The 276,838-nt window shown below is 47.8% G+C and overlaps 16 protein-coding genes and 1 long non-coding RNA gene across 59 annotated transcripts; 12 read left to right on the top strand and 5 right to left on the bottom strand.

The window, feature by feature from the left end:
- Positions 1–6,916: 6,916 nt before the first annotated feature.
- On the top strand, positions 6,917–10,740 carry TUBA4A (tubulin alpha 4a). 3 transcript variants are annotated; one of them, XM_037016296.2, is made up of 5 exons: positions 6,960–7,041; positions 7,530–7,705; positions 8,786–9,008; positions 9,311–9,459; positions 9,696–10,740. In XM_037016296.2, the coding sequence occupies exons 3-5, from the start codon at positions 8,828–8,830 to the stop codon at positions 10,665–10,667; spliced, it is 1,302 nt and encodes a 433-aa protein (XP_036872191.1). In that variant the 5' UTR covers positions 6,960–7,041; positions 7,530–7,705; positions 8,786–8,827; the 3' UTR covers positions 10,668–10,740. The 3 variants fall into 3 exon arrangements, with proteins under 3 accessions (XP_036872190.1, XP_036872191.1, XP_073074186.1); XM_037016295.2 differs by lacking the exon at positions 7,530–7,705 and having other exon boundaries at positions 6,917–7,041; XM_073218085.1 differs by lacking the exons at positions 6,960–7,041; positions 7,530–7,705 and adding an exon at positions 8,480–8,699.
- Positions 10,741–12,172: 1,432 nt separating this feature from the next.
- STK16 (serine/threonine kinase 16) lies at positions 12,173–15,658 on the bottom strand. Of its 3 annotated transcripts, none has more exons than XM_017657460.3 (8): positions 15,547–15,658; positions 15,010–15,199; positions 14,214–14,433; positions 13,818–13,951; positions 13,529–13,649; positions 13,307–13,402; positions 12,769–12,890; positions 12,173–12,655 (listed from the first exon to the last, which is right to left on the bottom strand). In XM_017657460.3, the coding sequence occupies exons 2-8, from the start codon at positions 15,093–15,095 to the stop codon at positions 12,517–12,519; spliced, it is 918 nt and encodes a 305-aa protein (XP_017512949.1). In that variant the 5' UTR covers positions 15,096–15,199; positions 15,547–15,658; the 3' UTR covers positions 12,173–12,516. The 3 variants fall into 3 exon arrangements, with proteins under 3 accessions (XP_017512949.1, XP_017512859.1, XP_073074191.1); XM_017657370.3 differs by lacking the exon at positions 15,547–15,658 and adding an exon at positions 15,396–15,536; XM_073218090.1 differs by lacking the exons at positions 13,307–13,402; positions 15,547–15,658 and adding an exon at positions 15,396–15,536.
- On the top strand, positions 15,626–28,677 carry GLB1L (galactosidase beta 1 like). 8 transcript variants are annotated; one of them, XM_073218080.1, is made up of 18 exons: positions 15,639–15,836; positions 16,227–16,326; positions 17,053–17,179; positions 17,360–17,526; positions 17,775–17,925; positions 18,106–18,166; positions 25,195–25,289; positions 25,389–25,563; positions 25,652–25,710; positions 25,816–25,937; positions 26,047–26,087; positions 26,285–26,403; positions 26,626–26,799; positions 26,901–26,990; positions 27,107–27,220; positions 27,511–27,642; positions 27,874–28,089; positions 28,253–28,677. In XM_073218080.1, exons 3-18 carry the CDS (start codon positions 17,111–17,113, stop codon positions 28,520–28,522), a joined length of 2,055 nt encoding a protein of 684 aa, XP_073074181.1. In that variant the 5' UTR covers positions 15,639–15,836; positions 16,227–16,326; positions 17,053–17,110; the 3' UTR covers positions 28,523–28,677. The 8 variants fall into 8 exon arrangements, 7 of the variants coding, with proteins under 7 accessions (XP_073074183.1, XP_017512662.3, XP_017512745.3 ...); XM_017656847.3 differs by lacking the exon at positions 16,227–16,326 and having other exon boundaries at positions 15,641–15,836; XM_017656982.3 differs by lacking the exon at positions 16,227–16,326 and having other exon boundaries at positions 15,643–15,836; positions 26,725–26,799.
- ANKZF1 (ankyrin repeat and zinc finger peptidyl tRNA hydrolase 1) lies at positions 28,625–34,821 on the bottom strand. 4 transcript variants are annotated; one of them, XM_017656650.3, is made up of 14 exons: positions 34,699–34,821; positions 34,224–34,393; positions 33,281–33,393; positions 32,955–33,057; positions 32,638–32,831; positions 32,132–32,244; positions 31,887–32,034; positions 31,372–31,600; positions 31,034–31,177; positions 29,908–30,391; positions 29,637–29,748; positions 29,355–29,522; positions 29,135–29,220; positions 28,625–28,925 (listed from the first exon to the last, which is right to left on the bottom strand). In XM_017656650.3, exons 2-14 carry the CDS (start codon positions 34,369–34,371, stop codon positions 28,802–28,804), a joined length of 2,166 nt encoding a protein of 721 aa, XP_017512139.3. In that variant the 5' UTR covers positions 34,372–34,393; positions 34,699–34,821; the 3' UTR covers positions 28,625–28,801. The 4 variants fall into 4 exon arrangements, with proteins under 4 accessions (XP_017512139.3, XP_017512061.3, XP_036872189.2 ...); XM_017656572.3 differs by having other exon boundaries at positions 34,632–34,786; XM_037016294.2 differs by having other exon boundaries at positions 34,636–34,771.
- Positions 34,822–34,975: 154 nt separating this feature from the next.
- Positions 34,976–43,274, top strand: ATG9A (autophagy related 9A). Of its 9 annotated transcripts, none has more exons than XM_017656142.3 (17): positions 34,976–35,147; positions 35,425–35,486; positions 36,102–36,159; positions 36,565–36,696; positions 36,818–36,861; positions 37,361–37,425; positions 38,222–38,383; positions 38,574–38,715; positions 38,945–39,693; positions 39,777–39,930; positions 40,036–40,215; positions 40,616–40,864; positions 41,061–41,239; positions 41,338–41,461; positions 42,247–42,469; positions 42,653–42,798; positions 43,052–43,274. In XM_017656142.3, exons 4-17 carry the CDS (start codon positions 36,594–36,596, stop codon positions 43,055–43,057), a joined length of 2,526 nt encoding a protein of 841 aa, XP_017511631.1. In that variant the 5' UTR covers positions 34,976–35,147; positions 35,425–35,486; positions 36,102–36,159; positions 36,565–36,593; the 3' UTR covers positions 43,058–43,274. The 9 variants fall into 9 exon arrangements, with proteins under 9 accessions (XP_017511631.1, XP_036872186.1, XP_017511485.1 ...); XM_037016291.2 differs by having other exon boundaries at positions 36,105–36,159; XM_017655996.3 differs by lacking the exon at positions 35,425–35,486.
- Positions 43,275–44,444: 1,170 nt separating this feature from the next.
- ABCB6 (ATP binding cassette subfamily B member 6 (LAN blood group)) lies at positions 44,445–51,877 on the top strand. 2 transcript variants are annotated; one of them, XM_017655882.3, is made up of 19 exons: positions 44,447–45,329; positions 45,649–45,786; positions 46,028–46,214; positions 46,409–46,510; positions 46,690–46,873; positions 47,535–47,656; positions 48,184–48,293; positions 48,503–48,568; positions 48,729–48,854; positions 48,991–49,067; positions 49,214–49,277; positions 49,392–49,477; positions 49,698–49,755; positions 49,969–50,073; positions 50,510–50,684; positions 50,831–50,943; positions 51,173–51,267; positions 51,342–51,410; positions 51,599–51,877. In XM_017655882.3, exons 1-19 carry the CDS (start codon positions 44,781–44,783, stop codon positions 51,708–51,710), a joined length of 2,538 nt encoding a protein of 845 aa, XP_017511371.3. In that variant the 5' UTR covers positions 44,447–44,780; the 3' UTR covers positions 51,711–51,877. The 2 variants fall into 2 exon arrangements, with proteins under 2 accessions (XP_036872184.2, XP_017511371.3); XM_037016289.2 differs by lacking the exon at positions 45,649–45,786 and having other exon boundaries at positions 44,445–45,329.
- A 256-nt stretch (positions 51,878–52,133) lies between these two features.
- On the bottom strand, positions 52,134–54,974 carry ZFAND2B (zinc finger AN1-type containing 2B). Of its 4 annotated transcripts, none has more exons than XM_017655486.3 (10): positions 54,878–54,972; positions 54,684–54,759; positions 54,305–54,399; positions 53,948–54,079; positions 53,665–53,816; positions 53,296–53,388; positions 53,161–53,221; positions 53,007–53,074; positions 52,621–52,693; positions 52,134–52,407 (listed from the first exon to the last, which is right to left on the bottom strand). In XM_017655486.3, the coding sequence occupies exons 2-10, from the start codon at positions 54,736–54,738 to the stop codon at positions 52,363–52,365; spliced, it is 774 nt and encodes a 257-aa protein (XP_017510975.1). In that variant the 5' UTR covers positions 54,739–54,759; positions 54,878–54,972; the 3' UTR covers positions 52,134–52,362. The 4 variants fall into 4 exon arrangements, 3 of the variants coding, with proteins under 3 accessions (XP_017510975.1, XP_017511133.1, XP_017511050.1); XM_017655644.3 differs by having other exon boundaries at positions 54,684–54,756; positions 54,878–54,957; XM_017655561.3 differs by having other exon boundaries at positions 54,869–54,949.
- On the top strand, positions 54,692–72,435 carry LOC140844942 (uncharacterized). Its single transcript, XR_012123529.1, has 3 exons — positions 54,692–54,803; positions 55,603–55,667; positions 71,265–72,435. It is a non-coding gene; the product is annotated as an uncharacterized lncRNA (long non-coding RNA).
- An 80-nt stretch (positions 72,436–72,515) lies between these two features.
- Positions 72,516–77,897, bottom strand: RETREG2 (reticulophagy regulator family member 2). The gene is made up of 9 exons (XM_017655246.3): positions 77,337–77,897; positions 76,945–77,051; positions 76,209–76,239; positions 75,731–75,866; positions 75,227–75,311; positions 74,775–74,918; positions 74,528–74,622; positions 74,219–74,354; positions 72,516–73,999 (listed from the first exon to the last, which is right to left on the bottom strand). The coding sequence occupies exons 1-9, from the start codon at positions 77,615–77,617 to the stop codon at positions 73,398–73,400; spliced, it is 1,617 nt and encodes a 538-aa protein (XP_017510735.2). The 5' UTR covers positions 77,618–77,897; the 3' UTR covers positions 72,516–73,397.
- A 193-nt stretch (positions 77,898–78,090) lies between these two features.
- On the top strand, positions 78,091–83,319 carry CNPPD1 (cyclin Pas1/PHO80 domain containing 1). 3 transcript variants are annotated; one of them, XM_017655365.3, is made up of 10 exons: positions 78,091–78,288; positions 78,651–78,844; positions 79,047–79,134; positions 79,577–79,685; positions 80,185–80,266; positions 80,414–80,534; positions 80,620–80,748; positions 81,315–81,376; positions 81,728–81,845; positions 82,077–83,319. In XM_017655365.3, the coding sequence occupies exons 3-10, from the start codon at positions 79,066–79,068 to the stop codon at positions 82,620–82,622; spliced, it is 1,236 nt and encodes a 411-aa protein (XP_017510854.3). In that variant the 5' UTR covers positions 78,091–78,288; positions 78,651–78,844; positions 79,047–79,065; the 3' UTR covers positions 82,623–83,319. The 3 variants fall into 3 exon arrangements, with proteins under 3 accessions (XP_017510854.3, XP_036872069.2, XP_073074187.1); XM_037016174.2 differs by having other exon boundaries at positions 78,123–78,288; positions 78,548–78,844; XM_073218086.1 differs by having other exon boundaries at positions 78,123–78,288; positions 78,560–78,844.
- Positions 83,320–84,877: 1,558 nt separating this feature from the next.
- On the top strand, positions 84,878–91,399 carry SLC23A3 (solute carrier family 23 member 3). Of its 6 annotated transcripts, none has more exons than XM_017654532.3 (12): positions 84,924–85,332; positions 85,470–85,627; positions 85,717–85,838; positions 86,015–86,088; positions 86,283–86,464; positions 86,788–86,911; positions 87,061–87,175; positions 88,168–88,421; positions 88,938–89,043; positions 89,329–89,493; positions 90,481–90,576; positions 90,671–91,399. In XM_017654532.3, the coding sequence occupies exons 1-12, from the start codon at positions 85,174–85,176 to the stop codon at positions 90,955–90,957; spliced, it is 1,842 nt and encodes a 613-aa protein (XP_017510021.2). In that variant the 5' UTR covers positions 84,924–85,173; the 3' UTR covers positions 90,958–91,399. The 6 variants fall into 6 exon arrangements, with proteins under 6 accessions (XP_036872254.1, XP_036872252.1, XP_017510021.2 ...); XM_037016355.2 differs by having other exon boundaries at positions 84,929–85,332; positions 85,717–85,814; XM_037016359.2 differs by lacking the exon at positions 88,168–88,421 and having other exon boundaries at positions 84,878–85,332; positions 85,717–85,814; positions 86,819–86,911; positions 87,130–87,175.
- A 385-nt stretch (positions 91,400–91,784) lies between these two features.
- On the top strand, positions 91,785–166,056 carry NHEJ1 (non-homologous end joining factor 1). 7 transcript variants are annotated; one of them, XM_073218089.1, is made up of 10 exons: positions 91,806–91,893; positions 92,152–92,477; positions 92,882–92,933; positions 94,218–94,439; positions 94,878–95,090; positions 100,871–101,009; positions 101,608–101,666; positions 163,693–163,801; positions 164,360–164,478; positions 164,914–166,056. In XM_073218089.1, exons 4-10 carry the CDS (start codon positions 94,263–94,265, stop codon positions 164,986–164,988), a joined length of 891 nt encoding a protein of 296 aa, XP_073074190.1. In that variant the 5' UTR covers positions 91,806–91,893; positions 92,152–92,477; positions 92,882–92,933; positions 94,218–94,262; the 3' UTR covers positions 164,989–166,056. The 7 variants fall into 7 exon arrangements, with proteins under 7 accessions (XP_017510309.1, XP_017510227.1, XP_017510139.2 ...); XM_037016360.2 differs by having other exon boundaries at positions 91,807–91,893; positions 94,263–94,439; XM_017654738.3 differs by lacking the exon at positions 92,882–92,933 and having other exon boundaries at positions 91,787–91,893; positions 92,361–92,477; positions 94,263–94,439.
- Positions 166,057–177,481: 11,425 nt separating this feature from the next.
- On the top strand, positions 177,482–183,870 carry IHH (Indian hedgehog signaling molecule). The gene is made up of 3 exons (XM_017652690.3): positions 177,482–178,117; positions 180,465–180,726; positions 182,429–183,870. Exons 1-3 carry the CDS (start codon positions 177,806–177,808, stop codon positions 183,085–183,087), a joined length of 1,233 nt encoding a protein of 410 aa, XP_017508179.3. The 5' UTR covers positions 177,482–177,805; the 3' UTR covers positions 183,088–183,870.
- Positions 183,871–193,203: 9,333 nt separating this feature from the next.
- On the top strand, positions 193,204–226,743 carry CFAP65 (cilia and flagella associated protein 65). 4 transcript variants are annotated; one of them, XM_017653871.3, is made up of 34 exons: positions 193,204–193,242; positions 193,793–193,899; positions 195,106–195,156; positions 197,546–197,730; positions 201,199–201,301; positions 201,804–201,970; positions 202,142–202,341; positions 202,619–202,764; positions 203,237–203,459; positions 203,829–204,094; positions 204,524–204,724; positions 204,941–205,300; positions 206,781–206,918; positions 208,352–208,597; positions 209,108–209,332; positions 210,239–210,397; positions 210,617–210,767; positions 211,232–211,360; positions 212,478–212,691; positions 212,998–213,126; positions 216,930–217,106; positions 217,409–217,475; positions 217,620–217,730; positions 219,708–219,899; positions 219,999–220,157; positions 221,339–221,482; positions 221,594–221,707; positions 221,871–221,978; positions 223,298–223,342; positions 223,577–223,776; positions 224,057–224,170; positions 224,696–225,154; positions 225,815–225,952; positions 226,048–226,743. In XM_017653871.3, the coding sequence occupies exons 4-34, from the start codon at positions 197,558–197,560 to the stop codon at positions 226,178–226,180; spliced, it is 5,391 nt and encodes a 1,796-aa protein (XP_017509360.3). In that variant the 5' UTR covers positions 193,204–193,242; positions 193,793–193,899; positions 195,106–195,156; positions 197,546–197,557; the 3' UTR covers positions 226,181–226,743. The 4 variants fall into 4 exon arrangements, with proteins under 4 accessions (XP_017509360.3, XP_017509278.3, XP_073074192.1 ...); XM_017653789.3 differs by having other exon boundaries at positions 203,237–204,094; positions 226,048–226,197; XM_073218091.1 differs by having other exon boundaries at positions 203,237–204,094; positions 224,855–225,154; positions 226,048–226,197.
- Positions 226,744–235,779: 9,036 nt separating this feature from the next.
- On the top strand, positions 235,780–239,187 carry CRYBA2 (crystallin beta A2). The gene is made up of 5 exons (XM_017653307.3): positions 235,780–235,886; positions 236,065–236,229; positions 237,043–237,184; positions 238,323–238,465; positions 238,981–239,187. The coding sequence occupies exons 2-5, from the start codon at positions 236,069–236,071 to the stop codon at positions 239,126–239,128; spliced, it is 594 nt and encodes a 197-aa protein (XP_017508796.2). The 5' UTR covers positions 235,780–235,886; positions 236,065–236,068; the 3' UTR covers positions 239,129–239,187.
- Positions 239,188–243,262: 4,075 nt separating this feature from the next.
- On the top strand, positions 243,263–247,788 carry FEV (FEV transcription factor, ETS family member). Its single transcript, XM_073217928.1, has 4 exons — positions 243,263–243,310; positions 243,810–243,936; positions 244,265–244,633; positions 246,581–247,788. Exons 1-4 carry the CDS (start codon positions 243,263–243,265, stop codon positions 247,165–247,167), a joined length of 1,131 nt encoding a protein of 376 aa, XP_073074029.1. The 3' UTR covers positions 247,168–247,788.
- Positions 247,789–263,057: 15,269 nt separating this feature from the next.
- CDK5R2 (cyclin dependent kinase 5 regulatory subunit 2) lies at positions 263,058–265,549 on the bottom strand. Its single transcript, XM_017653674.3, has one exon. It carries the CDS (start codon positions 265,321–265,323, stop codon positions 264,220–264,222), a length of 1,104 nt encoding a protein of 367 aa, XP_017509163.1. The 5' UTR covers positions 265,324–265,549; the 3' UTR covers positions 263,058–264,219.
- Between the last annotated feature and the right edge of the window lie 11,289 nt (positions 265,550–276,838).

The raw sequence follows: 276,838 nt of genomic DNA on the forward strand, positions 1-276,838 counted from the left end.
TTACTTCAGTTAGCATAATGCTCTCTAGGTCCTTTCATGTTGTCACAATAGCAAGACTTCATTCTTTTTCATGGCTGAGTAATAGTCCATTACATTATTTTACCATATATATATATATATATATACCATATATATATATCACATCTTCTTTATTCATTCATCTATTGATGGACATTAGGTTGCTTCCAAATCTTGACTTTATAAATAATTCTGCAATAAACCTAGAGGTGCATATATCTTTCTGATTTAGTGATTTTGTTTTCTCAGGGTAAATTCCCAAGTAGAATTATTGGTCACATAGTATCTCTATTTTTAATTTTTTGAGGAATATCCATACTTTTTTCCATAGAAGGTGCACCAATTTACATTGGTGAGGGACTTATTTTGAGTAGAGGATTTTTCAGAGTTCTTCTCATCACAGTATGCCAGGGAGTGATCCAGACTATAAAGATGGTTAACGCTGGTTTTGGCTATGGACTGTAGTTTTCCCTTTCCCACCTGGAACTAAGAGCCAAGATTCCCAGAGAATAGACACAGCCAACCAACACTTCAAAGGTAAGGAAGCCCACCCTGCAATGGGTAGATCCATGAAGGCACAGGAATTATTATCCAGATGAAGAGATTTTGGAGTTAGAGGGCCCACTGGGCCCCAAACTCTTTTGTTTATCACTTCATCTTCTTTCAACTGGTCTTTGAAGTTGGTTTTCTCATAGTTAACCTAGACATTATCAACGCTGGAAAGAAAATTATCCTAAAGACAGGCAGGGGGAGGGGAATTATGTTAAATAGTAAAGAGACTGAGATTTTAAAAGCATATTAATGTATCCAAGTGATAAAATGAGAGTCAGTCAATACTCTTAGAGTTCTTCAACAAATATTTATTGAGTGTCTGCTATGTGCCAAGCACTGTCCCAGGTACCAAGGACACAGTAGTGGAGAAAAAGAGCCTGTGCTCTTAAGGAGCTTACATTTTTGTGGAGAAGACAGATAATTAATAAATAAATAAGTCAATTTCAGATAACAATAAATACTTGAAGAAAACAAGACCAGATAATGGCACAGGAAGAGATGGGGGAGCTACCACTGAGATATCTGAACTGAGACTGAATGGCAAGGAGTCAGCCATAGCAAGGTCTGGAATGTAGTGCTCTGGGCAAAGAATGGTGAGAGCAAAGGAGTGAGCCTTGTGTGTTCAAGGAAACTGAGGGAGGGAGGGAGCTATATACACAATGAGATCACAGAGGTTAGAGGGCCTTGCAAGGAGAATGGTTTTCACTGTAAGCACAAGGAGAGTGCTTTAAGCAAACATCATTGCCCACTGTGTGTATTAGAGAAATTACTGCAGCTGTTGTGTGGAGAATGTATTATAGGGGTTCAAGAGTGGAAGCAAAAAACTGGTTAGGAGGCTGCTGCAGGCAACCAGAAATGAGGGATGGGTGGCTTGGACTAGAGTGGGGATGGTGGGAAGAGTAGCTGGGTTTGAAGGAAAGTGATGGGACAGGCTAATGTAGGGTATGCAGACCCACCCAGCAGCCTACCTGCCTCCTGCCTCTACTCCTTTGCTGGCAGAGTCCTGATTTTGTATAGTTATCCTTTCCCTTGCTCAAGCTAGATGGCCTTTCCCCAAACCTGAGGATGATTATAGGTTGGTCTATACCATTCACGGCAATTCCATTCCCTCCATCCAGTGACTGATTTAGGCACAGAGCTACTGAGATGTAAAAGGAAGTCTGCAAGGGTGTGTGAAGGAAAGGTTTTCCTCCCTGATAAAACAGATGTGGGAGGATATTCCCCTTTCTGGCCTTTGGATAGTGTCATATGAGGACATGACACTTTGAGCTGCTACAGCCACTTGTGATCATAAGGGAAGATGTCATCAGCTCTTTGAGGATGCCAGAGCAGAAAGCTGGAAATACCAGAGTTCCTGGTGACATCACTGAATCAACTCTGGAACCACCCTCCACCCAGATGTCTTATGGGATAATAAATATCCTCATTGTGTAAGCCACTGTTAGTTAGGCTTCCATTATTTGCTGCCAAAAATACATATAACTAATAACAGGGTTGGGGAGAGAGACTGAAAGATGAATGCAGGATGATCCTAGATTTTTAATATAAGCATATTGGGTGGAAGATGACTGTTCCTGCACACTCCGGAGCTGGGACAGAGAAGCAAGGACAGAGCAGGGCGTGGGGTGAGGGTTGGATATTGAGAGTTCTTCTGTGAATGTGTTATGTTTGAGATGTTGAACAGGCTTTCAGTTGGGGGTGTCATAAAGGCAAATAGGCACTTGAGTCCGCAGTTCAGAGGAGAGGTCCAAATGGGCATATGCATTGAAGAGTCATCAGCATATAGGTGAGATATCTTTCTTTTTATTCTATTCTCTCGCTACTGTTCAGGAATGTCTATAGTTTAGCTCTATTTCTTTCTTAATAACCCTAGAAATGTTACATTAACTTTTTATTAAGGACATTTAAAAATTTACCCAAAAGCAGAGATAACATAATAAAAGCCATATACTCATCACCCTCCTTCAGTAATTGCTCCTTCAGGGAGAAAAACAAATGAAAAGAGCACGCATGAGACTGAGTTATGGGGAACACCCTTCTAGAGGTGAGGCGTCAACACCAAGACAGAGCCCAGGACGAAAGCCAGGAGAGGGGGTTTCACTGAAACCAAGAAAAAAGCATTCCAAGGAGGAAGGAGGGATCAACTATCCTGCTGCTGAGAGACTGTAGAAGATGAAGATAGAGGTGTGACTTTTGGTTTTGGCAAGAAGGAGGCACTAGAGACCTTGGCAAGAACAGCTCAGTGGAACATGTGAACTAAGCCTGTATGGGCAGCGGGGAGGAGAGGAGATATGGAGACATCCCTTTGGAAAGATTGTACTGTGGGAAGGACAGGTGGTTGATGCTCCAGTCTGAAAAATTTTACTGGATTTGCAGTAAGGCTCAGTGCTACCTCTCTCAAATGGAATTGGTGGAGACACTTTAAATTTTGAGGACCTTGCTGCACTGGTCCAAGAGAGAGGTGAGAGTCTGGGAAGGGGTTAGAAAAGATGGAGATAACCATGGGTAAGGGGAGAGTGAGAAGGGTCTAGAGAGAGCATGGCCCGCTGGACACCCATGTAGGGTAAATGGACTACACAGTGATTTAATGGGATGAGGGAAGAAGTGCCTGGCATCATTTTGTAGATTCTGCACACACATATGGGAATATCTAAAAGTTTCACTGGTAATATGGACCGTGACCTACATTACCTATCCAGAGCTTATGGCCCTAATCAGGAGATCTGTATATATCCCAAGGAGATACATACACACCTACAGTCTCTACAGGCTCACCTGTGTGAGCACATGCACACACACACACACACACACACACACACACAATCAGAAGCACTAACACACCTGGGCATTTCACCCTGCACCTTTGTCTCCTCCATAATGTGTAACATGGGTTGAACATATATGATGTCAAATAGCAAGAGACACTTGTCTTCTGTGTCAGGAAGACACAGAATGATGAGGACAGGTGAAGTGGAGCAGCTGATCACCCATCTTAAGAAGTTAGCCACCACCCAGCTCCTTTGGTTACTCTACTGGTTTCGTATTTGTTGCTGTAAAAATTGCTACAAATTTAGTAGCAATATGAAACAACATATTTGTTATCTTATAGTTCTGGAGATAAGAAGTCCAAAATAGGTCTTATAGGGTTTGTGATGTTGTGCTTTTTATTAGGGCTGTCTTGTAACACTGAGCCCTCAACCTGTGGAATCCAATGCTGTCTCCAGGTAGATCGTGTCAGAATTGAGTTGTATTCTCGGAAATCCTGCTGGTGACTGAAAATTGCTCAGTGGAATGTGCCCCCGACCCCAACCTATTTTGGAATTGGTACCAGAACCTATTTAGAGATAAATTCAGAGTGTTGGCAGGGTTGCTGTCCTTCTAGAGACTCTAGGGAGAATCTGCTCTTTCCTTTTCTATCTTCTAGAAGCTGCATGAATTTCTTGACTCATGGCCTCCTTCCATCTTGAAAACCAATAATCACATCACTCTGACCTCTACTGCCCTGATTCTGACTCTTCTGCCTCCTTCTTTTATTTGTAAGGACCCTTGTGATTACATTGGGTGCACCCAGAAAATCCAGAATAATCTCCCCATCTCAGGATCTTTACCTTAATCATATCTGAAAAGTCCTTCTCCATATAACATAGTCACAGGTTCCAGGGATTAGAATGTAGACATCTTTGAGGACTCTCATTCTGCCTATCACAGTTGCTAAATGTGAATGAAAGCCCCAATTCTTTTCAGATAAGCTAAAAATCTGGATTTTTTTATATGACTGTGCAGGAAAGAGTTAATATAGCAAGCCTGAGACTGCCTTCCTTAGATTTGCTTGCAAGGTTGGCCCTTGGCTGGCATCTGGGAACTTTGATCTTACAGTGTAGTTAACCATGAACTGATAAGGACGTTCACTGTACCTAGACTTGTACATAAACAATATGGTTTATACTGAATACCTGCTTTTCTTCTAGCAGTCTGGAATTTGGGTGTATACTAGGCAGAGGTGCCTATGTGACCAAACTCCACTAAAATCTTTGGTTGCTGAGTCTTTAATGGGATTCCTTGAGCAGAAATACTGCAGAGAAATGTTGCTCCGTTTTCATTTCGGAGAAAGAGTCCACTATGTGAGCCCTTATGGTAGGGAAAGAGCATAGATTCCTTCAGACTCGGCTTGTGTCTTTTCCCCTTATGATCCAGCAGTGTGTCCTTCCTACATCACTGTGATAATCCTTAGCTGGGAGTACAACTTTATGCGGAGTTCTATGAGTTCTTCCAGCAAATTTCCTACCATGGGGATGGTCTTGAGGATGCCCCAACCCAAGATAATTCCTGATTTTTCTCATATTCTAAATGCTATAGGGGTTAACACTGAGAGGGCCAAACAAAACATTTCTGAGTGGGACTTGGGCTTCCAGGCTGCCAGTTTTCAACTTCTGGCTTCTTAGATTTCTGCCCTACTTTTAGTCCCATCGCTGAAGTGAAACAATTCCTCTGATGAACACTTTGCAAATGCTAACCACATGCCAAGTACCATACTAGGAACTAGTACAAAAATGAGTAAAACACAATCCTTACATTCAACAAGTTTGCTATTTATTAAGATGGAAATGTACACAAATAACAGCAGCATATGTGCTACACACACTAAAATAAATGAATATAATGCTCTAAGCATCAAGACAGCTGCTTACACAGTGCTTTGCTGTGTATGTACACATCCCTATATTCATCTGGTCCTCACAATCCAGAATTATTGTTATTATCCCAGTTCTACAAAGGAAGAACCTGACCCTGATGGTCCAAGAGGTTTAGGGTCTTGCCTAAGATAGTTCAAATCTCTTACAATACTCATTTGCTGGGGGTGGGGCTGCACAAGGATAAAAGAGGGCCAGGGAAGGTTTGCAACATGCCATGTGTTCTGTAATCACCAAGGGCCTTGCTTTGTAGAGACCATGACCCTATTTCCCAAAGTGGCTTCACTGTATGCTCTTGCCAGTGTTCTTTTTTATGAATGTCCTACTCTTCCAACTATGTGGCAAGTCTATTTCACCTTTCCACACTTTGCCTAAGTAAGGTGTCAAATAGCTATTTTGTTAGTAGGAAGTTGCCATTGCTGTTTTATTCTGTTGTGTTGTATTGTCAGACAACCCTGACCCTGGGAAACACTAGGGTAGGAGACGCAGGTGAATCTTTTCCAAGTGACTAGCCTGGGAGACAGGTTTCCTAATGTGCCAGTGGGCACATGGGGGGCACTACCTGATGACTTCCCTGGTGAAGGGAGACAGCTAGAAGATTTAAGGCATGTAAAAGAAAGCAGAAGTAGATAGAAATGTGCATTCTTATAAGAAATGGAAATGAAGTGAAGAAAGAACGAATAGCCTCTGCTGAAGGCCACTGCCTGAAAGCTGAGCTTCTTAAGATGCAGGTGGCAGATCTTGCCCATGGCTTAGGAACAGAAGAGGATGGGAAAGTCAAAATCAGCCATAACATCAGAATCCCATTTTCTTTTTTCCTCTTCGAAGACAACAAACATTTTGATACCTCACAACAATGCTTTCAGGTCTTCTTTTCACAGATGAAGATGCCAAGGACTCAGTGAGGTTAAGTCACTTGCCCAAGGTCACATAGGGCAGTGAGGATGCGAATCCAGATCTCGAGAGCTTCAGTGCAGGGGCCCGGCGGTTCTGGCAGCAGGAAAGTGGGCAGGTGGACGGCGTGGTTGACGGGGCCATTGACCGGCGGGCAGCCGGAGAGACGCGGCGTATCCCCGCGATTGCCCCTTGTACGGAGATAAACTGCTGGGTTTGACTCTGCGTGGCAGCCTTAGGGATCGGCACCCTGGGGCTCAGGCTGTGCAGCTCCTGGTCCTCGGCCGCCCACGGGCGTTGGCGAAGGCCAGACGCCCGGGCCAGGGACCAGCAGGCGGTGAACCGCAGCAAGGGGTTCCCCGGGGACCAACCAGAGCCAGGCAGCATGCCTGAGCCTCCTGGGAGGCGAGGCAGGAAGGGTACGGACGAAGGCCGCCAGCAGTCACTGTGGAAGGACAACCTAAGCAGCACCTCGCCTAAGTCAGAACACCTGAGCGGTGGGCACCCCCATGACGAAGGTGCAAGCAAGACGCGCCCTCCCATTGCACCCTGCGTCCCTGCAGCAGGGCTCAGAAGCCGGGGGTATTGGCTCCAGAGAGTGAAGGGTTAAAGCCCCAGTCTCTACTCCTAACGCACTTCCGACAGGTGGGCGCCCGGGGCACGGCAGCGGGAGGGAGCCCGCTGTAGCCCCACCCCTCGGGGCCTCCTACCCCTGGGGTGTGGTCTAGAGCTGCCCAGCCCCCAGTGGGCGAGCGGAGCGCGCGGGCCCGGGCCCCGCCCCCCACCCCCCCACATATAAGAGCGGTGCGGCACTGCAGCTAGCGCACTTCTCACTGAGACCCGTCACCCGGACTCGGAGTGAGACCTACCGCCCGGCTCCACCATGGTGAGTGCGACGGCGCCGGGATCACACCAGGCTCCTCATTGCCCCTCTCCTTCAGGTCCCCTCCGTCGCGGGATGCTCAGGACCCTCCAACCCACGTTCCGGGTTTTGAGGAGGTTTTTGCATTCACTCCTCACCCCACCCCCTCCTGGTGACTTTGGCCGATCCCGGTCGTCCGCTTTCGGGGATGGAGGAAGCGGGTGAAGAGGGGTGGGATTCTTTGCTAGCAGAGTGGGGTACTCAAGGAAAACCCTTCCTGCTCCACCAAGCAATGGTGCCCTAACCTTCCCGAGAGGAGTCACGAGGTCCAGCACCCAGCCCTTTCCGCCAGCGAGGAAGACCCGCTTAGCTTCCTCCGCCCCTAGCCTACCAGCCCCAGTCCCTGGAACAGACCGAACACGTGCTGGGCGCAAGAAGGTGGAAAGGGGTCAGATTACTAGGTTCAGCATCCCCTTCTCCTCCACCTGTGTGTGTATCCCTCCTACCCACAGCAACCCCCGTGACTCAGCACCCCACTTCTGATCCGGGAGGGATGGCGGGAATGGGATTCGGCCTCATGAGGCGAGCCGACGCGTCTCCAGCCGGATCCGGGGTGCGCGGACGAGAAGAAACAGCTGGCGCTGAGCTGAAGCGCCAGCCTTAGCCAGGCTGGGGGAAGGGGAAACAGGTGTGTGTAGGGGAATGGTATTTATAGACCAGGAGCGGAGGCCGAAATCCAATCCTCACTTTCAGCTGGGATGTAACTGGAAAGAATCTAGAAGGGGGGCAAAGCAGGACGGGGATGCAGAATGGCGCTCACCCTGCCCAGGGCAGGGCGGGTTACCTCTGGCGCCACACCACAGGTTCCGCTTCCTTTTCTGAGTATTTGGCAACCATCACCCCGCCATTTCGGTGTTGGCAAGGGAGGCTGCCCACACCCCGCGCCACACCACTTTGGCTCTTCAGGGGTTAAATTCAGACTGGCAGGGACGAGCCCAAGACAGCCAGTGCTCACAACTCTTATTACCAGGACCTGCCTTCTGGGCTCTGCTATTTCCGAGAGGGCCACTCCGGTGGATGAAGGTAGTGAAGACACCCACAGTGCAGGGGTGGAGGTGGGGAGAGGAGCCCAGAAGGGATTTAAAGGTGGGGAGAGAGGGCCTTCTGATGGCCAGTGTGGTCAGTTGATGCCAGACTGGAAGGCTGAGACACTTCTGCAGCCCACAGGAACAGAAGGGGAGAGGGTTATATGAAATGCTAGCTGTTCGTCCTCAAAGCAAAGAATCAAGTCAGGTGGGGGTTGGGGGGAATGGAGGGGTGCTCTAAGTATAAACTCACAGCTCTGTAAAACCTGTCCCTTCTCAGGCATTTGAGAAGCTGGATTTGAGGAGGAAGGATTGGGAACAGCTGAAAAGTCACTTGTTTTTGTCTCAGTTACTGCAGTGTCTGCCTGTCTCATATGCACTTGCCCTCTGTCCTCCCTGAGTGTCCTGCGAGTGTGACAGGGTCAAGTGGAGCTACAGCCACTATTTGACAAGGTCCCCACAGAGAATTAGGCTAAGGGGTTGACCTGCCCTACTGAGTTCCTCCAGTCCTATGCAGAGGAGTCTGGGCAGGCTGCCAGCTTCTGACCTCTGCCCAGCCCCAAGCCTCCACTTTTGCCGACTGAGCCATCCTAGATGGTAGGTGGTAGGGTGGAAGAGAAGCTCATGAGGTAAGGACTTGTGGATGCGGGGCTTATGCTGTGTCCCCTTTCTTAATCCCTCAGCGTGAATGCATCTCAGTCCATGTGGGACAGGCAGGTGTCCAGATGGGCAATGCCTGTTGGGAGCTCTACTGTCTGGAACATGGGATTCAGCCTGATGGGCAGATGCCCAGTGACAAGACCATCGGAGGAGGGGACGACTCCTTCACCACTTTCTTCTGTGAAACCGGCGCTGGAAAGCATGTGCCCCGGGCAGTTTTTGTGGATTTGGAGCCCACTGTAATTGGTGAGAGGAAGAAGGGATAGAATTGAAGGGAGTGGAAAGTGACTCTAAGCTTCTTTTTGGTGTCCAGACCTGGGTCTCCTGGCCCTGAAAACTCCTCACCCGGTTTGAAACTAAAGAAGGCAAGCTGATCACAGGCTGGCCTGGGCAGCAAGTCTGGGTTTCTCCCACTCTGGTATCTCACACTGGCAGAAGGACAAGTTATTCCATACATCTGACCACAACTAACACATTGGGGGAGGGAGGTCCCTGCTAAGCATGGCCTTGTGGTTTGTGCCCTAACAATGTGGTTTGTGCCTTTCCAGATGAGATCCGAAATGGCCCATACCGGCAGCTTTTCCACCCAGAGCAGCTCATCACTGGGAAAGAGGATGCTGCTAACAACTATGCCCGAGGTCACTATACCATCGGCAAGGAAATCATTGATCCAGTACTGGACAGGATCCGTAAGCTGGTGAGAACCTGGGATGGTAGAGAGGGAGCTTGAAAGTGATGCTAATGGTCAGAACAATTTTATTTTTTCCAGATCCATTTCAGGGGGTCATCTCTAATTCTATGTGTTCCAGAACATGTCTTGATATGGAACATTCTTTGGTCTTTGTCCATACCCTGGCTTTTGTGGAGCTGGAAGGTAGGCTTCCTCAGGCCCCTCCCCTACATACAATGCTCTTTCTTTTCCTTGCCTTTCAGTCTGATCAGTGCACTGGACTTCAGGGCTTCTTGGTGTTCCACAGCTTTGGAGGGGGCACAGGCTCTGGCTTCACCTCGCTCCTCATGGAGCGGCTCTCCGTTGACTACGGCAAGAAATCCAAGCTGGAGTTCTCCATCTACCCAGCCCCCCAGGTGTCCACAGCCGTGGTCGAGCCCTACAACTCCATCCTGACCACCCACACCACCCTGGAGCACTCAGACTGTGCCTTCATGGTGGACAATGAAGCCATCTATGATATCTGCCGCCGCAACCTGGACATCGAGCGCCCAACCTACACCAACCTCAACCGCCTCATCAGCCAAATCGTCTCCTCCATCACGGCTTCCCTGCGCTTCGACGGGGCCCTCAATGTGGACCTGACAGAGTTCCAAACCAACCTGGTGCCCTACCCTCGTATCCACTTTCCCCTGGCCACGTATGCACCAGTCATCTCTGCAGAGAAGGCCTACCACGAGCAGCTGTCAGTGGCAGAGATCACCAATGCCTGCTTCGAGCCTGCCAACCAGATGGTGAAGTGTGATCCCCGTCATGGCAAGTACATGGCCTGCTGCCTGCTGTACCGTGGAGATGTGGTGCCCAAGGATGTCAACGCCGCCATCGCTGCCATCAAGACCAAGCGCAGTATTCAATTTGTGGACTGGTGCCCCACAGGCTTCAAGGTTGGTATCAACTACCAGCCACCCACTGTGGTGCCTGGGGGTGACCTGGCCAAGGTGCAGCGTGCCGTATGCATGCTGAGCAACACTACCGCCATCGCTGAGGCCTGGGCCCGCCTGGACCACAAGTTCGACCTGATGTATGCCAAGAGGGCGTTTGTGCACTGGTACGTGGGTGAGGGCATGGAGGAGGGTGAGTTCTCCGAGGCCCGGGAGGATATGGCTGCCCTGGAGAAGGATTACGAAGAGGTGGGCATCGACTCCTATGAGGATGAGGACGAGGGAGAAGAATAGAGCAGCTGCCTGGAGCCCACTCAATATGTTTATTGCAAAATTATTTCGAAATAAACAGTCTCCGTGCACGGTTCCCTGTCCACTGTGAGTGCTTGAGCTTCTGCTGCCTTCCTCTCTGTGCTGCTGCTGCTGCCCTATTGGCTGCTTATGAGCCTTTTTCCCTCCATGGCTGCAGGTGGGACCCACAAAAGGGCCTTTTCCAGGTCCAGGAAACATAACCCCAGGGACCTTGATGTAAAATCCAAGGGGTGCCCAGGATAGGGAGAGAATGAGGACCAAATCCTGGACCTGTCTGTTTAGCCAGCTACAAGCTATTGAAGGATACAAGTCTTCACTTCCTTTCCATGTACAAGTTTTAAGTCCAGCAGTTCCTGTGTTTGACAGACTGCTACCTAATTCTTCCTGCTGCTTCTGCATTCACCGACTCTGGAAGCTTGGTCCAGGCACCCCTGTGCGTTATGAGGGCTTGTGAGTGGGGCTGAACTGGCCTAGAGTTCCTAGGCATGGAGCCTAGTCATAAGCTTGGGGGACGGGAGGGAACAAGGGCTATCTCCTAGAGCTGTTTGTGTCCCTGTGCCTCCCCGCAGCTTTGCTCACTGTCTTACTGCTTTGCAGGGGCCTAGGGCTGTGGCATTAAAAGTCAGGTCATCTCTCTTCTGTTTGTGCATTCTTTCTGGCTTCATCCGCTTTGCTAGCTGGTGGGAACTTCCTGCCAGGGCCCTGGGGGAAAATTTCTGCTTTGCTAATAGGCACCCCAGGGCCCACAATGACGTTAGTGTATAGGGATGGGCATGGTTTGGGGAAAGACACTTTAATCTCAGGAGCAGGAGATGCCAACCCTACCCTTGTCTCCCCTCTCTGGTGATTCAGGGACGCAGTGCCCTTCCCAGGGAAACAGGTTTCAAGTCTAGCAAAGGCAGGGCCCCTGTGTTTACTCAGCAGAACAGGCAGGAAATGGCAGCTGGATACTGCCACACCACACTGACCTCATTAATTATTAACTGTGTGAGCTAGAACCATCTGGGAGAGACTGAGCCAAAATGGCTGCCCCCTCCACTCCCCATGCCCCTAGGCTGAGGCTGGGAGACCTGTTCTGTTGCTGTCCCAAAGCTTCTTCAGGTGTCTCCACCCAGAAGCCTTTGCCTGGCAAACCGGCTGGGCTGCTTTAACTAAGCTACCCACCCCTGGGGATGAAGGAAGGAAAGAACAAGTTGAGTGTGCTTTTAGGGAGCCCTGGTTCCAGTTCTTGGCAGAGAACCTAGCTCAAGATAGAGTAGCTTTAAGTTTTTGACTAGGACAATCTAGGGGAAGGAATGTCCACCACTAACCAACCAGACCTAAGGTAAAGACACCTGCCTCATTATGTGGGATGATGAAGTCACACCATTCCTGAATCTTCATCAGTCCATCTTCTCCGCAGGCTGTTGCCATGGACATGGCTAACCAGACTTTGGGCCCCTTGTGCCTCTTATTTCACTCCAGGAACAATGAGACTGAGGTCCACACCAAGCTGCTTTAATTTTATTCTTCTATTTATACATTCTCCTGCTCCCAGACTTAGAGGCAGACCATGATGTAACCTCAGCAGTCCCACTCGGGGCCTTTACCAGACTCTACCAGTTTCCCTCCCCGATCCCGTACTCTCACTCATCCCAGCTCAGTCAGGGACCCTGCCCAGTTGTTGCCCTTTGAGGTAAGAGAGCAGAAGCAGAGATAGAAGACTGAGCTGACTGTCCCAACTCCCCTTCCCCATCTACAAGACAGCAATCCTGGAGAGAATCGACGGACATTCTAATGAGGGATAGAAACCTCTTTCCAAGGCACCTTCTCAAAGTGGTCGCTGGTTTGTTCAGATCTGGGTAGTGTGCTGGCCCAAAGCTGGGGGTTGCAATGCCTCCAACTGACCGAGGATGACAGGAATGAGAGGACGCTGCTGGGGATCTACAGTCATCATCGAGGCCAGCAGCTGCCGCACTGCTGAAGAATGCCTGTGGAAGGAGGCAGGCAGCGTGACTGGAGGGTGCCCATCCCCCCGCTAAGGCTCCAACTCACTAATGTCAGGGAAGTGTCAGAAATGCTTGGTGCTCCTTTTATTGCTCACCTGGGGCTCTGTGGGATACTGAGTTGGTTCTGCACAGCAAGGGCCACACTGTCACCTTTCTGGAATACCATGTCATAAGGTCCTTCCCCAAACATCATGGCATACAGCACACAGCCTAGGGACTGAGCATAACTTGGTTATTCCTTGGAAGGGGACCAGTGGAGGTGATAGCTCTCCTCTTAATTCTGTAGTGAAAGATGACCATACAAGCTAAAAGGAATATGCCAACTTCAGCCACATGACACCACCAGGGCCCAGAGAAACTGCCAGTTAGCTGGAAGCCTCTGCACCCCTTGCTGAGCCACTGCCTTCAGTCCTGACATTTAGCTGCACCCATCCTGTTCAGAGGGTGGATTATACCACTTCTTGAGCAACTGAGTACAGTGTGAGGAACAGTTCCCAGGAAGGAAGTTGAGGGGGTTGGGGCCATACATGGTTCCTGGGGCCCCATGCACTTGAAACCAAAGATCTCCTACATTCCACTGTAGGTATAGAGTAGCACTCCTCCCTACCCAGATCCCACCTACATTCTCCTCACCCAGACATCAGTCCGCTCATCAATGACACAGTGGCTCTGCACAGAGAAGAGCTCCGGGGCCCGGTAGGAGATGGTGCACCGCTGGGCTGCCCAGTCCTGGAAGAGTGGCCCCAGAGCTCAGAAGTGGGGTACAGATCATGGTCATGTGACCAAATGGAGGCATGCACTAGAAGGGGCTGGGGATGGGGGCAAGGTGGGCAAAGAAACTGGACACTCCCTTACCTGTAGGGCCAGAGCCTGGCGTGAGCCCTCCACATGAATGCATGCTTGATTCATGGAACCCAAGTCCATTAAAACCGGCTGTCCCTCATCTCCAAGCAAGATATTGGTGGGCTTCAGGTCTCTGTAGCAAAGTGGAAATGACGTATGAGCAATTCTGGACAGTGAGGCTTGAATCCCAGTGGGCAAAAGAATCATGGAGGCTGTGCCTTGGGAGATCAGAGCCCTCTCACTTCTCTGGGTGAAGCTCTTCCTTTCTGCCCCATCAAGTATACTGGGCCCTCCCACTGACCTGTGAGCATAACCCTTGGCATGAATGGCCTCAAGGCCTCTGCAGATACCAATCAGCAACTGAAGAATTTGCTCTTCAGTCAAGAAGTTGCCTTTGTCCTTCAGGCTTTCTATCTCGGTCCACAGCGTGCCTCTCTGCAACACAAATTTCCCCACAGTGGTGATGTTTTCTTGAGCCTCTACTCCCTGAGCCTGATTCCTTCCCTATGTTGAAGCCTATCAACCCTCTCACTGCACAAATCACACACGCCAGTCCCACTTGGGTTCCTCTAAACCCCAAATCTGAAGTGGTCAAACTCAGGACATGGCTTCTGCTTCTTAACATGCTTGCCTGCTCACACAGCCCTGGGTAGATGTCTCTGTTGCAACCCCCTCCATAACTAGGAGACTTTCTGACCTTGAAGAAGGGTAGCAATAGCCAGGCCTCATGTTTTGTGCCTCGCTCCCTCAGACAACAGGCCACAAGGCGAAGTATGTTGGGGTGATGGAAGAGGCGATGCATGTCTGCTTCCCGCTGGGCCTCTTCCCGGTCCTGCTGCTCATGACACAGGATTCGCTTCAGGGCGTAGAAGTGTCCGTCATGTAACCCTTCCACTAGGTCCACATAGCTGAACCCACTGTGGGCCAAAGGGGTTAGTGAAGGACCACAGTCATCTCCCACACTGCTTGGACTCAGAGGAATTCCCTGAGAAGATGGGGGTGTCTTTCTCATTTAGTAGAAACCCTCCCAAAATGTGGCTGTAAGAGAAATCTGAAGAATATTACACTTCAAGCTCAAGAGCAGGGACAGAGTAATCTTTGAGGTCCTGTGGTCCTAATGCAGTGCGTTGCAAATGACAGATGTTCAGTAAGTATTAAATAAAATAATAGTCAATGTTAATCAAGTGCTATGAGCCAGGCATTAGGTGAGGCATTTTATATGCATTGTCTCATTTGATCCTCACAGCTCCATCAGTGACACAAGATAATTATCTCTATTAAGCAGATGAACAGATCATGGCTTATTAAGGTCACCCAAGGTAGATTTAGGAAGCCTGGCTCCTGAATCCACTTTCTTGGCTACCATGTCCCTAGGCTCTGTCAGGTCAATTAAAGGATAAGTTAAAGGATAAAACCTTTGTGGCTCTATCATGTGCAGACTCCTTCAATCACCCTAATCCTGGGGACTAGCTAAGTGATTTCCAAACACTCACCCCTCCCCCAGTTTCTGGATGAAGAGGTAGCGCTTATTGTCAATGATGACAGTTCCCCGAGAGCAGACACACAGCGCGTGGCCCATTGTGTCTCAGTCATCCTCCTCAAGGACGGTCTGAGGTTGCTGAAGGGTTCGTCCAGGGTGAGTGGGCTCTTTCAGGCGATGCGCTGGGGGCCCAGTGGATCGTGCTGGAAGGAAAAGAATGGTAGGATTGTGGGCCACGCCCATTCCAGACAGCCCCAGAAGTACCAACGTTGAAAGCTCGGACCCAAGTCTCGGAACCTAGAGGCCCAGGAGACGCTTCCACGCAGAAGGCCAGGGTCAGGTGCCTTAAAGCCTCAGCACGCAGCGACTACCAGGCCGCTTCCTCCAACTCCAGCCCACCTTTGAGCGGCCCCCTCTCCCACTACTGTAAGGCCGCAAAGCCAGGATATAGGGTAGTTCCGCTGGTGCGAGGCTCGGGCCCATTCATTGAGTTCCACCCCCAAATCCGCGCGCAGAAACCAGGGAATGCCAGCCGGGACTCCCCACTGACCTGGTTTAGTCCCGCGAGACGCTCCAGCTACCGGAAGTATTGATTGCGTCATCAGTCGGCGCCGGCACTATGGCCCGCGGTATCTTAGCAACGTCTGGGCTTTCGGGCTATGTGGGGGCTCGGAGCTCAGAGGCCAGAGTCAGGCTAGGCCTGGGGGAGGACGGGTCTCAGGACCCGAGGGTTCCACGTCTGGCCTGCAGTAGGGGGCAAGACGCGAGCACCTACGCTAAAGGGGAGCAAAGCCGGGCGCGGCGCGAGGCCCCCAGGACCTCCATCTCCCAATGCCGGAGGTAGGAGGCTTCATACCTCCAGCGCGCTGAGTGGCGGACTACATACAGTTCAGCCTGGAGAGAGATGCAGGGAGGGCGGGTGCTGGCGGCGTGGACCCCTGGAACCCCGGCCACTGTTACTCCGGGCTCTGGCCTGTATCTCACACTACCCTAGTCTCAACAGTTAAGACCTCAGACTTTTAAACCAACTGGGGTCTAAATCCGGTCTTAATAGCTTACTAGCTATATGACCTCGGACAAATTACATAACCTCTCAGAGGCTGTTTCCCTAACTGTAAAATAGTTACAAAATACCTAAGGTTAAGTGCATAAACCATGAGGCCAGACTTACCTAGTTTAAATCCCAGCTCTATAAAACTTGGACAGGCCACCTAATATTTCTGTCCCTAGATTTCCTCGTCTATGAAATGGGAATGAAAATTACCGCAGGAAGTTTGAAAATTAAATCAGATGTAAAGTGCTTAGCACAATATCTGACACAAAGCCCTCAGTAAGTGTCAATATACAGAAGTTAATGTTTTATTATTATTATTATTTTTTTTTTACCCTAATCTTTATATCCCAGTTTTGGGTCTATGGAGGCAGCAGTAATGGAAATTCAGATTCCCAAGCCTTGGCACCAAGCGGTTGTCCTTGACAACTCTTGCCCAGGCAGGCAGGGATAAATTGAAGAGTGGTGTACATTCAAAGATGTAATGGCTGGGTTGGTCTCTTTTGCTGAGACAGGGTGCTCCAGGAAAAAAAGATCCTTCTTGTAACGTGGTAGCCCCTTTTCACACCACTGGGAAGATCTTCCTACCATTTCTCTTGTTTCTGAATCAGTTTCAGCTCCCGGGTGCTGACATTCATTTATCTAGATGTAACCTGCTGTGTGCTGGGCCCTATGCTAGAAGCTGAAGATTCAAAATGGCCAAGACATATTCCCCAACCTCAGGGAACTTAATCTAGTGGAACACACAGCTTCTCAATCTTGAATGTGTTCAGGATCACCTGGGGATCTTGTAAAAATACAAATTCTGATGCTGTAGGTCTGAGGTAGGACCTTGGACTCTGCATTCCTAACAAGCTCTCAAGTGATGCTGATGGTCAGTTCAAGATGTAGAGGATTTTATAAACTTGTAAAGTAGCGGGTGGCTGCAGGGTGAAGACAAAGTTCAGGCTAATCTGGCAATTTGAGGTGGTCTCCGCCTCCTTGCTCGCTGAGCTTTCCTCCCAGGAATCCACCACGTGACAGTCGGATTGCCGTCTCTGGCTAGAGGAGCCCTGTTAGCGCCATGGCTCCCAAGAAGCCTCTCTGCCTTCCCTCCCTGCTGCTGCCGATCCTGACGCTGCTGCTGCCCCAGGTAAAATGAGAGGATTGAAGCTGGCTGGGTGCGGTGAGGCAGAATCAGATCTGGCAGAGGAGATAAATGAAGTGAAAATAACAAAACAATTGGCAGGTCTAGTTCCACCTTCTCTACTTTTGGCAGAGGCTGACTGCCGCAGCTCCAGAGCTTTGCTGAGCATGGTCCCTCCCTTTGTAGGCCGGCACTCGGTCGTTCGTAGTGGATCGAGATAATGGCAGATTCCTCCTGGATGGGGTCCCGTTCCGCTACGTGTCTGGCAGCCTGCACTACTTTCGGGTACCTCGGGTGCTTTGGGCTGACCGGCTTTTCAAGATGCGAATGAGTGGCCTCAATGCTGTACAGTTGTAAGTGCCCACAGAGCCCTGGAGGGATGGGATTTACTCTTCGTACCACCACTTTACTGGTTGGAGGCAGGAGGATCGGCAGGGTGGGACAAGGGGTTAGAGCTCCAGGGCCTTCAGGCCTAGGGTGGTTAAGAGAGGGCCAGGACCTCCTTCTAACAGCTTCCTGGTCATTCTCTGCAAGGCCTGAGCCCTTAGGCCTTCCCCAGCATCTCCCTGCCTTGGGCCCTGTTATCCCCTTCCTTTCTCAGTTATGTACCCTGGAACTACCATGAGCCAGAGCCTGGGGTCTATAACTTCAATGGCAGCCGGGACCTCATTGCATTTCTGAATGAGGCAACTATAGCGAACCTGTTGGTCATCCTGAGACCAGGACCGTACATCTGTGCAGAGTGGGAGATGGTAAGTTGGAGAAGGAATAGAACCAAAGCCACCCATGAGCAGTTCCTAGACTGCTTCCATCTGCCCATACTCCAGGGTCACTTCAGCACCATACTCAACTTCCTCCCTTCTTACTCCCCTACTCCACCCTGAAACCACGAAACCTGCATGCTTCTTAGTTTGTCTTTGTGTTTATCTCAGGGGGGTCTCCCAGCCTGGTTGCTTCGAAAACGTACAATTCATCTGAGAACTTCAGATCCAGGTGAGTTGAAACAAAAGATTTAACACAGAAAAAGCCAATGAAAACAACAAAGGGGGTCATTTGGGTGCCCCAAACAGAGACCATCCCCAAATTGGAGATCATGTGTTCAAATATTTATTGAGGTTTCCTTCGTGCCAAGCAGAATGCTAGAAACTGGGGGATTAGACAGACCCAGTTCCTGTTCAATGGAGCTTAGAGTGAAAGAAACAGATTTAAAAACTAAGAACCTATAAGATTATTACAAACTGTAAAAATACCACACAAGGAAAACACAAGTGTTTGAGATTGTGAGTAATAGAGGGGGCTTTTTTTACGTAGGGGGTCAGAAGAGGCTTTTCTGAGAAGATGACTTTTCATTTGACTGTAGGGAAAGGAAAGCTTTGGTAAAATAAAAAGTGAGGCAAGAGGACTGGGTAGAGGGAATGGTATATTGTAAGGCCCAGAGATGGGAAAGAACATGGCATGATTGTGGTCAGCATGGCTGGAGCACTGCAGGTAAGGGAGAGAGTAATAGGACATGAAATTGTACATAGAAACTATCAAGCAGGAACTTGTAGGCCATTGTAAGAGGTTGGCATTTTATTCTAAGGACAGTAGAAAGCCATTTAAAGACTTTAACCAGACCTCTCTGATTTGTTTTCATATAACTTTGGCTTAGATATGGAGAATTGATTGAGAAGAACAAGGGTTGAGGTAGAGAAATTAATTGGGAGACTGTGACTTTAGTTGACGAGAGAGGATGACTTCTGCACCAAGATCATGGTGGAAATGGAAAGAAGAGGGCAGAATTGAATTACAGGTTGGAGATAAAAATCACCAGGACTTGTTGATCGATTTTGATGGGAGACAGAGGGTCAAGGCAGTGTGGGTAGGATCAGGAAAGGAAGGAATCAAGTCTCTGGCCACTCAAAATGGGGGTATCATTTACTGACATAAGGAAGATAGAGAAGACTATGAGTGGCAAAGGAACAATTTTGGGGGGGAAAAACAATACTTCTGGTCATGGTGAATTTTTATCATGTCACACTCAAGTGAGGATATTAAGTAAGCAATAGGATCTGTGAGTGTGAGGCTTAGGGGGAGGTCTGAGCTAGAGATATAAATTTAGGATTCATCAGTCTAAAGATGGCATTTAAATCCATGCCATACTAAGACATCATCTGGGGGAAGAGTATAGAGAAAGAAAAGATGAGAACTCAGGATTAAGCTCTGAGATGCCCAATATTTCAGGGAGTTTGGATTTCATTTCAGATACAAAGAGAAAGTCATTAGAGCAAAAAGAATAATTCTATCTGATTTATACCTTTTAAAAAGATCACTCTGGTAAAATGTCTTATACCTGACTCTACAAGTACTATTCCACTTCTTAGGATGTGAGAGCTTTATGCCCCTTTAGCATTTCCCAAACTCAGTCGACTATGAAATACACTTAAAAATAATAAAGCTCTGATGGAACACTGACATGCAGTCTTTGCTTTTCTTCATTGCTAAATCCGTGGTGATTTCTTAGGCCTCACCCTCCTTGACCAAACAGCAGGATTCAGCACAGTTGATCACTGTTCTTTGAAATGCTCTTCTCTCAGCTTCCAAGATATCACACTTATCTGGTCCTGCTCCTCCCCCCACAATCTTTCTAGTCACTTTTTCTTTCTCTTACTGGTTCTTCTCCATTTCCCTTTCTGCTAAATGCTGTTTTAGGGCTCATGCTTGGACCTTCTCTCTTCTGTGGTCACTCCCTGGATGATCTCATCCATTCATCCATTCATGTAGCTTTAAATTCCATCTAATAGCTAAAGACTGAAATTCCCAGTCAGAACCCTCCCCTGGCCTCCAAAAGCATATATTCAAATGCCTACTTAACTTCTGCTTTTGAAGATCTAAAAAGCACAATGATAAAACTAAGCTCCTGGTATAGCCCCTAAACCAGCTATTCCTGCAATCTCCCCATCTCAATTAGTGGCAACTCCATTTTCCAACTGATCAGACTAAACACTATTATGTAATTCTTCATGTCTGTCTTCCTCTCACACCCCATATTCAACCCATCAGAAAATCCTGTCAGCTTTGCCCTCAAAATATATTGAATTCAGTTACTTTGCATTATTCACACTGCTCCAAACCACTTCTCTCAGCTGGATTATTTAACTAGCTTCCTAACTGGTTTCCTTTCTTTACCCCTCCTTTATGTAGTCTATTTTCAATACAGCAGCCAGTGTGAGCCTGTTAAAATACGTTTAAATCATGTTTCAGATCATGTCATTTCTCTGCATAAACCTCTCTAGTAAGTTCCCATCTCATTCAGAATATGAACCATGGATTCCTTAAAATTATCTGCTATGTTCTACCTAATTGGCCAGTCACCTCCCTGACATCTACTCTTCCCTCCCAGCATACACACTTGCCTCATTGCTGTTCTTCAAACCCCAGTGGGCATGTTCTTGCCTTGAGTCGTGTGCACTTGGGGCTCCCCCTGGCTTTCAGCAGAATTACCTTTCAGTGAGGCCTTCCCTTGGCCACCCTTTAAAATATATGTTCCATGATTGATTGGGACATACATGATTGATTGGGCTGTACTATTTTGCATTTTGCATTTTTCTTCCTTTTCTTAACTTGAAATACAACCAATACACAATATTATATTGGTTTCAGTTGTACAACGTACTGATTTGACAGTTACTTAATTACTAAATGCTCAACACAGTAAGTATAGTTACCATCTGTCAACATACAAAAAAATTGTTATACTGTTGACTGTATTCCCTATGATGTACTTTAATTCCAGTTTGCACCTCTTTATTCCTTTCATCTATTTCACCACTCCCCTCCCACATTCTGCTATGGCAACCACCAGTCTGTTCTGTGTTTATGAGTCTATTTCTGTTTTATTTGTTTATTTGTTTTGTTTTTTAGGTTCCACATACAAGTGAAATTATATGGTATTTGTCTTTCTCTGACTTATTTCACCTAAGATACTTTCCAGGTCCATCCATGTTGTCACAAATGGCAAGAATTCATTCTTTTCTATGGCTGAGTAATATTTCATTGTATATGTAATTATTGATAGCTATGTACTTATTGCTATTTTGTTGGTTTTCTGGTTTTCATCATTCTTCAACTGATCCTTTCTTCTCTTGCTCTCTTGCCTTGTGCATGACTTTTGGTGTTATGGTTGAATTCCTCTCTATTTTTTGTGTATCATACATTTTTGGTTTGGGGTTACCATGGGGTTCATACAATATCCTTTGTATACAGCAGTGTATGTCAAATTGATCTGACCCCACCTTTCATATCCTCCTTCCTTGCTTAATTTTTTCTCCTGGGCATTAATGCAGTAGATTTTTTTAAAAATTTTTTTCTATTAAGGTATCATTGATATACACTCTTATGAAGGTTTCACATGATCAACACTGTGGTTACTACATTCACCCATATTATCAAGTCCCCCCCAACCCATTGTAGTCACTCTCTATCAGTGTAATAAGATGCCACAGAGTCACTACTTGTCTTCTCTGTGCTATACTGTCTTCCCCATGATCCCCCTACACCATGTGTGCCAATCATAATGCCCTTCAATCCCTTTCTCCCTCTCTCCCCATCCACTGTTCACCCCCCCCCTTTGGTAACCATTAGTCCCTTCTTGGAGTCTGTGAGTCTGTTGCTGTTTCGTTCCTTCAGTTTTGCTTTGTTGTTATACTCCACAAATGAGTGAAATCATCTGGTACTTGTCTTTCTCCTCCTGGCTCAATTCACTGAGCATAATACCCTCTAGCTCCATCCATGTTGTTGCAAATGGTAGGATTTGTTTTCTTCTTATGCTGAATAATATTCCATTGTGTATATGTACCACATCTTTATCCATTCATCTACTGATGGACAATTAGGTTGCTTCCATATCTTGGCTATTGTAAAGAATGCTTCAATAAACATAGAGGTGCATATGTCTTTTTAATCTGTGATCTCGTTTTCTTTGGATAAATTCCTAGGAGTGGAATTTCTGGGTCAAATGGTATTTCTATTTTTAGTTTTTTGAGGAACCTCCATATTGCTTTCCACAATAGTTGAACTAATTTACATTCCCACCAGCAGTGTAGGAGGGTTCCCCTTTCTCCGCATCCTCACTAGCATTTGTTGTTCTTAGTCTTTTTGATGTTGTCCTTCCTAACTGGTGTGAGGTGATATCTCATTGTGGTTTTAATTTGCATTTCCCTGATAATTAACGATGTTGAGCATCTTTTCATGTGCCTGTTGGCCATTTGTATTTCTTCTTTGGAGAAATGTCTGTTCATATCCTCTGCCCATTTTTTAATCAGGTTATTTGCTTTTTGGGTGTTGAGGAGTGTGAGTACTTTATGTATTTTGGATGTTAACCCCTTGTCGGATATGTCATTTACAAATATATTCTCCCATACTGTAGGATGCCTTTTTGTCTACTGATAGTGTCGTTTGCTATACAGAAGCTTTTTAGTTTGATGTAGTTCAATTTGCTCATTTTTGCTTGTTTCCCTTGCCCAAGGAGATGTGTTCAGAAAAAAGTTGCTCATGTTTATATTCAAGAGATTTTTGCCTGTTTTCTTTTATATGTATTTAAATTATTTATTTATTTATTTTGGTATCATTAATATACCCTTACATGAACAACACTGTGGTTGCTATACTGCCTTCCCCATGCGCCCCCCTACATTATGTGTGCTAATCATAATGCCTCTTTTCCCCTTATCCCTCCCTTTCCACACACTCTCCCCAATCCCTTTCCCTTTGGTAACTGTTAGTCCATTCTTGGGTTCTGTGAGTCTGCTGCTGTTTTGTTCCTTCACTTTTTTCTTTGTTGTTATACTCCACAGATGAGTAAAATCATCTGATACTTGTCTTTCTCCACCTGGCTTATTTCACTGAGTATAATACCCTCTAGCTCCATCCATGTTGTTGCAAATGGTAGGATTTGTTTTCTTCTTATGGCTGAATAATACTCCATTGTGTATATGTACCACATCTTCTTTATCCATTCATCTACTGATGGACACTTAGGTTACTTCCATTTCTTGGCTATTGTAAATAGTGCTGCAATAAGCATAGGGGTGCATATGTCTTTTTCAAACTGGGCTCCTGCATTCTTAGGGTAAATTCCTAGGAGTGGAATTCCTGGGTCAAATGATTTTTAGTTTTTTGAGGAACCTCCATACTGCTTACTAGTTTACATTCCCACCAGCAGTGTAGGAGGGTTCCCCTTTCTCCACATCCTTGCCAACATTTGTTGTTGTTTGTCTTTTGGATGTTGACCATCCTAACTGGTGTGAGGTGATACTTCATTGTGGTTTTACTTTGCATTTCTCTGATGATTAGCGATGTGGAGCATCTTTTCATGTGCCTGTTGGCCATTTGTATTTCTTCTTTAGGGAAATGTCTGTTCAGATCCTCTGCCCATTTTTTAATTGGGCTGTTTGCTTTTTATTTGTTGAGGTGCATGAGCTCTTTGTATATTCTGGATGTCAACCCCTTATCAGATATGTCATTTATGAAAATATTCTCCCATACTGTAGGATGCCTTTTTGTCTACTGATGGTGTCCTTTGCTGTACAAAAGCTTTTTAGTTTGATATAGTCCCACTTGTTCATTTTTGCTTTTGTTTCCCTTGCCCGGGGAGATATGTTCATGAAGAAGTTGCTCATGTTTATATTCATGAGAGTTTTGCTATATTTTCCTCTAAGATTTTTATGGTTTCATGACTTACATTCAGATCTTTGATCCATTTTGAGTTTACTTTTGTATATGGAGTTAGACAGTAATCCAGTATCATTCTCTTACATGTAGCTGTCTATTTTTGCCAACACCAGTTGTTGAAGAGGCTGTCATTTCCCCATTTTGTATCCATGGCTCCTTTACCATATATTAATTGACCATATATGCTTGGGTTTATATCTGGGCTCTTTATTCTGTTCCATTAATGTATGGGTCTGTTCTTGTGCCATTACCAAGTTGTCTTGATTACTGCGGCTTTGTTGTAGAATGCACTAGATATTTTATCTGTTTTATTCTGCCTCCCTCACTGGAAAGGAAATGCCACAAAGGCAGAGGTTTTTGTCTATTTTGCTATGTATCTCTAACACCTAGACCAGTGCTTGGTGCTTAGTCAACACCCATAAATATGTGTTGAATGAGATTTAATGTATGCTTGGATTAAAGGATGCAATAAAACCTGTGCCTCCTTTTACAGAACACAAAATATAAAGAAATGAAATGTTTTAAGAATACTAAAATATCTTTCATTGAATCCACTTTTGAGTGTATGCCATCTGCTAGGCATTGTCCTCAGTATAGGGATGCAGCAAATGAATCTGACAGAGAAGGTTTCTGCTCACTAGTGGGGAAGACCAACAGGAAACAATTACAGAAATAATTCCTTGAAGTAGTATGCCATTGACATGAGGGTGTGGAATAGGGGGAATCTCCCGTAATCTGGAATATTAAAGGTTTTCTTGAAGAAGTGAAATAAAAGTTAAGACCTGAAAATTGAGTTGGAGTTGGGTAGGTAAAAGAGGTGGAGAGGAAGTGTCAGGTGTAGGTAAAAACATGCATGAAGATCCTGAGGATGAATCAACAAAAAGCACAAATAGGAGTTGAGAATTTAAGGCATAATCCCAAATACATACTGATCTTTCAATTGATTACTTAGATCACATGATTGTCAGTTACATCAGGGTCAGACATTCTGCATTTCTTCAAATTTCCATGCTACTTCATAGCAATCTCAAGTATATACTGATTACATAATAATAGCTCCAAATGATGTGTTTAACATTTTTCTTTTATTTAAAAAATAAATTTACAAGAAACACTGCTATAAGGTTTCCTATGCTTAGATTACCATGCAAATATCCAGGTGCTTCTGACAAGAGTCACTGCTTCTCAGACTTAGTCGCAGACAAGCAGGATGCGGTCTCCCATCTAGAGTTCAGGCAGCATTGATACTAGGGGTTGGGGCTGCAGAGGTGGTGGTGCTCCAATGAGCACAGCACTGCTTCTTCTTTTAGACTTCCTTGCTGCAGTGGACTCCTGGTTCAAGGTCTTGCTGCCCAAGATATATCCATGGCTCTACCACAATGGGGGCAACATCATTAGCATCCAGGTACAAGTGGAAAGTTGACTGGGCAAGGGAAAGGAAGAGCCAGGTGTCCTTAACCTTCTCCACCTTATAGCTGACTTCACTTTTCCTTTCCCCTGGCAGGTGGAAAATGAATATGGTAGCTACAGGGCCTGTGACTTCAACTATATGCAGCACCTGGCTGGGCTCTTCCGTGCACTGCTAGGAGATAAGATCTTACTCTTCACTACAGATGGGCCTGAAGGACTCAGATGTGGCTCCCTCCAGGGACTCTTTACCACTGTAGATTTTGGCCCAGGTCTCCTGAGCAAGGGTTAGGAGTGGAGTCTAGGGAAAGGGCACCTCATCTATGAAGTTTACCTTTCACCTTTGCTTCCTTCCTGCAGCTGACAACATGACCAGAATCTTTACCCTCCTTCGGAAGTATGAACCCAATGGGCCACTGGTGAGGAGCCAGAGCAGGGAGGGCAATCAAAGCAAGAGTCAGGGTTAGGAATGGGTCTAACTCAGTTCCCATTTCTCTCACGGCTCCTTTCACTTCACATTCCAGGTGAACTCTGAGTACTACACAGGCTGGCTGGATTACTGGGGCCAGAATCACTCCACACGGTCCATTCCAACTGTAACGAAAGGACTAGAGAACATGCTGAAGTTGGGAGCCAGTGTGAACATGTAACTGGAAACACTGGGGCCAAACATGCATCTATAGACTGGGTGTTGGGATGAAAGTTAAGATTCAGTGGGTAAGCTTTTACCCCCCTCCCCCACCTCCTCCACTCAGGTACATGTTCCATGGAGGTACCAACTTTGGATACTGGAATGGTGAGTCCAGATCGTCCCTGGGACAGAAAGGAGGTTGTAAGGAAATAGAATCTGAGGTCTGGTTGGATTAGGATGTCTAGAAGCTGGATATGGCCACCAGTGCCCCCTCTAATGGCAAAAGTCTCTGCATGAATTTCTTTGGTTAGTGTCTATCATCCAAAAGATATGTTAAATGAATTAAATTGGTTCAACCCCAGGTGCTGATGAGAAGGGACGCTTCATTCCAATCACTACCAGCTATGACTACGATGCACCAATATCTGAAGCAGGGGACCCCACACCTAAGCTTTTTGCTCTTCGAAATGTCATCAGCAAGGTGCCTTACCACTTCATTAAGCACCAAAGTCTTTTATTTTATTAAGTTGGGGGAAGGGAGGGTCCAAATTATTTGTAAAGGGATCCCATAAATCAGTGGTTGTGGTTTGGGCCAGTGCCCTCTGAGCATCCTATTGAAGCATTTCTTACCACCTAAATGGGAATACCTGGGGAAATACAAGTTTGTACAAAATTACAGGATCGATCTTTCTGACCCCTGAAGGCCTTCCCTGGACCCCAGGTTAAGAACTCTGCACAGGGGTCTCCAAATAGGGATTATTTGTATGGTTTTCCTATGGTTCCTAAGAGAATTTGGGCTCAGTTCCAGGAAATTCCCTTGGGACCTTTACCTCCCCCCAGTCCCAAGATGATGCTCGGACCTTTGACCTTGCACCTGGTAAGCTCCTCCCCATCTTTTCCTTATTCTCTAAATACTCCAACCTTCCCTGCCCTCTGATACTTCCATCTTATTCTGATACTCCCCACTTACTCTAATAGGATGGGGATTTGCTGGCTTTCCTAGATTTTCTGTGTCCCCAAGGGCCCATCCACTCAATCTTGCCATTGACCTTTGAGGCTGTCAAACAGGTAAGGCATAATCCCACATCTGGTCGGTATGGCAACCTTCCTCAGCTGGGCATTTTCCCCACAGTATCCTTTTTTATCTCTCAGTTCACCTTAAGTCCTCATTCTTCCACACCCAGGATCATGGTTTTATGTTGTACCGGACCTATCTGACCTATACTATTTCTGAGCCAACACAATTCTGGGTGCCAAACAATGGAGTCCATGACCGAGCCTATGTGATGGTGGATGGGGTAAGAAACCTAACTTCAGGCTACCTTGTGAATGCATTTTTTCTCTTTCCCAGCACCCCTTAGCCTTAAGTGTGCCACCTTTTCCTACTGCCTGCCCACATTTGCAAGGGGTCCAGGGATAAGCTGGAATAAGGGAGAGCTTCACTAAGGACAAGTCTGTAGAATGATAGGTAACTAACCAATGGGCTACATTCTCTTTGTCCTCCAAATAAGTGTCCTCATTCAACTTCCTGTATGGTAGCTACGAGCTAGATGCTGAGCCCTCCTCTCATAGGTCCTCTAATCCACAGGTGTTTCAGGGTGTTTTGGAACGAAACATGAAATACAAACTATTTTTGATGGGGAAATTGGGGGCCAAACTGGATGTCTTGCTGGAGAACATGGGGAGGCTCAGTTTTGGGTCTAACAGCAGTGACTACAAGGTAAGCTAGCTTTGCCCACCCTCTTGCCCCCATATACTCTTACTGACCAAACTCTCTTGGAAAGATAGGGGCCTGATGGAAGATAAACATCTCATTGTCTAAGGAGTTAGGCAGCAAAGCAGTGGCTTATGGGGTTCTGACACAGTCACTAATTGCATTCTAGGGCTTGCTTAGGGATAGTCTGGCCTTTATGCTTAATGAATGATGAATTTTCATTTGCCTTCTTCACAGGGCCTTTTGGAGCCACCAATTCTGGGGCAAACAATCCTTACCCATTGGCTGATGTTCCCTCTGAAAGTTGATAAGCTTGTAAAGTGGTGGTTTCCCTTCCAGTTGTTAAAAAGGTCACATCCTGAAACTCCCTCCGGTCCTGCCTTCTACTCGGCTACATTTCCAATTTCAGGCTCAGGCGGGGACACATTTCTCTTTCTACCTGGATGGACTAAGGTATTGCTGATAGTGATGATCAGGGTGGGGGCAGGGTGATGAGAGGAAAATCAAGAAAGGATGAGGAGCGGAAATTTCTTCTCTGACTGGAAATCCTAAAGGGGATGATTCTACCCACTGGGGAGCTGACTCTTTATTTCCCTCTCTCCTCCCTCCTTCCCAGGGCCAAGTCTGGATCAATGGGTTTAACTTGGGCCGGTACTGGACAAAGCGGGGGCCACAACAGACCCTCTACGTGCCAAGACCCCTGCTGTTTCCTAGCGGAGCCCTCAACAAAATCACATTGCTGGAGCTAGAAAATGTGCCTCCCCAGCTCCAAGTCCAATTTCTGGATAGGCCCATCCTTAATTGCACATTGCACAAGACATACATCTACTCCCTCTCAGCTGGTGTACAGGGTACCTCTGAACAGTGGGCACTGAAAGGAAGGTAACCCTTGGACCTAGGTCATGGAATGGGCAGGACCCCTTGGTGCTGGCCATGGTGACTATAAGGAACAAAAGGCCACTAGGCCAAAATGTAAGTACAAGCGCAGTTTCCTTGCCAAACTTTATTGTGATTAAAGTTCCAGAGACAGTAGCAGCTCCACACATTTCTGTGGCTCTGTCTTTGCCCTGGTTCCTGAGTGTCCCTCACCCTTCCAAATACTCTCATTTTGTGGGAAAGAAGAAACCTAGGGCCAGTGTGAATGTGTTCTCTCAGGGCCCACAGTTCAGGAAAAGGGTTTCCTGGCTTGGCAGCGATGATCGTGGAGGCAGCGTGTAGAGCAGAAAGAGAAGTCAAGGTAGTGAAAGGGAATGAGTCCTTGGAGGGATGTCCCACAACTCCAGCAGCGTCTGAACAAGAGGAAGAAAAATGGCTGGATAGGTACCCCAGAAACTTGCCAATCCAAGCTCTCCCCATCCCTCCTGCCATTTCTGTTTTTACCTCAAAGGTTCCCAGAAATCTCAAATCCCCTCAACAACCTTTCTGAATACTGTGTAGGCACTAGTTTTACTGGCCCAAACATTTTGGTCTGCCCATCACACCCGCCATGTCCACATACCCAGCACTGATGATTGCAGAGTTGGGGATCTGAGGGGTAGGGGCTCCCAACTGGGCAGCTAGTCGGCGCTCTGCAGCCAGAGCTCTCTGAGGGGAGAGAAACTGCATTAGGAACAGGCCCCAGTGGTGGATCGGGTACCCACGAAGTGACAGCTGCACACTGGAAAGGGATTAGACCTCTAAGGAAGTTTTGCTGCCGAAGAGAAAACCTCCAGCCTCACCTTCTCTCGGTCGCTAAGGGCAGCAAATTGCCGCTGCTCTTCTTGCTCCCGCTCCTCCTGCTCCTGCTGCTTCCGCTGCTGTTCTTCCCGTTGCCGACGGGCTGCCTTCCGCTCCCTTTTCCGGGTAGCCTGCTGTGCCTCCATTTCTGGTGTCAGGGGCCCTGGCACCTGGAGGATTTCCAGGAAGGTATAAGGTAAGATGTATACAAACTGTCTTTGGTAAAACTAAGAAAAGATCTAGCCAGGATGCTTTCCCACTTTGCTTCTCCTTTTCTAGCTGACCTGAGCCTTATTGTAGTCATAAGCATCTGGATTCTTCTCCATGAACCTTCGGAATTCATTGCGTGTTGATCTGTCAGCTGCAACCATATATGGGGGCCGGGCCCGGGAGTCCCTAGGTACGAAAACCCCAAAAAATTGATTCAACTCACTTCCTGAATCTCCCAACATCATTCACATAGACAGAGGGAGCTATCAAGTATCTAATGCCAATGTTAGCCTCCATATCATCTTCTCTAAATCCAAAGGGCTTGGCATGGGGACCCTTACTTACTGCACAGTGGGGTCAGCACCTGCTTCCAGCAGCAGGCGAACCACCAAGCCTCTCCCAGCTGCAGCTGCTGCATGCAGGAGCGTGAAACCACTGGAGCCCAAGGGGGCACTGAGCAGAGACAGAACTCCAGGGTCTACAGGGCTGATAGCTAGCTGGAGTTTCAGCATCCCAACATCTCCAGATCGGCAAGCAGCTAGAAGCACATCCCAGAGCTCTGACTGATCAGGGGTGTTGACTTCTTCCAGGGAAGGCCCCAACGGGACTGCATGTGCCTGGGCTAAGTGTGAGAAAGTCTCCTCTTGAGGTTGCTGGAGAAGAGTCATATGTGCCCCACTGTCCAGGTCTTGGCTTTTCTCCCTCTTACTTCTTTTCCTCCTCCTCCGCTTAGGCAGTGCCTCAAATTCACAAAGATCCAGGGTCCCCAATGTCAACTCTACTAGCTCCAACTCTACTTGGAAGTTGTCCTCTTCCTCTGACCCTGAACCTAAGGACAAATTTGACATGTTAGATCCATCTGAAGATTAAGTAGAGGGTGGAAGGATGTGGGCTGTCCTAGAACATAAGAATGTACACAAAGAGATAATCCAGATCATCTTGAAATGAAATTATTTGTATTTTGTCACTCAAGACAAGGTAGCACATCAAGAGTTGAATCCATCAGTCATATGCAGAAAGGAGGCTCTCAGCCCAGACAGGGACAAGAGTCCCTAGACTCTTCATGAGCAGCCTTAGGCTGGTGCACAACAAAAGAAAGCATGGGAGCAGTGACAGCCAGGCAGACCAAGAGTCTGCAGCCAGGGAAGCCATCCTTAGTTCCAAACCACAGCACCCAGTAAGGCAGGCACATTACGTGAGATTCATGCAACATGTATTCAAGCATCTACTTCATCTAAGACTTTTTTAAAGTACTGGAGATAACAGTGAATGGAAGAGAGCCGATTTGGAAAGATCGGTAAAACATGTCTCGGTAATTACTATGACAGACCCCATGTTATAAATAGACCCATGCATGAGTGTGCTGTGAAGGCTCATCTACAAATAGGGAACTGAGAGCAGGTAACTGCCACCATATTTCCAGGACAGACACCCAGACAGAGATTTGACAATTGCCAGATGGTGCTCAAACCCTGTTTGCGAGAGTCCTCAGTCTTCCCAAGTGTCTCATTTTCATCGTTGGAGACCTGTCTCTCTATAGCCTTCTTCCTCTCTTTCATTGTCTTCCAGCGTGACTGAAGTGAGTCCAACCAGACTGTCTCCCGGGGGTCTTCGCCTGACATAAAACAAAAAAAAAGATGTTTCTCAAGTTTAGCTGAGAAGCCAGCCCAGGTTTTTCTCAATAAAGATGTGATCAGGCTGCAGTCCAAGGTGAGAAAACCATTCATATGCCCAATGAGAACCTGAGGCTTGGGCTGGAAGGTACAGGCTGTGACCTAGGGAGTCTGGGGATCTGGATCAAAGACTCACCATGGACATGCAATGTAGTCAGCTTATGAAGCACACGTTGTAGCTCTCTGAAGGTGGGTCTGCGGGTAGCGAGGGGGATATCCCAAAGTCGGGGATCCCCCCGTTGCAGGGGTGCCCCATGGCCTCCGAAGAACAAGGACCGGCCAGAGCGGGGGGCACGCAGCAATATTGTCCCAGCCTCCCCCAGTGCCTCAGCCCAGCTTGGCCCTGCCAGCAGGTCACGAACATCCTAGGGAAGAGAGTAATTCAGCCCTGCGTATCTTCACTTGGTATTTTAAAATCTCCAATCAAAAAATGGCCCATAGATCATATGTAGGGAATGGGAGGTAGAAGATAACACAGAGAAGAATGAGGGGACTGAGATTGCTGGGGATCCATCCCTATTCTACCTTTGCCTCCCCAGAAATAATGAAGACTGTAAGAATATAGGAGTCATCCAACCATGTATAACATTTAATGAGAAGAGGGAAAGAGTGTGAACTAGGTGGACAACAGACCTAGGATGCCTGACTCACCTTACATAGTGTGACTTCATTGTAGCGCCTCAGGTTGGCTCCAGCAGAGCGAGAAGCCCCACCTCGGGCATCCCGAAGCCCCTGGGCTGTGCCCCGCTTGGCCCGCACTGTGTAGCGGTGAAAGGTTTTATGTACCACCACTTCTCTTCTATAGATAAACACAAACTCAGTACTGGAAACCAGCTGGTACTCCCAGGCTAAAGGGATCCAGTCCATCCTTACCCCAACACACTATCTTCTCTCACCCTTGGAAAATGGCACCAGCAAAGTGACCCGCTGCAGCCATGAGCACCACACAGCATCTGGGACCTCCGCTTTGCAGGGTCTGTAGCAACAGTTCTGGTTCTTCTGGGGGCACCTGGATGACAGAGGAACAGCACAAATATTATCTGTTGCATTCATTAAGAAGCCAAGTGCCAGTATTAAGTGCTTTCACATGCATTATCTTCATTTTATACAGTCACTCTGAGGCTTATCTCCATTTCACAAATAAGTAAATTTGAGGCTTGCAGAGGTAGTCAAGATCAAGTGGCAGGACCATAATTCAAACCTCGATAAGTCTGTTTCCAAATTTAATTCCATTACACTTGACCATTCTAAAATTGGGGCCAATCCAATCCAAGACTGAGCTGTCAAGTGTGATACCCACACCCAGCAGGAAGAAAGGGAAGAAGTGAGAAATGGAGTCAGCTAAGAGAATTAGGGTGAATGCACAAAAGTCTGGACCACAACAACCTGTGTTGTCACTTGCCTGGTGAGGGCCGAGGACACAGCGATAGGCATGAAGAAACTGCCCCTGGGCATTTTGGAAAAGAACACGATGCGGGTGGAACACTTGGGGTCTGATGAGCTTCTCCAACTCAGCCCTCTCCTCGTCCAGTATCTGTAAGTCCTCCTCACTGGCTGAGTCAGAGTCTTCTGATCCTGAGATGCTGGAAAGATCTCCTGAAAACAACATGAGATATATGACTTTGGTGCCTCATCTTTGACTTTCCCTAAAGCTCCTAAACAAGGGCCTTTCTCCACCCCCATGTCCTACTCCCACACAGGTCTCCCCCCAGTCATCACCTGTGCAGCTCTGCTTTTCAAAGTCCAGGGCAGAAAGGAAAGGCTTGTTCTTGAGACGCTGCTTTAGGTTAAACCGATGCCAGTCAAGCTTATAGTGTTCCCTCTGGTAGGAGGCAAGGAGGGAGGCAGACTGTAGAAGTATGCCCTAGCCTGGCATTTTATGGTACCCAAGACCAGTAGTAGAACTCCAGTCAAGTAAGACTGGGTAACCCCAACTGCTTTAGTCAAAACATGGACCTTTACTAAAGACAAATCAAACGTCTACCTCTCCTCACTCACCATTATACTTTTGCTTCTGCCATTTAGCCCTGCACCTGGGCTTTTACCTGTTCCTGGTGGTTCTGGAAGGTTTGGTCACAGGTTGAACAAAGTAACTTCTCTGGAATATCCAGAGGACCCTGGAGTGGTTTTCTTTCTGGGCTTGCTTTCTCCCCTGGATCTAAATAAGGAGAGGGTAATTAGAGGTGGAAAGGAGCCCAAATCCACAGTACCTGGAATTATTTTCAGTGTCTGATACATAAAGAGGATGATATAAAAGAAAGAGAAGGCATGTCCTTGCTTTCAAGGAATTTAGTAATCATAAAACAAGTTACACAGTAATCGCTTCATACAATAAATATGCTTGTGGAAAGATGTATGGAAAATGAATATAGACAGAACATTGCATTTAAATTAACCAAAGGAATTGTTTAGAGGAATCCTATAGGAAACAATTTTTGGTAAGGTTAAAATTATTTTTAACTGCAAAAATCACTTACTGCAGACAATATTTCTAGTTTACATTTCCAATTACAGTGTGCAGTTTCTTTAAAAAAAAAAACAAAGGTTCAAGAAAAACAACCAGAGACAAACTAAAGTTGTACAAAACCAAATTAGTTGTTTTATATTCAGCAAGAAAGAATGATTTGACTGGAATCCTGTTAACTTAGACTATTTCTAGAAATTTTGAAAAAAAATATAGGAATTTTGAAGAGTTTCTGCAGGCAGTGGCATTCCTGTGGCCAAGACATGAGCAATGGCAAGATACTTGTTTGGAGACAATTCGGAGGCCTGTGCTGGAAATAACCCAAAGATGGAATGAATTTAACGTAAATTTTATCCAGCAGAAAAAGATGTCAACAAGGGTTCCTAACCTGGGGAATACCTATAAGAATGTGTTCCTGGAGTGGCAATAAACTCCAAAGACCCCTGTCATGCTCCTCAATGTCCACCCCAAATCTTCCCGGATACCTGGACTCCTCAATAGCCACCCCAAATCTTCCCGGATACCTGGACTAGAAGTCGGCAAAGCTTGAGCCAGAGCCTCGCCGGGAGGGTGGCTCACCAGGCTCAGGCCCTGAAGGACCGGAGCATCCGCATTGAGGTCAAACAGAGAGACCGACGTAGGAACCTGGCCTGCAGCTGGAGCCGGAGACATGGCTAAGAATTACAAGCAGCTCCTGGAGCAGAAAGAGGGGAATAAATTGTTTTCCCAAAGCAAGATTCTACTGCCCCGGCTCCCCCAGCTGCAAGGCTCCTCGGCCGCTCATCCTGGTACCAGGAATCAGCTCTGGATTTAATACGTGACACCAGGCAGCTTCCTCAAAACCACACTCTCTGACCACAAAGAATGAAACGGAGGAGCATTCAGCAACCAAATCGAGTTCAACAGAATTAAAATCACTGAAGTTCCCTAACCGACCGCTCCTCGTAACCGGCGCGATGAGCTCCAGCAATGACCAAAACGCGTGAACTAGGCCCCGACCTCAGAAGCTGCACCAAGGTTCTGGAGGAGCCGAGAGACACGAATAATATAGTTCCAAGCCCGGATTTCTGCAACAACACAACAATCTCGTCACTACGGAGCAGCAAGGAGGACAAACAGGGTCGCCCTCACTCAAGCCCCGCCCCACATAGAGCACACTATTGGTGGTCTGACTGTCCGAGATCCGCCTTGAGCCTTTTAGTCCCGCCCCCGAAGCTGAGAACAGGCCGTCGTGTCTCCACCCACCCCATGCTCATTGGTCAAGCTGCCTGCGGTTGACAGTGAGTGGCAGTCGCCGGGCCTAGCGCTCTGGGTCGGGCCGAGCCCAGCGGAGCTGACCGAGCCACTGGAATCGCCCTGGTCACGGTTCCTGAGGTGAAACTCGAGGACAGTTATTGGACTCTCAGGGCCCGGGCCGCGCCTGGCCAGCTGTGGTGGCGGAGCCCTATGTGAGCTCACAGCGGGTAGCGGGGGAAGGGGCGCCGCAGGCGGGGAGGAGGCGCGCAGCCGGAATGTTTTGATAGCGGGGTCGCGCGGGCGGAGGCGCGCGCGGGCGGCGAGGCCGCGCGCGTGGTTGTCCGCTGTTGGGAGCCGAGCCCTTGGCCTGGGATCGGGCGACCCTGGGGTGCATTGGTCTCGGGTGGTAGCTGATAAGTGTGGGGTAGCATCCCAGACCACCTTGGGTATATTGTCTGTCGGAATGTCTCGATTCCTCCAACAACGCAGGAACTCCGGAGCCAAGGCCAAACCGGCCGGGGCTCCATGGCCCTTGGGTCCCCACTGACCCGGTGAGTGGTGAGTTCCTTGAAGGCTTGGTCAGCTTCTTTGGACCTAGGGCTCTCACTAAGCCAGGGAATCCCACCGGGGGCATGCTGGGTCGAGCTCTGTGACCCCAGGGGCTGCACTGACTTGGTGACTGTCATCTAGACCATGCCTGGTACCAGAGACCTAGGGGACCCATAATTCTCCCAGGACCTGGGTCTACACTGACCCAGTCAGGATTTCCCATCCAGGAGCTATGACTTCCTACTGGGCTTTTGATGCTCGGGAAGCAGGGGAAGGGGTTGACCAGAAAGGTCCTCTTCAGAATAGACTCTCTTCTTGGGTTTGGGGTTTGGAGGTGAGGCAATGAAGAAACAGTCTAGAGGAGCTGTCTGACCTGAGACCTGTACTGACTCCGTCTTCACAGATTCAGTAATCCACTTTTTGGGATCCTAGAGTTGGACAAGTGTCCCTGTATTGTATGACCAGAGGAAGTGTGCATAACCCTAGGCTAAGCTGCGTCTTCCCCACTGCAGCCTCCTTGCCTCATCCTTGGCTTCCTTTTGGTGGGCGTTGGGTAGGTGGGAGGGCTGGGTTTCTTTCTATCCCCACTCTTTGCGGCCTGACACCTTCTCCTCCAGCAGCTGCAGAGCCAGGGCTTCGAGGGCCAGAGTGAAGCAGCCACTGTCCATGGAGCTGGTAGGGCCATGTGCTTACCTCAAACTTTTGTTTACAGAGTGCTTCCAAACTGCTAGTCTTTTGGAGACAAGGGTTTCTCCAGGAGGGTAGGGGAGGACCCTTTCTCTCTACTAAAAAGGAGATGAAACAGCCCCCACAAAGGGGCAGAGTCTGGCTTCAGGCCAGGAAGGCCTCAGTAGACACTCAGTAAGGGCTCTGGGGGTGACTGACCTCAGTGGTCAGTTAAGGCCTCTCTAGCCCTGATCTTGCTGCACTCCTTGGGTTACTATTCCTATTCTGCCTTAGAGCCAAGAATAGTGGAGACCAAGCCCAAGGATTCTTTCTTATTATTTCTGGTCTAGTAGGCAGGACAGCAGACAAGCAGCACCAGGGTCTAAACCTGGGTCTCTTTCTCATTACTGGCAGGTGGACAAGGTGGACAGGGGCTGGTGGTGATGGCGCAGTTTGACACTGAATACCAGCGCCTAGAGGCCTCCTACAGTGATTCACCCCCAGGAGAGGAGGACCTGTTGGTGCACGTCCCTGAGGGTAGCAAGTGTGAGTTCTTGAAAATGACAGCCAGTGTTGGGGCCTGGGGGGAGAGTTGGAGGAACACTGAGGGAGCAAGGAGTTCACGTGTTTCTTCGGGGGTCTGACATCTCTGCTCCTGTGCCCACAGCACCTTGGCACCACATTGAAAACCTTGACCTCTTCTTCTCTCGAATATCCTTTGTGTCTCTTTGTTGGTGCTCTGGGACCTCTCTAAGCCAGGCCCCTGATGAGGTGGGATGGGTTTGACTCTAATCCCAAGAAGGGGGATGGAAATCTTTAGGCTGAAGAAAGCTGGGGAATAATGACCATCATGAATAATAATAGCCCACATTTATCAAGAGCTGTGTGCCGTTCACTTAATTTACAAGGAAACGTTTCAAGGGTGATCCTCCTTTTTGATGGGATGCTAATCATAAAAATTACTGTCTTTTGACTCATTTTTGTCAGCTCTGTGTTAAATGCTTTATATGCATTATCTCAGACCTAATAACCCTGAGACAGGTGCTATTATTTCCAATATATCACTAAAGAAAAGCTTAGAGAGGTTAAGTAACTTGGCCAAAGTCATACTGCTAGAGTCATAGAGCCAGACTTAAGCTCAGGTATGTGACACTAAAGTCTGTGCTCTTAATTGCTATCTCTACTGACCACTTTTTCTTAACAATTACACGTTTATAATCTACACCAGAAGAATGGCTTCACTTGTATGCTCATTGGGGAGGTCTTCGAGCTCATGTAAGTTTAAGAAGGGATAGATGATGTGGTAAAGGAATGCATTTCAGTCTTTCTCCCCCGTAAGCTTAACCATGGCTTATGCAACTCAGTCTAGGCTCAAAACTGCAAACAGTTCAGGGACTGGGTGTGTGGCATCAAAGTTTATAGCCTCTCCCTAATAGAAAAACAATAGTCCTATCTCTTCATTAATCTCTTACTAGGAAAAGATAGTCCTAATCTCTTCCACAAGAGAACTCAGACTTGATCATTTCATCAGAGGTCCAATGAAATGGGTGTAGTTCAGCCAGGAGGTCTCAGACATGCAAGCCACTTAACTTGAGAAAAGTGTCTCTGTTCTGCCATGGTTGCCTTTTGGAGGCCGGTTGCTGGACAGAGAGCCTTCTAAGATGAAAGAGCCATATCATATGGCCTTGCCAAGGAGTAAGGGATTGGGAATCCCTCCTCAGAAAGAAAAGAGTTCAAGTCCCTAAAGGGCTTCTAACTACCATCTCAAAAGGCAGTCAGGGACTAGGGACGATATCCACAACGGTAACACCTTTAAAAGATACGGGTGAGTGGTGGCAGAGATTATTGTGAGGTGAGGAAAGCAAGCTGATTCTGTGGTGCCTTCAGCTAAGAGCAAAAAGTAGGAGCTGGTTTGGGCTGAGCAGTAGAGAGACCCCCACTGGGAGTTCTCCAGCCCCTTGGTTTCCCCAGAGGCCTCTTCCCAGTCTTGTTCCAAACTCCATTTTCCTGCGTTATTTCACTGGGGCCTCTCTTGACTCTCAGACTGTGCACCCTCTTCCCAACTCCCCAGGCAGTTCCTCTTTGTGGTTGCCTTCACTACCTTCCTGGTTAGCTGTGTGGACTATGACATCCTATTTGCCAACAAGATGGTGAACCACAGTCTTCATCCTACGGAGCCCGTCAAGGTCACTCTGCCAGATGCCTTTTTGCCTGCCCAAGTCTGTAGTGCCAGGTAAGGGGTGCAGGCCAGAGGGCCCGTAGCCTGTCAATCCACTAACACATGAGGATCAGAGTAGAATGTGAGGCAGTAACACATTCCCTAGAACAGACTCAGGCTCAGCCTTGCCAAATTCTTCAGGATAACAGCATGTTTGCCAAGTTCCTCAAAGACCATCTTTTCTACCCTTCTTTTTCCCCACCAGGATTCAGGAAAATGGCTCCCTTATCACCATCCTGGTCGTTGCTGGTGTTTTCTGGGTCCACCGGCTTATCAAGTTCATCTATAACATTTGCTGCTACTGGGAGATCCACTCCTTCTACCTGCATGCTCTACGCATCCCCATGGTGAGATGGGAAGTTAAGCACCACAGCCCAAGACATTTTCTGCAGCTTGGGAAGGGTGGGGTGTATTCCTGGGGACCAGGTGTCCTCACCCATCATTGGCAGTTCAGGGAGCATCTACCTAAAATCTACTCAGCTAAGCAAAGGATCCCTGAGCCCCACAGTTAATGCAGGCTGAGGGGCCAAGACAACAACCCCACCTTCCATACCTTGTCTCTTCCCCACCCTGCAGTCTGCCCTTCCATACTGCACATGGCAGGAAGTGCAAGCCCGGATTGTGCAGACCCAGAAAGAGCACCAGATCTGCATCCACAAGCGTGAGCTGACAGAGCTGGACATCTACCACCGCATCCTCCGCTTCCAGAACTACATGGTGGCACTGGTTAACAAATCCCTCCTGCCTCTGCGTTTCCGCCTGCCTGGCCTCGGGGAGGCCGTCTTCTTCACCCGCGGCCTCAAGTACAACTTTGAACTGATCCTCTTCTGGGGACCTGGCTCTCTGTTTCTCAATGAATGGAGCCTCAAGACTGAGTACAAACGTGGGGGGCAACGGCTAGAGCTAGCCCAGCGCCTCAGTAACCGCATCCTGTGGATTGGCATTGCCAACTTCCTGCTGTGCCCCCTCATCCTCATCTGGCAGATCCTCTATGCCTTCTTCAGCTACGCGGAGGTGCTGAAGCGGGAGCCAGGGGCCCTGGGAGCACGTTGCTGGTCACTGTATGGCCGCTGCTACCTCCGCCACTTCAATGAGCTGGAGCACGAGCTACAGTCCCGCCTCAGCCGTGGCTATAAGCCAGCCTCCAAGTACATGAATTGCTTCTTGTCACCTCTGCTGACTCTGCTGGCCAAGAATGGCGCCTTCTTTGCTGGCTCCATCCTGGCTGTGCTTATTGCCCTCACCATCTACGACGAAGATGTATTGGCTGTGGAGCACGTCCTCACCACAGTCACACTGCTGGGGGTCACCGTGACTGTGTGCAGGTGGGCCAGGGCAGCAGGTGGGAGTAAGCAAACTAGCATTCCTGGGAAAGGTTTATATCTCACTATGACCATGATCCTACTAGGTCCTTTATCCCGGACCAGCACATGGTGTTCTGCCCTGAGCAGCTGCTCCGCGTGATCCTTGCTCACATCCACTACATGCCTGACCACTGGCAGGGTAATGCCCACCGCTCACAGACCCGGGACGAGTTTGCCCAGCTCTTCCAGTACAAGGCAGTGAGTGGAGTTGGAGTTAGGGCCTGCTAGAGATTGGCTGATAGGTTGGTGGTGAGGGCTGGGCTCCCTCCTGCTGTCTTGTGACCTTGGTCCCCTCCCTTTTAGGTGTTCATCTTGGAGGAGTTATTGAGCCCCATTGTCACACCCCTCATCCTCATCTTCTGCCTGCGCCCACGGGCCCTGGAGATTATAGACTTCTTCCGCAATTTCACTGTGGAGGTCGTTGGTGTTGGAGATACCTGTTCCTTTGCTCAGATGGATGTTCGCCAGCATGGGCATCCCCAGGTACTGGGAGAGGAGGGAGCCAGGTACCAGAGGCGATGTTGGCACACACAGTGTCTTCAGGCAAACTGCAAAGAGGCACTCCTTCTAAGCCAATGAATCCCAGAAGGCAGCCCTGCCTCAGGGCAACCCTGTGCAGGGTACACACACTGCTTGGTAAACAGGAGCCTGGGTTGGATTTTAGCCCTAAATTTGCTCCCTAGGCTAAGCTTCCTTGAGAAACACACAAAGCAATTAGCTCTCCATGTGGCCACTCCTGGGTGGGCACTGGGGCCCCTGGATAAGATACAGCAGTGCATTGTGGTCTCTGTCCTCCAGTGGCAAGGCTTCCCCCAAGCAGGAAAGGTACAAAAGGGTTTCCTCTAAGAGGACAGTCCTCCTCACTACAGCCTCCCTTGTGCAGTGGTTATCCGGTGGGCAGACAGAGGCCTCGGTGTACCAGCAAGCCGAGGATGGGAAGACAGAGTTGTCACTCATGCACTTTGCCATCACCAACCCTGGCTGGCAGCCACCACGTGAGAGCACAGCCTTCCTCGGCTTCCTCAAGGAGCAGGTTCAGCGGGACGGAGCAGCTGCTGGCCTTGCCCCAGGGGGTCTGCTCCCTGAGAATGCCCTCTTTACATCCATCCAGTCCTTACAGTCTGAGTCTGAGGTGTGTTTCTGGGGACTGGGAGACAATGTGCAGAGTGGCTCCAGGAGCTGGGAGTGGAGGACTGGGCATGGGGTTGAAGGGCCTACCCTGTTGGTTCCCTTCTGTCTGTCCCATTGGATCCTGATGTGCAGGATACTAGAGGACCCAGAGGCCTCCCTCCTGCCCTAAGTATTCTACCCACCTCTTTCCTTCATAGCCACTGAGCCTTATTGCAAATGTAGTAGCTGGCTCATCCTGCCGGGGCCCCCCACTGCCCAGAGACCTGCAGGGATCCAGGCACAGAGCTGAGGTCGCCTCTGCCCTGCGCTCCTTCTCCCCTCTGCAACCTGGTCAGGTTCCCACAGGCCGGGCTCCCAGCAATATGACAGGCTCTGGGTAAGTAGAGGTGGCCAAGAGGAGAGAGCACAGCACTGGCCCCCAGCAACATGTGTGGGTCTCAGAACTGTTGCTCACTGCTCTCTCTGTGCTGGGAGGGACAGGATGGATGCCAGGACAGCCAGCTCCGGGAGCAGCGTGTGGGAAGGTCAGCTGCAGAGCCTAGTGCTGTCGGAATATGCATCCACCGAGATGAGCCTGCACGCCCTCTATATGCACCAGGTGAGTGGACAGAAGGGGCAAGGCCAATGGAACCAATATGACAGCTGAAAAGGAGAGGGTTTTACATGTGGAAAAGCAAGACATGGGTTCAAATCCCTTCTATGCCATTTATCTGCTCTGCAATCTCCATTCACACATAAACCTTCTTACTGCCTTTTCAGGCAAGCTTATTCTCATCCAGAGCCTGAACCCAGTTGTGGTTTCCCCTGCCAAGAATCTACTTTTCTGAGATACCCACATGGCTCCCTCCTTCTCCTTATTCAGTCTCTGCTCTTACCCTTTCCATGAGACTACCCTGACTAAAAGCCTCCCTTGCCCACCCTCCCGAATCATCCTGCTCGATTTTTCTCCACACATTTAGCACGATCTGACATACTGTTTTTTTTTCCTCATTTATTTGTTGTCTATTATCCTCATCCTCTACCCTGTCCCAGTATATAAGCCCCACAAAGACTGGAATTTTTGTCTATTCTGTTTACTGCTATATCCCCAGCACCTAAAAGAGTGCTTGCACGTAGATCCACAACCAATTTGTTCTTGAATTAAATGACTAGGGAAAATGAGTGTCATTAACACCCATGCACAGGCTCGTTCCAGGGATCTGCTGAATAGTTAACTTATAAAATATCATATATATATATTACTCAGCATTAACATGGTAGGTACTCTGGGTCAGTGATTCTAGGTGACGTGGTATAAATGGGAACTGGCCAATACCATGGTAGGGGCGGCTGTCTCAGACACATATCTTTCTGTCCCCAACTAATAAGCCCCCCACTTCTCAGCTCCACAAGCAGCAGGCCCAGGCCGAACCTGAGCGGCATGTGTGGCACCGCCGGGAGAGTGATGAGAGTGGGGAGAGTGCCCCTGAAGAAGGAGGAGAGGGCGCCCGGGCCCCCCAACCTATCCCCCGCTCTGCCAGCTATCCCTGTGCTGCACCACGGCCTGGAGCACCTGAGACCACTACCCTGCAGGGGGGCTTCCAGAGGCGCTATGGGGGCATCACAGGTATCCAGTACGGGTACAGGAGGATATGGAGCCTTCTGGGAAGGGTGGGTCTTGGGCATCTAGGGGAAGAAAGAGGTCAGAGGGACCAGGCCCAAGGAGCCTAACCCATCTCCCCGCCAACCCCAGAACTCTTCCAATTCCTGATTGTATTCATTCTAAGAAAATGTTTATGTGTGTCTTTAGATCCTGGCACAATGCCCCGGGCTCCCTCTCACTTCTCTCGGCTGCCCCTTGGAGGGTGGGCTGAAGATGGACAATCAGCATCAAGGCACCCAGAGCCCGTGCCCGAGGAGGGCTCAGAGGATGAGCTTCCCCCTCAGGTGCACAAGGTAAGGGCTCCAGGACCCAGAACAACTTCACTAGTAACCTCCAGGCTGAGGTCAGCTGCTCATGTGAAGGAAGGGAGGCCTTTTGCACAGAGATACTGCACCCTCCCCTCATCTACTCTGAAATCCAGGGCTTGATTTTTCTTTTGCTTACCTCCCCAAGAATCAGACTTGCCCTTTTCTTTATCTCCAAGCTTCTGTTGGTTAAGCAAATGGCTGAAGAGTACCTCTACTACTAGCCCTTTTCTCTCCACAGGTATAGACAAGGCCAAGGAAGGTCCCTGTGCCCCAGGATGGAGGCTACTGTTGCCCTGCCATCCCATCCACCTGCCATGGAGAGCTCCTCAGAGGGTTGCCTGGCTCCACATGTGTGGTCTTTGTGTGTCCGTGCCTGGCCAAGGGAGATGCCAACACTGGGCTCGCCACAGCCCCAGGAGAGAAATTGGGGGCCTAGGAACCAGGGCACACAGGACTCTAGCCTCATCTCTAGGACCCCCCTTGGCTCAAGAGTGTGGTGCTAGAAACTGATCCCCAGCCCAGCCCCAGTACTGCCACCTTTGCACCCACCCCTGCAAATCTCCACCACAGAAGCTGCCAAGCAGGGAGAACCTGTGCCAACTATGGAGTGGGGAGGTTGGGCCTGGACCCTCACCCTCTGCAGCCTCCTCCCCCTCCCCTGAACCAGATGAGCAGCTCAGGCTGTGGCTCTTACCTCACCCCCAGTTCTCTCCCAGTGCTGCAGCCTGCTCACCTCTCCCTTGCTTCCTGCACATCACTGGCATGTGTGCCACTCACTCCCATTCTGTTCGCTTGCTACCCTTCCATTGAGCTTTTGCTTTGTATTGGTGTGGAAACCCCAGCTCCTAGCTCCCCTCTTGCTATCTTTTGACCCTAAGAAGGAAGGATTCTGAATTGCAGGAGCAAAATGGACATTCTTTGCTGCCCTTTCCAACTTTAGGATGGGCCCTGGGAGACTGAGGCCTTCCTGGCCCCTATTGCTGCTTATTGTACCCCACCACCCACACATGGAACGGATAGAGCTGGAGTGTGCCCTCGGTTGTCTACCTCCCAGTGAGAGAGCTCTGGTCTGCTTTCCACTGTCCCCTAGAGGGGGATGGAGGGGCAGCAGGACAGCTTCACCCAAGGCTTTGAGCTGCTGCATTGCATGCTGGGACCCAGCTCCTACCCTCTGCCCCACTTCTCACCCGGCTCTGGTCCGCTGCTGGTGAGTGGTGGACTTAACTGCCCGAACTCCAAACGGGGTGTGGACTGTGTACAGCTTGATAGCCCTTAATAAAGAAGGGACTTTGACCAGGTTGTGGCTTGTCTCTCATGGCTAGGGTTCTCGGAACAAGTGGGGCAGGGTGCGTAGCAAACCCCCCAGGTGGCTGGGGACAGGACCAGGCTCTGTAGGGAAATGGACCTTCTGCCATCACTCGGTACACCGAGCCAGCCGGCCAACAGAAGGGCGATTTCCTGCCCTTAGTTTCCAGGCGGTCAGTGTCTCCAAACCACTGTGAGATTGGATTTCCCGCTGTGAGCACGTGACCAAGCTGACTGCACCAGTCTATTTTGCCTTCCCCGCGTGCAACATTTCGCCCGCCCCTCCGAGAAATCTGGCCAATGAAGTCCTGAGTAGATAGGCTGAGGGCGGCCCCAGCAGGCCGGGCTGCAGCAGAGGACAGCAGTTTGCTCTTGGCATTCCTGTGGGCCCGGATTTGGCAGGAGGGTCCCGGGAAGGGACCGAGGAGCGCAAAGGCAGAGACGGCGTACGTGTCGTGCGTGAGTGCGTGGCAGCGGCGCGTGCGCGAAGCCAGCGGGCAGGGTGGCCGGGTCCACGTGCGTCCATGCCCGCCACTCCCACGGTTTAGAGCCCACGGCTCCATGACCCGAGACACCCTGGCATCCGCACCCTGCCCCGAGCGGCTGGCCCCCTTCTCTCGTCGCTCAGTTCCCGCAGCCTCGGCCGGCAGGCACGCATTGCCATGGTGACTGTAGGCAACTACTGCGAGGCCGAAGGGCCCGTGGGTCCGGCCTGGGTGAAGGGTGGCCCGAGTCCCTGCTTCTTCTTCACACTTGTGCCCTCAACGCTGATGGCACTGGGGGCTCTGGCCTTGGTGCTGGCCCTTCCCTGCAAGCGTCGGGAGCGACAGGCTGGTACCGAGGCGCTGAGTTGGGGGGCCGGCCCTTGTATTGCACCGTACGGGCTGCAGATGCTTCTGGCCATACTTCAGGTGGCCCTACCCCTGGCTGGCCTGGTTGGCCGGGTGAGCACTGCCAGAGCGACCCCTCTGCCAGGCTACCTACTGCTGGCTTTCATACTGGGGACTCTGGCCAGTGCCTGTGGCCTAGCGCTGCTTGTGGTGGAACGGCACCAGGCACAGCAGAAGCTAGCAGTGGGCATCTGGATCAAGTTCAGGCACAGCCCGGGTCTCCTGCTCCTCTGGACTGCGGCGTTTGCAGCGGAGAACTTGGCTCTGGTTTCTTGGAACAGCCCACAATGGTGGTGGGCAAGGACCGACTTGGGCCAGCAGGTAAGGGACCGTGTGCGGAGAGGGGAAACACTGGTGGCAGGGGCTTGGAAGAAGGATGGTGTGTCACGTCACACTGGCTCCAGGCTTTGGGATGCTTCTAAGAAAGGGAAGATGGGAGGGGCCAACTGGCGCCTGGGAGCTGATAGCCAGCTGGTGGGGCTGTCTGTGCTGAGTCACTGTAGATTTTTTTTTAAAGCCTGTTAGAAGGCGGGGCCCCTGAGGAGTACCTGGGTGTGCTCCCTACACCAGTCTCCAGCCTGTTAGGAATAATAACGATGGCTTTCTGGCCCTCACTGATGCTCTCCCCATTTCATTCTAGGTTCAGTTTAGCCTGTGGGTGCTGCGCTATGTGGTCTCTGGAGGGCTTTTTGTCCTGGGGCTCTGGGCCCCTGGTCTTAGGCCCCAGTCCCACACCTTACAGGTCAATGGAGAGGATCAAGATGTAGAATGGAGCCAGGTACACCTCAATTTCTGAGCCTTAGGGTCTGTCTTAATTTCATTACCAATCATTTTTTTCCTACCATACTTGTTACATAAATCTCCGTTTGTGCCCTGTTAGCCTTTCTGACCTCATCAGGGGTCACTTGTGGGACAGAGACACCTGGGAGCTGTAATCCCATAGTTTCCCTAGAGGGTTTCTGGCTAGGGCACTTCTTTTTTATTTCTGAGCTCCCCTCCTGTGTGTTTCACCATCCTAGGTTCAGTCAACAGAGAGGCCACCTCAGTCCACCTGGCGAGACCTAGGCAGGAAGCTCCGCCTGTTGAGTGGCTACCTGTGGCCTCGGGGGAGCCCAGCTCTACAGCTTGTTGTGCTCATCTGCCTGGGGCTTATGGGGTTGGACCGGGGACTGAATGTGTTGGTCCCCATCTTCTATAGAGACATAGGTGAGGAGGAGGAGTGCCAGCTGAGTGCTCTTATCCTTCATTGGCCTGGTGGGAGCGGGGCCCTAACCTAGGGAAGTGGGACAGAGTTGGGAGCTGTGTGGTCAGAAAGGGGCTGTGGCTGGTACCTGGGACATTATCTCTTGAGGACCCGGTTTCACCTAGGGGGTCATATGGGCTCTGACTTTTCTCCCTAGTGAACCTGCTGACTGAGAAGGCACCCTGGAGCCCCCTGGCCTGGACCGTTACCACCTATGTCTTCCTCAAATTCCTCCAGGGGGGTGGCACTGGCAGTACAGGTAGGAAGGACCCTGCTCTCCCGCTTGTTGGTATAGACCCCTCCCCCTCCTCCTGTTAGCCCCTCCCGCAAGCATTCCTCCCCCAGGCCTCTTGGTGCTCTCAGACCTTTCACGTCTTGGTGCTTGGCTGGTGTCCTTGGCTCTTAAGCCCTATTGAAACCTCCCCTGGCTCTCCGCAGGCTTTGTGAGCAACCTGCGCACATTTCTATGGATCAGGGTGCAGCAGTTCACATCGCGCCGTGTGGAGCTGCGCCTCTTCTCCCACCTACATGAGCTCTCACTGCGCTGGCACCTGGGGCGCCGCACAGGGGAGGTGCTGAGGATCGTGGACCGGGGCACGTCCAGTGTTACAGGGCTGCTCAGGTGTGAAGCCTCTCGAAAGGGAGTGTGGGAGGATGGGGCTGGAGAAGCAGGAGTAGAGGAGCTGTCAGGGGAACAGACCCAGCCTGAGAAGCTGCCCCTCAGTCATCTTTTTATTTTTAATTATCAGATTAACGTACCCATGCTATCTTTATAACTCAAAGTAGACAGAGAGCAAATCTCATAAATTCTACTTCTCCAGAGGTTCCCACTCCATTTAATATGATGAGTTTTGCTTTTTTGTATTTTTATCTGTGTGTGTGCAGACTCTCAGAACTAATGTGGTAGTGTAGAGATTTTTTTAAAACAAATGATATCATTGTTAACCATTTGATCAATAAATATGAGAGATGCCCTCTCAAAAAACAAAAAAAAAACAAATGGTATCATGACATAGGTGTCATTCTTAGAGTTGTTTTATTCGCAAAATGTTCTGGAGATATATAGTCATCGTGTATGACACTCTTTCTCACTCTTTATAGCTGATCCAGAGCATGCTGCATTTCAGCATGATACGGCTTATATAGCCATCATCTCTCGAGGGACACTTAGCTTGAGTCCAGTCTGTTGCTGCTGAAAACAAAACACTACACTGAAATACCTAGAGGCAGAGTTGCTAGCTTCAGGCCCTAAACTTTTCTCTGTTGCTGGCTTGCCCTCCTAGCTACCTGGTGTTCAATATCATCCCCACACTGGCTGACATTGTCATTGGCATCATCTACTTCAGCATGTTCTTCAATGCCTGGTTTGGCCTCATTGTGTTCCTGTGCATGAGTCTTTACCTTGGTGAGTGCTACTGGGTGAAACCATCTCCCTGAACTGTCCAGGGACACTCTTGGGCATGAGCCCTGCTCCCACTCAGGTGACTCAGCTTTAGAAGGCTGCATGTCAGTAGACTTGAATAGGCTCCTGCTTCTCCCCAACACAATGGGTGGGGCTCCTCCTCTGACAGGGACCCTTAGCTGCACCTGGATGGAAGGCTGGGGAAGAGCATCCTGGCCACAGTAGGTGCCCACTGTGAATGTGAGTCAAGGAGAAACCACATTTATTAACAAGATGCAGTTTGCCTTCATTTGTCCACCAAAATCATTTTCACACACAAGGCTTTATGCAGCCTACAATGATGTCTTGGGCATAGCCCCTTCCATCAGGTAGCTTAGGGCTCTCTCCCTTTGGAATCTGGGTTGCTGGGCTATAGCACAGGGTCAATGTGTGTGTGGCAGGTAGCAGACATTCACGTGTGGTCTCTGCTGTTGGGGGTAATGTCTTGATCACTTCTCCCTGCCCCTCCTCCTCCTCCTGTCATCCTCCAGCCCTGACCATTGTGGTCACGGAGTGGAGAACGAAATTTCGACGTGCCATGAACACACAGGAGAATGCTACCCGGGCACGAGCTGTGGACTCTTTGCTAAACTTTGAGACGGTAATGAGAGCCTTGGTGGCAGTGGTGGGAGGCACAGAGGTATGGAGGAGTGTGCCTGGGACCACTGGGGCTGACCCTGATGAGAAGCTGGGGGAGAGGGGATAAGGTATGCTGTTTAAAATTAGGAAGGAGGGATTGGGAATGTGGAGGAAACAATCCAGGGCTGAATGCTACAGCCAGGCTGGACAATGGTGGTTTGAATTCACCAGGTGAAGTATTACAACGCAGAGCGTTATGAAGTAGACCGCTACCAAGATGCCATCATTAAGTATCAGGTGAGGATGCTAGTTTTAGTCCTGCTGAGAGTAATGTCCTGGCCTTGCAGAATTGCCAGAGCCAAGAGGATTGGCTGTGAGGTTGAAGGTGCCTGGGCCCAAGTTTTGATTTGATGACAGTGTGCATGTGACATTTTTCCCTCCCATATTATTGCCTCAGGATTTGGAGTGGAAGTCAAGTGCTTCACTGGTTTTACTAAATCAGACACAGAACCTGGTGATTGGACTTGGGCTCCTTGCTGGCTCCCTGCTTTGTGCATACTTTGTCAGTGAGCAGAAGCTACAGGTGAGGAAATTGTTCTGAGGATGGGGTAGAGGGCCCAAGGCCTATGTCTGGGCCACCAGGCTCCTGAGTAGGAAGTGGGCAGTGTGACAGTCCACAGGCTTTCTCTGACTTGGTCCTCTTCCCTGGGTCTCCACAGGTTGGAGATTTTGTGCTGTTTGGCACCTACATCATCCAGCTATACATGCCCCTCAACTGGTTTGGTACCTACTACAGGTAATCATATCCCTGGCCCTCCTCCTCCTGTCACCCTCCAGTGCTGACCACTGTAGTCACTTACTCTGGTAGTTTGTGACCTGTCCAGGGTGCACCCTTATTTCCCCAGCATCTCAAAAGAGCCCCAGCCAGCACTCTTTTTGCAGGATGATCCAGACCAACTTTATTGACATGGAGAACATGTTTGACCTGCTGAAGGAGGAGACGGAAGTGAGTGAAGGGAAAGGAGGGAGGTGGGGAACAGGAGCCTGCATGGGTTTCTTTGTGCATGGAGGATACCAGGCATGTAATGACAGCATGCATGCGTGTGTGGCACTCTCCCAGGTGAAGGACCTTCCTGGAGCAGGGCCCCTTCACTTTCAGAGGGGCCGGATTGAGTTTGAGAATGTGCACTTCAGCTATGCCGATGGGTAAGCCCTCCTTATTTTGCCGCACCCCACTCCTCACTCCAGCCTGTCCCCTTTCCCATTATCCCTTTACGCACTGCCTTCCTGCCCTTCATCCCTGCTTCTCAGTCTGCCACTGCCTGGGAAGAGCCTGAGCAGGGGAGGGCAGGGCCCAGGAGAAACTCTGGTGATGGAAGGCAACACTGGAGAGCAGCAGGCTTGGTGACCATTCTCTTCCATGCAGGAGGGAGACCCTGCAGGATGTGTCCTTCACTGTGATGCCTGGACAGACACTGGCCCTGGTGAGAGCAGACCCAGCCACTTGGCCCAGACTTCTGAGCTTCCCTTATTCTGGTGCCCATGGTAGTCTGTGACCTAGGCTGTGGAGTCAGAGAACCTTGTCATGATGGGTCACAGGATTGATGGGATTGAATGTAGCAGCCTCCATAGACATTGGTGGCCTCTTGGAGAGAAAGCCAATAGGCCTAAGAATGTTTCTGTTTCCACTGCAACAGGTGGGCCCATCTGGGGCAGGGAAGAGCACAATTTTGCGCCTGCTTTTTCGCTTCTATGATATTAGCTCTGGCTGCATCCGAATAGATGGGCAGGACATTTCACAGGTAAGTTTGTTTGGAGGGAGACTATAATTTAGGTGCTTGTGTGTGGAAGAATAGCAGGTGATGCCATCTCAGGTAACTGAGAGGAGATGTTACCCCTGCAAAAAGCAGAAGCAGGAGACCTCAGCCTTTGTGGCACCATAGAACCTCCACAAGTAAAGTAGTCACAACAGTGATTTGTGTGTTGCTGTACAAGCTATGAAGTTCTGCGATGATCTAGGAAAGCAGGGAGAGAAAGCATATTTTCTCTTTGTAGATGAGAAAACAGACTCAGGGAGGTTGAGTGATTTGCCTATGCAGCTATGATTTGGGGGTAGTGGTGACAAGATTCTTCTCCAGGGCCTTTCATCCCATGACTTCTGGCCAGCCCGTCCTACCTCCCAGGCCTGGGCACAGGGTGGCGGTTCTCAGGCCAGGGCACATGGTCTTTTGGTCCCAGGTAACCCAGATCTCCCTCCGGTCTCACATTGGAGTTGTACCCCAGGACACAGTCCTCTTCAATGACACCATCGCCAACAATATCCGCTATGGCCGCATTACAGCAGGGAATGATGAGGTGGAGGCTGCAGCTCAGGCCTCAGGCATCCATGATGCCATTATGGCCTTTCCTGAAGGTGAGCCTCCCCTGCAGAGTCCCTCCCCCACCCAGCTTAGTCCTGCTACTCCCTCTGACCTTGGTTCCATCCCTTCCTTGTCCATCTGGTCACAGAAACCACGTGTATATTATGTGTGACTTGAGGGAGGTGGGCAATATCCACAGGGTATGAGACGCAGGTGGGCGAGCGGGGACTGAAGCTGAGTGGTGGAGAGAAGCAGCGTGTTGCCATTGCTCGCACCATTCTTAAGGCTCCAGACATCATTCTGCTCGATGAGGTGAGGACTGTGGGCAGCTTGCTCCCCTTTTTCCTCCCCTGCCTGTGCCCAAGCCATTCCTGCCATCTACGATAGGTACCATGAATCCATGTTTCATAAAAATGCCTTTCAGTCCTCAAGTGCAAACAAGGTTCCTTCTGATTCCTAAGGCCTCAGCTAGTGGCTTGCATCCTCCTTCTACTGGGGTTTTGGGGTGACAGGGGCAGTTTCACCCAGACCCTCTCCGTAGGCAACATCAGCACTGGATACAACTAATGAGAGGGCCATCCAGGCTTCTCTGGCCAAAGTCTGCGCCAACCGCACCACCATGGTGGTGGCACACAGGTACAGTACTGGGGTAGCAGGCGGCGTGACCCACTTTCGGTGGTGTGGTGGGTAAGTGATCTCTGCCCTCTTAGGCTCTCAACTATCGTGAATGCTGATCAGATCCTTGTCATCAAGGATGGCCACATTGTGGAGAGAGGACGGTAAGGGATGCAGCAGGATGATCAGGGCAGGGCCTCTGAATTTGGCGCCCCTGGAAAAGGTGGTGAAATCCCAGGGGTTTGGGGGAGGCATCTCCCTCACCAATCCCTATGTAATCTCTGTGAGCTGGAGGCAAGGACCCTTGGGGTGAGACTGGCAACAGGGACTTGCTTTCTCCCCCTTGCCCTAGGCACGAGGCTCTACTATCCCAAGGAGGGGTTTATGCTGATATGTGGCAGCTGCAGCAGCAGGGTCAGGAAGAATCCTCCGAAGACACAAAACCCCAAACTGAGGCATGTTGATAAAAGTTGTGGCCACTTCTCTCTGAAAGGATAACTCAGGGGAGTAAGATGTATCCCTCTTCCCTGGCATATTTCATCCTGGTCTTGGAGTATGGTGCTAGCTAAAGGGAGGGAGACCTTACAGAAAAGCACTTTTTGGGGAAATAAAAATGTGGACTGTGCTAGCATCACTGTGGCTTTGTGGTGTGGGGTGCTGCAAGGGGCTGCCAGCCTTAGGTTAGGTGAGCACTCTTGACAGGATTCTTCTGGTTTTGGTGGGAGAGGAGAAAGAAACACACCATTTGGATGTCTTCTTGACTGCCAAGATCATTTATTCATTACAGGCCCCTTCCTGCCCCCAACACAGGAGGGCAGCCCCAGTATAAGAAGGATGACACAATGCAGGGGTCTTAGCTGAGCCTCGTCAACATCCCCCAGGGCCCAACAGGGAACAGTTGCTAGCTGCTCTCTCCCATGCAGCTGGAGAGGCTGCAGGGCCTTCTGTAGGCTCAGCTCTGTAAGCTGCTTCTCCTTATGCTCTCTGGAGGCGGCTTGCATGTCACTCCTCCACGTCTTCACTCCAGGCTGGTCCCAGCCTCCTCTCCCTGTGTATTCTAAGGGTATGAGGGCCACAGTCCTTCTCAGCTGAGCCTCCCTCTCCAAGCCCGAGGCCCTAGCACAGGCTGCAGTTGGACAGCTTCAAGCTGCGGCTTTGGGCCTGGAGCAAGGAGAGGGTAAGAATGGGAAGACGGGGTGCAATGTCAAAGAAATGAGGGACACTTCTTCTCACTTTCAAGTTCCACATGGGTGGATTCATACTGAAACAAAAGGACAGCCACCATTCCACAGCTCTCTGCACTCTGACGAACCATCTCTCCAAACTCCTTAATTCCTCCCAGTGCAGGACCCCATCTCTACCCAGTCCTCATACCTGCTGCCGTTGGTATTCGGCCTCACTGGCTGATAGTGCTTGTGCTAAAGCTAGGTCTTCTTCCTCCTGAGAACTGGGAGGGAGGAAAGCTTAAGTTGGATGACAAGAATATCTAAAATGTGAGCATCACTATGCTGCCGAGTACTTGAAGTATTATCTAAATATTCATACAGCCCCACAGGATAGGTATTAGTATTGTCTCATTTTTGTGCAGGAAATTAAGAACTTAATGGGTTAAAGAGCTTGCCAAAGGTCATATAGTTAATAAGCTTAATTTTGAGCCTAGATTCCTAACTGTTATCCTATTGGGTCAGAGTGGTCCCACTGACCTCCCACCATACCACGCCTTTGCCCACATCCCGCCTCTTTCACCATAAAGTAGGTACTTTGGGGCCTGGGGTTTGTTCTCTGCCAGGGACAGTTCCAGGGCACGTTGCAGAGCCTCATCCTCACTCTGCAAAAGGAAAAAGAGACCAGTTTCCTTGGACTTTACTCCCTGTATGGATTTACGGCTGTCCATGCAACCTCTGTCCAACTCACCAAGCCAGTCTGCAAAGCAATTACTGGAGGGGCTGTCCAGGACGGAGACTGGGTTGTGGTTCTAGGCAGACATTCAAGAAACTGAGGTTAGGAATGCAAAAGGCAAAATGGGAGAGGAGAAATGGGCAGGCCTACCTGCTAGGAGAGGTAGATGAAGGCAAGGTCCTACTTGGGCTGAGGACAGTGCTTGCAGAAGCCAGACCCTGTGCTCTGGAGATGGTAGCAAGTCTGTAGGGAAGAGACACTGTTGGCATGCCTCCAAGAAAAATCAACTTGCATGCTCCTCCCAGGCCTTACCCAGGAAGCCAGGAGGGGACTTCTGAGTAAGGCCTCCAGAAGTCTCCAAATAGTCTGAAAAAATATATAGTTGTAAAGGACTCTAAAAGACTCCCCTAGCCAAAGGGGGCAGGGTTGAAGCTTCCCAATTTGTAAATAATAGAGGCTAAATCAGTTCCAAAAGTATGGGTTGGTTTCAAAGGTAAATACAGGACAGTTGGCAGTTACCCTGCGCGGCTGTTTGAGTGCCCCTCCCCAGAGCAATCATGGTCCAGTGGGTGACGGTGCTTGATGCAGAAGTTTCGGCCACAACGATCGCAGGTCAGTTTCATCATTTCCCGCTGCCGGCAGCCAGAGCGTTCACACTTATTGGTGAAGATCTGAGGTGAAGTGGGAAGGTTTGTCTCTGCTGAGATTCTGACTCCCTTCTCCAACCTCGTCATAACAGCTGCTCAGGGTTCCCGGCATCCACAGTCCCAGATGCGTCACGGCTAACCCCTCCAATGCTGACCTTACGTTTTTGTTGTGCTGGATCTGAGCGACAGTCTCGGTCAATATGCTCCCCGACAGCGCGGTCAGGAGGTTCCCCTCTGGCCACAGGTACAGGCACATTACAGAGTGGACATACAGGTACCTGGATATCCTATAGTAAAGGGGCAGGGGCCACTCTGAGGCCCTCTGCCAGTCCAACCATATCTCTGGTTCCTGAAAGAACTTGGATATGCCCTCCATAAACTCACAAGGACACTGTTTCCAGCTGTGAACCTCAGAAAGCCAATAAAAGAGAGGAAATGGGAGGCAGAGGAATTCCGGAGATTCTGCCTGTATCCTCCACTCACGCCCTTTCACCCTCAGACCGCCCCTTCACCTTTTGGTAAGCAGATCCACAGTGATGCTGGGCGTAGGCCACATGGTCTGCGCAGAAGATACCCGAGCAAGCGTCGCACTTAAGCGGCAGAAAATCTGTAGGGAGTGGGTAGGATTTAAGTCCAGCAGAAACTCCACGTCGTTCCCACACACTCAAGCCTTCCACTCCGGGTAAGGCTGGAAGGCTTACACTACTTGCAACAGCACCATGCCCTAGTCCGCCATCTCCTTAGCCACGCCCCCTTGGCCTCCGCCCCCAACTTGGAGCCCTGCCCTTCCCAGGCATATCCAGCCTGGGAACTTGAAGCCCACCCGTCGTCCCACCTACAGTCCCAGCCCCTCCGCGCCCGGCCCCGCCCCCTGCGCGCTCCGCCCCTCACCCAGACGCTGACAGCTCGGCTCGGAACAGTGAGCGCCGAGGTCCGGAAACTCCATCTCCGGGTCAGGCGGGGCCTACTGGGAGCAGAAGCGATGCTGAGTGTCTAGGGCTCCCGCTCCAGGTCTGGACCACAACCCCGCACTCGAGGAGCTCTCTGTCCCACCCCTCCCTCTTCGCCCCACCAACCAGGGTTACCGGAGCCTCCGCGCCTCCCGGCTCTTGGTTCCCACTCCTCCCTTGGCGCGCGCTGGCGCGCTGACGTCATCGCGCAGGGCGGCCCCGTCCCGCGCATCTCCGGGCGGCGGGAGGAGCGTCCCCGCCCTTCCTCACTAGGCCCTGAGAAGGAGCTGGGTGGCTGTCTGCTTGTTGGTGGGTGGTTGGCGTGGCTCCGTGATCCTGGGCGCGGGCTGAGCTCCACGAAGGGCGAAGGAGCCAGGGAAGGCGAGGACAGAGGATCTGGGGAAGGAGGGCTGCGGTGGTTTGGGGCTTTTCACAGCTGGGTCCTTCGCCCAATTCTCACTGATAGAATCCGGACAGTCCTACCGCCTTTTTGAATAAGCCCACCCGCCATCTCAGAGAGACCTAGGTTTCATCTTACCTAGGCTATAAGCATTCTCCAGAGGACATGTCAATGCAAGCCACAAGCTCACCTTTTCCCTGATCCCTCCCCTCAAAAAGCCCTCCAAAAAACCTGGTCATAAAAAGCCTCTTAGCCTGTACGAGACACCTTTGTTCTGCTGGTCAAAACAGGGGCCGCTCTCAGGTTTAACAATACACCTGCTTGGACTGTTGAGTTTGTATCCCCTCTTTTCCTTATATTCACTCTGTACCTAGCTGTTTCCCTTACGGCCTGAGCTGCACTTAACTCACACGAGCAGAGAACTCTCATATTTCTCTGAAGTACAAATTTCTCTCCAAAGCTGCAGATCGTTCCTCCAGGTTTAGCTTTGGTGCCCTTGACTTCGCTGACCCTCTCCAGTCTCAGGTACGTGTACCTACTGTGTGATATCCCAGGTTCTGTTCTGGTGCCCATATTACCTTTTATTGTAATCAGCTCTACACACATGCAAATATACTGAGAGTCAGAGACCATGTCTACTTTATTCTGTGTTAGGTCCCTAGCACCAAGTGCAGTGCCTAGAACTGTGGTTTGTTGTACATTGGTTTGAATTTAAGATCCACTTGTTTATGACAAAATAAGTTGTTTTTAGAAGTAAAGTTGTTTTCTTATAAAAATGAAGTAAGTTGTGTCAGGATGTCATCAGTTCATATCTGATCTTACCAGTAAGCCCTCAGTTAGTTCAGCTGCTGATGGATTAAAAACAAACGACTGGATAATACATGCAAAGACAGGAGGTATAGGGCAGTATGGCAGTACGTTTCAGTTCCCCCCACCCTCCCCATTCTCGGGCCAACGAGTATTATTTGAGCTAAATCTGAAGGGTAAGTAGATGTTGGCTAGGTGAAGGCCAAAGGAAAACTGAATGGGGTGGAAGGAGATAGTATTCCAGGTAGAGGAAACAGCAGGGACGAAGACCTGGAGATAAGGGAACAAAGTTGTTTAGATGAGTTTTTAAAAAGTTTAGGGCATCTGGATCTTAGAGTGTAAAAGGCAGCCTGGCAGGAAGTGACACTGGAGAGCTAGCAGGGGCCAAATCACCTCAAGTAGTGGAGACCACATTATCATTGAGAATTTTAACATAAGCATAATGGGAAGCTATAGATAGCTTTAAGCAGGAGAGTGACATGATTTGTATTTTGGGAAAGTCACTCTGGCTTCAGAATGGAGAACAGATTGGAGGAAGTATGAGATTGGAAGGTTAGGAGGCTGTTGCTGTAATCCAGGAAAGAGATGATGGCCTCAACCAGGGTGGGGACAGTGCTTAGAATTAATGAAAGCTCAGTAGAGAGGTTAGATAAAAAATCGATATTTTAATATAACTGACTTTCCAATATATTACTGAAAGGATAAAGTGGAAAAAAATAATTCTATTCCCAGAGCAGTCATAAAGTACTCAGAACAATTTTTTAAAGAAAAATTCTGACCTTATGTGCAGGAAACACCTGCTTCTATGCAAAAGTTCTGCTAAACATGCAGTTAGTGTATGGAATGCCTTTGGTCAATCCTTCAGGGAGATTCTGGCAGCTGCTTCCCTCAACTCACCTTAACACCCTGGGGTAGGCTCTGGGCAGCCGTGTTTCTGCCCCTGCCAAAAATATATTCGTCTGTGGGTGGTCAGCTGGCTCATATTGGGTATCTGTGTATTCCCTCAAAAGCATGCCCTGAGACAAGGATTTGGGTGCAGGTAACGCATGTGGAAGGTAACCCTAGCCAGAGAAAGGGAGTAGGAAGGAGGCAGACAGGGAAGGAAGGAAAACCAATGAAGAGTGTTATTGAGCTGGTTGCCACTCTGGGAATAGCAGCTCAATTCCACTGGGAATGCTAGGAGGAACATAGAAGGCTGGGCTGTTTTCAGTCTTCTGTAAGTTGGGAGTTGCTCCTGGGGATGATAATTCTCCCATGCCTATCTTGCACAGCCAGCTGGCACCTGTGTGCAACTGATTACACCGCAGAGGCTTTGGGGAAAGCTCCAAGGCAGAAATAGTGAGGCTGGGCTTTGAGGCAATAAGCATCAGGGCTAACAGGAACTGTCTCCAGAGGCCGCTGAAGTCAGACATGGGCCAAGCTGATGTGGCACAGGGCACCAGGAACATCTGCTATTTTAGGCCAATCAGATTTTTTCTAAGGAATTTGAAATCAAGGACAAGAGAATCAGTGTTCATAAAACTGTTGGGCCTGTAACAGATAGTTAACCTGTAACACGTAACTATGTAAGGTGGTCATCTGTCATACTACCATACTGTCATACTGACTGAAGGGGCAGGAAAAGAGATTGTTATCTGCACTACTCTCACGGATGGGACACAGTGAGTTCATAAAAAGGGATTGATCTTGTAGCTCACACACGTGGGTGTAAGTCATGTCATTACCTGACTCTTTTGCCTGCTTCCAAAGTCTACAACCCCCAACAAAATTGACTAACCACCATTACTTTGTTGGTTTTACTTTTTCTCTTTTAAGATAGTTATAAATCATTTAATTAGATTCAGGATATTTCTGAACACTTTGTCACAGTCTGTGGTCACAACCTGAAGTTAGGCTAATGGCATACAGGGGACTTTTGATCCAGGTATGCACCTAAGGGCCCTCTGCTGTGGGGATTCAAATTTTGGCCCCAGCCCTTCAGAAGGGACAATTGAAATTGAAGAGCTTATCATTTGTGAATTTCAGGATTCCATGTCTGTGAAATCCAGCATCAGTTCTGTTAGGTTTAAAAGTATAAAACCGGTAAGATTTCATATCTTTTTACTTAAAAGGTTTTTTACATGTAATTTAACCTAATCTAAGCAGCACATGTCACAGGCAAGAATTGTTTTTCTCTGACATTCTGTCTAACCCTCAACCTGTTGGGTTTTGGAACCCAGACATGAAGACCAACAGTCACTGTCTGGGAATATAGCTTAAAGTTCACACACCTTAAAGTCATATGTGCCAAATGTCTGTGTTCCTTAGCCTTTCAACTTCCACCAATTTCTGCTAACGTTGTATGAGAAGGTAAATAGGCAGGATATCAGCTAAGCTGCCATAACAAGGAGTCAAAAACAGTGGCATAAACAAGAGCAAAGTTTAATTTCTTGCTGGTATAACAATGCAGGGCTGTTGTGACAGCACTTGTCAGGGACCTGAACACCTATTTTGTTGCTTCGCCATGCCTAAGTTGTTGCCGTCGTCTATGTGCCCCAAATGAATGATTGTTCCAGGCAACAATAAGGGAGAGGAAAAGGATGGCATCCCCCTCCAGTAAGGGCATGACCCTAAGTTTGCATACATCACTTGTGTGTACATTGTATCAGTCAATACTTAGTCACATGATCCTACCAAACTCCAGGGAAGCTGAGAAATGTAGTCCTTAGCTGGGTGGCCCTGTGCCCTGATAAAATTTTAATTATTTTGTCAGTGAAGAACAGACATTCTGCTCACAGTGAAGAACAGAGACAACCAGCGTCACAAAGGGAAATAAAGGATGACTTAGGATATTTGAGCCATCCTAAGTTTGAAGTAATGAAGCAGGTCCTGGGGCACTTAAAGTCACACAGCTGCCAAGATTGTGTATTTTTCTTAGCTCATAAGGTTTGAGAATAAGAACAGGATCGAACACCACTCCATCAATCTATTGTAGCCCACTTTGCTGGCTGGGTACCCAACAGTCTTTCCCTAGCTTCCTCCTTGAGGACAAAACCCTGATTTTAATCATCGTTTTCCAAGCAATTGTGTTTTGCATGGGTCCCTTCTCAGCTCCCAAGATGTCTTAAATGGCGTAAGTCAGTCTTTTTCAAACTTTTTAACCATTGCCCATATTAGAACTACATTTTATAACCCAGCACACACACACATACACATGCATACACACAACTAATACTTGACCTTATGTTTGCTACATCCTGATTTTCTGTTCTATTTAATTTATTTAAAATGCTGGTTGCTTGTACAGCACAGAGAAGACAAGTAATGACTCTATAGCATCTTACTATGCTGATAAACAGTGACTTCAATGGTGGGGAGTTGAGGGCTTGATAATGTGGGTGAATGTTGAAACCACACGTTGTTCATATGAAACCTTCATAAGATTATACATCAGTGATACTTTAATTTAAAAAATGCTGGTTGCTTTACACTACACATCTCTATCCTACCATTAATGGGTTGCAAACATCAGTTTGAAAAAAAAAGCAATTGCTCTCAGCCAATTGAACTTCTGTCATTCCCAATTCCCAGATTTATCTCAAACTTTAAAAATGATTAAATGGTGATCACTCCTTTTTAAAAAATATATAATGCTAGTTTTTCTACTAAGCCTGCTTGACCTTCAGCTAGTACTCTTGGGAATGTCTGACAACAATCTGTCACAGCACATCTGACAACAATCCACTACAAATAAAAGCAGAGTTTCAGTTCTGGAACACTAACCTGTAGAAAATGATAAGGTGGTGTTTTTATACAGTCATGAAGAAACAGTAACCCCAAGGCATGTTTTTGCTCTGTGGAATGTCAATCAGTTTTGTATCTAGCCTAATAATTTTATTTATTTATTGAATAAAATTGATATATATATATTCCTTTCTTAAAAACACTCAGAGAAACAACTCTTTTGTATTTACCAGTGCCTCATTCTTGATTTAAATAAAACATTTATATGCACATTCTGTTTGGATGAGAATTTAGAATTTGTAGGCTTCCAGTTTCTGGAACCTTGTCTGGAACAGACGTAACAAAGATAAATGCTGCCTGTCTCCCCACTCCCACTCCACAAATGCTCAGATAACCAAAGGCTTAGAGAACCTTAAAAATAAGTTATCTGTAGCTGTCTTTTGAGCATGAGCCAGAATTTTTTAACTGCCATAGCAGACTTAACCTCAGAGACACCAGAGACCACAAGAGAGAGTGAAACCCTTATAGTCTCTCTTCATTGGCAAAACTTTTCCTAACCTATGGGTTACAGTCCAAAATAAGCTATTCATGCTGACCAACAACTCAGGAGCTTCGTAAGTTTTTACAAGGATGATGAACAGACCAAAGCCAGCACTTCCTAATACATAGTTTGGACATAGGTTCCTTGCTTCCTGAATAAAGGAACAAAGGAGAACACTGAGAAATCCAGTAACATTTTCCACCTGGAACAAGCGTGTGAGAAGATATTAATTAGTGACTGAGCATTGCTTAAGTCTCTTATTGTAGACCAACAAAACATATGCAGACCTGCTAGACAGCTTTGTGCTTCAGCTGTGGGTGAGATGCAGCTTCCTACTGAAACAGCAGAAATTGGCTCCTCCACAAATCAGCAGGTGGAGTCACTGCCAGACACTTCTTATATCAGCATCAGCAGGTTTAAAGCAGACAAGATCAAAGGATGCCAGCGAGTGTGTCGGGCCCAATTCTACTCGAATATTAGCTTAATGGTATTTGTTTAGTGGTTTTCCTCTTCCTCAATCAACTTAGAGAAACAGTGCAAACAGAAAGGGAAAGAAAGACTTTTATTAACTGCCCTAACCTGCTCTTACTTATGTTAGTTTATGCAATCCCTCATGGGAACCTCTTTTTCTTTAAAGTAGCATTGATATACAGTCTTATGTTGGTTTCAAATACACAGCACAGTGGTTCAACAGTTACCCATATTATTAAATCTTCACCCCTTCTAGTGCAGTGACTATCTGTCAACATAGGAAGATGTTACAGAATTGTTGGCTATATTCTCCATGCTGTACTACCATCCCTGTGACCAACTTACATTGTGATTGCAAATTATTGTGCCCCTTTTTCCCCTTCACCCTCCCCCACAGCCTGCCCCAATCTCTCTCCCTTGGTAATCATGTCCCTTCTCAGTGTCTGCTATTTTGTTTTTTCTGTTTTGCTTTGTTTCTATACTCCACAAATAAGTGAAATCATACAGTATTTGTCTTTCTCCACCTGGTTTATTTCGCTGAGCATAATACCTTTTCGATCCATCCATGTTGTTGCAAATGGGAAGATTTCTTTTCTTTTTATGGCTGAATAATATTCCATTGTGTATAGGTACCACATCTTTATCTGTTCATCTATTGATGGACACTTAAGTGGCTTCCATATTTTGGCTATTGCAAATAGTGCAGCGATAAACATAGGGGTGCTTACATCTTTTTGAATCAGGATTTTGTTTTCTTTGGGTAAATTCCTGGAATTACTGGGTTGAATGGTATTTCTATTTTCACTGTTTTGAGGAACTTCCGTATTGCTTTTCACAGTGGTTGCACCAGTTTACATTCCCACCAGCAGTGCAGGAGGGTTCCCATTTCTCCACATGCTGGCCAGCATTTGTTCTTTGTATTTTGGATAGTGGCCATCCTAACTGGTATGAGGTGATATCTTGTTATGGTTTTAATTTGCATTTCCCTAATGGTTAGCAATGAGGAGCATCTTTTCATGTGTCTGTTAGCCATATGTATTTCTTTGGAGAAATGTCTGTTCAGGGCCTCTGCCCATTTTTTAATAGGGTTATTTGTTTTTTGGGTGTTGAGGCATATGAGTTCTTTATATATTTTGGATGTTAGCCCTTTATCAAATGAGCTGTTTACAAATATATTCTCCCATATTATGGAATGTCTTTTTGTTCTTCTGATGGTATCCTTTGCTGTACAGAAGCTTTTTAGTTTGACATAGTCCCACTTGTTCATTTCTGATTTGTCCCAAGGAGATATGTCCAGGAAAAATTGCTCATGCTTATATACAAGAGATTTTTGCCTATGTTTTCTTATAAGAGTTTTATGGTTTCATGACTTCCATTCAGGTCTTTGATCCATTTTGAGTTTACTTTTGTGTTTGGAGTTAGACAATAATCTAGTTTCATTCTCTTGCATGTAGCTGTCCAGTTTTCCCAATACCAGTTGTTGAAGAGGCTATCTTTTCCCCTTTGTATATTCATGGCTCCTTTTTCATATGTTAATTGACTATATATATATATATATATATATATATATATACATATATATATATATATAGGTTTATACCTGGGCTTTCTATTCTGTTCCATTGATCTAAGAGTTTGTTCTTGTGCCAGTATCAAATTGTTTTGATTACTTTAGCTTTGTGGTCAAACTTTGAAGTCAGGGAACATAATCCCCCCATGAAAAACTTTTGAAGTAGATTTTATATATTCCCATTTTGAATATTAGAAAACTGAGATTGAGAAAGATTAAGTTACTTGTTTATGGGGGTGGAATCTGGACCCAGAGTTTTATATTGCCTTAAATCCCATGTTCTTTCCAAAACATGGACCTTCCAAAAACTTACCTTCCAAAAACTTACTCCCTAACCTCCTTAACAAATGAAAAGAAGAATCTTAAGTGGTGGTTTTCTCAGAGTGTTCATGGAAAATAATACATTTCTCCAAGGGTTATCAACAGTCAAATACCCCAACAGAGCAAAGTATTTAAGTACCCAAGTGACATACAGGGATGGGGAAGCCCTTTGATTGGAACTGGTTTCAGATTCCAGAAGATTAGTAAACCAGTATAGCTTTGCCTTTGCTGAGGTCTGCCTTGCTGTCTCAGGTATATGGTATACAGTCTTTGTGATAATACTCAGTACTTGTCCTTGAGTGCCCTAGCTCTCCTGTGAGTTAATTATAGACTCCTAATTAACCCACATAGTTCAAATTCATATGACTTTACAGATACACAGTGATTTCATATATATTTGATTGAATCCACTAAATACTGACCAAGATTTTTCAGATCTTACACTAGGCTCTGAGCATAGAGAAGGTGAATAACTCATGGTCTCTACCCTAAAGTTGTTCAATGTCTAGTAGTAAAGACACATGAAGAACTAATGCAAAGTGAAAAGTGCCCTAAGACAGTGGCTTTCAAATTATTCAAACTTGACCCACAGTAAGACATATATCTTACATCTCATCCCAAAATATAAAAATATAAAATAAATGCTATTTAAGGTTCACTAAAATGATTTCATGATCCACTAATTTCATGACCCCCAGTTTGAAAACCATGCTCTAATGGATGGGCACAAGCTGTGGGAACACAGAAAAGGGAGTCAGTAATGCCCAGGAGTGAGCTTGAGGAGGAACAGGGAGAGTTCTCTAGACAGACTAGATGCTGAAGGTATTCCAGCCCCAGGAAGGGCATGGGAAGAGCATTACATATGTTATAGACTATCCTGGAAAGTAGAACACAGAGGAGATTGAGTGCACAAGAGGCTAGGAAGGTGGAAAAGGGACTTTCTGTGAAATATGGTAGACTGAAGATGCGCATTTGTTTGCTTCCTTCTCAAACTCCACTGAAATGACAATAAAAGAATAAAGAGAACAGAAGACTAAATATATGGAGATATGATTTAAAAAATATATGGAATATGGAAAGATGATGGGAGAGGAACAGCTGGGGATCTGAGAAAGCTGGAACACAAGTGCTAAACAACAAGGAATGAGCCATTTTGGATGGCAGAACCTTTGAAAAGTTCAGGAAAAGAGCAACAGGTACCTTTGAAGATGGGATGGAAGACTGGGGCTGAAAAATAGAAGGATGTGATTACAATCTATATAAGGAGCAGTTAGAGTCCCAAATCTGGGCAGCAAGGTGACTGGCCCTCTCCCACCCTAACAAAAGGCAAGAGATATACCTCTAGAGAGTGAACCAGAGGGTCTCTGGGCTTACAGTCTTCAGATACAGCTCAGTGTGGAGAGGAGCAGAAAGCACAGCCTTATTTTGCCTGGTTTCTAGAGCACTGGCAGCTAAGTTTATACTTCCCAGGCTTGAAACTGAAGAACACTGCTCTTGGGGAACTGACCAGCCTTAGAGAAATGATCCATGGGTATTGGCATTTGGGGTTCCCAACAAAATGGTTGTCTTTGCCAAATCACTCTACAAAGAAGATGCCACCCAGTGAGTCCTACCTGTGTCTAGAGAGTATTCAGTAGGCTTTTGGGTGATTCTGCTCAGATACGAAGGAGCAAATTAGGATTTGGGGGCAGTCCCTACTATAAAAGACAGAAACCAAAATAAAGAAACCAAATCAGGGGTGAGGGGTAGGGGTCAGGGACAATACAGAGAATGTAAAAATATATAATAATAATATAAAGAGTATAACATTAATAATGTTTAAACAGTATCTTCCGAGAGAAGATTTTTCATATAACACACAGGAACAGTAAAGTATAAAAAGGGATATTTAGAAAACAAAAAATGAATAGCCTGACAATTTTTGCATTATTTTGCAATGTATGTTTATGAACATCTATAAGCAGTTGGTAAAACTAAGATTCAAACTCACATATGATTCCAAGCTTACTATTCTTTCCATGTAACCAGAAGTCAGGATAATTTAGATTAATAGTTCTTAACTGGGGCAATTTTGTCTCTAGGGGTTTTTGGATGGAGAGGAGGCAGGGAGGGTGCTACTGGCATCTAATGGGTAGAGGACAAGGCTGCTGCTAAACACTCTACAATAGGCAGGAAGGACAGTCTCCATCACCAGCAAAGAATTTTCTGGCTCAAATGTCAACAGTACATATGTTCAATAGTTGAGAAACCTTGGTTTAGATGAAATGTAAAATTGGAGCTATTTTGAGTGAATTCAAGTTGCAGTGCCAATAAATAATAGCTGTTCAAATAGAGGTTGACAGATCATAGTAAAATGACTTTATGGGTATTTCAGTATTTATTTTATTTATTTTAAAGTGAAATGATCAGCATTTTTAAAAGCAAAATTTATTAATACCTTTGAAGGACATGTATACACATACACACAAGTAAATGTAGAAATGTAAATTTAAAAACATGAATATTAAAAAATACATAATTGGGGTTTTTTAGGTATCATTAATATACAGTTACATGAGCAACATTGTAGTTACTAGATTCCCCCCATTATCAAGTCCCCACCACATACTCTATTACAGTCACTGTCCATCAGTGTAGTAAGATGCTATAGTCACTACTTGTCTTCTCTGTGCTATACTGCCTTCCCTGTGCCCCACCTCTACATTATGTGGGCTAATCGTAATGCCCTTTATTCCCCTTCTCCCTCCCTTTCCAACCCCCCAACCCCCACCCAGGCCCTTTCCCTTTGGCAACTGCTAGTCCATTCTTGGGTTCTGTGAGTCTGCTGCTGTTTTGTTCCTTCAGTGTTTGCTTTGTTCTTATGCTCCACAGATGACTGAAATCATTTGGTACTTGTCTCTCTCCGCCTGGCTTATTTCACTGAGCATAATACCCTCTAGCTGCATCCATGTTGTTGCAAATGGTAGGATTTGTTTTCTTCTTATGGCTGAATAATATTCCATTGTGTATATGTACCACATCTTCTTTATCCATTCATCTACTGATGGACACTTAGGTTGCTTCCATATCTTGGCTATTGTAAATAGTGCTTCAATAAACATAGGGTTGCATATGTCTTTTTCAAACTGGGATCCTGCATTCTTAGGGTAAATTCCTAGGAGTGGAATTCCTGGGTCAAATGGTATTTCTATTTTCAGTTTTTTGAGGAACCTCCATACTGCTTTCCACAATGGTTGAACTAGTTTACATTCCCACCAGCAGTGTAAGAGGGTTCCCCTTTCTCCACATCCTCATAAAAACACATAATTGTTTGAAGTTAGCACATACAATTTTTAAAATGTTATTTTAAAGTAAAAAGCCAAACACCAATGAAAATTTAAATGTAGTCATAATTGAAAATAAAATTATTTGCTTTTTGTAAAAAATAATGATCTCTTAAAGAAAATATATAAAGATTATCACTGTTAAGTTTTAGGTGTGAATTTTCTAACTGCTGGAAAAGCTTTCTGGTGTTATGCTACTTAAGAGAATGTGAGGGGATGGTTATAAATCTAACCTCAAATATAATTCTCTGACTCTTGTTCAAATAACCTCATCTCGTTTGATAACTTTGAGGAGAGCTTTTCAAAAAACTTTTTTGTTTCTCTATGTAGATGTGACTTTTAAAAATTTTTTCTAGCAAGCTCTAGGTTTTTTTTTTTGGCATTTTTTTTTTGAGAGGGCATCTCATATTTATTGATCAAATGGTTGTTAACAACAATAAAATTCTGTATAGGGGACTCAATGCACAATCATTAATCCACCCCAAACCTAATTCTCAACAGTCTCCAATCTTCTGAAGCATAACAAACAAGTTCTTACATGGTGAACAAATTCTTAAATAATGAATAAGTTCTTACATGGTGAACAGTACAAGGGCATTCATCACAGAAACTTGGGTTTTGATCACGCATTATGAACTATAGACAATCAGGTCAAATATGAATATTCGTTTGATTTTTATACTTAATTTATATGTGAATCCTACATTTCTCCCTTATTATTATTATTATTATTATTATTATTATTATTTTAAATAAAATGCTGAAGTGGTAGGTAGATGCAAGATAAAGGTAGAAAACATAGTTTAGTGCTGTAAGAGGGCAAATGTAGATGATCAGGTGTGTGCCTGTAGACTAAGTGTTAATCCAAACTAGACAAGGGCAACAAAACATCCACGGATGCAGGAGGAGATATCTCTCAAAACAGTGGGGGTGAGGTTTTAAGCCTCACCTCTGTTGATCCCCAATTTCCTGATGGCCCCCCTGCGACTGTGCCTGTCTTAGGTTGTTCCTCCCTTGAGGAATCTTACCCGTCTCTGGCTAACCAGTCATCTTCCGGGGCCATACAGGGAAATGTAAAGTTGGTAAGTGAGAGAAAAGCCATATTGTTTGAAAAGGTTAGCTTTTTACTTCTTTGCAGATTTATGCCCTGTGGCTTTTATGCCCAGCATTTGTCTTGAGGTATCTTTACCACTTAGCAAGCTCTAGTTTTTGTTTCAAATGGAAAATTTCTGATTTGTATTGTTTCTTTAATTTCATTGAATATAAATTGAGATTCTGATACAGCAAATCACTATTAATTTTCATATTGTCCTGTTCTTAATTCTACTTGTTTAAGTGTCTTTGAGCTAGAAAATTAGTCTTAAAATAGAAGCTTGCTTTGTCCATTGACATTCTTCCCCCTCCTCTTAAAGTCTATAGAATGCAACAATGCTTCTAAACAGACCTTTGTGTGTTCAAAATTTTAATGCAGCTGTTACCTCTTTTATAAATGATTCAGAATTCAGATTAATTTTTCTAATGTTGCAAGAATAAATTTACCTCAACTAAAATTCTATTTTGGTACTTTAAAATATGAGGCTGTGAGAATACTGAAATATTGAAAAATGCTACTGTAATCACAGCCAACTGTGTAACCTTGGGCAAGCCAAAAATTTACCTCACTAAGCCTCAATTTCTTTATCTATAAAATGGCAGAGGAGTGAGTGGGTTCCTACTTCAGAGCATGGTGGTGAAGATAATATAAAAGGATGCACAAATATAAAGCACCTAGATCTATGACTGTTGTAACTAAGTAATTTAACAAATGTCTATTAGTTGTTTAACTGTGTACATTATTGGTTATTACTAAATTTGCTCATTTCCCATGTCTTGATACATTGTCTTTATTTTTATTTAATGTGTAGATTATCAGTCCAAATCCTTTATAATTTCCAGATAAGCTTGGTATAGTGGTTTTAAAATATGTCCACAAATTCTTTGCCACCTCTCCCTTGGAGTGTGGGTTGGATTCAGTGACTTGTTTCTAACCAGTAGAGTATAGACTGTGACTTTTGACACTAGGTCATTAAAAGCACTATAGCTTCCTTCTTGTTCTCCCTTGGATTGCTTGCTCTACAGATTCACTGTCATGTTGTGATGACACTTAAGCAGCCATAGGGAGAGGTCAGAGTGACGAGGAACTGAGACCTCTTGCCAACAGCAAGTGAGGAATTGAGGCTTCTAGCCAACACCTTTGTGGCATGCCATCTTAGAAGCAGATACCCCAGCCCCAGTCAAGCCTTCAGATGACTACAGCCAGCCCTGGTAGAAATCCTCATTGCAGCCATGTTGGAGACATTGAACCAGAATTGCTGCTCCCAGATTCCTGATCCTCAAAAATAGTGTGAGATAATATTAGGCTGCTTAGTTTGGGAGGTACTTGTTTTCAGAAATAGATAATGAATATACTTTGGTACTGACATTTTGTATTGATATGTATGGTCAATTAATTTTCACAAATTGAATATTCCCATATAACCAGCTCCTAGATCAAGAAATAAAACATTACCAACTCTCACAAGACCCCACTAGTTACTGCTTCCCCACCTCCAAGTGTAGCCACTGTTTTGACTTCTCACAATATAAATGTGCATTATGTGAATGGAATCATAAACCATACATTCTTCTGTGCCTAGTTCTTTTACTCAGTGTTAATGAGATTCACCCATTTCTGTGCTCTTAATTGTAGTTTGTTCATTCTATTTAGTTGTCTGGATATACTGTAACATATTTGTCCATTGAATTGTAAACTTCTGTGTTATATTTACCATATGTATTTCTTCCCAAGATTTTGCCACATTTACTATATCATTCTCTCCACACACACACACACAAATACATCATATATTCACAAACTCATTCTTATTTATTTATATTTCCAAACTATTTAGTATAATTAGCAGAGATAACCAACCCTTCATCTCTAAAATATTCAGAACATATCCTAAAAATAAGGATATTCTCATATATAACCAAAGTGAAACAAGCAAATTCAAGAAATTTGATTATAATTTTTTATCTAATACATAATCCATATTAATTTTTACTAGGTGTCCTAATAGTGACCTTCAGAGTAATTTTTTTTCCCATCCAGCATCCAATCCAAGATCATACCTTGCATTATTGTCATGTCTCTTTGGTCTCTTTTCTAACCTTAACTAGTTCCTCAGATTTTCATTATGTTATGAAATTGATATTTTTGAAATGGATTCAACTCAGTTTTACATTTAAAAAGAAAACCCAGACTTCTTTTAACCTTATTCCATTTCTGCACAGTCAAAATTTTTTCAAGCAATCACTAATACATGTAATTGAATTTTTGATCAAACTATTTAGTTGACTCCAAATAGTTTGGTAAAAATTTTTTTGAAACAATATGATGATTTGATTGCATCACAGAAGATCAAGTTGGTTGGGCAATCTTAGCCTTAAACTCAGAAAAGCCTTTAGCTCCAAAACCAACAAATAGGAATCTCCAAATCTAGATCATTTTCATTGCCTTTAACCTAGTCCAGGAACAAAGAGCTATCTTGTTATTTTACCATCCACATCAGAATGATACAAATAAAGGCAAGCTATTTACTGTCAGGAGATATATACCAATTACCAAAATCCATTTATATTGGCTGCTTCAAAAGTTAGGACTGGTTACTTTAGTACACCAGTTCAGTTCAGTCCAATGTACATTTATTGAGCAGCTAGATAAAAGTATACTGAGGGAGCACTAAGAGAGCAAATCTGATATGGGGGAGGGCAGTTGATGAGGGACATCAGGGAAGCCTTTGTCAATGGGATGTGACCTGAAGTACATCCTAAAAGGCAAGTGAAGTGTTTGCCAAGTGGAGGGATAGGTGTGTGTGTGTGTGTGTGTGTGTGTGTGTGTGTGTGTGTGTGTGTGTGTGTGTGTGTGTAGAACAGGGGTAGGGGAGGGCAGCACAGCTGAGCAGAGAGAAGGACAAGCTGTTTGGGGTTTGATGCTGTCGCGTAAAGAGCAAGACAATGCAGGGGTGTATCTCAGATGGCTTCTTAGCCATATTGGGTGCTTGAATGATGAGGAGAGATTTTGATTAACACTGAATAGCAGAAAGGTCATCACATTTGTATTTTTAAATAATCTAGCTACTTTATTGGGCATGAATTTCAGAGGGGTACAAGAGTATGGGCAGGGAAGCTGTTGCAGTAGGACAGGTAAAGAGATGAAGAGGGTGTGAATCAGGGCTGTGATGGAGGTGACAGAAGCAAGAAATAGGACATCAAATTAGCAGCAACTGGTGACTGACCAGGTGTGGGATGAGGGAGAAATATGCCTTTATAGTTGCTGATGCCAGCAAGCAAGAGGGCAAATACAAGCAAACCGTATGTTTAGGGGAGGTGGGGTGGAGTGCAGTGTGGAAATAGGACATGTTCAGTGTTTAATATATTGTACAGAAGCTACCCATAGGACATTTAAGTAGCGATGCCTAGTTGGGAGTTCTGGGAAAGCTGAGATTAAATTTCAAAGTCATCAGCATATTAGTGGAAACTAAATAGATGAACCCATACAATTGTCCAGGAAGAGTGCAAAGAAAAGTGACCCAGTGAAAAACCAACATTTAAGGGAGCAAGTAGAGAAGTCCAAGACTTTGTACATTCAAAGCAAAACATGGTGATATATTCTTCCATAATAAAATTAACAATTCTGTATCTTCAAATTAGGACCCTCTGTCCTTGATTTTTGTACTTTTAAATATCATTTAAATCTACTGTTTTGCAATATCCCTTGACCAGAAAAACAAATTCTGCCTAGCATTATTATTAAACAAACACTCCTCAAAGATTTTATTTCATCTGAAATCCTACAGATAACTTTTCAAAGTTTGAAGGCAGCTAATGTGACAACCCAGCTCTCTTTTCTTGGCTTAAATTCTTGGTTCCTTTAACCATTCCCCATATGAGTTTTCAGCCTTTCTGTCTGGTGATCCTGTCTTGAGCACACTGAAATCTGTCAATTTGTAGCACGTGTAGCAAGCAATCATTTGGCGGTATTTTAACTTGTGCACAGTATACTATAGGTACTATCTTCTTAGTTTGGAGATTACTACATATATTTGTAGTAATGTAGCCTAAAATTAAGCTTATGAGTAGCCACATTACACTACTAGTTGCTTGAATGTACAGTTAACTAAAATGCGATGAATGCCCTTTCCCCCAACATAAACGTAACCAACTCTTCTTCCCCGGGCCTGAATTTCTAGTTGATTTTTGCATAGCCTAATTGCAGGTTTCACATTTCTGCTTTTTTCTTTCATATGAAAAACTTTCTTCTTGGCCCTTTCATCATGGGGCAGAAAATGGGCAGGACAGCTCATAATGAAAATATTATGGACAAACATGGAGTAACCGTCTGACCAGGGTGAATGTCAAGGACAGACTCTCACTGAACATGAAACCTATGGTGTTTTGATCAAACTACAGGCTTCTGGTTCTATCTTCAAACTGCAAGTTTAACAAGGAAATGGATTAAAGGCGTGGCATCTAGCAGCCATTGTCTTTCTGATTGGTTATTCTTGAATTACCTGTTTGTTGATTAGACTATTTTTCCACTCTCTTCTGAAATCTCTAGATTAAAAGTTCATGCTCCTTCAGTGGCAGAGGTCAGGGCCCCGGTCAACCCTCAAAGATTCTCTCAAGCAAATATGAAACAAACAGTAAGGGAAGAATTCTTACATGATTAGGAGAGACATGGCATAGAAGTCAAAAGGTCAGGTAGCATTGCCATATGGCACCTCTGACTGAAGGCAGAGGATGTGAAATGGGAGGCCATTTGCTCAGTTCTGGGTTTTCTCTAATGTTCTTCCCCAAAGAGCAGGGATTGCTGAGTTTATTCTTTGAAGCTGAGATACTAGATTGGTTCTCTACAGTTCCCATGTCCTGAAGCATCTTCCCATTTGTGCCCTATTAATGGACAGGGCTTCCTGTTCCAGTGCAATTGCTGGAGCCAAACTGCTTGAATTTGGATCCTGGCTCCACCACTTACTAGGAAGGTGGTCTTTGGGAAAGTTAACCCATCTATAAAATAGAGTTAACAGGACATAGCTCAGCATTGCACAGAACAAATGAGTTAATATAAATCACTTAAGTGCCAAGCACATTATTATACATTCAACTAGATACTGTTTCTTCAGTGTTCCTTGGCATGAAATCTGTTTTGATACAGTTAAAGGTCCTGCTTGTTTGGTTCCCCCAGTATAGATAAATCAGGGCTAAGGACTGTTGACATGTAAATTAGTAAGGACTTCCTAAGAAGACAGTGTTAAGGTTGTAGGCAACAATAAAAAAATTCTATTGATTGGAATGCTGAGGCAATTTCCTCCTGCATATACTTTATTCACATATGCTAAATCTCACTAAATGTATCACATCATCAGGGAAGATGGCTATGGACATATTATCTTATGACAGGGTAATCCTTGCCTCTGACCTCGGTTTTGCACCAAGGTAAATAAACAGCCAAGAGGAAGATTGGAGAAAGCAGATAAGGAGTAAGGAGAGGCAAAGCAGTGTGTGAGGCAGCTCCCAGTGAGACAGGCAGCCAACAGTTCTAGTCAATAAACACTTTATTCTCCAGTCAACACATGCACAGATGTTCCTGTCCACTTCCTGACCCTAGCAGGGGGTCCCACCACACTTGGACCACCCATGGCCCAGAGGAGCAGGTCTCCTCCCTAGGATAGTAAGAAAGGCTCTCATCACAACACAAAGCTCCTGCTCACTAGCAGGGTTGGTGCCTATGCTGTGGGATCCCTGCTCTCCTGTATCAGGAAAGGCCAGATGCACTAGGTAAGGGTGCAGTGGAGGTTACAAGGGCTATAGTGGCCTAAGTGCATAAGTACTGGCCTGACCCACCACCCCAGGTTCAGTCTGTACCACCCAGACAGGAGCCTCCCTAAAGCTTAGCCAGAGCCTGCTGGGAAGAAGCTGGCAATGGGTAGGGATCAAGCTACTGACAGGACAGAATACAGCAGAGAAATAAAGCAGAGAGGAGCACAGGACAGAAGAGAAAAATGATAAAGTGCCTGAACTAAACAACCAAGTGGGACATGAGGACAGAGCAGCACAGGTCCCTGAGGATAGGAGGAAAAAGGGCTAGAACACCAGGTCTACAGTGGGACATGATGGAATGAGAATAGAGATGAGGCAGGGAGGCAAGTACAGGCTGTGGGAAGGACTTCCCTAGCCCTGTACACATCCACTAACCCAAATGTAAAATTATTTACAAACTTAAAACCAATCCCAGGCACAGGTACTGTACCAGGTCTGGGACAGCAGGCAGGCAGGCAGGCAGGCAGAGGGTGGACTGGCTACCATCTGACAGCTAGCTTCCCACATATTATCCCTCCCCAGAGCATTAGGGAGAGGAAGAAACAGGGACACCCCTAGCCAGGAAGCCCTACCGTGTCTGCAACTCCTTCCCCCAAGGCTCACGGCTCTTGGTCTGAGGGTACCAGAGACAGGGTGTTGGGCCCTAGGGGTGGAGGGGATGGAGCATCAGGGGGCTCTGGGGATGTTTCTGGCTCCAACCCCAGCTCTGCATTCAGCTGCTCCAGCTCCCCCTGATCCAGCAACTCAAAGTCCTCAGTGGTGAGTGCCTCTTCTTCCTCAGGGGCAGGCAGGGCTAAGTCCTGGGGAAGAGGTGGGAGCACTGAGGGGGAGGGGACAGGGTCACTTTCAGCAAGGCAAAGTAGGGGTGACAGGGTGCTGGGTGGAGTGGTAGGGTCACCACTCACTGCTTCCGGGCTCAGTGTCTCCACTGGTCCTACAGGGGAGAGCTTCACTCCATCCGTGGGAGACCCTGCCCCATTGAAGTGCGTGTTCACAAAATGAAGGGGAGATGAGAGCCGAAGCAAGATTTCCTTGGCTGCCACATCTTCTCTCTCCTCCTCTGAGTCCAGGTCTTGCCTTGAGAGGGCCTGAGATGGGCCCAGCAGACCTTCTGGAGGGACCAGCTCTGTCTCCTCTCCCTCCCCCAGCTCCCGGCTCAGGGTCTCCTCTGGCTCACTCGGCAAGCTCTGCTGGTCCAAATCTGTGCAGAACACAAAGGGTCAGGAACATACCTGCTGTTCTGATGAGAACTCAGGCACGGAAAGAGGGGCCAGGCCTTAAATGTTTAAAGGTCTTTCAGCTCAGAGTGGAATTAGGGGGTCAGTTCCCCACAAACATTTATGGGGACAACAAGCAGAGAGCACAGCTAGCAATTCACGATGGAAAAGGAGGATTGGGAGGGGCACAGGGCTTCCCATACCCTCTGAGACATCAGTTAGTTGTGGAGTTGTGGCCCGGGAAACAGAGAAGCCGCCACTCTCCAAGATAGAAGCCTCCTCATCTGATAGCTCTGAGTCTGTAATGGCTAAAGCCAGGGCTGTTTTCTTCACATCCACCTGTAGAAGAACCAGGATGAACATGACAGGTGAGGGGATAAGAGAATCAGGAGCTCCTCCTCAACCCCACTGCCCCTCCCCATGACTTCCACCCTCTTGAGTAGTGGCTGCCCTAAAGCAGAAAGCTTCTCCCCAAGCCTTCTACTTGACACCCCATCTCCCTTGGACCTCACCACTGGTGAGAAGCCAGCCAGTTCTGCTTCGCTTTCACTCTCTGTCTCCGCCAGTGGCTCATCACCTCCAGGGGGTACATTCTTCCCCTGCCGCTCTAGAGAAGCAAGGGTAGCAGAGCAGTGACCAGTAAGGGATAGTGGTGGGAGACAAGGGAATGGGAAGTGTACCTAAATTCCAGGGCATTTCATTAGCCACAAGACAAGGCTCTCTCCCGCCTTCTCCTCCAGGGTTATGGGGGCCCCTTACTCCTCTTGTCGTGTTTGTGATGTAGGGCATCAGCTTCCGCCTTCATGCTGTAGTCCAGTTGCATAAGCAGGGGCTCCAGGCGAGTGTACATCCTCTGGATCAGCTCATGATAAACCACCAGGGGCCACAGCAGGATACTCAGCACTAGGAGTTAAAGAGTCCACTCAGAGCTCCCAAACCTATTTCCTAAGAGTCCCCATTCAACTGGTCCCTCAACAGCAAGCGCTAAAGGAAGACAAGGTCCTTTCCTAAGGCTGTGCCAACCTCTTCCCTCCGTATCTACTGCCCTCCTCCCCAGATGATTCTTCCACTGTTACTAATACTGCAGCATCCCCTGGAAATATCTGTAAATGGGTAACTGAGCAGACAGAGACTGTTCTGGCTTTGAGTCAGTCCAGAAAAAGAAAACAAAGACAGAGCTTTGGGAAGAGCATGGGCTAGACCCTACTCACAGACAATGTAGGAAATCATAATCCCTGGAACATAGTGTCCCAGCACAGCCAGCACAGCACAGCCAGAGCAAACTCGAGCACAGAACTGCAGAGAAGAGCACAAGGTCTAAGAACTATGGGCTGAAGTACACACCCCACTTATCTGGGTAAGAAACTACTGTTCAGCTGGTGGAAGGGTGAGTATGCCTTCTAGAAGTGCAGTGATCCAATCTAGTCAAGAGAGTGCCTAAGACCACCAATTCAGGTTTGCAACAGACATTGCCAAACACCTATAATGTAAACCAGCCTGCCGTGGCAGGAATCAGTGTCACAACATCAGAAGCTTACTGCCTGAGGTGAGATGCCTCCTGTACCAGGCTAATGACTGTGAACGCCGGCTCAAGAAGGCACCAGGCCTCTTCCTTCTGTCTCTAGCCAGGGAGTTCACATCACTCCTCCCCATCTTCCCACCACCTCTACTTCCCCACAGTTCAGGGAACTGCTGTATGACACAGGGGAGGTTACCTGAGCTGGATTCTGCCTTTTGTACTGCAGCAGCTCCTGCAGGTGAATCTGGAAGGTGAGCCAGCTCTCAGCCAGGTATCTGCACAACTCAGGCACACTCAGCAGGTGCGGCCGGGCGCCTGACCCCGCACCCTCACTGGGGAGACACGACATGACCCCTAGAACCTCAGACACTCAAAAATTCCTCTGAGAATGCCAATGAGATCTTCAGTCTGAGGAAGTAGACAACCCCACCTCCCAAAGGGAGGCTGTTCTGGTCTTGGGAAGCAAAGCCCACAGTTCCAAACCCTCTGTCCCAAAAAGGAGCAGGTACACCAACACCTACATAGGAACCTGGGAACAAGTTTGTTACTAGTCCACTCACTATGCTGGGATCTGTGCCTGCAGAAGCTGCAGTGTTGTCCTGCACCGTGGTGACATCAGCACCAAAGCAAAATAGGGTTTGGGCATTTTTCTTCAAGAGGTGGCCTGCACTCACCTGTCAGAGTGTGGCTCCTCTGGCGATGATGCTAGAGAGAGAGGAGGGGGACAAATTATTGAGTGAGGGGGGCTCTGCAAGACACTCCCCAAGGCAGAAATAGTTGCCCCTCCTCTACAGTCCTAGAGCACTTTTTTCAAATGCCAACTGCCAAAGTATTACATTGTTGGTGTCATCTGTGTGTCTGTCTCCTTTAGACTTTAGCCTTTTCAAACACAGGAACCATATCTTATTCATGTTTACATCTCAAGCAACTCACAGTCTGGCACCTAGTTGGTCCAAAACGCCAATAAAATATATAGATATCAAGAACAATAAGAACTAATCCGTCTACAATTTTCTACCATATGTGAATCCCTACCATAAGCCCATTAACATGTATTCATTCACTCATTTAATCTTCCCCTCCCTATGAAGAAACTTCTATCATCACTGTTTTATAGGAAACTGAGGCAAACAGAAGCTGAACAACTTTTACAATGCCACACATACTGTAAATGGCAAAGCAGGCAATGTAATCCAGTCAATCTGACTGTAGAGTCCACAATCTTCACTACTACACTCACAAAATAACATTAATTTAGAAAACGAGGCAATTCTCGATTTCTTACTGGGGGAGTGGTAATGCCTAGGGGGCCGGGGGCCTGCTGTACATTCCCTTCACCATTAAACCCATCCAGCGGGGTCAGGCACAAAGCAAGTGCACAATGGAGCCTGCTGAATGAAGTACACTCACCTGAGATGTCAGGGAGGAAGCGAGGCTGCCAGAGATCGAGCAGAAAATAGGCCAAAAGTGAGATGCTGAGCAGGAAGAAAGGCCGGAGGGACGACGAAGACAGCAACCTTAGGGAGAGACAGGCACCTCAGCGGCGAGGAGGAGGCTCCTGCATCCATTACAAAGGGCGAAAAGCGCCCACTGACGGTGGAATGAGAACCTCCAGGCCTAATTCGAGACGCGAAGACAGAGAAATGGGCCAACCCAGGTGGACAACGGCCTTTAAAAATTAAGGAATGGGTCATTCCACCAAGTCAAGTGTCAACCCCAAGAACAGGAACGGTGCTCCCAGGCCTTCCCGCCCCCGCGCTCCCGGCGCAGCCCGGCCCCGCCCCCTCCTCCGCGGCCGTTACCAGAAGAGGCCGTTGAGCGCGGCCGCGGTGACGAGGCTGTGCAGCGGCTTCTCCCACACCAGCAGCCGCTGCGCTGACGCCAGCACTGCTTCCCAGCCGCGGAGCCGCAGCCACAGCGTCGAGGCCAGGCGTCCCACCGCCTCGGCCGTGGCCGCCTCATCCTCCGCCTCACCGGTGGTCTCACCCATGCCTAGACTCAGACCCAGGCCCAGGCCGAGGTTCAGGCCCAGCCCCGGGGCCCCACCCGCGCCGGTGTCACCGCCGCCACCACCACTCGCCATAACCCCGCCGCAGCCGCCGCCCGAGCCCGCAAGGAGCCAGGGCTGCGCGAGCGCCGCTGGGGGCGCGTCAGACGGAAGGGGGCGCCAGCCGACAAGATCGCCGCGGAGGCCGGCGATGGGCGTCACGTGACGGAGGAATGACGAACCCTCACGTGACGCATCCTAACCGTTGGGATAGGAGGGGCCCGCGCTTGCGCGCGCGGACGGCTACCAGTGACCCTCCTCTTACGCAGGAGCGTGTTCTGGCTCCTGAAGTCTTGAACCTGGGTAGTGGTCGGAGCGTGTCTGGTTCTGTCTGACCGGGTGACTGTGTTTCTGCGTTTCCCCACCCCAGCCCGTTTTCTTCTCCCGATGTAGGCAGGGCGGCTTGGGAGTCTGGTGCTGGCGTGGTATTCCCAGTGTGATGGGACCGTAGGGGCAGGAAGTGGGCTTCCTGATGGCCAGTATACCTGGGTTGGATCTGCTTCTGCTCCGGGAGGGCGGCGGCCGTCCGGTTACTCAACCTTCGACGTACTGGTCCCCCCAGTTCCCTCCTTTAAGCAAATAAACACCAGCGCGTGACTCGACAGACTCAAAAACAGCTTCACTTACTCTGAAAACTTGTTTCCGCCCATCTCATGTTTCTGTAAACTTTTCTCTCTTCCACCTATCAGCGAAATTGGGGTCGCGAGGTAAGTTTAAAACCAAAGCCCTGTTTACGTGCGGTTTACTCTTTGGGGACATAACACCGGTTATTGACGGGGGCTTTATTTTCCTTTGAGATCATTTAATCTCTGCACCCTATAAAATAGGCATTTAATTAGATTAAAAATTACAAACTCTACTAAAAAAATGCATACAGCAAAAACTAAGATTCCCTGTCACCTTGTCCACAGTTCGCCCACTACGTTTCTTGTCCTACATCTTTCTTTTATTCACATTAACATATAGTCCTTGTGGAAGGGTCAGCTGGAAACCTCCGCATGGCCCCCCAGGAACTGTCCCTGTGTCTTAGACGAGGGCACCATGGGGCTCAACTTGGTGACTTGCCCAGGTTCAGTGCTACCAAGAATTCGAGCTCGGCTCCTTGCGGACGGTGGTGGCCTGCGGCTCGACGCAGCGGGCGGCAGGAAGTGCCAGGCACCGACTCGCTGGCAACACCCCCGCGTCTTGTAAACGTGGGACAGACGCGTGGTGTGGCACAGCGTGCTTCGCACGGGTCGCGGCCGGGTCTCTCTACCTGGCGAGGTGAGTGCCCGGCGCTCAGGCCCGGAGCCCCGCCCGGGGCGGAACAGGAAGAGGCGCCCGCCGCCCGGGCCCCGCCTGCAGCCGCTGGCGCGAGGGGAGGGGGCTGACTGGCGAGGGCGGCGGCCGTTCAGAGGAGGCCGGCGGGCAGGCGACGGCTCCGCGGCCCCCTTACAACTCCTTCCTTTCCCTACTACCTTCGCAGGGCCGTGACTGGTGGCGCGATGGACCTGGCCGGGCTCCTGCTGGACGAAGAAGGCACCTTCTCCCTCACTGGCTTCCAGGACTTCACGGTGAGCGCGCGGCCCGCCCCCTCCCTGGCCTCCCAGCGCTTGGAGCGGAGACCCCGGGCGCTGCTCTCGGGGCCCGAATGGGGCCGAAAGCTCGCCTGACAACCCTGTACCCGAACTGGCAGCAGCCGTTTGGGCCATGCCTACTCGAGGCCCCGGCTGCTTGGGCCTGAGGGAAAGCCGCGGTGCACAGGAATGGGGCAGGGGGTGGCCAGCCGGGACTCTTCTCGGAGAACCTCTCCTGGGGAGCCCTCAGTTGGGGATCATGCCGCCCCCCAGGGACAGGCTGCCGTTGGCAAACAATCCAGAGAAAGCGGGGCTGGGTGGGGCAATGGCCCCGTGAGCAGTGAGGCGGGCGCGCTGCCTCGCACCCCTCTTCCAGCCTGGGGCCAGGAGCTCTCTCGTACCCTTCCCTGCCCTTCAGCTTTCACCCCCGCCGTTTCAGTTCCTCCCAGGACACCAGAAGCTGAGTGCCCGGATCCGAAGGAGACTCTACTATGGCTGGGATTGGGAAGCTGACTGTAACCTGGAGGAGCTTTCCAGCCCCGTGGCAGGTTCGATAGTGTTGTGCGACCTGGCAAGTGAGAAGCACGAGTGTGGGGTTGTCAGCAGCCACCAGAATGAGAGCCATAGCTAACTCTTAGATACTTGGCATAAAGACTGGCTTATATTTCACATTTCTGTCACTCAAGTGAGTAAAACACATTGGTGTCTTAGAAATCTAAATCACTCTTGATTTGTGTATCAGAAACTAAATTTCTCAACTTTTCATCATATGTTCCCAAATAAACAAGGCATGTTTATTTGGGAACAAGTGGACCAAGTGGAAAACAAATTTTAGGTGGTAGGGAAATAAGTCTTCTGGTGGATGGAGCTGAAATTCAAATGTGGAGTGTTTTGTTTTTGTCAGTGTGGAAGAATTTGGTCTCTATTTTGTTACTATGGTCTGTCCAGGCCTCTAATTACAGATCTGGGTCTGCTGCTGCTGACAGTGCACACTAGCTGGGGGCAGGGGAATTGTTTGCTCAGTCTGCCTGCCTTTTGCCCCTGCAGACATTGCTGTGGAACTGCTCCAGAAGGCAGCCCCCAGCCCTATTCGTCGACTCCGGAAGAAATATGTAGCCCATGTATCCCGGTGAGCCTGGAATTGAGGGGGTCAGATGAAAGTGTTTGGGCCGAAGAGAGGGGAAATTGTTATCTCTGAAGGGAAGCTGTAAAGATCCTAAGAGTTACAAGAGCTGAGGACCCTTGGGTTTAATTACTGACCCTTTTCACTATCCAGCGAGGCATGCATCTCTCCGTGTGCTATGATGCTAGCTCTAGTGTACATTGAGCGGCTCCGACATCGAAACCCTGACTACCTACAGCATGTGTCATCCTCTGACTTGTTCTTGATTTCCATGGTAAGATACCCTCTCCCCTTTGTTTCCCTGATGAGCCAGGAGCTGAGTGTGAGCTTTACTGACTCCACCTCTGACTCCTCTGCAGATGGTGGCCAGTAAGTACCTCTATGATGAAGGGGAGGAGGAGGAGGTTTTTAACGATGAATGGGGAGCTGCAGGGGGTGTGGCCGTGCCTACTCTCAATGACCTGGAGAGGGGCTTCCTGAGCGCCATGGTGAGTAGCTCCTCTCTCTCTTGCTCTCTTCTCTGACCCATCTTTATGTTCCTTTCCTCCCTTTTCTTCTGTCTTAGTCTTCTATTATTTCGTCATTTTTCTTTCTGCCTGTTCCCTTTTGTCTTTCCTTGTTAGCATCTTCCTTTCCTAGCCTTTCTGGATTAACCACAACTTTTGGAGGTTCCTGGCATGATGGGACCAAAAATGGAGCATGCCCCACCCACCATTCCTCTAGCCCAATAAAATCACTCTTGAGTCAGAGCTCATCTTACTGGGTTCTGATTATTTACTTCTAGACTCTCTGCCCCTTAGTCTCTGAGCTCCCTATGGGCATGAACCATTCTCAGGAGTTTCTTTACCCTTGCCCCTAAGGGAGGATATAATGGGATATGTGATTAAATAAGTTAATACCTAAAAGCTCTTCTAACAGTGTTTGGCACTCAGTAAGCACAAGTTAGCGTCAGCTGTAGTGGTGGTTGTAGTTAGTGCTGTGGCTCTGCTTATTGATTAAATGACTATGGCTTATTTCTGAACCTGGTTTGGTACCTTTCTCTTCCTACCCACAGGACTGGCATCTCTACACTGATCCTCGGGAGATCTTTGAGGTGCTGAGCTGGCTTGAGAGCTGGTAGGTTCTAGGAGTTGAGAAGAGGGGCTGAGGTGTAAGCCGCAGGAATGAAACAGAGATGAGGATCTGTGTAACTGGAGGGAAGGAGGAGACAGGAAAGAGAATTGCCCAAGGTAGTCGTTCACACACCTGTCTGCCCTCTCTGTGATCTCCTTTGGATGCATGGGAGAAGCATATTTAAAATACAGATCTTGGTGTCACTCTCAGTTTCTGGGTCAATGGGTAGCCTAGGAATCCTTACATTTAACAACTTTGCTAGTTTCCTGGTGGCTCCCTAGGGGAAGGAGGGTGCTGTTGGGCTGGCTGCCCCAGAGTTGCAAACCTTTTCTGTTGTTTCTCCCCTTCTGACAGTGTGGCTGAGCAGCAGGGACGGCGGCGGGGCTGGTATACCTACACAGACCTGTGTGTGTTGCTGGAGCAGCCAGCCTGGCAGATGGCCCTGGGCTCCTTCTTCCATAGGCTGGCAAAGGTGAGGAGGGGTCAGGAAAACTAGGGGGCTTGAATAGCTGGTAGGGTGGGAAGATGTAAAGCAAATGCTAAAAGGCTTCAGGAGATGGGAGTTTGAAAATAGATAGTGATGGAGAGCTCTAACTCAAATATAAGTTTCCAGAGACAAAGGTTGGATATATTAAAGACAGTCAGAAGCAGGTTTGGGGGAAGGGTGTTTGGGCCCTGACCTTTCTTACCCTCTTTTCTGCAGCTGTCCTGCCTGTTAGCTATGGCATATGTGAGCAGCGTGGCCCTGGCTGTGGCAACGGTGGCTGTAATACACCAGTCCTTGGGGCTGTCCTGCAGCCCCACACCTGGTCCCCCAGACCTTGGACTGACCTCTAGGTGCTTCTTGGAACTCTGCATACCTTCTCCTGTGCCACAGTGCCTGCCATCTCCTGCTAATGTCTCCAGCTGCCTGGAAGGCGACGTAGGGCTGCATTCACTCTGGGGCAATCTTCTAGCCTCACTGACTCCCCCACCATTGCCTCCCCCAGAGCCCCCTTCCCCTCCCACTCTTCTCCATAACTGTCCCCTTTGCCAGAAGCCCCAAAGAGACTCCCCAACCTGCCGCACCTGCCATCACCCCAACCATACAGTCCCCAGTGGGCCCCCCAGCCCCTGGTACCACTCCCCTGGTCTGGCTCCACCCTGGCTCTGGAGCCCAACACCCCCTCTGCTTCCCCAGCCCCAGCAATGTTCTCTTTTCAGTGTTATGGAGCTGGCCCGTCTCAAGTCTTTCATTTTCCCAGGCTAGAAGGGCTCCAAGGAGTGCATTAAGAGGATTTGGGCATCCCCGAGACCCTGGGGGAGAAAGTTTGATTTAGATCCTCTCTACCTCTGGGTCCTTGGCTGGTCCCCTGTCCTCCTAGGTGATGGATCTTAAGGGGTTATAGGGCAGAAGGGCCGAAGGTCACTTACTTTCCTGGACCTAAGTGGCTGGCTGGCTGGCTAGGACAGTGATGGTGCCAAGGAAAGTTTCAGCTTGGTGACCAGAGGCATGTCACAGATGGACAGAGGAGAAGCCCCTGTCTTTCCACCTCCCCTGGACTCTTCTAGACTTTTGCTTTTGAGTTCCCTAGGATGGAAGGGTTAAGGTGGGAGACGGGAGAAGTGGGGTGAGGGAGGGAGGAAATTTTGATCGGGGTCTGTGTGATGTCCCTCAGCAGGAGAGCCAGGGACTGATAGGGCCAGGTGGGTGCTACTGTGGGCAGGTGGGGTAAGGTGGGAAACCCTCTCCACCTGCCCTTTCATGTAGTGTAAAGGGCCACAGACTGCTGGGACTTTCCCCTTTGTCCTTTTGTCTTCCAGCCTTCTCTGTACCCTGCTTCTGGGTTTCCCTCTTTGATTCCTCTCCTGGGTGTTCTCTTCACAGGCCTCTCTGGCTACTGCTTTGTATCTGGGTTTTTCATGCTTTTGTAGAACTGAAATTTCAATAAACAGTTTCCGTTGCATGGACTGGACTTTTCCTTCTGCGGCAGCCTTCAAAGAACTTTCCTTCCAATATCTGCCTTCTAAGCCTCCCTACTTCCTGATCTGTCATCTTGCAACTCTGAGCCCCATTTCAGAACTTCCCTGTTTGACTGTCATAGGATCCCTTTGACTGTCACAGGATCCCATTTCAAACTTCTCCAACTCCCAGCACCTGGGGGCCCCTGGCACTGCTTGGCTCGGGTGCCATGGGGCACAGATGGTGACTGTACTATGCCTGGAGTTGGCCCTTTGGCCCTGTCACAAGTTCTGGGTGAGCACCATTCCTGTGGATCCTGAAGCACATCTTGTGGAGAGAGGCCAAGCTGAACATCCAACAGAGCCACATGAGCGACTTGAGAACCCTGAGGACACCTGTTTCTATCTTGACTTCCAATCCTGTCTGAAACATGGTGGTGATCAGTGTTCAGAAATCCAAAGCTGGGTTATTGAAAAAAGGAAATCTTCCTGCAGCTGAACTGAGGATATGTGCTGCTGCTTAAGATGATCCACGGCTGGGGTGGTACTGCCCCCTAGGGGGAACTTTGAAAATTTAGGGGGTGTTTTTTGATTATCACAAACATTTGAAGGGATACTACAGCATTTACCTGGCCTGGGTGAGATGCTAGACATCTTGAAATACTAAGACCCCCCTTATAATGAAGAATTTCCAGAACACCTTTTTTTTTCCTCACTTTTTATTTTTATTTTTTTATTAAGGTGTCTGATATACACCCTTTTGAAGGTTTCACATGAAAAACGTGGTTACTACATTCACCCATATTATCAAGTCCCCCCCATACCCCACTGAAGTTGCCATCAGTGTAATAAGATGACACAGTCACTACTTGGCTTTCCTATGCTGCACTGTCTTCCCTGTGACCCCTCCCAGACCATGTGTACCAATCATGATACCCCTCAATCCCCTCCCCCCTCCCTCACCCTGTGGAGCCTGTGTCCTCTGCTGTCCAGAATACATTTTAAATGGCCAATTGCACATCATGTATATGAAAAGCGTGTTATATGAGCCTAGAACTATCTTAGTCTTATAATCACAAAATACTTTTTGCACATTTTGAAAGACTCAGTTTGTCAGTGTACAACCATGTAACTTAAAACTCTACTTCGCTTTGTTCAGCACTTCACCAAAAGCTTTTTCACTGTTTTGGAGCATCAGGTCACCAATGGGAAGACCACCTGTTGTGTATGAATAGCCAGCAAACAACAGTATCAGTTGACTTTAGCTGTCACATCCACAGTGATTCTGTATGCTGGGGTGGGCACTGGACTGCTTCACTGTCTTCTGGTTGAGTTGGGCCCAGGCTTTCACATACTAAAATACTTGTTATATAAGTATATTCCATTTATTTCTCCTTTATGTTACAGTGAGGACACTGTGGAGTGGTGGTCGTTGTTGCCTTGTGTCACATAGGGATATTGCCCATGCATTTCCTTTTGAGGTAGTCCAGTAGGCTTGACCCTGAAAGGGTTGAGAACTGTGGTGTCACATTGATAGTTCCAAGTGGTGGTAGAGTGGAGGGTATACAGGCTGTAAGCCCCTTCCCCCATCCTGTTTTCCAGAGCCTAGATGGACATTCTTGGGGGGAGGGGTCCAGAAGATGGTTCCCCAGTTAATGGGTGATGGAATTTGCACAAGAGCTGGGCAAAGGTGAAAGGGCCATGTCCTGCCCCAAATCCCTCATCCCTTCTCTCCGCTTCATTGACACCACCACCTCCTCCCCACTCCAGGCAGCTAACTTCACCTAAACTCTGACCTCTTACTCCTGCTACTTAACTCTGGCCCAGGGCAGCCAAGACAAGACTAAAGGCAGGGCAGCATGAGCCGATCACCTCCCTATCCCATCCAACTCCGATCCACAGGCTCACAGGATGCCCTGGCCCCCCTGCCACTGCCTGCTGTTCAAAATCCCTCTCACTCTTGGGCTTCTCTGTGTGGGCCTCCTCCCTGGGGCCTCAGCTGTGTTCTGGCTCTGCAGGTAGGTGGCGGAGGTGCAGAAATTGGTGCTGGCTGAAGGAGTGGTTGGGGGAAGTAGATGTGGCATGAGAAATCCTCTGGAAATAAGTATTTCCACCTATTTCTGAAGACCGCCCCTTCTCATTCCTCCATCTGCAGCATATCTTGGTCCTGGCTTCTCTGCTCTGTGTTTCCCACCTGCTCCTGCTTCAAAGTCTCCCCCCAGGGGGACTCTCTTACTCCCCTGCCCAGCTCCTGGCCTCCAGCCTCTTTTCGTGTGGTGTGTCTACTGCCCTGCAAATTTGGATGGGCAGCAGGTGAGGGGAGGTCCCTGGTGAGAAGGGGGCAGGGTCCCAGGGTCAGGGGAGGCTTGGCGAGTCCTTGGGCTGCCCCATGTTCCCTACAGGCTACCTCTTGTGCAGGCTCCATCCTTAGAGTTCCTTGTCCCTGCTATGGTGCTGACCAGCCAGAAGCTACCTCTGGCCATTCGGACACCTGGAAACTGTGAGCACAGAACAAGGGCACAGGGTGAGAGGGGTTGGGTGCTAATCTTAGCATACAGGTGTAGGTAAGTGGATGATTGAGACTGGGCAGTGATGGGGCTGGTAGGCTCTGCAGTTATGCCAGGCACCAGCTAGGACTGTAGCATAATGGGTCTGCATCACATTTACCTTTCTCCTCTCCATGCCTCCAACTTCTCCCAGCCTCCCTTGTGCTGCGCCTGTGTGAAGGGCCTGACTGCCATGGCCTGGAGGTCTGGAACAGTTCTCTTCGAGAGGCAAGTGCCTGGAGATGGGGAGCAGGGGGGCTAAAGATGGTGCCTGGATTGGGGAGACTCTTGTCTCCATTTTGCAGGGACTGAGATGCTCTGGGGGATAGAGTCAGGGGAAGGACTCACCCCTGGAATTAGTTAAGTCCAGGATGAGGTCAGCTTGACTGAGCAGAATTTCTCTGTCTTCTCCACTTCACCAGGTGTCTGGGGCTGTTGTGGTATCCGGGCTGCTGCAGGGCACGCTGGGGCTGTTGGGGGGTCCTGGCCACTTGTTCCTACACTGTGGGCCCCTGGTGCTGGCCCCCAGCCTGATCGTGGCAGGGCTGTCTGCCCACAGGGAGGTGGCTCTGTTCTGCTCTTCTCACTGGAGTCTGGCTTTGCTGTACGTGAGTCCTGAGAAGCATGTGGTGGTGACCAGCGGGTGTGCAGGACTGGGGGAGGGCAGAGCTGCTAGCCCTACCAGATTCAGCAGTGATCTGAGCAGAAACAACACATCTTATATTTGGAATCCAGGACTTTTGCTGGATTCATTTGCTCTCCTTGACTTTCACACTGTTTCTTGCTGACTCCAAAGGTGCCCTCCTTCCCTTTTCATGGGGCTTTCTTCTCTGGGATCCCTTTTGATGGTATCCTGCCACTCCCACCTCCATTATCCACTTCAGGATGCCTCCTCCTCTTACTCTGAAAGCTCCTTCTCTCTTCTAGGCTTATCCTGCTCATGGTGGTCTGTTCTCAGCACCTGGGCTCCTGCCAGTTACCCCCATGCCCCTGGAGACCAGCTTCAACCTCTTCCATTCATGCTCACATCCCTGCCTTCCGGCTCCTCTCGGTATGTGGGGGTCTGGGCTGGGGTTGACCTTAGGAGGGCTGGCATAGAATGCTTGTTTGGGCCCCACCTTTTGGCTTCTGTCTACTTGTTCAGGCTAGCTCAGAAGGTTCTGGGGAGGGCTTATTTTCCATCTCAGTCTTGCCCCTCAGGTGCTGATCCCAGTGGCCTGCATGTGGATTATCTGTGCCCCTCTGGGTCTCAGCACCACCCCTCTGGAGCTGTCTGCCCCCACTGAGGCGCCGTGGTTTTGGCTGCCTCACCCAGGTAGGTTTTCTCTTCATCCTTCATCCTCTCACTTAAATAAAGGTGTCTATTTCTTGGAATTCAAGACTTAATGGGTTTCTCTTCTGAGTTAAATCCTGTATTTTCTCAAAATGCCCAAGGGAGAGAAATTACCAGTCTGAGGGACAATGCCAGCCCCTCCTCACAGGTGTTCTATGCAGTGTTAAGAGATATCTACAAGTTCCACCACTCCTGTTGATACCCCTTACCCAGTGTATATAATTATGTTGTCTCCCCTCACCCCCGGCATTGTAATTGGTGACCTATGTATAAAGATTGCTTTTGAGGCATTGTGTATGAAATTTGCTCACTCATCATTTTAATAAAGGTCTGTTGAGTGCTGATTATGTGCTGGGCACATGATAGGGGAATAGAACATAAACATGACAGACAACAGGACCTGTACTTATGAAGCTTATAATCTGTTGGGGAATGTAGATACTAATTATTAAATAGTCACCCAGTGAAATGTAAAATTGCTATGTGATAAGTATAATAACGGGGAGGTACATTGTGTGATGAGGGCTTATAATGGGAAATCTGACTGTATCAGAGAGGTCAGGAAAGGCATTCTTGAGGAAGTGATTATTGAGCTGAGAGGTGACAGATGGGTGAAGGCAAGAGAGAAGAGCATTCTGGGTGGTAAGAACAGCATATGCAAAGGCCCTGTGGTAGCCAGCAACAAGGCAAGTATAGGGGCCTAAGACGATCCAGTATATCTAGAACGAAGGAAGTTAGGCAGACTGTGGTGGGAGATAAGGCCAGAAAGAGAAATGGAAGGGTCAGACCAAAAAGGATCTTGTAGACCATGATAAAGGGATGGGTCTTTATCCTGCGAGTTTGGTGGTTTCGTCCCAAGACATTATCTTCAAAGACAATGGGGCCTCTAGGATTCTTGTGGCACAGCCTTTGGAGGCAGGGGATGCTCCAGACTTGAGTCTGGGGCCCAAAAGTGGCTCTTTCTCCCTCCCCAGCCGAGTGGGACTGGCCGTTGCTGACACCCAGGGCTCTGGCTGCAGGCATCTCCATGGCTTTGGCAGCCTCCACCAGCTCCCTGGGCTGCTATGCCCTGTGTGGCCGGCTGTTGCAATTGCCTTCTCCACCTCCGCATGCTTGCAGTAGAGGCCTGAGCCTAGAGGGTCTGGGCAGTGTGCTGGCAGGGCTGCTGGGGAGCCCCATGGGCACTGCATCAAGCTTTCCCAATGTGGGCACAGTGAGTCTTATTCAGGTACGTGAACAGGGGAGTGGGGGTCTGGAGGTGTGGGAGAGGAAAAGGAACTCACACTGATTTCTTGCCAGCTGTGCCCAGCACTGTCAGGCACTTGACATCAGTGATCTGAGGGGTTAGGGGATGCCTAGAAGTGGTAAGGGGCTAGAGTATGAGGAAAACACTAAATCACTACTGAATTCCTTCTATACCTCAGGCACTGAACCAGGGCTGGGGTTCCAGTGCAGAGCAAGTCAGAGAAAGTCCCTGCTCTTCTGAGAACTTCAGAGGGGGAGAGGGAGACGATTTAAGAAAAAAGTAAATAATTTCAGAGAGTGACAAGTGCTATTGAGAAAACAAAGCAGGGTAGCGGTATGGAGGCTGAGTAAAGGAGGCCCCTTTAGGTAGAGTGCCCGCAGATGATTCTTAGAAGGGTAACATTTGGGTTGGGATCTGAATGATGAGACGGGGCTGGCCAGGCAAAAACCTTGAACAGTTGAGGAGGTGACTGTTTCCCAGTGTCTCTTCTTCACGTAGGCTGGATCTCGGCGAGTGGCCCACCTGGTGGGGCTGCTCTGCATGGGGCTCGGGCTCTCCCCGAGGCTGGCCCAGCTCCTCACCACCATCCCGCTGCCTGTGCTTGGTGAGTTGATCTATCAGCAGGACTTGGTAGTGAACCAGAACCTCCCAGCATGGCTCAAGTGGTTGCTTGTGGCTGACACCCTTTCTTTCTGAATAGCCTCCCTGATACTTAGATACAAGCGTGTGTCATCTGCCTTCACGTTCTCAGCCCAACATCTTGGCTTCTGACTGAATCAGAAATGGGACTTTTGGTCTTCTCTCTCCATCACAACCTGCACCTGCCCTGTAATACTCCCTGCAGTGCTAGCCCTCTTCCAACCTCTTTGATTGCTTCTGTATGAGACAGGTGGGGTGCTGGGGGTGACCCAGGCCGTGGTTCTATCTACTGGATTCTCCAGCTTCTACCTGACAGACATTGACTCTGGGCGCAATGTCTTCATTGTTGGCTTCTGCATCTTCATGGCCCTGCTGTTGCCAAGATGGCTTCGGGAAGCCCCTGTCCTGAGCACAGGTGGGAGAAGTAGGGAGGGGAAGAGTTGCTCAGTAGCGGGAAAGCAGGGCTTGAGGCTCAAGGCTCTCTGGATTCCAGGTCCCACACCTTTCTCTGGGCTTTAGTGTAAATAGTTCATCCATATGTATAGTAACATTAAGCACCCTGCTAGCTCCTTGGGATACAACTCTGGCTCCAGAGGTTACAGAGATGAGATACACAGGAACATAACAGAAAAGGTTCAGATAAGGAGCTATGGTGCTCAGCAGTGAGAGAGAGGTTTCTGCTTAAGATAATCCAGTTGAGTTTTATGGAGAAAGTAACACTGAGCTTGTCTTGAAGGATGGTTAAGATTTAAACGTATTTGGGGAAAAGAAGGAAGGTGGAATAACCATCATAAAAGATGTAGACATAGCAGGTAGTCAGAGTAGGTCATGGGAGCACGAGATAACTTACTTAGTTCAGTTTAGTGAATGGCAGTGCTTCTCAACTGAGGATGATTTTGCTTCCCAGGGAATATTTGGCAATGTCTAGAGACATTTTTGGCTGTTAGAAATGGGAGAGGGGCTTGTCACTGGCATTTGGTGCTAGAGGGATGCTGCTAAAAACCCAACAATGCACAGGACAGTTCCCATTAAACAAATAATTAGTTGGTCCAAAGTGTCAGTAGTACTAAGGTTGCAAAACCCAGGCTAGAACATAGAAGGTAAGAAGCTGGAAATAAGGTTGGGGATTTTTAATATCAAACCTTCCAGAGATGTGAGCCTGAAACTATCAGAACCTATCTGGAGAGCATGTGGATGCTCAGAAGATAGGGCGGTGAGCAGGGATCTTGTGGGAAGGGCCTGCGAAATGGAGAGTAGAGGGACAAAGGCTGGGATTGGAGGATGGAATGACAATACAGAAATATGTTTAGTCCAAGACTTAGGTTTAGGCCTGAAAGTATAAGACTCCTTGGCCTTGCATAGGATCAGAGTTCCCCTCCTGCCTGGCCCCAATCTATTGTAGGCTGGAGTCCCTTGGATGTGTTACTGCACTCGCTGCTCATGGAGTCGGTCTTCCTGGCGGGACTCTTAGGCTTCCTCCTAGAGAACACCATTCCTGGTAAGTTGAGGCCAGGCCCAGGCAGACTAAGGAGTAGCCAGGAAGTCATCACTCTCTGGATTGGGTAATGGCTTGACTAGGCTCTGTTTTGCAGGTACCCGGCTTGAGAGAGGCCTAGGTCAAAGTCTGTCATCTCCTGTTGCTGCCCAAGAGGCTCAGATGCCTCAGAAGTCCAGTGAGAAGGCTGCTCAAGAGTACGAGATTCCTTTCCCCATCCAAAATCTGTGTCCTTGCATCCCCCAACCCCTGCATTGCCTCTGCCCGCTGCCTGAAGACCCTGGGAATGAGGAAGGAGCACCCTCTGAGCCAGGAGAGACAGCCGACTTGCTGCCTAGCAATGGGAGGCAGTGCCCTGGGTCTAGCAGAGAACTTAGGTCCTAGTAATTACCAGAACTTGTACAACTTCCCTGGATAGTTTAGCCCTATCTCCCAGCTTGCTGGAGAGTGAGCTCCCAAGCACTACTTTCTCCAAGAGGTGTGTGTGTGTATGTGTGAGAAATGGGCCCACCTATATATAGGTTTCATTTCCCAATAGGTGTTTTGCCTTTTCTTCTAATTAGGCCCAAACTGTTCCAGAACAAGGGCCATGGTTCAGTGGACCATAAATGAATGAATGAGATTTTGCCTGTGAACTATCTATACTGGAACCCCAGCATTCACTTAAATATTTATTGAGTGCCTCCCATGTGTAAGGTTCTGCAACTACAGACATGGATGAGCCAGGGTCTCTAACCTCTCAGGGCACTTACTGTTGAGAAAGATTTATGTAATTTCTAACTAAAATGCAAAGCAGAAGGCAGTCTGTAATAAAAAATTAAAACAATGCTATGGGATCAAAGAGGAAGAAACAATGAATTCTGATTGGGGATAATGGGTAGGCTCTGAAAGCAGCAGTACTGAGGCTGTCCTTGACAAGGGGATTTTGGAAATCTAGTAAAGTTCAATCCTTTGTTTAAAAAAAAAAAAAAAGGTTGAACAGGTAGGGGAAAGTGACTTTAATTGATCGACAAGTCCAAATCCGGGAACCCCTCTCCTGCACCTCTTCCGGCATTCTTTCTACTCCAACAGCGTGACTCGAAGGAACACCACTAACCCCTCCGGCTTTTTACCCGCAGTCTCCCAGCCTGTAGCTTTCCTGGCCCCAGCTGCCTCCCAGCTCTGCGCGCTCCTTTTAATCAGCTCAAGGCTTAATGCCCCGCCCACGTCGGGTCTGTGCTCCGCCTCCATGTCCCAAAAGGCCTCTACTCTAGGCCTTTCGGTTTGCGCGGGCAGACGGGCCTGGCGCCGGGAGGTTGGGAGCTCTCGCGGCCACTCATGGTAGGTGGGGTCGGGCTCCAACCAAGGCCGGCCCGGGCGGCGAGGAGCTGCTCGGACCTTGCGGGTAGGCCTAGGCAGGTGCGCTTTCTCCCGGAAGGGCCTCCCGCGGCCGGAGCCGTAGGGCAGGCCTCTGGGGGTGGGCGGGGCCGCGCGTGCACAGCCCGGCTTCCGGCAGCGAGGCGGGGCTCGTGGGGCTGTCCTTTCGCCCGCTGCGTAGTGCGACGAAGCAGCTGTTTGTCTTTTGGTTTACCCCCTTAGTGGTCCCGGACTTGCCTTTGGGCAGCCGGTGGTGCAGAAAGAGAGGCGGACGGCGAAGACCGCCTTTCCAGTGAAGGCAGAAGAAAACGACACCGGGCGGGGCTCCTGGGGCGGGGCTGTGGTCGGGGGAAGCGAGGGTTCGTCCTCGCCCAGAGACACGGGGCGTGGCCCGGCCCGGAAGGTCCCTGGGGTCTTGCTTCCCTCTACAGGATGACGGAGGAACTGCGCTGAGACTGGGGCCCACCGCCGACGGGCGGGACTTGGTGCGGACTCCAGGGGACCCCACCCGGCTGTTGGCCCTTGGCGCTTTCCCCGTTCATTCAAGGGTAATAAACGGGTGCCTAAGGTTAATGCGCAGGTTGAAAGTGGTCTTGAAGGAAAAAAAAAAGATGAGATACAGAGGCCTCAGACTCAACAGGACGCGCGTGGTGGGAGTCGCTGACCCCAGGTCTGGTGCTGAATGGCTCTACCCTGACCACATTTTAAACACCTCCTCCGCCCCCAAACAAAACAAAACAAAAAACCATCCTGTTTGAGGGGCCTGAGACTTTCTGACGTGTTGGGCTCGTATAATCAACCCAACTTGGGTCACTCCTAGAGCGCACGCTGGGGAGCACCTATAAGGGAGAAAAGGGCGTGGAAACTTAATTTCGTTGTGACCTTTGGCATTGTGGAATCCTGGTCCAGAGAAGACTGGCTCAGTCATTCCAAGACTTTTTCTTCCCTGTAGGAACAACAGCACATGGGAAACGGTGACTGAAGTCCCATCCTCCAAACACAAGGTTTTAATGCTGCTGCAAATAAAAATCATAACTTATATTTCACCTGTCTAGTGCCTGTACACATTAGGTGTAGTTACAAGGTTGCATTTCAAAAATTATGGTTGAAAGAATGGCTTAGACTGAGAGAGAAATGACTGGAGGAACAGAACTGTATTAACAGTGTTAATGAGCTCTAAGGAATTTCATAATTTTTTTTATCTTCTAAGACCCTTCCCCTCCCCCACACACTTCACTTTATATTTATAGACTGGAAAAATGAAGGAAATTTTATCACTTTCTTTTTCACCCACAGGAAAAATGATCAAACTTCCTGTAAAGTAGCCATAGGTACTGAACATTCCAGTAGGTGAAGGCTACAAATTTAGTTGTTGAATTAGAAAAGGTGGTTTCCAGGAGTTCCAGGATGTGCAGGAGGGCATGGTATTGATGGCAGTTCCCCAATAGTGGGAATGTGAGGGATGAGTGAAGTGGAAGTTAATTCATTGTCTCTACTTCTGTGATGTATTGTGCCTTGTATTCATGATTTCTTAGTCATTCAGGTTCTTGAAATGGAGATTTGGGACTTTTCTGTTTGCTTCTGGACACAGCTTATTAGCTCTTTATTTGCCATTGATCCCTTTGAGAATTTGCTGATAGCTATGGGTATATGCATGAACACAGAAATTTTTCATATAATCCCAGAGTATTCACATACATAAATTCTGGATTAAGAATCCCTGTCTTTGGGAATATATGCATAGAATATCTATGTCTGTGTGTGTGTGTTTTTGAAATTTGAAACTCTGAGAGCTTCCAGAGTTTTGTTTTTAGATAATGATCAAATAATTTGAATTTCCTGCCCATGACACTTATGACTTATGATGTTTTATAAGACAGGAACTATTTCTTGTCTTCTGGAAGTTCTGGGAAAGGGTAGCATTGTCATATTTATTAGGAATGTGATAAAACTGCAACAAGAATGGTTTAGGTTTCCATGTTGTCATATTATTAGAAAGCAGAAATACTAAATACCAATACGCTGAGACTTAAAAGATAGAAGAGATATTTTACTCCCTTTAGGAACTCAATATGGGGGAAAAACCCCTCATAATTTTCTAAATAGATTTTTAGTTCCCCAGAGGTAGTAAGCTTGGCACCCAGCTGGCTATATATGGCGGGGTGGGGTGGGGGTGAGGTTGGGGTAAGGGGTAGAATGTAAATCTGTGCCTTGTGTTTTGTTTGGGAGGATTTTCAAGAGACATTTGATATATAACTGTCTGAGTGATGCCTCCCCCCTCCCTCCAGACCTAAAGTACCCTGGGACACTTTGCTAAATTAACTCTCCTGCAGATGGAGGAACTTGAACAAGGCCTATTGATGCAGCCATGGGCATGGATACAGCTTGCAGAGAAATCCCTCTTGGCCAAGGCTTATATCATCAAGGAGGGCTATGCCTTGCTTGTTTCAGATCTTCAACAGGTTTGGCACGAACAGGTGGATGCTAGCGTGGTCAGCCAGCGAGCCAAGGTAAGTGGGAAGAGAAGTACTGCTGTGAAGTGGTAGGGGATGTAATTTATTTCCCAGTGAAGGTCAGGGGACATTTATGTCAACCAGCTTGCTGGCCTGTAAGTTACCAAGGAAGGTTGAATCAGGTTGAGACAATTCTAGTTAGTGTTCTTCACTTCTACCCAGCCCTGATCCTTCCACAATGGTTGTGTGTGTGTGTGTGTGTGTGTGTGTGCGCGTGCATGCATGCATGTACACATATAGTCCAAGGCAGAACTCTTAGGTCAGTGGGTCTCTCTTCTTTTGTGTTCTTCTTTCCTGTTCCAATGTTTTTCTCTTCCCTTCTTTTCTCTCATGTCCACTGTCTCCATGTTAACCAGCTTTCCTTTGCTGTTACTTATGAGGGAGTCAGTTTCCTTTGGGCACCGTTACTCTGTATAACTCCTGCTGTCTTTTTAGGAGCTGAACAAGCGCCTCACTGCTCCCCCTGCAGCCTTTCTCCGTCATTTGGATGATCTGCTTCGCCCATTGTTGAAAGACACTGCTTGCCCTGGCGAAGCTACCTTCTCCTGTGACTGGGTGGCAGAGGCACTGATAATACGGGTGCGGAGTACACTCTCTGGTCTCCCCTTCTATTGGAATTTCCATTGCAGCCTAGCTAACCCGTCCTTGGTAAGTGCAAATCAAATATGGAGTAGGGAAGGAGAATCGCCAGCTTCTCTGAGATGAAGCTTCAGGTGCTCTTATTTTTTTGCAAACTCCATTTGAAATTCTCTCCAATTAAAAAAACTGTCCTTGACTGGACAGAAGGCAGAAAGGATTCTAGACTGGAACATCCCTTCCTTGCAGAGGGAGCAGAGTTTGGGTCTACATGCTTGATTGGGTGTCATTAGTCATTACTTTATTTATTCAAGATTTATTAAGCATCTACTTTGAACTAACTGTTGGGCATCCAGATCTAAGACAATATAGCCTATTCCTGGAGTTTATAATCTAGTGAGAAGACAGACAGGAAACGGGATAGAGTATGGTAAGTTCTTTGATTGAGGTAAACCCAGGATGATGAAGGGTCCAAAAAACCTGTTTGAAGGGATAGTTTCTGACCTGAGTTTTGAAGATGAATAGGGAGAAAATAAAGAGGCCATTCTAGGCAAGAGTGCAGTTTGAGAGGCAGGGAGATGTATACACGTGGGGCAATTAGGAGAACTATATGACTGAAGGGAGAAAAGTGAGGTAGCCAATGGCCCAGATCTTGAAGAATTCTAATGAGTTTGGATTTTATCCCAAAGACAATGGGAGTTCATTGGAAAACTTAAGCAGGGGTTTAACATGAACCCATTTGTAATTTACCAAGATCCCTCTTGCGACAGGATGGACTATCTACCAGTGTCATGCACCTTTCTGAGCATTATCTCGTCATCCAATCCTCACAACTGTCCTGTAAGATAAGCATTATTATACTCATTTTTCAGAGTAGGACACTGAGGTTGAAGTTAATTTGTCCAGAGTCATCTGGCTTATACATGAATGAGCTGGAACTGGACTCCTAGGTCTGATTTGAGAGCCATTTTCAGAGACTAGGAGGATAAGGTCCTTGACTCACTTGTAGGTGTCCAGACCCCAGGAGTTTTTACTGGAAATTAGTTGAGAATGGACATTAGGAACCATTTGAAGGAATTACTACCACTGGTACCTTCCACCCTTCTATGTAAACAGAGCTTGTTTCAATCCGTAACATTGGAGGTCAGAGTCTTCTATGGGAGGTCTAAGGGTATAGGATTACCAGAAGAGGAATCTGAAGACAAGTGGGCATCATTTCTTATCTCCCTTATTTTTTCTTCCAGATGTGATGTGATGCTTTGGCATCAGTAGGATGGGTGGAACAAAGTGCTTTTTGAGAAACTATTCTCTAGTGTTATCTTTGATCTGGAATTCAGTAAAGCCAGACTTGAGTGCTTGGAGGACTACTACTACTCATTCATCTATGAATTTCTCAGGCCTACCAACAGTGCTTAGCAGATAACTATCTGCTACATAAATCACTCATTTATGTTGATTTTTATTGAATTTCTTGTGAAAATTTGCATCCTGCTTTATTTAGATGGACAATTTGCCTATTTTGTGCTAAACCCCTGTAACTTTTTCTAAGTAACACCAGGGGGCACTGTTCCCTCAATAATACTTGTTCTAAGACCAAAGCATTCAGGCTGCCTTTGGTAAGCTCCAGCAACAGCCACTCTCCTTTTGCATCACACAGCCGTGGAAACTCAGAATAGTGAAACTGGAGAGGTACTTCTCCTTGGGCTCAAATAGTTTTGTGGGGTTTTTTTTTTTGCAGAAAAATATAATAAAGAACACTTGTGTAATGATATAACTGAATAATACGTGAAGAAAAAACTAGCTCATCTAGGCAAATTCCTTTAATTTGGTAGCTGCAATAAGCAAAGGGGTTACAGTGTTTAGAGTGGAATGAGTGAGTCTTGGTTGACCATGGAAGGCGGTTAGCATTGAACAATTGATTAACAATTATGCTTTAAGGTAAAATAAGATATTTATTATTAAAAGGAGAAGAAGAATGGCATCTCAGGGAAACCCCTTAAACCTGAGGGAGGTTTATAGGGAAAAAGTTAGAGCCAGTGAACACTGGCAAGCAGGTAGGTGGACACTATTTCAGGCTTGTATGTGTGCCTGTGAGGTCACACAGTCATATTTTTTGTTTGTTACTCATTCTTGTGATAGTTTTTGTCTAATTTTTTTTGAATGAGTAATTCATGTAAAAGGCCAACATTTCAAACAGAATTTAAGGATATACAGTGAAAAAATATGTCTTTCTACCTGCCTTTTCCAGTCCCTCCTTTTCCTTCCCTAAAGCAACTACTGATAACAGACTTTTGTGAATTCTTAAAGAAAGCTGATTATAGGTATGTATATAGGTATACACTCATGCAATCAGATACATATCTGGGTATATATATATGTGTTTTCACAAATCACAGCATGCCATTTACACTGTTCAGTATCTTACTTTTTTCACTTAATTATAGAACTTAGAGATCATTCATAGCAATACATTTAGAAGGCCTGCCTTCTAATGGCAACATAGCATTTTACTACTGAGTATATTAACACATATTTCATTAATATGCTGCTAATAGATACTTAAATTGTTCCCATTCTTTTGTTGTTACAGTGAATATCCTTATATTTACATTTTCAGTGGGTACATGTGTGAGTTAATTTCTAGAAGCGGAAGAGTTGAATCAGGGAATATTTGCATCTTTAATCTTGCTAATGTAAGGCCAAATTGTCTTCCAGAGATATTATGCAGCTTAACTCCTACTAGTCATCCTGGAGAGGAAGAGAGTGCCTACGTCCAGGATTTCCCTACGCCTGCTACCATATAGTTTATTCACATGAGTAATTTAATAGTTCTTAAGTCTCTGCAGGCTATCGTGGAGTATATAAACTTTTGGTATCTGCTTTCTAACACTGACCCCATTTCCATTTCTGGCCAACTCCTTTTCATCTCCTCCTTCCCACTGTCTGTCCTTTCTAGTAGTTAACGTAATCCTTTGTTATTGTTGTTATTTTTTTCCCTAATGCAATTCTTGATATTCCATATTTTGACTTTCGAATTTGTCACCTCTTTGGCCACTTATAATTCCTAGGAGTCACATCCCAAATGATTTTTTTGTGGTAGAGAGAGCACAAACTTTGGGACCAGCAGACCTGTTGAATTTGGAACTCGGCTCCACCCCTTTGACTACTTATATTACCTCGGATGAGTTACTGAATTTTTATGAGACTCGATTTCTTCATCTGTAGAATGAAGATACCAATCAACCTTACTGTGGAGTTGTGGTGATTAGATTAAGAGAATGTATATAATATTACTTAACCTTAGCATTACAGTGGGTCCTTTTGCTATATCCAAGCTTGATATTCATCTTGTGATTGATAACTGCCATTCTGCTATCCTGCCTATGACTTGTGAACATTTCTGTGGGAAACCTGAAGATGTGGGGGGAAATTACAAACAGCTTTTTCTCTGGAGTATATTGACAACTCCTGCTTCTATATCCGCTATGTTTCCTGACCCCGGTAACTGTTGTGAGCTGTCTGAGGGCAGAGGCCTCAGAGGGTCAGAGCCCATCGTAGGCACATACTAGGTATTTGTTGAACTGACTTGTCGAACTGCATCTCTTCATGTATTGTTGTTGGTAAATGAAGTTGTTCGGGAATGGAATTCCCTGACCTAAAATACTTCAAGATTTTTCCTTATAGGGTATGTGGCTTTGCTTTGAAATCCAGTACTTTAGCCATAATGTCTGTTCTAATTAACTGATTGAAGCAAGTGTTCATCTAACTCCGAAATGAGTTCTACTCCAGTGATTCAGAGTGGTATAACCCAATCCTGTGAAATTTTTTCAGAAGTTAAATATTTACTAATAAAAAGGGTTTTTTGTTGTTGTTGTGGGTTTTTTTTGCTGTGTAGACATTCGAGTCTAGTAGATTATTTCAGGCATCTGGTATAGTATCGCCATATTTAATTAGACATGGCATTGATTAAAAACTGTTTCTCATCATGTTTCATGTTGTTATATTTACCGCTCAAAGAAATTGCTATTACGATGGCCTCCCAGAGGGAGGCTGGTCATTAACTTCAGGAGCTTCTGTTTGACTATCACGGACTCAATGATGATGTTGCTTGGTTAGCACTTAGTTACTTTCAGTTCCACCCACCAAACGTTGACTTGCTTTCATGAAAGTATTCACCTGTTCTTTCTCCTGATCTGCCTTGAACAGGACCATAATTAACAAAACAATGCCTAAGAAAGAGGGTTGGGTCTAGAGCAGATAAATTTCCCAAAGCAGAACTTCTGCCACATTCTGAATAGCACTTCCTGGAGGCTTAAGTTTATACTAAGGACCTGAGCTGAGAGATAGTACCAGGTTGGGATGTGCCATGTGATGGAAAAAAGTGACTGGTGTCTATAGCTGGACCTGATTTTTGCCTTTCCGCTCTGTGCCAGTACCCTGCATTTGTTGGATCCTGGTGCCAGGACAAAAGCTGCTGCCACTCACCCCTGACTGCCCCTTCACCCCCTCACTCACCCAGTCTCTTCTCTTTTAATCTGTTCTTAGAGGAATGGGGGAAAAATCTGTTCCTCTCTGAGTTGTTTTAGTAGTAAGTTTTACTAGAAAATTAATGGAAAATGAAAACACAAAAATCTGAAGAGTCCAGACTGCTGACCCTGATCCAGATGAGTCTGGCTTGCACATCTTATGGACACTCCAGTAACTTTTCCTCACTTCAAGCCTGTGTGGGGTGCCTTGTCTGAAAGTTCTTTGTAGTTCTAGGGCAGTGCTTGGCAGGTCAGTTCTGGCTTGCTGCCTGTTTTTGTAATGTTACGTCAGTACCCAGCCACCCTCACTTATTGCATGTTGTCTATGGCTGCTTTCATGCTACAACAGCAAAGTTGAGTATTGCAATAGCAGAGTCGTGGGCTGTATGGGCCACAGCGCTGAAAATATTGACTCTCAGGCCCTTACAGAAAGTTTTGCTGACCTCTAATCTAAGGCATTTCTTCTTAGTGCCTCCTTTAGCTCATCTTCGTGGGGGAAAGGAAAGGAACTCTGGTAACATCCCTTAGCCACAAATAGATTATTGATTTTAGTTATTTTCTTTGGCTAAGGCTTTCTTCTAAGGTTAATGGGCATCTTGCATAGGTGAATTAAATGATTATTCTACATAGCTATATGTTATATGAGAATATCATCCCAGCTGCACTGCAGTGTGGCTATGCTCATTTCCTTTCTTACCTTAATAAGAGCAAGATGTGTGTCAGGGTGGTTTATTCCTTCTGAGGCTGGTTTCTTGGTGACTGGCTTGCTTCTATTTCAACAATGACCTTGGGCATTTTTGCATTTGCGGAAACAGATTGAAACTCTGGGCTCATTCTGGCCTCTCATCAGCCCTGAAATGGCTGTTCATTAGTAATTTGACTTTCAAAGCTCTCTAGTTTCTATTGATTTTTGTTTCTGTTATACTCCAACCCCATACTCTGTTTTAGCCACACCTACTTTCTTGAAAGTTCCTTGGCTCTTCTGCCTGTGTCTCACAGTCTGCTGAGTTGAGTCAACACTTTCCTCTTATCAGCTGTATCACATTTTTCTCTTTCACTCACAACTCTGGGTTATCTTTACATGAGTATTCTCCTTTATTATTCCTGTCCTTTTATCTGTGTCACAAAGAAAATCCTTGAACTTCTTTAATATACTTATGCAATTATATTTGTATTTACATTCATGTAAATGGATTACCTTCCTATGAAACAATATATTAAGTCCCTGTGAGAACATTTAGCCTGCAGTATTTTCTCTGGTTCCCATTAGTGTTAAGGAGTACTTTGCAAGTGTCTGTTGGCTAATTGATATCTCTTCCATGAAAGGTCTCCCAGCATTTGGTTCGTCCTTTGATGGGCATGAGTCTGGCGTTGCAGTGCCAAGTGAAGGAGCTCGCAATGTTGCTTCGAATGAAAGATCTAGAGATCCAGGACTACCAGGAGAGTGGGGCCACCCTGAGCAGAGGTGAGAAGACATTCTTTGAGATGCTGGGTAGGGAGTGGTACAGATAATCGAAGGGCTGTAGGAAAGGGGGGACCCTCTTTTGTTTTCAAGAGGTGCTTCTGTGAGGGTGGGTGCTGAGTCCTGACCAGAATGGGAGACTTGATGCTAGGTGACACTATTTTCTGCCTTGAATACCTGGCTGGCATCCAAGTAGCTAAAAGAAGCTGTAACTGAGTTCAGATATGCCCATGTAATGTTATGGAAAGACTTTGGAAAAGGGCCAGTAGATATACAAAATTAGCCGGGCAACATGTTCTTGGGACTTCAGGAAGCTGCATAGCTTTAACTTCAGAGTAACAATTCAGCCTGACCTCTGTCTTTTGGCAAGAACTAGAGCCCGTGCTGCCACCGATGCTGTCATTTGTTGCAGATCACCCTCTTCTCCTCTTGTTGGCCTGCACACTCTCACTGCTGCTTCTCTCCATGGTCTGGGTGCCTCTGGATGTTGCATCTTTATGCTCTTCCCCAAGCCGTCCCGGGCCCTGTTTCCTTTCCATCTCACAGGGAGGAAGTTCATCCTAAGACTCATACTTCTTTTCTCTATCTCTTCTTATTACAGATCGGTTGAAGACGAAGCCATTTGAAGAGAATTCCTTCTTGGAAAAATTTATGGTAGAGGTAGAGTATCTGTTTTTCCCCTTCTGTTTGTGCCACTTTCTTTGCTTCCTCTTTCCAGGTGTCTGAGTGGGGACTTGAGTTTTCCATGTTAGGTTGCTTACACAGTTGGAAAGTCCTTTCTCTGAAGAAGTTGCCTATAGAAAGTCTGATAAAGCTTGAGGTGTACTTGTGGAAAATGGGGGAATGTAGAGGGAAAGAATGTAAAGGAAAGTGGGCTGATTAACATTTGTAAAACATCTCTGTTAAAGTACGTAGGGATTTCATTTGAAATTCTCTGAAGCTTCGTTTGGCCAGTTGGTAAATTTTTGCTTGTTGAAATCTAATCACAGGTCAGTATCTAATACTAGTCAGTATTACTTGTCCAGGCCCCTTCAACAGCCCACAGTAGAGGAAGGCGAAAAGTGTAGGGCTACCATTTGGGGACCGTCTTGTGGGCACAGTAGGCTGTGGAAAATCACAGTGTTTATGCAAGGGGACTGGCAAAGAAATGAATGGGGAATAGATAATTGTGGGCTGTCAGAAGCTCCTGCCTATGTTTCCCTTCGAAGGATTGAGCCTGGCCAAAAGAAACATCTATTAAATGCCAAATAGGGGAGTATTAATAATAGTGACCTTTGATAATACCAGTCAATATTGATCTTCTCCTTCTCTAACTCTTCTGGGACTTGTTGGTTGTACAGTTAGTACCTTAGTATTATTGCCCTATTTTCTAATTATATCTGTTGCCCAAGTTGGTACTTTAATATGTAAGTAAATAATATCATTATAATACTGTGTTATGTGTAGATTATTCATATTTCTGTCTTGTCTCATGGGCTAATTTGCAAACTCCTTGTGGACAGGGACTGTGACTCATACTTCTTTTGAACATGAAATTAGTACTTTTCATTGGGCTAGGTATAAAGCAGGTGTTCTTGGCTTGGAAGCTTCTGTTCTGCCCTTGTGCATTGAGCAATGACCCTAATGCTTGGGGTCTTAAACACCAAGAACAACAAAATGGCCAGTTGAGTGCTCAGTCCATCTACTGAAGCAGTTGTAAGAAGGAAAGCATTGTTGTGAAGTCCTGAAGCAGGATAGGTTTCAAATCTTTATAGGGAAAAAATAGAGATCATTAAACCTAGACTTGTAACAGAGTGATTTCCTAGGCCATTTTTCTCTCAGATAGCTTCCCCCATCTATAAGGCTTGGTATTAAGGAGGTTGACGTAGGCTGGGAATGACCAGTTCCTGCCTCAGCCCCTTAGTTAAACAATGCAAGGCTATTCTTAGCTCAGCAGAGAGGTCCCTTTCTGCTCTAGTGCCTACATACCTATCCAGCTTGGTTTCTTGACGTTTTTCTTATGTGCTTTATACTTCAGCCATATAGAATGACTGAACTGCCAAAAATGCTGTTTTCTCTAGCCTCTACACACATTGTTCTCTCTGTCTAGAATGCCCAATGCCTTGGCTTTACCTACATTGTAAATATCTATTGATCTTTTAAGTGTCAGCTTCAGCTTCTTTGGGTGACCTTTCTTAATGCTCCCTGTAAAGGTAATCCTTCCTCTCTGCTGCTAGAGTACTAGGGTTCGTACCTCTATTTTACCACTTAAAGCTTTGTAATATTACTGTTTGTATGTCTGCAAGACTATGTCTTTCTCTTCCACTGATCTATGGACTGTTTGAGGGCAAGGACTATGTTGAATGCATTTCTGTATCCCCAGCACTGAACATAGTGCCTAGAAGTAGAAGGTTCTCAATAAGTTTGTGGATGAATATAATGAATCTGTGCAAGGGTGATTTTATGAAAATAGTGGCAATGTGGCCTGTGAATACAGCGTTGCTTGTTAGACCTATATTTGGGGTCTTTGGTTATCCTCCTGGTTTATTTTGCAGCTTTAGATAAATCACTTCTCTCAAAGCCTTCATTTTGTCATTTGTAAAGTTAGGGGCTCATCTCTTCCATGTTATTGGGGTGGGGGAATCTCCGCCGAATTGAATGAGAAAGCGTATAGAATCCAGGTGCTGGCCCAGGAAGGGTGCTGTTGTTTTGGACCCAACTATTTCAAGAATACTGGTCTTCTAGGATCTCAGTGGGTCACACCCCAAACCATAGAGACGTGCAGCATTTTATTATATGTGGAAAGGACCTGAGAGATAGGTAGTTGTAGCTTTCCATTTCATTGATTAAGATAGTGGCCTCAGAGAGGTTAAGTGACCTGCTGGAGGTCATATAGCTCTGGGTGTTTGTTTAGGACCTTCTGCATTTTTGGTCTAGGATTATTCTTAGTTTGTGTTGCTGCTTTAAGTAGTGGTACATCCCAGTTAGAGGAGAGTTTAGGGCTAGGATGCTGTGGGGTTCTTATGACCTCTGGGATCACTGCACTGTCCTCCAGGATCACTGAATATCCCGTATGGCTGTTAGAATTGAAAGGTTTTCTAACAGGACTGAAGGATTTCTTATGACCACTTCATCTTTTCACTTATTCTGCTTGCCTGGGGTCTTACAAACAGGACACAGAAGGGTCGTGGGGTCACTCAAGACTGAGCTGAAAGGATGTGCCATCAAAATAAGCAACATAGGAAGATAAACAAACCAGGGACAGAGAGCTTGGGATGAAGGTGCGGGGGGCCAGGGCTGATGTCAGAGGGTCATGTGGTCAGTGCTTGGGATCTGTTTTTCCTAATTCTCTTTGGGACTGGTGCTAGTCAAGAGGCCACAGAGATAGGGCACAGGGAGGTTTCTAGGATACGAAGGCCAGGAAAAGTGATTAAGTATTGAACAGAGGTTACTTTTCCATATTTAGTTCTTTTGTCTTTCAACTCCCACTATGAGCCCCTGATTTCTCATTTCCAGGGAGCTCAAGGGGGCCAATTAATGGTGGCCTAACTAGAGGGAGAAATACTGGCAATGTTGATGCAAATCAGCTGGGTGGGGTGGCTGCTGGCATGATCCTCATAGAGGGCAAGATCCCTGCAATGAGCATTTCCTAGAATTCAGGCCTGAGCAGCACCTTCAGGAGGGACAGATGAGTCCAGGAAGGGGTACTATTATTGCATGGCAGTAGGAGCTGTGTTAAAGAGGAAGTTTAGGGTGAATAGGCTGGGATAGCCCCATCTCAGTCTAGTCCACCGGAGGGAGTTCCTTTCCCTAGCCCTATCCATGCCTTCTTTGCTCCATCTGGTTGCCATCAGGCTGTGTGGCTGCTGGCAGGCTCTTTATTTATTTATCCCAGTGTAATGGGGTGAGGAGGGAGCTGGCCTAAGGCTGGCATTCCGAGGCTATGCCGCTGAGCCACAGGCAGTTTGCATGGGTGTGTGAGTCACTGGGGCTGCATGCTGCTCAAACCAGACTTGGCCAGGCTCAGGGACAGCAGGCAGCCCAAAATAGAGCCCCGCCCTCTGCATCTAGCAACCCCTGGCTAGGCATCAGCTCTTGACACCAAAACCTGGGCAGTTGCATGAAATTGGCTTCCTTAGATGGAGCGGGGGTATGTTTAAAGGACAAAGATTTTGCACTTCTCTCTATCTTCAGAGGAGAGTAGTCAGAATAGCAGTCACTCTCATTGGGGTACTCTGAATGTCTTTTAAGACTTGAAGTAATCTGTTCGGTATCATACCTTAACCAATTTTATTATGTAATTATATGACTACAGTTAACATTGATTTGACTCAGCATCCTAAATGTAGTCTTGGCCTTTATGTCCTGTCTAGCCTTGGTTACTATCTTCATCCCTCGTCTGGTTGCAGCCTGATTCTAGAGCAGATACTTCAAGCTACAAAGGTATTCAGCGCTGCTCTTAGGAAGCTAGAAGTGATATTAAAGACACCTGAGGAAGCTGGGGAGTCCTTTAACCTGAAAAGTGTTATCCTGTTAAGTTGATTCACAGACAGCTTCTACTTGGTTTCCTCAGTTGGCCTTCTACTCTTTACGTGCCTCTTAAATGTTAGTGTCACCCAGGATTGTGTCCTTGATCTCTTGCTCTTCGCTCTTTCTTTCTGGGTTATCTCATCCAGACCCCGGAGTCAACTATCACTTGCACACCGCTGAGTTCTGATTTTGTATCTCCACTATGTTCAGGCTGTATTCCTTTCTACATATTTGACATTTCCCCCAGAATACCTCACATGTAACACCCTAAATATGTCCAGAATTAATCATCTACTCCAATTTCTACTCCTGTTTCTTTTCTCATATTCTTTATCTTGGGGAATTATAACACTTCCAGTCAGTTTTCTAAGCTATAAACTTGGAATTTACCCGCTTTTCTCTTTGTCCTTACTTCTAAAACCCAGCTTGTCAACTGTCTTTTGAATCTGATCTTCTCTAGTTCAGCTTCCACTGCCTTCCATCAGCCACCCCCTTCCCTCTTTTTGGTTTGACCATGCAACAGCCTCCTGATTTGTCTCCACATCCATCCCTATGCCCCTCCAGTTGAACTTGCAGTTAATGGCAGAGTGATGTCTTTGAAATAGAAACTTGATTGCTCAAAGTCATTTCATGGTTCCCAGTTTCGGAAAGGATACAGTTCAAACTCCCTGCACACCATAGAAGATTGTTCTTGATTTGGTCCTACTGACTTCTTCAGCCTGACCTCTGTCATTGCCCCATAGCACTCCATACTGAAGTACAGCTTCCTGCCTGTGTATCTCTTGACCAATTTGCCTGGTATTCTCTTCTCACTTGTCCTCATGGCAGACTCCTATTCAACTTTTCCAACTCTGTGCAGCCATTATCCTTTTTTGTGTTTTCCATGACCATTTTTCCTTTCCTTGGTCTTCTCTCCTTCTTCCAGGCATGGGTACATTATCTCGCTATTCCTGCAGCCCCCTGTGCATACCTCTGCCATAGTGTTTGGCGGAAGGGAGAATATCAGAAATGAATATGGAGGCAAGGGACAATTGAGATGGCTGATCTTTTCCCATTTGTGTTTTTCCTTGATAATGCTTATCAATTCCTTCTCCTCAATATACTCTGTTAGCATTGCTCCCACACTGCCATGCTCTCCTGTTTTTCTTCCTACTTTATTGGCTGCTCATTAGACTCTTTTGCTTGTCCTTCTCTTAGCTCTGAATGTTGGAGAACCCTGGCACTCACTCAGTCCTTGGTGCTGTATCTTTTTTCACTCACTCATTTAGGGATCTCATCTGGTCCCATGGCTTTAAATACCCTCTTGCAGATGAATCCCAAATTTATGTCCCCCAGGCTCTAGACTGCCTGCTCAATATTTCTGCATGCAAGTCTAGTGGAATCTCAAACTCAGCATGTCCAAACTGAACTCCTGCTTGTATCCCCAAATTGGCTTTTCCAGCAACCTCCTCCTATCTTAGTTGATGGAAGCTTTGTCCTTTCCTAGGTCCACAAACCTTGGAGTCATCCTAGACTTCTTTCTCTCACACCTTACATCTAATCCTTCAGCAAATCCTGCTGGCTCTTCCTTCAAAATATACCTGTAATTTCACCTCTGCTTCAAGGTCTGAGTGAGTATTGTCTCTTTCCTGCTTTTTTGCAATAGCCTCCTTCCTCGTATCCCTGATGCTGCCTGCTTGCCCTCTCCTGGCCTGGCCCATTGGTGCTTTTATCTTTTTTCACTCTCCCAACAAAAGGATCTTCTTAGAACACAAATCACATCATGACACTCCTCTGCTTAAGGCTCTTCACTGGCTTCACATTCCACTTACAAAAACCTTGCAGTGACCTACAAAATCCTACGTGATCTGGACCTCATCACCCTTCTGACCTCATCTTCCACCACTTTCTCCATCCCTTACTCCGCATTGGCCTCCTGCTGTTTTTCTCACACTCTAAGCATCACCTGCCTTTACTGTTTATGCTGCCTATTCCCTCCACCCAGAATGCTCTTTCTTCAGGTATTTGTATGGCCAACTCCCTCACTTCCTTTATGTCTATATTACCTATGTGCTCTATTAATAAGTTACCCCAAGACTCAGTGGCTTAAAAGAACAAGCATTTATTATCTCATATTGTGCTTGAGACTCAGGAATCTGAAAGCGGTGTTGCTGGGTGGTTCTGGCTTTCATGAAGTTGGAGTCAGGATGGCAGCTGGGAATGCAGTCACCATAAGGGGCTGGAGAATTCACTTCCAAGCCCTCTCACATGGCTTTTGGCAGGAGGTGCCATTTCCTTGCCCATGGCCTCTCCATGGGGCTGCTCACATGACATGACATGACATGACCCTGGCTTCCTCCAGAGCAAGGGATCCAAGAGAGACTGAGAGACCAAGACGGAGACTGCAGTCTTCTTATAACCTAATCTCAGAAGTGACGTCCCATTACTATATCGCTGTATTTTCTTCATTAGAAGTAAGTCACTAAGTCCAGGTCACACTTAAGGGGAGGGTAATTAAGCCCCATTTCTTAAAGGTAGGCATGGCAAAAAATACTGGACATATCTGCATGGACTACAGTGTCTGTTTAATTGTCACCTTCTCAGTGGAGTTCACCCTGACTATCCTATTTAAAATTGTTAAGCCATATCCTTGCCTCTCTGCACCTGGCACTCCTATGGCATGTTACCAAGCTCTGCTTTTTATTTTTCCCATAGCACCTGTCTTCCAATATATTACCATAATTTACTTATTTTATTTGCTTATTGTTTATTGTCCATCTCCTCCTTCTAGACTGTGTAAGCTCAACAAGGACAAGGATGGGCACTGGTTTATCCAAAGTGCCTAGAACAGTGCCTCTGTACATAGTTGGCACTCAATAAATATTTGTTGAATGAAGGAATCATATTTTCCACTCCTCTTTATTTTCCCTGTCTTATGAATCAGCCATGCAATTATAACCTGATGTAAGCCGGAGACTTAGATAGCCCTACTGTTCCCCCAAGAGAGCACCTCTGGTAGACAGCCATTCTACTGTCTGCCCTGTTTCTCTGACACTTAGTTTCCTGAGAGGTAGTCCCAAATTTGGGATGAAGTGTAAACTTATAATCTTTTATTATCAAGAGATCTTAGAACCTCTTTTTTTTAAAGACCCACTTTAGAAGTTAAATATCTCAACTACCAAAGGAAAAAGAACCTACCAAAGTCCTGCAAAGAACTTTAGTCACAGAGCCAAAAGTAAGCTAGCGAGGTTCCTCCTTCCTCCCAGTCTTTCCTCTCTCTGGGCTCTACTTCCTGTTAGAAGGGCCGTTCCTCTACAACATACATGTGGTTCCATATGTAGAGGAAGATGTAGGGTTCAGAGTATGTTTTTTTAGTATCCTTCATAGGCATCATAAAGGATAAACGTACCTACATGGGAATGTTCTCCCTACCATTGCATGTGTCAGTCCCCTGATCATCAAGAGAAATGTGCACTTAATTCATTCTTTTGGTATTCAGTGTAGTTCATGTGCACTATGCTGGCCTCTGGTGAGAAATAAGGTACAACAGTGTTGTCATCAAAGAGCTCACTGTGCTGAATAAATAATCATAGGGGCCACAGTAGTGGATGATTGGAAAAAGCTTCCTATAAAAGACAGGACTTGAACTGGACTTTTTTTTTTTTTAAGTTTTTCTAGGGAACTATGTGGAAGGCATTTTAGGTGGGAAGCACATGGGCAAAGATATAAACTAAGAATAAGAGTAAGTGGGGATTAGTAGAAAAGAAGGTTAGCAAGGTAATGGCTTGAGGCTAGGTTGTTGGGGGGGGCTTACATGCTGGAAGACTGTTGATTTATTCTGAAGGTAAATGCTCTCTAGCCCTTTTCTGCCTGTAATCCATTTATTTGCTCATTTCAGTCATTATTAACATCATTATATGCCGTGATTCTCAAACAGGGGCATATGTCCTAGGAAGGAGATGGGGCACTGCCTTCTTGCAGTTATGAATTACTGTTGTAAATTGGGAATCACTGAACATTTTGACTGGAGGATTGACATATGAAAGTGATCTTTTAGGAAGATTAGTCTGTCAGTGGTATGGGTATGTGATCTGAAGAACAGTGGTGCCATTGACAGACTAGGAAAGTCATGGGTGGGGCTCCATTAAATCTAATCTTGGGCATATAAAGGAATGGTTTTCCTTATTTAAAACACAAATCCACCAGTATTTGATCTCTGAAATGAAAATCTCCAGGGAGGGAGGGATGGCCGCACATATTTCTCAACTATATTTCATCTGAATTTTGCCTTCTCTTTGGGGCTTTCTCACTGTGATTCCTATAGTCATGATTGATCCCTGCTACCAGGAATCACTACCTCTTTCCTTTATGGCCCAAGAATGTTTAAAAAGCCCTCTTTCTGTCTTTTCCTTTTACAGTGCTTTATAAGGGTTTATACTTTCAAAAGAAAATGTATTAAAAGTCTGAGGGAAAACAAAAAGGAAATTAATATGGAAAACAGAAGTGGGATAAATCATTCATCTCCAAAAGATAGGTTTCTGATTCTGGGTATCCCAATAATAAAGGATTTTATCATATTCCAAATTCTTTTATTCTAAAAAACTCAGAATCAAGTATTACAAACTCAGATGCCTAAGGGCACATATTATATGGCATATAACATAAATCTGTGTACTGGGTTGGATAAAAGACAATAAAGATTTGTAGGGGTCTTTGGAAAACTAAACTCTGCACTCTTCCTGTATCTAGACCCAGATAGGCAAGCACAATTTAATAGACACTGCTCCAGGGGGCTGTGTATCTTACTTCACCCAAAGGAAGTTACCAATTCTTCTAAAATGAAAACAGTTTTTTTCTCTTTAGCTCATTTGGTTTTACTCTCCAGTCTGAAAAATCCACTTAGTTCCGAAGCAAGTTATAAGGCAGTGATGACTGAAGTCTTATTTCTGGCAAATACCTAGGCTAGCCCTCTTAGGCCTAACCTGTAAGCTTCACATACCTCTGGAGCATTTTGTGATGATTTATCTTAGTTGAGTCACCCTCCTTTGCCCTTCAGTATAAGAAGGGTTTCATAAAAGTCCATTCATTACCTATGACTATTAAACAATGCCTTAGCCTATTAAAAATTGTTGGCTTATCTATAATTAGAGTTAATTAAAAAACATAAGGTGAAAGTCTTTTTCACCTACATGTTGGATTTGAATTGACATACAAGTGGGAGTGCTCAGAAAAGAGTTGAAAAAATAGGTGTGGGAATAGAGTTGAAGCTTAGGCCGAAAAAAGGGATCTGTAGAAATAGACTTGGGAATCTGCAGCCAAGTAGTGATGTTTGAAGACATGAGAATGCATGCATTTTTTGCTGGGAAGAGCATGGAGGAAAGAGCACAAGTCCAGTGATTGAGGTTTGGGGAGCAATCGTAGTGGGAAGGAATATAGGAGCCAGTGAAGGAAATGTGAATGTGCTAGGAAGAGGGTCTGAACAGAAGAGTAAATTAGCCAAGAAAGGGTAACTAACAGTTATCAAGTACATACTGAGCATGTGCTAGACAAAGTGCTAGGTGCTTTATCTAAATTGTAACTTTTAATCCTTACAACAAACCTGTGAGGTTGGTGATATAATCCTCATTTTAAAGATAAAGAAGCAGAGTCACAAGGGCTAAGTAATTCGCTTCAGGTCACTCAGCTGATTTACCTGTCTTTGTCCTTACTCAAATCCCACGCTCTTGGCATCGCCAAGGAGGGTGATCCACAGCCCCACAGGCGGGAGAGGGGCCGAAGGGGAAGCGTAACCGCTGCCTGCCTGAGGAGAGATTGTGAGGTGGCTTGTGGTCTTGGGAATCAGCATATGTCTGGGCCAAAGAAGGACTGACTGATGGGGCAGTGGGGATATAATGCATGAACTCTTACCAGAGAAGTGTCACTATGAAAAGGAAAGGAGTGCTGGCTGGCCGGCTAGAAGTGGCTTAAGCAAAACCCCTTTTAAGATGGGGAAACACATAGTGTTTGAAAGCAAAGGAGAAGCCACTGTAAAAGAGGAAACTTATGCTGGTGAAGGGAAAATGGTAGTGTGAATGCAGGGACCTTTGGAGTTGAGGAAAGTGGAGGGATCAATCCTTCCTCTGGGATTTGTGGATGACATGAAGGCATGGGCAATATTTTGAAGCAGATGACTTGATTTCTGCCTGTTTCCATCCTCTTTTCCCAGGAGATGTAGCCTTTTCATCCAAGGATTTTAAAATCCTTTCTAAGGACATTGAATTCTCCTTACTTAAAAAAAAGAATCAGATAGTGACATGATTTTTTCTGTTGGGACAGAAATGGTGAAATGGACAGAAGTAAAAGTATAAGCTATATTCTTTCCTTCTTCTGAATGGCCACAACACTTTGTACCTTCCCTGTGCCACTTATCACTTTGGCCTTGTCTGAATTTCTATACTTATCTGCCCTGTTATGTTATAAGTTCCTTAAGGGCAGAACTGTCTTGCTCATTTTATTTCCTTCTCTGAACCTACTGCAGTGCCTTGGAGATGGGACATACACAGAAATGAGTGCTTGTAGCTTAAAGGCGTTGGTGTTTGAGGAGTCTCTCACATTGGTAAATGTTGTCTTTGGTTATAGAAATGAAGAGAGAAAACAGAATTATCAAACAACTCACTTTTAAGCTATACCTGATCTATTGGCTTCAAAACTTCAACCTTTTACCTGAAGTGCTCTCTTATTATGGCCCTCACTTATGGGTGATACTTCTTTTAGATAATGAGCCCATTGAAAAATGAGAGTTCTACAAATATTGAGTCCTGTAGGTTAGCAGCTTAGCTGTCCAAAGTTTAGGGAACAAGACAGCAGGATTATGGGCATCCTTGTTATCTCCCATATGGGAATTGTCAAGGGAGAAATTGCCAGACTCAGGAAGCATTTTTTTCATCCTGTGTGGGAGATCTTTGGTCTATTTGTTTTTCTACTTAGAAGTTTAAACTTGATGTGGACAGTACTTATTAAGCACCATTAAAAATATTAAACATCGTGGAGTCATACTGAAAGTTTAAAACATGGTTTTGCCCTTGAAAGATAGACTTTTGAGGGTGATTAGACACTGGAATTTACATATATAACAGAATAGTCTGAATACATAAAATATGTTATCTAAGAAGGGGAAGAAATAGATTAAGTTGGATGGGATCTGGGGTTCACACCAGGCTAGTTTGGGTAAGGTATTTCTGCAAGAGGTGACTCTTGAGCTAGGAGTGCAGAAGCATTTCACGTGGTGAGTGGCTGCCGAAAGAAAGCACAGTAGGTATTCTATTCAGTTACACTGTCTGAGAAGCCCTTCCTTGGTGTGGTGGTTTGAGGGAATCCTTCAAAAGTGCTTTGGCTTCTCTTACTCTTATTATGCTTAAAGCCTGAGCAGCTCTGTGCTGTACATTGACTTCTTAGAATCTTTTAATTCAAAGAATCCTTTTCAGTTTGTTTTTCTACTTACAAGTTTAAACTTGATGTGGACAGTACTTAGGCGGACAGTACTCACACACCCCTCACTGGTGTGTGAAGCTAGGATTGAGGAGGGACTTTGAGACAGGATGACAGTTCTGCTTAGTTTAATGGAGGAATCATTGATGATCATCTTAGCATTCAGTGTTCTGCAGCCCTCAGCAGCCAGGGGAAGAACAGAGTGAAATTACTAAATTTAGTGGATACCTAAGGAGATGCAAGTCTCAGGCAGAGTTTCCTCCCAAAATTTGGGGTAGCCTCTGATATTGAGGTAAATAAGCATCAATATAAAATCAGTGAGCCATCCATTTTATTACAGTATTGAGCTGGGTTTTAAACACCACCTTAGGGTTCAATCTGGTTTTAAAAAGCACCTGGACAAGTACTCGGAGTGTGCTTACAACCCCTTTCATCAAATCTAACATGTACGGCAAGAAATGCTTCCATCCATTGTGGGGCTTTGCCCAGCCAGTAATGCCCTTTGGACCATCAGAAGCTCTAACTTGTTAGAAGCTCTCTCAGCACTCTACTCACAGCTTCCGTTTCTTTGACTTATCTGCCACAGAAGGAGAAAAGTAGTGGTGCCCTTTGGTCTTTGTTTTCTCTCACCCATTTTGGGAAATGTAGTGTTAGAGGACTTCCCAGAGTTTTGTTCCCCTGATCTAGAGGGCCCCAGTACCTTAGAGTCCGAGGATTGGTTCTTGCTGTACTGACCTGGTTAGAACCACCTGGATCCATTAGCAGAGATATCCAGACCAACAGCCTCTTCTAAAACCACTTCTGGGGCCTCAAAGCCTGAATCAAATGACTACTGTACCAACCTCATATTGGGGCTCAGAATGTCAGTTTTCAGCTTGTCCTCATATATAAATATAGTTCTCTCTAGATATAAAAAGTGAGAGAGTCTGTAAGTTGCTTTTTTTTTTTTTCTATACCCCCTTTCATGGGGCAAGCTAATGAGATGCATATCATTAAAGACCTGATGTTTTGTGGGATGGAGCCTTTTAAACTGGATGTGCCTGGCTTAGTCATGGCAAATATTTACCAAAAAAAAAAAAAAAAGGGACATACCATATAAAATTAGAGTTCTGAAAATAGTACTGAGAGAGGGAGAAAGAAAAAAAAAAAAAACCAGGACAGAAAATACAGGCCAGTCTGTTTGGGGAAAAGGGAAAAAGAGATAAAAATGAGAGAAACCTCGGCAGTAAAAACAGCATCTTGGTAAACAGACTATAAAAAAAATTGTGACCTGCTTTCTGGCAGTGCTGACGGCTGGACGGGTAAAGGTGGCGGAGCTGGCGTCTGTGTGGACACATGGTGCCCGGGGCGCACGGCTCCCCTCGCCGCGCAGGGCGTTAAATTTAGCCACATAATGATGGGCCTGAGGACAGCCTCTTGTTGACCACACCATAATTACTGTTTCGCTTTATGAATTTTATTTTGCTTATTCTGTTTCCTCCTTCTTTGGCATGAAGGAGGTCTGGTAGGGGAGCCCCACCCCCACCCCCTCCCCTCACCAGACAAATGAGTCTTCATAGAAACCTGGGCTCTTGGGACATCAGGGTGAAGAGTCAGCTCCCTTGATTAGTCAGAAAGGGAGGAGGGTTTGCTCGTCCGTAAGGCTTTTGATATAACAGTAAAATCATAAGTGGGACTTGCCAGCCCTACTCAGCTCTTAGAGAAAATGTCCTGAAGTCTTTGGTCTTAGAAGGCACTTTCATGTGAGTCCACGAGGTTGACACTCTTACCTTGTTCATATCCCAAGAGCTAGGCTCCCAGGAATTATTGGAGTTTTGATCTTTAGTTCTATGCCCCCTAGCTAGCTACTTAGAAGTTGAATTTTGATGACATTATGCATCGTGTTTTATATATATTAGTCTTGATGATAACTAGGTTCTTGAAGCTGAGGATCTGATATTATCCAGGGACTATTCAGGTCACCTAAAAAATCTTGTTCAGAATATTCTGTTGAAACCTCAGATATTGTTCTTTTAGGGTACTTGGATAGATGTCTATCTTTTGAGTTTTAGAATTAAAATAGCATAGTCACTAGAGCATGCCATGGTCTTTGTCAGAGTGGTGCTCTGAGACTTAGCTTTACCTGCAAGTCCGGGGAAGGGGCCAGAAGCCATGGGTCTCACTCCAAAAGTACCATATTGGGGAGAGAACATAGGCTGCAGAAGGGGTATCAGAGAGTTGTATGGGGTAGGTACTGGGTCATTGGGGGTGAAGTTCTTGAATGGTGACCTAGGTGGCAGCTACCTATGGCCCCACAGTGGCCCTCCAACTGAGGAAGTGGTGGAAAAGGAAAAGCAAACAGGGGTTGTGGTCAGGGTATTGGCTTGTCTGTCACTGGCCAGGACTGTTCTGTTTGTTGTGTCAGGGGTGGTTGGGTTCCTCCCGAAGCCAGGCAAGAACGTGTCAAGGAGAAGCTTCTTGTAGCTCTTGTTTTCCCAAAACAAAGGAAACTCCTTGCATTGCTGGAAGTCGCGTGCTTGGATGCTGAGTTTGTTATTGCCTGATAACCGGGCCACCAACTCCTGCCCTCCTCTTCACCCCACACAGCCAGTGGCCTAGTGGGAGCAGCATCCTGTTCCTCATCCTAGGCAGCAGACTCACTCTCTATTGTACCCAGAAGGGGGAAGAAAGAAGAGAGCTAGTCCTCCTACCCCCAGACCTATCTTCTTCATTTCATACGAAACCTTCTAGAACAGTGCTTTTCAAGGTACTTTCACACATGGACTTACTGTATATAACACACATTCATCACCTGCCACATGTGACAAGTTCATCGATCCTCAAACCATTTTACACCCCACTCCACTCACAGAGATGAGTCCTCTGAGCCTGTGTTTGGATGTCATGGCAATGTTAGATTGCTATAGAAGCTTTTAAATGCTTACATGCAGTGTGAATACCTACCTCACAATGGGCTAGTAACAAAGAGCTCGTGCACCAGCACGTTTGCTGATCACACTTTGAATAGCATTGTCCTAGAACCTTAAGTGAGTTTGAGCTATTCCCTATTGGACAAAGAGATCCTGCCCTAAACCTGTCCAGTGGGGGATGAATAGAAAAAGGAAATCTTAAGGAAATTTCAGGCAGTAAGAAATAATCTGATCTCAATTGCCAAGTCATGCCAAAGAGCTCTGTCGCTGAGGTGGAAGTTTGCATGATGTGGTTAAAGGTTTCTTTCCTAGTGCTAAGGTTCTGTGATTCTAAGGTTAAATGGTGAGGCGAAGAGATAAAGTTAATGGCCATGATGATTTTCCCGTAGGGCAATGATTCCAAGTCTGAAACTATAGCTCTTGGGGACTTCATGAGTCAGAGAAAGAAAAGGACTGGATATTTTCATATAGTTTGCTTACTAGTCATTACCGTCTAGATATGAGTTGAGGTCTGTTTCACACAGATCCGTTGTGTGTTTGGGCAACATTGTCTTTGTCTTTGTCTCCAGATTGTTTCTAGAGGTTGAGAGATCTAGGATTGAAGAGAGAAGTAAATATTGGCAGAGTTGGTGGAATTCAAGTAAGAGATAAGAAATGGGCCTTGAATTAGAAGTGTGGATTATTGGCAGGGTTACCTGACAATCCCAGTTACAGAGTAGGGGGTAAGACTCAAGAAAGGAGGCTAATAGCCCAGGTCTATGGGACAGCTGGTTGGAAAGGCCCTGCTGTACAGTCAAAGGCTTTTCTTTGCCAGAGAGACAGAAATAAGGGGACTGAGAGGGAAAACTATTTGGAAAGTGAGCCAAAAATTTAAAGGACTGGGAGTTCTATGAGGAAGGGAGTGGGAACTGCTGGGATCCACTTTTGCTGAAGGACAGAAGGAAAACAGGTAGGCCCAGTGTCTCCTTTGCTGCTTTTTTTCTTTTTAACACCGCACTAACTCCAGGGATCTGCAGTCAGGAAAAGAACCAGATGGCAGCTCTTGATGAAGGCAGATCTGGTCATGTACCCCTCTTTAAAACTTGGTGGCTTCCTATTGACCTTGGATAAAGTCTAAACTCCTTAATAAAACCATTAAGGCCAGTTATAATCTGGCCTCCACTTACCTCTCCAGCTTCATTTCCCACTCTTCTGCTAGGCCACACTCTCCGCCATCCACACTCCATATCTTCTATCCCAAATCAACACTTTAGTCACAGTGAGCTGCTGTCAGTTCCTAGAGCCCATTGTTCTCTCTCTTATCTTTTGCTCTTGGCACATGATGATCACTCTGGAAACCCCCTTCCACCACCAGCGAACCTTCTCACCTGGATAGCTCCTGTTCGTTGTTTGGATTTGGACACCCAAACATGTCACTTCTAGGGAATTTTTCCTAGCCCTCTGAATTCAGTTTAGTTACCCTTCTTAGGTGTTTATCGGGTGTATCATAGGCCTTATCAATTACTTCTTACTGGTTTTTCTGGCTCTCCTCACTAGCTGCTAAGTTCCCCGAGGACAGGAATATTATCTGTCTTGTTTAATTTGTCTGATTATCTGTCTTGTTTAATTTGTCTGATCCATGCAAGCATTCAGTAAGTTTTGTGGTGCTTTGTATCTGCAGAGAGATTTTACATTTGATATTTAATTTGATTCTCTTATAACTACCTGGTGAATGAACAGGCTTCATTGAGTAAAATGCAACACAAATGTATTGATTACCTCTCAGATAAAAGAAAACCAAGAAAGAACAAATTTATGGCTTTTTTTTTACCGCACCAGGGCCATGTCAGAAAGAGGAGATAAAATGGATTGTCTCCGAAACTAAAGAGACCTTGAGTTCCACAAGCAATTGCAGTTGAAACTAGAATTTCATCCTTTGACTTTCTAGGACAGAGCTTTTTCCACTGTCTCAAACTGTCTGAGAAGCTCTGTTCTAATGAAATATATTTGAGTAGGGAGGAAACTGAGAGACTGAAAAAGCATTCCGTAACTCTTCTTAAATCTGCCCACTGAAACACAGGTCTGAAAAAAAAAAATGGCCAAACACCAAACTGGAGTATCATCACATAGAAGGTCAAGGAAAAAAGTTAGGACCATGAGACATGGAAATGAGCTGAGACACAGTTGGAGGGGAATCCTCTATCTTGGAAAAGGATCTGAGAAACACTGGCATTTTCAGCTGCCAAAATGTTTTCCTTGGGGCCGCCCTGAGAACAGGGTAGCCAAGCAAGATGAGAACAGACAGGATGAAGGGGGTGCTGGGTGGGGGAGGGAGATACTTGCTGGCCCTCTTCCAACTCTAGCAGCTCCTCTGCCACTGAGCAGGTAAGACGAGCTAGAACCTTTAAGGCTGCCTCTCCATCCTCTTGGGAGCTGAAGGGAACTGATAGAACCCAAATCCTCAGAACCCTAGTTTGTAGGCAGAGCCAGCCACAAAGCCAGGTTCAAAATTATTCCCGTACCCTCGCCTTGGGGCAGGGAAGAGCATGGCTGGGCTCTCACCAGCAGGGATCTGTAAATTCTAGCCATAGAGGACCTAGACACTCTTTGTCCAGCAATGTTTTCCCAGTGTGTCCTGGGGAGTGATTCAGGGCCAAGGTGACAGTGGGTTTGGAGCCCAGATGAAAGGATCTCAGGGACCACAAGACAAGATCCCTTGTGCGGTGGCCTGGAAAGGAGGGAGTGAGTGTATGCGGAGGTCAGTGACGCAATTCCCCCGGCTCGCAGGGGTGGAGGAGGAGGAGGCTCGCGGTGTGTCTCCTTAAGAGGAGGCCCTTACCACATGAAGCAGGGGGTGAAGGTGATCCCACCGTGAGTCACCCAGGAAGGGGCGCCGTGTGCCGAAGGGGCGCCGTGTGCCCAGAGCCCTGAGGAGAGGACTTGTGGATTTCCCACTCTTTCCTTCTATGGTTTTATGTGTAATAGAGTTGCCTTAGCCACTCAAGCCTCGCTAATTCTCGTTCTGTCTTCTGACCCATTCTTTCTCCTCACTCTCCCTGGTGTGGATGGGCTTTAAATCTCTCAATTTGCTCTTGATTTCTGTAGTGGGGTTTTTTTTTTTAATCTGAAGTTTGATATCTGTTGATTTCAAGAAACACAAACCATATTAACTGTATCTGTCTTTAAGATGGCCTGATGGCTCTTTGCCAAGCATGGTTGCTCTTAGATTGTGTTTGCTTTGCTTCTTATCTTCAACCAAGGTAGGTATCATATCCTGGACTGGAATCTGAAGGGATTCTAGGGGCCCCTGGATCCAATTGCCCCCAGTTGAAAGCAGCTTTAGTCTGGCCTTTATTGAGGTCTGGGACTGCAGAGAGCTCTGGGGAGTGTCCCTGTAATCAGCCAGCCACCAACCCCACACTGCCTTGTAATAAAGCAGCTCTATATTTGTTCTGTTTATAGTCTTCTCTGTAATAATGCCACAGCCCTCACTGCTCTCTCTCTTTGGGGAGATTTTCTGGGTAATAGAAAATTTCAAAATGTTAAAGAAGGTTGTAGGCTCAGAAAATGTTTTTATCTAGAATGTGTCTTAAGTTGGGAGGATGCCCAGGAAATCCAAGCAGCCACTGAGTGTTCCTGGGGAGGAGTGTGTTGTGGTGAGCGTGTTGTATGTGTGACACTGTGGCTGTGAGGACCACGTGTGAGGAGGGAGATGTGGGGGAAGCTGCGGGTGTGTGCTGTGCGGTGCCCTGCTCTTGCAGTACTGGCGAGTGGAGAGTGTGGTTGGAATGGGGAGTGTGAAGTGTGCAGAAGGGGCCAGTGCAATGATGGAAAACCCTGTTTTGGCAAATTTCAAAACCGTCAGGTATGTACGATGGTAAGACCTAGAAGTTTAGCCTCAGAATGCAACCTTTTAAAACTCACATTCCTTTCACTCTTGACATTCCCTTTTCTCTGGTGGCCGCCCTTTTCAGGCCTAGGCTCCACACAGTTCTGCTGACATCCTTGTTCCTCTTTCCTATTCCTTCCAGGTTCTCATCTCTTTCTTGGCTAACCAGGAAGAAGTCAGAAGCAGACTGTTATAGAGAGGGGGCAGACAGCATGTACCTTGATCTAGGTTAGTGAGAGCGAGCCTGAGGTCCCAGGCCTCTGTAGCCCCTGTGATGAGTCCTGGGGGCTGTCTTTGCCAGGGCCCTTGCTAACAATTCTGATTCCTCCTTTTTCCCTCCTGGTCTCTACCTCTGCCTGCCCCCACCCCCCGGATTCTATAAATACTTTATTACATGGCACTAGTAAAACTTCAAGTATTTCTTTTTATTAGAGCTACATAATATGGTAATTGTGTGACAGAACACAGCTCCGGTGAGCAGACCCCACCCTCTTCCTAGGTGTGGCCTCTCACCACCTCAGCTTGGGCCAGGCCCACAGGCCTCTCTGTTCCTCTCCAGTGTGTGTGAAGGGGGCTGGCTCAGCTTTTCAGACAGAGCCAAGGGGTCAACGCCTTTGAGTAGGATCAGGCGAGGGGAGGAAAGAGGTGCTTTTCTAGTTTTAAGTGCAGTCTGTCCTGGTGTGTGAGTACAGAAGGAACCTTATTTATTAGCATTAATTTCAGTCAGTGCATGAGGCCCCTTAATCTGTCTTTCCTTTTCATAGTGTTGTGTCACATACCAGGGAAGTAGGTTTCAAACTTAGACCTAGGACTGGGGATGCGTGGATTTCTTCGTACTAATTCACAGTACTTCTCCTTTGTTAATTTATGGTTAGTAACAGTCATTCTTTCTGATGGCTCCTAGGTTCCGAATCTGTAAGTGCTAAAAGACGCTAATCCCTCCTATCTCTTGATTTGTCAATCCTAGAACATCTTTCCTCTTAAACCTGGGTCATTGGTCTCTCTGTCTACTAGTCTCATGGAAGGTGTGGGGTTGGAAACTCCAGTCTGTAGATCTTTCATTACTGTTAATGTGTGACCTGCTAACTGTATTTTGTTGCTTAATTGAGCCTTATTATTTGTTTCTGGTTTTTGTCCAGTGAGATCTAATTTGAGCCTTCCCTTCTACTGTAGCTATTGGACTAGGTCAGGGGGTAGGTATCCCTACCAGTTCTTCTCTGAACTGAGTAGGACTTAGTTTCTGCATCCTTACTTCTACAGAGCTTGAGAATTGGGGATCTCTGCCTGGGTAGCAGCTAACAGAGCCCTCAGGGCCAGGAATGTGGGCCACAATGTTGAGTCCTCTTTAACTGCCCTTGTGCCCCGTATTTGCATAGGGGCCAAACCCAAACTAGACCCCACCATGCACTCTTTACTCCCCATGGAGACGTATAGACATACAAGGTTCCCACCTTTTGGGCCTAGCCAAGGTTAATATTAGACCTTCTAGCTAGGCTGCTGTTCCCGAAAGCCACAGGGTGTTGTTAATATTCATGTGACCGCAGAGTCTCATCAATATTCATGAGGTATCTGCCGTCTTCCTTTAGGCCTTTAGCTTGGAGAAAACAGGAATGATTAGAGTTTCTAGAACTTAAAAACTAACCCTATTTCCTGGAGTCTCTTGAAGAGGAGGCAAACCTTAAGAGTAAATGTCTGGGCAAAGAGGAAAAAGGAGTTTTCATGCCAATATCCTAAGCTGGTCCGACAACTTAGTGGAGTTGTGCTGGATGGCTGTTGTTAATGTTATCATCCTTATCCAGTGTTCATTGAATACCACTGGGTTTCAGTTCTTGTCGGAGGTACTCTGGGGGGTAGGACACTAGTATTGTTAAGTACTTAGTGAGTGCTGGGGATACAGATAACTGACATGACTCCTGCCCCAAAAGCGCATGGAAGAGAAGGGGAGACAATTAGGGGAACACATACCTGTAGCCCAAGGTGAGAGTGCTGTACCACAGACAGACAAAGTGCTGAGGGAGGACAAGTGGGCAGGTCATCCTCTGTGGGGATTCCCATAGAGGATTCCCTGGGAGCACTCGAAAGGAGGGTGGATCTAAGGAAAGGAAAGTAGAATGTTCTATGACCCCCTTTAATAATTCTCAACAAGGCGTAAAGCCCCTCTAAAAAGGCCCTTCTGGCTCCCTGCTTGCCAGCCTTGCTTGCTATTCCTTTGTCAGATGTTTTAGCTATTCCAGTATCTTATTTACTGGAACTGCTTTCCTATAAAGTATGCTTCTACTCTTGGGTGGCTTCTACTCTTTGCTTCTACTCTTACACCCAACCATGATACAGCCTTTGACATAGTTTGGCTATTTAAAAAGATGAATATAATTCCAGATTGTATAATTAAAAGGAGAGCAAGAGAGCCTGAGCGTACCCTCCCATTGTATTTAGCCCTAGTCAGCCTCTCAGGATGTTGGTGTTTGAAAGATGTGTGAGGCCTTGGTAGGAAAGTCAGGGCAATAATAAAAGAGATGGAAACAGAAAAGATTTTTAAAAGTGTCCAAGGAGAATGGGATTATTTAATTCAGAGAGTAGATTGAGAGAGTAATCTTTTAAAAATGAAAGATAAGCACATATAGGATGTTAAGTAGCTCTTCTGCATTTCATTCAAGATACTGTAAAAAAAGATAAGCTGTAATTACAGCAATAAGGGTATATAGTTGAAGTAGAGAGAAGAATCTTTTTTACCTAGCTAGAATGTTACCAGGGAAGCTTTGGAAACTTCCAGTGTAGAATTCTTTGTCTTTCCCTAATGACAGGTGTCCTATGTTAACAGTTCTTTTCCTACATACATGCATTGTCCCACTCTGTACATCCTTCCACTTAACATTTCTTCACTCTGTCTCTTTACAAAGTCTATATTTTTGTCTCAGTCTGTACTGTTCATGTAAGTGTTCTTTAAGATGTGTGAGCAATTGCTAGACCACCTTAATACATCAGGTAGATGCCAGAATGGGGGCTTGTGAAAACAGGAACCTCAAGTGTCTTATTCACCATGTTCCTCTAGTTCAAGCTTGGTTCATAGTAGGTGCTATGGAAATATTTGTTAAATGGATGAACAAATGTTTGTATTTGTGAGATGCACTGACTTTTCAGTGAGCTTAGTGCTTATTAAAATGTTTGCCCAGACCCAAGTGAGGACCGCAGGAATGGTAGAATGGTGTAAACTACCCAAGTCATTGCTCACTGGGTGACGCTGCTCTCACTCTACTATTTGATGACAAAAGATCACATCATCATCTTGGTACAAAATTGGATTTCTACCTAAAACAAAGAAAACCAAGACAGTGTGACAAGAAATAATTAAAAAATTTATGGAATCTATTAAATAGGAAAGAGCTTGTTGAATATTCCCAGTTCTCAAATCAACAAGACTTTTGGGGAAGGAACTTCATAGACTAATGACTATTAAGACGAACCAAAAACCCACTGAGAAGGTTTTGTCTAGTTGGAGCTCCTAAGACATCTGTCCCAGGAAGCAGAAGGGTGGAGTGCTGGGTAGTCCATTGCACTCCATAGGAATATTTCCTTTGGTAGAAATTATTCCCTTTGGTTTCTTTTCTCTTGGGTTCCGTTCCTTTAGGGATTATGATGAATTAAAAAAAGTGAATTTGAGGTCCATCCATTTTTAGATCTAGTCTACTCAGCTGCCGGGAAAGAACAGCAGGTGGCGCCAAAACATTGTCCTACTTCTGCTGGCTTGGGAAAAAAGGTGGAGGGAGGGAAGCATTCTCTTTGAATTGGGGACAAGGGAGACAGACTACCTTGGCAGTTGCTCAGGTAAGAGATCTGTGGGCTCAGTGTTTGCTGGCCGCCCATCATCCAGGATCTGTACCTCCAAGGCCCTACTTTGGCAAGAGGATTAGTGGGGAGAGGGGGATCCCAGCAAATCAAAGAGTGGAAGAGCCTCATCACTTTCAGTCCCTGGCATGACTGTCTCCTTTAGGGCCTGATTCTAGCAACTGCCATGTTTTCTGAGGCCCCTGCCTCATTCTGTGAACTTCTTTTTCCTTTCTGTGAGTTTGTTTTTATCTTTTGACAGGTGTCCATCTTTGGATACTTTTTGTTTCAGGACACTTTCCTACGGATAAATTTCTTTTTCTCACCTGTCCCCCACCCCGTTTTCTCTGGGCGGCTGGAGGTCAGGGAGTGGGGAGTGGACAACACCAGCCCCTGGAGAACAGAGGAGAGGCAAAGCGGCTTTATTAGAGGCTGGTTCTATCTAGAAGGAAGCAGAGCACTATCAAGACTGTAGGACCCCAAAGTAGAGTGTTAAGAGCCACATCAAGACCTGCCAGAATTCAGAGGCTGGCACTTCAGCATCCGTGCTGGGAGCAGGCACAGCTCCCCGACCCTGACTGATTCCCACCAGCTAGTCTAGCTCTCTTCCAGCATTGTCTCTGAGGCCCCTAACTTCCCCACTCCCTTGGTAAACCCGCCCGGCTGTCTCCAGCCTTCATTCCTTGAGCTTGTTCCTTGAGCCTCCCCCCTTCCCTGGGGCGGGTTTAAGGGCTGGGCGGAGCTGTCCGCCTGAATCCCCTGTGGCCCCTTTGGTTCCTGGTTCTATATATATCCCTGTCCTTCTCTGCACAGGGTTTGATACGGCTTTATGGGCATTTCCATCCGCTTCACAGAACAGCCATCACAGAAGCGTGTTTCACCCGAGAAACCTCAGTGGAGCCTGGCCTGTGGCGGACTCAGTCTGGCCCCTGAATCAAGGCTCTCTTCTCTTCCTGCCCTCCCGCTCCCTCCCCTTCCAGCTCCCCACTGCCTACCCCCAAGTGAATAGCAGAGCTCTGGGGAGCACTCATTGGCGGAGCATGTTGGAACTCCAGAGACTCATGGAGAATTCTTCAGTGCCCAGTTCTCCATCAGTTAGTCAGGGAAGGTATGAACCCTGACTTCTGGCTTAGACTGTGCTGTAATACCACAGTCAGGCATTTCTGGAAAAGAATGGAACCCAGTGGGTACTGGCAGGTTCTCTAGAGGCATAGGAAGAAAAGGAAGAAGAGCCTTTACGAATGGAGGAGCCAATGGGGGCCTAGTGAAGAGGGATAGAACAAACTGGGTCCTTTGAGTTCAAAGTGATGAAGGGACAGGGTACTCAAGACAGTGGGTACCATCCCACCCCCCAACAGACCCAGGGGACTTCCTTTTGGTTCCGTCTCTGGCCAGGAGGTGAAATGGTGGCATCTGGTTTGGAAAGAGAAAGTTTCCCCTTTATTCAAATGGGGAACCTATTAGGTTAAATTTTGCACAATAGGAACCTTCCCATCATGCCCTGGCCATTTTAAGATGTCGGACATTCCTAATAATGATAATAGTTACCTTTTTTTTTTTTTAACCTATTGGGTACCTGGCTCTCTGGCTGTTAAATCTTGTTGTTACTCCTCATAACCTTTTTATGAATTGGTGTTTTCCCATGGTATGGAGAATGCAGCTGAGATTCAGAGAATATAAGTTGCCCAAAGTCACATAGCTAATAAATAAGTGATGAAGCCAGCTTTCAAAGCCAGTCAGCTAAATCCAAAGCTCGTGCTCTTTCCCCTGTACCATGCTGCCTCCCTGAGGAGCCCATGAGAAGGTGAGAAAGCTGATTCTGACTTAGGCTGTGGTCTGAATAATGTATCGTCTCTTTCTGTTATTTAAAACTTCACATTTCCTTCATGTTCTCCAAACTTGCTACCTGTGTTTACTTGTGAGCTTCCCTCACATTCTGGCTGATTCTTTGAGCCTAGGAATTCCCAGGACACGGGGCTGCTTGGCTGTGCCCCATAGAGGATTGGCACATTTGTGTGTGCATCTCTTTGTTATCCAGCTGAGCTCAGGCAAGAAGGCAGCTCACTATTGTTGTCTAGAGGCCTCATCCCTGGCTTAGAGACATCAGTCCACTTGTGAGTCTGCTGTCCAGAGTGGCCTGGCTAGGTATTTTCTTTTCCCTGTGATGTTTACTGTTCTTTCGTGGGATTTCAGATTTCCATGATGGCGGAAGGCTTGTAAAATGCAGGGGTGGGGAAGGGTTACTGTGGCAGGAGCCTGGGCCAGGCCAGGTCGAGCCAGCAGCACAGACAGCTTTTATAATGGTGTGCAGGGCTAGGAGGCTTGTAAAGGCGATGCAAGCAGATAGGGGGATAAATCATGTAAGCAGTGGGCAGGGTGGTGAGCCGAGGTTAGGAATTAACTTTGTGTTGGATGGAGCCCAGGTTGTGGGATGGGAAGAGAGGCCTCTCCTCTTTTCCTCCCCTCTCAGCTCTGTCTTTGCCTCTCCTTTCTGTTGGCCCGGTTCACTGCAGGCTGTGACACGTTTGCCCTAGCCCTTCCTGTCTCTCCAAGTTGCCTGAACTAAATCAACAAGGGAGAGGGTACCCCAGAGCAAGGGAAGAAAGTACTTCAATCAAACTGCTTTGTTTTATTGCAAATATGGAATGCAAGTGGCTGACCCCTTCTGTCCTATAGTCACATATGAGCGTGTCCATCCTGAGTTCCTTTCTGCTCGTTCTCATGTATTCCAGCCTTTACCTAGAAAATGGACCTGAACTCTCTGGGATCATAAAGAAAGCAGAAAATGCCCTTCCAGCTATTCTGAGATCCTCATCTTGATGTAGGGTTTCAACCTGCCTGAGCCAGGGTGTAGGACTTGACCGGCTGCTTTTGAGGGCCGAGGCAAATTCAGATGGCTTTCCTCAGGAATTACATTTGATGATGGCATCTTTTTCTTATGGGGTCTCCATGTGTCATGTATGGAAATAGGGAGGGAGCCAGGAAAATGCAGAGAGAAGCCACAGGAGTGATCATAGTGGACTCTGTGTATAAAAAGAAGCCGAGGTTATGTTTTCTCTGAAGACGTGTGCATGTGCATGTAGTGGCTGAGCATTAAGGAGTGGGTGCTCAGGGCAGGAGCAGTGTTTGTAAGCCTCTTCACGTCAGTTATGTCTGTTACAGTCTCTGTTTCTCCTTACAGCCCCTTGTGGAAGGCTTTGCAAATTGTGGGTGATCAATAAGTGTTTTTGACTCTCTTCTTTGGCTCTTGATTGGCACCATCAACCAGCCTCTCGGCCTTCTCCTCCTCCTCCTCCTGTCCCTGCAGCATCTCTCCCCATAAATTGTCCCTCTAATCATCACAGCTTTCAAGTGGATGGCTCAGCCCAAACTCAGGTCATTGACTGCATTTCTTTCTCCCCAGATCTATAATAATAGCACTGCCACTTTTCTTTCTAATTAGGCCCTAATTGAAAACTGGTTGCATCTGGACTTTCCTTCTTCAGTTCTGCTTTTTAGTTCCAGTGGTGGAAAAACATTCAGCTGAGGTTGGGGTTTTTCCTGCCCCCCGACTTTTTTCTCTTTCTTGTTCTTGTTCTTCTACTTGTTCTTTAAAAAAAAAAAAAATATGGTGGGATTCTTTTGGAAAAACTCTCCCCAGCCTGTTGGAGCCCTCCTCACAAACCCCAGCCTTCTCCTCGAAGACCGGGTCTTTTCAAGTGGTTTGCGTTGTACATGGTGGAGGCCCCCAGTGCCTGTGACAGTTTCTGTTAATTATAGAGGCTCTTTCCCCCTCTCACATTAGTCAAAGGAGTTTTGTGTGTTTTAACAGCGTTTTCCCTTGGCTTGAATAAGACTCTGTTCAGACATTTCCTAGGGCTGGAGAGCCAGCAGCCCTCACTGCTCCCCGGTAGCACTGTTGCCCTGTTGGCTTCTCTTGGGGCTTCAGAGGTCACAGTGGAGGGATGCTTCCTCATATGCTTGAAATTCAGTTTCTGGATTACATGCGTACTTCTTACACAAACAAAACATGGGCAGTGTCTGGGCCTCAGGTATAAAGTGGATGTGCACTTGTGTGTGGGGATGCTCTCCAGGTTTAGGGGCCTCTCCTTTTGTGCTCTCTCTCTGCTCCCAGCCTTAGCCAGTCCTGTGTACAAGTCGCCTTGTCTTTGCTGTCTCAGTTGTTTGGGTTAATCGGGGCATTTCTGGGGACCCTGGCTTCCATTTTCTGTTTCTTAGGCCTTATAAGCATTCCCTCTTGTAGGCCTTTGGAGTGTTTATGTTGCTCTCATCTTTAATATTAAAGTGCCCTCTGCCTTGAAGCCAAAAACAATTTGCTTGCTTAGGTCAAGGCATTCTGAATAGGAATCAGTCCAGCATGTGACCTGCTTAGGGACTTCTCTGAGAGCTCAGTCTACCAGTTTGGTTTAGAGAGAGCAGATCACTGAAACAAGTAATATTCAACTAGAAGTCCTGTGTGGGGCTGCATTTTGCTACATTTTGTGGAATTTAGGGCTGAATTTAATGTGGGAGGGTATCAGTGGAGTCTCACAAATGCCACTTGTGGGTAGAGGGTCAAGAGACCCTGCATAGGCAAAGTGTCCTTGGACATGTCACTTCTAATTGCTGGGTGATAATCACCTGTCTCATTGTGGGCTTTCTTGGTTTTTTTCAGAGATTTCCTTAGCCATTAATTTCTCCTTAATAATATTTTGTTTTTGAAGATGTTCCATTTTCAGCTCCTGCACTGTTTTCCTAGCCTAGAAACCTTCCTGACTGAGGCATTGATTTTATTTGGATAAGAACATGGTGGGAGGAGGGTCTGGGAAAGTGGTGGACTGACAGGTTCTGTTCAGGCGTCTCCTGTGAGCTAGGGCTTAGAGTGAGGAGGATGAACTTTTCTGGAGTATGACATAGATGGCAATTTTAATTATGGTGGCTCTGTTTCCCTGTTTCTAGAAGTATGGAATACCTGAAAGTACTATCAGCTCTGGCTATAGCTTAATAAGCTTGGCAAGGCACTTGAGCTCACACAGGAAAGGCCAGCTAGCTGAGTTTCTCTGTAGTTTCTAGAAGATGGAATGAAGACCTGTGGAGGGGGGTCATTCGCTCACAGGAAAGATGGCAGTGGAGAGGACTCTTTCTATATTAGAAAAACAAAAGCCTTAGAGGCCCTGAGTGGCTGAACCTGGAGGCTTCTCACTTCTCTGGAGCCTCTAAGGAAGGATAAAGCTGTAGGAAGAGGGCTGTGGAAACACATCTTGATTACATTTTTTTAATTGATAAATTTTTTAAAAAATTAAGGTATCATTGATATACGATCTCATGAAGGTTTCACATGAGCAACATTGTGGTTTCAACATTCACCCATATTATCAAGTCCCCCCCACACCCCATTGCAGTCACTGTCTAATCATGATTACATTTTAAACTAAGTTCTTAGATCAAAATTCAAGGAAGTTCATTCCCCACACATAATTTCCCATTCTCTTCCCTCCCCCTCCCCGACTTGTTGGGAGTCTGTGCTTCAGCACATGCTTGATGCACCAAAAGCAAAACCTCTTCTTGCCCTGTGACCACAGAGACTGCAGCGTTGGGAATTCTTCCTGAATTGCTGACACGGTTGTGCTGTACATTGCTCATATTTTATGGCACACGTTTAACAATATAAACTGTAATATATTAAGGTAAAACATTGAACAAGTGAAGCAGAGTCAAAAGATACTAGTGACGTGTTTGGTTAGCACCGAGGAGGTAAAAGACTGAACTTCACTGTCTTTCCTGTGCCATAGATGCTTATCTTACCCCATGCTTCTAAGGTGGCAAGTGTGAACAGTGTACTGCACGCGCAAAGGCACGGGAGCTTTCTGTAAAACTGGGTAACTGGTTTCGGCAGTGTCTTTTCATGTATTTTTATTTGAAATACTTTCAGGTTGTGCTTCTTGGTGGCACGGCTAGGGGGATGGGCGTTGGCGTGCCCTACCATGTAGAGAGTGGACCCAGACCTCTTTATGCTTATTATTACTAATAGTGAAAGTGGTAAGTGTAAGGATAGTATTAAAGAGGGCAAAAGCATAAGAGGCTTGGAACAGAATTAAGTTGCCCAGCACCTGTGATGTTTGTTCTTGAACAACCAGGGGTTGCTAGAGATCAACTCTCAGGGAAGTAGTATTAATGACCTTTTATCTTGACTTCGGTATCTGGACCTTTTGCAGCTGACAGTATGGCTTTTGGGGCCTATTTCAGCAAGCAGGCCTCCCTGTTCTCCTGCAGCAACGGAAGAATTTAGGTGTTTGTCTTTAGGAGGCTTTTAAGGAGTTCAGAGGAAGCCCAAGTTCTCCCTTCTGACCCCTGGCTTTCTTTTAGAGAAACTGCGGTTCATTGGCCAGTTTGGAGTTTAAAGGTGCACAATTAGCTAGGATGGAATTTAAAAAATAATGATTTTATATCTGTGTGATACTTATGGTTGGCAAAGTGCTTTCACTTACATTGTCTCCTTTGGGTTCTATCTTTGTGAATTAGGGCAATGTTTTTGTGTTATTACTACTATTTTATAGGTGAGAAAACTGGAGTCCCAGAGTTTTCCAAGGTTACTTAGCAAGTAAGCAAAAGAGCCAAGGCACAGAGCAGGTCAGTTTAGCTTGTTCCATCAGGTTAAGCTGGTCACCTGGTCTTCTACCTTATGACTTGGTTTGACCAAGGGCCAGGGTTCAAAAGGATAAGCTCCCCAGTGTTCTCTCCATTCAGGTTCAATCTCTGTTGTATTTATCACTATTTTTAGCAATTTTTTTTCTTCCTGACACTTCCTTTTTCCTCTCTATCCCTACTTCTCTGGCCCCCCACTTTCAGAGACTGCCTTATTTGCTTTCCTAGAAATTCTTCTCTTAAGGCTTTTGGGAACTTTGACCTACCATCGTAACTACATTTAAGAGAGTATTTAAAATGTCTCCTGCCCCTCTCATTTATCCCCCACCCCCAAAGCCTGGCCTCGCCCCGTCCTGCCATCATGCTGGCCAAGCACGTGGGGCAGCTGTGGTCAGTCCCATTTATAAAACTGGTAAATATGGGACCGGTTTCTGTCCCCTCCAAAGGTCAATATTTGTGCAGAGTTTAATTTTAACTTAACAAGCAGTTGTTTTCTGCAGCTGCCCTGGTGTGTTGTGTTGTGTGTGCTTTCCTTTCCCCTCCTTCCCACTGACTGTGAGCGTCTGTGTGTATGCGGACCTGTATTCACACTGTGACCTGGTTCTGGTCTTCAGAAATTGCAGCCCATAGGCATGGCCAGTCTCGGTCTCACTGAGGACATTTGGGCTGAAGGGAGTTAAATAAAGGGCAGTGGGCCTAGCATGTGGAGATAACAAACTTTTTCTAGGGGCCAAGGGTACAGATACACTATTTAGTCTTTGGTAATCCTGATGCCATCACCATAGCTTCCTTTTCAGGAGAGATTCTAGAATGCAGGATTTGAGAGAAATGGTCCTCCCTTTTAAAATCTGCATTGTCCCCCTGCCTTGCTTTCTAATGAGTGTCAACCCCTTATCCAACAACCTTGGGTTCTAATTTCAGCAGCTGCTTCTTGAGTAAGATGAGGGGAGTGAATAAAATAATCTCTTTAAGGCCTCTTCCAGCTTTTAATAGTCCGTGATTTTTAGGAATAATGGAGCATTGGACTAGGTATCAAGAGGGCATCCTATTCTAGTTTCTAGCTTTAAAATTATTTAAAAAATTATTCTTAAGCCAATCATCCCCACCCCCACCCCCACCCCTGGTCCTTAGTTAAGGGGATATGACCTTTGTTCTGCCTAAGGATTTTGTCTGAAATGGATGAGATTTTATTTAAAAGAACTCTGGGATGTTTAAATAAAGGGAAGTATTTTAAGCCTAAGTTAATTTCACCTACGTGTGTCCCCTTTCACTAGGCTGTGTAAGTTGCCTCTGCCCGTGATTGTGTTCCTGGCTTGGCCACTTTAGTCCAGCAGGTGATCAGCCTGACTCCCCAGAGATCTGAAGTGGAGGAGGAGCTCCATCATGAGCAACGGTGGGTGGGCTCTGGCCCCAGTGGCCACCTCCTTACTCTCTTGTGAGCATACCAGACGTGTGCCCCACCTTAGGACCTTCACACCTGCCCCTTCCTCTGCTAAGAATGCTCTTCCCTAGATGGAGCTCCTTCTTTCTCTTATTTCTCATCTTTTTCAGATGCCCCCTAATAATTGAGGATTTCCTGGCCTTCCTATGTAAATTTCATCCCCACCTCCATCTCCACTGCCACCTGCACTTTCTGTCCCCTTTCCCTACTGTTTTTCTCCTTAGCACTTATCATTTCTCAACATACATAGCTTTTACTTCTACTTTTTTGTTATGTTGCTTTTTTCCCCTGTGAGGCATGGATTCTCAGTGAGGGCACGGCTTTGTCTGAGTGGTCACTGCTGTCTCCCCAGTGCCCCTGGAACAATGCCTGCCACATAGAAGCTCTCAAACATATTTGTTGAATACATGGAAGTAAGGAAAGGAGGGAAGAAGTAGGCTGTCTAAACTGATGATTCTTCATGGAGGATACATAACCCCAAGGGGAGGTGGTCAGAATGATTTGGGGACTTTTCAAACTATTCATACCCTTACCAGAAAAAATTCTGATATGTGCCACCCCACCAGGATGATTCAGAATCATTGCGTAATGACCTGTAGTTACTGATGAAAATATATGGTATGCCTCAGGCGTGTTGGGAGGAAAAAAACTGAGAACCACTGTCCTAGGCAGCCTGGCAGGCCTGTCTCCTTCTGGCCTGTGAACTGCAGGTAGTCCTCATGGCTAGAAGATTTCTTTTTCCTCCTCCTTCCTACCTCTCCCTGCCTTCTATATACCCCCAACTCATGCCTCCTTGCCCCTCCCTTTTCCTTTATTCTCAGCCAGACACCCACCGGCCTCCAGCGCACAGAGTCTGCCTGCATTGTGAGTGGTTGTAATCAGGACACAGAGAGCCCTTGACGGCAGCAAGCGCTTCTTGTGACATCAGCCCTGTGGCTTTAGGGGAAAGGCTGTGGCTCCCAGTCCCCAAGGGAGGGGGCTGTTTTTCTCTTCTTGATCGTTCACATTGGTGCCCGTCTGACTTATAAAGTTTAATGGCCAGTTTTAAAGGTTACTGCCATGGGGCACCTTTGTTGCCAGTTTTAGTTTTTTAATTTGGAAACTTTTTTTCCCCTTGTGGTCTTGGGAGGAAAGATTTGGGGCCATTTGGGGCTGGGAATTGGTATTTGTGGGTGATGATGAGATAGCACAGCAGCATTCTGATTCTGGCTCCAATAACCAAGATCCCTGGCATAGTATCCAGTGGCCCAAATGAACCCCAAAACAAGAAGGGGAAGATTGGCATTGGGATGGGTAGTCCTGGGCAGTATCTGACAAGGATCTAGAAGGTTGCAAACTTGGTGGGGCATTTGAGAAGAATGGCAGCCATGGTTTAGGCACCAGGGCACCGGGAAAGAAGGGAGGCCTCTCACTCTGCTTCTGAGCTTCTCAGCTCTTCCTTTGCCTCTGGTCCCAGGCCACCACTCTGAATATGAGCATCACTGACAAAGGTCAGGTTTCACTGGGGTGGAGATGGACCTCAGAGAATTGATAATTGAGAATGTGGCCGTTGGTGGTTGCCCCAGTGTAGCATGGATATCAGACTAACAGAGAAAGCTTCACTGAGTCTTTTTGCTACTAATCCTTATGCCTTTATTAAAAAAGCTTTCCTCCACTCAGAATAAGTTCACAAAGCCTCATACATCGAAAAAATAGTCATTGCTCATCTCAGTCATCTGCATTCCTGGGGGAAAACAGTATTATAGAATTATACTCAAATAATAGCATCTTGGAATCAGAAGAGACTATTTATAGTATTCTAATAAAACTATCATATTCCGGGCCTCTGTCTGAAACTAAGAATGTAGGGGATTTCAAATGTATTTTGTGGGTGCTAGAAAAGGATTTTTAGAAGTTTAATTCTGAGCATGCCTCTTCCCTAGGTACTTTTCTTGTTGTGGAGTTATAGTACAAATAAGTGGGTAGGTAATCTGACAAACAGACCCCAAGAAGGGGCAAGCATACCAAGCCGTGGATCCTTAGACATTTACACAAAGAGATGTACTATTACAGTACTGTTGCCTGGTGTCCTCGATGGCCCAAACCTCTATCTCCCCTTGCCAGTATTTGAATGGGTTGGCCTGGACTCAGGAATTAACTTTGAGTGAACTCAAAGAATCCACTAAAGGGTGCATGCTCTAGAGGGAAGGGACAGCTCAGCTCTTTAAGATATGTGGTACTTCGGGATAGTTGATGCCTTCCACAGATGCATAAACTAGGGTCTTGGATTCAGATCTTCCTCCTGGCTGTTCTTCCTGGGCTGAACAAAGCTGGATTTGCTTCTTGTTCCCTGTGTTGCAGGGTGGGGGAGGAGGTGTGGGGGTTGGCTCGGGGCTGGGCCACAATTAGTGACCTGGAAGCTGGGCTGGGCACCCATAGGCTATAAATAGCAGACATGAAGCAGTCGCTGAGCGGACTCGAAGCCCAGCCAGACTAGCCGCGTTTCAAGTGGTCTGGGTGGGATTTTTTTTTTCCCTCTGTTAACCATTTGTACATCTGGTTTCCTCAGTGTTGGTGGAAGCAAAGGAGGAGGGTGAGGTTGTGAGCAGAACCAGAGTTCATGTGTGGAGAAGCTTCTTGGTTAGTTTTGCCATATGTGTATCTTGGCGCTTCAAGGGTCCTTACAAATAGGAGGCATCTGGGAGTAAGAACGGTGGCTGCTAGGAGGTAAGGTCTCAGAGCAGGACATGTGGTGTGGGAAATGCAGGGCCCGGTCACTAAGGTATGGTGGATGTTCCTGGAGAGGGAGAGAAGGGGAGTCTCACATGGAGCCTTTCAGATGACCTAGTGTAGACTGGGGCCTCTGATTTCTTAGTACTCTGTGAATCAGTTCACCCATCACAACCAAGCCTGTCTGTTCACCTTCTTCCTTACAGGCATTGCTAATCCTCACTTCTCTGCATTTGTTCTGTCATCTGCCCTGGATTTGAAGTCAGAATACTTTGATTTGAATCCCAGTTCTTCCACTTATTTGTCACTTGCATATATTATTTAAGCTCCCTGGGCTTCTGTTTAATCCATCTGTCAACAAGCAATTTTGATAGAATACATCCCAATGTTCCTTCTAGTTTTTACAAACCCATAAATTGATTTCAATCAGGCTATTTCTATTTTTCTTCTTCAGGAAGAAAATTCACCTCTGCCAGGAAGCCTTCCCCTGAGTTATCAGTTTTGTCTTATCTTCCTCTTACTTCATAGGCCACTAGCAGTTATATAAATAATTTTCTCCTGTTTTCTCTTGAATATACCATATGTGTTTCTCTGCAATTATTTTCTTGCTATTTTCACATATTTATATTTTGTCTCTCCAAGTAGATTAGAAGTTCTTTGAAGCAGGACACCATATCTTCTCTAGCTCTACCACTCAGCAGCGCTTGCTATTAGTGTTGTAGGTACCTTGAAGCCCACTAAACTTCCTGAGAGGCAGGCGGGCAGGCTTGGAGTGGTATTGGAAATAGGAAGAAATGCATATGTTTTCAGCAAACTCCACTTTGTGAGGTACCTTTATTAGAGTAAAATGGAAAACAGCAAATGAGAACACTTGGGGAGATTTCATGCATTTTATTGAACTGTGGGATTCCAGGCCCACTGCTTTGCTGATTCTCTTTCTCCCTACTTTTCCTTTTTTCATCTTCTCTTGAAGTTGCTTTTACTAATAGGTACAGTCTGACTCAGTGGTGTTTTTGAACATTGCTTTCACAACACTGAGTATGGGGGTCGATTTTGCATAATGGTAAAAGGACTGTTCCAAGCATAGGCTCCTTGGATTAGGTTTCAGTCCTTCTATTTTCAGTAATTCATCTGTCTGTAGGCCTCCTTTATGCCTGAAGATGAGGATAATAGCACTTGTTGAGATCTGTGAAAATGTATATGACATTGTTTTCTTCAGGTCCAAGGAAAGCAGTGTCTCTCCTGGTGGCTTTCTGGTCCCAGGGCTTTGATCTGCCATCCCTTGTTTCATCCTTTCTTCTACTTTTAGCTCTTTGGACCAGGCTAAACAATTCCTCCTCTCTTGGGTGTTTACACTCTCCCAGTGTTAGCAGAAGGTTATCATGTCTAGTCTCAGACGTCACTTAGGCCATCTGCCTCGCTTAAGCCCCAGTCCCTCCTTTTTTGACCTTTCCTCCCCCCACCCCAAGTCAGTTATGTTACCCTTTCTGGAACTCCTTCAAACTTATCTCTTCAGCTTTGGTGCCAATGTGCCTGATACTGGGCACATGAGCCAGTCAAGTTTTTCTTAGAACCAAGGAAAAGAGATCTTTTCTCTGTCTTCAAGGCATAATGCCTCCTAGTTCTGGGATTTGAGGCAAAGAACTTAGTTTTATTGTTATTGTTTTTCTTTTACTTCATTCGTATAATAAGCATTTATTAAGCACCTATTATATGCTGGCTTCTAATTAGATGCCAAGAATATAATTCTATCATATTAAACTTAGTAGGCATTGAAGAAATTACTATTTGCAAGGCATTATGTTAGAAGAAGGGGTTTCAAGAATAACTCATCCAGAACTTTGTCCTTAAGGAACTTATAACCCAGTAGAAGGGTCAGGCATGTCAGTCCTGTACCACAATGCGGTGCAGGGTGAAATGAGAGCATATATAGATCCCAGTAATGGGCATCAGAGGAAAAGAATAAAGAGGGTTTAATTGGCTTTTTGAAGGAGATGAGGTATGGGCAGCAGGAAGGGATCAGGGAAGACTTTGAGAAACAGAAGAAATTTGAGCTGGACTGTGAAGGATAAGAATTTCCCTAAGTAGAGGAAGTGAAAAGGGTATTAGAATGAACAGCATTCATTCTTTCTTTCCAGAAATACTTTTTGGGGAAATGGGAAAAGGTATGAACCAGAACAACACTATTTCTTCTTTAAGTATTTTTGAGTACCTACTATGTGCTGATCACTGTTCTAAGTGCAGTGACAAAGCAATGATCAAAACAAGAGTCCTTGTTCTCTGAGCACATACTGTCTAGTGAGTTGACAAAATGTGCCACTTTTTTTCCTCTGTTCCATCATCATAATCATTTACCATACTTCTTACTGTACTAAGTCCTTTGAACTAGAAAAAACAATGTCTCTTAACTCTCTGGGCACTGACATCTCCTTGTTTTGTGCCACCCACATCTTTCTAGATTATTTCTTCTTAGCCAGATTTTTGACAGATCAGCAGCTGAGACCTGATTCTGCACAAACCTTAGATAGTAGTGACAATCGATACTTTTGATAAGCACTCCTTCTCATTGGAAGATTGGGGTATCTTGTGTCTTAGTGTTATTTTTATTTATAACAAACTTTCAAATTCTTTTAAAATTGATAATCTATATAGTAACAAACAGTAAATGTTAAACTAGAGAATGTGATTAACCAGAATATTCCCTTCTCAGTCAGTCAGGTAATTGGCACTCACGATAATCATCTTTACTGTGGCTAAACCCTCTTTCAGTTGCTGTGCGGACTCTCAGGGCCCTTCTTCTGCCCAGCTGATATGTGTTTCTGTTTTACTCATGGTCTCTTCATGGCTTTAGGCCATTTTAATTTGGTCAAGTTAAGCCTTTCTTCCCAAGTCTGCAATTGCCTTTGCCTCAATTCTAAGAGAGGCTGACAGTAGGAATGAATCCAAAATTCCATTCATTTTGTATTCACCACATCTGGGTTTCTTTTAGAATCATTTTTCCCCCTTGAGAACATTTCCAAGGTTCTCCTAATTTTCTAGTGCATTTTTTTGGTGGTGGTGGCGGTGGGGTGCCTTTGGACGATTACTAAGAAGTTTCCAGGACCGATTATCTAGTCTTGAGTCTGTTTATGTATATCCCCTCCTTCTCCACCACCTTCTCTAGTTTAGTAAGATCATTTTCCTTTCCTTTCTTCATATACTGTGTAGGCATCTTATTCTTGAGACTGAGTTATGAGTGGCACTTATCCTCTGTTCCCCTTTGTTTCCTGGGGAACCATTGATATTCTAAAGAGTAGTCCTGATGTCTCTTGCATTCTCTTATGAGGGAACACTACATAGAGAGCAGTGGTTAGTTTTCATGTCTCCTGAATTCACTTCAGCAGTTACTTCTGTCTGGTCTGGAGAGCTCTAGCTAGACTTCACAGATGTCAGCACTATTCTCAACCACTAGGGGACACTCTGTTTCCCTTGGCTCTTTTGGCCTAATAGTGGGGAGAAATCTGCCTTTTCCTTTAGTCAGTGCTGGTCATGGGGCCACCACATTTGGCCCTGAAGGTTGTATGCTGCACAACTCCAGTGAGTTCCCGCCACATGAAGTCTGATACCCCTGGAGTCAACAGATGCAGTGACCCTATACCGTTAGTGCCTTACCAACCAAGTCAATGTTGTTGTTTTTAAACCTTAGACAAAATAGAACACCAGAACCCAAAAAACATTTAGATAGGACAAAATTCTTCCCCACATGGTTATTTCATTATTCATATACATAATACAAGTTCTGTTAAACAAACACACACCTTATATATGGGTGCTCTGGAGTTAGGCAGACTTGATTTTGCATCCTGATTACACCATGTATTAGCTCTGTGGCTTTGAGCAAGTTACTTTACTTTTCTACATGGGGATTCCAGAGTCAGATGATATGTGTTCAAAACTTGGTTCAACTCAGTTACTAGCTGCGTGACTTTGAGAAACTTATGTATCCTGTCTGGCTTCAGTTTCTTTTTTGTAAAATGGGCATATTAATGCTCTTTATAGAGTTGTGAGAGCTCAATACAACAATATACTTAGGTACTTTTCATAGTGTCTGTCACATAAACATTCAAAAGTATTGGTTATGTACGTAATTATTACTATTCTCATGTTTCTTCCCATTTAGCAATCAGCATATTTAATAAAGATGGTATCCTCTTGGTTGAGTGTTAATGCATATAAACAAATTTGAAAACAGTTTTCATTACGCTTAAACTGACATATCCTCCCCACCAAAACAAACAACAGAAAGGAGCTCCCATAAAAAGAAAAATGAAACCCTTTTCTCCTATTAGTTGGCAGAAATTAATATCAACTATTCTAGTTTTGCCAACAGTATGGGGAATTGGGCATTCTTTTTTTTTTGTAACGGGAGAAAATAAAATTTAGTTACCTACATATAGGAATCTACACAGACATGAGATTCCCTACTGGGCATTCTGTATACAATTTTTAGTGGAAAGGTAAAGTGATACATTATTTTTGGAGGACAGGTTTTTGGCAGTATCAGATATATCCTTTAATCCAAGATATATCTGGATTAGGAATGTAATATGTACAATTATTAGGAGTAATAATATTTAATAATATTATTAGGAAAATAATATTATGCAGGTAGTAATGCAATCTGTAAAATTATTAACATGCGAAGACACATACACAGGTGTGTTCAAAGTAGTGTTGTTCATAATGGAAAATAGGAAATAGTTTGAATGCCCATTGTTATTTAAATGTGAAGAATTATGGCTTATCTGTACAATGTAATACAATGAAGCCATTAAAAAGAATGAAGTAGACCTGTAAACACCTTGAAAAGATGGCCATGATATACTAGTAAGTGAAGACAGCAAAAATCCATAAGAATATATGTAATGAGGTTCCATTTGGGGGGAAAACACCTCTGTACATGTTTGTTCATGTGAGAGTAGAAAAAAGGCTGGGGGATACATACCAAATTGTTCACAGTGGTTACCTCTGAGGAATGGGTTGGAGGTGAAGAGAGGGGGTCTCTTACTTTAAATTTATGTAATTCTGTAATGTTTAAACTTAAATGTTAATTGTAAACTGAAGTATGCTTTTTTATAATTTTTTGATAGGAAGAATAAGAAATGGATGAGTTTACACATCACTGGTTCCTTATCCTGATAAGAGTTCTTTGCCACTTCTTAGCTTGATTGGGTTAGCTGCCTGGGCTCCCTAGTCCAAGCTCCTTTCTCAACCCTGTCTGGCTTGGGAGCAATTCTGTCCTTCTGGGACTTTACATCCAATTCTCTTCTAGAGTGTAATGACTTGATCAGCTCCTCTGGATTCTTAGCTGTATTTCATTGCTTCTTTAGAGTCACTCTGCCCCTTTTAGGTCACCCTAATTTCTATCCTCTAATGAGGAAGAATGAATTGGCTTTCCTAATTGGCCCCAAGAATTCTACTTAGAGCTTTAAGCCCGTCTTACACAAGCTTCACTCTTCTTGAAGGTTTCCTTAGCTCCTGGCCCCTTGAAAGACCTGTTCATCTCCTGATAGATGTGTGTCTATTCGGTTGACTTTCTAATAAAGCTGGTGCTATTTTTTGGTGAAGTTTAGAAAATTATTCCTTTGGTGTGGGCTAGTTCTAGGCTAGGGTTGGTAATTACGATGTAACTCCTAGTGGCATGTGCCATATTCCTGGCAGACTTACCTTATGCCCAAATAACAGAAGGCTTCCTCCTTCTCTTCTTTTAAAGATCTGTGGCCACTATACCACCACTCCCCTTAGTGAAACACCCACCCTCTTGGAGTCCACCTTCCAGTTTGAGGAACACATCTTGCTCTTCCCTATCCTGTCCTCTCTTCCCACTCTTTCCCAGTTCCTGAACCCTTCCACTGTGCCTTCTGGAATTCATAATGCATCATCAGCAAAATCTTCTTTATTTTCAGTCTATTCCCTGAGCATTCCTTTCTCCTTGCTCAGAAACCTGGCTTTCCCCTGAAGACACTTCTTTTTCTGCAGCCCTCTCAGGTGACGGCCATTCCTTCGCCCGTAGTCCTCTTGGCACTGAGTATAGAGGTGGGATACATGTCCTCCTTGCAGCTGATCACTGCTTTCTCACCACTCTTCCTCCTCCTCAAAAAGCCCGACTTTCCTGAGGGCTTTGGGTCCTGACTTACTGCCACTTTTTTCAGGCTTCTCTAATTATCTTGACTTCTGCTCTCTGACTCACTGATTTCTAGGACATGCTATACAGCAGTGGTTCTCAATGAAGGGAGATCTTGCCCTCAGGGAACATTTGGCAATGTCTGGAGACATTTTGGTTGTCTTAACTCAAGAGGTACTACTGGCTTTTACTAGTAGTGGGTGACATCCAGGGACACCACTCAACATCCTAGAGTGCACAGGATGGCCCCCCACCAAAAAGAACTGTGCAGGCCAAAATGTCAGTAGTGCAGTTTAAAACTCTGGTCTACAGTCTTCTCTGGCCCTTGTCATCTCCGATAACTGCAACCCCTACATAATCTCAATTTTTATATATCCTGCTTTCCAACCAGTTCCTCCTCTTTTTATCCCAGCTTTCTTTCTCTACCTCCACTCAACATTCCTTGAATCCTGCAGAGAGTTCTAGGCCACTGACCTTGCCCTCCTTCTCACCTCCTTCTCACAAAGGAGCCTTGCCCTGGCTCCTTTGATGTCCTTCTTCTCTTCCTTACCCAAGTTCTCTGGTTGATCATTACATCATTTCCTTGCATGCAGTCTTGATTCTGTTGCCTGTTGCTTGTGTTGTATACAGTAAAATCCAACTTTTCTACATCTTCCATACCTGCATATGGAGCCAAATGTAATAATAATAATAAAAGAACCATGCTTACTAGTTTTAATTTAAATTCTTGACCATGAATCTCAAATGCACCCTTAATACTGCCAGGCAGTCAGTATTTCCTCAATGGCCATCCTGTGCATTCTAGGATGTTATTCTGTTCACTTTCCCATCATTATAGATAGCTATTTTATACCTTCTTCTCTTTCCTCAAGCCCCCCTCACTTTAATCTTGTTTCCTATTTTGCTGGGAAAAAAGAAGAATCAATCAGAAGTGAATTTTAACAGACTTACACCACCATTTCTACTTACTGCTACCATATATACCCTCATATACTGTTTTTCTACCTTTTTGCATAGATAAATTAACCATCTGCCATTCCAAAGGCAGGCCCTCCATTTATGTGCTAGATTCCATGTCACCTATAAGGAAATTCCAACAGTAATTACCCTCTCTCCAACTTTTTGCTTTCTATAGGTTTATCATAGTAATATATAAATGTGCTATTACTTTTCTCACCTTAGAAATCCTTTTCTTGATACCCTGCTTGGCCCACCAGTTAATACCTGACTTCTTTAGCCCTTTTGCTGCATTTCCTTATGGGAATTGTATATTTTCATTGCATTCTCTCTTTTTTTTGAGCAGTGAGAAAGCTTTATTTAAAAGTATGCACTTAAAGAAAGGAGACTGCGGGTGACCTAAGAGAGGAGGCACACTAAAAGGCTGGGGATTCCAGCTTTTAAGGATTCTCAGGATATTGCGTTCTCTCTTAAAACCATTTCAGTGGGGCTCTGGCTCCCATGACTCTACTGAAGTTGTTCTTGAAAAGATCACACTGACTTTATCATTGCAAAATATTTTAGTTCTTGGTTCTCATCTTACTTGGTCTCAAGCAGCCTTTGATGCAGTTGGTCAGCCAGTCCTTCTTGACACATTTATTCATTTGGCTTCCAGAGCTATGTACTTCCCTGGCTTTATTTTCTATTTCTTGGTTACTTCTTCACAGTCTCCTTTGCTGATTCCTTCTTTTCTGTGCTACCTCCAGGGCTCAGTCCTCAGTCGTCTTCTATCCTCTTCATACATTCACTCTGTTGATCATGGCATTCAATCACATGGGTTTAAGTGCCTTCTTTACACCTGTCTCCAGCCAGACCTTCCCAAATTCCAGACTTGTGTTTCCAACTGTTTGTTCAATATTTCACTTGAAAGTCTAATAAACATCTCAAATACAACATATTCAAATCGAACTCCTAATTTTCCCCTCTCCCCCCACACATTTGCCAAGCATGTTCCTCCTATAACCTTCCCCTCAGTTGAATGCAACTCCACCCTTTCACTTGCTTGGGTTAAAAATCTTGGAGTCATATTTTGATTCTGTTTTTCTCTTGTACCCCACATCCAAACCTTCCAGAATTGTTGATTCTTCTTTCAAAATAAATAAAAAATCTGCCAGTGCTTCTGCTTTGACCTAAGCCGCCTTCATTTCTTGCTTAGGGACTGTAATAGCCTCCTAACTGGTCTCTGTGCTTCTACCTTGCTCTTCTACAGTCTGTTCTCAACCTGGAAGCTGGAGTGACCCTTTTGAGTTTTAAGTCAGTTGATGCTACTTCTTTGCTCAAAACTCTGCCGAGGATTCCAATTTCAATTCAAGTAAAAGCAGTCCTCACAGTGGCTTTACAAGGTCCTATATCATCTGGCCCCCATAACCTCTCTGACCCCTTCTCCTACAATCTCTCTCTTCCTTCCTTCACTCTGGACACATTGGCCATCCTGTTATCCTTTGAATGCACTGGCAAACTCCTGCCTTAGACCTTCACAGTAGGTATTCCCTCTGTTTCCAACACTTGTCCCTCAGATATCCATGAGCTAACTCTCTCAGGTCCTTCACATTTTTGCTCAAATGTCATCTCATCAAAGCCTACCCTGGCCTCCTTGTTTAAAATTGCAATCCATTCCTCCACTTCCAATCCCTTACCCTACTCTTCTTTTCTTTTTCTTTCTCCACAGCAACTAACATCTTCTATATACTGTTTAATATTGATGGTCTTCCACCACAAAAATAGAAGAATTACAGGGCAGGAATTTTTTGTTTTTGTTTTTGTTATCATTAATCTACAACTACATGAAGAACATTATGTTTACTAGGGTCCCCCCTTCACCAAGTCCCCCCCCACAAACCCCATTACAGTCACTGTCCATCAGTGTAGTAAGATGTTGTAGAATCACTACTTGTCTTCTCTGTGCTGCACAGCCCTCCCAACACCCACCCCCACATTATACATGCTAATCGTGATACCCCCTTTCTTCTTCCCCACCCTTACGCCTCCCTGCCCTCCCATTCTCCCCAGTTCCTTTCCCTTTGGTAACTGTTAGTCCATTCTTGGGTTCTGTGATTCTGCTGCTGCTTTGTTCCTTCAGTTTTCCTTTGTTCTTATACTTCACAGATGAATGGAATCATTTGGTATTTGTCTTTCTCCGCCCGGCTTATTTCATTGAGCATAATACCCTCTAGCTCCATCCATGTTGTTGCAAATGATAGAATTTGTTTTCTTCTTATGGCTGAATAATACTCCACTGTGTGTATATATATATATATACCACATCTTCTTAATCTATTCATCTACTGATGGACACTTAGGTTGCTTCCATTTCTTGGCTGTTGTGTCTTTTGGATGGTAGCCATCCTTACTGGTGTGAGGTGATATCTCATTGTGGTTTTAATTTGCATTTCTCTGATAACTAGTGATGTGGAGCATCTTTTCATGTGTCTGTTAGCCATCTGAATTTCTTCTTTGGAGAACTGTCTGCTCAGCTCCTCTGCCCATTTTTTAATTGGATTATTTGCTTTTTGTTGAGGTGTGTGAGCTCTTAATATATTTTGGATGTCAAGCCTTTATCAGATCTGTGATTTATGAATATATTCTCCCATACTGTAGGGTACCTTTTTGTTCTATTGATGGTGTCCTTTGCTGTACAGAAGCTTTTCAGCTTGATGTAGTCCCACTTGTTCATTTTTGCTTTTGTTTTCCTTGCCTGGGGAGATAGTTCATGAAGAAGTCACTCAAGTTTATGTCCAAGAGATTTTTGCCTATGTTTTTTTCTAGGAGTTTTATGGTTTCATGACTTACATTCAGGTCTTTGATCCATTTTGAATTTACTTTTGTGTATGGGGTCAGACAGTGATCCAGTTTCATTCTCTTACATGTAGCTGTCCAGTTTTGCCAGCACCATCTGTTGAAGAGACTGTCATTTCTCCATTGTATGTCCATGGCTCCTTTATCATATATTAATTGATCATGTATGTTTGGGTTAATGTCTGGAGTCTCTATTCTGTTCCACTGGTCTGTGGCTCTGTTCTTCTGCCAGTACCAAATTGTCTTGATTACTGTGGCTTTGTAGTAGAGCTTGAAGTTGGGGAGTGAGATCCCCCCCGACTTTATTCTTCCTTCTCAGGATTGCTTTGGCTATTCGGGGTCTTTGGTGTTTCCATATGAATTTTTGAACTATTTGTTCCAGTTTGTTGAAGAATGTTGTTGGTAATTTGATAGGGATTGCATCAAATCTGTATATTGCTTTGGGCAGGATGGCCATTTTGACGATATTAATTCTTCCTAGCCAAGAGCATGGGATGAGTTTCCATTCGTTAGTGTCCTCTTTAATTTCTCTTAAGAGTGTCTTATAATTTTCAGGGTATAGGTATTTCACTTCTTTGGTTAGGTTTATTCCTCGATATTTTATTTTTTTTGATGCAATTGTGAATGGAATTGTTTTCCTGATTTCTCTTTCTATTGGTTCATTGTTAGTGTATAGAAAAGCCACAGATTTCTGTGTGTTAATTTTGTATCCTGCAACTTTGCTGTATTCCGATATCAGTTCTAGTAGTTCTGAAGTGTAGTCTTAGGGTTTTTTATGTACAATATCATGTCATCTGCAAATAGTGACAGTTTAACTTCTTCTTTACCAATCTGGATTCCTTGTATTTCTTTGTTTTGTCTAATTGCCATAGCTGGGACCTCCAGTACTATGTTAAATAACAGTGGGGAGAGGGGGCCAGGAATTTTTGTATGTTCTGTTCACTTTTGTGTCTTAATAGCTGAGAACAGTACCTGGACCATAGTAGTCCCTCAATAAATACATGTTGAATTGATACTCATCTAGTTTTTGGCATGATCACAGAATACAGATGACTGACAAGTTGAGTCTAATGAGTAATAATTTCATATATCTCTATAGCACCTTAAATTGACAGACTCTTTCCCAGATGGTTAGCAATTCTTCTTCTATTTCCTCAGGTATTTGCCTCCTGGGGAGCTAGTCTTACAAAATTCTACCAACTTTATAAAATAAAAACTTCAAAGAGTTTTAAAAAAAAGACATAAATAGCAAGAAGTACATCCTTTCACTTTCCTCCTGCCCTACCTTATTTAGAAAGAAGGACACCTTAGAGTGCATGTTTCCTTCTTCTCCAGGTGTCCCTCTTAGTTTGGCTCCTTGGTTTCTGGGTTTGGGGGTCCAGTTTTAGGAAATGCTTCTGGGTCAGGCAGAATGCTTTGTACTCAGGAGCCCCTAATAAATGAGTCCCCACTTGTCTCCCCCAATCTAAATTATGGTTTATTGAGCCTCTTACTTTTTGCCAATTTTCCAAAGCTTCTCTTCCTAGGCTCCACTCAGATGTAGTCTAACTGACACATTCATCACTTTCACCTGGTGGTTTTCTGCCTTCGGTGCCTCTCGTTACTTCAGTGAAAATGTTTTTATTTCCTGTCTGGTTTGAAACTGGCCCCTTAGTTCTTTGTACTCTTCTGGTAATGATGCCTCCCTGACTGCACTGATAATAGTGCCTCCTCTCTGAACTAGATCTCAGGCTATTAAGAATTTGATGGAGAAATTTAGAATTTGATAGCACCTCTGCTATCGATGATGTTATATCCCTCTTTGCTGCTGGCTTTTGTTGCTGTGGTCAGGTTCTTCCTGAACAAGATCAGGCCTGGGCATAGGAGTGGGCAGAGGCTAAAGAGTTTCAATAGATTAAGGTTTAGATTGTGTTGAGGATGAGCTGGGCAGGTGACAGCTATTACGTAACCATTAGGTGTAAAGCCTTGTACTATTTCTGCTAGAAGCACATGCTAAGAACTGATAGTGAGACCTTTTAACAGGACTTTCAGCAAAAGATATACTCCTCAACACCAGAACACATAGCCTCTTGGGCTAGAAATCTACACACTACGTGGCTGGTTTTTATTTCCTTACCCTTCTCTGCTTCATTCGTCCACTGATCCTACAAAAGCCACCTTGGTGGTTACACTCAGTGGAAGCGGAAAGGAAGAAAGCTCATTTGACCAAGTCTTTCCTTAACCTCCCTCCCATGTCCACTGGACGCCTTCCCTTTTTTGAAGGGACTGGTACAGTCTTTCACATCCCATGGACCGTCTTCCCTGTGGACCCTCCCTTAGGTGCCCTTCTATTCTGGCTAGTGGCCTTTGGAGTGGAGCTGGGTGGGAGGAGTTGTTATTCCCTGGGGTGGGAATCAGAGAGAATAAGATTACTCTCCCACCCTCTTCCTCTGTTTTGGTGGGGTGGAGGGCCAAAGCCTTGACACATAATGTTTTATTATCAGCAGGTGTTCAAGATGCCCTGTAACCAGAGCCTAGATTTGGTCCTTCCTTTATCCCCTCACCTGGAGATGAACCCTGGAATAGCTGTTCTGTTTCCTAGGGTCAGCCTGGTGTCAGGGCTGCCCGTTCTCACCTCCTAAGTGAGCATGAGGATAAGGGTTTAGCAAAATCAGTGGGAAGCTTAAACTCACAAGATTATGGCCTCCTGCATGGAAGTGGAGAGTGTATCAGTTAGGAAATGCTAAATTACGGAGCTCAGCCATTCTCTCCTCTTCAGTGAAACCTAGATCTGAAAGAGTGTGAGATGTACTATACCTAGAAATGATCTGGACTTTTTAGATTAGCTGAGCTACAGGCAGGAGAGAGGACAAGGAGTGCAGAAGGTCTGCCTAAGGGGCCAGAAGTCTCAGGAAACAGCTTTAGCCTCAATCCTGAGCACATCTGCTTAGAAAATCCTCCTCATTGGGCCTATCTTGAGTTCTCTGCAGACTCACTTCTTTTTCTCCAGCTCTCTTCTCCACCACCCACCCTCCACTCCCCAACAGTGTGTTCTGAGTTGAGGTATGACTTGATGTGTATCTTTTAACCTCGTCCTTTTTTCTCCCTGTATCCCATCTTTTTATGGTATTTCTTTAATGCCTAATTAGGCCTGCTTAATTATCCCTAGGCACTGACTTTTAGACTTATCTTTGGGGAATTTTATCACTGGACATCCCTCCATTGCCACCGCAGCCATGGGTTAGGTAGGTCTCCTGTTGTGAGTGAACTGTAATTGAGTTAAACTGATAGCAGATGATTTAGACCTAGTGGTTGACCTTTAGCACTTCAAATTCCTAACCCCACAACCTGCCAGTCTTCTTGACTTCCTGGAAAGTGAACTTGTATCTGGAATTTTTTTTTTTTTCTAGCATCTTAGGTTCCTTGGAAACCTTGCCTTTCTTTAAACTCAGAGTCTGGGGTTGGGGGTGAGTGGGTGGGGAATGCATCAAGCGCTGGGTAAGTCTGGAGAGCACGTACTTGAACTGACTTGCTGTGCTTGGACTTTGGGAGTCACTGTGGAAGTTGTATTAAATAATTTTCAATTTTTCATTTAGATGTTTGATTTAATTTGGTTTTCACTTGTCTCTTTAAATATTTTTACTATAGAATATATAATACATGCAAAACAAAATACATAATATATATATAAGGTATAAAGGATAATGAAACAATGTATCCACCACTCACTGCATTTTTAATAATTAGCAGTAATAATCAGTCCCTTGTCCCCTTACTTCTTCTTTCCTGTCTGCCCTCAGTGGGATTAAAAATGGTGGCAAGAGCATCTGGAGAAGCCTTGGGGTCATTCTGTTTCCTTCTGTATAGAGGTGGCTTCAGGCCTACATCTGCCTAGTGGGAGTTTAGGTGTTGACCACTGCTGTTACTTTTGCAACAGGGAAGTTGCCCAGGACACAGTTTATCCCTCTTGGCCCCCGTACCCCTTCAATAAAATAGAACATCTTTTTAAGATGCATCTTCCAAGAATATCTCTGGCAGCTTTGGCATCTTCTTGTGGCCATTTATAACTCCCTTGTTCTTGCCCTCCTTAAGCCTAAACATCAACAGCAATTCAGAGAGTACTACGACTAGGGCTTCATCGATTTTTCATCCTGCTCCATTTCATTTGGCTCCTACAAGCTCAACATCTACACATAAACTTCCCACGTTTGCCTGACAGATTTAGCTACCTAGGCAGAGGAAAGGGTGCTTTCCCGCCTACCCGAGGTATTTGACATTATTAGTATCTCTACAGTGGGCTCATGGAAATCAACAGCTATGGGCTTTGCAGAATTAAGATTGTATATATTCTGAACTACTAAGAATTCATAATCCAGTAGGAGGTTAATATACACAAATGTACATAGTATATTCTAGACATATCTCAATAAGCGTATTTGGTTAACATATTATCTCAGCAATTACTTGTAAGGAAGAAAATGCCTTCAATAGCTTAAGTAAGAAGGAAATGTACTGAAAAGACATATGTAGATCTCAGTACCTAATTTCAGGATGCCTAACCACGCCTCACAGCAACTGGAAAGGTAGCTTCTTTGGGATCTCAAGAGAACTCATTTCTGCCCCTCACAACTGACCTGTTGGCCAGTTTGTTTCTGCTCCTACAAACTATTATCTGACATAGGGCTTTGGCTTGCCTTGTTGTTAACTCTGACTAGCTTTAAATAACCTTTCTAATTAAGCATCCCCTGTTATCCAGTGAGGGTCTTCACACCAGGGATTTTTACCCTGGGCTCCATGGAGCCCTTGAGGGTCCATGCTTGGAATTGAGGGTTTCATGAATTGGATGGGGGGATAAATTCCATCTTTATTTTTATTAACCTATAACTGAAATTTAGCATTTCCTTCTAGTATAAATGTAAGTAAAAACCACCATGACATTAGCAGTATCCGTGACTTTGGCAACAATGGAAATCACAGATATTTTATAGTTACTGCAGATACCATGAGATATAGTTATACTCATTACTACTTGAAATTATGGTAGTTGTTAGGCCCACTATAGATCTTAAAATTTAATTAGTACATTAATAAAGAAGCACATATGTTATTATGCATTTAAAAATATTTGAATAAGGCATTTTAATTAATTGGTTTCCTTTGTAATCTTACATGTTTTATCTTATGCATTTAAAAAGGATTCCCAGACTACAGAGGAGTCTATGGCAAATTCAAAAAAGCTAAGAATCCATGCTCTGTGGCTTTTGGGTCACATTCTTGCTGGAGAGAATCTGTTTGGTGTAGGGACTGAGTTTTCTTGGGTCAGGTGTTCACCCTTTGTCCAGTTAGTTGGGTCCAGGGGATCAGGGTCATATAGTACAGATTTGACCCCCTCGTCTTGCCCTTTCAAGGAGGGCTGTAGATAAGACATACTTCCAAACAAAGGAGCTTAACTGAGCTGGCCACCTAAATTTACTTTGTAGTCCTTTGATATGGAGAACAGCTTTCTTCCACAGTCATATTGTGCCGTTCATCTAGAAAACATGTGCTATTGATCATCAAGGGAACCAGGCAGTAGAGTGTGGATAGATCAGTATGAATCTAGAAAGAGCTCTACTGATGGTACTAAGTAGCATCATGTAAGTATTAAGTAAGAAAACAGCTAGTGATTGGAATAATAGCAAAGTCTTGATGTTGAATGAAAACATATATCCCCTCTACCCACCCTCCACACAGGATCATAGATCCTGGGAGAGCCACTTTTCCCACACTCATTTTCTCCAATTACAGGCTGCTCCGTGTTGAACTTGACATGGCTGGGCTCTGTATATTCATCTAGGATATGCTGAGTCTTTATACCAGGAGAACAACATGATACTACCTGCTCAAAGAGGGGCAAAGGAGATTAATGACATATATATATTCTTCTAACCTGGAGCTGAGTGCAGAGATTTCCAGAGAATCTCATTTTCCTGGGGAGGTCTCACACAGATTTAGCTGCAAAATGTCATTTCCCGCATGACACTGTTTCCCCTTGCCAGCTTTCCTACAGTCACATCATTGATTCTGATAGATCTGGCAGCAGTGATTTGGGCGGAAGCTATTCATTGGCTCGTTCCCATGCATTTCCATCCTATTTTCAACTCAACATGCTGTTCTGAATTATGGGCATACCTTTTCCCCAACGCCCCCAGTCCCAGTCTACAGGTCCACTCCATGGCATTGCTTCTGTGTGCCTCTCCTGTAGGCTGAGAGCTGGGAGTTTGAGGGTGGGGCTAGGAAATGTCTGACAAAGATGAAAAACCCTGCCTGTTTTCTTCAGTTCTCTCGAAGCAGACTGCATAGACCTGTATCCTAGAACTGAATATGTTTTGTTGAACATGCAATCATTCATTTATTTTTTCGGATCTAGAACAATCTGGCTCAGAGAAAGCGCCAAGTAAGTTAATAAATCTAGTTTTTTCTGTGGCTTGAGACTTTTTCCCTGATTCTGCTTTTAGGATATTATCTCCTGCTATTAAACAAGGATTTATTCCGTGTGTGTATGTGTACACCCTTGTCCATTTAATAAAGAATTTGATGCAGTTCTTTTTCAATAAGCTTTTGAGTTTTATTATCTCTTAGTCCTGGAAAACACTGTTCCCTTGACCTATTTCCAGAGAGCTTGCAGCAGAAAATTTTCATTAGAGTCTAATTCAGCATCCCTAAGCTCAGGCTGGTTTTAGTAGGAAGCAGCCTTTGAGATGAAGTCAGGCTCAGTGGTAGAGAAGCTCAGACTACAGGAAGCAGCCATCTGAGAATCTCAAGGCATTGAATTTGAAAGGTGCTAAGGGCTCAGCACTCCAGGTCTAGTTATTCCTCCTCTATGGGACTTAGGAGACTCTTTCCTCCCTACCCCTACCTCCCATCCCACTTCCCACCCCAGCCAGTATATCTCTTGCTCAGTATTGACTATTCTTGCTCTTAGAAAACTGATGTGAATAGCTTTGTAAGGAAAGAACTTGCAGAAATGGCTCTGAGGTTGTGCTGTTTGTCCTAGCTTAACCTTTTGAGCATTGGAATCTAGGACTACAAAAGGGAGAACTGAGAAGTCCCCAGAGGCCCAGCCTCTTGCTTTTTGGACTCAGTGACAGGTTAGCAGTCAAGGGCTCATATGTAACTGGGCTAGTCAGAAGAGGGTCCTCAGCCAGGACTGGGATAAACTTCCATTCCAAAGCTCTGCAGCAAATATAGACTATAAATTCCCTGAGAACAGTGGCCATGTCTGTACCCCCAAAATGAATTCCCAGCATATATGCCAGAGCCTAGTGCATAGTAGACCTTTGGCAAATATTTGCTGAATGAGCCTGAACTCCAGGAGTTCAGCCTAGCAGGGGAGATAGGAAGTGAGTAAACAAATAAATAATTGAGCATTATTATCATTTTTTTTTGGAGATAGTTTTGAGGAGAAAAACTTAGAATGCTATAAGAGCAAAGATTTTAGATGATTTGGTCAGGGCACCAGAAAAGTGGCATTGAAACTGAGATTTGAAAGATGAGAAAGAACCCGTTGCTTGAAGAGCAGGGAAAGAGATATAGAAGAGGTGCCCTTCAGCCAGTTAGCAGTAATGCTGAGGAGGAAGTCTGCATGTCTATTTTATCTAGATCCTTGTAGGCTTTTTATAGAAAAAGAAGGGTTCACTGTTGATTCATGGTTTGTCTGTTCACTGCTGCCCCTGCCCTACATGTCGCTTACATATCCAGCTTTGCTTTATAATGCCTTAGACCTGGTGCTATTGCCCAGGAATCAAAGGCTCTAGTGTGTGGCTGGCCAGGAAGAACAATTATCTGTTTATGTGTCTGACCAGACTATGAGCTCCTTGAAGGCAGTGAACTCCATCTTATCCTTGGGATACGGCACACTATCTGGCATATTCCACAATTTTCTGTAACGATGGAATTAATAACAGTTAATATTTATTGAGTGCTTTCTAGATGTCAGTATAGTGAGCACTTTACATGCATTACCTCATTTAATCCTCACAATAACTCTGTAATGTGGGTAGTGTTATTTATTATTCCCATTCTACAGTTGAAGAAACTAAGGCTTAGAAAGATAGTGATGGATTTGGGATTTGAGTGTAAGCAGTTCAACACCAGAGCCCATACGCTGTTTGCCAATTTAAAGTGCTACGTCTGGTTGTCTTCAAGTAGTTGAGAATGCTTGAAACTCTCAAAGGAATGGAATTAATATATTACATACATGATCTCATTTAACAATCCTTACAATAACCTTCACTGATAAGAATTATTTCACTCATTTTATAGAGACAAAATTAAGATCCAAAGAGATTAAGTCACTTGGCCAAGATCATAGAATGAATATGTAAATGGTGGACTTACTTTCAAAGCTAGGCCAGTGTGATTCTAGATCCCATGCTCCCTCTCCATCCTCTGCCCCCTCTGGTCACTCAGTCACTAGGCAGGAATCTGTTCCACTGACTGTGTTAAAGTCCTTTACAGGTTATCCAGGCCTCTTGGGAGCTGACAGTCTATTCCTTTTTTAAAAATTTTATTAAGGTATCACAAATATACAATCTTATGAAGGTTTCATGTGAGCAACAGTGTGGTTACTACAGTCACCCATATTATCAAGTCCCTACCACCACCACATCCCATTACAGTCACTGTCCACGCATGGTAAGATGCTGTAGAGTCACTACTTGTCTTCCTCTGATAGTCTATTCCTAAAGGAGGGAACAGAGTGAACAGGCAGAGGAGAGTGGAAAGGTAGAGACTTTATTTATTTTTAAAATCCTTTCTGAAAATTGAGATACCTTAACATTTACCAGAAAGTGTACACCAAAAATGTACAACTCAGTGGTTTTGCCCTTTTTCACAAGGTTATGCAACCATATGATTATCTAATTCCAGAACTTTGCATCACCCTTCAAAGAAGCCCTGTACCCATTTGCAGTCATTCTCCACAACCCTCTTCCCTCAGCTCTCAGGAATCACTCATTTACTTTCTGTGCTCAGTGGATTTGCCTATTTTGAATATTTAATACAAATGGGATCATATGATATATGGTCTTGTGTGTGTGCCTTCTTTCATTTAGCATTGTGCTTTCAAGGTTCATTCATGGGCAGCATCAGTATTTCCTTCCTTTTTATGGCAGGATATACCACATTGTGTTTATCCACCCATCAGTTATGGTCAGCTGGGTTGTTTAGGTTGGATAACCCAAGCACACTTTTGGGTTGTTAGGAATAAATCTGCTGCGAACATATATTTTCAGTTCTCTTATAGGGTCATATAGTAAGTGTACATTTAACTTTTTGAGGCATTGCCAAATTGTTTTCACAGTGGCTTATTTTTTATTAATAAGCTGTTAAAATTGAACTATAAGGTATGTACAGAAAAGCACATATCATAAACATACAGTTTGAAGGAGCATTAGAAAATGAACATGGCCATGTAATCAGCATCCCAGACAGAACCTAGATAATTTCCACTACTCAGTACCAGTGACCTCCAAAGGGTAACTGCTCTCCTGACTTCTAGTATGATAGAGTGACTTTGCTTTTCTTGAACTTCATATAAGTAGAATTGTATGGTATACTCTTTTGTGTCTGACTTCTTTCACTCAACAAAATATTTGTGAAGTTCATTCATGCTATTGTGTATAGCAGTACTTTGTTAATTTTCATTTCTGTGTAAAATTTCATTGTAAGGCTATACCACAATTTATTTATTCATTTGTGATAAATATATATTTAGAAGTGAAATGGTTGCTTCATAGTTATGTATCTGTTAAATTTAGTAGATTCTGTCAAGCAGTTTTCCTAAGTGATTATATCAATTTATACTCACCCAAGCAGCATATGAAAGTTCTGATTATGCAACATCCTTGTCAACACTTGTATTATCTGCCTTTTTTCCTTTTAGCCACTACAGTATATATGGAGTGGTACTCTATTGTGGTTTTAACTTGCCTGTTGACTAATGATGTTCTGTACATTTCCATGTAATTATTGGTCATTTAGATATGACCAAGCCTTTTATCAGTTTTCTGTTGGGTTGTTTGTCTTCTTCCTATTGATTTTTAAGATTTCTTCATCTAATCCAGAAATGAGCCCTTTTTGGTTATTGTATTGAAAATATCTTCTCCCACTCTATAGCTTGCTTATTTGCTCTTTTAATTGGTCTTTTGATGAAACTTTCCTAGTTTTAATGGAGTCCCATTTATCAATCTTTTTTCCTTTATGATTTGTGCCCTCTTAAGAAATCTTTACCTACCTAAGTTTGTGAAGATCAGTCCTTTACCGCGAGTGTGTGTGTGTGTATAGGAAGGCTGTACGTCCCCCTTTAGAGTAAGATTTTTTTTTGCAGGGTGGAGAGGACACTGTGTCATCCTATAGGGAGCATGCAGCAGGCGGGGTGGGGGCAGGGAACCCATGATATCACAGCCGCCAGGGCTGTGTTCCCAGCTGTCAAGCGTGTAATCTGAAGTGAAAGAGAATCCCTTTGGTGGTAGAGGTCCTGAGAGAATACTGCCAGGTTCTCTAAATCACCTCTGTCCCCTACAGACCCAGCTGACTGTCCTCTCTTCTGTACTAAAACAGGAAAAAATGAAATATCCACTCCTGCGCCAGTGCTCACAGCACAGGGCAAGGATCAAGAGCTTCCAGAGCCAGATGCCTGCCTTGTGGCTGTGGTTTTCTTTTTGTCATTAAACCTACTGTTTTTTTTCTTTCTCATTTTTACTGCATTGTTACATTTCTATTTGGGGAAAGGGTGGTAAGGTGGTTGAATTTGAGAGAGGCACTAAACTATCCTTCACGCTAGTTGTCCCCCTGATAGGCGGGTCAGAGCCCCCTCCCTGAGCCAGAGCAGACAGGAGCTGCTTGTTCTTCTTGGGGAAGGGTGGGAGTGGAGAACAGAAGGAACGAGAGCTGCTACTGACTTTCTGAGGGGCTCTGAGGAGTCCTCCCCCCAGGAAACCACTTCAGTCCCCCAGCCCCTCTGCTGCTCGTTAGGCGCTCTCCAGACTAGAAAGCCGAGGTTTGTGCTGGGGTTGGGTGGGGCTTCGGGGACAGTTTAGACCCTGGCCCTCCAAAGGGGAGGGGGTGGTTACCGAGTGAGCAGAGGGTCACAGCTGAGGCTGTACCATTTGCTTGTCACCTTGAGAAGTTCCACCTTGTCTAGCAAAACCTCCTTTCAGAGGCAGCCACCACAAAGGGCTCTTATGAGAGCAGCGGCCCCTGCCCCCACCTTCACTTCCACTCCCTTTACCATTATTTTTCTTTTGGAGGCAGAGCTGAGGGGCCTTTCTGCTATGGCTTTGAGGAGCTGTACTTATTTTAAAAGGAGATTTAGAGTCTAGAGCCTCCCCACACCAGAGATCCACTTTTCTGGTTTTCTAGTACCATTGGCAGATATTCAAGGGGTTAAGTAAGGCTTTGCTTCTCTAGGGGGTGTTTTGTCTATTCCTCCTATCAGCCTCTTGGGCTACTTGGAGATTTAAGAGAGGAGGTGAGAGCTTGCTTCTAGTAGGACTTGACTCAGAGCAGGGACCAGCCTCCTTCTGTGGGGTGGGAGAGAGAAATGGATGTCTCATTGGGTGACTTTAAGGAATAATACGGTGTAGTGGGTGAAGTGTATGTTCTGGAGTTCTGCTTCCTAGGCCTCCAACTTCCCCATTCTGCTTTCTGGTTGTGACCTTGGACAAGTTACATAGCTCCTCTGAGCCTTTGTTTTCCCAAACACAAAATGAGACTAATTTTTGTGCCTAGCTAATTGGGCCACTGTGGAAAATTGAGGTAATCCATTAAAACCCTTTGGCCTACTACCTAGTAAGTAGAAAGCATTCCAAAGTGTTAACCTCCCCAGTATTATTCTAGCCTCTGTTTGGACTCCTCTTTATTGTCTTCCCATCTCCCTCCTTTTCTGACTGTGCAGTTCAGGGAGCTAGCTGGATCTCAAGTGGAACCAGAAAAATCTGAATAATATAAGTAGAACTGGACTTTATCTCAAAACTGTTTTGAACTCTGCACCTGTCTTATCTCCATTGCATTTTCAGCACTATGAGAGAGAGCAAGGCTGCAGAATTATCCCATTTCGAAGGACGGGCCACAAAGAAAGTGATTTAGTGATTCAGCTAAATTGCATACACACATACTGCAACATCCCTTCTCCCACTTTGTTTTAAAAGGGGGCAGGGGGAGGCCAACTGTAATTTGCCAAGTCCCAAGCACAAATTAAGTTCAGGTCTCTGTGTGTTTTTTCCTTAGCAGAGCCCTATGCTGAGCAGGTAGGTGTGCTCAGGAGCCAGAGGCTGTGGGGGAGCAGGGTGCAGTCAGCAGGGGCAGGCAGAGTGGTCAGGGTAGGTCTTGTGCAGCATGGACACAAACAAAGCCAAACCAGACCAAACACAGCAGTGGCGTCTGTTGTCTGCTGGACTCCACATTTCCTCTTCAAGGGCAGCACACCTTGTGTACTTCGGGTATTGCATTCTCTCCCAGATCACCACAGTTTGTGATCAGTGAGCTGAGAGAACTTAGAGGGGTTCCTGTGAAGGACCAAACAGAGGGACCCCTTGGGGTTAGCTCTTGCCTAAGACTCAGAAACAGCTCATTCAATGGAGCGGCTGTGGAAAAATGTGAAGTGAGCAGAAAGGAGAGTGAGCTGGTTATCTTTTAAAAAGCTGCATGTCATCACTGTATCCCTTTTCTTTGTCCTCTGAATTGGCTTTTCTTTCAGGCTCAGAAGAAACTGAGTTTCTTCAACTCAAAAAAGATTTGGCTGTTAACTATTTGAATGATGTATCTGCAGGTCATGTTTTTCTTCTTTATTGATGTATATTACTTTAAAATGGAAATGGCGAGGCAGAGCGTCTTGCACAAGGTACATCAGGGAGCAGGAAGTAGTGGTGAGAAAGGACTCCTAGCTGAAGCTTTGTCAGGCCACTTGGGCTTCGTGGAGTGCTTCTGCTAAAAATTCTTCAGGAAGTAAGTTGTTCGTGCTTCATGTGCTGCTGGGGAGGGTAGCTTTACTCTCCGCTTTTATACCCACCCCACAGAAAAGAGGGCAAGGGGAGAAAGTGAAACCTTGGCCTCTCGCGTAGGTCCTGAGCATTGGGAGAGTAAAGGAGATCTCTAGGAAGCAACAGAGCAGCTTTGGGGAAATAAGGAGCCTTACAGATAATATTGTGTGTAATCCTTTATCAGTTTCAGACAGGTGTTGGTGTTCTTGTTTTTCTGGTGAGGGAACAGAAGTAAAAGAGGTCTATGACATAGCTGCTAACTGACAAAGCCAGGACCTTCTGACACAAAAGCCACACAGCCTTGATCTTTCCCAGAGTCAGAGCAGTGGGCTGGTGTGGCAGTGGTAGACCATGAACTACCCGCAGGTCACCAGCGAGGGTGTCCAGACTACATCTCCCTGCTCTGGGTTTTGACTTGTCACTGAATTGTTGGCAGGTCACCTGCTTTGGGATGCAGTGGGGAAAGGTTGATACTGGTCAGACCCTGGTTTCTGTATGCACTATAGCATTAGGGCATTTCTGGAGCCTCCTTGGCACTGGATTTTGGGGCCAGACAAGAAAAGTCTCAGTGTTCCCTGAAAAGGAAGGGACAGACATTTCTCAGGTACCTCCTCTAGTTTCTCTTTAATCCTTTCATGAACTCTGATGTAGATTATGTTCATCTCAATGACCCACTCACCCCACTTTATCTATCCATCCCTCCTCTTTCTCTTTCTTTCAAAATAAGACATTTATTAAATGTAATAACTGGCCCAAAGTGTCACAGCTATCAAATAGAAGACCTTAAGTACAAGTCCAAATCTTTTGAGACTCTAAAGCCAGAACTTAAAGCTTGTTTCTACTTATGTTCTTTTGTCTAAGAATTTTTTTCCCCTAATTTCTATGTAATATTCCTCCTTCCTCTTTGACTAGAAGCCACTTTCAGCTTGTCTTCTTAAACCGTGCTACTTCTCTTGGGCATTGGAGTCCCCTTTCCTTTTGACTCACCCTTTTACTACCAGAGCTGGGTCTGTGTTGGGGACCCAAGGTCATTCCAGGTTTTCTTTGATCTAGGGGTTTTATTTTAGGTTTCTGGATCATGCCTCTGTAACATCTACCTTATGCCCTGAAGTGGAGGCATCCTTGCCTCCTATCACATCCTATACTCAGTTCATTAGCAAATCCTGTTGGCCACACCTTCAAATATATCCAGAATCTGCTCCACTGCTGCCACCCTGGCCCAGCGCATCCATCTTCCACCTGGTTATTGTAGCAGCCTCCTGGCAGATCTGCCCAATTTCTCACCTGTCTTTCAACACTCACAGTGATTCTTTAAAAATTTAAGTCAGATCATTTCACGTTTCTCTTTATGAGCTCTAATGGCCTTTCATCTTACAGATCAAAAGCTAACGTACCATATTACCTTATGATTTCAAATAAATACACAGGCACATATCCACATGCCCGTGATACTCCCTCTCATAAGGGTGACCGTCTAATTTATTGTCCAAATTGGGACACCTATAAGAGGGAATGGGAGCTCTATTAATAAACAACAATAAGCACAAACTGGGACTGGACTCAGGCAAACTGGACATCTAGTTTTGACACAGGTACCCACATGGATCATTCTCTCACTTCTTTTTAGGTCTTCTTAAAAATACTGCCTTCTCAGTGAGACCTTCTTTGGCATCCATTTAAAATTGTAACACTTTCCACTCCTATCCATAATGCCTATACTGATTAATTTTTCTCCATGGTGCTATCACTATCTGATAGAGTATATGTTTTAATAAGTTATTTGTTTGTTGTTGATCTTCCCTCTCTAGGATGTAAACTTCAAGAGGGCAGGAGATTTTTATCTTTCATTCAATATACTGTAGCCACAGCATTTAAGTCATCCAACACCATAGATCAGTAAATATTTGTTGAATGCATGATTTGGGGGTGGGGTGGGGAGGAGTCTAACTCCTTAAAGAGTCTTTCTCATTAGAGTCCTCTTCCTAGCCGTTTTTCTTGTTCTCTTCTATTTATTTTGGTAACCTTGGGTAATGTGAGACCCTAGAAGAGTTTTTCAGTGTCTAAACCATCAGAGTTGCTAATGATGAAAATTACAATGATTTCCTAAACTGAGGCTTGAGCTCTGTAGGGAAGGAAATTTGAATCCAGTACCAGCAGAATTTACCAGATTGTAAGAGGGAGGAGAAAATTTCTTACCTTTAGGAGATCATGTGTTGGGGGCTCCAGTGGTTATGATATTATGACAGTCAGTATCAGGGCCTTGGGGCTGTGCCAGCTTCTGGGGCTCGTACCGGAACCAAAGGCCTGTTCAAGGCTGATGCTGGTGAGTTCCAGTTTCTCATTTCCCCTTTCTCCTCTGCCTGTTAAACCTGTATCCTCAGCCTATGGCCCACATTGGGTATGGTAAGCAGTAAATCAAGGTCCAGCCTTTCTTTACCCCGGATTCTAAAGGTTTCTTTTCTGAAACAACCTCAGAGGAAAGAAGGATGAAGTTGGGGGTGGGAAATCAAACCTCTTAATTCTAGTTGAAAGTGACAATTGGGATTGCTCCAGCAGATCCAGCTGGGATTAGAGAATAGGAGGGAGTCTTAAGAATTTCTGGACTCCTGGTAGTGAGTTTTAGACTTGATGATAATGAGAATAACAGACATGTGTCCCTGAGAGAGAGGTGTTTGGACCCTAGGAACCAAGATGGGCTGCAGTAGGGACAAGAAGGGGAAATAAAATACCTTACAGGATTTCTATAATTTTGGTGTCCCTAAAGCTTCTGATATGGCTGTAGAGCAAGGCCCAAAGTCCTAGTGAATTGGAGATGGGAGAGTAATACAACTCTTGTGGCTATTGAAGAGTCACAGTCCAGCAGTAAGAGGTGAAGAGGTATTAAATGTAGCAGGATGACTAAAAAGGGAAGCCTAGAGGAAGCTTCTGATTGCTCATCATTGTTGTATCAGTAGTAGTTTGGAGCCAAGGAAGCCCTGGTAAGCAGTTGCATCATAGAGAAAGCTGTTCTTTGAAATGAAAGGTAATTCCCGTGGGCATATCCTTAATGCAGAAAATGAATCCCTCAGTGATCTGGTGGACAAGAATTTCGCCTTCTAGTTTCATTTCCCATGAGATGTGTCCACGTATCCTGACTTTTCATACCTTCGTGCCTGATGCTTCCACCACATTCAAAGTCTAGCCTTGCAAGGCTTAACTTGATATCACCACCTCTGAAGCTTTTTGCAGGACTCTCAGTCAGAATTTGTCACTTTCTACTACTCTGGGTTCTCACTGCCCTTTGTTTATAACTCTGTATAGCATAAGCTTGGGGAGAAAACCATAAATCTGCCTATCTCCCACATGTGAATATAAACTCTTTTAGGCAGGGACTCTGACTTATTTGTCTTTAACTAACTCTGTCCCGTTCTGAGGAGGGAAGGAGTGGTGCGTCTATTTCCTGCTCCCTCCACCCAGCTATGCTTTACTGCCTGGCACATGGTAGAATTTCACTAGCTTTTTTGCTGAGTAGAATTGACTCTGGGTTAATCAAGTGAATACATTATTACAATAGACCGACCTGTCTCTTCTTCCTCTCCCCGCTCTGGGCAGTGACCCGCTCTGTGGCTGGTACATCTTGCTCCTGGCTCATTCATACGTATAGCAGGGGCACTGCTGTTTGCCTTTCTTACTTAGTCCTGGCTCTAGCATTCTCCCTTTGATCTCTGCTGCTTGCCCGTCCCAGCTCGCCCCTACCATTGTCCTACATGGGGAGCTAATATTTCTCCTTCCCAAGCTCGGACCTCTCTCCATGTCTCTTCCCTAGATGATGCCCAAGGAAACAGTGATGATGGAACAGCAAGAATAGGATTAAGGGTATGGCCTCTCAGTCTCTGAGGGTTCCAGGTAGGGCCAACTGCCTTCTTTTTATCTGTTCACTTCTCTCTTGTCCCCTGAGGAAGCTTGTTTGTGAGTTGGATGGGAATGTAGGCAAATTATCTGTGGATGTGAGGGACTGAAGATTATGGTTCCAGGAAAGGCTGTATTGCCATTTTGACTAAAATTCTGATGTTCAGAGAAGTCATCAGGGTAGTCATACGTGTGGGCCCTGAAGCCAGCCTGTCTGGATCCTGCTCCAGCTCCACGGCTTATCAGCTGTGACTACCTCAGCAAGGTGGGCCCATACTAGTGCCTACTATGTTCACTCATTTGCAAACAGTTACTGAGCCCCTACTGTAGGTCAGGTTGTTCTAGGTGCCAGGGAAATAGCAGGGAATAGACAAAATAGGCTAGTTCATTTAAATTCTTAGAAGAGTGTCTAGCATATAGTAAATAGGCAGCAAAGGTACCAATATTCCCTTCCTAGTACTTTTCCAGGAATGGGTACTCAGGTAGGGTAACCTGTGCAGCAACTAGAGGACCAAATCTCTTGGCGATGGGGAAGAACAGAGAAAGGGCTAGGATACAGGTTCTAGATTTGGACTGAGGTCCAGGGCAGCAGTGGCTTCTGTAGCTTTTTGTTTCTGGCACTTCAATTTGAGACTAAATACCAAAGCTGGCTAAAGATCACCCTAGAAAACTTGTGAGCCTGTTTAGTTCCATAGAAAGTGCAGGAGGAGATGACCCTGGACCAAATAGATGCTGCCTAGCCCATTTGTACAGACAGCACAGTGTCTACTGAGCCATGTATGGATAATCCGAAGAGAAGCCACATTTCTTAGGCAATACTAAGGGAGGGCCTAGAGACAAGCTATATGGAGAACAGCTGTTGGCCTCTCTGCCGTCAGGGCTTTCTGGCTACAGAGCAGAGGACCTTTAGCTGGAGGTGATGGCTTGGGGACTGGAGAGCTGAAGCTAGGAAAGAGAGTGAAGCAAGGTGGAGGTGTGTGGCCTGTTGGTTTCCCTTTCCTGTTTCAGACCCTTCCTCAGGGAATGCTGCTCAAGAGGGCTGTTTTACTCCTTGTTTGACTACTAGCTAGAAGTAAAGTTTGGGCTCAAGGCTCCTGATTCATTGTGGTTTCCAGTGGACTCCAAAGCCTGATAAAGCCTTTATGGAAATAAGGTTGGAGTATGTTACATTTCCTGGGGATCAACAAGGTTTTCTGGTACCACCATACTCAGGAACGATAACCATATAATCCTGTCTATGCTTCAGCAACTATGTCACTGCCTCTTCTACTTTCTCCTTCCATCCTTCTCCCACGGTGGGCTTTCAGAAATGAATGCCCTTTGTAGCACAGGGAGTGCCTTGACACGCGATGCTGGCCAATCCAGGATTCTTGGGTTGGTTCCCATGTGAGTTGCTGGCATGGCCTGCCTTGGCAACCTGCTAACTTGGCTGAGAACCGTGACCATTTGCATGCATAGTGACAGATGAAGTAGTTCTGGGTCTTTTCCAAGATTCTGAAGTGCAGTCAGGTTTGGGACCACTGGATACCATACACTTTCATCTCACTTTTACTTCACTTTCTTCAGTCTTCAGTCATTACTTCAACTCAGTCCAGGCAAGTAATGGCTGAAACTTGAACTAGGCAAAGCATGTTGCTGTGGGTATAAATCCACAGTTCACTCCATCATTCCATAGTGAAGGAAACAGGTAAGTATAGTGTGATTATAGCAGTATTTCTCAACTCTTTTTTCATTATCACCTCCCTAAGGATCCTTTTAAGATATTTTTTTCCTAATCAGCCCTCCTCAGAATTTTAATACTGCAGATGTACCAAAATTCTATTTAAGTACTGTATGTATATCTATGCTTTATACTTCAAAAGAGTAAGATTTTTTTTCACCTCTCAAGAACCAGTTTTCTTCCCTTTTGGGGGAAATATCACCCCCATTGTGAGTTTGAGGGTTACAGTAAAACACAGTGGGGTTGCAGTGAGAAATATAAAATGGCAGGTAAGCTTCCACAGCTCTGCAAACCGTATTTCTCCCATCCCCTCTGACTGGACATCACAGCTATGTAAATTGTTCTTGTCTCTCAGTCTGTCATTCCCTTTTGCTCTCTCTCCTTTCCTGGATTTTATCCTTTTTCTCTCTTTCGTGTTGGACTTTAGGAGAAAATTTAATTAAAATAGGAGTCCGTACAGCTGAGAGACAATTTAGGGAAGATGATTTCCTAAAACAGTCCTCTAAGAGGTCACCCTTTGGAAGAAAGAGCCTAGAGATCTATGGAGTATCCATGAGAAAACATAACAGACCTAAGTACTGGGGAAAAGAAAAATCTACATTTGGAGTTGCCTTTCAGAGAAGTCCTCCCAAGAGGCCTTTTTTAAATTGGTCCCAACAAGGTCTGGCTATGGACGTCCTACATTGGATGTAACCTCTCTATATAAATTCTTCTGGGGTTGGTTCCACTGGGATATCAAGTTCTTTTTCTCTAGCAACAGTGTAATCAATGACAGCATCTCCTCTCCTCTGTAGAAACTACCGGAGGCATGCAGCATTGGCAATGGAAAACCCTTTGTGATGAATCTACAGAGTCTCTACATGGCAGTCACTAAACAAGAGATCCAAGTGGATCAAGACACTGGTGAGTAGCTCCAGAGGTACTTGGACACCCTGGGGTTAGGGTTAGGGTCTAGGGTTGTGTTGTCCAATATGGTAGTTCTAGCCATTTGTAACTATTTCCATTTATATTAATTAAAACTAAATAAAGTGAAAAACTCATCTCTGCATTTGCTCTAACCACATTTCAAGCCACATTTGCTCTAGTGTCATTTGTCCTAGCTACCACTGCAGAAAGTTCTAGAGAACTGGTCTAGGTGCTTAGGAGAATGAGTGAGAGAACCAGGAGTAAGATTAATCTCCCTACCTGAGACCTGGTAGGAAATGTGTAGAAGAACAGTTGGCTGTTTTGAGTCAAGGAAACTCCTGTCCTCCCTGGTTAAAGTGGGCCTGGGGAATCTTCACAGGGAATCTAGAAACAGGACTTTCTGAGAGTTAGCTGAAAGTTGACTTTATGGCTACTTCTCTGTTTATATACTAGTACCATAGTCTGGTCTTTATCAGAATGCTTGATAAATGCTAATGCTTTTCTGATAAGAAAAAGACATTTGTCACTATCTTCCCCTGATCTTTCTGATTTCAGGAGATCCTCAGGCCTCAAGCAGTGCCTCCCTGCAAGGAAGTGATAACCAACTTCTGAACCAGCCAAAAGAGCCAGTCTCCTCAGCACCACTGCTCCCTGAGCCTGAGAAAGAGTCCACAGTGAGTCATGAGCAGCTTCCTGGATGACATTCTGAGAGTTGGAGGAGTTTGCACCTATAGCCCCAAACCAGTGGTCCCTGGAATTGTCATCTGGGTGATGCTGCCTTTACGATATTGGTGATATTGTGACCAGGATTACAAATGGTTTCTAGATGGAGAGTCTTGGTCTTTTGCATCTCCCCTTGCTGTGTCCTCTCTGCAATTCTTTTGCTGAAGATGGACCTAGACTCCATTCCTACGTTATCCCACTTCCAGTGATGGTCATTCCCAGGGGAAAAGGGATGTACACATCTGTGTACACATAGAGCCTTTTATCGCATTCACTGCCTGACATAGATTTCAAAACACCTGTGCCATGGAAGGGAGGAAGTTGCTTTCCTAACTTAAGTGGAACTGTTCAAAACCTCTATTAACTTGGGTTCCTTTTTTTTCTAGAATACTTCAGGCCCTATGCAGAGACCTCAGCCATCAAAGGTCAAGAGGAAGAAGCTAAGGGGACTCTTCAGTTAACCTGTCAACTGTCTCAACTGAGGATGGACTAGGAGAATAGTTTCCTAGTGTTACCGAGAGGAACTTCCATGGCAGCAGTAGCTCTGACACAGAGTTGTACAGTCAGAGCCCCATTGTAAGGGCGACACAACTGAAGTTCATGTTGACAGGCATGGGTACTGTTATCCAAAGGAATCTTGGCTCCTGCCTGTAGGGCATTCACCTTCCATATCTGAGTGGAAGCCGGTTTCTGGGAATCCCATACTCTCTTCTTTTACAGGGGTGGTTCTTTAGACCTAGGATCCTACCAGCAACTTCAGGTAATAGGGCAAGTCAGCAAAAAAGCACAATATGCTTAGGAAGCCTTGTCTCCCTTTCTCAAGTGTCCCTAGCCAGTCCTAGGTGTTCCCTGAGAGACCCACTACTGTCTTCAGAGTGGAATAAAAAGCACTCACACTCCCCTGCTTTTGAGATTCCTTAATCTATGGAACGCATAGACAACCCACTTCACTTTAGTGGGTCCCACCCCGTTGTTGTCTCTGACAAAGTCTAGGCCTTTAGTCCAATACTTCAGATTCTTCTGATGCTTTTTCTCTGTGACCTGTTCTAAGCCTACATTTGGGATCTTTGATCTTAAAACTTCTCTCCTTGGTGGGCACAGACAGAACTGATTGCTGCTGCTCTCCTTTGCCCAACTTGATGTGCCTGAAGAATGAATAGTGCCTAGCAGGGAAAAAAATGTACAGGCTGAGTGACAAAGGCAGAATCTTAGACAGTAGGAAGCAAACTCTTTGGGGGACTAGCCAAGTCCTGTAGCCTTCTTGCTAGGTTGTCCTCTACAGGTAAGGCTGTCTGAAACTCCACCTTGGAGAGATAGGAAGGAAAGGAGAACTCAGATGTTCATGGGCACTGCTGGGTAGGGTCAGGGCAGAACCACAGAGGCCTTTGCCGGTCTACTTACTTGGGATGAGCAGATGCCTCCTTGTCCACATATCCTCTCTAGCTGGGACTGGTACTTCTGTCCTTATGTCAAGACACGGGGGAGAAGACCATCCAAGCAATAATAAAATAATGATGATTATAATAAGACCAATAATAATAAACAGCTAACATTTATTGAGCAGTTCATGTACACCAGGTACACTAATAGGTGTCTGACATTTAATGCTCACAGCATCATATAAGGAAAATACTGTTAACCTATTTCTACAAGGCTTGGAGTGATAAGTGATTTATCAAAGGTGACAGGCTAATAAATAGAAGACAGAATTTGAACTCAGACAGTATTATTTATACTTTACTGAAAATATTTTCTAACAAGGATGTTAAGTCCTTCTTTCCTATTCTCCACTGTAACCATCCTCCTGTGGCCCTGCTTCCTTTCAATAGGATGTCCTACTCCCCATAGGCTCTTCAGGGAAGAGCCTTTCAGGACTCCAAGACCACTGCCTTCCCCCTCTGGCAGAGTCTGAGAGGGCCCCCAGGGCTCATACACAGTTGCTGCTAACTTTCCATCCCTTCCGTTCAGGGTGCCCCAGGGTGTGCCCCACAGTTGTGACCATCAGTGTAATGAACTGAGAGCTATGTTAAAACAATCTATCGGATGGCTCACTTTGCTCTATAGTTTGTTTTTGGTATAATTTAGATAGCCAGATTTCAGTCTGCAAGACCTGAGACCACTGGAAAAGGGAAAGGCTTCTCCCTCTGCCCTCAGTGCACAGTCTCAAGAGCAGACAATTTTAATCAGAGGGGATAAGGAATTTGTGAATTCCCTCAAATTCTTGAGTAAAATCCTAAAAGCGTAACTTTTTTCATGTTCTCAAAAGAATGTGTGACTTTTTAAAAGTTAAGGAAGAGTATGCCTTGCCTAACGACGTCCCTGCCCATTGCGTCCTTAACCCCAAAGGTTGCTGCCTCCAGGGGATATTGCCCAAACACATCCTTAGAGAAACATTGCTCCCAGAGGCCCTGCCTCAAGCATTCTTGCCCTGAAGCTCTTGTCCCCCCAAAGCTAGGGGTGGTGGTTGAGAATCATTCATCCCAGGGCAACTCCAGGGAAATCCCTGCCTTGACAAATTGGCCTTAGCCAGGCTGTATTCCAGCCCTGCCCCCTGGCTTGGGCCCCTCCCCAAGGCCCCCAGCCTGGCCCAACCCCCACTCCACATGCACATAAAAGGGTCGAATTCTCGTGGCTGCTCCATAAATTTTATTCCGTAAATATTAGTTTTCCCTGTGTTTAATAAAGCAGTGGCCCACCTCCCCGCCTACCCGCCCGCTCCCCGGGGCCGGGGCTGGGGCCAGGGCTGGCTGGTGGGAGAAGGGACTCTTTCAATTGCTTTGGAGTATTTTTAGAAAAAAAAATAAAATAAGGTGGTTTACACGAGCAAGCCAGCAAACCAGGAGCAGGACTAGGGACCTCGAGGAAGTTCCTGCAGGAACTTGACCTAAAAAGTAGAGAAATAGCGCCACCTAGGCTGCAAGGCCTGCTTGGCCTTGCTGGCTGGCTCACCCCTCCCCCGCAGTCAGCTAGGCCAGGCAGGCTCTTTGCTGGAAGAGAAGTCTTCGTCCCTTAGCACTCCAGCTGGGCACCTCCTTTCCTCAGTGAGGGCTTTCCCAGCAGCCCTGAAAGCAGAGCCCCAGCCGGATCCTGGAAAACCCCACTAGGGTCATTCTCTTCTCCTGTCACCAGTTGGCCCGTCCCCCAGATCAAGGAGTGTTTCCCAAGGATAGTAAAGCTATTGAGAGGACAGCAAAGAGCTTCTAGTCTCCATGTTCCCATTGGATCCTGAGGAGCCAGCCCTGGAATTGCTAGGGTGTAGGATGGCAAAGAGTGAGACCTGTAGTCCCTATGCTCTGGACTTGGAAAGAACCCAGCCGTCAGCGGGGGACCCTTCCGCAGGCCTGACGCAGCTCACCTGCAGTGAGCACTCAGGGGAAGGACAGATGCTCAAATCTCCTGAATGCCCAGCCCTACTGCTTCCTAATATTCTCCTCTGGGACATTTGGACACCCTTTTCTTGCCTTCCTAGCCATTTAAAGTTCCTGTTTTCTGAAGCCCCTGCCTCCTATGCCCTGGTCTGGGAGATAAGCAGAAGCAACATGTGTCGTTCTCTGTACAGAGGTGGCAGGAGATGTAATGGAAAAGGCTGTGCCTCTCCTGGTCCTGAATTTAGTCTCATTGTTGACGTTGTCACCATGGGTATTTCCTTCTCTCCAATTATCGTATCGCTCAGTTTCTCCTATTTACAAAGAAAGATTTGCCCCAAAGAGTACAGGGGAAACCTAAAATCCTCTTATTAGCCCTTCCTCATGATATGATAAGCCTACTTTATCTGTTCTGCTGACTCCTCACTATTTGTGTTCTTAAATGTGCTGTGTGTTTATATACACATTTCCTGTGGCTTTTTGTATTCATCCTTCATTATATTATACTCTTCGAGAATAGGGTCAGTTTTAACCCTAACTCAGAAAACACCACAGTGGTGGCATACTACTACTAACAGGTGTGACTTTATGCTAACTGTATGTTGATACAATCAGGATATGGTTTTAAAAACTCTGCTCTGAAGTATTTTCTGTCTTCTAATTTTCCTGAAGAAACTGTTCAAAAGGAGTAAGTCACATACTACAAGGAAGCCACTGAACTCGGAGCTCAAGGCCCTTGGTTCCTAGTCCCTGATACCAGCATCAGTTAATGTGTGGGCTCACAAACTGGGAATGGATTGTGCCAGGCACTAAGAAACAGAGACAAATGCTGGGAGTGAAGGGAGCCTGTGCTGGAGGGGGCGCTGGAGGGCCCCCGCTGCCATGGCCTGGGGGCTGCTACCAGGTATTCTTGTCAAGCGCTCCGTATTGCTCTCTTTTTCTTCCGAGTTCTGGTGGACAGGCCTCAGAGGAGCCCACCCTAAGGGGAAACACGCTGAGAGGGATGAGTATGAGGTAGCTTGTCTGGGTGTGAGGGCGAGGGGCCTGGGGAATCCCTGTCTGCGAGAGGAGCTGGAAGCCTAACTCCTTGGTTCCTCATCCCAGATCCTTCAAGGGATACTGTCCCATCTCCTGAGGTTCTGCTTGACGGTAGCCCTTTCTGTGTCCCCTCAGTTCTGAGGTCTCATTTCTCCACCTTGGCACAAAGGAAGTAGCACCAAAGTGTTCTTGCAAAGGTTTGATCTCTCTTCCGAGCTGGGTCCTGTCTGCACTGAGTTTCTCTCTCCCGGAGCCCAACAGGTTTTTCTGTGCTTTGCACACTCCTGGGCCCTTTGAGAGTGCTAGTCTCTCAGCACCTAACCCTCATGGGTTCCTGAGAATCGGGGCCAGCCCAGGGGAACCCGGAAGAGGCATTGGAAGAACTCCAGGGTGTGGGGAGCACACAGCCATTGACTCACCTGAGAAGATTGTGCCAGGATTACTTGTCCTGCTGGGCCAAGGGCCAGGAGTTAAAGGAGCAGGCAGTGCCACACTCTTCCTCCTCTCACTTTGGGCCCCCAAACAGTAGATGGGTTAGAAATGGGGAATAGGGCTGGGGGCTGCTGGGAGTCCCTTCTGAAACCTGGGTGTTGTATGTACTTTCTCATGTTGGCAGCTGGAAGGGGAAGCCCATCCCAGCTCGGCATTGTTGTCTACCATGGTTAATCAGATCCTATAATCCTGCTGTGGAAATATTGGGCCTCACTCAAAACAATAGAGACCAAGAATATTGTGGTTAAACTTCAACCAAGTGCCTCCCTGGCCTGTTTGCCTAACCCCTACCCCCCTCTCGCAGGCCAGAGTCCTCCGTGCTTTATGGACCCCTGATAGGATCGACAGCCGGCCAGAATTGGTGACAGGAGAAGGGAGAATGGAGTAGGGTAAGGGTAATCCTCTTGACTGGCACTCCATCCTGCCTTTCCCTCCCTTGAAGGGGGAGCAGGGGATGGTAGAAGCAGATGAAGCTGGTGGGAAAGCTGCAAAGGGTCTGGGTCTGTGTTCAGGGGTCAAGAGCAGTAGTGTGGGAAATCTGGGTGGGAAAGAGATCCCTTATTCAATACAGAAAAAGGTTGCTGCCAGATGAGAGGGAAAGACCAACAGTTTCATTTACTGTTGCACTTCCAGGGTACAAAACAATCCCAGTTGGTCCTATGTCACATAGGAGAGGAACAGGAAGGCACTGGTTGGGGGAAGAGGAGTTGGTAGCAAGGGTTTCTGTTTCATTAGTAACCTGGTAAAACAGCAGTATTAATAATAATACTCTGATGATTTATGAAGGTGATACTGATACCCCAGCTCGAGTGGTTTTCTGGTAGTGGTAATGTCCATTATGTTGCTCTCAAAGTGTGAATTAAATGTGGCAGGGTAATTTACATAATTAGGAAAGCAGGACAGAGGGAATAGATAAGCTATACAATGGCATTTTGAATAACAAATGTGCAGTGCCTAAACTGTGCTGAAGGGGAAGGTTAGGTGATGACAGGTTCAGCAAAAGACAGAGGATGTTCCTCTTGCAGACACTAGGGTCCCTGGCTTGTGAAGTGGCTAACTTCGAGTTTGTATTTCACTGTCCTGCACCCAGGACTCGTTGGACACAAACTGCAGCCACACTGCTTTTGGAGGTGTCACCAGTCAATGAGGTGAAGTGCAGTGAGGCCCCAGCTCCAGCACTGTGGACTATTGAACGGTCAAAGTGTATGTGCATTTTTAGGATTTGAAGAATGAAAACAGTAGAATGGTGCCAGACGAAACTATATTTACTTAATCTGTTCATATAGGGTGGGGATGGAGCAACAACAGAAAGCACTTAATGTTTCTCACCTAGGGTGCTGTGTGATCATTCAGGGACTGGCAAGGTTCCTGGGGATCATTCATCAAAGCCATTTTAAAGCAGAGACTGCTTGATTGGAACTGAACTTCCCACCAGAAAGACATCTGGAAAATGGTTCCTGGGAGTGAGAATCTAAGAGGCATGTATGCTTCTGGATAGGAATCTCAAAAATACCTAAATGGCAATCATAAAATGGAATTGAAGCAGGCGTGAAACTGATATCAAAATGATCTAAAGATGATGGAAAACATTTCAGCAGTTAAGCAACTTGGACAACTAGTGGGGATTCAACAGGAAGAAAGAACCCCAATGGATGCTCTAGAGAATGGGCTACATTTCTGACAAGGAAGGGAGATGTAAGAAGCCAAGTTGGTTAAATCTTATGCTGTACATAGACTTGAACGCAAATGGGAGAGTCAAACAGGAAAATTCCAAATCACTAAAAAAGAATTCAAAGAAATGACACAGGTTTGTAGGCAATATGTTGGGAATGAAATAGAAAAATGCATATTCAACAAGAGACAGGAATAATTAAACATGCATTACCTCAAATCTTATCTATATTGCGTGCTTACTCCCTAGCATCCCCACCAACCAGGGACATGATGCCACTTGCTGTATGGCCAAAGAGAGGTATCTCCTGCTTTCAACAAGTCTACAATCCAAATACGATATTTAAAGGGTAGGTTTTTTTTTTTTCAAGTGTGTGAAGTACAAAGTTGAGAGTCATGACTATGCGTCTCTTGTTAAAAAATTTTTATAAAGAATTGTATGTATAAACACTTTTGTTACCTGCTTCCGCTTTTACTTAACTATGTTGTGTCCATATTTACATGTCAATACATAAATCTTTTTGAAGGGTAAATTATCTTCACTATGAGCTTTATAAAAAGTTTGAGAAGCACTCCCATGATCAGAAAGTTGAAAATCAAGCTTACTCCAATTCCCACCCCTTCTCCATTTCCTCTTTGACTGCACTGGTCTCCTTGGTATTTTTCTAATACACAAGCACATCACAGGCTTTGCTCTATGCAATTCCCTCTACCTAGATTGCTCTTCTCCAGACAATCCCTTGGGTGAAGGCCTCACCCCTTTCAGGTCTTGGCTTATATCTCATTGAGGCTTCCACTGACCACCCTGCTTAGCAGGATGCAGACCTTCCGACCTGGCATCCCCTCCCCACAAGCTGGCTGCACTTCCAAGCGTTTACCCTGTTTAATGTCTGTTGCCCATAGTTCTTTATTCCCATATAACACATATATTTACTTATTTTTATTTTATTTTTAATTGTCTCCCAATGCTTCCCTACTAGAATAAAGCTCCATAAGGGCAGAAACCTTTGGTTTTTTGTTTTTCTTGTTCTCTCACAACCCGAGTGCCTTGTGTAGCATCTAGCACTTAGTAGGTGCTTGAAAATACTAGTTGAGTGAATAAATGAAGAAAGGTTGTCATACACCCCTCCACACTAGCATTATCTTGAAGTGATTTTAGACATTTTTCAGTATAAACGAATGTAATCTTTGGGGCAACCAGTCATATGGTGAGAGTGGGTTAAATACCACTGTGTTAGCTAGAACCATAGTGGAATGAATTTGTCATTTTGTGGAAATGAAGAAGACAAGTTATTAAAAAGCATGTGACTGTATACTCTTTTGCTTTCTTTGGCTCTAAATCTGCAGCATCCTTAGGGACCTATCTCTACCAAGAGAGACTGGTGAGAGGGTGTGGAGGGACTAGTACAAACCAGTCACAGAAAGCTGACAGGCATGTCAGAGCATCCTTGAGCATTGAGAGAGTAGCACCCCCCACTGCCCCTTTACTGAACAGTCACTGAGCTAGTATTTTCCAAGATTTTCTTTAAGCAACAAATTGCTTCCTAAATAGAGGCACTGGGGTGGAAATAAAGCCCATTAATTAGTAAATGTTATTATCCACATACAGAAATATTTATATGTCTTTCTGTATAAGAGTTCCCCACAATCTTTTAGTCTCTGATTTGAGGGGAAAACACTCTCTTTGTAACCAATTCTGCTACTTTTTCCAGACTTTTCAAAGTCCTCAAAGCAAGGTCTTTAATGCTTGAATCTCTCTGAAGTGCCTTGTAATGAGCTTATTGTTAGGGCAAAGGTAACTTGACATTCCCATTTCTAATCAATAGCTAGCTTTCAAAGCATTGTTAGTTTTGAGTGCCTCTAATTGGATCTCCAAATGTTTTCTGGACTGATCTGGGGCTTGAAAGACAGACATGATTCCTTTTTTGCATATGGGCCAAATTTGATGAAGCTGCTAACCTCTTCCAAAAACCAATACAAGTCAGAGTGATCCCAGCAATTTGGGGAAATGGTCAAATAGAGTATGAGGTCTTACAAGCCCAAGAGGAAGGTAACAAGAGTCCCCTCAATTTAGAGGTAAAATGAGTGACTTGAGCAGAGGCCAACAACCCAGCACGCTTGCCCTGGGAATCACTCAGCAAGAAACTGGATTATGGAGTCAAACAAACCTGGATTCTAACCCCAGCTCCATCACTTACAAGCTCCCAACCTCAGTCCCTCATTAATAAAATGAAGACAATGATGTCAGCTTTGTAAGGTCTTTATGAATGTTACATCAGATAATATTAGGGTTTCCCCCTTTACTAGAGCATCCAGCATGGCTCTTCATTATTCTGAGTGCCATCACCTGGCACCTGGACCACTGCCCTTTCATGAGTGTCCTTTTCATTCTTTTCAATCATTCCTTGCCCTCCTTCAAAACATTTCTTCTAAGAGGTCTAAACCCAGGTTAATTGTTTCTTAATTCCATATTATAGACCAAATTCTTTTTATCTATTAACCTATCTAGTATATAATGCATTATTCTTTACTCATTTATGAGTAGCATTCATGGCTTTGTAACTGCCTTTTATTTTCATGGTTTATCTTTAAGATTAACTAGTAAGTTCCCTGAGGATGATAACTGTCTCTTCTACTTTTCTGTCTGCATTCTCTACCCTTATGAGCCTATTGTACTAGCATGCACAAGTTGGGATGCTCCCTAGTAGGAAGAAGTAAGCCTTCTAATCCCCACTGCTGTCTTGCGACACACTCATATGAGCACGCCGATGCAGTTCCCCAAGACAGGTAATAGGAATCAGAGAACTGCAGAGAATACAAGCAAATTACACCTAAGATTTGTACTTTGCAGCTTGTATTTTTAACCTACTCAACACCCCTACAAGGTAGGTGATACTAATTTTCACTGTATAGATGAGAAAACTAAAATTCAGAGAAGTCAAGTGACTTGCCCAAGACCACACAGTAGAAGGTATCAAAGACAGTGTTCAGGCACATTCACCAACTCCAGGCCTTATGCCCTTTCTACTGAGCCAGGGCTGCTGTGCACTGAGTCACTGGAGGATATTGACTAACTGCATTCCTGAAATTTGACTGGCTGTGGTTTAGCACCCATGGATTTAGAGCAGGGCTGATCTGGTCAAGTGGTGGATAAGGAGAAAAAAGACTAATTGATGACAGAGGTGTACCTGCAGTGTGTGTGTGTGTGTGTGTGTGTGTACACTCATGTACATATATATACATATATACACACATATATAGGAATATATCATTAAGCACAATGTATTTGTATTATAGCATTGAATCAAAGGTTGACAAAATATACTAACATGTAGTCTACTAAACAGATGTGTATATTATCTGTTTCTTTGGTGTATTTCCCTCCCTTTCCTTCCAAGCTGTTTTTTCAGCTTTCACTCTTGTAAGCAAAAATATTAACCATATTATCTGAAGAAATAGATTTTACTTTATTCTCTTCATACTATAGATGACTGAGGGGTAGAAGAGCTGTAAAGGCAAGAGACGAAAAGTGCGTTTACCACCCGGCCCAGAACTCAGAGGTGAGGTGCCTTGATCAGGCTCTACCACTGCTGCTCAGACCCAGGCCACTGGTGCCTCTAGAGTGGCATACCTCTTCTCCAATTTTCTTGCTGGTAAATGCCTGGCAGTGACCAGAAAAAGAGCCAGGCTTTGTTTGATAGCTCTAACAGATTGGCCCAATTCAAAAGCTACCCTACATCTACTGAACAGCTAAGAACATAGGCAGCCAAGAAATGACCAAGGTTCTTAGGCCCCAACTTGGATTAAAGGTGCTCCAGGGTCACTGCTATAGAAATTATGATACTTCCAATCTCTGCCCTCTGCTCCTTCTTTCTCCACTGAAAGAAATGGAACTGACACTGATCTAAATTTGAGATTCAGATCTTGAACCACCATTGTGTCCTGAGAAACGAGTATAGGATTGGAGTAAAAAAAGCTCCGGGTTCAAATCTTGACTGTGGGACCACAGGCCCACTTTACTTATAGAGTGTTAATGAGTTTAGATTTATAAAATGACAGCAATAGTTTCCAGGCACAGAGGGTTATTGTGAAGATTTTACTAATTGCTTACAGCACTTGTCATAGAGAAAAGACTTGATAAATGTTAGCACCCATCTTCTTCTCCCTGTACAACCCTGCTCACAGCTCCTAAGTTAGCCAGGCAGAGGAGAGCCTTGACTTAGTGGAGCGCAACCTAAGCCAATGAAGTTGCCCTGCAATAGACACACCCTGATGCCAGGCTATACCAGAAGTGCTTAAGGGATTCTTATTTGACACAGATCAGATCTTTATCAGAGATTTGTATTCAACAAGATCACAGTTTTAAAGGAGCAATGAGAGGAAGAATGAATGGCAAGTTAGTTAAACGGTTATAAGGTGGAACCTTTGAGAGAATCTTAAATTGTCTTTCATTTGGAGTAAGGAAGATTGAAGGTGAATTTGACTCTTCAAGACCATACATGTGGGATAAATAAATGGGATGATGGCTTTAACCTCTAAAACCAGGAAAAGAGGAAAGGAGTTGAATTTGCATTAGAGAGGGAGGAAGAAAGACTGACTTTAAGGCAAAAATTTCTCTAGAAAATTATGATTATAACAGTGGGATAGGTGACCCTGGAAGCCTAAGGGCTTTTCTTTTTTGGAGCTCCATAAAAACACAGGAGCCCCTGTTTGTCCGAACTAGGAAAGGTTCTGACCTGGCTGAGTAGTTGGACCCAGAAATCTGAGCAGGAGAGAGGGAAAGGGATGGGGAATATTGCAGGGATAGTTCTTGAACCCTAGAAAAGCACTTCAAAAGCTTTCAAGGAAAAGAAGCAATGTGAGAGCAATCTGCGACTGGGAGACACAGAAGCCAAATGCTACTGTAAGAACGGACATGGGATGTGGGGAGGAAGCATGGGCAAAGGGGAGGAAAGAAAACAATCTATTCTGCTTCCAAGTGATGGATGCCACCCTGCTCCTGGTGGAGCCATCCTCAGTTCCCTTCTGTGGGCCTCAGTTTCCTTTTCTGTAATAGGAATTAGAATTCCTTTTCTGTAATGCAAGTAGAATATTTAGTATAATAACATCAAGTCGGTTCCATGTACCAGGGATTTAAGTATCAGTAAAATGGTACCTATTGTATTAATATGTTTGGAATGAAAATGCTTAAACCTTTTTCTTTCTCTCCTTTAATTTTTATCTCTATTGAATTTGAAGAACATAGTGCAACCAAATCACATAGGTTGTTGTGGTGGTGGTGGTGTATGCTTTTAACAAACTTGCCTTTTCTTGTTTTGGCAGAATGAATCCTAGTTCACTCAGGGTTCTTCGATGTCATATTAAAATGCACAACCCATGTTTACTTCTTTAGCTACCTCTACATATTCTCTGTCCTTCTTAATTTGAAAAGTGGAAATAAGAGAGTAATTGTTTGGCAGCTCCTGTATGCCCGCGGCTTTGAACCTTCTTTGCGTTCTTAGCCAGCCCCGGACCCTGAGATCTGGGCTGCCCCTCTACAACGTGGTCAGTCGGGGTTCCAACATCCATTGATGTCATCATTTAGCTGCTCTTCTCTACACCTTGGCCTATTCCTCTGCAACTTCATCTTGCTCCTTTTTACAGTGTTTCCAACTCAAAAGCCCCATTTGACTCTTCCCGAGGCTGGCTTCCCCACTCCCAGCTTCGCATCCCGCTGCTGTGGGATGTGCACCGGGTTGATAGAATTCAGCTCCACCAGGCTGAAAGGGAGCATCTCCTGGGCCAGGGTGGGGCACCAGGTTCTGAGCGGCATCCTGCCTTTTGGGTTTACTCTCCCGCAGGGGACACCGTAGGCGGCTGTGCTGTCGGCCACTGTCACCCGCCCCTCGCGTCCGGCCGCGCCGTGGGTTGCGGTCTCTGTGGGGGTGGCAGCTCCTGTCGGGGAGGTTTGCGCCTGGCGGGGCATCCCGGAGCCGCGGGGAGCCCAGAGACGAGGCCAAGGCGGGGTGGGGCGCGTCCGGGCGGGGAGGGCAAACTCAGGCTGTGCAGGGGGCGCGGAGGGCAGCGGGCGGGCGGACGCGCGGCAGAGGAGCAAGCGGGACATAGGGCTGGCTAGTGCCGGGGCCGCCCGCCCGAGGGGGAGGAGGCTGTGCTGCCCTTGCTGCAGGTTCGCTGTCGAGCGCACAGGAGGCAGGGACATGGGTAGGGTGCGGTCTGCGCGGGGCCCGAGCCCGGATCTCTTCCATTTCCCCTCTCACTCAGCCCCGGGCTGCGCCGCCGGCAGCAGCTCCCGCTCCGCCCGAGTCGCCTGACCGCCGGGCCGGGGTGCTAACCACGGGGCCCGCCAGCCCGCCGGCCCGGCCAGCCCAGCCCAGCCCGCCGGCCCGCAGCCCCGCCGCCCGCCGCCCGCCGCCCCCCGCCGCCGCCGCGTTGCCAAAACAAACGGGCCGGCCTATTTATTGGCGGCCGGCGAGCCGGGCAGCTCAGAGTCGAGGCGCCGAGGGGGACAGCGCGCCGCCACCAGCCAGGGCCTCGGGCCCCCGCCCCGCACCTGAGTCCCGCCGGCCCTGCGCCACGCCGCGCAGCCCATGGCGCCCCCACCTGGAGCCCCCCACAGCCACCTGGACGCCTGAGCCTCGGCGGCGCTCCCGTCGACTCGCCCACCCATCAGCCCACCAGGCACCCTCGCCCGCCTCTCCCGGGCGGTCCGGCCATGTCTCCCGCCCGGCTCCGGCCCCGACTGCGGTTCTGCCTGCTTTTGCTGCTGCTGGCGGTGCCGGCGGCGCGGGGCTGCGGGCCGGGCCGGGTGGTGGGCAGCCGCCGGCGGCCGCCGCGCAAGCTCGTGCCACTCGCCTATAAGCAGTTCAGCCCCAACGTGCCAGAGAAGACCCTGGGCGCCAGCGGGCGCTATGAGGGCAAGATCGCGCGCAGCTCGGAGCGCTTCAAGGAGCTCACCCCCAACTACAATCCCGACATCATCTTCAAGGACGAGGAGAACACGGGCGCCGACCGCCTCATGACCCAGGTGAGCGCGACCCGCCCTCGTAGCGCGCCGCCGCCAAAGCACCGCCACCTGCCTGGCCCTGCCCGCCCCCCTGGCACCTTTTCTCCACTGGCTGGCACGCCCCCCTGGCACCTGCCCCTCTCGCCAAGCCCGGCTGCCTCCTGCCCGAGATGAGCCGGACAGGGTACCCCGCGGGATTGTCCCAGCCCCTCCGGAGGCTGTGAGAAGAGCTCCCCGCTGCCAAGCACCACAGCCCAGCCGGTTGGCGGCCGCCCCTCTGCTTCCGAGTGCTGGCAGCTCGGGTCAGACGCGGCACCAGGAGGTACCTCGACGCGGCTGCCTCCTGTGCCTTGGAGACCCACGCAGTCCCTCCCGTCCTAACCTTCCGCACGACTGTACCCCTTTCATTTTGAAGCCATTTGGCACCCCTGAGGCGAAGAAGCTTCGGGCGCAGAAGGCCCCACGGCCTTTTCTCCCTGCGCGCTCTTGGTTCGCTGCGCTGCCCCCTCCTGGAACAGCATCCTGGCTGGGTCTGGGGCTAATGACCAGTGGGGAGAAAGAGTTGAGCCGAGAGGCGAGGTGGGAAAGGGAACTTGCCGCCGAGCCCACGTGTCTGTCCCAGGAGCTGAGCGGCGCGGCTGCCGTTGAAGTATGGGGTGCCAGGGCCTTCGGGCGCTTGAACCGAACTTGAGGGATCCCTGGGCTTGGCGGCAGGGACTGGGAGGATTCAAAGAGAGGGGCTGGGATGCAGGGGAGGCAGGGAGCAGAGCTAATGCTAGCTAGTCTCGGCATGCTCAGAACAGGACCCGCGCTCAGCGCAAGCCCAGCGGGGAAGCTCTCTTCCCTGCAACCGGGTTCCAAGGGAAGAGACCTATATCCTCCTCCCCAGGGTCTCCTGGGGTTTTCCTCACTGGCAGGCAGCCCGCTTTCTAGGTGCTTTAGGAAGAGCAGCTAAGGCCCTCAGCATTCGCCCTGGCGCCGGGGCTGGCCTGCCGGTGTCGGGGCCGAAGGTTGGCTGGTAGCCGGGCCGGGCCGGGCGCCGAGGAATGCAGATAAGGATCCGGGCCACGAGCTGGGCAATCATTGACAGCACGCGCCCCAGCTCTGGACCCGAGGGCGGGGGCTGCTGGGGGCGAGAGGGGCGGGGAGCAGGGGCCCGCGGTGCCGACATAGCTGGGGGGCTAGAAGACCGGTGGCTAGGAGCACGCGACGCTCCCTCCCTGGGCAGTAGGCTCCCCCAGCTAGGCTGCTCGCCTGGGAAAACGGCCGGGCCTTGGTTTGTAGCCTCTGTTGGCTCCTGGGAGACGGAGTCCAAGGGTCTGTGGGGCCCAGGGACTTCAGGGGTGGGGGTGGGGGTAAATGGAGACATGGGCTGCGTGCACCTCAGGGTCAAGAACGTAGAAGGTTCCCCTCTCCCGTAGGCCACGCCCTCAAGTCAGCTGCAGGGTCCCTTGGGCTGCAGGCACGCGGGGAGACAGCACAGACGGATGATCACTCCTGTCCTTCCCTCAGGGCGCAGCTGTACTCCCACCCGTGTGAGGCAGAGTGGGCAGCTGGCTCCCTGAGATTAGAGCCTCGGTTTTTCGGGTCCCTTCCCAGATAGGGGCGGCGCAGGAGTGCTGAGGGCTCGGGGGTAAAAGAGGACGTCACCTGGGATTACCAACCCTGCGCGCGCCCCTCCCTTTGGTCAGTCTGCGAGCTAGCCGCTCTACCAACTTCTGGTTTCCGGACTGTCGCATCCCCGGCGCGAGTGCGGGCCGGTTTCGGATCATAAGAGGGTCCCAGCGGAAACACTTTGTGGCTCTGGAGTGATCCAGGGAGGCCTGGGATTCCCTTCCAATACACCCCCAACGCTGCCTGGGCTCTCCGCACCTGCCACGCCTCCGGGGCTGTTGTCCCCGGGCCTCAGCCCTGAGGCTACGGTGACACCTACTGGTTACCTCGGGCCTTGCACGCCTAGCAGGCCAGCCGCAGGCTGTGGGCTGGCTCCCATCCCCACCCTCCAGGCAGGGGGCGGTCCCTGGTCTCTGGCGCGTCGGTGAGACCCGAGCACTCGGCGCTGTAAAGATGCAGACCTGTCTATAGAGGGATAGGTCCCCAGAGCCGGGAAGAGAGAGCGCCAGAGGAGGGGCCACGGTCAGAGAAGGACGCCCAAGTGTGCACCCATGGACGCGCCCTCCAGATTTGCGGCGCCACCGGGCCAACCTGTCCCTGGGACGGCCAGATGCTAGAAATAGAAGGGGGTCAGAGCACCCTCCCCGGTTTCCCAACTCCAGGGGGTGCGGTGGGAGAGCCAGAGGCCAGGCTGCGCCTCCACCTGCACGCAGGCCAGCTGCACCCACTAATTCCCGGCGCTCTCTTCTCTCAGCGCTGCAAAGACCGCTTGAACTCGCTGGCCATCTCAGTGATGAACCAGTGGCCTGGCGTGAAGCTGCGGGTTACCGAGGGCTGGGACGAGGACGGCCACCACTCGGAGGAGTCGCTGCATTATGAGGGCCGCGCAGTGGACATCACCACGTCGGACCGCGACCGCAATAAGTACGGACTGCTGGCGCGTTTGGCAGTGGAGGCTGGCTTTGACTGGGTGTATTACGAGTCCAAGGCCCACGTGCATTGCTCCGTCAAGTCCGGTGAGCCGCTGCCAGGGGGCTGGGCTCGGGGCCGGGGCCGCAGGGCGTGGGCAAGTGGCGCAGGGCTCACTGCCGCGGAGAAGGTGAAGAGGCCTGCCCAGGGATGGAGGCGGGGACCCCGGGGAAGAGGACGTCGGCGGCACACCCCGCTGCTGCTTGTGACCACCTGCTCCTCTGGTGCTTGGTAGTGCCATGCAGAAGCCTAGGGAGACAGGGCCCTGTACCAGCACTGCTGGGTGCCAACACTGCTGTCCACAGCCCAGAGCTGCAAGAAGGTGCAACACAAAGCAAGTTGGACAGATGGAGGAAGCCAGGCTGTGACAGAGATGGCCTCCCCACCCACCGTGGTTCAGAACGGAGGCGGGTGGTGGGGCCAGGGGCCAGGGAGTGCCTAGACACCAGCATGCCTGACCAGGAGCCAGGAGCCCAGAGGTTCAGAACCCACAACTTGGCTGCAGGTCAGGCTCTTGAGGGCACTTGGTACGCTCCTCCCAGGGGGCGCAGGCGTCCCCAGTCTCTCCCTCAGGGCCCTGAAGCTGGACATTTTGGGGCAAAGCCAGCCATGAGGGTCAGAATAAACAGAGTGGACTCAATAAAGTGGATTTTCCCAGTTGGCCGCCTTGTTGATCCGAATTGGCAGGTGTTGGGGCCTCCCCCCACTCCTCAAATCTTGTCAGCATTCCTGTCATCTACACTGAACCCAGCCATGGGTGCTTCAAATGGTTCGTGACTGCCAGCCTAGTTCCACCTGACCACGGGCTCAGCCCTCCATGCTGGTATTCACTGACCCTGCACACTAAGACCAGGCCCACCTTGTATTCTCGCTGACCCCACCTGGGCACACAGCAGTGACCCCACCCCAATGCTTCCCTCAGCACTTTCCTACCAACCATATCTACTTCAAGTCACATCCACCCTTTGCCTGCAAACACTGGCCGGGTGCGAGCTCCCAGAGTGGCAACCTCCATCATTATTCCCGACCCCCAAACACGGTTTTTCATCCCACCCACTGATGCCACCATGTCCTGTCCCTGAAAACGGACCGCACATAAATTGAAGATGGTGATATTTCATCCTTGCCACTGAGTGGTGCCCTGGCCTGACCATTCACTCTGAGGCTTCCCCAGGAAGCCTGTATTTGCCCCATGGGTGGTCCAACCCTTACTTGGGTATAGACTCTAAGGGCCAACTCTGGGACAGAATTTGGGGCATCAGTCTGAGAGGGCAATATTCTGGGAGTGTCTGAGCAAGGGATGAGAAATAACAGGAGCCCCAGGCTACAGAGGAGCTTGGCAGCCTGCCTGCCCTGTAGGACTGCAGCTCTTTGGGGGTCAAGTCACAGCGACCACAGCCTGGCTCACCTGACCTCTGGCCTCTCTGACTGCTTCACAGTGTTGTCAGCACTGAGAAAAGATGGGGGGCTTCACCTGGGCTTCAGGAGGGCCTTTTTCTCCTCACTCACTGGATCTTGGAGCTACAGTGTGCTCCTCTCACTGGCAAAAGGTTGGACTGGAGAGGACAAAAAAATCACATTGTGGGCTGGGTGGGCTCAAGGCTCCATGGGAGGTGGTGGCTGGGGCCAGGAGTTGGTGATGGTGGTTCTGTGGGATCATGACAAGCTCTAGCTGGGTTGGGGAGGGGTGCTATGATGGGGAATCCAAGCTCCGTAGCAGTAATACCTTCATGTCCCTTCTTCCCACAGAGCACTCGGCCGCGGCCAAGACAGGTGGCTGCTTCCCTGCTGGAGCCCAGGTGCGCCTGGAGAGTGGGGCCCATGTGGCCTTGTCAGCCATAAGGCCAGGAGACCGGGTGCTGGCCATGGGGGAGGATGGAAACCCCATCTTCAGTGATGTGCTCATTTTCCTGGATCGAGAGCCAGATAGGCTGAGGGTCTTCCAAGTCATCGAGACCCAGGAACCCCCACGCCGCCTGGCACTCACACCTGCCCACTTGCTCTTCACTGCCAACAATCACACAGAACCGGCCGCCCATTTCCGGGCCACATTTGCCAGCCAGGTGCAGCCTGGCCAGTATGTGCTGGTGGCCGGGGAGCCTGGCCTGCAGCCTGCCCAAGTGGTGGCTGTTTCTACAAATGTGGCCCTTGGGGCCTATGCCCCACTAACAAGGCACGGGACCCTGGTGGTTGAGGATGTGGTGGCCTCCTGCTTCGCAGCCGTGGCTGACCACCACCTCGCTCAGCTGGCCTTCTGGCCCCTGAGACTATTTCATAGCATGGTGTGGAGCAGCTGGACCCCAGGGGAGGGTGTGCACTGGTACCCCCAGCTGCTCTACCGCCTGGGACGGCTCTTGCTGGAAGAGGGCAGCTTCCACTCGCTGGGCATGGCAGTGCCAGGGAGCTGAAAAGACCCCTCTATTGCCCTCCCACAACTGCCCAACTACATCCAAAGGCCTCTCTGGCAGATGGACACTGGCCCTGGAAGGGACCTGCATGGGGGCCATGGGTTTCACCATCTCCCCCACCACTGAGACTTGATGGGAAATGCCAGTATCTCCCACACTTGTCTCAGCATCCCCCACATCTGTTGTGGTGTAGTGACAGAGCTACAATCTGTGCTGTGGGGGGTGATTTGTCCTTCTCTTCTAGAGACCTGGAGGCTGGCATGGTATGTCCCAACCTGACCAGCTCTCACTTTGGTTTTTCATACCTGCCTCCCCTAATGGGGAGGGGCTCATTCCATCTGTCTTAGGCCCCCCTTTGGTGGGCTTGCACCTCAGTTGATGCTGCTAGATTCCCTGGGAGCCAGCAGGGAGCTGGCTGGACTCAATGCTGCCCAGAACTGAGAAGGCTGCAGGGTGGGGTAGCCAACCTGGCTATCCTCAGGCATGACCTTTCTCCCTGGACACACTCCTTGTGACATACCCAGAGACTGTTGCTGCCAGTGGGCAGAGTTCTGTGTTCCAGCCAATGTGATCATAGTGCCTGGGACAAGGGGAATGGACTGACTGGATGTCTTTCCGCCCCTGCCCAGGCCAGGCTCCCTCCTCTGCTGAACCATGGCCCCGACCCTCTCCTCCAGTCAGTCTCCCCCACCTTATTTATTGGCACAGAGAGGGAAGCCCATGGGAGAATTTGGGGGATGTTTTGCTCTTTTCTTTCTTTTGTAATAAAAACTATTTAAGTTGTTAGAGCCGTAGAGTCTAGGATGCTGAGTGAGGCCAGTACACAGATAGTGTGGGTCCTTCTCTGAAAGACGAAACCTCTCTGCAGGTGTTTCCTACCCAGTAGCTCTGCAGGTCCCAACAAAGAACTGGGCTCTGTGCCAGGCAGGGCCTTCATAAGCTGACCCGAAAGTTTGCCCTAAGCACTAGTGGGCCAGACAGAGAGCTGAGGTAACTAGTCTGGGGTCACTTTACTTATCTAGAATCCCCTCCTTGTGCCTCAGTCAAGGTGCTTTCCCTGTTTACCCATTCTATCTCAGGGCCTAGGTTCCTCATTCTTCACTGTGGATAAGAGCCCATGGTATACAAAGGTTCTGTAGAATTGATATCTGCCTTGTGGCCCATTCTGACTTCTTGGATAAGTCAGGGGTTCCTAACCTAGCAATTCTCAAACCTCAGAATCACCTGGGCAGCTTGTTTAAAAATTATTCCTGGCCTCACTTTTAGGATTGTTTTAACTGATCCAGAGTAAGGCCCAGGAACTTATTTTTACAAACACCCCAAGCATGGCAGATGGTCCATGGAACACACTTTGAGAAACACTGCTTCGTCTAGAGGCCAGTATTGCCAAGACAGGATGACCCGTGACCCCTCTTCCTCATTTTCTCTTGGTGTCTCCATCCCAAGGCAGGTTTTTCTGTACTCACTACAGATCAGCTGAGATTCCCAGGTCCAGTGGTACAATTGGTAAATTTTCAGGAATTTCGTGAGTCAGTTAAAATAGGCCATGATAGGAATATTTACACCATGGAAATTGGTATACGCTAGAAACTAGGGTTCCTTTGGCCATGAGGAGCCACTTGTTAGAGCACACCACTGCCCAGGTTCTATCTCCTTACAAAGATGACTGTTTTGGGGATGACTGCTCAGACTTACCTTACCCATGCCTCACCTCCATGGAGAAAAACTCCAGAGAAACCTTCATTGCTCCAGAGAGTAGGAAACTGTGTCATCTGGGAAGAAGTAGGTCCCCACAGGCTATCATGACAACTGCTGTCATTTAATGAAGATTAGCAATTGGCAGGCATCATTCTAAGTGCTCTGCCCATGTGGTGTATACCATAATATTTCTGTTTTTCCAGATGAGAACATAAAAGCACAGGGAGGTTAAGTAACTTGCCCAAGATTACACAGCAAGTGGCAGAAGCAGGATTTGAGCCCATGCATTTGGCTCTCAGGCCCACTGTTCTTATCACAGGGCTTTTCCTTTGGTGAACTTGGGGTGGTCCTCTCCAAAAGTCACTCTAAGCACTTCAGGCCTGGAAGTCTGCTTTGTCAGTACACCTAGAGTGAAGTATGGCAGAACCTCATGGACCAGGCTCACAGGGACCAGAATGGCCATTGACTCACTCATAGTGAGAAACACAATGTCAAGGTACTCTTGTCTATTCATTTGCAAATCTCTCCCTTGTAGACATTCTGCATGGGAGATAAAGAGAAGATGAGAGAGAAGTTTCCCTTATGCGGAAGCCTACCTGCCTCTCCTGCTAGGCCTGGGCACACTCTGTCTTGCAGACACAAAGCCATTTGGTGTCCCCGCACTTCCTATTCTAGATGGTCCTTCTCAGGAAACACATTCATTCTTCAGACAGAGGAGGCTGGAAAGATTCAGACAACTGTCTAAAGGCAGACCTTTACCAGACCAGACTTGGAGTGGCAGTGGGGCCGTGCAGCTTTTCTGGGAAAATTGGGCCCTGATCTGTGCAGAGGCCTCTCCTCAGGTTTCCATTCCCAGACTGCCCCTGCAGCCTCCCATCTGTGGTTTGGAAAGACCCAACATCCTGGGCATAGCCCTCCAGAAGCCACGTGGGCCTGCACTCACCCCTCTCCTCCAACATACGCCTCAAGGTGCTGCCTGCAGGATGGCTTCTGACAGTGAGTGGTGCTGTTTTGTGCAGCGCTGAGCAAAATGCAACATCTTTAGGCAGCTAGACCTACTGCAGGCACCTACAGCTCTAGTGTGGGACCAAGAAATGGGCACCCCTCCATTAAAAAACAGCAAAATGCCCCCTCAGGAGACCCAACTAGAAAAGTCAACTCTTCTGTCCTGGTACCAGAAGTTGGTTTCAGAGAGACCCCTTGGTGCCGGGGGCACACTGGGGTATGCAGCACTTCTGGATTTCAGGCCCCACCTGCCTGCCCAGCCTAGGGCCCTTGTGCAGTATACAACTTGTACAACCTTAAACTCTGGCTCTGCTGGGCCTAGGTCTCTGCCAGGCTCAGCCGATTCCATGGGTGATTAAAGTGTGGAGAGAAGTTCCATACAGAGCCACATGGGAAGAAGCACAGAGCAAATAGACAGGTGGGGAATGAGATGTGCTATGACTGGAGACTTACTGGGAATGGTTTTGGGCTGGACCTTTTGGGTGTGTTTGACTTGGGCAAGGGTAAGTGGATGGATCACTGGGAGCAGATGCGTGGAGAAGTGCAGGGCCCGCTCATGGACTGGGAGCCAATCACGGTGTGGTTGGAGCTAACGGTGGCAGGAGTGGAGACTAAAATGGCAGTGGAGGAGGGGAAACGCTGCACCCCATGGAAGGGGAGGAGATGGGGACCTGGGGGCAAGTGGGGAAGGAAACACCCCACAGAAGCCAGACTCTAGGAATGGAGGTTCTTGGGCCTCAGACCCTGCTTCCCACCTTAAAGGGTGCCCCTGCTGCAGGGAAACTTCCCTGGCAGGGGTTGTCAGCTGCAGCTCCCCTATCCTGTGCCCTCTGCCCCCAGGATGGAACACGCCTACGGGGTTCAGCCCCACGTCCCACACACCCCAGCCTGGTTCTCAAAGCCTCTTTGTTCCCGTGGGCTGAGCTGTGACCAGTCTGGATTGATAAGGCTGGGTGGGGCTGATAGCGGCCCCGCCCTGCGCACGCACCCCACCCCACCCCCAAGCCACACCCCGGCCATCTCGCACGCACGTTGTGTCCACCCCAGATAGACTTAGACACGGTGGGCTTCGTGCACAGATAGAGGTTAGGAAGCCTCACCCTTCGGGTTGGCTTTCCATGCAGTTGGTTTAAGAACCTCTCTCATCTGCATGGGGAAGCTGGTTAAGGAATCATTCCCGTTTCAGACATAAATAAAGTAAGTCTCCAAGAGGGAGAATAAATTGCCCACAGTTGACAATCAGAAGCACTATCTGTGCTAGGTCTGCTATTTGCATTATCTTTTTAAATCCTAATAGCCTGCAATCTGAAGTTGCTCCTAACTCTTACTTTGCAGAGAAGAAACTGAGGCCCAGGGAGGTGAAGTCACTTCCCCCAAAGTCACACAGTAGCAGAGACCAGACCAGAACTCAGGTCTGTTGCAGCAGCAAATAAGGGAGGTGGGAACTGATGAGTCAACATCCCAGAGGGATGGGAGGAAGGCACTCCCAGTCTCAGCCTTAAAGATCTGATAGGACTGGAGGTGGCCAAAAACCTGTCAGGGAAGATGGTCTTGGAGGAATAATGTTTTAGATGCTGTGCGAGGATCCCATTTTGGTGGGAGTGGCAATGATTAAAATATGTCCACAAATTATTTGACACTTCTCTCCCCTTGAATCTGACCTGAGGCAAGGTAAGAAAAAGCCATGTAGCTTCTGCCTGGTTCTACCTTGAGACTGCCAATCTTAAAAAGCTATCTACAGATAGGGTTCTTGTCTATCTGCATCTTAGCAAGCTCCCAGACGACAGCCAGCATCAACTGTCAACCATGTGAGTGAGCCATTTTGGAAATCTAGCCCAAGGGAGCCTGCAGATGGCTGCAGCCCTGGCCAACATATGAATGCAACTGCGTGAGAACTCCAAGCAAGCCCTCCCTGAATTCCTGAACCACAAAATCATAAGCAAAATAAAATGGAACCTTGAGGTTTTGGAGTAATTTCTTAAACAGCAATAGTAACCAAAACAAAGGGTAAAAAGGGAACAGAAATTGATGAAGGCATCTTCTGAGACTTTCCAATGGCATTTAACACACTTTAAAAATGGAGCCTGCATGAGGTTGAGAGGTATGATGCCTCTTCATCCTCTAAAGGGGCAGTGTGAGAAGACACACTGACTCAAGAATAAACTTGGGGCAGATAGAGCTGGAGACAAACGGGAGGGTTGGATAAGCACATCTCTCCACACTCAACCGATTGAAAGAAAGTTATAAATCTGCTCTGGTGGTAGGATCTCTGAAGATAGAAGACTTTTGGAGGAGTGAAGCGCCTTCTGGAAGGAAGGAAGCTCATGGATCTGGGCAGGCTAATGGGTAGCAAGGATTTATACATGGCCAAGTAGAAGGAACGCTATTAGAGATTTTAAAAACCCAAGTTTTACGCGTTGAGGAAAATACTCAAAGTTTGGAGCCAGACCTGAGAAGGGACTGGACCCTCCTGTGGATAGTTGCTGGCCACATTTTCTCAGAGTGCCCCTGCAAGCAGAAACTCTCAGGGCCTCAACAGGAAAGTCCATGCAAATGAACAAAAGCACCCTATTACCCTCATAAACTCCAGGTGTGTCTTCATCTGCCGCCTGCACATGCCTCCAAATGACCAACTAAGGAAAACTCAGAGGAAGGTGAATAGACAAATAATAAGGAATGGGTGTGGCCTGGGGGAGTGGTTGGGAGTATATAAGGGTCGAAAGGTTACTACAAGGACAAGATTCTTGGGTTTTGAACTCTTAATCCTACAGAAACAAAAGATGATCCTTTATTTTAGGGAAGAATGATAAAAAATCTAATAAAGAGGGGAAAAGAGCAAGTTTCCAGTGGAGAATCCTGACAGATACCATGTTAGCCATGTGATCAAAGTTAACATCCCTAATAATATATATTGACACCATGTATCTTCTGATATGATGTACTAAGAAGGATACATACCTCTGTCATGCTTCTAAATAATGCACACCTTACTCTGATCATGAGAAGCAAACCCAGGTGGAGGAACATTCTACAAAATAATTGACGGTACTCTTCAAAAGAGTCAAGGTCATGAAAGATGAAGAAAGATTCAGGAAATGTCCTCTGTAGGATCCTGGATTGGATACTGAAACAAGAAAAAGAATTAGTGGACAAACTTGTGAAATCTAAATAAATTCTATACTGTCATCAATAGGTTTTGTTGTACCAAGACTATTTTCTTGGTTTTGATAAGTGTTTTGTAGTCATGTAAGATGTTAACCTAAGAGGAAGCTGGGTGAAGGATTTATGAGAATTCCCTATCATATTTTTGTGGCTCCTCTGTGTATATAAAATTAACTCAAACATTTTTTTAAAACATGCAAAAAAAATATAGGAAAGACAGACTCTCATGAACTAGTCAAAAGTGGGCTCCCTTACCATCCTTGAAGTCCAATTCAAATTCCACACCCCAACGAGGCCAGCTGCACTGAACCAATGGTCATGTTATGACACCTTTACTTGAGAGAGAACTCTGACCAGAAATGGATTGGAAAGGGTTTGAGGAATTAAATAGGATGGAAACAGAATAATGGTGTCCTTCATTTATGCAGAACATATAATGAGCCAGGGACTGTGCCCATTCACACCTCGCAACTTTTGAGGTGGCTTTTAAAGTTTTCCCTGCTTACAAATGAAGATACTGGGTCTTATAGAAGTGAAGAAACAAGGTCTTACAGCTGAGAGCTCGTGGGGTTGGGATTAAAATCCAGTCTGCTTTACTCCACAGCTCGTTCTTAACCATTCCGCTCTACTGTCTTCTCAGGGATTACCCTCATTCAGTTCATACCTAGGGGTTTCTGTGGTGGGGTAGGTCAGAGAAGAGGAGCTAGAAGGCAGGAGGAAGGGGATGGTCTAGGATGGGCTGGGCAGCGGGAGCTGTCCATGGTGCTGGCCGGAGAGGCACGGAGCTGGAAAGCCCAGAAGAGATGGTATGGGGTAAGGCAGCTGAGACAGCTAACACAGAGGAGGAGCACTGCAGAGATTAGAAGGGGAGAGCAGTTAGGCATGGCGATAGATCCTCCACCAGTGAGGAGGAATTAGAGGGGGATATGCTTCAAGTGTTGGCTTGAAATAAATACCTGTATGTAGTAGCCAATGAGGTAGGATTTATCCTCAGGTCTGACTTGCAACCAATGCTACCCAATATAGCTATACTGGTTGCTAAAATCTGGAACTACTTGGAGATGTCAGTTGGCAAATAGTCACTGACTGAGGCCTCCACTGCTGTGGATTCTCTCCCATTCCCCTCTCCATACCTCTAGGCTTCTCCACTACCCAACAATTATAGAGTTAAGGTCTGGCACAATAAGGTCTCCCAGGACACTGCTCTGGCTTTAAGGCCATCAGGTGCCCATTCTCATAGGTCAGTACCCATACCTTACAATTGTTAGGTATTTTGAATACCACCACTGTTTGTCCCCAGTCTACAGATGTGTAAATTGAGGCTCTGGAATGTTTAACAATTTGCCTGAAAATGCTCAGCTATTAAATGGTAGAACCAGGACTTGAACTCAAGTCTTCTGGGATTAAGCCTCATGTCCTTTCCCCTGCAATCCCCCTACTGTTGGCCTGTGCATCTATCTACACTTTGGTGGGGACAATGAATAGAAGAAGCAGTTATCTAGGAGGTTTGGGTTGACACAGGAGAGTTAGAAAACCCTATGGGGGTCCCAGGCAGAATGGAACTCTTTCCTTTGAATTGTCTTGTAACATGGCAGCCTTCCTCCAAGCTGCTGCCAGTTTTGTGCCCTGGCAGCCCTTTCAGGCTGGAGCTGCCATCAATGTCTGACACATCCTTCCCACACCCAGCAGCTTCAGGGTACCATGTCATTCTAATGCAGAGAGGGCTCCATGCCTGCTCCTAGGTCCAGCTCTGAACCATCTCTGAGCTACAGCCTTCTCTCACTCTTCCACACCTTGGCTTAGAAGACTAACCCCACTAATTTTGGAAGTCAAGAGCTTCTGTGGGAGGATCCACTTCCTCGTCTCCCTCCCTTCCGATGGGTACAGTTTGGATGGAGACATGATTTCAGAATTAACACTGGAACTGGAGTCAAATTTTCAGGGGAAGGAAGGTGTGAAAGGGCTTTTTGCAAGTGCTAGAGCTGGGGTTGACTTGCAACTGGATGGCAGATCACCCTGGCATCACCCAAGGCAGCCTCCTTCTTGGAGGAAAAAAAAAAAGGAGGATGCAGAGAGGAGAAAAACTCCACCTTTCCAGGGTGCAGCAGAGAGGCTGGGAGGTGGTAGGATGAGAGGGTGCTCAGAAAGCCAGGTGGCTCAATTATAGGGACCTCCCACTTAGTAAGTGACCTTTCTCTGTGTGTGTGTGTGTTACTAATTGTCTACCAAGTGTCAAAAACTTTACATATGCTTGATCGCTTAATCCTTACAGCAGCCTTTTGATAGTTATCCCCAGGTATTAGATGAGGAAACTGAGGCTCAGAGGTCATATGACTTGCCCAAGATCACACAGCCAGTAAGCGTAGTCAGGATTCATCTAAAGTCTGCCTGGTTTCCCAGCCCAGAGTCTTCTCTAATCCACGAGAAGGTAGAGGTGTGGGGAAAAGCTTAGAAAAAATAGTTTTGTGTGTGCTGAAGCCCAAATCATTGAGTGTGCTTTATCTTTACTAACTCCACCCCCAGTCCAGCTGGGAAGATCCGAGTCTATCCAGTACCTATCCTTCATCCTCCCTTTCTCCCACATCCTGGTCCTCATGAATTTCCTGAACTATCACTCACCCTTGTTCACAGCCTTGAGACAAACACCCACCCTCATTGTCCTTCTTGGGTCCGTGGAACATACAGCCACCAGGACCCAGCACCCATGATTGCCCATGAGTTTTGGGCTCCTGAAAAAAGGGACTTCCAAAACAAACCTGGTTTCCTCTTCCCCTCCTCAGGTCAACCTTTGCCACTCCCCTTTCCATGTCGTTTGCCTACTGGGGCAAAGTTCAGCCTGGGCCTCTCACTGGGAGTCTACCATGTCAATCAAGGTCAATTGTCAGCAGAGCTCCCAGGAAGCAGTGGGAACCCCACAAAAGCAGAACTGAAAGAGCCCTACTAAGAATCTCCGTTCATTGTCCCAAGCCCAGAATTCACCAAGGTTTGGGCAGACCAGAAGCTCTGGAGGGACACAACCTCAGTGAAGAGACACAAATATGTGCAGTTCCTAGCATGAGCTTTTCCACCTCCCTGGGGTCTCTCCCTGGGACTCCTGAGGCCACCACCAAGCCTTGCCTCCAGAGTCACTGCTCCCTATTTCTTTTTGGCCTAAGAATGGAGAAACAGGTCCATTCCCTGTCCCTAAGGTCCAGCTGAGTCAAGCTGAACATTTCAAAAAGAGCTTAGTGAAAAACAGAAAGGAAACCATTATAGAAACTACAAGCAGCATAGAAATCGTCATGTCCAAAGCGCAGGTTTCACATTCTGAGAATAATGTTAAAACCAGTGAAAAGCTCACTGAGTTCCACATTCCTTCATCCCAAGAAAACTCTAGACTTAATGGTTCTGGCATAACTTATGGACCCCCCTGGCCTGTCCCTCCCCTCCCGTCTGGCCAGCCTTTGGCCATGTGATCTCCCAGGCCAACTCATCGTCTTAGCCCATCTTTCACCTTTCACAAGTGAACTCCAACTTTCCCAAAATGAGAGTCTATTTTCTGGGTTACTCCTAGATTTACTAAGGTCTCTCTCCCTTGCACTGCCCCCATCACTGTCCTGGGTAGTGAAACATCTTTAATTGCCCAAGAATGGGCAATTGAATTAAACATCTTTAATTTCACACACCTAAGGAGTCTTCTCCAATGAGATCCTTCCCCCCAGGGCACATATGGACAAATGAACAAATGGGCTTCCAAAAATCTACATAATGTATACCAATGCCTTTCTCATACATTAACCTTCAGAGCCCTTCAAAAGCTTTGTGCTGGGCAGGAGGAAATGCAGGGGGAAAATGTCAAGGGCACAACCTCTTCCACCAGCAAAAGGAATCCATATGCATAGCAATATGAAAATAAGAAATAACTAAGGGCTGCTTTTAAGTTCATAACTGAAGTTACAGAATAAAGTTCCTGTTGAGATTCTTACCCTTTGTCACCAATACGTGTAGGGAATAAACCTGAACAACTCTCAGCTGAGGAGTCCACGTATTTACCTATGAATTTTTCATCGACTAAAGTCACGGGTGCGGTGACATCACGACAACTAGAAGACTACATATGTTAAGACTGGTAGAAGCCCAGTTACTACTAGCAGGGAAAGTCCGAGAATAAAAACTGGGGTAAACTACAGTAAAGTTGGGAGGCGCTTTCGCTTTCTTTGAGCCATGACTCATTCGAGTCGCCGTCGTTGTCTTGGGATACCAAGAGACGCCGGATCCTGCGTCCTGTATCTATGGAAACATGGCGGCACTGTAAGTTCCGAGCGTTGGTCCCAGGGACTTGGGGAGCGGGGAGAGTAGAGAGAGAGGGTATCTGTCCCTTATATCTGTCCTTTGGGAAGTCGTGGTCAGGGGTCTCTTCTGTATCCTTCAGAGAGCCTCGTGGGACTGAGACTTGGGCGGGATCAGCCTGGGGATCCCTTAGAGAAAAGAGAAACAGCTCTAAGTATATTTTATCTTTTCATTTTCCCTCTTTCTTCCTACCTCCACTCCACACGACACCCACCTCTTCTTCCACTGGTCATTTTAGAAATATTTAGGTTGGAAATTAGGCAAATAAGGAAGATGATGATATATATTTTAAATCCCTCGAGATTAGAAAGTTGGATTAAAAAACACCTCCTTTGCCCTGTGTCTTCACAGTGATTGCGGATGTGCGCATCTGTGAGGAGAGTAGTGCAGGCCGATGTGGAAGTTATGATTGCCAATTATAGTAACAGGTTTCTCTAGGACTTTTTCAAATCCCCTATTTTATGTGAGCTTCACATCAACTTTGTAAAATAGGATACCCCTCATTTTACAGGGTAGGAGACGGAGGCTTGGAGCTGTGGAGAAATTTGCCTGTCTCAAATCAGTCTGAGTAGATGCTGGAACCCAGCTTTCCTTGCTGCAGGACCACTGCTCACTCCTGTAAGTCCTAATACCTGGTCTGCACCCCGTTGTCTCTCATTTATTCTACATGTTTTGATTGGAGGCTTTTTCGGATCCCTGAGGCAGCTGCTGTCTATTGAATCCCCTGAGGTCACAGGTATTAATGAGACCGGCAGGACTAAGCCATCCAGAAGCAGAAAAGTAGTGGGAACCCTCCTTTCTATCTCCACAGCTTGCATTTCTTTGATCCCTTCTGAACATCTGCTTTAAAACTGAAGGTAGGGTCCATGCCTGTCTTGTCTGGTGCCTAGTACAGGCACATAGCAGGCACTCAGTAAATGCTTTGTGAATGAACAAGTGAGCGAATCTAAGAGCTCCCTCTAGAGGGTCTAGCGATGTAGCCAGATAGGAAAAACTAAATCAACAGAATCTTTTACTCTCCATGGGTGGTGGGGAGGGGATGGGAGAATGTCTCATGGAAGTGTACACATTTCTAAAATGTGACTATAAAAATTGTTTACTTAAGCGTAATATATATGTTTAGTATACATAATATAATACAGAGCTGAACCCCAAACTTGAAAAAAGATTATTTTAGGCCAAACAAAAGACAATTCATACCTAATTATAAATTGTTCTAAGAATTAAAATACATAGGAAGGGCTTAAACACTGCTTGGCACATGATAAGTTCTTAGTAAAATGTTAGTATAAGTTATTACCTTTGAGATTGTTACTTGAAGAGGTTGGGAAGAAAACTGAGTAGTCTTAAAAAATACACGTATGTTCAAAAAGGTAATAGATTGATGCTGTCCAATATGGTAGCACACCTGAGTGTTCGTGCTGAAGGAAGGCTTCTAAAGGAAGAGAGAATTTGAGATGGAGCCAAGAGCCAGTTTAGCACCCTTGTGTGTCCCCTAGAGCAGGGCCAAGCATACTTTTAAGCATTTGGTGAAACCTGTGGACATCGTCCCAGGAAAAATGCACTTGAAAATACACATGATATTTTGCATATAATTTGTCTGTAGCATTTGCACATATTTGCATGTAATTTCCAACTGCAGTCTATCCATGGATCCCTCTACTCTTGAGGTTGACTCAGTCATATTTGGATTGAGTCACTATTTCAGTGCATGCTTACTTTAAACCTGGACTACGGGTTATGTACTGATAGAGGAAATCCTAAAGGCCAAGAACCCCCTAGTCTCATCTGCCTCTTCTTTGCCTCTTCTTCCTCTTCTTGCAGGAGGCAAGACACATTCAGAGGAAACAAGTAGAGAATAAAAGCCAGATAAAGGTAATGCATATGCGTTGGTAACACTCACTGGGGGTTTGCAGAGAAATTGCCAGGCGTGGCCATGGAGGGCAGGGCTGTGTGGGCCTCATCTCCAAGTCCCTCTTCCAAGTGCCTTTTCTGAGTGGTAAGTCTCTTTATGTTCCCAGGCAAAGCCCTGGATCTTGTATTCAGGCTTGTTCTTTGTGATGCCATGTCACACCTGTTTCCAGCACTGGAAAGTAGGCACTCCTCCGTGATAACAGGGCGTGTCTACTCCATTCATGTTGCTTCTGTCTCTCCTCTGTTCTCTTTCCAGCTTCAAACTGGCTTAGCCAGAGTGCTCCCCTTGGAGTTATTTTCCAGGCATCTGACCCTCACCCAGACAGCCCCAAACCCCTCATGAGGTCTAGGGACAGCAGGGACTACACCACAAACTCTGATGGTGCCTGAGTGCCAGCTAGGTGGCCTTTCCCACCATCACAGGCAGCAGTGTGGCAATGAGTGCCTGCAGCAACAGCAATTCCAGTGGCCATGTGAGGACACAGCCAGGTGGGCGGGCAGGAGACAGCAGTGTCAGGGCCAGGAGATGGGTGGTAGGGCAGCGGGGCAGGTAGGGATCTGAAAGAACCTGACTCTCCCTTCTAAACCCCAACACTTGACTCACATAGACTGAGCACCAAGCCAACTGGAGTGATGGTAGCAGGGAGAGTGACCGTAGCAGGGAGGAGAACTCTAGGGAATGTTGGTCGAAGGATAAAGGAGTAGCCAGTAGTTCTCTCTTTCCTCAAAGCTCTTCTGGTCTTGGCCCCTAGGACTGTGTGTTTGACCAATATATGGATGTTGTTTGCTTTTTGCAGCTTTGGGGGTTCCCTCTATGTGATAGCATGAAGGCTGGGCATGGGGAAGGCAGTTGTCTGGGTATGACTACAGGGTGTGACTGCTTGGTGCAGCATGTGTCATGTTGTGTGTGGATTCTTGGCTCTCGTTAGATGAGATGGTGGTTGATTTGTCTCCCTATGGACCGGGGGTCGTCTCACCACTCCACTGTGCCATTCCAGACCTGTTTGCCCTCAGATTCACTCGCCGCCCTTCTTGCTCTACTCTGAGTTGTCAGGAAATTGGAAGATGGGAGAAAGGGAGAAGCCAGGGCACTTCTCTTCTTCTCTCTGTGCTTTTGACAGTGTCTCCATCAGCAGCTTATCTCCATAGGACTCCATTCCCCACAGACAGGCCTCTGGGCTCTGAGAGCCCCCCGCACCTCCCCTGACCTAGGTGTGGTAGCAGCCGCTTGATGTTGCTGACTTCTAGGCTACTTCCCGATCCCCTCATTATGCATTACATTCTTTGTTTTAAATACCCAGAGTGGCTAATGTTTTCCTGGTTGGACCCTGATTGATGCACCAATTGATATTTATACTAAATTATCCTCACTCACCCATGTTACCTTTCCTCCATGGGCAATTCAGGAAAGAAAATATATTGGCCATTTGATACTCTCTGTAAATATTGAAACAGAGTATAAGCTCCAAGAGAGAAGGGATTTGTTAGTCTTGTTCACTATTGTGGTCCTGGCACCTAGTACAGTGTCTGGCACATAATAGGTAGTCAACAAATATTTGTTGAACAGATGAATATATCTTTATGTTATGTAGCAATATAAAAGCAACACTTGATCAAAGATAAAATAAAATGGCAATGAGTTGAGCATTCATAGCAATGACTGGGGCAGGAAGGGGCATCTGGTTCATACTCCCTCCAGTTTGCTACTAGGGGATTCTCCATTCCTCACCCTCCTTAGATAATAGATAAGGGTTAAGGATCAACCCGTGAAGGGTTTGCCATTATAGATGGGAAGTGTTGGCACATTGCACCTCTAGCATCATTATGAGCCGTGCTTGGAGTGGCCCTATCAGGGCGTGGGATGGAGGTTGGTTGCAGGTAAATTGGCACCTTTCTCTGCTCCACCAACCACCTGAGGGATGGGAGAAGGAATGATGGAGTATCTCTGTGGTCTGGAAAAGTGCCTGGCATAGACTGCTACAACTAGGAGCGACTTCCGTAGTGAAGGGGTGGGAGGGGGAGGAAGCGGCAGCACCTGAAGGCAGCAGTGTCAGAGGAATGGAAAGGCCAACTGAGACTGCTCGGTGTGCCGATGGAACGTCCCAGGGGGGTGGCCCAAGAAAGGCTTCAGGGGCAGCTCACAGGGAATCTGGCTGGAAAACTACTACTTGGAAGAGGTAATATCTGACTGTTCCTTACCTTCTTTCTCCAGACCATCCTTCGGCGGTGAGGGGTGATGTAATTCATTACTTTCTGGGGGTGGGGAGATCTTTGCCACTTCTCTGGGTCTTGGAATCCTACCCAGCTAATTCATTCTCTCTTCTCCCCCTTCTTTCTGGCAACCGAACAGCCTACCAGCTTCATGGACACTCAAACGTGCTTCCCAAGGAAGCAAGACAAAGTGAAGAAGAGGGTCATGTGGGGCATTGAGGTGGCTGAGGAGCTGCAATGGAAAGGCTGGGAGCTAGGAAAGGAGATTACCAAGAACCTGGCTCTGAAAAATCTATCCCTGAAAATACAGAAGATGAAGTACAGGTACCAGTATGAGGGATCAGAGGCTTAGCCCCTGAGCCCTCAAGTCCCCAAAGCAGACTTAAAAAAAAAACTTTAAAGATGTCATAAAACATGTGTATAAAACACATACAGTTTGAATAATTATTGAAAGAGGAATCCATGTGACCAGATTAAATAATGGAATAATAACTGTCTGAACCTCACCTTCTATCATTATGTGTCCCTCCCCTATTGAACACTTCCTCTACCCATAAAGGTGACCACTGTCCTGACTTCCATGATAATGATTTCCTTGATTTTCTCTAATGGATTTACCCCCTAGGTTTGCATTCCTAAATGATATCCTTACCTTCTCATGAATGTTATATAAGTATAATAATATGGTATACTTTTATAATTCTTTTATTTTGCTCAGTTATGTTTGTGAGATCCGTGTGCAGCTAGAGTTCACCCTTTTTCACCTCAGTATAATGATCCAGTGTGTGCTTATATAACATATTCATCCATTCTTTCACTGAGGGACATTGGGGTTTTTTCCAGTTTGGAGATCATTAACATTTATGTATACATCTCATCTCTGGTTGCATAAGTACAAGAGTTTTTCTAGGCTATATATATAGGAGTGGAATTGTTGTAACTTAGAACATGTACATGTTTGCTTTTTATAGATAAAGCCCAAGTATTTTCCAAAGTACTTGTATCCATTTATATCCCCACTCTAGTCATATGAATTCCCATTCCTCTATGTCTTTACCAACATCTCTATTGTTGTGATTTAAAATTTTTGCCTATAATGATAATTTGTTGTTTTAATTTGCATTTCCCCTGCTTATTAATACAGTTAAATGTTTTCCTGTTATTGACCATTTCTTTTCTTTTTGTGTGTTTTCTTTTTTATTTTCTTTTTTTTATTATGGAATCATTAATATATAATCACATGGGTAACACTGTGGTTACTAGATTCCTCCCATTATCATGTCCCCACCACATACCCCATTACAGTCACTGTCCATCAGTGTAGTAAGATGCTACAGAGTCACTAATTGTCTTCTCTGTGCTATACTGCCTTCCCTGTGCCCCCCCACTACATTGTGTTTGCTAATCATAATGCCCTTTAATTCCCTTATCCCTCCCCCCTGCCACCCTCCCCAGTCCCTTTCCCTTTGGTAACTGTCAGTCCATTCTTGGGTTCTGTGATTCTGCTGCTGTTTTGTTCCTTCAGTTTTGCTTTGTTGTTATACTCCACAGATGAGCAAAATCATTTGGTACTTGATCTTTCTATACCTGGCTTATATCACTGAGCATAATACCCTCGAGCTCCATCCATGTTGTTGCAAATAGTAGGATTTGTTTTCTTCTAATGGCTGAATAATATTCCATTGTGTATATGTACCACATCTTCTTTATCCATTCATCTACTGATGGACACTTAGGTTGCTTCCATTTCTTGGCTATTGTAAATAATGCTGCGATAAACATAGGGGTGCACTGTTATTGACCATTTTATTTGTGAAATTTCTCTTCAAGTCTGTACCCATTTTTCTGTCAGGTTGTCTTTGTGTAGAAGTTCTTATTGTGGATACTAATCTTTTGTCAGTTATGTGTTGTGAATATCTTCTCCCACCTTGTGACTTGTCCTTTCCTCTCTTTATCATGTCTTTTGAAGAATAGAAGTTTTTGATTTCAAAGAAATCAAATGTATCAACCTGAATTAATTATTAGCTCTCATAGTAAATCTTGATATTTAGTAATATAAGTCCTACAACTTCACTCTTATCCAAGATTGTCCTGGCTATTTGTGGCCCTTTAAGTTTTCATATGAATCTTAAACCAGCTTATCTCACATACACATAAAAAACTTTTTGAGATTTTGATTGGAATTTTATTGAACTTAAAAATCACTTTGGGGAGAACTGACATCATTACAAGTTGGGTCTTTCATCAACATGATGTATCTTTCTATTTACTTAGGTTTTCTTTCATGTCTCTCAATCAAATGTAAAATGTTCTCCATGGATGTCTTACACATCTTTACGTCAATTTATTACTAAGTATTTTATAGCTTTGATGATGTTGTATATAATATCTTTTAAAGTTGTTTCATTTTCTGCTTGTTGATTTTTTCAGAAAGTAACTTTTAAAATATATCCAAAACCTTGTATCTGCAACCTTGGTAACTCCTCTCATAAATTCTAATAATATATTTGCTAATTCTTTTTTTCCCTGTTACACATTCATATTGTGTAAGGAAATGGCAATTTTCTTTCTTCCTTTCCAATCCTTATACCTTTTGTTTCTTTGTCTTTCCTTACTGTGCTGATTGACTAGAAAAGGCTTGAACAGAAGTGGTTATAGAGGGCATCCTTGTTTTGCTCATCATCTCAAGTTAAAGATGTCAATATTTCACCATTAATTTGTGTGTTTCCTGTAGTTTTTTTTTCCACACTTTATTAGGCTAGGAAAGTTCTGTGCTATTCCTACATTGCTGAGAGTTTTCTTGTAAACATATGTTGAAGTTGATCTAATATTTTACTTTGATTTTTTTCTCTCTTAATTTGTTAATATGATAGATTATGTTGATTGTCTATGTTAAACCAACCACGAATCCTTAGAATAAGCCCAACATTGTCATGATTAAGTATTCTTTCTATAGATTGAGAAATCCTTTTGGCTAATATGTTTTTATGAGTGAGATTGGCCTGTACCTTTCCATTCTTCTCCTGCCTCTGTCAGGTTTGGTAACAACACTGGCGGGATCATAGAATATGCTGGGGAGTATATCCTCGTTTTATATTACTGGAAAGAGAAAGCTAGAATTATTCTTTATCAAATACTTGGTGGGACTTGCTGTGAAGCCATCAGCCTAACATTTCCTTTGTGGGAAGAGTTTCAACTACTCAATTTCTTTGATGATTTCAGGTAGAATGGCCATAAAATTTGTTGTATAATTCTTGAATCAGTTTTGGCAAGGTATACTTTCCTAGGAACGTTTATTTCATCTAAACTCTAATATTTATTGGTATAGAGTTGTTGGCAATATCACCTTCTTATTAATAGTGCTGAGGTCTGCAGGATCTACAGTTTTGACCCACTCCAGAGCTCTATAGATCTGCTGATATGTCTGCTTGGAAAGGCATCCCAGCACCTCCATTTTCAGCTTTGCTTCCCCCCAGCTAAGTGCTCAGAGATTTGGTTAAATCTGGGCAACTTTCCCCATCCCAGTCCCCAGTGATCCTCCACATGCCTCAAGGTGCAAGTGCTGCTTCCTCGGTCTTGTATCTTTTGGTTCACTGTTCTGACATCCTGGAGTGAAGGCCTGAAGGAGAAGTAGTGAGATGAGGGAGCCAAGTCCTGCGACAGATCCCTGTGTTTTCCCTTCCATGGTCCCAAGGAATCAAGCCCCCTCAGCTTTCCAGGGTCTTCCCTCATCTTTCTGCACCTCCTGGTTTTCTAAGCCCTGAATGCTGGCTCCCTGGCTGTCTCCTGCAGGCCCCCCAAGACCAAGTTCTTCTTCACAGTCATCCCTCAGCCCATCTTCCTGAGCCCAGGCATAACCTTCATGCTTCCTATCATCTTCCGGCCCCTGGAGGAGGTGAGGTTTTCCACTGCAAACAGAAGGCAGAGCAGGACACAGACACAATGACCTTGGAACAGGAGGCAGGGCAGAGCAGTGAGGAGTTCCCTGACCACACACATCCCACCAACTGCAGCAAAACTCCAGCTTAGAAAGCCCTAGAGAAGCTCAGACCCTAAAGTCATTAGAGCAGAATCCCATTTAGATGCTGGACACTAAAGGCTGTGATACTTTCCTATTGGCCTCAGAGAACCCTAGATCCCTTGGCCTCTTCTGCTCTCAGGATGTCCCCCCAAATCCTTTGTTCCTCACAAAAGAGGCCCCATATCTCTGAGACCAAGACAGTGTTGGAACACAAGTAACCAGTGCTTCTGTGGAGACTGACAGGGAGAGTCACAGCCCAGCCCACCCTCAGTGGCTGTGTTGGGGGGATGGCCAAGGTGTGGTCCCTGGTTGCCATCTGGGTACCACTGCTCAGCAATTGCCTCTTCCCCTCTGTCCCCAACATCCTGTGGTGCAGAAGGACTACGTGGACCAGCTGTGGTTTGAGAAAGCAGAGGGGATGTTCTGTGTGGACCTGAGGGCCACCCTGCCTTGCTACAGTCTGGCCTGCCCACCATCTCTGCAGTTGCCCATGTGTGCCGTGGGAGACACGGCTGAGGCCTGGTTCTGCTTGGACAATGTGGGGTGAGGGAGTGCCTGAGGCCCAGAAGTGGGCAGTGAGAACTGTAAGGAGGGTTTATGTCAGGTGGGGGAAGGGGGTGGGGGGAGTAACAGGGCTGCCCAGTGTCTCTGCCCTTCTAAAGCAGGGGCAGTGGTCAGAACAAGCCCTGTGGCTCTGACCTGCACCCTTTCCAGGGACCTACCCACCTTCTTCAACTGGGAGGTCCCCAGCCCATTCCAGATTCTGCCCACAAAGAGGCTGCTGGAGCCAGGTGAGGCCTGCCAGATCCAGGTGACCGTTCAGCCCCTTATGGCTACCGTCTACCAAGTTCAGGCTATGTGCTTGTATGGGGAGGGCAGCAGGCAGAGGAGCAGCATCCAGCTGCAGGCTGCAGGTGAGGCCCCACTTCCCACCCATCCCCAGAGCCCCCTGCTGCACTTCCTGGGCCTCAAAGCCTCACTGTGCCCCTCACCCACCACCCTACTGGCCCCCCCAAGACCTCTACCAGCCTCCTGCCCTCCCCCAACTCTGCAAGTTTTACCTTTTCTTTGCCTTCCTTTGAGTTGCAGTTCGATTTTTCCCTGGGGACACCTGCATTCTTCTAGGGGCTGTTCAGCTGGGGCCAAAGTGGCTCTGTGGGTTTCTCCCCAAGACTCCCCTCTCTGCCCCAGCCAAATGTGCCCAGCTGCTGGTGAGCATAAAGCAGAAACGACCAGAGGACCAGGATGTCGAGGGCGTCCAGAAAGTGTTACACTTTGGCTCTGTTGCTGTGGGCTGCACCGCCAAGAGGCAGATCACGCTATATAACCCGTCCTGTGTATGTGGTAGTATGCATCCTGTGTATGAGCCCGGGCAGGACTCAGGGACCACAGGGCTGGGGTGCTCCTAAAACCAAAGTGCCCCTCTTCCCATCTCTTTGGCCCTAAGCTTCGTGTAACTCTTGTCTGTTGATAACCACATGCATCAGCATCACAGGCATCCCCCCCCTTCTCAGCTGTGGGTTAGTGCCCCCAGAGGAGCACTAAGATTGTCTTGACTCCAGGACCACAGCTAATATTTATGGTACGTTTAGGGAAAGAAATAATGTTCTCCCCAGCCCCCCTATGGTCCCAGTGCAGGGTACATGGCTTGAACTCATCCTTCCTGCTGGTGGACACGGCTTTATCCCATGCTCAGAGCTGAAAAGTGAGGCACAGGCTGGATGCCAGCTGCCTCAGCCCCTCAGCTGGGCACCTCGGTGATGACAGTCTGCTCCACCCTTTGACCTGCCCCCTCCTGCCCCATCACAGGTGAGTGCTCCTTTCAGGATCAAAGTGGCCCCAGACATGCAGGCTAAAGACCTGGCTTTCTCATGCCCCACAACGCATGGCATCGTGCCCCCAGGAGAGAAGAAATGCGTGTCAGTCTTCTTCTGCCCAGAAACTTTGAACATCAGAACTACAGACTACTTGTCCATTGTGCCCTCTGGCTGTGCCTCCCAAACCCTGCTCAAACTCGTTGGTTTCTGTAGAGGTACTGGCAACTGCAGGACACTGCACCGCCCCTGGGGACAGGAGCAGCCCACGCCTAGGCCAGGGAAATACTCCCCACCTGTTCCTAAGGGCCAGACGCCTCATTGCCCTTCAGCTTGGGTGTCTGCTGCCCCCTGGTGGCTCATCGGGGGAATCATTGCAGACACCTGGAGAAAATGCTCCCGCCTTGGGACCTGGAGGTCTGCTCAGGCTGCTGGGGCTCCAGGCCTTTCCGACCCAGCCTTCTGTCTCCAAACAGCAGCCCCTCCCATCAGTGGGAACCTTTCTGAGACACCCTCGGGGAAATGGATACCCCGGCCCCAACCAGGTGGCAGAGCCTACTCACAAGAACCCCATCAACTTTGCCCAGGTCCTGGTGTGTCCCTGCAGCACTACTGTGTCAACTTCAGCTGGGTCAACCTCGGGGAGCACTCAGAGAAGTCCCTCTGGATTGAGAACAAGTCAGACTGCACAGCGCACTTCCAGTTTGCCATTGACTGCCAGGAGAGCGTCTTCAGCATCAGACCTACCTTTGGGACCCTGGTGGGCAAGGCCCGCATGACCCTGCACTGTGCCTTCCAGCCCACTCACCCCATCATCTACTTTCGGCGGGTGGCCTGTCTCATCCACCACCAGGTGAGTGGTTGTGGGGTAGGCCAGCTCTGGGGAGGTCCTGGGGGCCAATCTGAGGCCCAGTGATGAATATAATGCTTGGAGGTCATTCCCCTGTGTTCAGGGACTATCTAGGGCTGTCTGCTTGGATCATCCCCTAGCATATGGAGCCAGAGCATGGCCAGGGGCACGTGAGGGCCCACTGAGAGCCAGGTGTGTGTGCCGGTCTTAGCCTGCCTGCCAGGTGGAGACTTTCTGCTGCTGCTGCTAATGGGCCGGGAAGAGAGAGGATTGGACCTCACCCCACGCAGCATGTACAGGGCAGAGAGCCTTGAAGTGAGGCCCCCAGCCCATGGCCTGGGCAAGGTCACATACACTGTGCCGACCAGCTGGTGCCTGGCCAAGGTAGCAAGGGGTGGGCTGAAACCCACCTTAACATGGCAAATGTCACAGGACCCGCTGTTCCTGGACCTGATTGGGACCTGCCATTCAGACAAAACCAAGCCGGCTGTCCTGAGACCTCAGCATCTTGCTTGGTACCGCACACACCTGGTGCGGGGCCTGACCCTCTACCCCCCGGACGTTCTGGGCATCATGCTAAGAGAGAAGAAGCTGGAGCAGGATAAGAACGGAGCCCTCATGATTCCCACTGAGGTTGGCAGTGCTCCTCTGGGCCCCCTGGGGCAGGCCACCCTCCCTGGGTTCGTGCCCCACTCTGTAGCAGTTCCTGGGGGCCCTGTGGGCACCATTAGTAGCTGGGGGTGGCCTGTGTGGAGCTCTTGTAGGCTTTCCCAGAAAGAAGCACACAGGTGAGGGGCAGTGGCGGGAGGATGGCATTTGGTCCTTGCTCACCTGTCTCTCCCCACACAGGACCTGGAGGACGTGCCAGCCCCGCAGTACCCCCTCATCCCCCCCATGACTGAGTACTTTTTTGATGGCTCCAACGACATGGCAATCTTCCCCCCACCTGTCAGTATAGAGCCTGTTGAGGTGGATTTTGGTGCCTGTTCCAGGCCCGTGGACCCCAACCCTGTCCCCCTGTGCCTGATGAACCACACCAAGGGCAAGATCACTGTGGTCTGGACACGCAGGTCTGACTGCCCCTTCTGGGTGACCCCAGACACCTGCGACGTGCCCCCACTCAAGTCGATGGCCCTGCGCCTGCACTTCCAGCCACCTTACCCCAACTGCCTCCATGCCATGGAGCTTGAAGCCTTCGCTGTCTATAAGGTGAGTGCAGGCAGGCTGGGAAGGCAAGTTACCTGCCCTGGAGCCTGAATGGCTGGGGGCAGACAGAGGGGTGACAGGCGTACAGTCAGATCCACCCTCTCTGTGCCAGGCTCTTCTCCTCCACCAGGCCATGATCCTTAGTGGTTTGTCTTCTCTCAGGCTCCTGGCCTGCCTTGGCCAAGGGACTTCTTGGTCCACCTGATGATGTCTCATCATATGTGGCCTCCTGCTCCCTGCAGTGGGAGAACTCATCTGGGGTCAAATCTTTTGGGAAAATTTGGTGCACAGAGATTAGCTCTCTGGGGCTTCTAGCTAGGGGGGCTCCTGGCTTCTCTTTAGTCCTGGGAGTAGGAAGCGGTCCCTCTGAAAGAGCCATGGAAAGGAGCCAGGGCCTGAGGGGCAGTGTCAGAGACTCCAGGTAATTCAGTATGTGTGTGGAGTGGCCTCCAGCACGACTTCCCTTGGCCAGGGAACTTGGAGTGCAGGCTGTCCCCAGCCCAGCCTTTTGGTCCTAGGCACACTTTGCTCCCCCCCTGATCTCAGACTGGTCCTGCCCTGTCCCTTCCTCATTAGCTCTGCCACATTGCTCTTCTTCCCCAGCAGCCCAGGGGCTGAGAGAAGAATAGGGGTGCCATCAAGATCAGAGTCATTTACCAGCTGTGTGACCTTAGGCAAGTCTCCTAAAACCCCTGAGCCCTAATCTCATAGTCGATAAATTTGGCATTATACCCGAACTTTTGAGAAGGCTCTCCAAAGCCAAGTCTTTAGTTACCTCTGTTCCAATATCTTGGCAGCAGGAGAATGTGGAGGTTTGTAGGATTAAGGCTGTGGACACCAGGCTTTGTCAACGCTTGGGCCCATCAGGCTATAGGCTCTAGCCCTGTGCTGCCTGATAGGGCAACCACCAGCCGCAGGTGGCTACTGAGCCCTTGAAATGTGGCTAGTCCAAACCGAGATGTCCTGTAAGACACACTGGATTTTGAAGACTTAGCATAGAAAGAATGTAGAATGTCTCCCACATCACTTTTATATTAATTACATGTTGAAATGATAAGATTCTGGACCTTTTAGGTTAAATAAAGCACATTATTGAAATTAATTCCACATGTTTCACTTTGTTAACGTGGCTACTAGAACATTTAAAATTATGGTTGTGGCTTGCATTTGTGGCTCAAATTATATTTCTATTGGCCAGCTCTTCTCTAGGCAAATTCCTGCAGGATAAATGCTGTTTTCACATCCCAGCCCAAGCCTGGGCAGGCGCTGCTGTGAGGATTAAAGAGCATGTTTGCTGAACGCTCAGAGCAGGCCCAGCACGCAGCGGGAGGCCGTTCTCACCGCTCTCAGCCCTCTCTTCCCAGGGAGCTCCTCCCTTCTCCATCCCGTGTAGAATTTCTGCAGTACAGGAGGTCAAGCTTGGGTGCCCTACAGTGTCAGATACAGGACTCTGAGCTTGTCCATGGGTCTGGCTCCCATGTAGGTCCTGCAGTGCTACAATGATATTGAGGAGGACTGCACCGTGTGCCCATCCTGGTGCCTGACTCTCCGGGTGCGAGGCCACAGCTATGGTGCTGCCATGGAGCACCACATCCCCCAGTATTCCCTGGATGCCCCCAAGGTGAGCGTGGCCCCAGCAGCAGCGGGAGGTGGGACAGGGAGGCTGGTTCTGCCTTGGCTGGCAGATCCCTCTTCCTGCTCTGCTGGCCTCAGAAACAACCCCACTGGCCATCCCAAACTTCTCACCGCCAGTCCTTGGAGCCCTGGGCCAGTTGAGGACTCTCTTCTGGGCCACAGTACAGGCGCTGGGAAGTCCGGCTCCTCTCTGCTCCATCTGAACTATTCCCTGAGCTTCTCACACTCAGGTGCAAAACTCCAGCACCTTCATTTGTGTGTTTCCTGAGCACCCGCTAGGGTCATGACCGCCCTGCTCTGAGCCCCTGCGCTTGGGGATGCCCGGCCTGAGGTGGGGCTGCAGAGCCCACCCCTTGACCTAACTGCTTCCTCAGGGTGGTGTAGTTTCCAGGCTTCTCTGAAGGGCCCTTGGAGGCACTGTCTGACCTGAGCAGCAGGATGACATAAGGCTGAAAAGCACGCACCCTGATGCCAGACAGCCCCGTTCCAATTCTGGTTTCTCCTGGATGCCTCTTCCCAGCTTGCATTGCCATCAACCGTCTTTTCATCATCTTTGCAGCTCTCCAGCCTCACATTGCTGGAAAGGTGCTGCTGCTTTGGGACAATGTGTTCCGGGGCAATCCTGCTCCCTCCTACCAGCCAACTTCTGTCCCCCCAGACCTGTTCCCAAACCTGTTCCACCCCTGAGATTCAGCCCAAGGGTGCCCCTTCCTGAAGCCCTCTGACGGCATGGTGTTCCCTCACTGAGCCCCTGTTCCTTTCCCCTGGCCAGTTCCTCCCAGTGGTTTGTGGCCTGTGCTGAAGTCCGGCGGGCCTGAGACACCCACCTGCTCCCTCATGCACATGCACTTGTTCTCCAGCTGGTGGGGGGCACCCGGTCAGTGATTTCAGGCCTTCTGTTCTGTAGCCTGCTCGGCTCTTAGCCTGGTTCTGGCCGCACCCTAGATGCTTAGGGAATGTTCGGAAGCTGGGATTGCTGGAGCTTTCACTTTCTCAAAGTGGGGTTCCCTCAGTCACCCACATGAGAATCGTTTAAAAGGTACTACTTACCTCAGACCTTTGGGGTCAGGGTCTTTGAAAGTGGGTTCTCCAAAGGATGATTTGAGAGCACCCTAAAATGAAAGAAATTTTAATTAACCTTGGGTGGGGTCTGGGATGCCTGAGTTTCCCAGGGCCAGTTCCTGTGGCCACTGCACTCCCTGTCTGGAGGTCTCTGGAGGGCAGAAGCATTTTTGGTGCCAGGCTGTGTCCCCCCATGCTCTGATCCCAGGGCATTGACTGGGAAGCACAGAGGTGTCTTGGATCTCCTTGCAGATGGCCCCTCACAAGCCCACATAGACTCCCTGAGAGTATGTGCCCGTGGGGACATGTGGCACTTACATAGATCTGAGGACTGGTCTCTCTTCTCTCGCACCCCAGCTATTTCCGGCAGTGTCCCCTAGTGAACCCGCCTACCGCAGCCTGCTCCTGACCAACAAAGGCTCCATGCTGCTGACCTTCAACTTGGCCCCCCAAAGCAGCTCAGACATCTCTCTACGGCCCAGCTCAGGCCTTGTGGCCCCTGGAGCCCACCAGATCCTCCTCATCTGTACCTACCCCAAGGGCAATTCTTGGAAACAGCACATTTTCTACTTGCAGTTCAATTTGTGCCCCCAGTATCTCAAGGTAGGAGGTGGAGATAGAGGACTGGGTCCTTGAGGGTGGGCCCTCTTCCAGAAAGTGGCACAGCAGGGAAAGGACCCTTTGACCACATCTGTGAACAGTTCTCCCACCCCTCAGGGCCCTGCCTGTCTACCTCATGGGGCTAGGACAAGAAAAGGGGTGCAAAGGTTCCAAAGGAAAAAGCAGGGGCAACATAAGACTTAGATCTGCAGGTGGTAAAGAGTGTTGGGGCCAGGCCAGGCAAAGTATCTGGCGTGGAGGACCCAGGTCTGGCCCATGAAATGGTCTATATATCTCCGCTCAGTTCCTGAGTCCTTTTTAAGAACCATCTTCTTGGTTGGTCACTACCTACTCTGACTTGGATGGAAGCTCCCCATACCCAAGCTGGCAGAGGGCCTTTTGCTGTCCTCTTCAAGGGGCAAATGCTGCCCCACCTATGGCTTCCTGGACATTTAGAGGGATACAGGGCCGTGGGGTGAGGACAGAGCACTGCCTTCCGCCCTCTGGCCCCAGGAGGTGAGCATGCAGAGCCGGGAGGAGCTGCCGCAGCTGCAGCTGGACACTGACAGAAGTATCTTCTTCAAGCCCACCTGGGTCAGCTCTTCCTCCACCAGTCTCTTCACCTTTCATAACCCCTCGCGTCTGCCTCTGGAATTTGAGTGGAGGGTCTCCCAGCAGTACCAGAAGGTGCTGGCCGTCCAGCCCTCCAGGGGGATTATCCAGCCCAATGAGAGCCTTGTGAGTGCCCTTCCCCAGTGCTGAGGGCTGGAGGGGAGAGTGCCTGTCACCCTCACCTTCACTATCTTCTCTTACTCATGCCTATCAGGGGCCAGGCTTCCTCTGTGCCAACCCGTAATCACCAACCCAATCTTAAGGGGTCGGCATGATTGTCACTGTTATCACCACCCCCATTCTATAAGGAAGAATTGAGACTTAGAGAAGGAAAAGCCAGTTACTAAGATTATAAATTAGGAGGTGCAGAGTTGGGACTTGAAGCAGGGTTTCTGACGCTAGTGCCCAGGGGTCAGTCTACTCTCCATCCATGGTACCCAAAGCTGTGAGGTCACTGGAAGGTGCTTTGGAGCAGCTGGGTTTAGGGCCAAATGGGTGGCTGTCATCAAGGAGCAAGGAAGTGACTCTTAGAGATCCCAGTGGTAGTCTGGAGTTTGGGGCATCGGCTGGCATCCAGACTAGCTAGGCTCCATTCCCAGTGTAGGGCCCTATACACTGCTTGGGGAGGCCAAACTTGGGCCAAGGACCACCAACACACAGTGTCTGTAAGAACCCTGGGGCAGTAATCAGGGAGGTGAGAGACCACACAGACTCAGGAGTTCACACCCCAGCTCCCACCAAGTGCCTTCAACAGCTGTGTGATCTTGGGCAAATTACCCCACTACTCTGAGTGTCCACCTTCTCATCAGAAAACGAGGCACTAAAATAACACCATTTACTTTGTGGGGATAAAAGATTGAGGGGCTTAGGGAAATAACATAATATGCAATGTGTGTGAAGTGCCTGGTACAGGGTAAACACTCAGAAAGGGTTATCATAGCTTGATAATCTTGCAATAGGACTTCACACATCCAGGAGCCTGGGCAGGGGGTTGCTGGAAACCCCCATCAGAGATAATCTCTGTGACTCCAGACACTCATGTGGACCTTCAGTCCTCTGGAGGAGACCAAGTACCTGTTCCGAGTGGGGATGTGGGTCTGGGAAGCTGGCCTACCCCCAAAAGTCAAGCCTCCTGCTACCACCCACTACGTACTCCGGCTGGTGGGCCTGGGCATCACCAGCAGTCTCTCTGTGAGTGGGAGGACCCTAGTGGGGGTGGGGGATGGGAGATGCGGGGCCAGGGCATAGATGAGAGGGAAGGCCCAGGGTGCCCATCTCCAAGAGGGCAGGGGATGGGATCCTCTGGCCTCCCCGGCCCATACCCTGGACTGCCTTCCTTGGGGATTCTCTGAGGCCAGGACCGTGGGCCTGGGGGAGCCTGCACCTGGGCTGGCTAACTCTGGCCCTCAGGCAAAGGAAAAGGAACTTGACTTTGGGAACATGCTGGTGAAAAGCAAGCAGTCCAGGATGCTGGTGCTTCTGAATGATGGCAACTGCACCCTCTATTATCGCCTGTCCCTGGAACAGTGTAGCCCTGAGGTCATCAGCAATGACCCTCCTGGTACTTGGGCCTGGGCTGGGGCCAGGGAGGTGGGCAATGAAGGGCATTGGTTAAGTTAAGACTGGTTAACCAGACCATGGTTCAAGGGTAGGCAGAGCAAGGCTTCACACTTGCTGCTCCGCTTTCTAGATGTGTGCCATTGGGCGGGCACTTGTCCTCTCTGAACCTCAGCTTCCTCATCTAAAACGGTGATTGTACAACATCTGTAAAATCACACTGTTGGCGCCTACCTCAGAGCTGCTAGGTGGAGCAAAAGGCTTTGCAGGTGCCAATGACACAGACAGTTCCCCTCTGGGAGGAGGGACTCTTCACCCCATTTACTGGCTCAGGGCCTGCTCTCTAGCCAGTGCTCTCTTGGTCCATGGGAGAGTGTCTGGGAAGGAGCAGGAGGAGAGGCTGGGCCTCTCTGGCCTGTACTGAGGGCCTCCTCTGCCCTTGGCCTCACCCGGGTCATCCCTGAGCAGTTTTGCAGTTGGACCGCACAGAGGGGAGCATGCCACCACGGTCCCAGGACACCATCTGCCTGACTGCCTGTCCCAACCAGCGGTCCCAGTACTCCTGGACCATCAGCTACTCTCTCCTCTCCCACAGAGGTATCTGGGATGTGTGGCATGGAGAGTCAGGGCCAGGGAGGGAAGCGGGGGGCAGCGGGGTGGTGTGTGAGCAGTACTTGATGGGGGTGGATGCTGAGGGTCCAGACAAAACTAACAGAGTGAGTATGAGCATACCAGGGTGTGCCTTTGGGTACCTCTTGTGCATGCCTCTTATTAACCACATCTGTCTGTGTGGTGGCCGTATGTATGCACCTGAACTGCAGAGGACTCAACGTGAGGAGTTTGAAGCTGTGCTGATTTACTGTGTGATCTTAGACAAATCCCCAGCCACCCTGGGCCTTGACTTCCTCCTCTGTAAAATGGAGTTGCTACCAGCCCTCTCTGGGCCAGCGGGGAGGAATCCAGGGCAGCCCAGGAGAGTGGCTAAGAGTGTGGACTCAATCCAGACTGCCTGGGACTGGACCCTGGCCCAATGCCTGTGAGCCATGTAATCTTAGCAAGTTGTTGAATGTCCCTATGCCTCAGTTTCCACATCTATAAGGTGGGGATAATAACAGGGCACAGGCAAGGAAAAGGAATGAAGTACTGATACATGGTACCACAGGGATGAACCTTGAAAACTTAAGCCAAGTGAAAGAAGTCATTCACAGTAAGCCACATACTGTATGATTCCATTTATGTGAAACGTCCAGAATAGGTAAATCTATAGAGACAGAAAGCAGATCAGTCATTGCCAGGGGTGGGGCAGAGAATGAATGGGGAGTGACAACAGCTACTTGGCACCAGGTTTCTTTTTGGGGGTGATGAAAGTGCTCTAGAATTAAGTAGTGGTGATTGCACAACTGTGTGAATAGATGAACTCACTGATTTGTATGCATTAAATGGGTTAATTTTATAGTATATAAATTGTATCTCAAAAAATCTGTTAGCAAGATTAGTTTGAAAACAAATCTCGGTGCACACTGAATGCGGGGATGGACGTGAAGCTCTGACATGGTGCCCAGAGTGTGGGAAGTATCAGTCGGGCTGGCGATGTCCCAGAGCCCAGAGACACCTGCTGCCCCGGGATGCTCCTGGGGCAGGTTGTCAGCCTGTACACCCACCCCAGGAACCTGTGAGGTGAACCCGCTCTTCTCTTCCACATTCCTTCCCTCAGATAACAAGGTCGGGGAAAAACAGGAGCTGTGCTGTGTCTTCCTGACAGCTGTGTACCCCTTACTCTCCATCCTGGATGTCCACCCCACAGGCAGCGCCGAGGGCATCACCCGGAAGCACCTGTGGCGCCTCTTCTCCCTGGACATGCTCAACAGTTACTTGGAGCGTGACCCTACCCCTTGCGAGCTCACCTATGAGGTGCCCACCCGGCACAGGTGAGGTGGGCCTGGGGGAGTGGCAGGGCCTCTCTAGGGATGTTCTTGGAGCTCTCTGCCCACAGCCCCAGCACCAGGCCCTATCCAAGAAGTGGCTCCCTATCTGCCCCCAAATTCTCACCATCCCTGGAGGGGCCTGGAAAAGTCAGGAATTGGCTTGAGGTCTGACATGTTAGCCTGTGCTTGCCCCTGCCCCTGATTCTCCACATCCCACCTGTAGGGAAGTGAATGCCAAGCCAGCCACCCCTGGGAGGGCCCCATCCTGTCCCATCCCTGTCTCTGAACCCGTTTCTCTGCTCCACACAGCACCAGACAGATCCCCCCTGTCTTTACCCCTCTGAAGCTTGACTTCAATTTTGGGGCAGCGCCGATTGAGGCCCCACCATCGGTGGTGCTTCTGGCCCTGAAGAACAGTGGAGTGGTTGCCCTGGACTGGTATGCTGGCAGGCCTGGGAGATGGGCTGGATTCTTTCTCTTGGTGGCGGTAAACCTAGCTGTCTGGTGTCTGTGAAAATCGGGCCCCCATTGATGCTGTATGGAGGCCAGGGTGGGACTGGGATGGCCCAGCAGGACATGGAACTTATCACTGGCTGAGATGTTCAAAAGGCTCAGAAGTGTGGAATCACCCCAGTAGGAGACTGGCATGGTCATCTCAGCGGAATGACCAAGAAGTCTCCATTGAGCATCTGTTGCATTCCAGGAACTGTGCACCCCTGACAGAGCCCCAGTGCAGTGAAGCTGAGCCTACATGGAGATGAGTCTGTGGCAGGGAAGGCCAAAACCAGTGTCCAGAAAGAGCAGAGTCTGGCTCCAGAGCAGGCCACACTTCTTCAGTCACATGGCCCCGGCCTGGAGGCCCGAGCTTGCCAAGCTTGGCCCTTCCTGTGCTCAGCTTTGCTCCCCTGGAGCCCTGAACCTCTGCCCAGTAAACATCCTGTTTCCATGCCAGGGCTTCTTCTCGTTCTTCCTCCCTGCCTCTGCCACGTGCCTTGATTTCCTAGTAAACTTTCTTTTGATGGCTTCCAACTTTGCTTGGCTAAGCAGAGGTGAGAAAGAAGTGTCCCCATGTGGATCAGGGTTGGGAGAGAGAGCCAGGGGCCCAGGCTGGCTGCAACAGTGGTTAAAGAAAGGTGAAAATATGTATGCCTGGGCATCTAATCTCAGGAAGCTTCCTGCCTGAGCAGGGTCTTGGGGTAAGTGGGGGTGAAGCTGGGGTAGGAGCTGCATCACCAGAAGGCAGTGGCCGCCCCTTACTCTCTGGACTGTCTGCCTCCCCTGCTCCCCCGCTGTGCAGGAAGGAGCTGGGGAAACTGGCTCATTAGGTGGCTCCTGTGCGAGAAGGGTCAGGACTGAGGGCCGCCAGCCCTGGGTGACTGGGGAAGCTCAGTGGAGCTGCCGGCCTGGGGGAGGGCCCAGGAACCGCCTTGAGCTCTGGACCCTCTAGTCACTGGGCTGAGTGGACAGGAGCCAGGGCTCAGGAGGCGAGGTCAGGAAAAGTGGCACTCGTCTGTATCCTGGCATGGAAATGCAGGGTATTTTGGCAGATTGCACATGAATGTGTATTTGTGTCGGAGCAAGCCAGCTCACACTCTCTGTGGAGAGAGTCCAGGTTGCTGGAAACCAACGCGGGAGGAAACAGGCAGAGTGCCTGCCGAGCTGGGCCCATCCATCAGGAGATCATTTGAGGTTCAGGAAGGCAGTCCATGCTTCTTCCAGGATTCCAAGCACAAGGAACCTTCCTTGGAACGCTTGACTCTCCTAGGCTTTTTGTGTTTTTGTTTCCTTTCAATTTCTTAGAAGGCTATTTTTGAAAATTCTAGCCGGTCTTTGTTGAGCTCATAGAGAACAGACTGAAAGTTTTATTCCTGCCAAGACCAGTAAGAAATGGGGAGTGTGGACTTGGCCTGCAGGCAGCAGCAGGCAGGTGGAGGAGAACTGAGTGGGAGGGGAGCGGGAGGAACAGGGAGCACAGACGTGCCTGCTCTCTTCAGGCATTCTCTGGTCCCTCTGCTCTTGGCCCAGGGTCATGTGAGGTCTTGCATTTAAGGGGAGATTCCTGGTTAATATCATTTTTTCCCTCATGCACTCATTAAGGCATTGGCTAAACATTAGGCCCTCCCTTCAGAATAGAAGTGCTGATGTGCCCAGGCCCTGTGCTCCAGCTGCGGGCAGTCTCGGGAAGCCCAGCCTTTGGGTACAGGAGGATGCGTGCAACCCTGAAAGGCCATGTCATTCATTCTGTTTTGGATATGGTGGTGCCATCCATCAGAAAGGCTTCTTGGAGAAAGCTACCACTAGACAGTCTAAGGAGAGGAGGCAGAGAGGCTGCAAAGAGCCAGCTAGACAGAGGGCCTGCCATGTACAGCGTAAGAGAGAAGGACACAGTGTAGGTGGAACATTGATAGGGAGAGCGGGAGGCGCCTGGATGTGGCTGGGAGGCTGGCAGGGGCCAAGGCACGCAGTTGGAAACCTTCTCCCTCAGAGAGTTTGGACTTCTTCCTAAGGCCATCGAGGGCATGTGAGCTGGGATGGGTGGCGAAGACCTGATTCACTTTCAAGACCAGTTGCTCTGGTCTGGCGTGGGGGATTCATGCAGAGCAGTGGATTAGCAGCTTGAGGCAGGGGGACAGTTGGGAGGCCACTGCAGTCCCCAGACGGCTATCCACACTGGAGGACCAGCAGGGAAGAGGGGATGAAATTATTTGAGGGAGACTGGGGGAGGGAGGGGAGGGAAATGGAGGTGTTGCAACTATCTAGCCAACCCTGAAGTAGCAAGATCTCTAGTTTTGCTGCAGATCCGTATCCCTTGGATAAAATGACAAAAGCAGTTTATTCAAAGGACAGGGTGATCGAAGACGGATCATTGACTCTCAGCTCCCTCTCCTAGTCCACTCTGCAGGGGTGAGGAGGGCTTGGTGTATGTGTCCTCTCTCAGCTCGTGGACACAGTTACAAGGTTGTTCTGTTTTCTTATCTTTTTTTTTACAGTAATGGCACCTACTATTCATCTTACTTTCTGTTCAGCATTACATCAGTAACATTTTCACTCGGCATTATATTTTCACTCAGCACTATACCAATAACATCCCCTTCAGATGGATACACATCAATGCATAGAGATTTAACTCCATCTTTTTAATAGTTGTATAATATTCCACACAAATGACCCTTAAGTTAGTAAACCACTCTACTGGATGATATTTGTTGCCACCAGTGCTTTTGGGGTTTTTTGTTTTTTTGTTTTTTGTATTTTGGTTTTTTTTGCCACTACAAAGGAAGTTATAACAAATGTCCAAGTGTATGTGTGCACATGTGCACACACACTTTATTCCTGCAAGTTAGTTTCCCAACGTGGGCTTTCTCAGTTAAAGGGCATATGCGTTTTTTTTTATTCTAGAAGATGCTGTCAAAATTCCTAAACAAAAGGTAGTGGCAGTTCCTTGTCTCCCAACCTGTTTTCAAGGGCATCTGTTCTTTCTAAACTTACCAGCATTCGATGTAACAATTTTTCACATTTCCAATGTAAAACTATTCAAGATTGATTAGAAGGAGTTTTGAGCTCCTTGCCTCTTGCTGAGCCCTTTCAAATGCGTGCCATTTTCCTTCCCCCTCGGGCTGTTCTATGTTCAAACCCTCTGCCCAGTTTGAGGCCAGTTCTGCGCCATCTCTCTGAGAGTGAGGGGTCCTCCTTTCCAGACTGGGACCTTGGGTTCCCTCTATCACTTGTTTTGTCAGCCACTTAGAGTGCAGTATCTACTCTCCTACAGTGAGAGGCATTTCAGGGTGTTAATTCTATGCCTGTCCTGGCCTCAGATTCAAGAGTGCCAGTCCAGCTGGCATCTGCCCAGGGGCCCTGGTTGGTGCTGCTGGGATTCCTAGGTGCCCCAAAAGGCCCTTCCTAAGAGCTCTGTCACACAGACCTCTCCAGGGTTAGTAGCTGGCTCAAGGTGGCCAAAATGTACAAGTGGCACCCCACCACCTGGCATCCACAACAGGATCCCCGGTTTTCTGTTTAGTCACCAGGGCCCTGCTTCTGTTCCCCAGTTTTGGGGTCATTATGAAATGAGCATCTTCAACAGCCACATTGCTCGGCCTCGCATGGGACAGCTTGCCAAATGGGGGCATGAAATGGGGGAGGCACAAGAGGAAGCCTCCTTCCATCCCCCTGGGGCTCAGAGCTCCTGCCTCTGTGTTCTGACTGAGACGTTCCACTCCTCTTGCTTTGTACCCCTCCCCCAGGGCCTTCCTCTTTCCAAATGACCAGCAGATCGACCTGGAGCTGTGGGCAGAGCCGGCAGAGTTCGACTGCACTGAACTACACCAAATGCGCATACAAGACAACTGCATATTCTCCATCAGCCCCAAGGCTGGGAGCCTGAGTCCTGGGCAAGAACAGATGGTGGAGTTCAAATACAGGTGCTCCCCCGCTGCCCACCCTGCACTTCGGTTCTGGAGACCCCCTACCCCCTGGCTCCCGGAGGAGCCTGGTCTTACGCTGTGTGTTTTCAGGGTACCCTGAGTGGCCACCGCCCTGAGAGAACCCCGCCCTGCCAGCTGCAGGGGATGTTTGATTTTCCTCTTGCCCCTTCCCAACTTAGGGATTTCCACAAGCTCCCAAGGGTTGGCCACCTCAAAGCCACAGGCTTGCCATGACCATTTGTTTTCCCACTTGCACCAAGGCTCAATAACTCCTCCCGGACTTGTCTCCTCCCTTCCAGCCACCTGTTCATTGGCACTGATCGCCTCCCGGTGCTCTTCAAAGTGTCCCATGGCCGGGAGATCCTGGTGAGGCCCCAGGACTGGTCCTGTTCCGGACAACCGAGAGAGGAGCAGGGAGTCATGCCCCCCGGGAGGGAGTCCAATGATCTCTGCTGGGTGCTTCAGTTCCTCCCAGGGAAGGATGCTACTCATGGGCTTTTTTATTTCCAGCTAAATTTCGTAGGTGTGACAGTGAAGCTAGAGCAGAAGTATGTGCACTTCACCTCCACTAGCCACCAGTTCATCCCTGTCCCCATTGGCGACACACTGCCCCCAAGGCAGGTCAGTGCTCTATGTTGCCCTGGTCATCAAGAGGCCTAAGCACTGATCTCTGTGTATCTGCATCAATCCTTGACAGGGTGACAAAGAACCTTCCCTCCAGTGGCCCTCACTCTAAGAGGTGGGGCTGCAGGTTGAACCCCACGATCGGGCAACTGGAAAAGACCCAAAACAAGAAACTTCAGCTTCCCAGTGCCTGGAGCTAAGCCCTTTGCTAGTCCCTGTTCCCATGCAGAAGCATGGGGTTCTTCCTCTAGTACAGGGTTCTTGAAACCTCTTTAATTTTGAGCCACACTAATGTATTTGGATAATCAGTGCATATATACACAGACTGGAACAAAAGCATTGCAAGCCAACGCATACACCACTACACGCAAAGCACTCTGATGTCCTTCTTTCTATTTTATTCTGATCTGTTTTTTAAATGCTGTACATGATCCACTAAATTGGTTTTAAATAGGTTTTAGCCACAGTTTGGAAATCACTGCTCCAAGAAGGGCATCTTTCTAGAGCATGAAAAATTAGAGTGTGAATCCTCATGGAGCTCTAGACTTTATTAATTGGATGGAATCAGCTTCCTTTGCTCTGAAAATGTACATTGGAAAACTTCAAGTGGGAGACATAATATTTTCCCAAATATTTCACAGATATGAAATTTTTAATCATTTAGAAGCTTTTGTGTTTCTGGCAGGGGCCTCTGGCCATTCAGCCAAAGACAGGGGAATGGGCTTCCTGGACCTGATGGGGGTCTCTTGCCCTAATCTCTGCTCACTTCCCTATGCCACCCTCCACCCATGGCTTCCAAGAGGCCACATTCCCAAGCCTGCAGAGGCCCAGACCCTCAAAAAGGAAGGCAAAGACTCATGTATCCCCAGACACCTTCCCAGAGAGACCAGAGTACTCCACTATGGACATAGACAGTGGAAAATGCCCTCAGATTTGGAGCCAAGAGACCCAGTTGTGCTCCAGCCAAACTCCACAACTGTGGCCATGCTTCCTTTCTTTCATGAGATGTTGACAGATGGTGGCTTGGACCTGCAAGAGGGTGGTAGAAATGGAGAGAAGTGAACAGATTTAATTTCAGTTTTGCAGGCAGAATCATTGAGACTTGCTGAGGATTGGATCTGGGAAGTAAGAGAAAGGGAGGGATTACAGATGTATTGGATTCCTAGTTTGAACTACTGGGAATATGTAGTGCCATATTCTGAGAGGAGATAAGCTGGGGGAGAAATAGGTCTTAGAGCAGAATTTGATTTTGGCAAACTTTGAGATACCTGTGAGACAACTAAGAAGGGTTGTCAAGCAGAAATTGGATACCAGGTCTGGAGCTCAGAGGGTGGTCCAGGCTAGAGAAATAAAATCAGATTTTCAGGAGTGGGGGCTGAGAGACTGATGGGGCTGGGTATAAATCCAGATGAATTCTGTTCTCTCCAGCTTCTGTTTTCTCATATCTGAAATGAAGAACTGGACCAGATCTCTGGTTTCTTCCAGGCTGTTCTGTGATTTCAAACCTTGAAGTTAGTCTTGGGGGACCTCTTATCTTCCTTCTGCTCCCTTACCTGCCTTTAAGCAGGATTGCCTCTCATGGTAGATGTGGAAAGCAGCTGCCTCACATCACAGATGGTTAGAATGAGAGCCTAGAAAATGATGAAGGGTCTGGATGGTGCGTGCACGGACATTTCCCTAAATCCCCACACTATGGACACTGGCATTAGTGTCCCCTAATGTCTTGACAAGGTAAATTGAGAGCAAATGAAATAAGGATTACAGATTATCCTAAAATGTCACAGGTTGAAAATATGGCTACCTACTTCCTAGGTGATCAAGCCATAAGGAAATCAGCAGTATTTAGGGGAGCACTGGGACTATAAGGGTGACATCGTGATCAACCTGCCCTCCTACAGTGGACATAGAATCCTGGGCTCTCTGCACTGCAGCCCTGAGCTGGTGTGGAGATTTCCCTATTCCTGCCCCTTGCAGATTTATGAGCTGTATAATGGTGGCTCGGTGCCTGTGACATATGAGGTCCAGACCAACATCCTGTCAGAGGTTCAGGAAAAAAATTTTGATCACCCCATCTTCTGCTGTCTCAACCCCCAAGGGGAGATCCAGCCAGGCACCACTGCTCGTGTCTTGTGGATCTTCTCACCGATCGAGGCCAAGACCTACACAGTGAGCAGTAGCCTGGGCTAACATGGGGTGGGTTGGAGTCGGCCGCCTCCTCTGGCCTTGCTCTGACCAGTCCCTGTCCCCACCCTCTTAACTTGCCAGGTGGATGTGCCCATACACATCCTGGGATGGAACTCAGCCATCATCCGCTTCCAGGGCTTGGGCTATGATCCTCATGCCATGGGGGACACAGCCCCATTCCATAACATCTCCACCTGGGACAACAGCTCCATTCACTCTAGGCTGATGATTCCTGGACAGGTAGCGGGGAGGGAAGGCCTGAGGCCTAGGAGGAGCCTTAGGGCCCAGGATAGTTGGTGCAGAGGGATGGGGAGGCTGGGAAGGGAATGAGATGGTACTGAGAAGGGAGGGACACCCAGGGGAAGCCTGGAACCAGCCTCCCTCCTGATTAGGAGGCAGCACCAGCTCCATGAGAGGCTTACCCTGCCACCTAGTGCCCACAGGTGTTCCTGCTCGAGTCACTCCTGTTGCAGAGCCCTCCATCCCTCCGTTTCTGGGCACTGGGATGGGGGGTATTGAAAGGGGGTAAACAGCAGCTCTCTCATTCTTGGGCTCTAAGGTATTATTTTCATGCAGAACAGCCCCTCCCCTAAACCTAGATCGATTTTCCTAAAAGATATCCAGGGTCATTAATACCATCTTTACTTCACATACTTCTCACTGTTGAGAAGTATGACCCATTCATTCATGTATCAACCCTTCCATCTTCCCACTGACCCTCATGCCCATTTACTCATCCATGTGTTCATTCATCCATCCACCACCCTTCCAACCATCCATCCATCTACCAACCCACTTCTCCATTCATCCTCCCATGCACCCGGCCAGGTACTATCCACCCACACTTCTGCCTGTCCAGCCTCCCACTCCTACCCTCTTTGGACTCTTACTGCAGGATGAACACTGTGGAGATGCTGGGGACACAAAGAAGAGCCAGGCAAAGTCCCAGCCCTGGAAGTACTCAGGGTCTGGACAGAGAAAAAGTGCCCCTTCCATGTGGCCTCATTCTTCCCAGACAGCATTATGGCACAGCTCCTGTTCTGTGCCCAGTGATGATGCCAACAGATGATCACCCATTAATTCATAGCCATCCTTCAAAGACTCAAATTATGTTGGCTTTCGTTCTGTCTTCTCTAAATGAATTTCGTTTTCTCAGCCCTTCCAAGCTTATTTTAATGGTCCAAATCACAGGCTCTCTGGGTTTATCATTTGAAAAAATTATTTATGTTCTCCAAGCCTTAGAAGCACATCTGCACACTGGAGACAATACTGGTACCTGTTTCGTAGGGCCACTGTGAGGATCAAAGGCACATGAATTGCCTCCCTTGGCACCTGGCCTGTAGTAAGTGCTCAGTGACTGGTAATGGTTGCCATGGTCATTATTTCTTCACCCCCCAAAGCTGCTGTTCTGTCTTTATCAGAACGTCTTCCTGTCCCAGTCCCATATCTCCTTGGGGAACATTCCTGTGCAGAGCAAGTGCAGTCGCCTGCTGTTCCTCAACAACATCTCCAAGAATGAGACAGTTGTCTTCGACTGGCAGCAGAGACCTCTAGACTTTGGGGAGGTGAGAGGCCCATGTCCCTCAAGCAGGGCTCCAGACCCACCACCCGGTGATGTCCCAACTAGTCCCATCTCACCCCAGCCCTGTGAAGAGACTCCTTCCCCAAATCAACAGGTTTCTGTGAATCCCATGAGAGGGAAGGTGGCTCCTGAAGAGACAATCCCACTTGTGGTGACCCTGAAGGCCTCAGTGCATGCCAGCTTCTACAGCATGGAGCTGATATGCAAGGTAGGACCAGCCCCAGAGAGAAGCTGGGATGGAGCACATCTCCCGGTCCTGGGGTGTGGAGTGGGCCCTGAGATCCCCAGACCAGAGAGAGGCAGGGTCCAGCACCTGGAAAATTTACAGGCCTCCAGATCCTGGTCTTCCCTCTCCTTGTCCTGAGTCACAGGTATACCGGCAGGAACTCTTAAAGCAACACCAAAAGGAGCTGCAGGAGTGGAAGGATGAGAAGGTGCGGCAGGAAGTGGAGTTCACCATCACAGATAGGAAAGTGAAGGTGAGGAGGGCAGAGGGAGCCTTGAATACCAAAGATCTTTCGGATTGGCCTTACTGGAGAGGACATGGGTGGTAGTCCCAGGGGGTCTCACATGCAACATTGGACAGCCTGCCCTAAGAGTTTAGATTTCTTTCATTAGACTAAGAACAGCATCTCCCCAAGAGATTCCCTGCATACAGAAGGCTGGCTGCCCATCTTTGTTTCATGTGGCCAGGATTTACTGTGTGCCTACTAAGTGCTGGGCCCTGGGGACCCAGGGGAAACAAGGCAGAGCTCACCTGTGCATGGAAAACAGTGTTTGTAGTGGTTTCAGATGGAGGCTCCAACAAGCTGCCCTGGCTTTGAGGGTTTCTAGCTCTGTGATCTCTGTCAAGTTATTTAACCTTTCAGTTCCCTCAACTGTAAAATGGGGGCAATATGACATCTGGGATTGGCTTCAAGATAATCCAGATGCAGGATAAAGATGAGATGAGATTAGCCATGAATTGCTAATTGTTGAAGCTGGGTGGTGGGTAATTGAAGATTCTTTGTAGCATTATCTCCGCTTTTATATACATTTAAAAATTTCCACATTAGGTTTAAACATAAAAGTTTTTCAAATCTTGTAAAACTGTAGCTGTTGTATGTTTAGATTTATTGAAGTAATAAAGAATTGGCTCTGAAAAAAAATTTTTTCAAATCTTTATAAGTGCAAGTAAAATATTATCTGCTTCATAGCATTGTTGTGAGGATTAAGTGAGTTAATACATGTAAAGTGGCTGCAACAGTGCCTGACACCCAGTTAGCATTCACTAAACATGGGCTATTAGTATTTGTGGGGGGATCCATAATAAGCATGAAATGAAACATCCATCTTGGTTCCCCAGTTTCACAGCCTCCCGAACTGGTATTCTTACACCTCTGTCACCTCTGTGTCACTGAACCCCCAGGGAGGCACTGCTCCACCCTGAAGCTCTGGCCCAATTAGGAATTCAAATTATGTTTCAGGGGTGTGGGAGAAGGGATTTCTGCAGTTAATCTTAAAAGGGAGGCTATTTCCTTATCACACCCAAGCATAAAGCTCTGGGGGCACTAGGATGAGCAGCTTGGGGCAGCTGCCCAGGTTTGGTGGCAACTCCTCTTTCTTTCAGTTTCCTTGTCTACAGATGACACTTCACTAGGGAAGTTTCTGGAAGAGGGTGTGGCTGAGAGTTGGGCAGGACCAAGAGGACAGCAGATCCTGGCATTGGCTTCAGGGCCTCTGTGGGTCAGCAGGAAGGATAGGAAGAGGGGCCTCTAGGCCTCTTGCATCCTAAGTAGTGGTCTTTTTGCTTCCACAGAGAAGGGCATATTGTACAGCCTGTGAACCTATGAGGAAGTACAAGGTGAGGTTATAAGCCCCAAGCCCATCTCCTTGGAATAACTTGAAAGGGTCCTTGCTTGCTTCCAGAGGTACCACCCATCTCTGGTCCAGCATTCTAGAAGGGAGGGTCGGAAGTGCCAGTGGATGGGGTCATACCCCTTTGTGGCCTAAAAGGCCCCATTGGGGGTTAGGGACCTATTAGGGATGGTAGTATGGACTCCAAATCCCTGTCATCCATGCCTCCCCCTTCCCAAAGACACTGCCCCCCATCAAGAATCTCCAGTCACTCAACCGGCCTGCCAGCTGGAACCTTAAGATCTCGAAGGAGGAGCCATCCTGGCCATGCCCGCGGCCGCCCTCACCGGGCATGCTCTGCTTGGGCCTCACTGCCCGTGCTCATGCCACTGACCACTTCCTGGCCAACTTCTCTGACTTTTCCCACCACTTCCTGCACCGGTGAACATTCATGGGGGGAGGGAGGGAGGGGTCCCCTTCTTGTGCTCTCTGCCCCTCCCCCACTCCAGAGGGGCTGCCCAGACCTGACCCAGCATTGACTCTGAAGGTTTTCAGAATCAACCTCTAGCTCCCCAAATGCAGTAGCATTACATTTGGGTTAAGACAGGGGGCTGCCCCAAACTCATCTATGTCCCCAAAACTGCATGGCGACCACCATTGCTCATGCCCCCAGCCCCTGAGCGGCCTGCCTGGCCACTCAGAATCTCCTGGCCTGCCCCAGGGATCTGCCAAGGAGGAAGCACCCCAAGGAGGAGTCCGAGGCTGCTGAGGAAGAATCCCCTATCTCCAGGCAGGAGAAACAGCTCCTGATTGACTGTCTCACCGCCATCATCAGGTGACTGCTCACCCCCTGGACCATCACCCCCCTCATCTCTCCAGCTCATTCTGCAACTCTGGGTCAACCCACAGACCCTGAAGTCCCAGCCCTCCCGTTCCTGAAAAACAACTTCCTCACAAGATACTTCTGCTGATGCCCCAGGCCCTCCAGGGTGCTGCAGCTCTAATGGAGCTGGCTGGGGGGAACTTCAGGGCTGCATCCCAAGTTCTGCCCTGTCCCTTCCCTGGCAGGTGAGGTCTGGAGGCAGTCTGTGTCCCCAGAGCTCCTGCCCCTCATCTATGTAACTCTGACCTCTTGGCTCCACCTCCACCACATAATGTTCATTTCTAAGAACCCATGGGGCCCAGAGATGTCTTCCTCTAAGGAAGGGATGGAAGGGGCAACTGACCAAGGGCTCCCCACCTCACCTAACGCCTGTTCATGGATACAGTAGGCAAGAACCACCGCTTGGGGAACCCTGAAGCCAGAGCCCCACAGGGGGCTTCAAGGCCTCTCGGCAAGAACCTTCTCCTTGCCTCCCAGGGGCCTGCTGGAAGACAAGATCTTCCATGAGGCTGTGGACCAAAGCCTGGTGGAGCAGATGCCTTACTTCTGCCAGTTCTGGAATGAGCAGTCAGCCAAGGTCATGGTCCAGAACAACAGCCTGCACTTAGTGCCAGCCATGTCTCCGTCCTCCAACAGCTCAGAGGACAGCAAAGACAAGGAGCAGGAGGAGGACAAACGGAGGCTGGGGAAGAAGGATTCAGGGGAAGAGGAGGAGAACGGTGAAGAGGAAGAGGAGGAGCTGGAGGAGGAAGAGGAGGAAGAGGAGGAGATGGAAGAAGAGGGGACGGGCAAGGAGGAGCTGGAGGAGAAGGGAGAGAAGGTGGCCTGGGCAGGGGCTGCAGCATCCCAGGAGTCCCTGAAATGGCAATGGCAGCAGCAGCTGAAGGTCACGACAAAGGAGAAGCAAGAGCAGGACGAGAAGGAGGCCATCAGCCGGTGAGCAGCAGACCCAGATGGGGCTGTGTACAAAAGGATCCCAGGAGGCAGGGGTATGCTGGGGCCAGCCTCTCCTGGGGTGCAAGCCTCCCAGCTTAGCATTCACTGTCAACACCTTGGGAGCTTACGGCATCAGTGGGAGTATTTACAGAATGGCTATCTGAGCTTGAAGTTTTTCTCCAAGACTGGCTGCTAACATTTACTAGCACACCACTCCCGGGAGGGTGGCTATAGTCTTCAAAGTCTCTTAAATAAATGAGTTTCTAGAGCCAGGAGAGAAGTACCACCTCTTCTTGCCCACCTTCCCCTGGGGTGGCTCTGTGGCCACTTTCTGTAGTTGTTGGGATTCTTCAGGCCCTTCTGCACCCTCGCATGCTTTGATGCCTTTCCCCAAATCTGGCCCTGGAGTGAGGACTACAACTTCCTGGGTTTGAATCCCACCACTTGTATCAGCAGCATGGCGTTTGACAACCTGGTCTCTTTAAATAACAATCTGAGCATCTCTGAAATTGGAACAAGGATGCCTCACAGTGTTGGGAGGGCGGAGGGTTAAATGAGAATCCATGTACACGCGGCACCAGGTACAGCACAGAGGAGGCCAGCGGAGCCTGGGAGCCCGGTCGGCGGTGGCGCTGACACCTGCACTCCCCCGCCCCGCAGGCTCCCAGCTTTTGCCAACCTGCAGGAGGAGCTGCTGGAGAACATGATCCAGAATATCCTCGTGGAGGCGAGCCGCGGGGAGGTGGTGCTCACCTCGCGGCCGCGCGTCATCGCCCTGCCGCCGCTCAGCGTTCCCAGGTGTGGGCCGGAGGGGAACGCGGGGTGGAAGCGGCTGGCTGTCTAGGCCCGAAACCTCTCCGCGATCCTCCCTCCTGGGGCTTTCTGTCTTGCAGGATTCTGACTCCCGACCCGCTGCAGGGGGCGCCCTTAGGGACGCAGCAAGCGGAGGTGCGCCTCCCGGTGGCGCCGCCCCCTACCAATTCTTTGCGGAGGCCAGCGCCCAGCCCCTCCCACTTGCTTCCTTAGGTTCCGCCCAGACGCCTCCCAGTAAAGCAGCTAGCCTTTCTTCGATATCTGCCCTGACTTTATTTCCCCAATGCGGGAGGAAATCGCAAGCGCGCTCTGAGAGGGACAGATGGTGGGAGCGGCCGAGATGAACCACAGAGACTCGTTGGAGACTTAGGCGATAGGAGCTTGCGCCTCTCCACTCCACTCCAGCGGCGGCTGGGCGAGGGTTGTCGCTGCTCGCTGTCTGGCGGTGGGCCTGGTCTGGCCTGCCGAGGGCGCTCCGGGAGGGGCCCAACTGGCCTTTTACCCAGCATAGCCTGGTGGACAAGAACTGAGCGCCAGGCCCGGTCAGTGCAGCAGGTGGCCGCGGGGCGAAGTGGCCACCCCTCCCTTTCCTGCGCCGCGCCTGCTCTGAGGCTCGGCCCCTCCACCACCAGCCTTTTCTCAGCATCTGCCAGGACTCTGCGAAGAGTTTGGAAGGGAAGGAATATTGAAACCGAGGCACATCGCCGAGGACCAAGAACTAGACGCTGACATGTGGGTGGAGGTCGCCCCTAAACAGCGGGCCACATACCTTACTCAGCTACTTCCATCGTGAATCTGAATGCCCAGACCAGGGACTGTCCCGCCGTCCCTAGGATACCCACCTCCAGCTCCTCCCCTCTCCCCCAGCCTCGGCCCTGCAGCCTCGGTTCTCTGCTCCTCCGCTCCTCCCCCCACCCCCCAAGGCAGGTGGGTGGAAAAGTGACATCTGGTGTTGTTCCAGAGGCGTCCAGGTCCCCGACAGCCCCCTCCACCCCCGCCGCCAGGGCTTGCGAAGAGCTCCGGCCCCAGAGCCTGGGGGAAGGGTGATGGGAGGGTGGGAGCGCTCCGCCTCCTCTGAGTCAATATTTGCCCTGAGCAAACGGGCGCGCGGACAGGTGTGAGTGTCTGTATGTGTGTGTGTGCGTGTGTGTGTGTGCGCGCGCGCGCGTGTCTAGGGGCGGGGACTGAACAGGCCGTATAAGAGTGCTCAGAGCCCAGGTTCTCGCACAAGCTCCGGGACGTGGGCTGAGGACCCAGCCAAGAAGGACCCGGTGGGTGGAGGGCGGCCAGGAGGGGAGGGGCGGACCAGGTGCGCGCCTTCTGTGGCCGACGTGTCAGCCGCAGATGCGCACAGGTGAGGGTGGCGGCTAGCGGAGCGCTGTGTGGCACTGCGCTCGCGGAAGAACAGGACCAGGAGATCACCAAGGGCCACAGCCAGGCCCCGGGCCCTCCGCTCCCGCCCCGCGACGAGCCCCTCGCACAAACCGGACCTGAGCGTTTTGTTCGTTCGGCTCGCGTGAGGCAGGGGCGGCCTCTCAGCACCCGCCCGGGGGCCTGGCCGGACCGCCACGCAGGCACCTGCCGCCGCCGCCGCCGCTGCCACACAGGTCGGAGAGGCAGTGCGCCGCTCCCCGGGGAGATCCGGCTCCCATCCGGCCCCGCCCGCCCTGCCTTGTTCTGCCCGCAACTCCTGGGCTGCCCCGCTCCATTCCGGTAATAAAGGCAGCGAGCAGGCCCCACCAGGTGACACAGGGGGCTCTAGCCCAGAACAGGAGCCCTTCTGGAGGTGGAAACCCACCTTCTAGTCTGGCTCTGTCCCCAGCGACTTCTGTGGCCTTGGGCAAGTCATTTCCCCCGCCTCTCCTTGGGCTTTGCCATCTGCAGCAGGAGGGGGTTTGGTCTGGCCTTCTGAGAAGGCCTTACCAGTCCCCAAAGCCTGGTTTCTGGGCTCCTAGCAATGCTTTTGAGCCCCCTGACTGGAAGTTGGTTGCCCACAAGAGGTAGCCTTGTGTTCTAGCAAAGCTGGGTGGGGCCAGCTAGGACCATTAGGGAGCCCAAGCCCCATCCTCCAGATCTCTTTGGTGCTGACATCCTGAGGGCTCACTCCCTGCCATTTCCCTGGGGCCTCCTTCAGTCTTCCCCTGTCAAAGACAGACAGACGGAAAAGGACAAACACAGGGTCCAGTGGGGTTCCCAGGCACAGCAGCTCACCACCTTTCCCGGACTTTATAATCCCAAGGCCTATTTCAGCTTGGGGGAGGGGGTGTCTAAGTGGCCCTCAGTTTAGGCAAGAGTCTATGGATCATCAGCCACAACCCAACCTGGGACAGACCATCCCCTTTCCAGTAACTCAAAGTGCTAAGATCTGACGTGGGGGAGGGGGACAGAGATTGCCCTAGGCCCTGACCTGCTGCTTGGAGAGCTAGAGCCCACTGCTCCTCAGGAGGCCTAGGATCAGCCTGAGCCCCTAGTTAAGGCTCTGTCCTGTGAGCCCAGGTGTCCCCCATCCCTCTCCCCAAAATTGATGGTGATGCTGAACACACCCAGAGGGAGGGGCCAATTGTAGGTCAATGGTGGAAGGAAGGCTCAGTGAACAGAGGTAAGGAGTCCCGAGTTTTTTCTGAGACTGAGGAAGCATCATGGGGGAAGGACTGTACCTCCACTTATCTAGGCAGAGGCAGCCCCCAAGGAGAGGGAACAAGGTCAGGAGTCATTGGTCCTTTCTGGCTCCAATTTGGAGGGTTCTGAAGATGCTGTCTTGCCCCTTCCACAACAACACCGTCCCCATTACCACCCCTTCCACAACTACCCACAGACCCCACAGGATCTGTTGAGTCCTTGGCTCAGAGAAAGGGGTGAGGGGATGAGATGGCTATGACAGATCCCAGGCAGTTCTGGCGACCGGGCAGACTGCAGATGGGATTTAGGTGCAGCAGCCCTGTGGAGGTGGGGGAGATCCATGAGTCCCCAGGCTGCGTAGGTGCAGCCCCTGTCCTGGCCTCCCTGACCAGGCTTCTGTCCTGCACCCAGCTCTCTGCTCCTTGCCTGGCCCTGAATGATTTCCGTGTGATGGCCTTAGCCTGGCACTGGCCCACCTTCTCTATGTTTTCGAGGGCTACCTTTCCCCACTCTCAGTCAAGGAGGTGGGGAGCTAAAGCCTCTCTCTGGCTGGGATTTCACATCTCAGGGCCATACAACAAAGAGATCTCCCCCTGGAATGACCACCCCCTACACACACACAGCAGTCTTGCTGGTGAGGGGTTGAGAAGAATGATGCCACTAGTAGGCTGGGCTTTGCCCTTGTGACTGAGAGCCACTGCCTCTCCCCACAAGGGCCTGATTTCCCCAGACCAAAAACTCCCATCCCCCAGACCCGCATTTCCTGGCCAGGGCCAGGGATCCAGACTCCCATGCAGGTCCCTCCTCCCCTGCCTGGCCAGGCAGAATCTCCAGGCGCCAGGCAGGCCTGCAGGTGCTGGGCTTGGGGAGGGGGGTGCTCAGCAGCTGGTGTTCGAGGCGCCCTGTCCCTCCTCCCCCTTCCTGCTTGAAGCCAGAGCCTGCTTCCTGTCATCCCTGTCAGCACCCTGGGCGGGGGAGGGGACAGGTAGTGGAAGAAGCAGAAAAAGGGACTGAGCAGTTGGAGTGAGGGTTGTGTGGGACTGGGAACCCTTGAGGGGAAATGGAGAGGGAAAAGGATGAGCATGAGGGCGGAGAGCACAAGCAGACAGACAGAAGGACAGGGCGGAGAGTGTAGCCTAGAGGATATGAGAACTACAGGTGAGATTTTAGGGCTAGAAGAAGCTGCAGACCCTCCTCCACTTCCCAGACAGTGAAAGTGAGCTAGAGACTGGGCAGAGACGTCCGGAGAGAGGCTGGAGAGCAGAGACAGGGACAGACACACACACAGGCAATGGGAGGTAATGAGAGATGCGCACTTATGAAAGCCAGAGGGATTTGAAGATGTAGGGTCAGATGTCAGGATAACCTGAGGTGGAAGGCACGGTGTATGTGGAGGAAGGGGGCCTATATGAAAACAGCCTCCCTCTCACCCCACACTGGGATGGGGAAATTACCCCCACAGAGGAGAAAGAGGGGGCTTCTATGTGGACTGCAATGGGACAGCCAGGGCTGGAGGTAGCTGATACCCCTATCTTAGAAGACTCGAGTTGCCCATTAAAGGTCCAAAGAGCCTTGCTCCCCTTCCCCCAAAGGCTGTGGCTGGACCCTGAGCAGCCAGTGGCATGGATCTGACCCCACCTGTTCCCCTTTCTCTCTGGGCCTCAGCTTGGGCAGACAGCTGTAGCAGTTGCCTTGCCCGCACTACCCACCCACTGATACTGGCCCAGCCTTGGAACTTGTGGGCGTGGAGGCCCCCGGGGTCCGTGTGAGAGCAGAAGGGCCTTGGGGAGGAGGGGTCGTACCCAGGTGCTAATCCCGATCCGCCCCGGTAGAACCAGAGCCTCACTGACCTTCTTGGAGATTAGTCCCCATGGCGACCTTGGCAACTCGCCCCCTCACTCTAGCTGGGGGGTGGGGCGCCACAGCGGCCAGAGGTGCGGGGAAGGGTGGCAGCGGGGGCAGCCTTCCTGTAACATCACAGGATCGCAAGAGTCAGGGCTGGGAGGCCTCTCCAGGACCAGGAGGTAGCTAAGTTCGCAGGTATAAAACGGAAGCCCCGAGAGGAGGAGTGACTTGCCCAAGGCCACATATATGGAGCCAGGAAGAGCCTCAGGACCGGAAGTAGGTCTCCAGTTCTACTCCCAGGTGTTCTTTCCAGGAGAGCAGAGACCTGAACAAGAACAAAGGAAACTGAGATACTCCCCTCCGTCCCTCCCAACCTGAGAGCCTGAGCAGAGTGGCTTGCTGTGGTGAGGCAGGAAGGGTCCTCATCCTGCTGGGCTGGCTTCCACACGGCCAGTGTGGGAAGGGGATGCAGATCCCAGAACCACGCTTGCTGCCCTGACTCATCCCGCCAACCCAGCCCAGCCCTGTGGCGGCAGGGACACCATGCAACAGAGCCAGTTATAACCTCAACCAGCACCACAGTAACAGTTAACATTTATTAGATGCACACTGCAGGCCAGTTAATGTTTTACATGGATTTAAATCTTCACTACAGCTTTTAAGAAATATTATTCCATTTTATAGAAGGGAAAAACTGAGTAGAGTGTAAGCTCATCCAATTTATAAGCAATGGAGCTGGGATTCAAAGCCAGGCAGCAGCCTGACTCCAGGGTCTGCACTTCCAGCCCTTCAGCGTATGATCATGGTGGGTGACCGAGATGGTCTCCAAGTGACTGTGGAGTGGGACGGAGCCCATGAGGATGCACAAGGGCATCCTTGTGTGTGACTCCAACCCCAGCTCAGTGCCTGGCACACAGTACATCTTATTAAATATCTGAAGAATAAGTAAGTGAACAAATGTCTGCCCATAAGTGTGACCTTGAGGGGTTCTGTTTAATCCTAGGAGGCCGTTCACATGTGATGTGTGTGGGATCGTGTGAATGTGTGCATTTGTGGCCCTTCTGCTGCTGCCCTGTGCCTGAGCCCTGCGGCTTTGTGTCAGGGTGAGTGGGTGGTGGTGAAAGCTGCCTCCCATCTCCCTGGATCCCCGTTGAGCCACAGAGAAGAGGGGCTCTGTTTATAGCAGGGTAGGACGAGGGATCTGTGTGGGTGCTGCCGCCACCCCCTCAGCTGTGGACCCTGCCCAAGCCGAGCTGGTTTCTCCCTCACGTTATCTCTGTCTCCCAGGAGACCAGACCTCAGGCCCAGAGAAGGTGTTCATCTGCCTATTCCTGGCTCCAGACCTGGCATGGGGGCAGGGGTTGGAGGAACAGGGCTGCAAAGGAGGGGCTGATGATGGGGAGTGGAGGGGAGGGCACCATTCACAGAATTTGCATCTTCAGTCACCACAGCCCTGGCTTACTTCCCAGTGAAATAAGGGGTAAGAGATGGGAGCAGGCTGACTTCAGGAGAGGACATTGGCCACCCTGCACCTGTAAGCTGCCCAGCAGGACTGAGAAGTCGGGCTGCTGTCACAGGATGGGGCTCTGCATGAGGGAGGTGTCACTTCTCTGGGGATTCTTAGGGCCTTTATGTGGGATGGAGACCTGGATGAGAGCCCAGGATTGGGTCTGAGGGTTTCTTTGTCCAATCTTGATGTCCTCACATGGGATGGGGATCTGAGGGGATCCCAGAGCTTCACTCAGGACTGAGGGCTGAGTATGAGGACTTCTCTATGGGCTCTTAGGGTGCTTTATGGGTGGGTGTTTTGGTAGAATCACTGGGGAGGGGGACATTCTAAGGATTTCGCTGTGCAACCAAAAGTCCCCCTATGAGATGACGGACTGGATGGGGTGGGAGTAAGGAATTATTTGAGGGTAAGGAGGTCTCTGTGAGATTCTGAGGTCTCTTGGAGGTAGAGATCTGGGGAGGCTTTTCTTTTCTTTCTTTCTTTTTTTTTTTTTTTTGTCTACCTAGCTCCCAGCTCCACACCCAAAGGCTGAGGCTATGGATGTGGAGGAGGTAGGGGTGAGGGTGCTGAGCTGGCAAACAAAGCCACCTGTGCATCCATCCTTCAGGAAGCTCTGAACCCAACTGATCTGGGAAAACAAACAGGACCAGATGCTGGGGGGTGGAGGGTCGCGGGGTGGGAAGGGGCTGGGAGGAAGTGGGTCTTGGGAGGCAGGGGAGCTGGAGTTGTACCAGCCTGGCGCAGAAAGGAAGCTGGGAGGGGGAACATAATACAAGAAAGGGAAGGGAATCCTAACGCCCCCTTCCCCTCAGCGGCACATTCTTCCCTTTCTTGGTAACTTTGCGGCCCAGGTCCAGGGAGGAGTCTGAGGGGATGCGGGTACCCTGAGATAGGCCTAGAGTGCTGGGTAACTGGCTTCTGGCGGCACTGGTGGCTGTGCGCAACTCAGCTGGTTGCAGACAGCCATAGCTAAAAGGAAAGGGCCATAGGGTGGAGGCGGTGGGACCTACACCATTTTCCTGATGTGGAAACTGAGGTACAGAGGAGAGGAGAGACTGGCTAATGCCTCGCAGCTATTTAGTGCAGAGCCAAGTTCAGAATTTAGGACTATAAGAGGGGTGACCCGTCTCACACACAGTCTCCACGCCGACCCCTAACTCTAACTTGGTGTATTAGGTGGAGCCCCGACCTCAGGGGTCTGCCTGCTTAGCCCCCAGCCCGTTCTTAAACAGCGTCCGGTTTCTGGGACACCCCCGCACCTCGGAACTAACAACCGGCGCCCGCGTCACCGACCAGCGCAGACGTACAGCCTGACGCAGTTGCCATCCTCGCGCCGTCCCTCCCGACCTCGGCCTGCCACCCACCGTCCCTTCCACCCGTCCGGCGCTCCAGCTTTCCACCCAGCGCGGCACGCCTGCGCCCTCTGGTGGCCACATCCAAAACTGCCGGATAGAGAAGGGGGAAGACGCGAGAAGGGAGGGGAGGAGGATTGGGGTTCCTCACCTCTCACCTCTACCATAGACCTGACTACGAAACCAAGGCCAAGGGGCAAGATACGAAGAGTCAGGACTGGCTCTTGCCTCCTTCTGTAGTTTGTATTTCCCACTTATGGTTTGGGGAAAATTATATGATATTTATGTTTCTCCAAAACCCCTTTAAGGAAGGGAGTCAGAGGACTGGGCATGGTTCTCAGCCCATCCCCAGTGGAACCTGGCTGTGGATGTCCCTGCTCTGATTCATATCATCTTAACTTGGACTTAACTCCCCACGTTTTGGGTCCTGTACTCCTGGCATTCACCTTCACATACTTTGTGATCATCAACAGCAATTCCTCACCAATGAAAATAGACAGCCAGGGGAGGCTCCAGTGGTCCCCCAGAACCTTTTCTCAGCACCGCAGAACTTCAGGGGCAGGGAGGTTGGTAGGATTGGCAAGCCATTACCCCTATACTCTCACCAGAAAATTTCCTCTATACCCTTCCCCCATGGATATTTGGTCCAACCTGGTCATTTTGTTTACTCACTCATTCAAGTTTTATTAAGCACCTACTATGTATCCAGCACTGTGTTAGGTTTGAGGATAACAAATGAGAACAAGACTAACACGGCCCCTGCCCCCTTAAATGGAGATTACACTCTAGGAAGGGAGACACTCCATACACCCATAAACACAAGATGAAAAAGACAATTTTACAGAGTGGCAAATGCAATAAACAAAACGGGGTGATGTGATGGACAGTAAATGCCAGGAACAGTGTCACTAGGAGGTGACAAAAGTACAGCCAAGCCATGAAGACACTCTGGGTAACTGGAATAGCAAATGCAAAGGCTCTGAGGTGGGAATGAGCTTGGTGGTTGGGAGAAAGGATGGAAGGCCAGCATGGCTAGACTTCCAGGAGCTGGGCTGGCCACATCTGGCCTGTGAGCCCTTGTAGTCACAGGAGGTGGGGTGGCAAAAGCACTGGCTTTGGAGTCAAGAAGTGTAAATTCCCATCTTAGTCTGATTCTGGCTAACTATGTGAATCTGGACAAGGCTCTCCTTGAGCCTCAGTTTTCACATCTGTACTGTTGTTGAGCCTATAAGGAAAGCACTTGGCTTATGGGGACAACAAAATATTAGTTCCCTTCTCACTCACCCTTCCACTTCCGCTGGAATGCCCTCTCCATTAAGGAAACCTCACAATTTTGCCAGAAGCCCTTGTCTCATTTACAGCCATGATGGTTAGGAAATTCTGCAGTAAATTGTGAGAAAAGTTCCTCTCTGGCGCTTCCTTGGGGCCACAAGCCTTTGCCCCTGCTTTTCTCCTAGCCCTACTCCTCACCCTTCCCCTCCACCACACATGGCACTGGGACTAGGGGCACGAACCTAGGACCTTCAGTCAAAACAGAAGTCCAGGTTCATTTCTCAGATGGGCCACTTTTCAGCTATGAGACCTCCTTCTCCATGTGGGCCGCTGCTTCATCTGTAAAATGCAGGGCAATAACAGCGCCTAACTCACCAGTTCAGTGCTAGAATTAGCTAAAATGTACTTGGAGCAGAGAGCCTGGTCTGAACTAGGCCCTCAGTAATCAGCGGCTAGATCTCAGGAAGACCAGAATTCCCACACAGTGGAGCTCCGTCTGGCGGTTGACAGTCTGCGCTAAGGTTGAAACTTTCTGCCCGCCTAACCATAGGGAGCCACTCCCTTGGTTACAATAATTTCTAAGCGCTTTGTAAATCCGCGCCCTCCTTTGGGCGGTTCACTTTTCCAGCGCTCAGCGCCCCCTTGCGGCGAGTCCTGGTATCGCCTCCTCTCTGGCTCGGCGCAAGAAAAACTGCCTTGAGCGTTGCGCGGGGTCTGGAACCTCAGGCTTGGGAGGAAAGGGGCCTCTTTCGGCCGATCCTCCAGGGATAAGAAGACAGGGGAGTGAGGAAAGTCGCTTGCGGAGAGCCTTGCCTACCTCCTCCATAGCGTCGCCCAAAGAGAGGCCTCGACCTAGGGCTGAAGAAAAGGTGGAATTTAGACATTCGGAAGAAGTTCCGCTCCTGGGGTTAGGAATGCTTGTTCTTACCCGGGGGACCTAGTGTGACATGGTACCTCCATCCCTAAGGATCTGGGCCAGGGAGGGAAGCCCAGAGGCCGGGTGCTCCTTGCCTAGCTCAGGGCTCCCCAAAAGAAAAAGCGGAGTCAGCCTTGGCTGCGGCGGGCGCGGGACGCGTGCCTCAGCACTTTCTATTGTAATCCCCAAGGGCAGGGGCTAGATCGGCGGCTACAGGAAAGGCCTCGGCTTCCCAGGGAATACCGGAGCTGACCGCAGCCTGCCTGCTGACTCAGCTCCCCACCCCAGCGAGAGAGGGTGCGGAGAGGCGGGTGGGGGGCAGGGGGAGGCCTGGTATAAAGCGCCGCACGCCCAAGCACGCGCACAGCTTCTCCATTTCCTGCCAGTACCGCTCTCACTAGCCCGGTGAATACTCCGTGCTCCGGCGGGCTCTCTGCGGGGTGGGGGAAAGCGAGATGAAGAAGCCGTTAGGAGCCCGCGTCCAGCCCCCGGATCCTTCACCCCACAGCCAGGTTGGGCGGCCCAGGGCCGGGAGGGGCCTCGCGACACGCTAAGCACTTGCTCCTTCTTTTCTTGCCCGCAGAGGCATGAGCAGCGACCCCGCGTCGGACCCGGTGCCCGCTTGTCTCACGCTCTGGGACGAAGAGGACTTTCAGGGCCGCCGCTGCCGGCTGCTGAGTGACTGCACGAACATCAGCGAGCGCGGGGGCCTGCGCAGAGTGCGCTCCGTCAAGGTGGAAAACGGCGCGTGAGTGATTGCCCCGGCGGGACTGGGCTAGGTTGGGGGACGCCAGGATTTCCTGGCCCCTGCTCCCAGACTGGGCCTCAGCTCTCAGCCCTCTATTCCCCAGACTGTAAGCACCACCCAACAGAGACCCACCAACATGTGAACCCCGCCGCGTCCCCCTGCCTGCCTCCCCCAAACTCCACACCCACCGCAAAGACAACGCATGAGAGAGTGTATCCTATGAGCTAAAAGGATAAAAACGAGAAGCAATCCTTTGCAGGCACCTGGTGGGTCTAGCCTGAACCCTAAGGGGTTCCCAGTGTTATGTCCTCCCCAAAGTTTTTCTCTGTGCAAAGTTAGATGGCTCTGTGCTTCATTTAACAAAAGATGCCAAATCCTCCTGCTCACCCTACCCTGGTCTCCTTAGAATCTGGGGCCTCAGGAGAGCTGAGCCCCTTGAGCTATTCCAAGTTGTTACCATTGCAGGTTGCTACTGCAGTTTGGGGGTTCCTACTCTTAGTTTTGCAGGCACCTAAATCTTTGAGATAGGAGAGCTTGGTCAGGAAATCTTCACAAATTGGAAAACTTCCAATCTGGGGTCTCTGAGCTGGAAGCCTGGATGGACCCCTCAACCCCACTGTGATAGCAGCCAGTGTAGGATCTTCAGCCTTTAGAGGGGCTGGATTACCGTACAAGAAGTACATCAGGGGAAGGGTTTGGGGTTGGAGAAAAATGTTGGGTTCTCAGTTTTTTCAATCACAGCAAGCAAGGGGGGTGGAGGAGGAAGGCATGTGGCTGGGGCAGATGCCTCCCAGCGTCCTTGTTTTTCCCCAGTTGGGTGGCCTTCGAGTACCCCGATTTCCAGGGACAGCAATTCATTCTGGAAAAGGGTGACTATCCTCGCTGGAGTGCCTGGAGCGGCAGTGGCAGCCACCACAGCAACCAGCTGCTCTCTTTCCGGCCAGTGCTCTGTGGGGTGAGCACAGCCCGCCCCCTCCTCTTCTGCCTCCTAGCTCCTAGCTCCAGGTCATAATCCCACCAAACCACCTTGGAAAGGCTGTCCATTCACTGTATGGAGGTGTGTAAACACAACTCCTAGATGGGTGGCGGTGGCATTGGTTCCCAGAACCAGAGGGGTCTCTGAAAGTTTGGAATGTGGTCCTAATCCAGGAGCTGGAAATCAGAACCACGGACAGTACTGAGCCCATGCCAGGCTTGAACACACGTCAGTTCCTCACATTCAGTCATCTACTGTGTGAGCCAATGCCTCTGTCATCACACAGCTCAGTGAGGCTTGGGTAGCTGATGTTAGCCTCATACACAGGTGTGGGAAACGGGCCTTACAGGGGCAAATGACTTGCCTCAGGTCAGAGGGTTATATGAAGATGAGCTAGAACTCATTCTAAGATCAAGGCTGAGAAGGGATCAGTCTCTGTGTGTATGTGTATGGGGAAAGGGTCAATAAGGAATCAAATACACTGGAGTGGAGAATCTCACTTTTCATTTGTGCTGACTTAGGTACCCTACTGGTAAGCCCTGGGGAGGGGTGTGGGTGACAGGGCGGCAACTAGCAGGTGCTGATCAGCCCAGCTTCTCCATTCCAAGAGGCCAACTGCAGGGTTTGGCCCTGGGACTATGGAAGCCCAGATCCAACCAACACTGATGCCGTGGCCTGTCTGTTCTGGCACTGCCACACAGCACCCCTTGGCTGCACCCTACCCTGTGATAGATAGATGATCAATGGGTAGTCAATGAGGCCCTTAGTGGTAGACCAGATCTCTCTCAGGACCTCTGGTTTTCCTCCTGTATAACAGGTCCTCATGCAAAACACGTCACAGGACACCCCCTAGCCCTGACCAGGAAGGTCTCTGGGAACCTCCCAGTCTTGCTACCTCAACTCAGTGCCATAGAAGGGACCAAGCTGGGGTCCTCTGAGCATCCCAGCTTCCCAGACTGCTGTGGAGCCAATAGAGTGAACTCTGGGAGTGCTTGTGGAGGCTGTGTCTGCACAGCTTGTGTTGGGCAGCAGGCTGAAGAGAGTGGGACTGAGAATGTATCCATTAACACATGTTTGGAAGGCCTGACCTGTCCATCCCCACCTTTCTGTGCCGCAGAACCACAGTGACAGCCACATGACACTGTTTGAAGGGGACAACTTCCAGGGCTGCAAGTTTGAACTCAGTGATGACTATCCATCCTTGCCCTCTATGGGCTGGGCCAGCAAGAATGTGGGTTCCCTCAAAGTCAGCTCTGGAGCGTGAGTCCTGGAACTGGAACAAGGGAGATGAGAAGAGTAGGGAGGCAATGGGACCAGGGGGAGGGTGAGAAGAGGTGATGGGCATGCTAAGGCACATGGTAAAGAGAGATCTTGGGACTGGGGGACAGGGAGAAGGGGAGAGATGTTGGGACTGGGGGACAGGGAGAAGGGATGTGACAGGAGACTTGGAGGCAAGGGGAAGTGAGGTGATGGAGACAGACTGGGAGGGGTGGGGGTCAAGTAACAGGATAACAGGAGTTAGTGGGACAATGTTGGGCTAGAAGAAGGGATTGAAAACATGAAGAGGCAATGGGTGGGAATAAGAGACAAGGTGAGGAAGATGATAGGAAGACAGGGAAGTGGGCAGGGCAGGGAGACATCTATGTAGGGAAAACAGAAAAAATGAATTTGGAAGTGGGGGGTTAGAAGCTGAGAAAAGAAGCTGAGAAAATGGAGGGCATCAGTGGGGCTGGGGACAGAGTCTACTGACCACCCCTGTGCCCTCACTGGCCTAGGTGGGTGGCCTACCAGTACCCAGGCTACCGAGGCTACCAGTATGTATTGGAGCAGGACCGGCACAGTGGGGAGTTCCGTACCTACAGCGAATTTGGCACACAGGCCCACACTGGGCTGCTACAGTCCATTCGGAGAGTCCAGCAGTAAAGGCTCCCCAGCCCTGGTACTTCCTTCTGAGGAGCCTCAATAAAGCTTTCTGAACCTGCCTGCCCCTCTTGCCTCCTTTTTGGTGTCTTTGTGATCTCCATCCTCATCGTTCTGAGGGGGCTTCCCTGGCAACCTGACCCTCCCCTCAAGCTCCAGGACTCTTGACTGTGGAGCATAAACTGGTTTAAGATATGTGTGGCTAGATTCTGATGGGGGTGAGAGGAAACTGCTAGTAAGAATTTTGGGGATTCTGTTCAATACAACCAGTCCCATGCCTCTCCTTGGTAAAGGCCCATCAGCCTGAGCCAGGGGTACTGCTAGCCCAGATGGTGCCTTTCTGGTCCTCTGGTGTGGGTGCACACAGCCCCGCGGCAGGGCTCCTTGCTCATTGCTGAATTTCAACCTCTCCCACCTCTGCCCTGGGCCAGGCAAGGTCATGCAAAACCTCCTTAACTCTTTGCACAAGTTCTGTTGGGTTCCTCTCTAAGCCACTAGGCGTTTCCAGGCTTTATCTTCACCCTGGCTCCCCATGCAGCCAAGAGAAGCCTGCACCCACTTCCCAGCTTTATAATCACTGTCTTGTTAGAGGAGCAAGGGTATGAGAGGGGCATTAGTGCCTAGTGCCTCCCAAGGCTTTATAAGGGGGAGACTTCCTCTCTCTGAGCTGAGCCCCCAGACCATTTGTCTGAATGAGAACAATTCATTACATTGCATTGAGCTCCAGAATTTACAATGCATTTTCATAGTCCTCCTCTTAGCTGTTTCAAACAATCCCCTCTTCATTCCTCCTCTCCCTCCCTGCTCTTTAGAGGACTGGTGAGTAAAAGAGACCACCCTTAGCTACTGACCACAGCAAGCCTGGGTTCTGAGGCAGGTGGCAGAAGCCCACAGCCATGGTGGGGCTGAGTGGGTAGCAGCTGTATCAGGGCCCCTGGCTCTGATATACTTTCTTCCCAGTTAATGATAGCCTCAGTCCTACATAGGCAGGGCCTCCATGGCCCTTGGGACCCTCTCATCCTGTCCCTCAGGGATGCTTGTGTTTTCAAGCCCTTAGCGGACCTATCGATGGACAGAGTGGCCCAGATCATCTCAGCCCCAGGGAAGGCAGGGCAAGTTGGAGAACAGTCAGGCCTGGACCTGGGCAGTCCCCAGGGACCTGGCTAGGCAAAGTCAGGCATCTGCTTCCTTGGGAAGAGCCCAGGGCCAGAAGTCAGAACACCTGGAACCAAATCACACAGCATTCTGAGCCTCAATTCCCTCATTGATAAACTGGGGTTGCTGATCCTTGTCTCACAGGGATATTGTGAGGATTCAAGGAGATACCCCTGAAGATGCTTGTGGTGTTATGGAAAAGCACTGGGGCAGTCAACCTAGGGCCCTCCTTCTCTTGCCTCCCCAGTGGATACCAAGATAGGGCCAGGGGGCTAAAGGACAGAGCCATAGGTGGAGTATGAATTCTGCTTTATACCTGGATGGGTGATAGTCCATAGCCTCTGTTGCCTTTGATCCTTGCAACATCTTCCATACCTCATCCACTTCACCAGTGAAGAAGCTGTGCCCCTGCTGATGAGGGATGTCTTGATGAGGCCATCTACCTAACCGCTGTCAAAGCCAGGACTTGAACACAAAGCTCCTGAACCCAAATCCAGGCTGTTAAGTGGAGGCTGACTTGAGCTGTGGCTAAAGGCAGAGCCCCAAACCTCTGTGGGCCCCAGAGGAACCTGGAGTTCCTGCCTGGTCACAGGCCTAACTGTCCCTTTGGGGGGTGGTAATAATAACAATAGTTAAAGTCTAGTGCCATGTCTGAGCACTCAGCATGAGTTATATAACTCAAAACTGGGTATGGTAGGTACTGTAATCCCCATTTTATAAATGAAGAGATTAAGGTACAGAGGTTACATAACTTCCCCCAACCAGGGGAAAGTCACACAACTAGGCAATGAGGGAGCTACATTTGAACCCAGAACCCAGCTAAGCTTGCCAGAGCCCTGCAGCCCATCTCCCTACTGCCTGCTTTTGGGGGGCAGGCAGTGGGCAAAGGGAGATCTGGTATCCAACATCAGCTGAGCTGCCCTCTCTCCAGAAAGGTTTGTGGCTGCTGGGAAGTGTCAGCAAGGTGGCTTCAGGGCCTGGCAGTGTGAACTGCACAGGCACTCCCTGTCTCTAGGTCTCAGTGTCCCCACCGCTACAAGGAGGGAGTTGGGGGGACTAATATTTGCTGCAGCCTCTTCTAGCACAGGCCTTGGTTTTTCTGGACCAAGAGATCCAACTTGCTCCTCATACTGGTGACTAAGGAGCAGGGCCGTGGGTACAGAGACCAGGGTGGGCCTGGGTGCTTCATCTCCCCTTCTTCTCAGCATCCCTGAGCCTTGCTCCTCCCATTCCAGGCAGGCCAGTGGTCTGCAGAACACTGCAGGACCCACGCTCAGACAGGTAGGAGATGATGGAGGAGAAGTTGCCTAGGCTTGCCTATCAGCCAAAGGCCAGAGTGGGTGGAGGAGGTCATCTCCTTTCTTGGAGCAGCCAAGACCCAGGAGGGGAGGGGGGAATACCACTTATCCCCTCACAAACTCTTCCCAGAACCCACACACCTTCCACACCTGAGTTCTCAGTGAGGTGGGCACACCTGAGTTGTCAATCCTTCTACAGTTCAGAGCTTCGATGTCTGTAAAGACCCCCGCCCCCGACTCTGAGTGCCTCTCCCTTCTGCCTCAGCCTTCAACTGAGAGCCTTAGGTGGGTAAACCTCACTGCCTCCCCCTTCTCGCAGCTCTGACCTCCTGCTCCTCGTTTTCTATCTGGGGAGTAAAAGAAGTCATTAAAGAGAGGGACTGGGGCCTTTACCCTGCCCCCAAGGACCTCCTCTCCATTGAAACGCTGAGTTTGGTCCCCAGGGAGCATCCCATCTTTCTCCACTGGATTCCACGTCCACATCCTGAAGCCCCATCCCTGTGTCTTTAGGACCGCCTGGAGTTCTGGAATCCCCCATTTCCCAGTAAACTCTGCCTGCCACACTGCTCTTTGGCTTCTGACTTTTGCACACCCTCCCAGCAAGGACAAACAGGCCAGCAGTCACAGCAAGTGAGGAATGGGGCCCTGCGGGACCCTAAGTAGGACCTTCCAGCCATCCTCAGTCAGGCACCTCAGGACCAGGGATCCTACAGGAAACCTGCCCACTCCAATCCATGTGCCCTGGAATCCCAGGCCTCTTTACCTCGTGGGCTCAAGCTGTGGGAGAGAAAGGCCTTGAAGTGACCATTCTGATGGGAGCCATTGGGTGCTGTGTGCTGTGGGTGAGCTCCTGGCTCAGAGCCTCATCGTTAGCTAGCATCCCTACTTAGCTGGCCTCTCCAGAGCCAGGAAGCCCCACTAGTACCCAGAGACTCCAGGCCACCTGGGAACCACATAATTTCTGCCAATAGACTTTCCATTTCTTGGAGTAGATGTCAGCTTTTACTGCCCCTGGGTCTGGGGCCTTATACAGTACACAGCCCTGTTTTAACTTCTCTGTTCCGGTGAAAGCAGGGTGTCAACTGCAGCGTGCTTTGGGAATAACCAGGATGGGAGTAGCTGTGAGAGTAGACAGTAGGCTGGGATGACAGGGGAGGGGTAACAATGCAAGAACAACAGTTGTGGGGGGATGTGGAAGAGGATCATGAGCCTACCATGTGCCACAAATTAGTAGGGAACAAATGGATGAGAAAAGCAGGAAAAGGAGAGAGCTAAGATGGAGAGAAAGAGGAGACAGGAGGAGAGATGGGAGATGGAGAGACTAGAGGGAAGGGGAAACCTGGAAAGGATGGGGAAAGGCAACCCACTCCAGTTGTGGGGGAGATGACACAGTGCTGGCTCAGAGGCCCGAGAGCCCCGGAAAGGCAGGAAATAGGCAAATAAGAGGGAGACAGGGAAGCAGATCGGGTCTCCAGGGATGAGCAGAAAGTGGGAGAGGAGGAGGAGGGAGAACGGGTGGAGGGATGGGCGGAGATAAAGGGAGCAACGTCTGCAGGGCCGGGAGCTCAGCGACAGGCGAGAGGGAGGGAAGCGGAAATTTAAAAGTGAAGATGCAGATAACGCAGCCTGGAGACGGGAACCCGGGTGGGGGTGGGAGGAGAGTGGTGCGGTGATGGGGGCGGGAATGGGCGGGCAGAAAGGGGGGCGGGTGCTGTGGCCCCCGGGATCCGAGGTGAGGCTGGGTACCCCGCCCCATCTCTGTTTGCTGAGAGTCAGGGAGGCGGAAAAGAATTGCGCTCCTGACCCCTTTCAGAGCGTGAGGCCCAGGCCCATCCCCCTCGCGTCTCCCGGGTTGTGGGGCGCGGGGGGCTGCCGGGTGCGCTTGGCTGCGGCGCCGCGCGTTGGAGACTTTATTGCGATGGGGCGATAAGAGGGGCGGGGGCGGGGTCCCGGGGGCTGAAGCTGCAGCGCTTTAATTAAAACGGAAATTGCGGCCCCTGCCCGTACGGGGGGCCGGAGGGTTCCAGGCAGCCTGGTAACTGGGAGAATCGCTCCAGGACCCCCTCCGTCTCCGCCACACCCGGTCAGCCCCCTCCTGCCAGGCCCAGCCAGACCCCGCGCCGTCTTCTCCCTGTCACCCACGGTCGCCTCGGGCGGGGATCGGTGCCCCGGAGCGCAAAGCCTGACGCGTCCCCCCTCTCTCACTGCCCCCCCCGCCCCCCACCGCCCAGTCCCTGGCGGCGATGAGACAGAGCGGCGCCTCCCAGCCCCTGCTGATCAACATGTACCTGCCAGGTACCAGGGACCGGCCCGGGGCTGAAGGCACCAGGACCCGGGGCCGGAAGTCTGGGCTAGGACGTGGGAAGGGGATGCTGTGGTCCAAGGGAAGGGGGAGCGGTCCAAAGACTAGGATTGCTGAAAGGACTTAACTATGAAGGGCGCTGGGGGACCTTAAAGGCAGATAGAGAGCCTTGGGGTTTTAGTGTGAGGTCAGGAAGATTCGAAGTGAACAGACTGGGAACCTGGGAGGCCGAGAGCACTAGTTCAGGTGTTGAAAGAGCCTGGTGGAGGGAGCGCGGGCCTTCGGTGTGGCGGGGGCCTCAGTGCGCGCGCGGTGCTCAGAGGCTGTGGTTTGCCGCCCTCGTGGCTTCTCACCTTAGTGCTTCGAGCGTTCCCACCGTCCCAGTCTCCCTTCCTCTCCGATGGGCTCCGGGAGCTCCGGCTCGGCTGGCGCCGTCCCCGCTCAGCTTTATAAGGCTCCCGCCGGCCCGTTCCGAAAGCGGATTTCCTTTTTCCTGGACGCGTTTCCTGACTTGGGCATTATGGAGGGGCTCCGCGCGGCGCGCGTTCCGGCAAGGCTCCGGGAGGAGGAGCTGGGTGGCTGGGCTCCCAACCTCGCGCCAGGGAACCAAAGCACCCTCCTGGAGCCTTAGCCCTTTCGGTCAAGCTCTTGTCTGCCTGTTTTCTCCTGCTGCCACAGATCCCGTCGGAGACGGTCTCTTCAAGGAAGGAAAGAGCCCGGGATGGGGGCCGCTGAGCCCCGCGGTACAGAAAGGTGAGCTGGCCAGCGGACTTGGTGGTTGTTGGGGGAGGGGCGCAAGGACAATGATAGGGGTCGGCACACTCCCCAGAAGGAGGGGCAACACTACCACCCGAACAGGAGTGGAATTGATGTGCAATGCCCTGCTCTGGGAAACCGAGGGTCCTGGAACGATTGTGGGGAGGTTCAGGAGCAATATTCACTTGGCCATTGACTCCTGCATCTTTCCAGTGCCAGGGCTGCACTTGCAGGTCAGACCAGATGGAAAGGATACTGATCCCTGGCCTCTTTCCTCTCCGAATGGTTTTCCTGCTGTGGGTCCGGGGCTGAGGGGTTTAGCCTCCTTTCCTTGCTGGGAGCAGGAGCGCCAGGCCATGGCACTGCCGGCATGGAGACTCAGATAATTACTCCTTGACCACTCCAGGCTGCGTCACTACTAGCACCGAGGCCAGCGCCTGCCTGCCTCACTAGCCCGTGCCTATTTGGTTCTGCAGGCCAAGTCCCCTAGGCCAGTTCAGTTGATTCCCAGATTCACCACTGCCGCTGGTGAAGTCGCTAAATCCCCTTTGGCTTTGCTTTGTAGATCACTCAGCCTGGCTGGCCCTACAGGCAAAGCCTCCCATAGATCTCTTTAAGTTACAGTTACCACAAAACATGATTGGCAGTGGCTTTATCCAAAATGGAACACAACTCCCAACAGGAATGGGGTTCCAAGCTTCCAATGTAGCTCTGCCTAGGTGCTAGCTACACACTTTGACCCAAACCTTCCCTTGCTTCTGACCCTAAAGCTTTTGACCCGGAGTCAGGCAGGTACTTGCTGGGCTGGTGTGGAGAGATTGGGGTTGAAATTACGGTGGAGGGCAGCTTCTGGGTTCTAAGCAGATCATTAATAAAGGAAGAGAGGTTCACCAGGCTCAATTTGGAGAAATAATCAACTTAAAGGAAAACCCATTTTATTCTAAAAGAGAGTGGAGGAGCTAATTGTATCAAGATTTTTCTCTGAATTGTCTAAGGCTCCAAAACGGGGGAACGGGAATTTTGGGGGCGGCTCATTCTCTCCTCCTTCTCATCTCCCGGAAAAACTTCCTTGCTGCTCCCAGCAACCCCGAAATCAGGACGGGGCCGAAGAGCCTGGAGATGGGCCAAACGAGGAGGCAGGGAGCCAAGCAGAGAGGCTTCCCGGTCTCAGCCCTCAGAGCTCAGCGTCAGGGCCCCAAGGCAGTATGACACCCTCAAACGCCCGGAATCCCGCCTGTTCCGAACGAAGAGGCGGAACCCGCCGCGCTCTGCGCACCCGACCGTGGTGGAGGTGGGGAGCCTGCAGAGTCTGTCCCCCTCTCACACATAGCTGGGGGGGGGGTGTCACTACCCCCATTCCTGTCTGACATGGCACCACAAGGAAGCCAGCCACCACCTCTTCTCCGCCTCAGGGGGGAGGTCCAAATGTATACCTTTCAGGGCTGGGCCTTGTGCAGTGGTTGGAGTGGTCCTGATCCATGCCTGCCTCTTCCCTCTGGATCTCTGGGCATGTTCCGGCTGGAATGTGGCAGTCCAACACATGTGCAGGCTCCTCTTTGCGATTGTGCAGGCTCTGCCCTGAATAAGGACGTCCCGCATCAGGGGCTGATATCCCACCCTCGCTCACCTCAGAGAGCCGTGTGCCTTGGTGGGCCTGCTTCCACACGAGGCGATGTAATTCTCACAAAGCCAGGCGCCCACGGGGCTGCGTCCTAAGGCGGATCCATGTTTTCATTGTGCAAAAGGGCAGTAAAGGCTAAAAACTGCTCTGCTCGGCCCCTCCCTGGCCAGCCTCTCCACCTGCTCCCAGCTACCCTGCTGGAGTGTCCTTTCCCTTCCCGACACCCGTTCCCGCCAGGCTGAGTGGGTCTCCCGCCTAGCCTCTTCCTGCACGTCCAGCCTCCCCCATCCCAGGAGCCTGTCTGACTACGCCCCTCCCTACAGGCAGCGGGCAGATCCAGCTGTGGCAGTTTCTGCTGGAACTGCTCGCTGACCGCGCGAACGCCGGCTGCATCGCGTGGGAGGGTGGCCACGGCGAGTTCAAGCTCACCGATCCAGACGAGGTGGCGCGGCGCTGGGGCGAGCGCAAGAGCAAGCCCAACATGAACTATGACAAGCTGAGCCGCGCGCTGCGCTACTACTACGACAAGAACATCATGAGCAAGGTGCACGGCAAACGGTACGCTTACCGCTTCGACTTCCAGGGCCTGGCCCAGGCCTGCCAGCCGCCGCCCGCGCACGCCCACGCCGCCGCCGCCGCTGCAGCCGCAGCAGCTGCCGCCCAAGACGGTGCGCTCTACAAGCTGCCGGCCGGCCTCGCCCCGCTGCCCTTCCCCGGCCTCTCCAAACTCAACCTCATGGCCGCCTCGGCCGGCGTCGCGCCAGCCGGCTTCTCCTACTGGCCGGGTCCGGGCCCCGCCGCCACCGCCGCCGCCACCGCTGCGCTCTATCCCAGCCCCGGCTTGCAGCCCCCGCCCGGGCCGTTCGGCACCGTAGCCGCCGCCTCGCACTTGGGGAGCCATTATCACTAGACGGGGCGGCCGGGTGCTGTGTGGCCTCTCCCGACACCCAGAGCCTCGCTCAGAACCATCCACGTCCCTGGGAAGGGGCGTGGAGCCTCTCCCACCTTCCCTTCAACTTCAGATTTTACTCTACTGCCGCACCCAGCCTCTTGGGAAGGGACCTGAAGCCTCCTCTTCTAACACTGCGTTTGCCCCCACTCCCGCTTTATCCCCCAACCCCCTGGGGAGGGTGACTGGCGCCTCCCCTTTTCTTCTAAGTTCCGCCTTCCTCCAGGCCGGAGATCCCTGAAGGGAGCTCCCGGACTTCCCCTGGCTTTGCCTCCTCTCCACTGGGACTCTGCCCTGGCTCCTTGAAGTCCCCTCCATCATGACCCCTGCCTTTCTAATTCCAAATCTTTCCTCATTTTTTCTCCTCTTCACCGAGCTGCCCATCCCAGTACGGCGGAGGGCTGCACCCACCATCTGCTCTCCAGCTCCCCCTCACTCCCTCACCTCAGCGGGCTTGGTGAGGGTCACTGTCTCCCTAGGACGCACCGAGGTAGCTTCTGGCCCGCTTGCTCCAGCCCCCACCGCCCCACAGGACAGCCCAGTGTGTTTCTATTCCCTTCCAGACCCATTAAAGCTCCCAAGTTCCCCAATGCCTCTCTCTCTGTTCTTTGCTGCACCAGAACCTTTTCTCAAGTGGGAAAGGAGATGCCCAGCTCAGGCCTGAGCAGAAAGGCCTACCAAGGGAGTTCGAGAGAATGATGGCAAAGCAGGCTTGGGTGCTACTGGAAGGGAGCAAGGAGCCCCTGGTAGGTGGGATCAGCCTAAGACAGGAACCCTCCTTCCACCTGGCCCCCTCGTCCCCGCCCCAGCCTGCCTCACCCTGTCTTGCACCTGCCCCGTCACCCCACCCCACCCCAACTTCCATATCCACACACACTCCGGCATCTCACCTTCCCCATCTCACCCATCCTTCCACCTGCCCCCCATCTCATCACTACCTCCATCCCACCTATCCCATCTTCACACTATCTCAACCTTTCCTCGGTCACTCCATTTCATCCCTTCCTCCACCTCCGCTCCGCTTCCATTCCCACGTCAACTTTCTCTCTCACCCTCACTCACAAACGGCCCCTTGCCCCAGCATCGCCAACGCTATCTTTTCTCTGCATCATTTTCAGTAGGGAACACTCAGGTCTTTCGCGCTGGCCGGTGCCAACAGTGGTTAGCTGCGACACCCTCCTTCTCGCGGGCGGCGCGCGCCCTCTGCTGGCCGAAGGAGGGTAAGCCAGGTTTTGCTGCTAAATCCGGGAAGGCTTTGATGGGCTGCGTGGTGGAAGCTCAGGTGTCTCATCCGACCAAGGGCCAGATGGAGATCCCCGGTGCTTCCAGGTCCCCTTTGGTCTACATAGAGGAGGAAGAAATGGGCAGGCCTGGCCATGCATCCTTCAGGAAATCTAGGAAGTGGGTTAAATTCTGGCCAGGCCCCTTTCCTCACACCTGGAGGCCCTTCTGAATACTGCCTCAACAGGCGCGATGGTCCTTAAGCTGGCTCCTTGTCTTTTGTAAACCCATTTGCAGGAAAACTGCCTTAAACTCGTTCCCTTAGATGGAAACAACCTCAGGGAAGGTGTCAGAAGTGAGAGCACCAACTTTGAGCTGCACAACAGGGCAAGCCTCTTGCTCCTGTTCTCCATGGTCCTAGTATTTCTTTCTCAAGGTTCCTTGCTGGTTGGTGGGAAAATGCCCTGGGTTCCCACAGCGCAGTTGAGGAGGTTTCCCTGTACTCTGTGGTCAGAGAAGGAAGGGGGAATGAAGGTGGAAGTCAAGATGATTAAGTTCAGGGAGGGCCTGAATGCCCTTTCCCAAAGAGTTGATAAATTCATCAAAGTTCACCTAGGGAAAGAGTCTCTATCCCTTTTCATTTTATTTGGATAAAGAATGTAATCAAACTTGGGAAAAAAATCACCTAGTTCTATTATACAGAGACCACTATTCATAACTCTGTCATAATCTCCTTCCTGTTCTCTATGCCTTTTAGAATGTAATGGTACCCTGCTTTAGTCACCTAACATGCTGGCAAAAGCATGTTCCATGTCATTATGCCCTATGGACCTCATGGGGTAGAAGGGTGGACTTGTGTATTCCACAGAGCAGGTGAGCCAGTCTGGCCTGTGGAGAGCCTCAGGGCCTTTCTGCAGGAAGCTAGAATGTGGAAGGAGTGCACTGGGAAGACAACCAGGATCCAGAATGATCCTGGCTGCTAAGAACTGTGGGCTGAATGCAACAAGGGGAAATGTCTAAGGCAAGGACTCCTGCCCTTAGATTTGTAAATGGCAGGACAGAGTATGAGTCAGGGCAAGGGTGGGGCTCAGTACGGCCTGTGCGTCAATTAGTGGTGTATTAGTTAACACAACCTTAAATGGGAACCTGTAGGTGAGAAACAGAAAAATCATAGTGATCTTAGGATGCGTTGATGGTGCAATAGCACTTAAGATGAAGGAAAGGACACACTTGCTCTAATGATTGTGCCACCAGCACATCATATAGTGTTAGATAACACTTTGAGGAGACCAGAGGGAGAACATACAGGGTAGTGGAACCAGGAGAGGAAGAGGGAGAACTCTGGGAAGCCAACAGTGGAAGTCAAACTAGGGATAAGGGCACAGGAACTATCCTCTATTATGCAAAGAGCTGTGCTGTGGCAGAGGATCTGGATGTGTGTGACCACGGGCAGTAGTGGGACACAAGCTAGGAAGCTGCAGTAAGACAGATGCACCCATTTGATGTTATGAAAATCCTTCTGTCGTGGAGTACGTCAGATGAGGAGTGCTCTGTCACTAGGTTCAGTAGACCCTTCTTGGGAGGCTGAGAGGCGAGAAGACTAGGTGACTTCTTTGCCCTTGAGACTCGTGGAGTCCTGTGAGTGGGTAAAGGAGGGATTTCAGGTCTTGCTGGGCAGCTAGAGGAAGGTGTTGTTAGGCTAGAAGGTCTTCTTACCTATGAAATCATGTCCTTAAAGCTCACCCTACCCCTATGTTCTTTCCTACACACAGAGCTAAGCTAAAATAGAGGACTAGGAATCAGAGAACCCAGCTCCAGTCCCAGTTTGGCAACTATTTTGCTGTGTGACCTTCAGATAATCACATTTCTTCTTTGGGATTCCATTCTCCTCTCATTAAAACAATGAGGCTGAACCAGGGGTTTGCAAACTCTGCTCTGTGGAACCTCAGCGGTCACCTAGGTTCTGTGTTCTAAAAAACAAGAGTTGGAAATGTCTGCCCAAAGTGATCTCTAAGGTTGTGTGCAGTTTAGCACCTTACAAATGGATATCCTTTTCTGCAGGCCATCTTGGCTCTGAAGCATCCCTGCAAATGTAGTTTCCAAGCTGTGGGCCACTCTGATCTCAGGATGACTCTACTCCCACCCAAGCCGTGAAGAAGCCACTTATACAACTTCCTGATGATCAAGGTCCCTCCTCATTGACCTTTAATCCCTTTGTCCTTGACCCTCCACTGTATTGATCCCACCATTGCTTTCCTCTCTCAATCCAGTGTCCAGCTCCTCTTGCATCTGGGAAATTCTGAGCCTTTCCTCTATCTTCTCATTCACGTCACTGGTGGAAATATGGCTCATGCCCCAGCCCCTCCCCACCACATGCCTGCGCTAGAGAGTTTACAAAATGTTTTCTATCCATTGTTTTATTGATCCCCTTCAAGTTCAGGGAGAAAGACAGGACAGGGATTGCTTTACTCACTGAAAGGAATCCAAGATGTTAAGACATGTGGCCAAAGTCTCAGGGCCTGTTATAGGATCTGTGTCTTCTGGTCTCTCTCCCAGGCCTTTCCCCGGTATTCTGACCAGTTTCTCCATAGTCCTGAGTATCTCTTGATCACCTTGTTTGTAGGATCGCTCCTCCTGCCCATACCAGGATTACACAGACCTGTATCCCCTTGGATAATTTGTGCTCCATATGACCAAGCTCCTCTTACCTTTGCTTGCAGATGGAATCAGAAGCCTGTCTAGCAGGTGGCATGAGGACATCCATGTCCATACTACCTGCGACCTGCATAGTCACAGAGCAATGATGCCACCTGCAGCACCAAGGCTTATGGAGTACTTTCCATATGTTAGCTCCTGTTACCATAGACAGACATCAGAATGGTCTGCAGTGATGTACTTTTCTCAGGGTCTTTTGCTTTTCTGGCCTTTGTCTTTCCTTCAGCATGTCTTTAAGATGCACTGAACTTCAGCTTGTTCCTCAACCTGTTTATAATTCCTATCAAGTAGATGTGCTGATAATAAAAATGTGCCCTCCCACTCAATGAATTTATTGAACCTGACTCTGTGCCAGACTCTGTCTTAAGTTAATGCTTTATCTATGGTATCTCCTTGGACCTGGCCACAACCTTGCAGGTGGGGTTGGTTATTTCCATTTTCAGATGAGGAAACTGAAGCTTAGAGAAGTTAAGTGGCTGGCCCAGGCTCAAGTCCTCATCTGCATCACCCCATATCCCTCCCTGCTGGGCCTTCTGGGAGAGCCTCTTCCTCAGGTGGGTATGATGCTGCTCATCCATCAGGTTCATGTCTAATTGTCTCATCATCGCAGAAGACACTATATTTGGTTTAAAGGACAAATTGATGGCTTGTCTTGTCAGTGTCTTTAGTTAAGGCCACCCCTTTGATAAAGAACAAATCAGGGACTGTTTTGTTGCCCTGTGGTCTTCTGCAAGCCTTCACTTTCCAAAGTGTGTTCCTACAAGCTTGGAGTAGATCCCTGTACTCTGGGGAGGGGCTGGGGGTCTGAGGGTTCCTTGAATTGACGGCATTTCTTACCTCAGTTTGGTCAGTGAGGTCTCTCCCTGACTCCCCTCTGTCCTGGGATGGTGGGTTTCATGTCTAAAAACAAGTGGTCCAATGTCCTATTTTTTTTTTGAGAATTCTCTCTCATTGGATCCTGTTTGCTGTTTCCTTCTTTCCTTTTTTTGTAAACAAAAGGCAGCATAGCATGATGTTTAGGATCTCTGGGTCTGCAGTTTCTGGGTTTGGGTGTCAGCTCTGTCACCTACCAACTGTGTGAACTCAAGCAACTTACCTTACCTCTTTTTACCTCAATTACCCCATCTGTTAAATGGATATGATAATAGCCAAACCCACTTCATAAGTTTGACAGATTAAATGAGTATATAAGTACTGTGGTACATATATCAGGGTTTCTATTATTAGGCAAACACAAACAACCCAAAAAAAGCAAGCACCTGCCTCTTCCCCCTCTGGTCCCAAACAGATGCCCTCCACATTGTGTTCCTACAAGCTTGGAGTTGGGAACAAGAGGCCACACGTAACTTTTCAGGCCAGTCCAGACCTTGTCCTGGACCCACCTGGTGAGCTTCACCAAGAACAAGCCTCTTGACTGGTTATGGGGCCCCAACCACCATCACACAAATCAGCCTCCTACACTCAGTGCATCCTGCATTTCTTCATGAGTAACTGGCAAATGTACTGAATCCAGAATTGTAGGATCTCAGCTAGTTACCAGCTGTGTGACTTTGGGAACATGTCTACACCATTCAGAGACTTAGTTTTCTCCTCTAAAATGTGGATAATAGTAATTCCATGGTTATCATGTGGCTTAAATAAAAGTAATATTAGCAATAGCAATTCTCATACTTAATAATACTCAAATAATATTCTAATATTATTTTTTTTGATGTAGCAGAAAGAGCAATCCCCACCCCTACCCTACTTACATGCTCCTTACTTTATATAGCAGAGTTGTCACTGGGAAGTGATTGTGATTGTCCAGCCAGGGACTAATTTTCCAGCCCTCCTTGCATCTTGGTGGGAGCCATGTGACTTGTTTTTGCCAACAGAATATGAATGGAAATGATAGTATGTGTTATTCTCATGCCAAAGCATTTAGAAGTGGACGTGCCTCTGTATACTCTCTTATTCTCTTTCTGTCATCTGGATTTGAAAGAGGACTAGTTCCTAAGAGGTGGCGGAGCTACAAAATGGGAGGATCCTGATCCCTAAATCATACAAAAAGAAATCACCCACGAACATGCATTGGGCTATTACATGAAATTTGGAGGGGTTTTTTGGTGCAGCAACTAATATTGCCATAACTAATACTCAAATTACACTTACTCTTTACAATTCTCTGAAATAGACATTATTATAATTTTCCCCAATTAATAGATGAGAAAACAGGCCCAGAAGACTTAAGTTTAAAGTCACACAGTGAGAAGGGCAGAGCAGAATCTGATTTCAGAGGCAGTGAGTTCCATTAACTACTAAGGATGTGAAAGTGGTTCATGCGCTAAAGCCTCCTAGAGGTAACAATAATAAGAGCTAATACTTATTGAGCACTTACATGCAGGGCACTATTTGAATAGCTTTACATTCATTTAATCCTTGTTCCAAGCTTGTAGGAACACATTTAATCTCTGGAGTTGATTCTAGTATTATCCTCATTCTATAGATGAGGAAAACTGAGGCACAAAATGCTAAATAACTTGCTTGGGGTCATTCATAGTGTTGTTACATGGTAGAGATGTGATTCAAACCCTAGTGACCCCAGATTACTCCCTTCCTCAACCCCTTATTCCCTTGTTCATCTCTCAAGGAGGAATGAGCAGATTCTGAGAGGCCCAGGAAGAGGTGGAACTATGCCTAAATCCTGGTGTAACCCAGAACAGGTTCCCAATTCCAGCATTCACCATGGGATGAATAACAGAGGAAGAAATACATTTTAGAGGTGTTATACCCATCTGTGACCTTTGCATTTATCTCAAATGGCATGATAGAGTAGAAGGAGCCCAGATGGACATGGATTCAAACCCAACTTCTGTCTAATCCCTGTGGGACTGATAAAGCTACTTACTCTCTCTGAGCCTCAGTGGCCTCATTTATAAAATGGAGGTACTGATTATACCCACCTCATGGGTTTGCTGCAAGGGCAGAGCCTAATGAATCCAGCACAGAGGGCTGCTCCAGAGTGTTGTTCCCCCAAGCACTGACCACCGCAGAACAGAGACCTGCTATGCAAACTCAAACCATCTCACACCAGTCTAATCCTCCAAGTCTGCACATCAGTTCTCCTTCCATGAGTCAGAGAAGCCCTTCCTTGAGTTTCTATGAGTTGAGGGTGGGGGAAGTAGCTAAAGGAGGCTACAAGGCCAGACCCTGAGCATAGGGTTCCTTTTTCTGGAAGAGGAGACCAAATTGCTTAGCAACACAGCAGGAGGCTGTCAGGGAGGCTCCAGGCAGGCTGTCCATTTTTATCCTGCAGCATGGAGAGATCTGGGGCAACATTAGATGGGGAGATGAATGGGAAAAGTGAGGCTTTGATGATAACCTCTTTCCTATTCTAATCCCCCTAGACTTTTCCCCTGGTTTTCTGCCTTTGATACACTGAGGCAGAGAGACAAGTTCTAGGGTCCATCTTGCACACACATCGTGCATCGGCCACATCTTTGACTATGTACCTAAGGGCTAGACTCAGGACCAACTTATATGTATAATATGATTTACAGCATACAAAGCACATCCACAGGCATGATTTCACCTGATACTTAATAACAGTCTCTTTAATTCCTATATGACAGATGAGGGGGGAAAAGTCTCAATTTTCCATGGTGAAGAAATAGCAGGGCCAAAATTTGCCACAGGTCTCATGGTATTTCCACTCCATGTTGTAGCATGGATGCTAGTTCAGTATTGGCACACACACGTGTACATGCTATTCCACATCTTCACACTTTGAAGGTTCTTCAAGCCTAGTATCTCAAGAGGCCCCAAGAGGCACCGCTGCCCAGCCCCTGGTCAGATGGTCAGAAAGCAGGTGAGTTGTGGAGGCAGGGGTCAGCTGTTCTTCCCTGTTGGCCCTACCCAGCCTGTAGCTGGGGATCCCTGGAATGGAGAGTCCAAAGAGGCACCTGGCCTGCTGGCGCAAAGGCCTAGACTCAGGAATGTTGCTGTGCTGGGCCAGGCTGGCATAAGTATCTACACACCAGCAGCTGAAGCAAATCCCCTGGCTGGCATTCCAGAGAGAGGCACGTGGGGCCATTGGGGCTGGGGCCTGGCAGCAAGGAGAAAACACATGTCACTCTGGTCACTGGTAGCTCATAGGAGGCCCAGGCCTCCAGGACTCCCCCTACCTTGGGGGCCAGCATATCAGAGCAGCCCAGGGCCCCATTCTGGACTCTGTCTCAGTTTCTTAGTTCGTTTGTCAATATGTCAATATTTATTATAGTCCTGACTACCATAGCAATGGTTGTTACTCCAACAAAATAATATTCTTGTTTCCTATCATAGCCATTTGATAGACACAGAAAATCTGAGATACTTTTTTCCATTTGATAGGTGAGAAAACTGAAATTCAGAGAGTTTGAATAACTGTCTTAGATTAACAGCTAGTCGATAGTAGAGTAGGGTCTCAAACCTCTGACTCCTAGTCTTTTGTTATATACATCACATCATACTGCCTTTAGATGTCAGGGAGGAGAAAGGAGTCCCAGGGGACACTCAGCCACCCCATCCTCAATCCCCAAATCACATATGCCTACGACCATGCAAGCCAACATAGCTCAGCTGGTGTTCCCTGCAGAACAGGCAATTAGAACAATTACTTTGATTAAAGTTTTATCAACTTCCAAAAAATGATTTGAGATACCTACTATACAGCAATACACAAAATAGATTATTCATTTTTAAAAGACAAAAAAGCAGTTGGTAAACTATGAGAAGCCTTCCCATAAGTCAGGGACAAGGCAAGAATGTCTTTTTCACTCCTTCTAACCCTATCATTGCTACCCCAACATTCTACTGGAGGTCCTAGTCAGTGCAATAAGACAAGAAAGGATATATGGTATATGGAAATATTGGAAAGGAAAAGGACAATATTAAAATGTCTTTGCAGACAATATGACTGCCTACTCAGAAAATCTAATGGATTCAACTATAAAACAATTAGAACTAATGAAATTAGTATATCCAGTAAGATATAAGATTAACATACAAAAACTTATGGTTCTACAACTTTGAAAAAATGAGGAAAATAATTGGGAATAACAGATTTACAACAGCAATAAAAATATGGTCCCAGATAAACCTAATAAGAAACATGGGGAATATAAACTAAGAAAACTATAAATCTTCACCAAGGAACCTAAAAAAGAAGACCTGAATAAGTAAGACACTTTAGTGTACTCCTGGGTGGAATGACTAAATATTGCAAAATGTCAAATCTATCCAAATTGATCTATAAAGTTGACAGAGTCCCAATCTAAGTCCCAAAGGAATTTGTTTTATGGAGACTGACAGGCTTGGTTCTAAGACTTTCTGGATTTTAAGAATAACCAAGACAACTTGAATAAAAGAACAATGAGAATACTGCAAACAACAATTACTAAAGGTGTGGTTTGGCCCTGCAATAGTCAAGTAGACCAATGGAACAGAGTAAAGCCTTGAACCAGACCAATATATAATGTGGGAATTTCATAAAAGAGAAAGATGGCATTCACTGGGGAAAAAGGAAGACTGTTCATAGGTTGGTACAACTTGCTATTCATTTTAGAAAAATATATCTCTACTTTTTGCCACATAAAAAAATAAAATCCAAAATAGATTAAAGAATGAAATAAAGACACTATAAAAATACCATAATAGAACAAAACAAAACCTAACCTCCAAACCAGTATAAAAACAGAACATTTAGAAAGAGAAGGGAAATATCAAACATTTAGAAGGAGTTAGTCACCACAGTTGTTTCCAAAAAAATCTATATTTAGTTGTATACTTATTAGCAACCAAAGACAAGCATGGAGACTGTCACTATTTACTGAGACCCTACTACATGCCAGGCACAGTGCCAGTTCTCACTGTTTAAACGATAAGAATAAGTTAATGTAAAAATAAAAATTTCCCATAGCTTTATTATTTGACTAAGGGACATTGGGTCTTCTATAACAGTTATGCAAAAGATAGAGAAGTGTTTTTCAAGTGGTCTTAGAGCATGTACATGTGTGTCCATGCTCTGTGTACATGCACCATACATGTACTGTGTGTGTACACACACATGCTTGCTGGGCTAGATTGGTGTTTAACTTTCCTTGTCTGGCAAGGGACCTAGGGTTTTGGAAATAGCTTGAGGAGGGGGAAGGGAGTGAAGAGACTTTGGAAGTGTGTGTAGATGTGTCTCTCTTTTTCCAGACAGTGCCCTGTCTCCATCTTCCTCCCTCCTCCCTCCCTCCTCCCTCCCTTCCTCCTTCCATCTTTCCTTCCTTCCTCCCTTCCTTCCTTCCCTCCTCCCTTCTTTCCTTCCTTCTTTTTCTTTCATTTTGATTTTCTTTTTTTTAGGTATTAATAATGTAATTTATTATAATCAACTAGAAAACTCAGAAAAGTACTAAGGAGAGGGTAAAACTGATCACTTAAAACCTCTTAGAGAAACCATTAATATTTTAGTAAACATCCTAAAAGTTTTGCTGCTTCCTGGACACATACACACACACACACACACACACACACACACACACACACAGTGAATATATATGTATTAACTGCCTACTGTGTGCCCAGCACAATGCTAGGTGCAGGGAACCTAGCAGTGAGCAAGACAAACCTTTCATTAAGAGGATACAAAATAAATAAATAACAACAACAAAAAAATCAGGCAGGACAAATCCTATGAAGAAAATAAATCAGGAGTATGTGATTGAGAATGGCTGTGGGGCAGGCTGAGAGGAATTCATCAGGAAGTGGTTATTAAGTCAAGATCTGAATGACAGGAAGAGGACAGCTATTTAAAGATCTCTCTTCCTCTTACACAAATGGAACCATGTTATACTGTTCTTAACCTGCTATTCTCACTTTGCCATGGTCATTTTTCATGTCAATAAATATAGATAAATGCATCATTCTTAATGGTCCATCATATCCCAATGAATATTGATTTATCACAATTTACTTCATCTCCTACTGATGTATCCAATTATTTATTATTATAAACAACATTATAATAAGTGTTCTTGTGTCAGGTCTTTATCACTTACTTCCTTGGAGCAAATTTCTGGGAACATGGTAGCTGGGTCAAAGAACATGCTGTCGTTCATGTTTTGACCCATAGCCAAATAGCACTCCACAAAGACTGAACTAACACACATGTCTACAAAAAGTGAGGGAAAAGCACACATTTCCACATGTTTTTATCATGGTTGGAATTTCCCATTTTTATAATCTTTGTCAGTACATGAGATTCAATCTTCCATTATTACTTTGACTTGAACTTTTTTGGCCAATAGTAAAGTATCTTTTTATGTGTTTATTGGTTATTTTCATTTTTGTGTGAATTACCTCTTCAGAGTTTTAACTATTTTTCTAAGAACAATATATTGTTGCAAATATGTTCTCTCAGCTTGTCACTTGTCTTTCAGTCTTATTTGTGGTTGTTCTTTTTTATTCTCTATTTCTCTAACATTCAAAAGCTTAAATTGAGCTAGAAAACCAATCTTTTCCTTTAAGTCTCTGTATCTCCAAAAAGATGTTCACCCATCCAAGATGCAATAATAAAAATAAAATAATAATAATAAATAACCCATATTTCAAGTATTTTATTTAATATTTGACTACTGTTATGTATTAATTACTATTTTCTAATTATGCAAACAACATATTAATACATTTTTATTATAAAACTTAAACTCCTCAGTTAAGTCAAAAGTCCCCTAGACGACATCAATCTCAGTTTCTTCCCAGAATCACTTATCAAGACTGATGTGTATCTTTCTCAAGCTTCTGTTATTCATTCACACAAATTACAGTTTAGTTTAATTTCTTTTGCTTTTGCATAAATGATATTGTACTGTATGTATAATTCAACTTTCAATGATACTACAGGTTTTGGAGATCTTTCATGTCAGTACATACAGTCCAATTCATCCTTAACTGATTACTACAGTATTCAGTAATTTGGCTGTATCAAAGGTTATTTAACCCCTAACTTAATGATGGATATTTAGGTTGATTCCAATTTATCTCTTTCCAAATGATAATACAATAAAAATATCTTTGTTATATCTCTTTGTGCACATGTTCAAGTATTTCTTTAGGTCAATACTAGAAATTAGAATTCCTGAGTAGAAAGTATGTGCCTTTAAATTTTTAATGGGTATTTTCAAATTGTCTCCTCTAATAAGGCTTTTGTAGTTATTATTCAAATTTTAAAAATCAATTTGGATTTATTTTGGGGTAAAGAATAAGGATGGATTGACCTTTTTCCTTTGTATAAATAACTGCTCAGTTGTAGCAAAATGCTTACTTACTAATCCAACCATTTTCCCAATGGATTTGAAATGGTCCCTTTATCATACATTAAATTCCCATGTGTGCTGGGCTTTAGCCTTGTATTATCTATTATTTCTATTGACATGTTTATTCCTTTATCAGTGCTATATATTTTAGCCACTTTAGCTCTATAACACATTTTAATAGAGAGTAGGACAAGCCTTCCATCATTATTTGTCTTTCTTAGGCTTTTCTTGATATTCTGTGTTTTTCTGGGATAATACACAAATTATTTTTTAAAAGGAGTAAAATGTAGAACGGATGTAAAGAAATACCTCTTTCCCTATTTATATTATTTATCAGCACCCCTCCTTTCTTTTAGGTTGTCATATATAAAAATGCACATTGAGAGAGATTTTATGATTAATGGGCTTGAAGCTAAATATCAATCACAGGAGACAAGGACCAAGGGGTGTAAAGAAATGGTGGTAGAAATCTTAAAAGAGGGTAATAACTACTGTGGGCAATATTTCCTAGTAGAAAGAGAGCTAGGGAGCAGCTAATTGCTAAAGAAATGGTAGGAGGAATCCAGGAAAACGAAAACAAAACATGAAAGCTCAAACTGGATTGGGGGAGTTTTAAGCTAGAAAATAAGAGGTTAAACCTGAATACTGAGGAAAAAAAGGGGGAAGAGGGTGGTGCTGGAGTGAAAAGTCAGCCAGCCAGCCTTCAAGTTCAAAGGAGAGACCACCTCTAAAAAACTTACCAATGTATTAAACTAAGGTTAAAGGAACTTGAACCCTGAGACTGCGCTCTGCAGTTTATCATCCTGTACCCATCATACTGAACTAAAACAATTTTTTTAACTCATATATACACAGTGAATCTGTGTGGGTATAGATGACCTCCTTGTAGGGTGTCTGGCAAGGTGCAGAGAGGGAAGGTAATGGTGTTAATAAAGGTGATTAACCCTTTTTGTCTTGAGGCCACTCACAGCGAATATTGTTTATCATGTATAAAGTGGTCAGAAGTACCACTTAAAGTGGGGCACATGAAGAAGGTCAGGCCCTCATACCTGGTTGCCAGCTGTCCCTGGTCATGGTGGGTGGTTGGAGGGGCTGTTTTGGCAGTCTTTGTTGTAGAAATCTTCCAGAGATGCCCATCTGGATCCCTAAGGCAGAGTCCCAGCGGGCAGAGGCCACAGGATGTCCCCTTGGATACTGCCAGATGCTCTGGTTGCTGGGCACTCTGCCTGGCAGGCAAAGCAGTTACCATGACAACCCCCCCTCCACAAGCCTGAGGATTTCTTCCATTTCTCCATTTCTATTAAGTACCAAGGTATTCCAGGGACAGGCAAACATAGCTCTCAGGACAGAGAGTCCTCTGCCCCAGGAAAGGAGGCAGGGAAGTGGGGGGTGGAAATGTGTCTATGTTATCCCACAAACCTGCATTAGTATAAATGCATACGTACCTACTTCTGGGTTAAAATGTGTGTCTTTGGTTGTCTATCAATGCATGGATCAGCACGCATCATTCAAATGGTTAATCACTGTTTATCTGCCCATTTGCTTTCCTGCTCTCCTCCCCTCTCCCCTGCCCCTATGCTGGGAGAGTCACTCCAGCCCCAGCAAAGGGAAAGTGCTGAGTCATGGCTCCAGCTAGGTTTCTGTCTCCTATCCTCCATCTCCATTCTTACTTCAGCCTCTCTCTCACCCGCATCGGGGTATCTCTAGAACTCGGGGCCCTCTTCACCACCTTCCTCCTCAGCCTGGACTCACTTTCCCAAGGTTCACTTCTAGGCAATAAAAGATGCTTCATTCTGCTTCTGCACTCACTCCCTTCTTACCTTGCCTTCTCAGAAGACTACAATGAGCCCTTCTCCGTACCACTGCCCCCTCCCGGAGAAAATAGTAGTCTGACCAAGTTTGACCCAGGAGGCTAATTCTTCCATGTGTTCATGCTGATCCTCCTCCAGTCCCTCACCCCCTAATCCGATTACGGCAGTATCTCATACCTTGGGGCATGGCAAGGAAAGTGAGATTTAACTTGACACCACGCACAGAGGCTTTTTTCCCTTATTTAAGGTCACCCCAGGTTCCTAGAGGTGCGCGCGCCCGCGTGTGTGTGTCTTGTAAAGGCAGGAAGCTATTCAGGGGTTCAGGCGCAGCCTCTAGAGGTCCCCTAAGGGCGGGATGTCTGGGGGAAGTGTCTCTGTAGGCTCACTGGTCTCTTTCCCACCCCGTTTTGGTTTTCCTAATGCAGGAATTCCAATCAAGTAGTCTCGCTAACTAGTTCCTAATCAGGCGGACCAGGATTCTTTCCCCCGCAAGAGGTGGAAGAGTAGAGAACGGCCCCGCCCTCTCAGTCTGGTTACTATGGCGACAGCCGCCGGGTGACTCAAGTGATCCTCCCTCCCTCCTCCCAAACCAGGAGAGATGACGGCACCGCGCTGACTGCGCCAAATTTCAGCCAATGGGCGGCTGCTCCCGCCTTCCCTTCCGCTAGCTCTTCACCCCCTCCCTACCCCTCGGGAACTCGATTCACAAATCTGGACAGGGGGTTTCCGGCTCCAAGGCCGCGTGGAAGGGCGCTGGGCTGAGGCTGGGTGAGAGTCAAGGTCTGTCCTCCTAGAAGGGCAAGTGAAAGCCGGCATTCCTGGGTTCTCAGGCCAGAGTCCTGTAACTCGCCACCAGAATAGATCACACCCTACTCTCAAATTATCCGGAAAACCTAGTTGAGGCCGAGTCGCAACGCCTCCTGCCTCACCACACCACCCTGCCTAAGCGCACCCGTCAGCACCACGGACAGCGAGCCCGAGTTTCGTCTTTGTAGGACTCGCGCGGGGTTCTCTCTCCGGATCCTTGAGTTCTGGGCAGCCACTAGGGTCAGAGACACTAGTGCTCTATTGAAGCCAAGCCTCGTTGGGCCAATGAAACAGTGAATGGGGCACTTAGCCATGTTGCTAAGAATGGAGAGGGACCAAATAGGGGTCTCAAATTAAACAGTTTCTCTTCTTTCAACCCCGAAGAATGGCTCCCATCTCCCAGGCTGTCTGTGCCCTTAGCTTCCTTAGAGATAAAGGGCCAGTCTGAATCTCAAGCAGGCACGGACCTCCGGAGGCTGCCCTGTGTGGGCGTGTGAAACAGCCCAATGGGTGTGGGAAGCATGTGAGGCAGTCAGGTCCCACCTGAGAGTGGTGAACACAGACTGAGTTAGGCCTGTCTGGACTCTTGATAGGATATATGGTAGGAAGAGATGGAAGAGGTAAAGAAAAGCAACAATAATAACTAGGTAGTTCTGCCTTGATAGAGGAACTTTTGTTGTCCTTATCGTTAAATCTCTAAATGGCCTGGGCATTAATGAGGAGCTAGGTCAGACAAGATGGAGGTGGGGGTGGGGGGTGGGGATTCAGCTTTCTCACCAGGTCTCAATCTTTGGCTACCTCACTTTACTCTCTGTAAAATGGAAGCCAGCGCGGCGGGAGTGGGCGCACGGAAAGAGCAGCAGTTCTCAGAGACTCGACCTTCCCCACTAGGCCCAACTGGGGCCCTCCTGCCCTGCCTAAGGCAGTCCCACTCCCGCTCCCTCCCTCCATGGACCCAAAGAAAGGCCGGCGCAAAACCATCTGCAGGCGCTTCCAGCGCTTTATAGTTCGCTCCGGGACAGACGGACAGACAAACAGTGCGGCCCGCGCCGTCGGCCCGCATCATTGGCACCTTGGATACGGCACCAGGCCCAACCCATTCCCTGGTACCCTCCCGGGAGGACTTCGGTCCGGCCTCGGATCAGCACCTCAGACAGCTCCCGTTCTCCCTCCCCCCTCCCTCCTGAAACAACCAAATAAATTAAAAGGGGAAAAGGGGGAACAAAAACACCTAAGGATAAGAAAGAGGAGGTGCCCCTCCCCAAGGGTAAGAAGAATTTTCTGTCTCCTCCCACCCTTCCGCTGAGGCGCCGCCGCCGGGGTGGCCTCCTAGGTTGATTTTGCTCCAGAACCTCAGCTTACTGAAGCCGGCAACCCCTCCCCCCACAACTCCCGGCATGCAACACGTTGTAAAAGGTAAGGAGAGGAGGTGGGGGTGGGGCAGAGGACCATCCCGGCGGGGTCTGGGCTCCCGGGGCTGCAGTTTCTCGCCGCACCTCAGTCGATTCAAATCAAGAACTAATGCTCCCCGTGGTGTGGGGAAGGTGCATGGGGGTTCAGTAGGGGAAAGAATGCAAGCTGACAATAGGCAGAGTGGGTAAGGCAGACAGGAGGGAAAATGATGACACATGCCAGGAGCGAGGAGAAAGAGAAGAGAAGGGAAGATGGGGACACAGGTTTAGAAAGAGAAACGGGGTGTGAAGGATAGTAAGGTAGGGGCAAAGATGGAGACGTAAATACACACCTAAGAACGGAGAATGGAAGGGCAGAGAGAAAGATGGTTAGGCAGACAGGAAGATGAAGATAGAGGAAGGAGGTGATGAATGGTCAAAACCGAGGGAGATGGACTTACAGACACACCCAGAAGGTAATGGGGGACCCGGGCAGAGATGAGGGCACACACAGAAAGGGTGAGGTTGGGGGTCCCCCTCCCGCACTTACCCCCAACCCCACCCTACACCCAGCAAATCCGGACGCCGCGGCCTCTGGCGTCCTGGCCTCCACCTTCCCCTGCGGGGCAGGGGCGACTCCTCCTCCGGCCACGGCGCGGAGCGGCGGTAACAGTGGCGGCAGCTTGATGATCCCGGGGACTCCGAGTGTGTGTCAGGGCTGGGACGGGGAGCGGACGCGACCCTTGGGTATCCCTAACGGTCCAGATTCATAGTCCAGTGCTTGGTTCCGGTTGCGCAGCTGTCCCTGGCTGCCGAGGAGGAGGCGGCGGCCGCGGGAGTGCCCCCGCTGGGTGGACCTCCGGCGCCGGCTGCGGCCTCGCCCTCGTTCTTGAGGTCTTGAAAGACCTGCGTGAAGAAGTGGGGGTCGGCGTTGAGCCGCAGCATCTGAGGGCTGAGCCGCTGGATGAGGCGCAGGCAGCGTTGCCAGAAGCGCTCCTTGTCGGGCTCCACTAGGAAGGGCTTGAGCGGGTAGGAGATCTCGTTGCCCATGTAGGAGTAGGCGAGGTAGAGGCAGGTGAGGAAGGCGGCCTGCAGCTCTGCAGCCGACGCCAGCTCATCCCCGCGCAGCGACTCGCGGCACAGCAGGTACACGAACACCAGGTTGGCGGGTGTAATGAAGGCTTGGTCTTGCCAGCCCTGCAGCAGCAGTGAGCGGTCCACTCCTCGGAACCAGCCCACTAGCTCGCCAGGGCTCAGCTCCTTGAGGCGGTAGCAGCGTCGGCACACGAAGTCGCCCAGGCAGCGCAGCAGCTCGCCGGTGGACGCCTGCACGATAACCCGCCTCGGCGAGCCGCCAGGCACTGGCGGCACCGTCTGCGGGACTGGGGGCGGCGGCGGTGGCGGCTTTCCCCCTCCAGAGCTGGGTGGCGGGGCTGCAACGCTGCCCCCCGACGGCGGCTCGCAGGTGACGGCAGCCGCCGGCACGGTGGGCACCGGCACAGCCAGGGGTTTGGCGCCGTCGGGGGGATCCCGGCTCTTGCGGAGAAGGTTTTCTCGGTTGCGTTGCTGGACCAAGGGGTCGGGGCCCGTAGACGCCGGCTTGGGCGTCACCTTCTTGCTGCCTTTCTTCTTCTTGGCAGACGCGGCCACCAGGCGCTTCCAGGTGAGAGCCGAGATGAGCACGGACGGCCGCTTGAGCCGGCTCTCGCCTTTGCCGCCCTTGCCTCCTGGCGGCGCCCCGTAGCCCCCCAGCGCCTCGTCCCCGGCGGGCGGCGCCTTCTTCTTCTCCTCGGGCAGCCCGCCGGGCCTCCGGCCTTTGGCCGAGGAGGCGGGGGAAAGAGAGAGCACCGTGCCCATCCTGCAGAGCGAGGCCGGCGCCCGGGCCCCGGCGGGAACCGCGAGCGGCGCCGCTGCCGCCGCCGCCGCTGCTGCAGCCCCCGGGGACCCGGCGGTGGGGGGGGGGCCTTGCCCCGGCCCGGGCGCGGGAACCGGAGGGGGAAGGTGGTTGCTTGGCTGCTCCGCCGCGACTACCCTGAGTCTGAGCTGCGCCAGCTGCAGCGTCAGCCCCACCCCTTGGGCCCCTTCTTTAGCCGCGCCGCGCCCCGCCTCACGCAGCCAATCCTCGCCCGAGCTGCCCTTCTGACCGGCAGCACCTCTGACCAATAGAATCTCTAGTGATGATCTCAAGTCCCGCCCCATCCCCCACCGTCTGTCTCTGGTCCTTTCCCTTCACCAGAAAGGAAAAAGTGGGTGAAGGTGGCATGCCTTCGAGGGGCACTCTCAGGGACAGACCTGAGTGGGTGGTGGCTGCTTTCACCCCCCCCTCCAGGTTCTAGGACCCTGGGTCAGCTTGTTTTGATACACTGGATCACGGTAGCAGAAGAACCATGGGAACAGCTTCTCCCCACTTTGTGTTGGGGGTGAGCGTGGGCACAGCGTGGGCAGTGAGTGCCCTCATTAGGGCGCTCTGGCCCCAGCTGGGTCGCGTTACACTGGCCTCTCCAATCTAGCAGTCGGGTCGATTCCTTCTCAGCACTTCCCTTCTCCCTTCCCTTCCCCTCACAAGACCATAACAGAGGGCTGCCACAGGTGCATTCTTGCTCTGCCTGTGATGGGCTGCTGACACGGTCCAGCCTTCCTGCAGGTCACAGCCCACCTGCTTGGGGGCACTTGCTCTGCTGGCAGCAAGACCCTCAGGTATGTTCCTGAGGCCACCATTTGCTGGCCTGATATTCTGCAGCTGAGTCTGTGGGGAGTGGTCCTGAGCTCTGATCTCTGGTCAGCTCCTCCCGTACCCCTCCTCCCCACCAACACACCCTGATCCCACATTTGGGTGGGTGATGGATGGTTGGTCCCAGGGTAATTCTGGAAATTGGGTCAGCTGGCCTCCTTGGGCTCAGACAGCAAACAAGGACTTCTGTGTGGAGGGAGGCCTAAGAGGGGTGGCCCAACCTCCAGCCCAGCCCTGGGTCCAGGTGAAGGTGGGTGTTCATGGTTAAATGCTTCCTACCATTCAAGTCCCAGCTGTCTCCACTCCCAGCTGCAAGTTATTAGGCTGGATCCTGCCCATTTCTCTGGGGTCTGTCTGCTCCCTCCTCAGTACCTACAAGGCCTTTGTCCTGGATTTGGAACAGTCTGGGCCTTACCTGCTGGACCTGAGCCCAGGTGGTTCTGCGTTTGTTCTATCTGCCTTACGAGGACTGTTTCCACCCTTTTCCCAGCCTGTTCTCTATGGCTCCCCAACACAGGAGACTTCAGCTTCTTAGAGGTGGGTCTTAGAGGTGTGTAGGATGGGGAAAGAAGCCCTTGTCTATAGATTCAGCAAAATCCTCAGAATTGTCCCTGGTGTCACTTCCATGCTCCTCACTGACCACCAACAGAGCTCCAAGGATCCACTGCTATCAGGGTTGGTGTGTGTATGTGTATGTTGTTCATTCCAGATAGGCTGTTCCAGAATCCCCTTGGGCTGCAGCTCTTGCCACCAGAGGCACCAGCTTTTCTCAGCTGTCCCACAGCTCCTGCTCACTCACACACTCTTGGATGCCTGTGGCCTAGCTGTCTTAATTCCCTATCTCTTGACCACTGTATACACGCAGATGTGGAACCCCTCCCTGACTCAGCACCCAATGTACACTTTCTCAGCAGGGTCCCTCCTGCTCCCATAGATATGATCTTTTTGCTCTCACAGCCCAAGCTGACTTGCCCAACCTCTCATTCTCCCCATAGTTGCAGAAAAATGTCCTCTCTTTTCATGTACTGTAATTGGTCCCGCTTCTCCTACAAAGCCTTCTGAGTCAGCCTTTACCTGACACCCAAGAAACAGTTGGTTCACCTGTAGTTAAGGATAGGCCCCATAGAGACGGAGCTGCGCTGGCAGAAACAGCAGGCACGTGGAGCTGAATGGCATGTGGGTCCTCTCAGCTCTGCTCCTGCTCTCTCATTGACACAAGGCCTATTGCTGGTATCATTTAGGCTAAAATCTGTGCAGCACCCCAGAGAGGTCACCACCATGGTATCCCTGCTTCAAGCCTAGCTGTGACATCCTGTTGTCCTCTGAGTCAGAATCAAGAATTTCCTCCTCTGCTTTGGTCTCCCAAACAGGACTCACTCCCCATTCTCATTCTTCACCTTTACCTGCCTCAAACCCTCTCTGGCTCACACACTCTCCACCCTCCCAATCTGGTTGTCCCTCTTGACTCTCTGAGCCCCCACCTCTGGGCAACTGCCCTCCTTCAGACCGCTACCTTGCCTTCTTCTGTCAACCTCTCGAAATTCCACCTCCTCCGAGCCTTTTTGGACTGATGAGAAGGGACTACTGCTCCTGCTAACATTAGTCTTTCTAACCTCTTCCCCTCAACAGCTGCTGGTACATAACAACTTGGCTAAGGGGTGGGCTCCGAGTCCCCAGTCCAAGATGTGCAAGATGGATATGAATGGAATTTTAAAGGACAAGCAGACAAAATAATCAAACAGATCCATAAAGAATGGCCACATTTCTGTTACAAAAAAGCTGGAGGCAGTAAGGGAAGAGAGAGGGAGGTTATGTTTCTACACGGTGGAGGCCAAGCATAGGGGATAAGCATAATGAAACCAGAAAGAGTTCATGAAGAAGGTGGGTGTTATGGAAGGGCCATGACTTCCTCCTCCCATCTGCAAATGTACTTTTCTGGTTGGGTTATGTTTAGTGTCTATAGTCTGTGACTGATTTGTTTATCTGTATGTTGCTTCTCATCTGTCCATTTCCCATGGATGCACATGTTCCTCTTGGACAGTGATGGCTGTATGAGACTCCAGGAGATGAGAAACCCCTGGAGGCCAAGCCCCTTGTCTCTGTCCATCAGTGGTTATTCCTGAAGGCTGCTGCTTAATGCAAGAACTGCAGACTTAGACCAAGACCTGGAGGGCCTAGACTAGGGTGTCAGCCTGTGTAGAAAGATGGCCTTGTTGATGAAGACCACAAATTTCACCTTAGAGATGAGCCTTCACTGACCACCCTGGGAAAATGAAGCCCCATCTTCAAAGAAACATCTTCAAATGATGCTGCTCAGACTCTTTTGCCCTTTGGTTGTTTTTATCTCCTTCTTGGGGAGGCCACAGTCTAGGAGGCAGGAGGCAGCAGCAGGAGTTCTAGTCCACTGCTTATAAACTGTATGACTTGGGGAAACCATTTAAGCTCTCTGGGCCTCCCTTTTTTCATGTTAAAATGCAGAGATTCTGTATATTTTACTTTTATTGTCAGACAAAAATAAATATTAAAGGAATAAGATAACATCTTGGGGATTGGACTTAAATATGATTCCTAAAGCCTCTTCCAGTTCTATAATTCTGATCCTAAATAAAATCTGTCCTCTGAATCTGTTTCACTCTAGCTCCAGCCTGTCTGGTTCTCCCTAATCTGTTTCTGCCTAACGGGCTCAGTCTTTGTGTGCACAGCATCAGAGTGAGGCCTGAGCTTCTGCAGTTCAGCTCAGGAGACAAACTGTGTGTTGGGGTGGAGGGTGGGGATGCTCATACTCTTAGTAATGTAAATCTCCCTAGGTCCTTCCAAGCTTTAAAGGAGCCCCCTGAAAGGTAGTGAGACCAAGGACAGGATGCCAAGATATGGCCGAGGTCCAGGGTCTCCCCAGTAAACATCAAGGCTGGAGGTCCCACAACTCAAGATCATTGTATCCCGTATCTCCAAAGGGCCCCTCCAGAGAGGCTGATGACAATAAGGTTCTTCAATAGCCAGGGTGGAGATTCAGCCTGGGCATCTGAATGCCTGGATCCTGCTGCCCACCCCCACCCCCACTTCTTTACTGATCCAGTAGCCCCACCCCAGGGTCTCAGCCCCTGAGATATACAAAGGGGGAGGATATGCACCAGCCTCCCTCTCCTGAGGACCTTATCCCATAGGAGCTAGAGTGGGGAGGAGTAAGTCCCTGAAAGGCAGTGGAGGGAGCAGAGCCCCTCAGGTGACAGTGGAGAATGGGGAAAGGGAATGAGCAGAGAGAAGAGATGAATCTGACCAAGGAGGTGCTGCTAGCTGCCATGAGGGAGGCCCTGCATTCCCATCTCTTTCCCATTCCAGCAGGCCCCTTGCTGGAAAGCCTTAACTGAGGAGCCCAGATATAGGTTTTTTAGAACAGAGAATAGGGTTAATAAGCACAGCTGAGGAAGAGGCACCCCACAGTGAGGAGAGAAAGGACTGATGCTGAGATGTTGGAGGGCCCAGAATTAAGAGTCAGGAAAGGACAAGAGTGAGCTGGGGACTGACATAAGCTCTGCTTCTTCCTTAATAAAACCTCAGTCCCTCTTGGAGGTTACCAATGCCTGTCCCCCCTCATCCTCATCCCTGAATCTTCTCTCCCCAACTCCCTGGCTCCTGCCTTCACCACCCTTTGCTGTCCCCTGAGAACATGTCTCTGCCCATTCCTTCCAGAACCCTCCAGCAGCTTTATTTCTCAGTTCACTTCCTGTTTCCATCAAGCCCTTTTTCTGACTCTTCTCTTTTGCCCACCTCCCATGTGACCCCCCCAACTCCATCTCCTCCCTGCCCCTGTTGGCGCCCAGCATAGCGCTCCAGATGTAGGAGCAGATCAAGAAGGGCGGGGGTGGTGGCTGTTGCTTTTCTGGGATATTCTTAGTCTGTCTGGGGGTTGGAGCTGGAATCAGCGTTTCCATCTCAACCAGGCAGGTGGCTGCAGGGAAGCTGCGGCTGTGACTGGGTCTTCATCTAGTTTCATGTCCCTTTCCCTGTCTCTGTGCTGTATGTCTCAATTCCACTCTGCAAACATAGACCCTCTGTGAATTCTGCCTTCCCACCCCTGCACCCTGGGAAAGGGGATTCCCTCTGTCCTGGCTTAGCCCCAGTGAGGTCTGAAAACATTGCTTTTAGAGAGTTTTGGGGAAAGAGAAAGGCCTTTGAGAACTCTAGCTCAGGTCTTTCCTGGATCCGCACACAGCCCTCGCCTCTCTGCCCTAATGCCCACTTTCATCTGCCCCAACAATTCTTGTAAGGTACTTAGTCCTTAGACTCTAGCCATGACTGTGACGGCCTTCCTTATCTTGACTTGCAGGAATTACTCAGGAACCCTAATTCCTGGAGCTGCCTCCTGAGGGGGGTCTGAGCCCTGGGGTTCAGTCCTCCTTTGGGATTGGAAAAAGGGAACACTGGCCCTGGTCCTTTCGTCAACAGAGAGGGGGAGGAAGGAAGAGATTTGACTCATTCACAATAGTACAGAAAATGTTTGTCACCTTGAAAAAGACAGAGTGTGGAGGTTCCTATGTAGGTTCCAGAGTCATGCAGGTCTGGGTGAATTCAAATCTACCCCATCCCCCACTTATGAGCTGGGGGACTTAGGGTAAGTTTTTAAATTCTTCTGAGGTCTATAAAAGTGGACCACCGTAGGGCTGCTATAAGATTTTATTGAATCTCATTATGTTTCACATGCTTGTCAATTGCATGTGCATGGTGCTTGGTGTTCAGAAAATGTAGTTATTACAAGTTATATTGTCATCATTATTTTTACAGAGCAGGAAAGGTTTGCTTGACCTGTACCATTAGCATTTTTTTCTCATTAGAATATTACTCACTGAAGAGCTAGGGTGGTACTATCATTTCTTTTCATTTGTTTTTTGAGACTCAGATCTATAGCTGTCCTTTCTTCTTGGCTACAGTGCTGGCAGCTATTGCTACTCAAGCTGTTCCTGGGGGATTGTTTGACTTGATTCCTGAGGTTACAGAGACCTGACAGTATATCAGGTACTGGTCCCCTTCTCTGGTCCACTGCACGCCTCACTGATTTTGCGAACTTCTGTATACCTGGTATGTGCCAGGCACCATGTGGGCCCATGTTCTGATTGTGCTTTTCAGTGCTTACTATTCATCCCACACCCTTCTGTCTCTGTAATGCTCCAGAGACTCCACGTAGAGTCAGGTCTACTTTTTAAGGGCTTTGAGATAAAGTTCTGCAAAATTAGAAAAGCCATATCAGCAAATACTATTTGAGACACTGTAGCCTACAAGGTACCAAGCTAGGTGCTGGGAACACAAAATAGTGTGAGGTAGGGACCCAGTCTTCAAAGATGTACAACAGAGATGTTGAAAATATGAAAAAAAATAATAAATAGTAGTAAATTGATTCATGTCCTATGATCAGTTACAGGGGATGGGACTGGACGACTTGGCTAACCCTGTCCATTTCCCTCCACCTCCCACCATTACAGCCAATCCCATCTCCAGCCTGTCCTCAATTCTCACGCATGAACACGCACTGGCAGGGAATTAAGAACAATTTTTAACAGAGGTCCAGTTCCTCCACCTGGTATTGTGTCCTCTCCTGCTCATGGCCTTTCCTATGATGATAAGCACCTTTCCCAAGGCACAGCCAGGACTCAGCAACTCCCTGCTCAGAGTCACAGATTCCTGCCTTCTGAGCATGAGGGTTAATGAGAACTACTTGTGTTGAGATCCCTGGTGGGCCCACTTACTGGCCCAACATCTTAGTCAGATAGGAGCCACTTCTGTTTATCGACCAGGATTAGGGAGAGGTGGGCATGGGCTTTGAAATAAGTTAATTAATGTATACTAATCTCAAAATATACAGACAATCCTTTATTTTGACCTCCTTTGAGTAAAAAGGTGACTCTAATTTTATAAGCTAGAGCCCCATATATACTCACTTTTGAAGTTAAGAAGATTGTCCACTAGATTAATTAGTGGTTCCTAAACTACTCTGCTCAGCAAAACCACCTGGGGGACCTTTATAAAAATACAATTTCTGGGCTCTACCTCAGACCCATGGAATCATTTCTCCAGGTGGGCTCAAGGCGGCATCTTTAACATTTTCAACTATTAGAAAATGTTAAGAGAGAAAAGAAAACTCTGGGAGATGGCTAGATCCCTCCGGTTCTTTTTGTTGAGCACTGCAGTTGCTGCTGGCCAAGCAGCCAGCCTCCTTGTGTTATGAATACCCTCGTTTGCCTTTGGGGAACCTCTTCTCCCACACTCCCAATCCATGTGGTTTATATGGGGCTAACCCCTCTCTACATTCCAATGGTAGGTTTCAGACATGGCCCTGACCAGCTACCGTTCTGTCACAATTGCTCAGGGATGGACTGGTGACCCAAACCAGTCCAGTGAGACTCTATTCTTAGAGTTTCACCAGAACTATTAGGAATGAGATGCTTTCTATCCTCTGAGGCTGCTAAATTGGTGGGATGAAGCCTGGAGATGCTGGGGACTCTCTTGCCTCCACATGGAGAGAGGTCATCCGAACTAATGCACAAGAAAACAGTCAGCAGTTGGAGAGAGAGATTCCTGATGTAATTTTTGCCTCTGGAGCCAGCTGGGCCTGATGCAGGTATGTAAATATAAACCCCCCCCCACACACACACACTTTTTCTTAATCTTAAGGTGATTTGAGTTGCAAATCTAATATTTGCAAGCAAAAAAATATATAGACTAATAGAACTGGAAATTTACCTTTGGAGATGTGTCAGTCATTTCATAGAAGTAAATGTTTGGTCTTAAGGACTGAGGAGGGCAATCTTTTACCATCAGTTGTCAGTGAAAGACTGAATCTGGAAGAGGCCCTGTTGACCACAGCCTGGGTTCTGACCCCAAGGCCTATTTCCTGCTAGATTCCTCCAACCTTCCTGTCCAAACTGTCAGGTCTCCATCAGGTGAAGTGGTTGGAGTTCTTTATCAAGTCCCAGTGATCCTTCCTCGAAGTAAAAGCCTTGAGACAGGAAAGCCATTTCTCTACAGCCTGCACTATTGTCAAGTCTTCTTTCTGGGCTGCTGCCAGGTTGCATTCCTTAGGTATCAGCTTTCTGCTCAAATAAGAAATTTGATGCTTACCTACCATCATGCTTCTTAATCAAGTTTGCCCCCAGCCAGTGTTAAGAAGCAGCTGTGGCTGCACAGAACCATTTGTTATTATCAGGGCCATTAGCCCAGTGTCTCCGGATCCAAGGGTTGGGAGGGGGGGTAGGTATTTGAGCTTTAAGCTGCCTCTGGGTTCTTGTCCAAGAGTCCATAACTCCTTATCTGACTTGTCTTTAGGTAGCTCTCTCAGAGGAGTCTCAGCTCCTGAGATATACAAACCAAAATTTTCAGTTACAACATGCTCAACTTCTTTTTTTACTCTTTTTAAATTTCAAAGCTATTTACTTTCAAGTATTTGCAGATTATTCTGTAATGGGACACTATTTTCCTACCCTACTCTATGGTCCAAATACACAATCTTGATGGTGATTCATTGGGTACTTGGCTGTCCATTCATAATTCATCTTCCCATTCATTCATTCACTCAACACAAATTTGAGTGTGCAAGAAATTTTTCCTTTCTTTCTTTTGGGGTGTTAAATGAAATTTCTCACTTCATTCACTCTCTTGGTGAAATTCATCCATATGTTGATGACATTCATGTTTATATCTTCAGTCCAGAGCTCTAAATATCAGACTACTTGAGATCTCCACTTGGATATATAGGCATCTCCATGTGTCAAAATGGCATTCTCCTACTAACCACAGTATAACCACCAAAATCATGATATTAACTTTGAGACATTACTACTAAATAATCTACACCTTATTCAGATATCACCAACTGTCCCAGTAATTCCAGGAATTAATCCAGGATCCCACATTACATTTAGCTGTTATGTCTATTCACAAGTGATTTTTAACCTTGATTATTTGTTTAAGGTGGTATCTACCAGCTTCTCGACTGTAAAGTTACTCTTCTTCCCTTGGCAAGATAATTTGAAATTATGTAAATATCCCATTCCCCATGAATTTTTAATTAATTAATAAGGATTCATGAATTTCTATTTCATTCAATGTGTTAGAACTTTCATTTATTTTGATGTTCAAATTGTCCCAGATTTGGCCAGTGGGAGCCCCTTCAAGCTAGTTTATATATCATTTTGACAGAATGGATATAATTCTTTGAGCACTTGGCACAACAAGATATTCCAGGCTTATCTTGTACTTTTCCTGCCTCAAGCCTGTAATCAACCATTTCTCCAAGGGTCTCCAGTTCCTTTTAGCAAATAAAGGCATTTAGAAGCCAAGATCCAGATGGTAAATACGCTCACTGCTGTTGGAATATGGCTCCTCCTAGACTTTCTCAGTGAACAGAGCTAAGAAATACATGCATGTATACACACACACACACACACTTTTATATTCTGTGTATATTGAGAAGTTCAAATTTACACTAATGCCTCCAATTCTAACCCAATGATCCAGCATTCATTCTAGTTGTACCTCTTTCTATATTTATAACTTCTCTCTCCAACAGTGAGAAACTTGGTTGCCATTTTCCCCAGTATATTTCCTGACTATCTGTCCCTTTGTATGTTACCAATGTCCTGTCACCCACACATTCCTTCTCCACAAATCTTCTATAAATGTTCTTCTAACTCCACCTGGGCTCTGTTACCCTTATGTGAAAGCTCTCTTTATTCTTCTTGGGGTCTACAACCTGGTACCATGTGTGGATATTTTCCTCACACTATTAGGGCACCAACAACCATGCTAAGCTGCCTAACATGTAGATGCCTCCCTCCTCAGTCTTCCCGGGCTCTGACACCCTATGTGGTACCTCGCTTCCATGGGATTGCCCTTCTCACCCTATTCAGGTGCCTATACTTCAGGCCAGGTCACTCTCCTAAGATGTCCTCCTCACTCCCAACCTGGGCTTGACACTTGTGCAAGGCCACTCCACATCATGTATTCTAATTACTAGTGAACTCCTGTAAGATTTCCTTCTCATGTTAAGACCAAAACAAGAATGTCACTATTATCACTTCTATTTAACCTTATACTAGAGAACTGAAAAGAAATAAAAGGTATAAGGATGAAAAGAAAAAAATAAAACTGTTCATTATTCAGAAACTATATAATTGTGCATGAAGAAAATAAAAAAAGAATGTACAGAATTAACAAGAGTATCAAGTTCACCAGATATAAGGGTAAATATTAAAAAACCAAAAATTGTATTTTTATATGCAAGCATTAACAATTTTGAATTGGAAATTTTAAGATTGTCATTTATAATAGCATCAAAAATTTTCAAATACCTGGGAATAAATCTAATGAAAAATATTCAAGATTCTACACGCAAAACTGGGAAATATCACTGAAAAAAATTATAGAAAGCCTAAGTAAATGAAGGGAAAAAACATGTTAATGGATTTAAGTTTCAATAATGTGTCCATTTTCTACTAATTTATCAATAAATTTAATGCAATCCCAATAAAAATTCCAGTAGATGTTTCAGTGGAAATTGGCAGGCTGATTCTAACATTTATATGGAAATCAAAGAGTCAAAAAGGCAAAGACGACTAACAGTTACCAAAGGGAAAGGGACTGGGGAGGATGGGTGGGAAGGGAGGGGTAAGGGGGAAAAAGGGGCGTTATGATTAGCAGACATAATGTAGGGGGGGTGGGCACAAGGAGGATTGTACAACACAGAGAAGACAAGTAGTGATTCTGTAGCATCTTACTATGCTGATGGACAGTGACTGTAATGGGGTATGTGGTGGGGACTTGATGATGGGGGGAGTCTAGTAATCATAATGTTGCTCATGTAATTGTAGATTAATGATATCAAAAAAAAAGAAGTCTTTGAAACACAACTCCACTTAGCAAAAAAAAAAAAAAAGGCAAAGACAATATTAAAGTAAGAAAAATTGGAAGGCTTACCTATCTACCAAATAACCAGATATCAAGACTGACCACAAATCTGTAAAAACTAAAACATGGTATTGGTGCAAAGATAGACAAATGGGCTTATTAACTTCATGAACAGATTACCAAATTTATGGTCTCTTGATTTATGATAAAGGCGCTATTCTAATGCCCTTGGGGAAAGGATGATTTTTTTTTTCAGTAATTGTGCTGGAGCAAAGGTAAATAAATCTTAGCCTCTACCTCACATCATACATGAAATTTTTAAATTCCATATGGATCATAGACTGAATTAAATAAAGCTTCTTGATAACACAGGAAAATATTTTCATGACTTAGAGTAGGCAAAAATTTCTTACATAAAAAATAACATTAACTATATGAAAAAAATCATTAACTATATGAAAAATTAACAATAAATTGGACTCCACTGAAATTGAAAACTTCTGTTTATCAAAAGTCATTGAGAGAGTGAAAAGGAAACCCAGAGATTGAGAGAAGAAATATTATATGTCTGCCAAAGGATGTAAATATGAAATATAAAAAGAACCACAGAATTATAAAAAAGATAAATCAGAAAGACAACTCAATTTTTTAAATGTGTAAAATACTTGAACAGGTGTTTTATAAGTGGAAACTCTAAATGGGTATTAAACTTTTGAAAAGGTGAAAACCTCTTTAGACATGAGG

This window comes from Manis javanica, chromosome 12 (assembly GCF_040802235.1).
Source record: "Manis javanica isolate MJ-LG chromosome 12, MJ_LKY, whole genome shotgun sequence".
Lineage (NCBI taxonomy): Eukaryota > Metazoa > Chordata > Mammalia > Pholidota > Manidae > Manis > Manis javanica.

Coding starts and splice junctions, on each gene's coding strand:
- TUBA4A (XM_037016295.2), top strand. Junction 9,009..9,310: donor TTTGGAGCCCACTGTAATTG/GTGAGAGGAAGA, acceptor GTGCCTTTCCAG/ATGAGATCCGAAATGGCCCA. Junction 9,460..9,695: donor TGGACAGGATCCGTAAGCTG/GTGAGAACCTGG, acceptor CTTGCCTTTCAG/TCTGATCAGTGCACTGGACT.
- STK16 (XM_017657460.3), bottom strand. CDS start 15,095: ATGGGCCACGCGCTGTGTGTCTGCTCTCGGGGAACTGTCATCATTGAC. Junction 13,403..13,528: donor GCCAGGCTCTGGCCCTACAG/GTAAGGGAGTGT, acceptor CCACTCTTCCAG/GACTGGGCAGCCCAGCGGTG. Junction 12,656..12,768: donor AGTATCCCACAGAGCCCCAG/GTGAGCAATAAA, acceptor CTCCTTCCACAG/GCATTCTTCAGCAGTGCGGC.
- GLB1L (XM_073218080.1), top strand. CDS start 17,111: ATGGCTCCCAAGAAGCCTCTCTGCCTTCCCTCCCTGCTGCTGCCGATC. Junction 17,527..17,774: donor GGCCTCAATGCTGTACAGTT/GTAAGTGCCCAC, acceptor TTCCTTTCTCAG/TTATGTACCCTGGAACTACC. Junction 27,221..27,510: donor CCTATGTGATGGTGGATGGG/GTAAGAAACCTA, acceptor TCTAATCCACAG/GTGTTTCAGGGTGTTTTGGA.
- ANKZF1 (XM_017656650.3), bottom strand. CDS start 34,371: ATGTCTCCGGCTCCAGCTGCAGGCCAGGTTCCTACGTCGGTCTCTCTG. Junction 33,394..34,223: donor TTTGCCGACTTCTAGTCCAG/GTATCCGGGAAG, acceptor CTCCTTATTTAG/ATCCAGGGGAGAAAGCAAGC. Junction 30,392..31,033: donor TGAGGACTCTCGCAAACAGG/GTTTGAGCACCA, acceptor ATTTGTCCTTAG/GTTCAGGGTCAGAGGAAGAG.
- ATG9A (XM_017656142.3), top strand. CDS start 36,594: ATGGCGCAGTTTGACACTGAATACCAGCGCCTAGAGGCCTCCTACAGT. Junction 36,697..36,817: donor CGTCCCTGAGGGTAGCAAGT/GTGAGTTCTTGA, acceptor CTGTGCCCACAG/CACCTTGGCACCACATTGAA. Junction 40,865..41,060: donor CCTTACAGTCTGAGTCTGAG/GTGTGTTTCTGG, acceptor TTTCCTTCATAG/CCACTGAGCCTTATTGCAAA.
- ABCB6 (XM_017655882.3), top strand. CDS start 44,781: ATGGTGACTGTAGGCAACTACTGCGAGGCCGAAGGGCCCGTGGGTCCG. Junction 49,068..49,213: donor TGGTTTGGTACCTACTACAG/GTAATCATATCC, acceptor CTCTTTTTGCAG/GATGATCCAGACCAACTTTA. Junction 49,756..49,968: donor CTGGACAGACACTGGCCCTG/GTGAGAGCAGAC, acceptor CCACTGCAACAG/GTGGGCCCATCTGGGGCAGG.
- ZFAND2B (XM_017655486.3), bottom strand. CDS start 54,738: ATGGAGTTTCCGGACCTCGGCGCTCACTGTTCCGAGCCGAGCTGTCAG. Junction 54,400..54,683: donor GCCGAGCTGTCAGCGTCTGG/GTGAGGGGCGGA, acceptor CACTCCCTACAG/ATTTTCTGCCGCTTAAGTGC. Junction 53,389..53,664: donor CACTCAAACAGCCGCGCAGG/GTAACTGCCAAC, acceptor TCTTCCCTACAG/ACTTGCTACCATCTCCAGAG.
- RETREG2 (XM_017655246.3), bottom strand. CDS start 77,617: ATGGCGAGTGGTGGTGGCGGCGGTGACACCGGCGCGGGTGGGGCCCCG. Junction 75,312..75,730: donor AAAGGCAGAATCCAGCTCAG/GTAACCTCCCCT, acceptor TCTTCTCTGCAG/TTCTGTGCTCGAGTTTGCTC. Junction 74,000..74,218: donor ACTAACTGATGTCTCAGAGG/GTATGGGAAGCC, acceptor TGTTCTGCACAG/ATTTGGACCAGCAGAGCTTG.
- CNPPD1 (XM_017655365.3), top strand. CDS start 79,066: ATGGACCTGGCCGGGCTCCTGCTGGACGAAGAAGGCACCTTCTCCCTC. Junction 80,535..80,619: donor ACTTGTTCTTGATTTCCATG/GTAAGATACCCT, acceptor ACTCCTCTGCAG/ATGGTGGCCAGTAAGTACCT. Junction 81,846..82,076: donor TCTTCCATAGGCTGGCAAAG/GTGAGGAGGGGT, acceptor TCTTTTCTGCAG/CTGTCCTGCCTGTTAGCTAT.
- SLC23A3 (XM_017654532.3), top strand. CDS start 85,174: ATGAGCCGATCACCTCCCTATCCCATCCAACTCCGATCCACAGGCTCA. Junction 86,465..86,787: donor CACTGGAGTCTGGCTTTGCT/GTACGTGAGTCC, acceptor TCTCTCTTCTAG/GCTTATCCTGCTCATGGTGG. Junction 87,176..88,167: donor GTTTTGGCTGCCTCACCCAG/GTAGGTTTTCTC, acceptor CTCCCTCCCCAG/CCGAGTGGGACTGGCCGTTG.
- NHEJ1 (XM_017654738.3), top strand. Junction 101,010..101,607: donor TGGGGCCACCCTGAGCAGAG/GTGAGAAGACAT, acceptor TTCTTATTACAG/ATCGGTTGAAGACGAAGCCA. Junction 164,479..164,913: donor AGCCTGAGAAAGAGTCCACA/GTGAGTCATGAG, acceptor TTTTTTTTCTAG/AATACTTCAGGCCCTATGCA.
- IHH (XM_017652690.3), top strand. CDS start 177,806: ATGTCTCCCGCCCGGCTCCGGCCCCGACTGCGGTTCTGCCTGCTTTTG. Junction 178,118..180,464: donor CCGACCGCCTCATGACCCAG/GTGAGCGCGACC, acceptor CTCTTCTCTCAG/CGCTGCAAAGACCGCTTGAA. Junction 180,727..182,428: donor GCATTGCTCCGTCAAGTCCG/GTGAGCCGCTGC, acceptor TTCTTCCCACAG/AGCACTCGGCCGCGGCCAAG.
- CFAP65 (XM_017653789.3), top strand. CDS start 197,558: ATGGACACTCAAACGTGCTTCCCAAGGAAGCAAGACAAAGTGAAGAAG. Junction 211,361..212,477: donor CTCTCTCCTCTCCCACAGAG/GTATCTGGGATG, acceptor TCCTTCCCTCAG/ATAACAAGGTCGGGGAAAAA. Junction 225,155..225,814: donor GAGAAGGAGGCCATCAGCCG/GTGAGCAGCAGA, acceptor CCCGCCCCGCAG/GCTCCCAGCTTTTGCCAACC.
- CRYBA2 (XM_017653307.3), top strand. CDS start 236,069: ATGAGCAGCGACCCCGCGTCGGACCCGGTGCCCGCTTGTCTCACGCTC. Junction 237,185..238,322: donor TCCGGCCAGTGCTCTGTGGG/GTGAGCACAGCC, acceptor TCTGTGCCGCAG/AACCACAGTGACAGCCACAT. Junction 238,466..238,980: donor CTCAAAGTCAGCTCTGGAGC/GTGAGTCCTGGA, acceptor TCACTGGCCTAG/GTGGGTGGCCTACCAGTACC.
- FEV (XM_073217928.1), top strand. CDS start 243,263: ATGGGCGGGCAGAAAGGGGGGCGGGTGCTGTGGCCCCCGGGATCCGAG. Junction 243,937..244,264: donor CCGGAAGTCTGGGCTAGGAC/GTGGGAAGGGGA, acceptor CCACCGTCCCAG/TCTCCCTTCCTCTCCGATGG. Junction 244,634..246,580: donor GAGCCCCGCGGTACAGAAAG/GTGAGCTGGCCA, acceptor CCCTCCCTACAG/GCAGCGGGCAGATCCAGCTG.
- CDK5R2 (XM_017653674.3), bottom strand. CDS start 265,323: ATGGGCACGGTGCTCTCTCTTTCCCCCGCCTCCTCGGCCAAAGGCCGG.